Raw genomic sequence first — 288358 nt, 5'->3', positions numbered from 1 at the left:
TTTCAATCCCGAACGAACTAGAAGTCGTGGTACAGCCATGGATACAGCACAAGCGAATAGTGATGGATATGTCGATAATGAACACTATATCTCCTTTCTACAGTGGAATGAATGTACAATGGCTAGCCAATAAATTAAACGATACAGATTTTTTACAATTCGTTTCAAATTGTGACATTTTAATATTTACAGAAAGCTGGCACTCGAAGACCTAAAATGAATAAAAAGGCCAAAAGATCAAGCGGGGGAACTATCATATATTAAAAGGAATCACTTAAACGGTAAAATTTAGCTTGTCAAAATAAACGAAAACAGTATAGTTTGGTTTAAGTTGAAGTGTTCTCAGTCCAATGTTGAAAAAATATTTTCTTTTGTGTGTGCTACATTCTGTATATAAGAATTTACAGTCTTCTCTGTTTGAATATGACTTTTTTGACAAGCTAAGGGCTATATTCATATGAAATACTCCAACACCACTCATTGAGTACACTCAAATAAATTGCCTATCGGTCACGACTTTACTCGGGAAAGATTCGATTTGCATTCATAAAGGTGAGTGAGAGTCGAGTCAACTCCCAAGAGTGAGTGAATGTTGAGGGAGGTCCTGGGGACACTTGAGTGTTTCTCAGGGTCTCATAATGTAAGTTAAGATGATAAATTTACAATATTTAATTAATTAGAAGGTAAGATAACAGTGTCATGTATGTATTTAAACAGAAAGTTCATATTTGTGCAAGGTATTTTGGAAAAGTATATTATGTTCTTTTTTTAATACATGTTGCTGAGGGCGACAAAAACGCAAAAAGACACAACAAATTAAAGAGAGTAAATTGATGCAAACGGTTAAAATAGATATAGAAAATCAAATAAACATTTACGGAACCTAATCTAACGGGGCTCATCAGTCACTCCCAGAAAAACACATCGTAATAACAAATATTTAACGTATTGTAAAACAAATAGACGGGCAGACGGAAAAACATACAGACTAGCAATAAGATGACAACTTCCAATTACAAAAATGATGACCAGCACTTTTGCATACCTTAGATGCTATTGTCATATAAACCGTTATAATCCGCTAAATCCATTGTGTACAATGAAGCCATTACTCGAGCTGTCCTTCCGAAAGTTAAGATTGAGTGGGATTTATGAATATGACTATCGAACTCCACTCACTCTCCCGCAAGGTCTACTCCAGGTTCACTTGAGTGATACTTACCCAAGTTTGAGTCAAGTGTGAGTTTGAGTGACGACTATGAATATGGCCCATAGTCAGTTATTAACTGTTGGGAGTATCATGTAGGTCATGCAGTAGGTGTACATTCTCGCAATGTCACGTGATCATATATATTAATGGCCGATGCGCTAATAAGGTATAATGATGCATGGTATATGGAAGGCCGATGCGCCATGGTAATTGCCAAATGCTAAATGATAACTATTTAATACCTTATGCCAATTGCCTTGTACAGTTTTTAATTAGATCTATTTGGAAACTTTCATGTTTTACCAGTCTGATTGTTCTACCGGTCATGGGAACATAACGGAAGTGTTTACTCTAAAAAACTTTAAGAAAAAAAATAATAGCAGGGACATATAGATATAAGGCTGGACATATAGCCGCCGCCGTGATTTGACGTTATTTCCTATTTGAAATTCTTTACATATTATAGTCACCAAATAACCGACAACTTTCTTTAAAATATATCCAGAATTTGCCGATGATATTTTTAAAAAATGACAAGAGAGTTCTCACGCCATTTTTTTTCAATCAAAGGAAGCGGACTGAATCCGGCTTGGCAATGGGAACGACAAAATCCGCGAGGATAGGTAAAAAGAGCGAGCTTCCCAGCAAACACGTCCAAAGAAGCTTTTCACACAAGGCAGTCACTCGGGGTGAAAAATTAATCCTCTACCAGGCACAGACACAGAGCGATCTGACCAGAGGGATAGAATGAGAGAAAGCCCACGGAACACACATAATACAGGCATGCCGGGCTAACTTATTCAATCAAATAAACTTTCCTTACTATTCGGAAATATTTCATACATTTTTGCAGTTTTCCGACGGAACAGCAGCCGGGATCAAAATCATTAAAAAAAATTCAACTGCATTTCAATGGAAGACCTAGTTTCTTCTTCATCACCATCATCGTCATCTTTAGTAATTGCCTCCCTCCGTGTGGGGTATATTCGCAATTCATGTATCAATTGTTGCTGGCACTTTATGTACTTACATGCGGTTACTGCAAAAAAAAATAATATTGCTGAACGAAAGCTGGTGTATTGTTTTATTTGTTTTTGTTGTTTGTTTTTCAATAGATATATCTTAGGGCAAAATTTGCGTCAGGTCCAATGATGGCTCCGAAGTTTGAAACTGGACGTTCATTCGGGTCGTCTTAGTTTCAGCTAGACAACGTACAAACTTGCCAAACACACACCACGTCTACGAACAGACCTCTTGCATTAAGAGACCACTTTTTCAGTTCCTTTTTGTGTTATGAAAGAATCAAGACAGCATCTGTGTTAATGAAATACAATGTATCTTACGTAATAGTTTGACAGTCGATGCTGGCATTTGAAAAGGAACCTATCGGCGATGTGAGCTGGCGAAGGGCGTACGTCTGCCGAAGTATAGTTACGTATGTTTTGAAGTCGCGGTTTTGTTGCATAAAATCAAGCTATAAATCTACATACTGAAACCATGTTTCTGGAATTTCAAGCAACTTGAGCTTCTATGTTCCGGTTTGAATTAATGCGCAGATTTTAACCCGTATCTCTTCAAGTTAATTTGATGTATATGTTCTTAAAACAAAGAGCTATAGAAAACATTAAATTTTATTAGTGCTTTTGCTTTTTTAAAATGTACTGTTTTATTCAATACTGATTTCAGCCTCTCTGGAACCAATTCAATACTCGGAATCTGCAGAGCAATAAAACACAACTGGATATGCCTGGATAAAGAAATGACAAGTGTCATAGTGGTACCTGCTAAGTTCGGAGCTTGGTTAGGCCTGAAAGACATTCAGTCAAATATATAGCGGATCTGATATATTTCTTTCAGTGCACAAAAACGTACTAAGGTGGCTGATTTCTGCCATTTCGTTCCAGCTTGTTTTATACCTTAATTGTCGTATCGATGAACTTATTTGTCGTTGTGGTGTGTTGTCGGTGTGTTGCCAGCTGACACGCCACATTCACAGTTCTCATTTTGGCGCCCGCATATCTGCGCGCTAATTTATCGGTCTGGCGTGTTGACGCTTCCGAAGGGCACCACCATGCCAGAACGACGAATAAGCACGATAAAATTTGGATAAATAAGGTAACGCAACAACACATTAAAACGAAATGGCAGAAATCCTATATATTGTATGAAAGTAGGTTGTGGCAGAGAATTAACAAATCAGTTTTAAAGATCTTCTTGTTATTTTCAAACACTTAAAGAGTACATAGTGTCCTGTACGAAATTTTACAGCTGTAAAAGATATGTATTTTTGTTCAAAATAACAGTCATGCTTATTCCAAATTTACACCTGTAGATTTTATATAACAACGTTGATTTTACAGCTGTAGATTTCAATTTACAGCTGTCAAACGACTGTAAAACAGTTCGAAATATGCAAATGAGCTACACCTGTAAAACAAGTTACAGCTGTAAAATTGAAAAATGTTACAGCTGTAAAATTGCCCAAAATTTACAGCTGTAGAGATATTATAGGTGTTGAAAAAGAGGGCATTATTTTAAGGGACGAAAGTAGAGGTGCAAAAAGTTTTAGGATGAATTGCAATTCTCTAGATAAGGTAGCAATTACTATGAAAATGGCAAAATAAATGATCTAGTACGTAAAGTATATGTGGTATGATTACAGTATAGCAACTTGTAATTATTTCTTTTAAACTTATCGGCTTCCAGTATATAGTAAATAGTAAATGTATGTACTTATACATGTCCTTTTACAACTATAATAGACAGTTAAACATCTGTACTTACTCTATACCGCTTTAAATTCCAAAATTTTACAAAATATGATGTCTGTGTGAATTTCAGTTATATCCCGCCAAAATGCATTAAAGATGGCTGACAAAACTCATGTTTCCCTCCAAAAATGTTACAGCTGTAATTTTGAGACATGACCATTTTACAGCTGTAACTTTCAACAGTAAATTTTGTACAGCTGTAAATTGAGACCATCATATTTTACGCCTGAAAATTTTAACTGTATTTCTGATCAGTTTTCCACTTATAGGTCTTTTACAGTTGTAATTTCAAAATACAGGTCTTTTACAGACGTTTTACAGCTGTAAAACAGGTCCCTTTTTCGTACAGGGTTTTATTCATTATGTATTATCAGAAACTACGAGGTGGTTCTGGATTGGAGCGGTTCCATTGTAATTGATGTGTTACGCGGTACTTTAATGATTGAACCAATTAACAAAACACTCCTCATGAAAATTCCAACACCGCAACTGTTTTAAATCTGTTACTTAATTTTGTACTGTCAATGAGGACCAATCAAAAACAGATTTCAGGAAACCTACTTAGGGCAAAGTTTAACTTAGGAGTAAGGTGTTTTATGAACATAATTTAAACTATCCGGCTGTTCTTAGAATATAGCTCACACAACAATCAAATAGATTTGTGCTTAAATTGAATTAAGGACATATTTTTTTTAAAAAGATAAAAGTTTGAAATTTGTGCGTTTTTATAACATCTAAGGGGGAGCAACACCTACAATTTAAATATATGGAATCACATGGAATTACCTCCCCAGAATTTCAGGTTTTGCTGGAACAAGCTATTTGATAGATGATTATGACCTTCGCCTGCCTACCTTGTAATTTTCTAACTGAACAAGTTAAAGACTGAGAACGAGTCAATTGCTTGTATCAAAAAATTCAATTATATGCATTGTACGTTGTATGTTTGTATGAAGTGTACATTGAGTGTGGTTCATATACTCGTATATACCGCATACTACCCATGCATGTGATTTTGTAAGGTTCTTCGTTGATGACAGAGAAAATAGATGAGGTTATCAAATTACTGGGGTCTGGAAATTAAATAGCATTTAATATGGCATTGTATCCATTTTCCAAAGACCTTGCTGTTGATATTAGGAATAATGTATATCTATTTATGTCCCTGTGTTGAGCTTTTCTCAGGTGAGATTAATATTTCTGGAACAGCCTGCAAGTGAAGCAACTGTTATTGGTTCTTGTCATGATGGTGTCCCGGAGATGTCTCTGCTCCAGAAAATACCACAATATGCAGACGATAAATTTTAAATGGAATGCAATGTTAACAAATGATAACCTACCGGTACCCGACTGAGAAATGCAGTAGACAACACACACTGAACACAGGTTGGTTGGGCTAACCTCTAAAATGTAGCGGACATCGAACAAAAAATCTAGTAATCCCGCAATCTTTCGTGCTTTATGATATTGCCATACCTTGTTTGTAGAGCTGAAACAAAAATGACAGCTGGTTCTGCAAAAAATGATCACGTAGGCGTCTGCGAATGTCTGTATAAACTTGTGGCCTATTTGACCCTTTTGCTTTTGATAGCAACTTTATCAATGCACGTGTTCATCGGTTTATACATTTAGGTATTATGCAGAATTACTGTCTTATTTCTGAAGCAATAATATGTAATTAAATTGTATATGAAAATGAAACTGACTAAATGGTGGCGTGCTGCACATTTCATTATCTTTCACGAACAGACCGCCAAACTGACTTTGTTCACATTTTGCTTGGTTGCATTCAATGTTGCTCAAAAAATGGAAAAAAAAACAACAACTTCTTATAGACGGATTACACAAAGGATATATCGGAACTCCATTTGACAAGTTGAACACTTTCATAATTATTTTTTACTTTAAGGTAATGAACCCATATTGGCAATAGAAATATCCATTTATTAATAATTTTTAGTATCTGATTCTCGCTTGCCCGATGGCCGAAAAATACCTAAAAGTAGAATATGGCGATTACGGATCCCAGGCTTTTAACCCTTATCATGCTGGACATGATTAATTTTTATTTGCAACCAGTGTAGATCATGATCAGCCTGCATATACGTGCAGTCTTATCATGAACTGCACTGTTCGCCATTCAGTCAGTATCTTTTTGGAATGCACGCCTTTTTATTGTAATGGTATTGTCCAAATTGGAAGATGGACAAGTTCAGTACAGAAATTTAGCAGGGTAAGGGTAAGAACACAATACCAATAGTTCACATTAATTTTGTTCTCATGTCCTTCTGACGAAATGGAAGTGGTATCATTTTACATTAAGAAAACAAGAATATGTCCATGTTGTATGACACATGCCTCCTAAAACGCTTGACAGAGCAAGAGCTGTTTGTTAAACCATAGCCTGTCCATCTTAAGCCCCGATGTCATCATGGCCTTGTCCTTTAACATGTTGGCTCCCATACAAACAGAGGTAATTTACTGACCATAGGCAATCATAACAAGTTTAAAAGTAGCAAGCTCAATAGTTCTAAAGGTAACTGGACAGAAATCATCTCTCAGCCTCACTGTGACTTTGATCTTTGACATACCGACCCAGCAAAGCAGTATGATTCATCTACTGACCGCAGGCATTTCTCCTATGATATCAAAAAATTGAAAGCTGTAGGCCTAAGCATTCTTTACTTACTCAGCAGAAACCACTTTAGTGTCACCACAGTCGAGATCAATGTGACCTTGACCTTTGACCTACAAAACCCTGATCCAGTGGAGTAAATCTAATGACCACAGGCAATCAACAATTCTTGACCAAAGGGTTCTTTAATTATACAACTGAAACCATTTGGAGTCTTAACTTACTGTGACCTTGATCTTGACAAACGTACCCCTAAACTAGTTGGGTCACCTACTGACTACCATTCTTTAAAATTTGACCACTGCATGCATTCTTAGTTATTGAGCAGTAACCACTTTGAATCACAAGATCTTTGAAATATTGACCTCAGAAGCAATGAGTTATGTATTGACTACTGACAAACATCTAATGAAGTTTTACCATTGTGAGACAAAGCAATCTCTAGCTCTTGACCCGAAACCAAAAAGAGACCAAGTCCCTGACAGACAGTTGTCGAGTAAAAACAATACAAGTACATCCTTTCTTCTTTGAAGAGAACGTAAAAATAAATAAAGTCCACAGCAAAGTCTGAATTCCAGAAAAATAATTTGGCATTAAAGACCCAACAACATGCCTATCAGTAATTCTCTGCTCTGTGATTATCTTGTAAACCACTTCCATTTAACAGGATGGAAACTGCATTAGGAGTTGAGGACACAATATTCTGATGTAGTTGTAATATTTTGAAGTCAAGAAAAAGGGACCCAACTCTAAAACACAAGCATGAAAGTCTTAATAATATGTACATGTCCACTTCATGCTGACAATGTATACAAAATGGCCAGACAGTCCCAACACTATAATTATGTCTCATCAGTCTTTGACTCAGAGCACATACAAATGTTATTTTGATATCTGTAACAGTTAAATTAATGTATATCAAACATGCTATAGATTTCAACTGCAACAGCTTAACAAATGATCGCAAGTCTGGTCAGGATCCATGCTGTTTGCTTTCAAAGTCTATTGCAGTTACAGGAACTGTCCCCGCAGTCTGGTCAGGATCCATGCTGGTCGCAAAGCCACTATGTTAGTTTTCTTATGGCGCGGCTAATATATATTTGTGGAAAAAAGATAAAAGTCAATTGATGGAAAGCAAATTAAAACAATTTAATAATAGTACATACACAACTGACATAAACATAAACTTAACAGTTTATTTAAACATTACAACATGATGTGAAGGAAACAAGCTAAACATAGATACCAAAATACCCCCGAAGATCTATTGCAAATATGGGTTTGTTTTGATAGAAACCCAATGGATACTAATATTTTTTTGTCAATTTCATCCCCTTGACATAGACAGATGGTATGTCAAACCACTAAAGACGAGAAGAAAAAGAGAATATATAATGATATAAATACAGGTAAGCTCACCGCAAGCGGGCTCGACAAAAATGGCCCATAATTCTGAATAAATGTATATCAAAGTTATGGTTCTTGACCTTCATATTAACCTAATGATGATAAACAAGTTTGCAAAGTTTCAAAGCTATTGCTCCTAGAGTACTACTGGTAAGGTAAAGTGGACATAAAAATCTAATTATAAAAAGGATTATAATTCTGATAAAATGCAAGTGAAAGTTATGGTTCTTGACAAAGATACTCAACTTATGATTATAAAAAAGTTTGCAAAGTTTCAAAGCTATCTCCTCTTACAGTTTTTGAGAAGTGGAACCTAGCAAAATGTTGATGAATTCATATTATCTAAGTACAAATAGCTGTATCGATATGTTATAAAGGAAACAAATTAACTATTTTTCTAAGATTTAGGTCTGGACCACAGGCACGGGTCCAGTGTTTATTTTTTTGTTTAATATAAAAAAATCCCTTTTTTCACACAATTAACCTTTTATATGTTAGTCAAATGAAAAAAAAAATGATCGAAAGACGATTGTTTCAAAAATCCTTGAAATTCTCGAGGGTGACTTTTTTTATTCACAAAAACATGTTCTTTGATCCCGTTTCATTTCTTCATATCAGCCCAAAGCTGAGGTCCAAAATTAGGTGGGACAGACAATAATAACATTTACATTCACCATATTCTTTTCATTTGAAAATCTTGAAGTCCTTTTTATTATGAACAGCAAAAAGAAAGGCGCCAAAGTTACGACAACGTTACCTAGTGATAATGGGCCGCTGTTTTGACGACGTCCGCGTATTGTCAGGGAGAACGTTCCTCAGATGACGTCGCAGTTGTTCCATCTAGTGAAAAGAATGGCCAGGGAGCTAATTTTAATGTTAAATGCAAAAAAATGTGTGCAATTTATTATAATTCATAATTTTTTTTACAAATAGGAAATATAATGTAAATAGATGATTTTTTATCCGAGTTCAAGCGAAATGAATGACAGAATTTAACATGAATTGCTAGCGCGATTTATGGATTTGCCGATCCTACTCTGTCGTTCACTAACGTGTTTATAATTAACTGCTCAAATGACATTTTATCCTATCAAATTAATAGTTTCAGCTTTCAAGGGTTTTTTTTTTGGTTACGCTTAAACCTCATTCGATCTGATACCGTTCCTATTCATAAAATACCTATATCAATATATCCCAAATAAAGCACACATCAGACTTTTGAAAACTTCCTGGTATTAATCCGTGTCTATCGATGCATTGTAAAAAAACACAAAGCCACACGGGTAGCCAAGACGTAGTAGAATTACCAAAATATCATTACAATGGTTGTTTTTATTATCTTTATTATTCTCTTTAGTTATGGGGGCTGATGTCTGCCATTTCGTTATCTTGTTCTCTCGAAGCGACACAACGACATCCGAGTGCATGACAGCTTACTTTGATCGCGCGGCATCTTATCTCGCGCAAACGTCATTAACGCCGTTATGTGTTTTTGAACGTCATCCCGCCAAAAGGCGTTATGTCGCCCCTCCAAATGTTGCCCATCTGAACGTCGCCCTACCGAATGTCACCCCGCCAAACGTCGTCACGTCAAATATCTCCTCTCCAAACGTTGCCCCGCCGGACATCGCTTCGCCTAATGTCGCTCTGCAATACGTCGCCCCTACCGAATTTAAGGCCATGGGACGGACACATACACGCACTCATGCACGCACACATACTGCCTTCTATCTAATTATATTTCCTGAAAATGTTCTTGAAAAAATTATACCATAACTTAAATACTTACTGCCTTTTATCTTCAATATAATTACTATAATACTATTTTCATAATACACATGTTTCAATACTATAATTCATTTTATTTCATAACTGACAGACTTCAATAGCCAAAGTTATTGAAACATAATGGAACTGCACATAAAATGAAATTTCGTTCAATGCTAACAAATACTATTTAAAGATAACTCGTCTCACAAGACGAATACAGTTTCATCCAAACAATACAAATGTATAATTACTGATATAATATGAAATAAGGCACTGCCTCAATCGGGAATCGATCCAACTTCAACTTGAAAAGAACTGTCTAATGACAAATCAGAAGCAAAAGGGTTGGGCCACAAGTTTTCCCAACATTAGCAACGGCCCTTCCCCAAGGGTAGATCAAGGTAACAGATGGATCTAGAATTTAGTATAAACATATATTGTTATACAGAGAATGATTATACAAAAAGTACAAAACATAAAAGTCTAGTTCAATAAAGAAAGACAAAAAGCTGAAGAAAGAAAGAAAAAAAAAAGACTTATGAAGATTTTGAAATTTGAGCACCCTCGATTTGCGTGCCTCGATTGCCCTCGGAGTTTACAGTTACGATAGTATATATTTCATTCGGTTTATCGCTTGTTACCGTAGAGGGATCGATTCCCGTATAAGTAAAACATATTTGATTCTAAGAATTCACCTTTTCCTACTGGAACTGCTTTATAACGACAGGCTATGCTACCCAACTATACGTTAAACATCAACAGTGTATACATTCATCGATTCAAATGTATGTTTTCATTTTACCTAACAAATAACATATAATAGATCTATAGTTATTATCACTTGCTCATGGTTTATTTGGTTAAATATTTGTTTAATACTTCGTACGTTGACGAAATTTCATACTATGGAAGACCTAGAGGGTCTTTTAACATCAGCACGTCTGACTTCTAACTTCCTTACTCCTAACTTTATGACTTCCAACTTCTTTACTTCTAACTTCTTACTGAAAACTTCAAGATTTCTAACTTTTATGGTCCAGCTTCGTTACTACTTACATCCCACGTAGTTACTTCTAACAGCAACTTTATTACTTCTAATGAGTAAGTTAGTGGGAAAAAATAAGGTTGGAAGTAGCAAGCAAGGAAGTTGGGAGATAGAAGTCATAAAGTAAGAAGTTTTAAAGTAAAAAATAATGAAGTTAGAATTAAGAAGAATTTGAAGTTAGAAGTCCCTGCAGAGCGTCCATAATATTCATGCACATTTACTCAAGTTTATAACATAAAAGAAAGATCAAACAAAGATTTGGCAACTTTGCGGTATTATGTACGTATTTTCAGAAGGAAGACTTTACATGTTCACATGACTTTGAAGCGGATGACGTTAATATTTGTCTGAACATTGTCAAGATTATTTAAATATGGATGTTATCACGCGAACAATAAACCTGTGTTTATTGACAACATCATCAATATTGTCGGGTAAGTAACATTTCAAACTTTTAAAGGTGACCGAAATTCTTTAGATTTATTGATATAGTATGTAATGAAAATGTATGTATCTAGATGTTAATTGATTGATACAGCGAATATTGTGAACTGAAGTAATATTTTAAAATCAATCCATACATTGCATTAACTACGGAAGAGCATTAGTGCCTGGTACGTTTTATTTATTAACTCAAAATTTTGAGATACTAACTCGAAATTTTGAGATACTAACACGAAATTTCGACTGAGTATCTTGCCCTTTTATCTATAAAATTTGAACGTTTGTTCGTCTGTCAAAGGCCAAAAATGTAATGGACGACTTTTGACTCTTCGAAGTGGAATCATCTATCTACATATCCATATATTGTACCCAACATGTAGCGACTTTGGATTCAGTTAAAACGGGCTGAGATAACTTATGTTGTCCTTTGTTTAGGAGTCGCTGTAGTTACAACCGGATATCCGCAAGGTCAGCCTGGATACGGACAACCAATGTACGGGCAACCATCGTACGGGCAACAGCAGTATGGAGTTCAGCAACCACCCATGTATGGACAACCATCGAACGGACAACAGCAACCACCAAGCGGTGATAAAGTGGGAACCAGTGATCCAGCATACCCACCTCCTCCATCTAATTATTAATATCAAAAACTTAGAATGTGCATGCGGTGATACTTTTTAAACAGTGTTTAAATGTGATGTTTATATAAGTAAAATTAATAGTATAGTGATTTACACTGATTTATTCTGGATATATTGTTAAAGAAGCTGTGGAAATGTGATGTTGAGTCAGTCTGTTCATGTGACACATGTACATTTTATTCCTTGGAGCGGATAGCGATTTTAATACAGTTTAAACAAAATAAAGTTACCTGAACACCTATGATTCTTAAATGTTTCAAATATTGTCTCGGTTTTATCTAACCACAAGTTTTCATAGTATATATGAACATACTATTAAGCATTTTTCCTGTTTAGCTAATTGATCGAACTTGCTTTATTTTCGAAACGGATAGATCGAAAAAGCTATGGCCTTTTCTTATCTATCAGTGGACCGTATACAATAATGTATGACAGCAGCCATAAGCAAGACTCAAAATCATTGCCAGTATTGAGAGAAAACGATAGTTTTAGTTAATAATGACTAATTATATCATCTATGTGTTGGTATAAGAGTAAGCGTCTGACCTAGTACCCAACACAACTATTTGTCAGTATAAATGAAAACTAAAACACAATTCAGAGGGAACAGACCGCCACTTTATTTCAAAATTTCTCGTGGCAATTGGCAATGCGAGATAATTTTTAAATTGCATACATTATATATGCAACTAAACATTTATATTGAAAATTGCCTAATTCAATTTGCCCCAGCGAAAACTGCCAAGGTACAAATGAAATAAGTTTAAAGTTAAAGTAAATAAAATTTGTATCCAGTGAAAGAAAGATTATCATCAGCGGCCGCCAACGAATCACATTATTACACAACCGATTAAAATTGAAAGCTTCATTCATTAATGCCATAACTGAAATGCACTTACGTGTCTTTAAGGGCCACTTTTATCTTATATAAATAACATAGGTTATGAATAATTGAAACTGTTTTAATAAAATACTAGTAATAACTGCCCCAAAATTGAAAGCCAACTTTGTTTTTATTATTATATTGAAGTAGAAATGTATTTTTGAATGTTACTGATACAATATTCTAATTCAACGTGTTGAATAAATGTAAACGTCTACTATAAAGTGACACGCCTCAAGATTTTATTAATTTTTTTTCTCATTTTTATAACGTGTAGACTGTGTCATTTGTTAGTAAATGTAAAATGAGAGTAAAATTAAACGGGTTCAAACGTTCCTTTGTTTAGCCTGTAAAGCATACAAACCCACACAAAAGTTAATCGTACAGGTGAAATATGATGTAAAACAGGAGGAACTGAAATTGTATTCTTATACATACTCTTACTATTTCCAACTAATTATTAAATCAAGGTTTATGATTTTTACATAAATGTAAAATGCATTTTTGAATATAATTTAAAAATCAAAACTTTTAATATCCACATCCTTAAGAAAAGTTCAAAATTGTAGGTAAATCAAAAAATGTTCAACAGTATTTCAGTTATGTAACGGCGGGCAGTTAACCGGATTCTGTACCATAACAAACCTGTTCTCCACAAGTAACTACCAACTTCCCTTATATGAATCAGTGGGGAGGAACGAATGATTTCAGACACAATGTCTTTTATCAAATCGTCACGGAAAACATGTGCCTCGCCTGGGGATCGAACACACGACCCCGCAATCCGTAGATCTGCGTTCTTCCTATTGAGATAAGCGGGCGGGCTTTACAAGGTCCAGAGATGAGACAACACCTAGAGTTGTGATCATCAGATGACTGTGTAGCTGTTGCTACTCTTTTGAAATGCCAACATCACAGACAAACAAAAACATGTTAGGCTAGCAGCTACAATATGGCTGCCAGACATATGTATCATGGATGTGAAATACCCTTTACAAACCCATACCAGGAAGATTTCAGAAACAAACAATTAAATATATGTATTTTAGACATCCGTTAATAAGAACGTAAGAAAACACATATGTTCAAATCAGCGTGAATGCTGTATAAGACTCATAAATAACCTTACCGGGACCTTTACTTATCTTCATATTTGATCTGTTAAAGCTTAACGCCATTGGGTTTATGAAATATTTCCGTTATTTAGAAAAGCCTTTAGAAATTGCAATAAAAATAAAATACATTTTTGAAATTATTCCGTACATTCTTTTTAAGTTCAATAACACCTGATAAGCCAATAAATGTAGAGAACTCAAACGTTAGTCATGCTGCTTAAATTAGGAATTTAGCTGAACTTTAAATCATTTTATCAGTACTTGTTTATCAATTTGAATGTCTTTTAACAATAGCTGTTTCCTTTGCAAGTTTAACTTTTTTCCGAAATTAAGCCGGGCAAAACTCGACAGCAGGAATGAGAACTGTCACAACCAAATGTTTAGATTCCGTATTTCTCTACTTTTATTAATAAACAAAATTAATTTGATGATAATTCTTTGATGTGGACAATCCTAAACGCAGACATGCACTGACCAAGCAGACGGATACCCTTCAAGAGGGTCTACAACAGAATAGCAAAGACAAAAAATTTTCCAAGTACATTTTTGTACATATACCGGCATATATACATAACCATCGTAAAATATACCTATCACATATACATGTACACACAGGTACGTAAAGCAACACTCGTCAATATGGGGCGGCCGATAAGAAGCACATACATCCTGTATAAGTATATAAGAGCTGGTCTGCCAAGGGACAGACGACCACTCAGCAAGGGAATTACATTTGCTTACACCCCCTTAAACCAATATAGAATATGTACTAGTGCCCCCACAACAAACGTGCATGGCTGTAAAGATTATGAAGACGTGACAGCAGGCAACTTTCTGCCAAAAATACGCTTATAATCAGCTTACATATTTACCATTACTGACAACTAGACGGCAGTATTAATTTTTCAGATACATATGGACACATATTTCCTAAACCAAGCATGTGGACTTTTCAGTCATTACATCAAAAGGTACAATAGACCAATGCTTTAGCCCAACGCGCCATGGTGGAACTTTAAAAGAACGAGACAACGCCCAGATCGAGAGAACGAAAATGCAGCCTATTATACAGGCTCACTTTCATTCTACGTAAAGTTACAATGGAACCGAAAGCGTCAATTTTTATAGGTTATTAGATTTGTATCGAGAAATATGCACGAGTTCTACAGCGGAAATATTGCGCGACTTTAGGAGCGCAATATCATTCCGCGAAAGAACGAGTGTATATTTCTCGATGCAAATCTAATACACTTTTTTATGACATACACATATAAATAACATATAAACGATATACATTTGTTCTTAAGCCTGAGTGAAATTAAAAATATCGTCGTGAAAGAACTTTAAAACGCGACGACATGTATGAAACTGACGTCACAAATGACGTCACGCACCCGATATGAAATTTGAACGTAAATATGGAAAACTATTGATGCTACAGGTTCCACTGCAACTCAACGGAGTTTATAAATGAGTATGTAATATGTGTCCATATTGCCGTATGAATTTCATATCGGGTGCGTGAAGCCATTTTAATTTTTTTTATTCACGTCAATTTTGTCATTTTTTTTGAAGGCTATTGAACAAACTGATAATTAAATAAAACTGATATGTGTGGATACGTATGTAATAAAGGGATTATCATCTTTGCCTTGATTAATGTGTCCCCGTTCTCTAGCGTAGTAATATTGCGTTAGAAAAATCGCGCTATAGATCCACTGCAGAATTTGACCCATATTTTTTCGATATGCCCTAGTACTTTTGTCTTTTTTGTGTGTCAGGAAATGCTCAAACGACTGGTCCTGTTGTAATTCACAACGGCCAGGAGGACTTGAGGATGCATTCGACGACGTCGATTGCTGGTATTATTATTATAATATGGTCTGCTTGAATTAGTTACCTGTTTTTGCTTATTTATAAATGTAATTTCAGTCATAATTCATTTATTCTAATTACGTTACTAAAGGAGGGAAATTCATTTGTGCTTTCGCGCTTTGTAGTGACTGAATGACTTGGGTTGTTCTTAATATTAAAATATCCGTGGACCTGGTTTTTCTTGATTTCATAAATGAAACAGATATACATTAAATAACGTAACATGAACTTGCTGTCATAGTCTAAAATAAGACTGTGTTTGGTTGTACAATGTGTACGAGGGCCATTTTAAATGTAATGTCAATCGGTCCACGTACAAATTTAAATTAACATGTTTACCTCTTCAAGGTATTCGCACTTGACATCGATGCACTTCCGTTGTCGAGAAATCCAAGATGAGGTGAATGTTGCAGAGTAGTCTCCCCTTGGTATAGACTTAAGTAACTGAAAAACACCACTCCCGAGTGCTTTATTCGATAAATATTTGTGCCCAGCCAGCATCGTTGTTAAAAGGAAAAGGTCACAAAGTCTTAGATCTGGCAAATAAGCAGAATGACTTATTTGTAACACTTTTTCATCTATCAAGCACTTTAGAACGATGGCTTTTTTGTAAGCCGCATCGTTGACATGGATCAATTGGAGACCGTAAAGACCAGTCCTTTGTCGCATTATTTGTATTTTCGTTTAACAGCTTTCAGCGCTTTTTCTCAATAAAAATTTCCAGTCACTAACTTTCCTGACGGTGTAGGAATTTGTACATCTTGAGTTAAAGACGATGAAATATAAAACTTTTTTGACACTTTTAGTTCTTTTTGCAAGAACTGGTCTACAGTCAACTTTTTCCAGTCTCTGTTAGCAACGCGACGCTGAGGCTCATAAAAGTATATCCAGGTCTTATCTCCTGTTAGGAGCTGTGATCTACATTTGAGAACTTTTTCAGCGTTTCTTTAGCACATTGACCCTATTTGCCGTTTGTTCCTCGGTTAACGTGTGAGATACCCATCGGTCACAAACCTTTCCTAAACCTATGTGCTTGGTGAGAATCTCAGGAATTCTCCCCGTTGACATGACAAAAAAGAATCTCAGACACAATGTACCTGGCGTGTTCACCAATCAGACGTCTTACAGCAGCAATGTTGTTTGACGTCACTACTGTTTAAGCCCAGTCTTAAACGACTGCATGGCCATTTTTAAATTTACGTACCCACATATGTTAACAGTGTTTTCGGATACTGCAGATTTCCTATATGAAGTATGCAGTTCACTGGGTATCTGCCGTAATGTCTTTCTAAAGACAAATTACTGTACGCTCTTATTTCAGTATTTTGCTCGCTTTTCTTAGTTACATGTATTTTGCTTAGTGTATATATATGACTACACCTGATACAAAACTGAATATCTCCGAAATGGTTTGATACTTTTCAATAAAACTATGCAGAATTTTAAAGGAGTCATTCATGTATCATCCATGTAAAGCACGGGTTTCTTTCATGTCAAACTGCTATTGGAGTGCACGGTTGTCATTTCTTTTAGAATGGCACTCGCATGGTTTTCAGTTTTCTTTTATAATTCCAAACCATATTTAAGTCTTAATCCACTCCGCTTTCCACTTATTTAGCTTGTCAACTAAAATAGGTATTAAAAGAGCCGCCAGTATATTTGTTTATGATGAAAAGTTGTTTACAGTTTTGCATTTGAGTTGGGATGGGACGGGGGTACTTCAGTGATATTTATTTTACTAAGGAAAATTGGTAATGCAGAAGATTGCATTTAACTTATATTTTTTGCACGTGTTCAGTGATGTTATATCTTCAGGTCCTTTATTAAGGGGTACATTCAATATTTGTATAAGACGGGTGCTGACGGACGTTAGGGTTGTTATACTTTTCTATATTTCTAGACCGAGACTGCTATTAAACTGCTTGGTTGCATTCTATGCTTCCAAAGGATCTCCGTATAGATTTATTTTTAACTTAAATCCCAAAAAGGAGTGTTTTAGTGTTGTGATGCGGCCGTAAATATCTCCCCGTACTTGGAATCAGCGGTGCTACATTTTTGTGGTCTCCGTATAGACTCGGTTTTAACTTATAGCCCAATAAGAGTGTTTTAGTGTCGTGGTGCGGCCATAAATATCTCCCCGTACTTGGATTCAGTGTTGCTACATTTTTAGGTCCTTTTGGATCAAGTGGTCTATTCAGTATTTGTGTAAAGCCGGTGCTAGGGGTCACAAGGGGTATTATACTTTTTATTACGGTAACCTCACATGAACAGATTCTTTTAAACTTAATCTGCTATTATTTTGTTTAGCTGCATTCTATGATACTTATAGATGGTATTAGTGGTTTGTTTCCATGTTATTGTTTTCTTTGTTCATTTTTTATGTCTGTGTTGCTTTGATTTGTTATACATCTTTTTCACTTCATAAAGATGTAGTAGTATTTATATAATGTCAGGTGATGTCTGAATTATATTATAAAATTATATGACGAAAGCGTTTAGATAAGGCAAGGTGAAAATTATTAATTACATGTTTGGAACGTCATATTTTCAGACTGTTTTGCTTAGATTTCTACCTTTTATTTTGAACATGCATGTGTAAAATATGTATCATTTATTTCACTGCATACTAAATATATTTGCACTTGATTTGATTTCTCATAGAACTTATGTTTAAGATACGGTTGTATATCTTAAGGTTTCATCAATGCAGAAATGAATTTTCAATTATTGTTACTTTTCTTGAGTTAATTACTTTTGACTGTTTAACATTGTTGCAGCTGATTGATAAAGACACAATGTGACTTTAACCTAGTTAATCTTATTTTGAGATTGATTATATAGTGGTAGTGATCCCTCAAATAACAAGAGCTGTCACAGGAGACAGCGTGCTCGACTATTTCGATGTTGGATAGTGAAACTGGGCACATCTGAGGAAACTAGAGCTGTCACTGGAGTGTTTAATGACTCCAATTGCGGATGAAGATATTGCACAATAGCCTGAGTCTATGTCAAAAATATCAACTTAAAGTAATAAGAGAGGTAAAGATAAAATGTATCAAAACACTATATAAGTATATCCTAAGCAAAAAGGGGCATAATTCATTAAATATTGGTGCCAGAGTTATGCAGCTTGTGTCATATAGCGTGGGTGATGATGTTGAACAACTATTTTAAATTTGAATCAAATCCATTCAGTAATAACAGAGACAGAGTGAAAGTGCATCAAAACTTTAACCAAAAATTCTAAGTAAAAAGGGGAAATAATTCATGAAAAATTGGTCCCAGAGTTATGCACCTTGTGTCATATGATAAGGGTAATGATGTTGAACAATTGTTTAAGTTTGAATCAGATCCATTCAGTAATAACAGAGATAGAGTGAAAGTGCATAAAACTTTAACCTGAAATCTAAGTAAAAAGGGGAATAATTCATGAAAAATTGTTCCAGAGTTATGCATCTTGTGTCATATGATGTAGGTGATGATGCTGAACAACTATTTTAAGTTTGAATCAAATCCATTCAGTAATAACAGAGGTAGAGTGAAAGTGCACCAAAACTTTAACCTGAAATTCCAAGTGAAAAGGGGGAATAATTCATTAAAAAATGGTGCCAGAGTTATGCACCTTGTGTCATATGATATGGGTGATGATGTTGAACAATTATTTTAAGTTTGAATCAAATCCATTTAGTAATAACAGAGATAGAGTGAAAGTGCATCAAAACTTTAACCTGAAAATCTAAGTGAAAAGGGGGGATAATTCATGAAATATTGGTGCCAGAGTTATGGCCCTTATGTCAGATGATGTGGATGATGATGAGGAATAAGTATATCAAGTTTGAATCAAATCCATCAAGTAATTACAGAGATAAGTTGAAAAAAGAGAAAGTGCACCAAAACTTTAACCAAGGTGGGGACGCAGAAAGACGCCAACGCCGACGCCGACGCCGGGGCGAGTAGGATAGCTCTCCTTATACTTCGTATAGTCGAGCTAAAAATGTTTGTAACATGAATTGTGCTTTGTTTTGATTTTGGTAGGTATATAGTCACACCGACATAATTTGGGCGAATTTACCGACTTCCCATAAGCCTTCTATGCCCCAAGTGAAGTTTCGAACGTTTAGCGATGAGAGGCAAATGATTCGAAGTCGGAAGCCTTGGCCTCCAGGTTGTACTGATAAAGGGACTTGACATCAAATTTCGGCTAACACGGTCTTTCTTTTAAGTTTTGAAATTTAAGTTTGGTCTTATTAGTTTTGTTTTTGTTTGGTTTAACGTCGAACCGACACAATTGCAGGCCCAATGGCGACTTTCCAGCTTTGGTGGTGGAAGAAGTCCCCATGTGACCTTCCGTGCATTATTTCATCATGGGCGGGTACCTGGGTAGAACCACCGACCTTCCGTATATGAACATTAGAACACGAGTGTTTGTTTCTTAACTGTTTTAAAGATTCTAAACCAAGAAAAGAATGTCTCAGTCGGGAGTCGAGCCCGGGTTGTCTCGGCAATAAAAAACGTTCCTACTATATTGAACAGTACACCAGGGAGGAATCTTACTTAACAACTGTTTATATAAATATTTATGATAAAGACAGTTAACCTTCGGTACCTAGTAACAAACGCTTTACAATTTTGAATGTAAAAATAAATAAAAAAAAAACTAATTCTAATCTGTTTCCATCACATATAGTATGTTAACAACTAAGTTTCAAAGCATTTTTAAAAAATATAACCACAACTTCCCAATATCATCAAATTTTCTTTCTTTCCTTTTTTTTTGGATGTCGTACGATCTTGAGATCAGTCCATTTAAGTGTCAATTGGACTCACGTCTATTTCATAAACATTTGATGACCAACTATGTTATATGCAAATATATTTTTGCTTGAAAGATTTGAAATGTACATGCAATATTTTATGACCCAGACCTGAAAACGGCTGTTAATTGTTTATACAATGCCTGTTCAGGAATATTGAACAGTTTTCGTCTTTATTCCACAATCTTAAACCTGATACCTAATATGTAACATCTTTCACGGTCGGAATTTTATTAAATGATTTGTCCGATTTTTATGGTCAGATTTTCATTAAACGATTTTCACGTTTAACATGTATTAAAAAACTTCGGTTCATATAGCAACTGAATCTGTAAGAAACTTCTAACACAATTAAGAGATATAAAAGCGGTGCCGGTATGTTTCAGTATGTTCATGAGAGATATTGAAATGTAGGACACTACTCACGTCCACTAACACTAGCTAAGCAGATTTCGGCTACAAATTGACATTGAGTGGATCCTATGATCCAAAGGGACCAGAATATTTGTACAAATTTGAAAGTCTTTTGTTTTCAGTCAACTGTGAAAAGTTAGTCAGATAAACCATCGAAAAGTTTTATTTAAAAATGTCCTAAACCTTTCTTCATCTGTAGATTTGGTAAAATTGGCGTCGATTATAACACATCAATATATTCATCAACATTCTTGTTCGCGTTATTAAGGAAGTTGAATTATGGTTTTGAATAGTGTACATTTGATTGACGCAGAAATATTAATTCATATCTTGCTGACAGTCCCGTTGATGCTGTTAATGACATAGTCTTCACCAGTCCGGTGGAGCTTGCAAGTATGCTGTGCTTTAAATATATTATTAGGTAGGCCTACTGTTTATGACGTAAATGACACCTTGTAAAATGTACCTATTTCAGAGGCATGCCTTATGTTATATATATGACACTTGCATATACACTCAATGTAATTTTATATAAATTTCAATAATCTCCTGAATTTCAAATAATTTCTATGAAAACTTACTGTTTAAAAGAATAAAACTATTATCTCATTGTATCTATTTCAATTGAAAACCAAACCTTGCATGTACTTTGACAGAGCTTTGAATTACATACTAAAACATAAAATAATAACATAAAGATATAGAGTAGAAAACTAAAAGATACATTTTACGTCCAAACTTTATATGATTTGTTACTTAATTATTTTACGAGGGAACCAGAGTTCATAGCAAGAATATGGTAAATATACTGAATTCGTACTGTATCCTTTATTTAATGACAGAAATATATGACACTATTCTCACTGATATGTCTGGTTTATACAGTTGGAACTGCATGCAAATCTATGGATAAAAACTGTTTCATGAACTCGTACGTAACAAAGGAAGGGGTGTCCGTAACCATGTCAGTATAAGAAAGTGAACATGTATTATGCATGTAACTTTATCTCCTTTCCATCTTCAGATCAATTTATTTGATGCAGCCATTTGCATAAGAAATTTCCTGGAATATTGGATCTGATTGTCATACATTTATATATTGTATTATATTTATAATATAATTATTAACAAACTGTCTTTCTTGGCAAAAATTTTCACAGTTTTAGAAAGAAATCTTTCAAATTAAAATGTTTCGGGAAGTGATTAAGCTAATGCAATTTTGGGATCTTGAGATCAGTCCATTTAAGCGTAAATTGGACTCACGTCTATTTCAGAAATATCTGATGACCAGCTATGTTTTATGCAAATATATTATTGCTTGAATAATTTGCAATGTATATGCGATATTTAATGACTTAGATCTGAAAAGGAATGTTAATTGTTTAAAGCATGCTTGTTCAGGAATATGGAACAGTTTTTTTTCTTTATTCCACAATTTTAAGCCTGACACCTAATATGTAACATTTTTCACAGTCGGAATTTTATTGAATGATTTGTCAGATTTTAATATTCAGATTTTTATTAAAAGATTTTTACGTTTCACATGTTTTACAAAACTTCGGTTCATAAAGCAATTGAATCTGTAAGAAACTTCGAACACAACTAAGAGATATAAAGGCATTACCGGTATGTTTCAGTATGTTCATGAGAGATATTGAAATGTAGGACACAACTCACGTCCACTAACACTAGTTTAAGCAGAATTCGGCTACAAATTGGCACTGAGTGGATCCTATGATCCAAAGGGACCAGAACATTTTTACAAATATGAAAGTCTTTTGTTTTCAGTCAACTGTGAAAAGTTATCCAGATAAACCATCGAACAGTTTTATTTATAGCGTCGATCATAACATAGCAATCTATTCATCAACATTCTTGTTCGCGTTGTTAAAGAAGTTAAATTATGGTTTTGAGTATCGTACATTTAATTGACGCTTTACAATCATTTCTGTGTATGCTTTAAAGTAATATTAATCCATATCTTGCTGAGAGTCCCGTTGATTCTGCTAATGACATAGTCTTCACCAGTCCGGTGTTGCTCGCAAGTATGCTGTGTTTGAAATATATTATTAGGTAGGTCTACTGTTTGTGACGTATATTACACCTTGTGAAATGTACCTATTTCAGAGGCACGCCCTTATGTCATAAATTTGAAACTTGCCTATACACTCAATGTAATTGTATACAAATTTCAATAATCTCCTGAATTTCGAATAATTTCTTCAAAAACTTACTGTTTAAAAGAATAAAACTATTATCTAAATCAATTTCTAACGTGGCTCGATTTGATTTCCAGTTAAACAAAGAAGAAAATCAAGCTCTGTATATTCTGCGATAAACAACGGTTGACGCGGGAGAGCATTATGACGTCAATTATGGCGTCAAATTGCCGCATGACGTCCGGTACATTACTCCTCGCGTAAATGAAGCCCATCATAATATTTATTAAAATATATCAATGAGCATGTCAGAATGAAAACAATCAAGGTCTTCTTGTGATTTATCGTCTAATTTACCACGGTTCATCGTTCAGATGCTTCAGTATTTAACCACTCGGGCTTACGCCCTCGTGGTTCAATTCCTACGCATCTGAACTCTGAACCGTGGTAAATCAGACGATAAACCACTCGAAGGCCTTGATTATTTGTTAATTAATCAGTTGAAAGCCAAAACTAGCATGTACTTTGACTGAGCTTTGACTAACATACTATTAAAGAATATATTATAGAAAACTAAAAGATACATTTTTTGTTTCGAAACTTTATATAATTTGTTTAATTGTAATTATATTTATAGTAATGGTAAATTTATGGACTGTATAAAAGCATGAAACTTTTCGTTGGTATATCAACGATGATTTAGATTCGATGATATATGTATACGTAATAAGTAACGTGTAATAACATTGATAACATAAGAGCTGGTCTGCTTTCTTGCATATCCTTAAAGATTGTTGCTATTACCTCTCTTGTAACAAATTTGTAATATGACATGATAAAATAAGAGTTAAAGTGTTTAAATTGTCAATTTGTATGTTTTAGTGAACGATTTGTTACTTATTTTGCCAGTAAGCATATATCCGGGTAACAGAGTTCATAGCAAAAATATGCTAAATGTACTGAATTCGCAATGTATCCTTTATTTAATGACAGAAATATATATTACTATTCTCACAGATACGATTGGATTACTCAGTTGGAAATGCATGCAAGTCTTTGGAAAGAAACTGTTTCATGAACTCATATGTAACAAAGGAAGAGGTATCCGTAACCATGTCAGTATAAGAAAGTGAACATGCGGTTTGAATGTAACCTTACCTCATATCTATCTTCAGATCAATTTATTTGTTGCACCCATTTGCAAAAGAAATTTCCTGGAATTTTGGTTTGGATCTGATTGTCACATATTTCAATATATTGTATTATATTTATAATATAATTATAAACAAAATGTTTTTCTTTGCAATATTTTCCACAGTTTAAGAAAGAAATCTTTTAAATTGTAATGTTTCGGGAAGTGATTAAGCTACTGCAATTTTGGTGCGGTAAAGACCGTTGTTGAAATGTTGGACAAACAAGTGTTCGTAAGGAATAAATCTCCAGCGGCAGCAGAAATGTACTTGTAAACTAGTTTGTTTCCATGTATAAAAGTTCGATATTTGATGTGTATAGATGTAATGGAAGGTTATTATTATTTTAATACAAGAATTGAATAAATCAAATAATCTCCAAAACATTATCAAATTGTTAATCATTGCAAACAAATACTAAATGTTTACGTACCTTGCGTTTCAAAATCTTGAATTGCCTGGGTTCAGATTCTGTAAACTATGTGAATTGTCTGAACTTCCTTTGTTGTTCGCCTCCAGGTATAATGAGTAGGTCTGCTTGAAGTATTTGACTGTCTTTGCTTATATATGTAATTTCAATCATTGTTCGTGTATTCTAATTACGAACTGTTACTAAACGTGAGAAAATCGTGGCGTACGCGCTTTGTAGTGCCAGAATTACCTGTTTGGCACTTCAAAGATATGTTGTTCTTGATATTAAAACATTTATTTGCCTTTTAGAAAAAAAATGGGTGTGGAAACTATTTGAATATTTATAAGCATATTCATTTTAAATTCATATTCACCATCACAAAATTTGGGAATATCACTAAATATCTAGAACTAAATCATAGCAACTATTTTGACATTGACTTATTTTACCTATGAATCAGTATGATCATTCTGTTTTGATAGTCAGGCTTTTTGTTTACTGATATGTCTCATGTAATTATGATTCTACATATGACGGTTATGGGATTGTTTGTTCAATAACTTGATATCTTTCTGTTTTATCAATAAACTGAGTTATACTTAACCTGCACGTGAAACTTTATTTCATTAAACGTTTCTGAATATCTCTCTCTTTAGTTTGTTGGTGAACTCAGTCCTTTGACACTGTTAATCCTGGCTTGATAACAACTCTGTATGGGATGGTTATATGCCAAACATGGTAGACATTCACTTGGCAGATACATGTGTAGAAATTTTAGTTATACCGTTGTAAAAAGAGATGTTGTCCTTTATTCAAACGTTTGCAGCAGTTTGGGTGCTGTACTTTTCATTTCCTGCCATTAACAGTTTCAATTAAACCGAATCTTCATTTATTTTTTCTTAGTTGCATTCTATGATTTTTATAGATATTAATAAGTAATGTGTGTCTCTTGAATTGTTTTCTTTTTTTCATTTATTATGGCAGTTATTATTGCTTTTATTTGTTTTACTGCCTTTCAACTTTCGATATATATTTATCACTGTCAGTGAATTGTTCTATAAATTATATAATGTAAGCGTAAATACAATGGCCATAGCTTTATCAGATCAAGTGGTTCAAACGTTGTTTGAGCGGTGAAGTTTACGCAGAACAGATGGAGAAATATGGCCGATTGTATAAATTTCCGGTCTTGTAAGTATGATTTAAAGGAATTTCTACCTGTTATATAACGAACTGAATGAAAACGATGGGTGCACCTGGAGTGCAAATGTCTCCGTTTCTTAGCACATATATCCATTTAGCTGAAATTTGTGCCGTTTATTCAAACACTTCTGTACAGTCCGGCGGGGGAAGGAAATTTTCGTCAGTTTTTGACAATATCGCATCATATATATATGGAAGGGGGTCGCCGCCAAAATTATTGATCAACATTAATGTTGCTCGTGTTGAATTTTCATCCCAAATGTTCGACAGTGCATACTATAAAAATGAATACAAACAAACTTTACAAATGTCTGTCTGTTAAAATCCTAAATTGAATTCTATAATGCTTTAAAATGCTTAGTGCTTCAATGCGTATTGTATACAAATGTAAATGTCACAGACGTCTCCTGTATAATAGTTTTGAAATTAAATACTTCGAAAGACCTATGTTCATTATTGACTTTAATATAAAAGTAGGCCTCTTAATATACAAAGTTTTAAATCAGGATAAAAGTTGTATAACTCAAAATGTTAAAATCCTGATTGATAACATGTTACAATGGTGAAAATTCCAAACTGAAAGTGTTGCTTATGCTAAAATGGAAAGTGGAGCAATGCTCTAGCTAGACTCTAGACAGATCTCTAGATTTAGCAGTCTCCATTTGAACGATTAAATAATAGTTTTTAGACTTGATGCAAAGCTCAACATAAGATCTTTCCGCTCATTCATTGTTAGTTTTACAAACTGACATGTTAACATGTTGCGAGTGTACATTTTACAAGTTGTCATTTCACAATTCAATATTACTAAAAACAAGCTGGCGAACATTAAGCTAGCGAACGTTGATTACTTCCCTTGATTACTGCCAGACAGTATTTAGCTAACCAATGCGGCCAAGGGGGCTCGTGCCCCCCACCCGGCTGATAAGTGACCTATACTCATCAAAGACGCACCCTACTATATTGGCAAAGGAATGATATTTTCTCAATATTTAGACCCAGAAACGCACCAGAGACAACCATTTCATACCTGTATTTCAAAATTTTCTAGAGGGACGCCCCCGCTGACCCTCTCCCCATTAAGAGGAGAGTAGCCCCTCAATAACCTCAAAATTTAGACCTAAAAATGCACCAGAGGCCACCATTTCATGCCTGTATTTCAAAAATTTCCAGGGCAGAGGCCCCTGAACCCCCTAAAATGAGGGGAGTACCCCCACCAGTAAATGCACCAGAGGCAACATTTTCATACCTGTATTTAAAAAATTTGTAGGAGGGAGACCCCCTGACCCTCCTAACTTGGTCTACTATATTTAGGAGACTTCATTGCAATTCATAAGACTGTATGAATTATTGTTTAACCAATGGATTCCGTTTCTGTTTTACGTCACGCCGGCCTAATTATTGTGTATCAAACTCTTCATACTTCAAATAAAACTTCGAAAGTAAAGAGAAATTATTCACTGCTTTCACGAGTTGTAGAACTACGAGTGAAATTGTAAGATCTGATTTCCATGAGAGAAAGATTCCTTGTTCTTACATGTCTACATCTACATTGTATGAAACACTGTCATCCGTTTGGTCATGACGTTTCGGCTAGTGGCAAGAAATAGCACATAGTATATAAGATAAGTGTATGGGTAATAGGATAGTAAGAGACAGTATAAGTTCAAAGTAAGAGGCATAACAGGTATAGGTCCAAGTCTGCGTCGGTCCCTTAGCGTCAGACCTACCCGGCAAGCGTGGCGCCTTATGGGAATTCACCCAACCGATACAGCTCTGACCATCATCGGTTCGCAAAACTGTCTTGGAATAATGGCTGCATTAGAACGTGATCTTGGCAAGCTCCTGTTTGAAGTATACCAAATCAGGGCCTCGGCTGCTGGTGCCGGTAGCAAGTTCCAGGTGCGAACTGTACGAGGGAAGAAGCTGTACCTGCGAAAGTCTGTCATGGTTGGGATTTGCTGGAGTTTAGATGAGTGTTATCACCTTGTACGTGAAGACGCAGGTTCTACCTAGGTAGTCGGTGGCTGATGTCTACTAGGTCATTCAGTATTCGGTACATCATAGTGAATTTGCTGCGTCTGGACTCTAGTGTCGCCCAGTGGAGGTCATCGAGCATGTCTGTCACACAGCTTGTATTTCTGTAGCGGTTGCAGGTATAGCGGGCAGCTCTTCGTTGCACCATTTCCATTTTAGAAACGCGCTGTTATGTCAAGGGCTTCCACACCAAAGCGCAGTATTCCAGATTAGATCGAACAATCGCGAAGTAGGCTTGTGACTTAGTATCCTTACTTCGTACGCGAAGGTTCCGCTGCTGGAATCCTGGCATGCTGTTGCCCTTCTCCGCAATACGGTCTATGTTTTTGTTCCACGATAGATTGGAACTGATGTCTACCCCCACCCCCCCCACCCCCGCCTCCAAGGTATTTAGCAGATGGAGTATCTTGTAGTAGTGTTCCTTTAAGTTTATAGGAATGCATTGATTTCTTCCTTGACAATGTGACCCGTAGGATATTACATTTGTTTGGATGGAAATCCATGCCCCACTTCTGTTCTAGGCAGCCAAGTTGTCGAGGTCATCTTGGAGTAGTTGGCAATCCTGAAGGGTCTTGATGGGCCTGTAGACAATACAGTCATCGGCGAATATCCGGCACTTGGATGTGATGCATAGTGGTAGGTCGTATATAAATATGAGGAGAAGGTCCCAGGACAGTTCCTTGGGGCACGCAGCTAACGACTCGGGCATCATCTGATACAGCACCATCAACTGCGACTCGCTGGCTCCTCTCCTTCTGATACCATAGTGGCAGAGCTTGGCAAGGAGTCGCTGGTGGGGTATGCGGTCAAATGCCATGGAAAAATTCAGCATATCAAGGTCCATGGCAACATTCTTGTCGAGGGACACAGTGAGCTCGTCTATCAGGGTCAGGAGTTGGGTCTCACAACTGCGTCTGGCACGGAAGCCATGCTGGCAGCCCGTCAAGATCTGATGTACATCAAGTTGGTTCATGAAGTTACTTGTCAGTATATGTTCTTGCAGCTTGCAGCAGATGCTAGTAAGGGACACTGGGCGGTAGTTGGTCGCCTTGAAACAGTCACCCCTCTTGAAGTTAGCCTTCTTGCCGTCTTTAAGAACTTTACCACAGTCCAGGCTAAGTCTGAAGATAGTTGAGAGCAGTGGAACTACCTTAGTGGACAGGTCATGTAATAATCTGGAGGTGATCATGTCTGTCAGGCCAACATGCTTTCTTCTGGTTAAGCTCCTGGAGGAGTTTTAATAACCCAGCTTCAGAAACCTCGATGTCTGGCATGGATGGGTATGCGTTGTTCTGGGGTTGGTACCTCTGTGACATCCTCACGCGTGAAGACCGACTCGTATTGTCTGTTGAGGATATTGGCCTTGTCTAGAAGGTCTTCGTGCATCTTGCACTTTCCTTTGAGTGGTGCTACCCCGTTATTGTTCATCTTCAGGGAGTTGATATAGGACCAGAATCTCTTCTGTTTACCGGCCTTGTTGTTGTCACCATGTTCGTCATATTCAATGATGTTCTCAATGTAGGACCAGTAGGCTGAACGCTCTGCTTTCTGTGCTTGTGATCTGTTTTTTTTTTGTACTTGGCGATGTCGTGTGGTTTCTTTGTGGTCTTCATTCTGGTGAATAATTTGTTTCTTCTACGTATCAATGATTTAACTGTTCTGGTGACCCATGGCTTGGGTTTACGCTCAGTTTGACGGTCTTCTGTGGAATATACTTGTTAGTCAGTTTGAAGATAGACCAAGCATTTTCAGTGTCGATGGTGCTGAACTGGTGTAGCAAATCTTGCTGCATGTCCGTAAGTTCCTTCTTCAGGGTATCATAATCTGCTTGACTGTAAATGTAAACGTTCCTCTTGGCCGATGGTTTGACGAGAGGTCGTAGACTCGATTCTATGAAAACTGCCTCATGGTCAGATATTCCTGGTATGGGTCTGGTTCACTAGAGTTGAATTGTTAGTAAAAACAGGTCAAGCAATGAGGATGATGTTTCAATAATACGGGTTGGCTCTGGGACCATTTGCTTCAAAAAGTAATCTTTGGCCAAGCCTATGAGTTGGTTGCACTGTGCCACCTGAGTAGAAAAGGGTCGAACATTTTCATGCTACCAATCTATATCTGCCTGGTTAAAACCCTCTCCGAGCCAGAGATGAGCACCTTTTGGTATACGGGATACATATCTTTGCAGATTGTCAAGTTCCTCTTGATCGTCTTTGCGTGGAGGTTTGTAGTAGGAACCTATGTATAGGTCTTTTGCACCCTTCACCTTGACCCCGGTCCACACCAGACAATGGCAAAAAAAATCTTTTTTAGTCTGTTTGTGGTTTTAAATCTTTCATCTTGTCACTGTAGAAAAGGATAACATATTTCACTGTAATATCTCCATAATTAATAAAAATATAGAAAATAAGACTCACCATCTTGCTTTTGTAAGGTCGGTGTATCTTATTCGCCAATACGTATGCTGAAAATTTGATCACGCATTCCTTTGTTAACATTAAAGTGATCTTATCTCAGTGGTTAGCTATAATACTAGTAAATAAAAACTTAGATAAGATCAAACTTTACAAAAATCTTTTAAAATCAACCTTAGATGTAAGCAAACCTTACGCTCCAATAGTCCGTGCCTTGTCTTTGACGAGATTCTGTGACGTTTGCCAAATTTTTGGCTTTCTTTGTCTTACTGTTTTATATCTTATGGAATGAAATATACGGTATGTCTATTTTTTATTTGTTTTGCATTTTCCAATTACAAACTGTTGATAAAAAGAGTTGATATCATTAATGTTTCATCTGTTCTTTTAGTGATTAAATGGCTTGCTTTGCACTGAAGTATCTGTTGAACTTTTATAAAAACGTTCACATTGACCCCATTTTTCTTGAGTATATATATATATATATATATATATATATATATATATAGAGAGAGAGAGAGAGAGAGAGAGAGAGAGAGAGAATATGAGAAAAAATATATGTTCAAACAGTGTCAAAAGTTTAATTATCTCACTTATATATATATATACACACAATTATGAATATTATAAAAACTACTTTGAACTTGTTGTCATGGTCGAATTTGACGTACCTGTAAAATGATGCAACACAATGAACGCATATAATATTGAAAGATTTGGAGCAGCACATAACGTTAGCAAAGACCGCCATCACAGAGTACTGATAATATTATTATACCTGAACACTGTTTACTTGAAACACTGTCTCTGCTTAAGTAATGCATACATCTTATGTATTAATGTTACATAACAATGATTTATGTATGAGAAAGCTGTTTCACAGAACATACTTCTGATTATGCTTGGCACATTCATTGAAAGGTGCTGCACATAATTATCATTGTTAAAAGGATATAGTGCCAAATGACATTACACATTTATTCACATTTACGTTTTAAAATTGATATTTAAAGTAGGTTAATCCGACATATACATTGGTGTTTCTACCTATAATTTCGTTCTTAATAAATAAATTTATGAACGACAGTAGTATAAGAATTACAGGAATTAGCGCAGCTTGACCTTATTTAACCTATAGTCCTTGGTCAGGAATGACCAATGCCGGACAATTCAAAAACCACAGGTTTTAAACTCAGTAAAAAGTTTTAAACACATAATATAATGAGTTTACATAATAAAATATATTGTTTGAAAGAAAGAAGATTTACTGATAATATAAACCCTCATTATGCTACAGCAAAAAACGGGAGAAAAATGATAATGGCTACCTGTTCATCTTGTGGAAAAATGAAATCAAAGTTTGTTAAAAGTACTATCACAGCAGGTAATTTAGATATTCATAAAGCAATGTTACCTTTATTACCTAAGAAAGGTTTAACACTCCCAGGATATAACTATTGTGGGCCAGGAAATCCTTTAGATAACGGACCCCCTGTTAACGAACTAGACGCAGTATGTATGGACCATGACTTTTGCTACGATAACGGTGTAAAAAAAAGTACATGTGACAAACAAATGCTTTCCAACTTAAATAACACTAAATCAAAAACATTTGGAGAAAAGATTGCAAAACATTTAGTTGTAAAGCCAGCAATTAAAACGAAATACAAACTTGGTCTTGGGCAAAAACGAAAGTCATAAAACGGGAAAAGTGGGTAGAGTATATGATATTGATGAAACTTGGTCTGCTGATTTAGTTGATATGCAAGCCTTTTCAAAATATAATAAAGGAGTAAAGTACTTGTTAACCGTTATTGATATATTCAGTAAATATGCTTGGGTTATTCCATTAAAGAATAAAACTGGAGAATATGTTACTGAAGCATTTGAAAAAATAATTTTAAAAGCTAGAACACCAAGAAATTTATGGGTAGATGAAGGAAAAGAATTTTATAATAAAAAGTTAGAATCATTTTTGAATAAAAATAAGATTAATATGTATCATACATTTAATGAAGGAAAAGCTGTAGTTATTGAAAGATTTAATAGAAGTTTAAAAAGAATAATGTGGAAATATTTTACAGCAAGTAATACTTATACTTATTTAGATAATTTACAGGAAATAATTGATAAATATAACAAAACATAACATTCTAGTAATTTTTAAAAATGACACCAACCAAAGCCAGTAAAAACTTAAATAAAGGTACTGTTTACTTTAACTTATGTGGTAATTTAAAGATACCAAAGAGTAAACCAAAGTTTAAAATTGGTGGTCGGGTTCGCTTAAGCAAACTGAAAAGACATTTTGAAAAAGGATATACACCAAACTGGACAGAGGAGATATTTATAATTTATGGAATTAATAATACAAATCGAAGAACATACACTATAAAAGATTTAAATGATGAAATAATTCAGGGTTCATTTTACGAACAAGAACTTTTACCTACTACACAAGAAGTTTTTAGAATAGAAAAAGTTATTAGACGAGACTATAAGAAAAAACAAGCTTTAGTAAAATGGAAAGGTTACAATGAAAAATGTAATAGTTGGGTTCCGTTAAGTGAATGTGAAGAAATTTAAATTGAAAATATATAAATGAGTAATAAAAATCTAATTTCTAATAATGGAATAGAAACAATAGATCAATTAATTATTCACTTAACCAAACTAGCTGCTGCTTACAGAAAAAGTTATAAGTTTTGTGGAGGAGTAAATACAGGATTACAGATTACAGCAGGTATTTTTTGTTGCTCGGCTGCATTAGCACTTGTTCCAGCTATTCCTATATTTGTAGCAGTTGCTGGCGCTGTTCCATCAATAATTACTATATTTATTAATAGACTAAAAGTTGAAAACAAAAAAGCTATTTTAAAATTGCACCACCACAAAATAAAACAACTAATAACAAAAGCACGGATCGGAAAAATAAGCAAAGAAGATCCAAATAAAGTTATTCAGGATATTTTTACAATACTATTAGAAATGCAGGAAGAAACAAAACTATTCAATGCCTCTTGAAATGCACATGAAGGAATTTAAACTTAACGGATATAAAAGTAAAAAAGACGAAGAGCTGTATTAAATTTTACGTGCGTTTTTAGAGATTTTTTTTCTATAAGTATATTATATATAGATGGTTAAAAGAAAAGTAGATAGAATGATTATGCCAAAATTATCTAGAATTTTAGGAGAAATAATGAATCCAGACAATAATTCATATAAAAAAGTACTCAAAAGAAGAAACGTTATTAAATCAAAACTTGATCAAATAGTTAGCGATGAGTATAAAAATCATGTCATTGATAAATTACAAAATGTTATAGATCTTTATCTATTTGAAAGGAATTTATTTAAGTGGGACTGTGGTTGTCTATTAACTGAAGAAGAAAATGCCGAAAGGTTATGTGATTGTCCCAGACCAAATAATATTCGAAACAATCCTAAAAAAGTTATTGCAACCGATTGTGATATTAATGAAGAAAAAAACATATAAAAGCACTTATGCAGCATCCAAAGACCTCGATATTAATTCTGGGTTAATAACAATGTGCTGCAAAGGAAAAAACCAAGTTAAAAGTGGAATATCAAAAACCAGCGGAAAAAGATATAAATTTAAATATTTTATTTCTTTTTAAACTTTATTTATTTTATTATTTTTTTAAATCCTTTTTTCCTTAGTGATTTTTTTTTTCTAAATATAATATATAGATGGAAATTGAGAGATCTACAAAGCAATATTATAAGAAATTTGAAATTAAAATTACATATAGACAAGATCCGAAAAATCAATTATATTTAACTATAAACGACTCATTTGATATACTTAAATCTGAACTTAAAGCTTTAAAAGGTATAAAAATAAACGTTGTTTTAAAAATAAATTTTGTAAAAATGGATGAAACTGATAAATAATATCCTTTGGCTCCTGATAACAAATAGAATTGGTAATTGGATTTCAGAAGGAAGTGGTTGGAGAATAGAGTCAGTTGACGCTCATTATATAAATAGATATAAATATACACCACTGACTGCTTCAAGTTATTTAGAGTTACCAAAACCGTTACAACATCCAATGAAAGGATTAATAAATAAGAATGATGATAATGAATGTTTTAGATGGTGTCATTTAGCCTACAAATTTCCTACATTTTTCCTACAACAAAAGATCCCCAAAGAGTTTCAAAATATAAAATACATATAGAAAAACTTAATTATAAAGGAATAAAGTTTCCTGTTACATTAAATCAAATACCTTAAATAGAAGTTTTAAATGATATTTCATTTAATATATTCGGTTATGAAGAACCTACGGGCGTTTATCCATTGTACATATCAAAATATCAATACGAAGAACACTGTGACATGTTGCTAATTAATAATAACGAAATAACACAGCGACAACATTATGTTTGGATAAAAGACTTTAATAGATTAATGTGTAACGTAACCAAAGATCGGCATAAAAAACATTTTTGTAAATGCTGCCTGCAACATTTTTCTCAAGAAAGAATATTAAATGAACACATACCAAAGTGTTTAGCTATTAATGGTGTTTAAGCTGTAAAAATGCCAAAAGAGGGAAGTAAAGTACAATTTAAAAATTATCATAAAGGTTTAGCAGTACCTTTTGTAATTTATGCTGATTTTGAATCAATAACTAAGGAAGTTTTAACTGCTATACCATCACCTGAATCTTCATTTACTGAACCATATCAAAATCATATAGATTGTGGTTACGGCTATAAAGTTGTTTGTTGTTATGACGATAAATATACTAAACCAACACAAGTTTACAGAGGTGGGTCTACGACCCCCGGAGGCAAAGCCTCTGGTCCTAATGCAGTTTATAAATATATTGAAAAAATGCTTGAGGAAGAGGAATATTGTAAAGAAATATTTAAAGAGCACTTTAACAAAGAATTAAGAATGTCTAAAAAAGACGAAATTGAATTTAAAAAACAAAAGTTTTGTCATATCTGTGAAAAAGAATATATAGAAGATTCGACCAAAGTACGTGACCACTGCCATATAACAGGAAAATTCAGAGGAAGTGCTCACTCAGAATGTAATATTAATTTTAGACTAACACAAAAATTCCTGTTATTTTTCATAATTTAAGAGGTTATGACGGCCATTTTATTATGCAACAAATAGGGAAATTCAAAAAAGAAATTAATGTTATTCCTAACAATATGGCAAGATATATGGCATTTATGATAAGTGATTTTTTTTTTACTGATCCATTCCAATTTATGTCTCAATCATTGGATAACTTAGTAAAAAGTATTCCAGAATTTAAATATTTATCTCAAGAATTTGACAAAAGTAAACTTGCGAAGCTGGAACCTTCGGTTGCACTTAATTTATTAAAAACAAAAGGTATTTATCCATATGATTACATGGATTCATTTAAAAAATTCAAAGAAACAGAATTACCTCCTAAAGAAGAGTTTTATTCAATTTTAAATGAAACACACATATCTAATGAAGAATATGAACATGCTAAAATGTTTGGAATAAATTTAAAATTAAAACAATGGGAGAATATCATGATCTATATTTAATAACTGACGTATTACTTTTAACTGATGTATTTGAAAAGTTTAGAAAACTATGTTTAGAATACTACAAATCAGATCCTTGCCATTATTTTAGTAGTCCTGGTTTAGCTTGGGATGCAATGTTAAAAATGACTGGAATTCAGTTAGATTTAATAACTGATATTGATATGTATCTTTTTATTGAAAAGGGACTGAGAGGAGGAATAAGCTATATTTCAAACAGATACAGTAAAGCAAACAATAAATATATGAAAGATTATGATCCTAAATTAGAATCTAAATACATTATGTACCTCGACGCCAATAATCTTTATGGTTGGGCCATGTGTCGACCTTTGCCCTCTGGAAACTTCAAATTTATATAAGAAAAACAATTCAAGAAATTAATTGCAAAAGGTAAAACTAACTTTATAGTTGAATGTGATCTTGAATATCCAAAGGAATTACATACTGTACATAATGATTATCCTTTGGCTCCTGAAAAAATCAAAATACCAGACGAATGGCTTTCAAATTATAGTAAAAATATTAAAAAAGAATTTGAAATAGGAAAAAGTAATGTAAAAATATTAGTCCCAACTTTAATGAAAAAACGAAATTATGTTGTTCATTATAAAAATCTTGAACTATATACACAATTAGGGTTAAAAGTAACAAAAATACATAGAATATTAACTTTTGACGAAAGTCCTTGGTTAAAAATGTATATTGATTTTAATACTCAAAAAAGATCTAAAGCAAAAAATTCATTTGAAAAGGACTTTTTTTAAGTTAATGAACAAATCTGTATTCGGTAAGACGATGGAGAATTTACGCAAGAGGGTTAATATTGAATTAACTCATGATGGAAACCTTTTATTAAAATATATTGCCAAACCTTCATTTGTTAGTTCAACGATGTTTAACAAGAATTTGTTTGGTATTCATAGAATAAAAGAAAACTTGTTATTAAACAGACCTTGTTATGTTGAAATGTGCATTCTAGATTTATCAAAATATTTACATGTAATGTATGATTTTCATTATAATTACATTAAGGAAAAGTATAAAGGTAATTGTAAATTACTATTCATTGACACTGATTCATTATGTTATGAAATAAAACCAAAGATGCACATGAGGATTTTCATAAGGACAAAGATTTATTAGATAATAGTGATTACGATAGTAATTCAAAATTTTATTTCGACAATAATAAACAAGTAATTGGAAAATTCAAAGATGAAGCTGCTGGCATTCCCATTGTTGAATTTGTTGGATTAAGAAGTAAAATGTATTCATATTTATTAGAAAACGAAAATAATATTAAAAAATGTAAAGGAATTAAAAAACATGTTGTTAAGAAAACAATAGTTCATAAAAATTACAAAGATACTTTGTTTAATTCAACCAAAATTAACCATACATTTAAAGTTATTCGTTCTGATAAAAACAATCTTTCCAGTTATGTTATAAATAAAATATCTTTATCATGTTATGACGATAAAAGATATATTCTTGATAATGGTATTGATACATTAGCTTATTCTTAAATTATAGAACCATAAATTGTTATTCTTAACGTTTAAAGAATTAATATAAATTAATCATTTGTTTGAAATTGATTAGCATAATTAATAGAAATAGATTCATTTTTTCTGTTAGTTTTGGCATTGTAACTTTGAAGAATTACATTTTCTTTGTTTTTTAATTCCAATTTAACTTCTCCTTTACCTAATTTAATTGCATCAACAAGAATAATTAAAATGCAATTAAAATTAATTGTTACATTATTATCATTTTGAACCAAGCCAGGACTAGCATTTACAACTTTCCATTGAAATAATCCACTATCGGTATCTTGGGTATAACATGTTAAAAACAATGGAGGTTTTCTTATTATTTGTTTTTCTATTTTATTTACTTTTTCATTTATATTATTGAATATTCCCATTATATAAAAAACAATGAAATAAATGGAAATTAATCAATTTAATAAATTGAATATAACAAAACTTCCTGGTTCTATAGTAAACCTAGCACCTTGTGTAAATTTTGGATAAATTTTTAATGCTGTCCCTTTGGGAAAAGAACTCATAACTCTTTCTTTAAAACCATTTTTGTATTTTTAACCTCAGGTGATATAAACTGGCTCCCGCTTATGTGAGCTTTCCGTGAATCAAGATAAAAATTAACTGGTTCTCAAGAGTATTCAATGATAATATTTATTTCAATTATATACTCCCCATCTTGTTGTATATCATATTCATATCCGTCTATTTTAATAAAACTTTTATAATCTGTAATCTTATTAATTCTTAATTCAAACATAGCAAAAAAGTTTGAGGTACGTAATTCCTTTTGTTGTAAATGTTTATCTTCAATATCATATACTCCTGGAGCAAGAACCGTTACATGTAGTTGCCTGCTATTATAATGTTCAAAAAGAAACACTTCATATTTTAAAAATTTTAGTTCTTTTTTTATTGCTTTATATTCATTTTCATGTTCAAGAATTAATTTAGCTAAATCATCAAGTCGTTTTGTTGTAGCTACATCAAAAGCAGACAAATTGTCAACAACACCCTTTGTTCTAGCTAATTGTGTTTCTTGTTTTAAAAAAAATCATTAAATATATTGTCTATTCTTTTTTCAAAAACAACGTCTTGTTTATCAGAGTCCAGATCATTTATTATCTTATTAATTTTATCATTAGATTCGTTGATATCTTTTTGTAATATTTCTGTAAGTGTACTTAATTCCGCGTACTTTAAATTGTGACGTGTGTCAACAGTACTAAGATCCGAAGTTGCTTCTTAAAATTTTCTAGCTGATCATTCATTATATTAATTGCTTTAACATTAGCAGTAATTGATTCTCCTTGTTTAACTGATTTTTCAACTACAAAGTCCATTTCGTTTTTATTTTTTCAACTTTAGCATTAAGCTGCTTCATATCTTTTTGTAATAAACCTGTAAGTGTATTTAAGTCTGCATACTTTAAATTGTGACGTGTGTCGACATTACTAATCAAAATTCGAAGTTGTTTCTTAAAGTTTTCTATTTTAGAATTGAGCTCTTTTTTAAGGTTATCTAATGCTGTGTCATGGTCATCACCTCTTTGTGAAGCTGCCTTTTCCAGTTCAGATTTATATTCTGCAAGTTTATTTGAAAATGTATCGAGTAAATCTTAATTCCCTTTTACCATTTCAGTATTTAGTTGATTTACTTCTGTTTTGATTTCTAACTGATACATGTTTTATATCTTTTTCTCAGCTTCATTAATCTTGTCTTTTAGTTCTTCATGTTTTATCATACTATCTTTTAATTCTTGAACTTGATTGTATAACTTTTCAAAATTGGTTCTAAATACTTCTTTTATGTTGTCATCTGTCAAATCAGATTTCTCTTCAAGTTCTTTAATAGAATCAACAATAGCTTTCATTTCTTCTTCGAGTTTACCTTGTAATTGAACTATTAATAATGAATTATTTTTAAAATCTTTTTTAATTCTTCAATATTCTTTACTTGTTCTTCTAGTGTTTGTTTTATACTTTTAATATCTTCAAGATTATAGTCATCTATTACACTTTGAAATTTTTAAACACAAATCGTCTTGAAACTGCATCGTTGGGTTTATCTGGATCTCCTAGGTTTATAAGGTTATTACCTCCCGTATCTAATGCTCTATTCATTGTGTTATCAAGTTCCTTATGTTTATGAAGATACGATTCCATGTCTTTTTTAAGCTTTTTGTATTGTTTTCTAGTAGCAGAATCACTTAAATCAATATCAAATTTAACTTTACTTATACTGTCAGGTTCACTTATTTGTTTAACATCATTAAAATCTCCCATCTATATAATTCCTGTAAAGTTTTTTCTTAAAAACTTCCTTGGTTTGTCAATATATAAGAAATCATATTTTTGTTTTGTTGCATTAGCAAAAGAGTTAGGGTTAATATTTTGTTCATTACAAATCGTATCATTTTCCCGTTTACTTGGACTTTCAAATAAAATATAATGTGAACAATTAATCCGAAATTCTTTTGGTGCTTTATAGTAAGACTGACTTACATACATACACAACAGTTTTTGTGACGCCCTTGAATAAAGTACTTTGTTATTTCATTTTGAACCTTTTTGTCTTCACATACAAAATCATCAAATATTACTACTTTTTGTTTTTCTGATTCAAGATTCTCACAAGGTTCAATTTGGCCGGGATCAGCTGAATATTCAAGTATTTCATTTGGATCTACTTTAATTTTCCTTTTTGCAATTTGACTTAAGTATTAAATCCTGATATTTAGATTGTTCTAGGTTTTTAGCATATAAGTATAATTTATCATAATATATAAGAGGTTTTCGTATCATATGCATTAATGTATTTGTTTTTCTAGATCCAGAAGATCCACATATTAACATTCTAAAACATGAATCTGGCATAAAAGGATAATGATGTTTAAAGTTATTGTGCTTGGCATTACTTTTTGTATCATAATTTGGAATTTCCATTTTATAATAATATTACATTATCTTACATTATCTTACATTATTATATAAATGCAATCAAAACTTAATGAAATGAGAATAAGAAAAAACTTAGTCGGGCAAAAGATGAGAACTCTTAGAGAAGAAATAATGAGAGAAAAAATTAAAAAAGCTACAAATCGGGATATGTATAATGAAATTTATAAACCAATTACTGAAGGAATAGAAAGTCAAAAAGAAAAATTATCAAGTCAGTTAAAAGCATTACCTGGAATTAAGGAGCAATTAGCGTTACTTCCAAAAAGTATATCAGAAGATCTGACACATGGTATATCTGAATTAACTAAAGGAATGCAAGAAGAATCTAGAAAACAACAAGCTTTAAAATCGACTCCTTATTTTCATTCGGTAGATCGGAAAGAACAAGACTATACATCAATAGATTATGAAAATCTAGACTATACATCGGTAGATTGGGGAGATGAACCTGTTAAACCGATACCTGGAAATAAATTTGAGAAATTAGAAGATTATGGAAGAGAAAAGATGGAAATAGCTGCAAAACCGTTACCGCCAGAGATTATAATGGCAAAAGAAGAGCTAAGAAAACTATCAAAAGGAGAGATTGAGGAATTAAAAAAAAATTTATATTCTAGCGGAAAAATGGAAGATGGATCTGCCCAATTCTTTTCTAAAGAATCTATGTCGAATATGTTAGATCCATATGATGATGATGAAATTGAAAAATATATTGAAGAATTGGGTGTAAAACAAAAGAATTTGATCCGGAGGTATCAAATAAAGAAATTGATTTAGGTGTTTTGGAAGCAAAACAATATTGGGCGCCGCAAGAAGTGTTTGAATTTTTTCACAGTGGAAATCTCGATTTAAAGCAAAAGTAAGCAATTATAGCTGAGTCAAATAATTTTAAAAAATACAGAGAAGTAATCAGTGATATTCTTAATCAAGGAAAGTATATGGGAAAAGGAATAAGATATCATAATCAAAAACAAAGTTTTCTTAAAGAACCAAAGGTTCTGAATCCGTATAAAGTTTCACCAAATGGACATTATGGTATTTTAATTATTAACTTAAATAAACTTTATGGTCAAAACAAATTAATTGCTAAGGATAGAATAACTGGAAAAGAAGTTATTAACGCTAAGTAGATAATGATTTAATTGCTTTGATTAATAAAAGATATAACAATAATAAAAAACATTCAATCCATTCTAGAAAAATATTTAAAGAATTAACAGAAAAGTCAGGATTACCTATCAATAAAAGATCTATGAAATTTAAAAAAGTAATTAGGGGACAGGGTTATGACGTTTGTCCATGTAATCCAGACGAACTGATTAGTAACTTGGAGTTAATTTGTGGTTCAATTGATGCCGGAAATAATAATGAAGAACTAAAAAATGAAGGTATTAGGGTAGTAGACCAATTATTAAAAATGAATGAATTGTTACCAGAACAACACGAACTTTTATATAAAAAATATTTTTCCTGAATTTAAATTTTAGTTATATATAAAATGGAACAAAAAATAGTCTTAAGTTCTGAAACAGTTAAAGATGATAATAAAAATACTCCAAGTGATTTTACAATCAGATTTAGTCGTCCTTTAATTTTAGATCAAAATAAAACTTATGTTGTTGGTTTAAATAGTATTAACACTATGACTTACTCTTGGCATAATATTAGTGACGAATATGATAATACAAGAATTCGTTATAATAATGGTAAAGAATGGAAAGAAATTGAATTTACAAGTGGTTCTTATAGTTACACAGATATTAATGTTTATATAAGGGAAACATTAATAACCAAAGGTGATTTTGAATTTGATAAATCAGACATTGCTCCAATAAGTTTGGAATTTGATTTAAGTAGTTTTGAAATATTAATTTCAATTAAAGATAAATTTTTGTTGGATTTAAGAATGTCAAATTTTCATACATTGCTTGGATTTGAGAAAAAAAGCTTTGAGAAATACTGAATGGGGAACTACAACACCAAATATAACTAACTCTGTGGATATAATTTATATTCATTGTGATCTTATTGATAATTCACTTGTTGATGGTAATTTTAGTGATATTATCTATGCTTTAAGTACTGCAGATTTAACAAGAGCTTATCCATTTACAAAAGAACCACAAAGAGTTGGATATTCTGAAATTAAAAAATATATTATAAATTCAATAAGAATATATATTACAGACATATTTGGTAGAATAATTAATTTTAATGGGGTTGAAACAAGTTTTACACTAATTTTAAAAGAAATATAAAATTACAAATTTTAGTTTTATATAATGTACAAAAAAGTTTATGACAAAAATAATTTTATTTTGATGCTCACACAGGAGAAGAAAATATACAAGGCTCAGGTATCTTTGACACTTTAACAAAATTGTTTTCAAGTGGAGTTGCATCTTCAATTAGCACAGCTGGAAAAAAGGCTCTTGAAACAGCAGGAAAAGCAGCACTTGAAAGTGGAACAAAAACAATTGGAATGGAAGTTGGAAATTTAGCTGCTAATAAAATTGTTGAAAAATTTAAAAAGAAACCTGCTCCGGCAGTTGGTAATTTAATTGCTAAGGAATTACAAAAAACAAATTCAAATAATGAGGAGGAGGATATTAATACAAGAATAAATAAAATATTGTCAGGATCGGGAGCGAACTTTGGTTCCCTGTCGCCTGCGGCAGCTTCAGCTCGGTGTAAACGTATTAACAGATTAATTTATAAAAATTAAAATAATATATAATATATACATGTTTAGAACAAAACAATATTGTGAAAGGTACGAACTAACTCCTATTCAATTAGATACAGCCTTAATGTTAAATAATGTTAAACAACAAAAAAACGGATATCACTTTACAATCAATGATAGAAGCTCATATTTTGATTGGTTTAATGGTTATTTTGAAGTAAGTTTTATAGTTAATAAACTTGCTAATGGTAATAATTATGCTGACGGAGATCAAATTGCTTTAATTAATAATGCAGCTTCATTAATTGATCAATTAGTGGTTAAACAAAATGGAAAAATTGTTTATGATTGTAATAATTTATACAAAGTAATAAATGTAAAAAATTTAGTTGAACTATCTAAGGATTATGCAGAAACAACTGGAACAAATGAATTTATTTATTTAGATAAAACCGCTACTGCTGCTACTGATGATAATAAAGGCTTTGCTGCTAGGAAGTTATCAATCCAGGGTGGTAATGAGGTAAATGCTAAAATTCCATTAAATAATTATTCACTTTTTCAGGGTTTAGAAACTAATATTATACCTCCAAGTCAAATTCAAGTAACACTGCAGCTGACGGATGATGATGAATTAATTTTTAGAGCTAATGCTGCTGATGCTGGTAGAGTAATTGTAACAAAATTAATTCTATGGGTTCCGCGTTTAATTTTCAATGAATTTGGACTTAATCTAATTGCTGAAAGATTTACAAAAGCAAGATGGTCATACCTTCGGGAAATGGTGACACAATCAACTGATACACAACAAAATAATATAGCCTTTAGAATAACAGCTGGTATAACAAAACCACAACATGTATTTGTTTATTTACAACGGCCTGATAAAAGTAATTCACAAGAACATAATCCACGTTTATAAGATACATTTAAAATTAATGCAGCAAATGATAATTGCACTTTGAGCTCCTGTCGTCTTGAAGTTGGTAATGGTGTTTTTTATCCAGAAACAGAATACACAAGTATATCAAGAATATATGACGATGTAATTAATTATTATTATAAACAAAACAATAAGACTACTGGAAGTCTGCTAAATAGATTAAACTTTTATAGTTTATTTGGATTTGTTCATTTTAACTTAGAATATAAAAAGGAAGTAATAACAGAAGATCCTAAGCATATTACATTAACAGCTAAGTTAAATATTGCACCAGCAGCTAATATTCGTGTTTACGCAATTGTATTGTATGAAGAAACAGTTGAAATAAATACTATTGGAAATGAACTTGTCATTGTTTAAAATAAAATTAAATTAGAATAAAGTAAAAATTAAAATAAATATAAAGTATATAATGACATCAAATTATATTGAATATAAAGTTAACCTTACAGATGGACAGAAATTTTTTTTAGCAAAAGCTTATAATAATAAAATTCCACATACTTTTAGATTAAAATATGAACAATTACGTGGAAACTTCCCTTTACTTTTAACAAAAACACAAATTAATCAAATTGAAAAGTCTATTAGAAATAATAACGGATTAGAAATTACAATTTCGAAAAAACATATGTCCAGTCAAGGTCAAAATGGTGGATTTTAGGAGCTGTAGCTGGTTTGTTAGGAAAAACAATTCTTCCAATGGCAGCAAAAATAGTTCCAAAAATATTAGCTCCTCTAGGCATCGGAGCCCTTTCTGGTCTTGCCAGTACCGGTGTAAGTAAAATACTTGGAAATTATATGATTTCAGTAGCTAGTAATAAGAGAAATATTATATCGCCATATCTTACGCCTAATCAAAGAAAACAACTAGTGGGATCTGGAGTGATTAAATTAACACAAAAACAAAAACAAGACAGTGGGTTTTTAGGCATGTTGGCTGCTAGTCTTGGAATACCTTTGATTACATCTTTGTTAAGTGGTAAGGGACATGGTCAGGGTATACAGATTGATTCTCAACGGAAGCCTTACAGACGAATTCCTATAGTGAAAAAAAAATAAATAAAATTTATAAACAAACCTATTTCTAACTTTGATATTGAACAATGGGTTAAATAATTGAAAATAAAAAACTTTAGGGGTGTATTCAGGAGAAATAATTTACCAGGTTTACCAAAAACAAAAGCAAAGGACGAGTGCGGAATTATAAATTTGGACGACTGTGTTGGACCTGGAACACATTGGGTTTGTTATGTAAATAACATGTACTTTGACCAAACCGGAGGTTTTCGGAAAAGTACTTTGTACTTTGATCCATCTGGACTTCCTCCAACGAAAGTAGTAATTAATTATATACCTGGAGTTAAGTATAACAACATACAATTTCAAGACAAAACAAGTACACTCTGTGGTTACTATTGTTTATTTTTCATAAAAATGTTACAACATGGTATAAACATTTATGATTTATTGTATAAAATGTTAAAAGTTAACAATCAAAGAGCAAATGAACACACAATTATAAATTATTTTAATAAAAAAAGTTAAAATGTATCAAGAACATAATATTCTTTACTACTAACAAAAATGTACCATAAACGTTATATTCCATACTACTCCCAAAAGCGTATATTCAATCATGCGTATGATTATGGCAAAGGTATACAGTTGAGTGATTCTCACAACGTGAAAGTATTATAATGTTCAATCATGCGTGTGATTATGGTATAAGTATACAGTTGAGTGATTCTTACAACGTGAAAGTATTATAATGTTCATTCATGCGTAGGATTATGGCATAAGTATACGGTTGAGTGATTCTCACAAGATGGAAGTATTATGATGTTCAGTCATACGTGTGATTGTTCTACCATCCTACGGTTGAATAACTATTGTAAAATAAAGTTTCATTCCTTCAATTCTACCGTTGTATGGTTTTTATACTAGCAAAGAAAGTCCTAGTGTGTCGTCTGATACAATATGGCAAAATGGTCTGGGTGTGTATGGTACTAAATCCTTTCTTTTCATTTTCAATAATATTTTCATATATCCTTTGTTATTAGAGTCTAAAATCATATCCTTTTAATTCGATTTTATTAATTGATCGACTGTTTTTCAAGTTTGGCATATTTGTAGACAGTTAGCAGTTCGCTGGGTGTAATTTATTCGAATTCCAGACATGTTGTTTAGTAAGTTCGTAATATTTCTCACAGTATAACGAATTCAATTCTTGTATCATACAGTTGTATTCGCCCCCTTTCAAATAAGCAGTTAAAACTAAAGGTGTCTTTGTAGAAATCTCGAATAATCATATCTTTGTAGTATTCTTATAAGTCCTTTCTTTAATTATTTAACTTTATAAGACATATCCTTTGTTATAACTGTTTAAAATAGCATTCCTAAGTTGATAAATATTCGATGTATAATACAACGCCATATTGCAAAAAAATAATCTAGTAATGCGGAAGTTCTCTCGATTGGATAAATTTGTATGGGGATTTAGAAACTGTCTTATTTACTACCTGATTAAGCGTGGTAGTCTACCTGCGTTAACCTGCTGTGGGTTATAAAATAGGCTGATTGTTTTTTCAGTATGGGTTTTAAAGTTTCTTATGGCTTTTTAATGAAATATATTTTATATAAAATATATGTTTTTTTTTTTTGGTTTGTGAATACCTGTGGAAGTTAAAGCAGAGATTTTTACAAAGTTTAGTAAAAACATGTGGGTTTTGAATTGTCCGGCATTGGTCAGTCCTGACCAAGGGCTATAGGTTAAATAAGTTCAAGCTGCGCTAATTCCTGTAATTCTTATACTACTAACGACATATGATAAAATAATATACATGTCGACCCTCCAAAAGTCAACAAGAATCTAGAAGGAAAAAAGCAGAGTTTGCCATTTTGTATAAGCAATGTGACTCGTGACATTTTGCCGTTCAAGAACAACGGAAGTCACGCTTACTGAATATATCGGAAAAAAACATTTTATGCGAAAAGAATAATGGAATGGCCCTTTCCAAAGTAAACAAGTAAAGTAATAATTTCCACGGATTAAAGGATTAAAATTCGCCCAACAAGTTCAGATTTTCCTGTCGAGTAGGCACCTCTTGTTATTGTGCGTTTTATTCGACCTGGCGGGGCGGAGTTAATCTCTGACTTATGCAAATAATGGTAATCTAAAAAACGAGCAAAATAGGTAGAACAATATAATTGTTTAATTCCGTAATCTTTCGGTATCCAACGACTAAAATTCAACGCTACACTGGTTACAATGTAACGTAGATGGTCACTGAATAAGAAATCAGTTTGCCGAATATACTACATATCCTGCACAATAATGCAGTGGACCGTCGCGAAACCCCGCCCCGCCAGTTCGATTAAAACGCACAGTATATATATATATTAAGTTACATATGTTAAATAAACGTGTTCCTTTTATCTTTACATGAAGACGCGTTTCTTGCCATGGATTACTATGGAGATGGTTTCCTTGACAAGGGTTATAATGGGCACTGTTTTCTTGGGATGCATTTTTGTAAAGTAATGTTGACAGAACATACATGAACTCAAACAACATACATTCTATACATGTATCCAAATACAATAAAGTCCAATGAACATATTTTTTCTTCTATTTTGGTATAATTTAGTTCAGGAAACGAAAACGAGTCGAATGTGTGGAGTGTTTCTTACAAGAAATTTGTTTATGCATTATGTGACAAACGCAGAAAACGACATATATCGCTACAAGTAAACAACAAATTCATAAAAATTACTTAGTAATAGAAATTAAATATAATGTGCATCTACAAATCGTAAGTAGTATATTGTGCAACCATTACTTGTATTACTAAAACTAAGCTGAATCTGATCATCATTACATAACTAGTGAATACACTTGTATATTGAAATTTTGCTATTTTATGACTCCGACGAATGTGTTAAAGATAAAACGAAATAAAGGTCATGGTTGTCGTTTCAATTTTATTGCATATGTTACAGAGTGAGAAAAATGTGCAGTCAGTCCGGGGCTCAACCAGGGACCCCTCGCTTTCAGGGTTAGTCCTCTACCGACTGATCTAACAGGCTGCCTGACACACTCTCTCCCCTAACGTGACCAAGTCCGCACCGTTACATACACCAACAGAAATTTGAAATTGGTCCTCAAATCCGGAGGTACATAATATTGCAAGCGTCGTAACACTGACCAAGCAAGCATGCCACAGTCCCACGTTGGACGCCAAAAGTCACAGAGTGGGAAAAATTTGCAGTCAATCCGGGGCTTGAACCAGGGACCCTTCGCTTTCAGGGCGAGTGCTTTACCGACTGAGCTAACCGGCTGCCTGACACATTCTGTCCCCTAACTTGACCAAATCCGTACCGTGACACATGCTCTTTTACTATCACACAACTGCGAAAATATGCAAAACTATCCTATTTTGTAATCGCAATTAAACATTTTAGTATGAACTTCCTATAGATTGCATACAAAACTTATTTCCATAATCAAGCCGATTTTATAAGAATTAGAATCATTAGGTGGTCAAAACAAAAAGTTGAGGATGATTTAATTGCATTTTTAACTAAAATGCCGAGTTTTAAAAATTATTATTCACATATTTTTCAAAATAAATTCACGGTACGAGAAATATTTTCAATCATTTAAATTGTATAAGAGTAATGATAGGTCACGGTTAGAAGTTAAGCTGAAATTGCCAAAACACGAAAAATATGGGGTTTTCGACCTTTAAGTTTTGAAAAATACTATTTTTACAATGCCTTCTTGATATATATCTTAAGGTTTGATCTATTATTAAGCATTCCATCCGGAAAAAAAGCCGAATGTTTCTGCCATATGTGCAATTAAATTTGAGCATGATGCCAATAACGAGCAGTGCAAAACATATTTACATACAAACGTGTGACTGAAAACGTCTTCTGTTTCCGTCAAACTTGCATGGGTGTATTTTCTGACAAAATGTTCCAAATAATTGAGATCTATAATAAGACAATTGCAGCTCAGCAAGGGTCCAAAATAATAACAGACTTAGTTTGTTCGAGTCTGCTCAAAAGAGGTAACAGAATCAATAAAAAATCAACTGAACACGTATGTAGCTTATTTTTAAATAACATATTTATTGTATAATGAATGTTCGGACGAAAATATCTATAATGCGAAAGACACGTTGGTTCAGTTTTCTGACTGTGTATATACGTCATTCATTACACTAAGTACTAATCATATTATAATACATACGTATTACATACATATCAACAATTTAAGCTCTTCTGCACGGAGTGCTAGATGTGACATAATTAATCACTTATTAATCTAAGTTATTCGAATTATTAAAGTTATAATCTTACAGTATTTTTTTCATTCTGTGCCAGAAAATAGTGACAATAACATTTAATATAAAAAGTGTTAATTTTACATTCTGCTGTTGGTGATGTACGCTTCAAAGCTGACAGTATCATTAGATAATTAGCGGGAGGACAGTATTAGATACATAAAATGCTCTAATTCCATACGCTTCAACTGTTCTTTAGCACTACAGGTGTAAAGCACTCTTATACAAAATGTTAGTAAGGTACAGTTAGAGGAGTGAGGGCTCGTACTCACGAATCCTAGTTTTGTAGTTAGACGGTGTTACCACTGGACCACCGCGTCCGCTAATGATTTTCCTGGAAAGTGCCCTATGAAGCACTTACATATTTAAAGTTAACGTTTTTGGGATTGATTTAAAGAATATACCAGTCATACCAGTATAAATAACAACTGTCTACTTAAAATAACCTTTAAGTTTCATCGAGAAAACATTCAACATAGTCTTTTAGATGTTTCTGCAATATTGAAGAACCTTCAAGTATTAAAATACCTGTCGAAAGTAGTTAATGACTGAACACAGAATTCAACAAAACATGTACATGTATAGCTAATGAGGCCTAAGGATTACATTGTTACAAGTGATTGCCTTTAGTCCTAGATAGGACATAAGATGTATTACAAATAGCATTAGGTTGTCCTTTAGAGGTGTGAACAAACATTAACAAGAAATATCTTTAAAAATGATGGTCGTCGAATTGTAATAAGGAAAGAAGTTTATGAATTTTTCATCTAACATTCATCTTTCATCTAACATTTTTCAAATTGCAAAACTAAACACCGCACTTTAACAATTTAAATGGTTCTCTTTTAATTTTTCGCAAAGGTGTCGTAGGGTTGCGATTTTGTTTCGTTTATCCTTAGACGAATAATTACAGCAGTAGTTTGATGAAGATTCATGAAGCGTTTCATGAGAAGAGGTCATTAAACGTGTTTATATTTTTAGCTAAATTGGTCCCTATCCCCATTTGTAACAAAAAAGCAGGAGACCTTACGATATTGTTACACATCGAGTTTGATAAAAATCCATTACATTTTAGTGGTTAGTGCGAAGAAAGGCATATCTACTTTTAGCTATAGTGGTCCCTAATAAGGCCCAAGTTCCTATATAACTAAATTTGGAAGAGGACCTTATAATGATGCTCCAGACCAAGTATGACAAAGATCCACCAAGCTGTTCATGAGACGCTGTATAAAAGGCATTTCTAGTTTTAGCTCTGGCAGCCCCTAAAAGGGGTTAAATGTCCCAGCTCATCAAGTTTGATTAGAATACATGAGAAAAAATTAAAGGATTTTTTTATTTATTATTTTTATTCATTTCTAAAATAGGCCAACTGATCCCGCTTTAAAAAATGCATATCCGCTATTCATGAATCTTTGGACAATGACGTCACATCTATAAAAAAGTGAAGGTCAAGCAAAACATACAATTGTAATTATTTTAAATTTCCGTTTCATAAGCAAAGTTTGACCGTAGTCATATCACATAGATAAACTGTATGCAGCGTACCTTCATTTCAGCGTAATGAGATTCAGTCATTATATAGCATATATATAATAAAACAGATTTCAACTGAGTTCAATATTTGCATACCATACTAAAGAAAAATATTCATATATAATAAATCAGTTAAATAATTTATAACAAATATATCAAAGCAAACAAGTACTCATTTTAATATGCAATCTGAATAAGTCACAAAAGCAAGAAAAGAAACCTTTTCATATACAGACGACAATTGTAACAAATCTTTTAAAAAGCACTTCTCTACATAAAAGACTCTTATTACACCCTTATTCATGTGATACGCAGACCGTATTCAGCTCTTTCTTTAATTTGATATATGTTGGTATTTGAACAGGTTTATATCATATTTATTAAACGTACTTATCATTTTGAGATATATCAATATTCTTGCTAAATATACTGAGCCAAAGTTTGCTTTAAAACTGTGAACAGCGTCGTTTAGGATAAACGCTTTTTCTACATTTCACTCAGCGTAGCACAATCAACAGAGTGAAAGAAATTGACTCTCTCGTCCAATCAGGCAGAGTGTTGCATAAATCTTCCATTTTGATAAATTAGCTATAATGCGTTATCAAGTAGTTTGATTTGCAAACTGAAGTCACGTGGCATAGGTAACGAAAACGAATTTAGACGGCGTCGCCGAAAAAACTTCAAATATGTATGATATACAGTTAAAGCAGCCTTAGCGGTCACCTGTTTTATCGGGTAATAGACGGACAACGTATGACTTTTACTTAAATTAGAGGATATTACACGAGTGTCTTTTCATACTGCGAGGCTCTGCCGAATGTCACAAATGTAATATTCTTTTTATCACATGTTAGCCTTTCCTGTCGAAACATCAAAAATTATACTTTCTTTAACTATATAAACAAGACTATTTGACCAACGTCTTCTATACTATAAACGACGTCGACGTCAAAGCTTTATTACACTAGTGTATTATCAATTTTATTTAATGGCTTTATTACACTCCCGCGACGTCAAACATGTGATAAATGACGTTAAACTCGATATTGTTACATCATTTAAGTATGGATATATATTTGTTAAAAAACAAACAAACTAGAATCTTACATAAAACGGCTGCCACAGCACGCATATTTCTCTTTACAGGATCTATTTATCGTATGTAATCAAGTTGGAATACCATCAGTCCAAAAATGTAGACTTTTTGAAAGATTTGTCAGATCTATCATGAACTACAGTTCGGAGGTTATGGATTATAACAAAGGCAGATATATTGAACTTATTCATACTCAATTCTGCCAACTAACCGGATTGTTTGTACGGGGAGCTTGGTAGATACCCAATGTATTTACAAAGACAAATGATAGTTATAAAACTGTAGCTTAATTTATTTTAATTTACGACTAAAATGTACAAGTTTTTATGTGTACAGCATATTAAGTTCGGATGCGGACAATGAGAATAATTATATTGGGTCAAATTGAGCATATTACATAAAACAATTGCTTTATGAAGTAGGAATGTCAAATGCATGGCTAAACCCAAATCACTTGAATGTCAGACTTCAAGTTAGCAATGCTGGTATACAAATATCAACAATTCTAGACGACTATCGTACGCGTGTATTTTGAGTTGATGAATAAATTGGTGGTAAAAAACTACAGTGGAAATCCTTTCTAGTGTAATCCGTGTTACTGATGGGTTATTACATCGATCAACAGGAACATAACCCGGAGCATCCTGCCATATCAAACCATTTTGATTTTGATTTTGACATACCTTCTCTTTCTCTTAAAGAATGAATATACATTGAATATATATATGCTGTCAAAAGACCTTGTAAGAAGACGAGCTGTAGCAGGCCTACTGTATGGGAGTTATTTAACACTGCGTAAAAAAGGCAGTTTCTCTGTAACCCAGAATTTAATGATAACTGCAATGGCCATTATTTTTTTAAATATGCTGAAGTTGGCGATAATCGATTATAGTTTTTGAATATTCGACTATCTCTCAAATTTCCACCTTTTCTGTGATCTTGTTTTTTGTTTCGTGTTGTTTCTCTGTATTCATGTTTTGGAGGTAGGTGGGAGTGAAGTAATTCTAGGTACACTGTAACAAGAAAACACCCGCGTTCGTCCATTCTGATTTATGCTAACAGAAAATTGATAAATTCCCTTGTGCTTCATCCACCGATTTTTTTATAGGACACAAATAGTCTATGTAACCTTTCGATAAAGTTTACTTGTAGCGACCTCTCTCCTAATGCAGCTTGTATGGGCTAATTAATATGATAATAAGATATAGAGACTTTTGTAATATATCTGTAATTAACCTAATTACATGTACCATACCGCCAAGGTGCACTACGTTTTTTGGTGAGTTGAATCCTCCCGAATGGAAATCAATATTACTGGCAACTGTATTTAAAGTGACGCAGAAAAAGACCTCAGAATATATGCAAATTTGATTCCATTGAGAAGACCAGGAATAAAGACAGCATATGCGACTTATATATGAACAGAACAGAACAGAAATTTTATTTGGCATTAAATAGCATATGCACATTTATAGCCAATACAAAAGTATACAAATACACAATGTATGTGAAAAAAGATGGACACGCTATAAAATATCACATTTACAACAAAAAATTTTTACTGAGAAAGTATCTATATGATCGAACCTCTTGTAATTAAAAACACTTGAAAATAAAGAATTAAGTTTCTTCTCTATGTTTAAATGCAAAATATAAATATTTAGAAAGATTTTTTAAGTCCTTTGAATTTTCGCTTGACATTAATGTTTCAAACTTTTTCATAGTCGGCCATCTACAGTAGTATGGTTTGAGATATTTTCGTCTTATGTTATAGTTCTTTGGGCAAATAAGTAAAAAGTGAAATTCATTTTCGATGACATTCATTGTACAGTTTTGACATATCCTTTCTTCCCTAGTTATTCCATGGTGTCTGCCTGTCTCGATTGCAAGGTTGTGGGAAGAGATTCTAAATTTAGTCAGTGATATTCGAAATTTGTTTTCATTTATGCAGTTCAGATATCGTTCTTGTTTAAATTCTTGTTTATATATGCTATATGAGGATAATCTGCTCGAGTTATTAATATTCGAGTACCAATGTTGTTTATAGATGTCTAATATTCTATTTTTTTTATAACAAAGAAATGATTTTTAAAATTTGCATTTTGGTCTAACCATATATTTGACATTCCTATTTCATTTAATATCAATTTGACATGAAATGCCCAATTCTTTCCTCTGTATGAATTGTCATTATTAGCATCGTCCTTAAGAATATTATACATTTTTTTGAGTAGACTATTTTCATTAATATTAATGACCTTGAGCCAGTATTTAATCAATATAATTTTCCGCTGTATTTTCATAGGGTGTCTGCCTAGTTTGCCGTATAAACCATCTAAATTTGTAGACTTTCTTACATCTAAAATTTTTCTCAGGAACTTACAATGTACAAGTTCAATATCTTTTGCTTCATCGTATCCAGATACCTCTGAACCGTAGCTTAAAATTGACCCAACCAGGCTATCGAATAATTTACATTTGTCTTCAGGTGTTAATTCTAACTGATTAAAGACAATAAAAAGGTTATGAAGTGCATGTCGTGAATGTTGTGCGATGTGTTTTTGTGTTCGATGCCAGTTTCCGTTTTTAAATAAAGTAATTCCCAAGTATTTAAATTGTGTAACTGTTTCTATTGTTTCATTGTTTAGTTTGAAATTAAAACTGGAATGTCTTCCTTGTTCAAATATCATTATTTTAGTCTTTTTGATATTAATGTTCATGCCCCATTCGGAACAGTATCGGAAAAGATCATCGAGAATTGATTGTAACGCTTCCGGTGAGTGTGCAAAGAATACGGCATCGTCCGCGAACAAAAGTACAAATAATTTTATTTCATCAATTGAAAACAAATTGTCAATATCACTATTAATATTGTTTACCAGATCATTCACAAAGTAGAGAAAAAGAAGGCTTGAACTTGGGTCTCCCTGTTTTGCGCCGATATTAGAATCGAAAAAGGCTGATGTCGATTTTCTATATTTAACTGCTGCACGGACAGAGCTATACATGCTTTGAATTGCTATAATGAACCTTGAACTTACGTTTTCTTGAAATAGCTTTACAAATATGTACGATCTATCCAGTTTGTCAAAGCATTTTTCAAAATCAACGAATGCTGAGTACAGTTTTATACCTTGTGAAAGTGTTTTAGCGATGACAGAATGCAGTAGAAATATACAATCAGCAGTTGACTTTCCCTTTTGAAAACCATATTGATTATCAATGATCTTATTATATTTCTTTGACCAATCAGTCAATCGATTTAATAGAATTTGGGAATATATTTTTGCAATAATATTAATCAATGTTATTCCTCTGTAATTTTTTGCTTCGTTTTTATTTCCACTTTTAAATATTGGTACTATTAAACCTTAGCCCCAAGATTTGGGATATTCGCCCGAGAAATATATTTTATTGAATATTAATTGAAGAATATGTGATATTTCATCAAATGCACATTTATACATTTCGGCCGTTATTGTGTCGATTCCGCTACTTTTATTATTATTTTGTGTAAATACTGCTCTTCTGATTTCATCAATCTGTATCTCTTTGTCTAGGTCTTCATCATGCATATCATAATTAATATTTATATCTTTGTTTGCAGTGTCAGTACTATATAAATTTTTAAAATGATCGAAAAGGTCATCTATTTTCAGATTTTCAGCTGGTGATTGATTTTTAGAATATTGTTTCTTTATTTTGTTCCAAAATGTTTTAGGTTGCGATTTACTTAACTTGTTTAAATCGTGTTTTTGTTGTGACAGGAATTTCCGCCTTTCACATCGCTTAATCTTCGTATAATTCGCTCTTTCTGATAAGTAGTCTCTTTTAAATTCTTCACTGTTTTTATTTTTTACAAATCTATTTCTTTTCTCTTTAAATTTTTTCTTGCATTATAGCAAGTATCATTAAACCATGGTTGTTTAATCTTATTGTTATTTTTACTGATATTATGTTTACGCGTATAGCTAAAGGCATTTGAGGCGCATTCATACATTGTATTTGAAAAAATTTCCGCAATCGTGTCAATGTTGCCATTATTATTTATTTGCTCAATTATGTTATTAAATTTGTTTTTCTTTGAGATCAAATGTTGCATAAAAATATCTTTTTTAGATGCATCCCATTTTATAACAGTTTCTTTATCTTGAGATTGACTAGAGTTCACAGTAAGCTTTAAAGTTGGCATTGTAAAACATAATCCGTTGTGATCGGAAAATTCGTTTGGATCTGTGATAACAAAATCAGATATCAAATCGTGGTCATTTATGTGTACAAGTAAATAATCTACGACACTTGAACCATTTAACGAATAATAGGTATAGTCGCCTATATTAGCGTCTCTATGGAATCGCCCATTATAGATTATATATGAAGTCGCATGACAGAATTCAATCAGTCGCCTACCTTGATTATCAAGTACTCTATCTTTAGACACACGTGGGGGGATATTAAGATTATTTAAAATATCATCGTTATTATCAATATAATCATCATGTGTTAAAAGTTCTGAAAAAGTTGAGGTTCGACTATTGAGGTCGCCAAACACAAAACATTTCCCTAACAATTTGTACTTTTCTAATCCATTTTCAATTTGTTCAAAGAAATCAAAATTATCAGTATCAATTACCGTGGAATTAATTGGTGGTATATATGTACAACATAGATATACTGTTTCATCAAAACTAAATAAGGTTTTGTCAATTTCAATCCAAATTATTCCATTTTGAATGGTTTCAACAATTTTTATATGCTTATCAAGAATGTCTTTATAATATAAACTTATTCCGCCGCTAAAACGGCCTTTTGTAGTGTTAAATGATTTGTTGCCATATAAATGAAAACTTTTATATCCATCAATTTCTAAATTCAATTGAGTTTTATCAGAAATCCATGTCTCTTGTAAAAATATTATGTCATAGTCACGAAGAACATTTATAAATTCAAGATCTGATAATTTACGGCTTAATCCATTTATATTCCACGATTATATTTTAATGTCATTCTCATGACCTCCTTAATGGTCGACTTCTCTGTGGTGCCAAGTTTGTACTTTCCCGTTCAAATATCTTTGATGCGGCTTATTATTTAACAACAGTTTATTTCCGACAACTTTCGTTTTATGTCCGTTTTTCTCTTCCTCCTCGGCGTTTTTCATAAGAATTTTGCGCGCATCCCTATACTGCTGCGGAAGCTGAACACCAACCCCTTGCTTAAGTTCTTTAAGCTTCTTTTTGATATTTTCGTCGTACGACTTCATACGAATTAGTTCCCTGTCCGTGTATTCGTGAAATTTAACGACTATGGGTCGTGGTTTGCTCGCTGCATTCCCTCCAAGTCTGTGAGCTCTGTCTATCTTTATTTCATCATGTATGCCAAGCGTGTCCTTGATAAATGTCTTTATGTTCTCCTCACATTTGTCAGGTTGAGCCGTTTCTCCTTGCTTGGGCTTAGGTGGTTCCGGTTGTCCGTAGAAAACCAAATTTTCACGCATTGACCGGAACTCGAGCTCTAACAATTTGTCTTGAAGGTCATCATTTCTTCTATGACTGTCCCTAAGAGCTCTCTCCGTAGATGCACACAGTCTCTCTCTCTCTCTCTCTCTCTCTCTCTCTCTCTCTCTCTCTATATATATATATATATATATACGGTATGTTGTATTTAAATGCTTCATAGGTACATGTTTAAGTTATGTTTAATTATGATATAACTTATAGAGAATGGTACAAAAACAACTTTCCGGATTAAATATGATTGTTATTACTAAGTGTACGTGAAGCCAATTATTGCATATTCGCTGTTTGTTTCCCTGAGATTATCATCTTCTCTTCTCTTTTAGTAGACAAAGATCGGGAATGCGATATTTTGTTATATGTATTTATTGAATTATTGAAATATAACTGTCAAATATATTTTAGTGAAAATATATTTTCACTGGTAGGTAAAATTTGTTTAAAACCATTGAAAAACAAGAAATATAAAAAAAGATATTTTGGTTGTTCATGCAAGATCAAACCATTTTTCTCTTTGGAACTGTTACACCAACCCGGCAAGGAAGCAAACGATTGTCCTCGTTCCTCTATATTAGATAGATTGCTGGATTTATATTAAGTTGCTTGTGAACAGTAAATAGCTCGTTATACCAAAGGTCGGACATGCAAAAGTCTGAAAAGAACCAAGTAAAAGACATATATAAATAGGGATAAATGAAAAAGCTTTAATACAATGAACTAAAAGAGAAAGATGAAACGGAAAGAGACACATAAAATGTCTTAAGATGAATATACATGGCGCTGGGTGACGTACCATATAAATCGCTTAAATTAAGATATAAGATTAAGTATTTTCTATCTTTTTCTCTTAATTTGCAGCTTTCCCCTATCATTGGGAATAAGGTCAGTAATGCGGTCGAAAATGTGCTTCCGTGGTGTATCGAAAGAAGTCCATAATAAATAGATCCTGATTTTCCCATTTTTTCGCGCAAATTCGTGTAGAATGAGTGCTTTAATCAGAGGCTAGAATACATTCTGCATGAAATGAGACAGTTTTCAGATGGCAAGTTTTGCAGATTGAAACCGGAAGTAAGTGTTTATTGTGCGGACAAGAGCAAATATGCGCCATTTCTTGGGTACAGACCACAACGGACTGGCATTTCACTAGGAACTACTCAACCCCCTATTTTCTTTTCATTTTTTCGTTAATTTATAATAGAACTTTCATGAAAAATAGGTGTAGGAAAAATTGATATTCTATAAAGATACGTAAAGACGACCTGAAGTTGTCGTTTTTTTATATGAAACAAAGAAGGATTTGAATTACTGACCTTCAATCTATGTAAATATTTTAACAGCTTGTTTAGTTTCGCGACCATATTGTATCTTTCCCTTTTTGGTTTATTGTTTTCTTTGTGACTTATTACTATTTCTGGACACAATTTAGGTCTCGCACAGAATTTTGGTTTGATTATTTTGAAGGCCATAATTCGCCCTTAAAAGGTATGGCTAAGTTAGATCATAAACAAAACCCAAAGTGCACAACTTCACATGCTGCGTAACAATCCCATGATTCTTAGTGATTCTATGTCAAATACTTTTTGAAACATGCACGATACAATGTGGGATGGACGGACGAAAGATGGGCATCCTGAGAACATACGGGCAAGGGTAGATAAAACTGTATCAGTATTTTTTTTGGGTGTAGGTACACTAAAAGCCAATTGTCACCTTTAATTTATGTCTTGAATGCTCTGTATATTCTTAATTCCAGTACATTTCAAAGTTTACGAAATGTACTCAGTCATTTTATCACGCGCAATGTTCAGATTTGATAGTCATAACGGGACGTTAAATTGAGGCTGGTTTATACAGTTTTTACTTCTGAACACCAGATGTTTGCGCTCTCTGGTCTGTAATCTACTGAAAACACACACTTTATTAATTCCGGTAACTAATTAGTCACCGTCTGAAGCTGTTTGGTAGCCATCCAGTCTCGCCGATAAATGCCAGTGTCACTGTGAATCCGTGCAAGAAATAACGCGTCATACGATTGTGGACGATGTCAGCTGACTGGTATCGCTTAAATCCCCAAATGTAAGCCCAATATCCTGAAATGAGACAAATTTCGGAAAAGTATTAAATCTACACTGCTTCAGGTTATGGATTTTGATATACAAAAAGGAGATTGACCAACACTCACAATTATATCTGAAATCTTGTTTTTCGCGCATTAGTACACCTACGTGTTTAATCCTTGTAGACTATTTTTAAAGTGTTATTTACAATAATAAGCCACACAAAGTCTTATTCTGATTTTGCACTGAAAATCATTTTCGTCTGCATACAAAAGCTTGAACACACACTACTAACATAAACCTCAAGGTCAAGGTCGTTTATTTAATAGATCATTTACGACGGTTTGAAATATTGTAGGAGACAAATGACAGATATTCATCAATTACAGCATCGTCTTTTCTTTCAAAGGCAGTCCGTTTTGAATCAGACCTTCGCCTGTACGGATGATACGCCAAATTGTCAGCCTTCAAAAAAAATATAACATTTTTTTTCTCAGATTGACAATATTCTATATTACCCTCGCTGTCTCTGTTATTTGTGCATTATCAATTCTCATTATTGTTTGAACGGATGTACTATATCATGAGAGCCGCCTCAATTTACATTTAGAAATTTTCCAGTCTCTCGTATGAACAGTGCATAAATGTGAGTTGGACTATACGTACTGTAAGAAGTTTAAAGATTCCTTTCTTTTGATAGCGGAGAACGTGATCCAGGCATCAAAGGCATTACATCACCATATGCGCGAAAACCACTGAAGCTCCTAGCTGTTCTTCCTTCAAAGTTTGTAAGTACATCTTCAGAATTTAAAAGGCACTCTGTCATTTGTTATTGTAGTAAATATTATAAACCATTATAGATAGTTATGTGAATTTAGGTATATAACTTGATCTGATGTATTATTAAGAACAAGTTCATAATAATACATCAGATGAAGTTATATACCTAAGATCACCAATGCTCAGTTCGTTTTAAAAAGCTTAAAGATATTTGCTAACAGTTTGCAGGGGCGGAGGAGGGGACAGGGTCCTGACCCCAAGTGTCTGTGGTTGAAGTCGGTGTCTGGTTATAATTCCTTGAGTCATAGAGTTGAGGGTGACACATCTGATGTTTGCACATTAACTCAAAACCTGTTATCCTCGCATAAAAAAATTATTTCATCTCATATTTTGCAGTGTGTGTGCCATTTAAACCCAATCTCACTTCTATGGTATAATTACATTCAAACATCGACTTTGTCCACAGTAGATCGGCATGGTTACATAATTTTCGTACTCTTGATTCAATTCCTTCCTTAAAAATATTTTACTACTAGATTGATTTGTCTATTTGCATGACCCATCGATGCAAAAACATTATCAATCAATTTTCCAGAATTTTCACTTCCGCTTGTTTCTATTTTAGCAAGAATTTTGATAGTAGGAGCCCACACAGTTATTGCTTTCACAAATGAGGTTTCCTATATATTTAATTTTTCTGTTGGCAGTTCGAATTAGTAAAGTCACAGCATCTCAATGTATCAAAATATTTTCAGTTTATAGTCTAAAAAAGGATTTTGATGGAGTATCTTTGTATTATAAATAACAGCCGTGTTTACGTAATAACATTTCAAAGCCTTACAAACTGGACTCCGCTTTCAAAAAAATATCTTAGCTACCATAAAATACACGTTAAAAACATTAATATTTGTTTAAAATGGCTATGGAATATTACATTACTATCACTCTACAAAAAAATCAGGAATGCCCATTAAATTAAAATGATTTGAGGAGTCTTCAAAATTCAAAACCCTCCTGCTACCACCCTGACGATAATAGAGTGATGTGTAATTTCTACCTAGATCTAGCAAAATAAACAAGACCTCCACGAAAAACTTAAGAACTTGCTGGTTCAGATTGTTAACCCATATGTTCGATATTTCAGCTGAGTAACAGACCTGGAACTACGTGGACTAAACATCACAATGAAAGCATTACGTTCCAGTGCATTTGACAAGACACCAACAGCTTCGATATAAACTCTATTCAGGCATTTACAAACATTTCTTTCGGTCTGGGAATACTATTGTTTCTTCTGTATCATGTTTGGTTGTTGTAAAAGTTAGTGTTGGTTTTCATCCTGAAGAATTTTGCGATAAGATTAAGATGAGTGTCTATAATGATTACAAGTCTACAATTATCACAGAGGATGCAATAGTAGTAGCTTCGTTTCTGCTATGCACAAATATCTCGACCGTTTTAAGTATTATTAAGTTAGCAAATTTAGATCGGGTGAGGCCGGAAGGGGGCTCCTTGACTATGCCCAACTCGGCTTTGAATTCACAAATAGCACGACGCCGACATGCAACGGTTACTTTCATTTTGATAGTACTCATGTTAAATCTAACAACTATTCCAACATTGCTCTTTCTTTTAGTGTCAGTAAATAGTGAAGTAAACATTTCAGATGAAATGATTGAAATTGGAAGAAGAATGATGACCTTGAACTCTTTGTTTAATCCATTTGTTTATTCTTTGCGTAATACCAGATTTCGTTATGCTGTATGGAATGATATCAAATCATTTTGGGCGCGTCTTAATTGTGTTCTGGCGGCACAGTGTGAATATCTTGTATACACTAATCGACTTACGTCCAGTTGAATCAGTCAGGACTGTACATTGTCACAAATATAGAGGCCACATACGTTGGATCACCTGGCAATGATATCGATCGATGGTCTTTGTTATTATTTGAAAGAAGAAAATACTTCTGAAGTACGTCGGAATCTAAATAACAAACACATAACATACAATACAGCAGACTAGAGATGTTGGCATCACACTTTTCTAAACCAGTAATTTTTATTTGGTCAAATCAAATTTCATGAATTTTTTCTCTGTATCACTTTTCTCTTTTTAATGAGTCTGAAGAAATTTATGAAAGTTTCACTAGGGACCAGCGAAGAGGAGCTTGAACATTATCGCAAGCAGTAGCCTACTTTAAACAGATTTTAACATTTCGACGGCAAATAATGCATTAATTGGTAAAACTGATTTTGTAATGTATCTTTTTAAACTTCCAACTACTGTTGTTACTGCAATAACTGCCAACATTAACAGCAGTAATACTGTTGTTGTTGCTATAACCTTACAACAGTAACAGCATTACTGCTTTAACTTCCAGCGGTAATAGCAATTTTACTGCTGTTACTGCTGTCATTGTTCTACTGATTACTTCACGCCGTTGTGTAACAGGCGGATATACAAACTACAACAACAACAATAACACTTTTTTAACACTCTACTATTTAATTTTCTAATTGATGAAGTTCTATAATAATAACCAATTCAAAAATATAATTTTGCAATTTCAAAGATGTTTGCGAGTACCGGGCATACATTATACTAACAACAAGAAAGAGCGCTCACAATTGAGAAAGTGATACTCATTACACATAGAAACTCCAGTATATACAGAATGACGAATTTATGATTGACATGCTGTTTATATGGGATAGTATCAAAATACTGGCTGTTTTACTCTCCTTTAGTCACACTAATTAGTAAGAAAGTCATGTGTGATTTGTTGGAAAACATATAGCTATAGAAAAGAATGTAACCTGTCATTTAAGACATGGCCTTCTTCTGACCGAGACACTAAATAGACGAGGAATGCAGAATATAGCTTCAATTCAAGCTGGAATGTATGAGTATAATAGGTCCTTTTTAGTATTACGCGATATCTTTAAATTTAGTATATAGAAACATGAATGTACATTTACTCGTAAGCAAAGGGGTCCGGCACAGGAGTGGATTGAGTTTAATGTTATTTTTGTGTCCTAGAGCCAAAATTATCAAATAAAACCTATACTAATATGACTACTCCCTAGACAAAGGGTTTTTACCCCTCATAGACTATGTTTACAACTACTTTCTTTATATGGCCAGGAAAAAATATAATCTGCTATTTTCCCATTCACATATTGCCGTCATTTATTCAAATCCATCAACTTTTATAATTGCCTCAACACATTTTCATATATTTATCTGTTTTCGACAATCCGACATCGTATCGAAGAGTACACAGTGCGAATCCTTACTCTGACAACGAATCAAGCTTTAAGCAGTCAGTAAAATCCATATTCTGGACCTTCCGCTGACGACGCAACCATTGCAATATGAACAAGGTCCCATGTAAATTTTGCAAAATTGAATACTGAGATAATATATGATGCCTTTATTTACATATTTACTGAAATTATTCGGTCTTAATTTTAGAAACGTCTTCTCATGAAGGAAGTGACGAATAAGGATTGCAACAACAGCATACAGCGATCTTTATAAACAAAGGCCCTTTTCTCTACAATTCCTAAGATCTATTGAATCTAGCCAGTTACGTCAAAATCAAGTAAGATATTGACAATTACTAGCATTAGTGTGATATCCAGACAATTTAGACATATAAAATGCGTTTAGCTAACGGGAAACTTATGAAAAGTATTCAAACAGTTGTAATTTTTATAAGTTTACATGAAATCTAATACAATTGGTGTAACCGCACTGTACAAACATGTATATTTTTATACAAAAATCTAACGAGTCTTGATAATGATCAAAAACTATTATTTAATTCGAAAACATTGTTTTGTTTGTTTGCAGGCAGATAAATTTATATACTCAACCGCTTTAAAAACGCCACACGTTGTTGCGTACTGCAATAACATTTTTAAAACATTAAATGCACTATTTTACATAACAAAATTAAAATCAACCTGTTACGTATAATTTCTGATATTCAGTTTTGGAATAATTAACGCATGAAAACGGAGTATATAATTTAGGGTTTATTTCACAATATTCGGTCTGCTACAAATTTGATGCAATATTTGAGGTAAATAGCGATCAAAATTCTTTTATATTGCATGTCGGCTCTATAAAGTTTCCTTTACATGAGTTATGTCTTCCATCTCATGTCACATGAGGGATAATTGTACGACACAAATAGAAATTTTGAGGTATACTTTTCTAAAGGGTTGATCTGAATACATCTTGTGAAGTTTAAAAAGAAACAAAATGTTATTTCGGTAAAATATGCAAAGTATTTGAAATTTAAGTCTCGTTTCCATTATTGATAAATAAATAGCGTTAAGGAAAATTCTTTGATGCACACCTGAAACTCACACATTGTTAATAAGCACGATTCTATCACCTTTGAATCTTAAACATTTTCATTAGACACAGAAGAATACAATAGAATTTATTTTGATGATAATTATTAGCTGATTTGATCAGCATTTTAGGCGGAAGTACTTATTTTTACGAGATTTTTTGTCATTTTGTGACTTTCAGCTTTGCAGTGTGTGTTATGCACACAGGTATAGGAAAAGGCATTCCCTCATAATGATTTTCTTGTCATGTCTGGCCTTCATATAATACAACGTTCTTAGAAAATTCAAGTAGGAGTTATTCAGACCTACATAATGCTGCGTTTTAAAGCGGTTCAGTGTATATGCGATAACGAGAGTGCAGGTTAATTATTAAAGGACACTATTACAACAGTAGAGCTATGAAATAAATACAGTTAGTGTACATGCATTATCATTTCAAAAATTTCACCTAAACATACAGCATTTAAATAGTGCAAAAGTGTAATGTGTTTAATATCTAGTTATTTTTAAATGTCGCGTTACTCTCATTTTAATTGATGCACTTTATATAAATTTTAGATACAAACTGAGGATATACTAAAATGGAACAAGGTGGATTAACATCAGTATCAGGAATGCCGGCAACAAACTCTAGTGTACTGAAAAACGAAAGTGAAATCTTAGAATTAAATCACAAGGAAGCATTCGGCAGAATATCGTTTGGTTTGGGTTGTGTTATCATCGCCATAAATATTTGTATCATTAGCATGCCTGATAAGACATAGAAGGCATGTCAGTGGAGCCGGGCTTTGGCAGCAACTTCTTTTCCTTTGACTTACCGACATCCTGACAGGCGTAGCTATTTCAGTTTTCACTTTAGGTTCATTCTTTTTATTTAAACATCCCTCTATACATGACTTTTTCTGTGTAACTGGTATTTTTCTTTTCCCATTGTCAATCACCTTGTCAGCTGGAAACTGTTGTATTATAAGCATACTGAGGTATATCTCTGTAAGGACATTGAATACGCAAGTTACCAAGTGGGATAAACGGACATCACTTTTTATGATTTCAAGCAACATTTTGATATGTCTTGTTACTGTCATAGGCTCTGTGGCCGTTGTAACCATTCGCTTTGGTTTTCATCCTAAGGAATTTTGCGATATGATTAATTCTAGTGGACAAAATGAGTACAAGGCAAGCTATATTATAGGGGGTGAAATATTATTAGTTTTGTTTTTGCTGTGCACGAATACGTTTACCTCCCTAAGTATCATAAAATTGACAAAACTAGGAAATGCCCAGTTGACCCGTAGAAGGGAAAACGTACCAAACTCAAATTTACAATCACCAACAGAAACGACATTGAATTCACTCATACAAAGAAACAGATATGCAATGAAAACTTTTTTTCTGATAGTTTTTGTGTTAAATCTCACTAATGTTCCAAGTTTACTATTTTTATTTGTTTCCATCTCCCACAACGTAACCGTATCTGCTGAAATAGTGGAACTTTTAAGTAGGATGTTGTGCTTGAACTCTTTGTTCAATCCATTTATTTATTCGTTACGGATGAGTAGTTTCCGTAAAGCTGGATGGAATGACATAAGAGCAGTATGTGCTCGTCTGAAATGCTCAGGTTGTGGGACGATCCGAGTGCATCCGAATACTTAAGGAATAAATTACGGTTCTGCAGTTGCCATCTTGAGAAAAACAATACATTACCATCTTGATAAAAATGCATTTAACGGTTAAAAGAATATGGAGGCAAAATCTATGTTCATACTTTGTACAACGTGGTATGTTTGTGCTACTATGACCGCACAATATAGCCTCTGAAACCATTCGTTTGTTCGATTTTAAAAATACTTTCAGAACTCTTTCCTGTGTAACCCTCTACCAAAACTTTTCAAATTATTTTGAAAACAATTGTCTCTTTTTCCTGTACAAGATATGTAAAAAATAATTAAGAACAATTGGGAAATATTATGCATTACCAAATTTTATGGAGAAATCATGTCATCATCAGGCGCATTATGTTAAGTTGAAAATTTCGTCTTTTTAAATATTCTTTTGTGTCGTAATTATTATTATTATTATTATAAACTTTCTTCTCCCTTAATTATATTGCTGTTAAAACGTAGCGATGTGGTCGTCGACAATATATTGTATACGTTGTTGTGCTCATACTGGTAGAAATAAACACATTTAAACAAATTACTGCGTCAATTTTCATTCTTCACTGCTTAATAGTACTTTAAGTTGGTCACAATTAATACACTGTGGAAAGATTAATGTTTTTTTAATTGTTTAGGAAAGAGGTTACATTATTAATTTGATTTGAAATTCAAGCATTAATCCTATGTGAACATCACATGTATCTAAAATATGAAACAAAGATGTAAGCGTGTAACTCGCGTTCTAATCTTGTAATGGCGGAGTGTAGCAAGGTTTTCTTCATGTAGGCTCGTGTTTTATATAGATTTCGTTTGTGTTAATGTGTGCACGTGATCAGCCCCTGTGTATACAGTTTCACATTATCCATATTTCAATGAGAATTAGTGTATGGTATGGGCGGCTGCGTTATTTGAATGACTGTTCCTGTAGGACTTTTGTCATTGTTCATTTGAGTTTTGTAAAAGTACAAACTTAATCATCTACAGCGCCGCTACCAAAATCAACTACAGACATGTCCGGTAAGATTTGTACTCTCTAAACTTTAGTGTGATATCCCTGCCGTACTATTTTTACAATCTTAATCATACCCGGAAATATCTCGTATACAATAAAATCTCACTAACAGTGACCACGTTTTGTAATCGTCGTCACTCTCTATCCTCTTGAACAGCTGATATGCAGTAAAATCAGTAATATTCTTGGCAGATTAATTCTCGTGGATGCATCAATCCGCAAAATTAAATCCCAAGCAATATGTGAAAATCCAAATTATTCTATCTTCAAAAATTGACATCCACGAATTCATATGCCCATGAGATAGATTTTCTTTGCCCAAACCACAAAATGCCACGCCCATGAAGTTAAATCGTTTTATAGTATACACGTTTTTCTAGTCACATCTATGTATGAGCTAATACTTAAACGGGAGTGTAAGAGACAATGACAATTAAGTTGTTTGATGGCAAAGATGCATTTTAGTGTTAACAAAAGCAGTGTTTGATCGTAAGCATTAACATTAAAAGTACAAAAAATCGCTTTTGGGTCCTTGGGTAAAAACACACACAGCATGGTACACAAAGTAAGAGCGGACGCAGTACTTCAGGGTGAACACTGTCTGACTACAAAACCAGGGGTTGTCAGTTCGAACCACCCGCTCTACCAATTTATATTTCTAACATTTGGTTACGAGTTCCGTTTATGGGTAAACTTACTAAAGTGGCACATTAAAGCATAACATTATTGATTCTTATTGAACAGTATATACCAAGCGTAGGGGTTCAAGTGATGAATGTATTGAATCTATCGATTGACTGAATGGACGGGGATCGAATGTATACCATAGGGCATTGTCTTTAAAACAATGCACAGAGTAATAAGTTAGCTCCATTAATTATTTTTTATTTTCTGATATTTTGATTTTTACACACCCAAACTGTCTGCAAAAACGTTCTTACGAACGTACACAATATACTTCTTAGTATTTTGGATCTATATCTTTTCCAGCCTAATGGGCCTCCGAGGCCGAGGGGTTAAGGTCGCTGACTTGGAATAACTTGTCCCTTTCCAATGTGGGTTCGAAAGAACACTTGGGGTGCAAAATTCTTCATATCATGAAGTATTCCAGCTGGCTTACGGAAGGTCGTTGGTTTTTATGACAGGTATTATCTATATTGCCGAAAACAACTCACAGATTAACATTCATAACAGAAAGTCAAGGGGAAATATGAAAATAATTAATATACCTTTTTGGAAAACTACTTTTCTTGTGTAAAGTAATTTAATTGTCGACAATATTGACACTGTCTTATAAAGAATAACACCGTGTAATATAAATTTTAACGCTCGTTACATCTATAATAGTATTCCTTTGCGCATTTCTCCATACTGAGCATGTACATGCTTGGAACAATAAAAAACTACCTCGTTCAGAGATATACGGTCTCTCACAATAAAACGTAAATATTTCCACTACCGAACAAATTTTAATTCCAAACGTATTGAATATCTAACAGAAATCTCACGCCTAAAATGCAAACTTGTGACAATGAGAAAGTGCTTTCATAATGGAATGGCTCAGTTAACTGCTAAATCAGCTCGCTGGTAAACAGCATAACGACTACAAATTAAAAGTAAATATACCAACTTTAAGTTATCTTTAAAGTTAAACCAAATCTACATCGACCACCATTCCCCGATTTTCGATATTTGGTAAAATAGAATCTACTTGCAAAAAGGGAAACACTGTAACGAAACACACCTTTGTCGCGACATATACTAGCTCAGAAGTTGCGACAGAGCGAAACACACCTTTGTCGCGACATATACTAGCTCAGAAGTTGCGACAGAGCGAAACACACCTTTGTCGCGACATATACTAGCTCAGAAGTTGCGACAGAGCGAAACACACCTTTGTCGCGACATATACTAGCTCAGAAGTTGCGACAGAGCGAAACACACCTTTGTCGCGACATAATACTAGCCAAGAAATTGCGACAGAACGAAACACACCTTTGTCGCGACATATACTAGCTCAGAAGTTGCGACAGCGCGATTTACCTCATACCTCTGTGAGGGTAGCTTTGTTCTTCCCAGGCGGGATGTATTTTGTAAACTACTGTACCAAAAAAATGGGTCGTTAAAATTCTACCTAATTATCGTTTCTTAAGTTATTATTTCCTAATTACAACAAATAACGTATGTCTCTTCATTTATTTATACACAAAACATTTATGTTATATGTTTGCCACATTTTACAAAACGTACCCAGCCCGTCTGTGCTAAACGTTTTCCTTAAAATGTGCGAAAGAAATAATGTTGCATCTAAGCAAACTAAGGGATACAGACGTCTGAAAACACATGCATTTTCTTTGCTGCGATATTCGTATACATAGAGAAATTTACACGCTTCTGCACAAGGGTCAAATAAAAAGGTCAGGTAAAGGCCACACTTCCGCAGCTTTCTTCCTAGTATATCCAGTACATATTTGCATATTAACTTACATTTCAAGCACAGTTTTAAACGTATTAGAAGTTTAAGACCGTATCACAGAACGCATAATGTAAGTTTGTAGCATTAATAAATAGCTGGAGGAGGAGGAGGAGGATATGCCGGATCAATGGTTCCCACTTTATCACCGCTTGGTGGCTGCTGGACATCATACTGCTGCTGCACGTCAGATGGATGTCCATACATAGGCTGTCCGAACACTTGTTGATTATAACCCATTTGACCTTGCGGATAATTGGTTTTGACGATAGCAATACCTGAATTAGGTACATTAAAAAAATTATATAAGCCGGTTGAAATTGCAAAAATACGTGAATAATATTGAAGAAATATACATGTCTTCCACACAGTTCAAATGTATTCTGTACAGGTCGAATGTGTTCTGTACAGGTCGAATGTCTTCCCATCTTGACAAAAAGTGGAGGAGGTGGGGTGTCAGAACAGCATACAGGTACTGTAAAACAGTCATAAAAGTAGAGGGAACACTATGCAAAGTTTTAACCATGTTTTATTTCCATCCATAATGTGTTGATATCTTACATAATTTGTACATCAGCTGCGCAGTCACAGATTGCATGCATCCCAAATAGAATATATCAATATTTTCTCGTGTGCAGTATATATTGTCTTAAGATTGGGAGATAATATTGCTTCATAGTGCCAAAATAGTTTTTATTAGTGTGTGAGAAGTATATCTTGTATAGTTTTATATCATGACAGCAACACAACTTGAGGCATTGGCATAGAAATCTAAAATGTATGAAAGTTGACTTTCAATTTTGGGGCATTAATTATTTTATTAATACAGTTTCAATTATTCATAACCTATATTATGTATATAAGATAAAAGTGGCCCTTAAAGACACGTAAGTGCATTTCAATTATGGCATTTGGCAGGGTGAATAATGAATGAAGATGAAAAATAATGCTTTCAATTTCAACCGGTTGTGTTATAATGTGGTTCGTTGGCAGCCGCTGAAGATCATCTTTCTTTCGCTGGATACTCAGTACAATTTTATTTACTTTAACTTTAAACTTATTTCATTTTAGCCTTAAGTTGGCAGTTTTCGCTGGGGCAAATGAAACTAGACAATTTTCAATATAAATGTTTAGTTGCATGTATAATGTATGCAATCTAAACATTATCTCACATTGCCAATTGCCACGAGAAACTTTGAAATAAAGTCGCGATCTGTTCCCTCTGAATTGTGTTTATGTTTTCATTTAGTCTGACAAATCAGTTGTGTTGGGTACTAGGTCAGATGCTTACCCTTGTGCCAACACAGAGATGATATAATCAGTCTTTATTAATTAAAACTGTCGTATTGTCTTCATACTAGTAATGATTTGCGTCATGCTTATGGTTGCTGCCATACCTTAAATGTATACGGTCCATTGATAGATAAGAAAGGCTGGGCGCCACAGCTTTTTCGATCTCTCAGTTTCGTAATTTTGGTTGTAATATATTACTTCATTACCTTAACACAGTGTTTCACTCTTGTGACAGGGCGAAAATTAAGTGTGTTAGATCATGTTAGCTAAAGGCACAGGACAAAATGCGTAATAATATGTTCATATATACTACGAAAACTTGTGGTTAGATAACACTAACAGTTTTTGAAACATTTAAGAATCATTGGTGTTCAGGTTACTTTATTTAGTTTAAACAGTACATTGAAATCGCTCTCTGCTACAAGGAATAACATGTTCATATGTCACATGAACAGATTAGCTAAACATCACATTTTTACAGAAGTTTTCACAAAATATTTAGAATAAATCAGTGTAAATCACTATTAATTTTACTTATATAAACATTACATTTAAACACTGTTTGAAAAGTATCACCGCATGCAATTCTAAGTTTTTGATATTAATAATTCGATGGAGGAGGTGGGTATGCTGGATCACTGGTTCCCGCTTTATCACCGCTTTGTGGTTGCTGGACTCCATGCTGCTGTTGCCCGTACGTTGGTTGTCCATACATGGGTGGTTGCTGAACTCCATACTGCTGTTGGCCGTACGATGGTTGTCCGTACATTGGTTGTCCGTATCCAGGCTGACCTTGCGGATGTACGGTTGTAATTACAGCGACACCTAAACAAAGAACAACATAAGTTATCTCAGCCCGTTTTAACTGGATTCATTAATAATAGTAACATGTGCAACAAGCCGGGTGTTTCTTTACAAGTCACTTTGCAATTGATATACATTACTAACTCAAAGATATGTGAATGTTAAATGGAACAGACATGTATTTTCTCGGTTTTTATAATAGTTTCCTCCCTGAGAAGGTAGGTTAGGGTTACAAACACCATACATGTCATATAACACAATTTGAAAAAAGTATGCAATATAATGAGCCAACTTTGTGAGTAAAGATTTCTAATTTAGTTGGTGTAACAACTGCACAAGCAAAGCTAGAGTGCCACACTGTTATGGGAAGTTCTCTTCTCGCCTGCAGAAAATATAAATTGACAGTATGTGAAAACAACGTAAAATGTATATAGTTAGATACACCGCCGCCACCATCTCTGCCAAAAACAAACAAGTATTATATCAGCCGTTGATCTTTGAAGCCTGAACGTGTGATATATACACAGGGCTGCTAAACACAAAATAGATATTGGAATCTATTGCTCTATAGGAGTTATAAGAGTAAAAAAATACTCAAATACCATGTTGTTGCACTGGCTGGACGATTCGACCAGGTCGGTGGCCTTGCTTTGTAACACAGCATATCACAGCAATGACACAACCGACGAAAACTATACACCCGATCACTATACCAATGATTGCACCAATTGTCAAAATTGTGTCGGAGCTGTAAACAAAACGAAAACAGATTAACGAAAATACTTCACGCGTTAAATATATTTCATATCTAATTCCAATATTATTCATAAGCATGGTAAATCATATTCCGTCCGGTCTGATATGGAAAGAAGCCTTGATGTCTCTTGTCAAAGACTCCCGACAGAATACAGTGACTTAGACATGTTGCTAAGATTGCAGTTTGAATGTTTTGTTTGAGTTGCGCCATTGCAGTATCAGTGGGGCAAAATGCTGTAAAACTCATCTAATTCATTTGACTAATAAAGAGCTATACATAGCATGAGGATAGCCGTAAAATTACTGACTGAAGGGTGATATTTTCTGTGTTCATGCCAAATAGTTTTAAAATTGAAAGTACTATACTTTTTAAGTTATCAATTGTCAGAAATAAAAGTGAAACATAGAGTTCCAAATTCCGTTGCTAGTAACTACATGGAACCGCTTGCTACTGAGCAGGCCAATAATAAAATGTAACATAAAAATAAAGAAAATAAAGCTGTATCAACTTATATCATACTGGTTAAAATTGTCGTTTTATTCACGTTGGACTATTCGAATGAAAACAATCCTTTGCTACCAAAGGAACATGTTATAGATTTTAGAACTGGAGGTAAGCACCTTCAAAACTATATTCGGCCAGATATACACTGTGTTGTAAGAAGTATGTACGCAAAGCATATTAATAAATAATAAAATGTTATACCCACTCTTGAAATAAAAATGATTAATGGTAAAAGTCGTGAGTTATGTTAAAGGTACTTTATGATTTAAAGCAAAACCTTTGTTTTTTATTGCGACAGTTTCTTTTCCACAAAAGCATAATTCACACGGGTGTGAAATTACGGTCGTAGTGGACGAACAAAGGAACTATTAAATGTACCGACTAACAGTGTGAATATCATAATGTCTCCCTTCAATGGTATTTCTAACTTGAAAACACTTGTAAATTTGACTACGATTATGGTATATTTTGTAATTACCATTCTCTTGATCTTGGCAGCGGTCAAAATATAACCGGTGCGCACAAATCAACAAAAATTCCAAAGTCTTGTATCCAATGTTGTTGAACGATCAATTAAATTTTCGTTATTGCAAACATTATATTTATCATACTTTTGTATATCACCTAAAAATCGGTAAACAGGGACACTATTTCAAGAAAAATAATTTTGAGTACAAACGTTTTGACCTGCATCAAAGAATACTAATTCTGAGAGAAATTAAACAAAATCACACTGATTGATACTTCTTAAAATCGTTGATCTAATTACTAGCAAAATTGCACAAGTCACATGCGAATCATAACATTCACAATTATCGACGAAATGAACCGTCTTCTTTTTCCTAACGTTGAATTCGAAAAAGCGTAAACTGGGGGAGTAATTGGGTTGGCAACTGTAACAGGTAACAGCAAAACATACTATATATGAACTGGACTGCATTTTTATGCAACGAGGAAAGAGTTGTTTATGCAGATACCATATGTCCATTGTGCAAAAATGAAATTTCGGAACTTAAACAACATTCGAAAAATAAAAATCGTATACTGATTGTACTTGAATTGCCTTGTTAATATATGACTTTTCTCCCGTTAATACATGCACAGATCCAGTGAAAAAAATAATGCAAGAAAACCTTTTTAGAACTTTCATCATATAGTAGACAACTTATGTTTATATAATGTAAAAGTTTTGAAATCATATGATTTAGATTTATTGAGATATATACATATATATGTATTATAAAATACGTATACTTTATATATGTTGACTTTTAATAACTCCAGTGTTAAACGTGTCTGCTTTGAGATTAAATAGCAGAGATATAATTAGGTGATCGATACTTGAATTGAAATTTAAATGTACGAATAAATTCAGGCAAAAACAAATGCACCAAGTTATTGCTCCATACATACAGAATTTCAAAACAGTCGAGGAATATTCTGACGAAACTAAACAGCCCAGCTTTACCCATACTTTAAGCGCGGGTAATCAATTTTTCATTTTGTAGTTTGCAATTTGAAATAGAATACAACGTATATTGATTTGTTTAAACAGAATGTCACTTTGACATCGATAGCAGTAAAATCGATTCAGATATTATCTGATTCTGTAAACAGCGTCCTGGAGTTAAGGTAGTTCTACACGTTCGGATCGAAACTTTTTCTACAATGTAGAATTTGATTAAACTCTGATTGTTTCAAAACTTCAGAATATACTTAAAAAATTCAGCAAATTAAACAGATAGCGTCGTATGCTTGATTTTTGGCTAGACTGATTTGAAAAATTTGGACCTCGCGCAATTTTTCATAATGGGAATCTATGGGAAAATCATAACTTTCATAACATTTTCGATAGTAGAAATTTTTCTACAAATTAAATGTAGATTTTCATGAAACTTCTCACAGTTGTAAACAAACATATGGCATGTAATGTGGTGAAATAAAATGCATAGGTCCGTGTGCTTAGTTTTTAGATATTTGACCATGATTAAAGTGACCCGCACATTTCACGCTAATTTTAAGACATTATTTTGAATCATTGAACGTGTTAGATGTTTAAATATCCTATTCTAACTTTAGAAATATAGTAACAGCGTTATTGTGATAAATTTACTCACAGGTTGCCATTAATTTATAATATGATTTTCATTTCCGTACGCCGAATCCAGGTTTTAGTCTACGTTTTCCTGATAAAAGACGTTACGTTATCACTTCTGGTTTATCAAACAAGCAGAACTACCTGAAAGCATAATGACGTTGGGTGATTTCTGCCATTTCGTTTTGGCGTGTTGGCGTGTTTGAAGATCGCCAACATGCCAACACTCCAGAACAATTAACTAGTGCGCCAATACATCGGCAAATACGTTATTTGTCGAATTGGCGCGCTAATTTGTTGTTCTGGAGTATTGGTACGTTTGAAGGGCAACAAAACGCCTAAACGTGAAAGACAAATAAGCCCGGCAGTACAACACATGTGTTAGTTGTCGTATCGGCGCAATTATTTATCATTCTGGTGTACTGGCGTGTTGGCGTCCTTCAGATTCAGACGTTAAGGACGGTTGGCCTTATATGTTACTGTCTTCACTAAATCGTCAAAGTAAACATACGAACCACCCTAGACTCAAACCAACGACTTACCAGTTGATCTATTGGTCATCAGGCGGTTGCGAAGAAGATATTGCACGTTTATGGAAAGAATAGCGTTTCATATATGACTATTAGTCAACGGTTTCTGACTTCGAATCATCTCGATTAAATGCTGGAAATTTCGCCATATGACCTGAATTGTATCGGTGTGACTTTAACCCGAGAAAAACAAGAGCTACACAAATGTATGAAGACCCTGTTACGCAAGGTAATGTGAAACACTAGAAACCTATAAACCATTTTAGTTTTTTAAAGGCAGTTAGAAGTAACTTTTGGTCCCTCATTGAGGAGGCTATTTACAGCTAAGTAACTATAATAAACAATAATCATGGTTGGTATGTATTGTATTTACCAGCAGTGGGTGTCGTCATTGCAACAGTAGTAGCCGTCATCACAGTATTTAAGGTCCGGCCAATAGGTGCACACTTCATAGGCATAAACACCTGCAATACATTCAAGATCAGTTATTAGATAAATGTATCAATAAAATCTATAAGAATATCATTTGAAAGCAAAGAACGTAACCAAGCAAAATAGAAATGAGACTCGTTTTATTGAGTCTGTTCATGAGAAGTAATGATAAGCATGACTATCAATATCGTAACAGTATCAGGTATATCATAGAAACCTTAAAACTGTCCAATATAAACAGTGTCAGGAGTTTTGGATAATGTTGATAAAAAAGATCTGCAATAATGCAGAGTAAAATATTCGTAATGCAATTGCTTCGGACTTCCGTAGCCAACTTAATCATTAACAGCCTCTGATTTTAATAGTGCTCTGAAGAATTTCGGGCTTATTCTTGTTGACTACGCATGCTTATATGAACCATGGCTTACACTTTTCGAATAATTTTCTCATTGCATTTATATATTCATCCAGTTGTTACATGTATACAAAACCAAAGAATCGAAAGAACTTGACTCATCTTGTAAAAAAGTAGAAATGTTACATACCCAACAACATTGGAGTTATCATTAGCAAATATAAATACACAGGTTGCCATTGAGCATGCATATTTAGATTATCCAGTCCAGTATGATAATCCAGATTGAATACAATGATCTATTTGCTTTAAAATATTAACAACTTGTAATCGTGGCGTACTGTAAAACGCCAATACTGTTCTACACTGAATAACATATTTGTATTCTTGAAAAAAAAAGCATTTCTGTCCTTGCATATATCGGGTAATTTAAACTTACAATCAACAGTTTGTTGTTGTGAAATTTGCAAACATGCTAAATTATTTACCAGTTTAAATGAAATGCAATGCTTTGCAATCAACAGAAGTATCTGGGATAATCAATATTTCACCTGTCATAGGTTTGACAATAGTTTGAAGTATAGGTTTGGTCAAATATATTGTTGTCGTTACCGTGTAGCTTCGAATCATGACTCTGGTCATAAATGTGTTATGCTGATATAGGTTCTCGTTCATAAATCTTGCTCTAGAATATAACATAAACATGTACTTTTGTATTCTAAATTACATCTTTTACATTTATTAATGTTTTGACAATACTTCTTCCTGGTAAAACTTATAAGTAAATTGCAATTATTTAAAGCATATCAAACTGAATAGAATAAGCTCATTATGAAAGTTATATGATGCCCATGTACAGATATGTGGGTTTACCAAAATCTAAACACAGTACATCTATGGTGTACTGTCCAACGATCAATTCTGATTCTGGCCGATATATATTACAAAACAATACAATGCAAAACAACACAACACAACAACACAACACAACACAACACAACACAACAACACAATACACAATACAATACAATACAAATACAATAATTTTTTTTTTGGTCAGGTTACATGTGCAACAGAAGACAAAAAATTCAATACAATACAATACAATACAATACAATACAATACAATACAATACTACAATACAATACAATACAATATTTCTTTATTGGGTCAGGTTACATGTGCAACAGCAGACAATATGATGATCAAAACAAAGAACATACATATGGGTAACTACAACAAAGTACATGGCAATTGTTTTTATAGTTTATTCTATAATAGGTAGTGGTCCCAGACAGTGATATTATTGAAATATTGGTTTTTGAAGAGAATTCAGTATAGCACTAAAGAAGACCAGCGCAGCTGCTCCAGGTGAGTAAATATGGAATGCCATTGAATAATGAATACTACTCTTGTCTGTAAATAGAAAAGGGTCACGAGGAAAGAGTTCAGTGTTAAGAGAATTGCATTTTGTCAATGAGAAGGTTTTTATAATAGTAAAAACAAGTAGAATAACAAGAGTAATTAACTAAATTGTGTTTAAACTATGACTTACCTGGAACCTGAAAACATATTTCTACCGCACGTGCCTCATCATATAGAATACTAATGTGCCAAGATTTGTAAGTATTATCGGATTCTTGCTGTTCATAAGTTGACTGTATGTAATAATTTAGATTTATGGAATACTGTGCTGGGATAAGCTGGATTCTCTGAAGCGGTTACAAACAAGAAAATAGCGAAATTCTTCAGTATGAGAAACTTTTCTTATCATTGTATGGAATATTTGACCAGCGGCCAGCCACAAATAGAAATGTATTGCTAGCAGAACGATACGTATAGAGTGGTAAGTACAAATGCTTAGGTAATAATGTTAGATAGTCCTAGCAAGCATGTTGATCTTTAAAAAGGTCTAAATGTTTTCCCTTATTAGATGTTTGCATTTACCACGCCATTCCGAAAGGAACTGGTCGATAAATGGTTATTTTACTACTAGCTGAATATTTTTGTAAGTTAGATTTACTTGGTTTTAAAAGACGCCATTATTCCAAGTTGTATCTAAAATATTTCTAACATAATTAAACTATATGACTATTTCACAAATATTGTAGGCAATTCATTAATGTTTATTGGAGTGCTTTCAAGTACAGTTAAACTTGTAATAAGAGGCCACTCAAGGGAAGGCTTTAAATTGGTCTCTTAATGAAATGGTCTCTTAACACAACATCTTTTGTTCTTTCATTGATAAAATGGGTTTTAAAATGGAGATCTCTTAACACAAATGGTATCTTAATACACGTGGTCTCTAGAGCAATATTAAAATATTCAATCGGTTATCTGCTCAACTCGCATGGTTGCTTTTGCGCGATTAAGTGAGAATTTTACGTAAAAATTCTAGGTGTACCTTTTCAATGTCACTTGAATTTTTTCTACACCCCATACTTCTCAGGTCAGGATTAGTACTACAGTGTTGTCAAATAATTTAATTGAAGGTCTATTGGTAAATTCTGGTTCTAAATACGTCTGTACAGAAGCTGCATTGCTTTTCTGGCTTGTATAAGTAGATTTTAGCTTTATCAGATTTACCTGTGATAGCCACGGTGAGCAGGAGATTCTTTCAAGCTAAAACTTTGTCTGCGTTTTCAATAGCTTCCAAATTCAGTCAAATGATAACTTTTCCCCATGAGCTGCGCATTGGAAATTTACTAATAAGTAATACTGTAGCACCATGATTTGTTACAATGTTAGATAGATTTTTAATTGGTACGGATTTCCTGAAACCTCCAACAAAGATTGTTTTCGTCGGTTACGTTGCGTGTCAGTCAAATTCTTCGTATTTACGCGTGTCTCTCTCCTCCCGCGTAGTTACCCGTTCTAGTATTTTTGCATAGTTGACTTGGATCGAGCAAATGTTCCGATTTCACGGCGAATTAAACAGTTTCTGATAGTAGGGTTTTTCTTCGTGCATTTCAATATTTGAGACACACATGTAGTCGCTTGTTCGCAACCGAAACTGTCTAAACAAGAAATTGTGTCTATCGGGTTTAATTTGGCGGATTTTGTTGACAAATCATCACCCTAGGGCGGATATTTTGCCAAGTAAGTAAGCTTTTCTTTTACTTTGGAAACATTGCATACGTGAATTCTGAGATCAAATTGTTTAAAAGTTCCTCGTAAGATACTGAAATCGGCTGAAACAAACATCGGCAATAAAAGGTTCTTGCAAAAGCCTTGGCTACCATAACTTTCGTCGTACTTGTACTGTTTTTACAAAAATCGTTGGAAAAGTGGACTTGAGCAGGACTTGAACTATTATCTCAATAACCTTTTTACGGCGCCTGGTACTGACTCATGGTAAATTGTCGGGAGGAGATAAATAGCGTTGTCACAGAATAGTCGCATGCGATGTTTCCAATTTAAAAGAAAAACTCACTTTCTTGGCAAAATATCCACCCTAGGGTGACGATTTGTCAACAAAGTCCACCATATTTACCCGATAGACACATTTTCCTCATTTTAACCACCGAAAGACACAATTTACGTCCTACCCCCATGAGCGCCTTGCCAGTAACGCTTACTTTCTCGGTTCTATAGAGAATGGTCATTGTCATGGTTTATGTGACAACATTATTGATTATGTGATGGACTTTTGTCAACATAATATATCAGTAAGACATTCTATATGGAATGTTGTCATATAGACCTACATTATTATACTAGATAGATAAATAAGACCAGAGACATTCAGATGGTTATGTTCTTGAACTTGCTATTCTAGCGTGATAGAAACTCACGTTTTATTTGCCTTTGCGTCTGATATATCAAATGTTCGTTCAACTAACTTATTAGTGACACTGATGCTGTTTGTCATTTTTATTGCGTTTTTATGTAGTGTTCTAACAGACATTTCAAAATGGCCATAAAGTTATCTTAAATTACTGCCACTCTGTGCTTAAACATGTAATTAACAAATATCAAATACCAAAAATAGCAAAACGCCTTTTTAAGACATGAAATTGTTTTCAGTGTTCATGAGAAATGACCGACAGAATTGGACTGCGATTCATTGATTTGCCGATCCTATTCTGTCGTTAATTTCGCATGAACGCCGAAAATAAAAGTATCATTTTTTATATTTGCATTATATTTCTTTTCCATTTGTAAACACGATTACATTATAAATTGTACACTTTTTGTTGCATTTAAATTAAAATTCCCGGCCATTCTGTTCACCAGACGGAACAACCGCAGTCCTAGCAAGCATGTTGATCTTTAAAAAGGTCTAAATGTTTTCCCTTATTAAATGTTTGCATTTACCACGCCATTCCGAAAGGAACTGGTCGATCAATGTTTGTTTTACTACTAGTTGAATATTTTTGTAAGTTAGGTTTACTTGGTTTAAAAAGATGCCATTATTCCAAGTTGTATCTAAAATATTTCTAACATAAACTATATGACAAATATTGTAGGCAATTCATTAATGTTTATTGGAGTGCTTTCAAGTATTTGTATTAAAATATTAATCGGTTATCTGCTCGACTCGCAGGGTTGCTTTTGCGCGATTAAGTGGGAATTTTACGTAAAAATTCTAGGTGTACCTTTTCAATGTCACTTGAATTTTTTCTACACCCCATACTTCGCAGGTCAGGATTAGTACTACAGTGTTGTCAAATAATTTAATTGAAGGTCTATTGGTAAATTCTGGTTCTAAATACGTCTGTATAGAAGCTGCATTGCTTTTCTGGCTTGTATAAGTAGATTTTAGCTTTATCAGATTTACCTGTCGGACTAAAAAAACAGATAGAATTACCGCGCGTGATAGCCACGGCGAGCAGGTGATTCTTTCAAGCTAAAACTTTGTCTGCGTTTTCATTAGCCTCCAAATTTAGTCAAATGATAACTTTTCCCCATGAGCTGCGCATTGGAAATTTACTAATAAGTAATACTGTAGCACCATGATTTGTTACAATGTTAGATAGATTTTTAATTGGTACGGATTTCCTGAAACCTCCAACAAAAATTGTTTTCGTCGGTTACGTTGCGTGTCAGTCAAATTCTTCGTATTTACGCGTGTCTCTCTCCTCCCGCGTAGTTACCCGTTCTAGTATTTTTGCATGTGGGGGAATGTTGACTTGGATCGAGCAAATGTTCCGATTTCACGGCGAATTAAACAGTTTCTGATAGTAGGGTTTTTCTTCGTGCATTTCAATATTTGAGACACACATGTAGTCGCTTGTTCGCAACCGAAACTGTCTACACAAGAAATTGTGTCTATCGGGTTTAATTTGGCGGATTTTGTTGACAAATCATCACCCTAGGGCGGATATTTTGCCAAGTAAGTAAGCTTTTCTTTTACTTTGGAAACATTGCATACGTGAATTCTGAGATCAAATTGTTTAAAAGTTCCTCGTAAGATACTGAAATCGGCTGAAACAAACATCGGCAATAAAAGGTTCTTAGATAAGATAAGATAAGATAAGATAAGATAAATTTTATTTTGAGTCGGCAAGACAAGTAACAATACAACATAAGCACTCTAGGTGCTTTTGAACCGACTATATGTTAACAAATTAATAAGGAACAAAAGTAAAACAAGCTGTAAAAGAAGGACATGGTTAAAAAGAAAACATATGAACATTTAAATAATTATTGTTGCAAATTAACCTTAAAATTACATCTAGCACCAAGACAGAACATTATAATAGCATTGCACAATCAAGGAGATCTGGTATATAAAACAAACCATACATATTAAATATGGAAAAAAAACATAAAAATGACATGGCAGCAGTTTGAATGTGATACCGATAGATTTTATATTTAACAGCCATGTAGAGCAGTACATTTAAGACCATGTAATTGAGTTAAAAAACCATGTAACAGCTGCTGTTCTAGGTCAGTGACCTAAAAACTGCCATAAGAGAATAAATGTAAAAAAGTGAAACCATCAAAACAAGCACAAAAAATGCATAATTTAAAAGAAAGCTAAAGGAAGTTATCATCTCAGGATCAGACATTAGGTGAACTGAACAGCAACTACTACATGATAGCAAGAAAATTAAAGAAAGCATAACTGCAGGAAAAACCAAGCAAATACAATTGCATGCAAGACATAACTGAAAGACAAGGCAAAATAAGAAAATAATACTACTGCATGATAGAAATCAAGAAAGCACAACTGCAGGAAAAAATAAATAATATACAACTATATGCAAGCAAAACCAAAAATACAGGGCAAAAATTAGATACATAATGTCACGCAGGAAAACATATACATCAATCAAGTATGCTGCTAACCTGTTCTATGGGTATATAAAAAAGATGCAACTATTCGAGAGATTCAAGTTTTACACAAAGAACATTTACAATCATTTCCACTCCAAAAAGAAATCTGATTTTTAAACTGACTGAAGTTTACAGCATTTCTGTAGCTTTCAGGAAGGGAATTCCACAGAACAGGTGCAGCATACCTGAAGGAGTTCTTACCAAAATTTGAAGTTCTGACTTGTGGTACCTGAAGAATATTTGAATACCTAAAGTTATAGTTAGAATCTTTTTTATTAACAAGGTTGGACAATACTGGAGGTGCCAAATTATTTAATATCTTATATGTTTCAACCGCCATTGTTCTTAAACGTCTTACATGTAATGATGGTAATTTGGCAAAGTTTAACAATTCATCATAGGAACTACTGTAGTCATTATAAACATATCTGAGAGCTCTTTCCTGGATCTTTTCTATTTTTCTGGTATTCTTTACAGAACAAAAATGCCAAGACAAAGGACAAAAATTAAAATTTGATAATATGAAAGTATGAAAAATTGTGAGTCTGTTTAATTTACCTAAGTTTTTTCCAATCCTTTTTAGTACATTAAGTTGTTTTGCTGCCTTAGCACAAGTATTTTTTATATGGTTATCAAACTTTAAATTAAAATCTATGTCAACTCCTAATAATTTTACCTCATCCTCACAGTTTATTACAGTACTACCTATGTTGAATTTTGGTGATTTATCTTTAGTTTTTTTGCCAACTGCTATTGCCTGAAATTTGTCTGGATTTGCCTGCATACAATTTATTCTAAACCAATGTATAAGTATTTCACTTTCTGATTGTAATGTTGTCATTAAGAGATCAAAATTTGGTGAACAGAAGGAGAGTGTATTATCGTCAGCATAGTTATAAAGGGTGCTTTTTTTGATAAAGTAGAAAATATCATTAATAAAAATGTTAAAGAGGAGAGGCCCTAATATGGAACCCTGGGGAACTCCTTTCTCTATATTTGCCCATGAGCTGACAATATCATTTATTTTAATTTGTTGTTTACGTGAGGACAGATAGCTTGACAAAAGTGTAACCGAATTTTCTGAAAGACCATAACTCTGAAGTTTTTCTAATAAAATTGGATGTGGTAAACAATCAAAGGCTTTACTCAGGTCCATTAAGATAGCTGCGACATAGTGATTTGAGTCCAGTGCACATTTCCAGTCCTCTAATAACCTTAATAAAGTTGTTTGGCAGCCATGACCCTTTCTAAACGCACATAAAAAATCATCAAAAATATTTTCAAAATAAGAGGTAAGTTGATCTGATAATACCTTTTCATAAATTTTAGAAGGGTTTGGCAGGATACTGACTGGCCTGTAGTTTGTTTTACTGAAAGGATCATTCTTTTTAAAAACTGGCGTTACCTGGGCCTCCTTTAACCTATCTGGAAAAACATTTGTAGAAATTGAAATATTTACCAAATCAGTATAAAAGGGTACCAGAGATTCTTTTCCTAGTTTCAAAATTTTAGCCGATATTTTATTAACACCTGTAGCCTTTTTTATATTAAATTTGTTTATAATTTTAGTAACTGTTTTATGATCTGTTGGTTGAAAAGAAAAACTGCCTGGATTAAAACCTTTTTCATTTATTTTATGTATACTTTCATGATCTTCAGAGTTAAAAATTTCATCATTGCCTATGTCTTTAGCCACATGAACAAAAAATTCATTAAATATTTCGGACACCTCCTTTTTATCAGATACTGTAATTCCATTTTCATTTAATGTAATTTTTGAATCATTTTTTCCTGACTTTTTGGATAGATAGGGTTTAATTGTTTGCCAAAAATCTGAGAATTTGCTACCGCCTACACATCTTTCTAAGAAATAATTTTTAATTGATTGCTTTTTAATCTTATTTACCATGTTTCTGTTCTGTCTGTATTTTTCCCAATTTTTTGAATTTTTATTTTTCAAATACTTGTGATATGCCATTTTCTTATGGTAAATTGCTTTCCTTAATGTTTTGTTCATATATGGCAATTGTTCTCTCTTCCTATATGACTGTTTAACAGGAACATGTTCATTTATGATTTTTGTTACATCTTCTTCAAATTTATTATATATATGATGCACATTTGATAATTCTTGAGGAGTATCTCCAGAAAGATTTATTTGTGAAAGATCATTTTGAAAAGTATCTATATTAAAGTTTTTAAAACTTCTATATGAAATTTTTTGTTTTTCAAAATTTGGAATTGTATTATTTATTACAGTGCTAATCATGTTGTGGCAATCACTGATTCCTGTTGCAAAGTTTAATGTTTTTATACATAAAGATTTAGAATTTGTTAAAAATACATCTAAAAGAGAAGGACTGAAATTTTTTGTGAAACAGGTAGCCTCCTTAATAATATTTTTAAGACAAAAAAGTTCACAGAAATCTGAGATATTTCTTCCTTTAGTTTCTGACAATAAGTCACAGTTTAAGTCACCCACTACTGCATAATGGTCATAAAAATTTATACATTTATCCAGTGTTTTAGTAAGATGATCAAAGAAAAATTCATCATTTTGATTTGGAGGTCTATGTACATTTAGAAAACACCATTTTGTTTTGTTCAAATTTACCTCTATAACAATATTTTCTAAGTGATCCGATTCTAAATCTTTTCTTCTCCTTGATGGAATGTCACTTCTGGTGTATGCCAATAAACCACCCCCGTTTATATTTCTATCGCGTCTCTCCAGTTTGTAGCCTGGCACACTTACAGTAGCATCTAAAAAGGTATTATCCAGTTTCGTCTCTGAAAGAAATAACAAGTCTACTATCATATCATTTAAGATTTCAGATATTTCTACAAATTTTGATTTTAAACTATTAATGTTCAAGTGTGCCAGAATAAATTTTTTAGGATGTTTAGTTCTCACTTCCCGCAGTTCTTGGAAAACTGATATTTGTGGATTTTCTCTTGAAGAAGATGAACACGAAAGATCAATATATGACGAATGTTCTGATTCCAGTGAGTTGTTAAAAAAGGAGTCTGAAAAATTAAAAAAATTGCATGCTGGACATAGCCATGGTTCATCTGAGTTGCTAAGAAAGTTATATTCTGATGAAGTGATTTTTGCACACTTTATATGCCACCATTTGTAGCAGGCTTCACAATACACTGCACGGTGTGTTTTTGCAACTGGTTTGCAACAATTTCCACAAGGATACTTTACTGGCCCTGGGTTTAGGGAGATGTCACCACTAATAAGAATCAGAATAAAAATTCGATGAATGTTTTGAGAACATCTAATCTCTGGTCTACTAGGCTTTCTTCTGTTGTGTTTTAAATGATAAAAAACAATCACAGCATTGTCAATATCCAAGTCTGACGAAAAAAGGAATGATATTTGGTTCTCATTTTTATACCTGGGCACAAAATTTTCAATGGTAGATCTACAAAATTGCCAGTTTAATTCAATCTGCCCGATCGGTATTGGTACCTGAGTAAGTATATATGTTTGTTGGGGCGATGTTTCAACTTCATTTACGTCTGTACATACTTGTATTAACAATAGAATAGCAGAAATCTTCAATATATTGGTGATAGCACCGATATTCAACATGCTTCCGGGTTTATGAATAAGTGTCAAGGTCAAATTTATCAATGGTACTTCTGACGCTTGTCGCTCTTTACGTTGATGAGCGTTTGGATCATTTAGTCCTCTAGACGCGCTTTCCAATCGCCCAGTGATCCAGAGTTTAGATTTATTTTTTGAGAATCCACTTTCAGCACTGAATTTGCTTTTCTGTTGAATGAAATGTCGTACTATTGGTTCCAATTTACCAGATTATTGCAGTAAAAACCTTCTGTCTTTGTTTAAAATGTTTAATTTCATAAAATTTATACTGAAAAATTTTTTGGCGCTGTTTACGCATGCGCACACCTTGAATCAATCTTGCAAAAGCCTTGGCTACCATAACTTTCGTCGTACTTGTACTGTTTTTACAAAAATCGTTGGAAAAGTGGACTTGAGCAGGACTTGAACTATTATCTCAATAACCTTTTTACGGCGCCTGGTACTGACTCATGGTAAATTGTCGGGAGGAGATAAATAGCGTTGTCACAGAATAGTCGTATGCGATGTTTCCAATTTAAAAGAAAAACTCACTTTCTTGGCAAAATATCCACCCTAGGGTGACGATTTGTCAACAAAGTCCACCATATTTACCCGATAGACACATTTTCCTCATTTTAACCACCGAAAGACACAATTTACGTCCTACCCCCATGTGCGCCTTGCCAGTAACGCTTACTTTCTCGGTTCTATAGAGAATGGTCATTGTCATGGTTTATGTGACAACATTATTGATTATGTGATGGACTTTTGTCAACATAATATATCAATAAGACATTCTATATGGAATGTTGTCATATAGACCTACATTATTATACTAGATAGATAAATAAGACCAGAGACATTCAGATGGTTATGTTCTTGAACTTGCTATTCTAGCGTGATAGAAACTCACGTTTTATTTGCCTTTGCGTCTGATATCTCAAATGTTCGTTCAACTAACTTATTAGTGACACTGATGCTGTTTGTCATTTTTATTGCGTTTTTTATGTAGTGTTCTAACAGACATTTCAAAATGGTCATAAAGTTATCTTAAATTACTGCCACTCTGTGCTTAAACATGTAATTAACAAATACCAAATACCAAAAATAGCAAAACGCCTTTTTAAGACATGAAATTGTTTTCAGTGTTCATGAGAAATGACCGACAGAATTGGACTGCGATTCATTGATTTGCCGATCCTATTCTGTCGTTAATTTCGCATGAACGCCAAAAATAAAAGTATCATTTTTTATGTTTGCATTATATTTCTTTTCCATTTGTAAACACGATTACATTATAAATTGTACACTTTTTGTTGCATTTAACATTAAAATGAGCTTCCCGGCCATTCTGTTCACCAGACGGAACAACCGCGACGTCATCTAGAAAACCAGCGGCCCGTTATCACTAAGCAGCGTTGACGTAACTCTCACGCGAAATGAACCTCATGATTTTCAAATCGAAAAGAATAGGGCGAATGTATACACGTATATTCCTTTTTTAAACTTTCACTGTCAAAATGTTTGCTTAACATGAATATTAGTGTGTTGTTACATTTTCTAGTTAATTGGTTGATTAATTTTCAATGTATTTCAGAAAGTTGATCTACGATCTACAACCCAGGTCACCCAAAATTTAATGTATTTCAGGCGGTTAATCTATGATCTACGACCCAGATGAACCAATATTCAATGTAATTTAGATGGATGATCGACAATCTACGACCCAGGTCAACCCATTGTGAACGTATTTCAGACAGTTGATCGACGATCTACGACCCAGGTCAACCAATTCTGAACGTATTCCAGATAGCTGATCGGCGATCTAAGATCTAGGTCAGCCCATTGTGAACGTTTTTCAGATAGTTGATCGACGATCTACGACCCAGGTCAACCAATTCTGAACGTATTTCAGACAGCTAATCGACGATCTAAGATCTAGGTCAACCCATTGTGAACGTAATTCAGATAGTTGATCGACGATCTACGACCCAGGTCAACCAGTTCTGAACGTTATCGACGATCTAAGATCTAGGCCAACCCATTGTGAACGTATTTCAATTATTGATCGACGATTTACGAACCCGGTCAACCACTTCTGAACACATTTCAGATTGTCACGTTTTTACGGCAAACATTTGCTCCGAGTTATTATTTTCTACAGGTTAAATAGATTATTTTGTGTATCTAATCGGTCATATATTATTGATACTTTTGGGTAACGGACCAGGGCCCTTTAAAGAGTGAGACTGAAAGGCACACTGTCAATCACTGAATATGGGATTTTTAATCAACAAGCATATGAAAATTAAGTTTACTTCAGATACATAGTAAGAACAAATCTTTATTGTGAATTGTGCTGTTCTATGTTTTCCTATTTATAGGTTCCTGAGAAAAAAAAACACCGATGGATTATCTTGGCATAACACTTCATTTATCAAAATCCCTTTACGCTATCGTTGAAAGTGGCGTCTAATAAATAAAACAGCATTCGGAATGACTGTTTTTCAGCTCGTCAATGCAGGTAGTTTTAAATATACTTTTCGGAATGTCACTTTGTTAGTGTGACTATTAGCCCCACTGTGCGATGCTGAGAGTTCTACTATCAGATGTAGTCTATTAAAATTTCACAGAGAATAACCGGTTGTCCAGATGATTGGAGAGACCTCTGAGGTGTTCCGGATACGACAGTGACTTATCTCCTGTTAGCTGGTCACGTGATGCCTCACTAAATGCAGCGGACGGCCTTCCAGCATCATGTATACTCATAGGCTTTGTCCGTTGTAACGAGTCTTGCCAAACGCCAAGGTGTGGATGTAAAGCCTAAAACAAAGCACATGAAAATTTATAGATATATCTTGGTCAACGATGGAAGGTGGAATTATGACATTACTGCAAAGTTTAATATCTATAGCCCCAATTTAGATCTACATCGTTTTGTTGCTAACTTTAGACAAAACTTTTCTTGCCTATTTTAAAATTGAAATTTCATGTTGTAGATCTATCACAAATATTTTATCAATAGAACTGTCTCGTTCTTTTCTACAGAAAGGCATTTCAGCACTTACAGTAATATTAATGACCGTTTTTCATACTGCTTCGTTTTGTTTGATGCCATGTAGACTTACATTGATCATATTATGAACAGAACATTAAACAAAATCCATAAGAAGGGCTTGGAGATCTTGGAAATATCAACGCATCACGTATAAATATGTTTTTTTCTATCTTTGATTCATTCCAAACAGTATCACGACAACGTAACACCTAATCCTACATTAAAACAGTACTGTATAAACTGCTTGATATTAGATCGAAACGTTTAAATGCTAAGTTACTTTAAATAAACAAATTACCTTCTGTCTCCAATCGGCACTTGTATCCTGTTCGTTACCACCACTGTCAAAGTACCATTGTCCTGTTCCTAAAAATTAAATGCGTTGCTATGTTTGTCAAGTTCTAAAAGTAGTACGGATAACTATATCACCTTTAGACATTTTAGCATGTTAACAGTTCCATAATGTAAAGAAAACTGGAAGTTAAAAATTAATATTCAACACGAAATTCATTCTCCAGATATACCTTTTGAGTCTTTAACACTTCTGTCTTCCTTCAGTAAACGTTTCTAAAAGCAAAAATATAAAATAATTCTATTATAGGTAATAAATTCCTGCTTACTATGGAAATCGATCAACACATGTATATTACTGTACTATTAAAACAAGTAAAAATTATAAATTAGTAAGTATACCATCAATCTTTATTGGAGTACGTAAAATAAGATTAAATTTAATTAATGTTGATGTTTAAAACTCAATCTTGTAATTTTGTCTTTTGTGTAAACTCATAATATTTTGCCATTTTCATTTGCATGTCCTTGTAATTATTTTCATGTACCGATAAGCTATATTGTATATGCTTAAGTCCAAAATCAATACTCTGTTCCGTTCTGTTCTGATAAATTAATGAAACGAATGTCAATCTAACTGTTGCCTTAAACTGGTGTACAGGTCTGTTTTGCTAATTATGGCGTTACAAGTAAAATACTCCATGCTTAACAACTTCCCATACAAAATGTAATTAAATGAAACAGTATTTCCTTAAACAAGAATATATGTACTTCTATTAGACTCTACTATAGCATTAGCCTTTTCTTCTCATGATTCGTGCGATTTCGGTAACAAGAACAGCGAGATGCTCTGGCTAGACTTTCTATTTCTTATCACATTTTACAGTCTATGTCTTTCTACCGAGGTCAGATGTCATTCAGCCAGACAGTACAGATGGATCAGATGTCACACATCTAGGTCATATATCATTCAGCTAGGTCAGATACCATTCATCTAGATCAGATACCGTTCAGCTAGGTCAGATACCATTCAGCTAGATCAGATATCATTTAGCTAGGTCAATTACCGCAACAAGGCTAGATATCCATTCAGCTAGATCAGATATCATTTAGCTAGGTCAGATACCATTCAGGTAGATCAGATATCATTTAGCTAGGTCAATTACCGCAGCAAGGCTAGATATCCATTCAGCTAGATCAGATATCATTTAGCTAGATCAATTACCGCAGCAAGGCTATATACCCATTCAGCTAGGTCAGATATCAGTCAGCTAGATCAGATACCATTCAGTTAGGTCAGATACCAGTCAGCTAGGTCAGACATCAGTCAGCTAGGTCAGATACATTCAGCTAGGTCAGATATCACACAGCTAGGTTAGATACCATACAGTTAGGTCAGATTCAGATAGGTCAGTTACCGCACAGCTATATCAAATACCATTTAGTTTGGACAGATACCATACATCTAGGTCAGATATCAGTCAGCTAGGTCAGATACCATTCAGCTAGGTCAGATATCAGTCAGCTAGGTCAGATATCATTCAACTAGGTCAGATATCAGTCAGCTAGGTCGGATATCATTCAGCTAGGTGGGATATCATTCAGCTAGGTCGGATATCAGTCAGCTAGGTCAGATATCATTCAGCTAGGTCGGATATCAGTCAGCTAGGTCATATACCATTCAGCTAGGTCAGATATCATTCAGCTAGGTCAGATATCAGTCAGCTAGATCAGATACCATTCAGCTAGGTCAGATACCAGTCAGCTAGGTCAGACATCAGTCAGCTAGGTCAGATATCAATCAGCTAGGTTAGATACCATACAGTTAGGTCAGATTCAGATAGGTCAGTTACCGCACAGCTATATCAAATACCATTTAGTTTGGACAGACACCATACATCTAGGTCAGATATCAGTCAGCTAGGTCAGATACCATTCATCTAGGTCAGATATCAGTCAGCTAGGTCAGATATCATTCAACTAGGTCAGATATCAGTCAGCTAGGTCGGATATCATTCAGCTAGGTAGGATATCATTCAGCTAGGTCGGATATCAGTCAGCTAGGTCAGATATCATTCAGCTAGGTCGGATATCAGTCAGCTAGGTCATATACCATTCAGCTAGGTCAGATATCATTCAGCTAGGTCAGATATCAGTCAGCTAGATCAGATACCATTCAGCTAGGTCAGATACCAGTCAGCTAGGTCAGACATCAGTCAGCTAGGTCAGATACCATTCAGCTAGGTCAGATATCAGTCAGCTAGGTCAGATATCAGTCAGCTAGATCAGATACCAGTCAGCTAGATCAGATATCAGTCAGCTAGGTCAGATACCATTCAGCTAGGTCAGATATCATTCAGCTAGGTCAGATATCAGTCAGCTAGGTCAGATACCATTCATCTAGGTCAGATATCATTCAGCTAGGTCAGATACCATTCAGCTAGGTCAGATATCAGTGAGCTAGGTCAGATATCAGTGAGCTAGGTCAGATACTAGTCAGCTAGGTCAGATACCATTCAGCTAGGTCAGATATCATTCAGCTAGGTCAGATACCATTCAGCTAGGTCAGATACCTTTCAGCTAGGTCAGATATTAGTCAGCTAGGTCAGGAGATGTTGTTTAAGGCTTCGCAAGATTTTTGATATAACTGAAATTCTCCCATCGTAGTTCGCAGAATTAAAATAAACGTTTTATAAAAAGAGTTGATGACCCGACTAGTTTTAGACACACAACGTGTTTGATAGTCAGTGTTTTTTTAGTGAAACGTTACACTTTGTTCATTGAACAGATGGAAGGCAGTTTTCAATGCTCACTGTGACTGATGTGCTTTGATACTGTTTCTGTAGAGCTACAAAAGTTTATCCTTTGTTGCACTGCCATCTGCAAAAGCATGGAATACATTCTTTCTTTACGTTTGTCATTTTATATTCTTACACAAACATTTTTACATTTTGTGAACATTAAAGAGTATATTAAGCATCCAGCTCGCGGGGATAACTTTTGTTTATTGTGGAGTATAGAGATTTCATGCGCTTTATAAACCAGGTTAAACACCAGTGATCCTTCCAAGGCGGTGCCCAGCAGTCTTGTTTTGTTACTTTGTTTTGTTACTTTGTTTTGTTCTTGTTTGTTTTCGAATTTGTGTGTATATCTCACTCAGTTATACGTCCATACATACTATGTACCTGTACATGTCTCTAACATGTCCTTCTGTATTGCATTATATTGTTATGGGCCGGTGGCCAGTATCAAATAAACATTTGATATTGTTAATGCTGTAGGATTTTGTTTCAAAAATGTTTTATCCATGAACATGTGGATGCCTGTTGGATCTTTGTCCATTTATCATTATTATCATTATTATTAACCTCTTGTACTTAAAGCACGTGAACTTAAACTTATGTGAACTGGAAACAAAAAATTACAACGTGAAAGCATTGAACATATTAACAGGGTCAGCATTTTAATAAAAAGGATTTTTGAAAAAATAATTTCACAACAACTTACAGATGTTGGTTTAAACGGTCTTCTTCTTCTTCTTAATTGTTTAACGGCTTTCTTTACCTGCAGTTAAAAGAAATTGTATCTATAAAATTATTAACTGATAGACACAGTGCAACCGAGCTTTTATTTTCTTATTTAACCCTTAGCATGCTGGCGGCAAGTGATTCTGCTTTTGCGACCAGTGCAGACCAAGATCAGCCTGCACATCCGTGAAGTCTGATTATGGTCTGCCCTGTTCGCCATTCAATCAGTATCTTTTTGGTAAGCACCCCTTTTAACAGTTAATGCTACTGTCCAAATTGAAAGATGAACAAGTTCATTATAGAAATTTAGCAGGGAAAGGGTTAAAGATAACTGCATTATAATATTTAAAAAAAAAGTTTATTCAAGAATAAAATATGAAAACAAGTACATTAAATCAGTAAAAGAATATTGCTATTTTTATGTATCAACAATACTAACGTACTGTTGTGCGGAGTAAAACACGTACAAAGACATGCACCTATCAAATTTAAAGAAATGTTTTGTAGATGTAAACAGATGGATGGATGACAAGCACCGTTATATAATACGTCAGTCTGACCACTTCGTATGACTATGGCCTTGACTAATTGAACGAGGACCATGAAGAAAGTTCCTACCTGAGCATTTAAGAAACAGTGAATCAAGAATATGAAAAATCCCTGAAAAGAAAAAAAAGAGAAATATATAAACTACTTGTAAGAATCAAATTCTTACAAATATAAATCAGCAAAACCTATGTCTTCCATATCTTGTAAAACATGTACTTCACATTATTGATTGATATGCTACCTACAGTGTCCAAGTACCTGCACCGTATCAACCTTTGTTACATTTTATATTTCCATTCGGTGTTTTAAAGATAAAGACAGTCATTGGGTGTATGTTGTCAACGCAGTCCCGTCATGGGTTCTTGAAATATTTCACTCATTATGCTTCTCGAAGGGGAAGCATATAGTCGCCGCTTCGTCGGTCCGTCCGTCCGTCCTGCAATTCTTGTCCTGAGAATTTCTCAGCAACCACGTGATGGAATTTAGCGAAACTCTCGTTTGGGGCAAACCCATTACTTTATCTGGGGACCAAACGCCGCACTTTATGGAATTACACGCCTCAACACGTGTATCATTGAAGGTTCCATGTTCACCGCCGTTTGAATACATCTGCGGATGTCTCTAAATTGCTTTTTGTACTTTTAGCATGTGTAAATGTTGAGTTCTGCTCAACCCGGGGCTAGAGGGCGTGGACGGTAGCATGCATTTCCACTACCGTCCATGAACAGGCTCAATCAAACCGAGCCTGCAACATTTTCGTTTTTGTTGTGCTGAGCGACCTGTGAAGTTTTATCTTTTCTCTATTTCATAAGAAGCTTCACTATTAAGAGGAGATGCGCGTATTGTCTTAGTGTTTCGGTCGGATAATTTTTCATTGAGTTTTGGTCCTTTGCTTTTTAACTTAGTACAATGTATACTAAAGTACCATTTCTTGTCCAGAGAATTTCTCAGCAACCATTGATTGGAATTTGATGAATCATTATAGGAATTTTTAATACAAGAGCTGTCACAGGAGACAGCGTGCTCGACTATTTCGATGCTGGATAGTGAAACTGGGCACATCTGAGGAAACTAGAGCTGTCACTGGAGTGTTTAATGACTCCAATTGTGGATGAAGATATTGCACAATAGCCTGAGTCTATGTCAAAAATATCAACTTAAAGTAATAAGAGAGGTAAAGATAAAATGTATCAAAACACTATATAAGTATATCCTAAGCAAAAGGGGCATAATTCATTAAATATTGGTGCCAGAGTTGTGCAGCTTGTGTCATATAGTGTGGGTGATGATGTTGAACAACTATTTTAAGTTTGAATCAAATCCATTCAGTAATAACAAAGACAGAGTGAAAGTGCATCAAAACTTTAACCTAAAATTCTAAGTAAAAAGGGGAAATAATTAATAAAAAATTGGTGCCAGAGTTATGCACCTTGCGTCATATGGTGTGGGTGATGATGTTGAACAACTATTTTAAGTCTGAATCAAATCCATTCAGTAATAACAGAGACAGAGTGAAAGTGCATCAAAACTTTAACCTAAAATTCTAAGTAAAAAGGGGAAATAATTCATGAAAAATTGGTCCCAGAGTTATGCACCTTGCATCATATGATAAGGGTAATGATGTTGAACAATTGTTTAAGTTTGAATCAGATCCATTCAGTAATAACAGAGATAGAGTGAAAGTGCATAAAACTTTAACCTGAAATTCTAAGTAAAAAGGGGAATAATTCATGAAAAAATGGTGCCAGAGTTATGCATCTTGTATCATATGATGTGGGTGATGATGCTGAACAACTATTTTAAGTTTGAATCAAATCCATTCAGTAATAACAGAGGTAGAGTGAAAGTTCACCAAAACTTTAACCTGAAATTCTAAGTAAAAAGGGGGAATAATTCATGAAAATATGGTGCCAGAGTTATGCATCTTGTGTCATATGATGTGGGTGATGATGCTGAACAACTATTTTAAGTTTGAATCAAATCCATTCAGTAATAACAGAGATAGAGTGAAAGTGCATCAAAACTTTAACCTGAAAATCTAAGTGAAAAGGGGGATAATTCATGAAATATTGTTGCCAGAGTTATGGCCCCTATGTCAGATGATGTGGATGATGATGAGAAATAAGTATTTCAAGTTTGAATCAAATCCATCAATTAATTACAGAGATATGTTGAAAAAAGAGAAAGTGCACCAAAACTTTAACCAAGGTGGGGACGCGGAAAGACGCCGACGCCGACGCCGGGGCGAGTAGGATAGCTCTCCTTATACTTCGTATAGTCGAGCTAATAAAGAGGAGATGCGCATATTATCTTCTTAATTAGGTTGGATGATTTTTCACCGAGTTATAACCCTTTGGTGATTTAACAAGTATACTATAGTACCATTTCTTGTTCAGAGTATTCTTCAGGAACCACTGGTTGGAATTAAAACTTCGTAGGATGCTTCACTTCCAAGAGGGGATACCAAACTCTGGGTCTCTGTCTCAGCTTTCCGGTGCTCAGCCTATATTTGCTATCGTCTATAACATTCAACTACCGTTAAGGTAAAACTCCTATGCGCTGGCCCTATAGCTGGAAACCTTGTTGAAATTCTGCAACTCTTCTTTAGTCTATGAACTTCAAACGTCTTCATTTTAATAATTTATCCGCCCTGACAGTGTAGTTGCAATAACTTTCTTATCAAGGTACTGGGATGAATTATTAGTTGAATCCTCAAATCAGCCACGAATGACCAAAATCCTATTATTAACAGCAATTCAACAATAACTATAGCAATGGTAGCATGAAAAGGGAGTCAAGCACTATCTGTGCTTTATGTGTTACGTTATCAATACATCAAATATACATATTATTCTGACACTAACAGCAACTCACTGAAACCTCATAGGAAGCTTCACTCCCAAAAGAAGATACGCATATTGTCTTTCTGTTCAAATCGGATACTTTTTCACTGAGTTATTGCCCTTTAATTATTCAACATTAGTAAACTATATGTGTCCAGGCAGTTAATTCCACTTTTGTGCTTTTAATATAGATACAATAAACATATTTCAGGGAGCATCCATCAGTTGTACCGATATTTTCTTAATGTCTGAGGTTAGGTCCCGTAGACTTGTTACGGTATGTGCCATACACGAACCCAGGCTTTACGAAACGCAAACCAGCTATTCTAACACGACCCGATTCATTTTCCTATATAAATAAGAAGGCCGAAAACTGTGGGTTACATTTTTCTGACGTCACAATTATTACGTCAGAGCGTTAAACGGCATAGCGACGCGCTGGAAAAGAAACCAACGGAAAACAGGCAAATACTTAATGAATGCCATCAAGGTCGACTTTAGAATCATTGGTAACGTGTTAGAATCGAAATAATATATTTCATTTAGTGATTTGCTCTTGAATAAAATCATTGTTTGTCGTTCAGATGCATATTATTATATCACTCGAGCTTCGCCCTCGTAATATAATTCCTTCACATCTGAACTCCAAACAGTGGTTTTATTCAGCAACAAATCACTAAATGAGATATATTATTTCTTAAATAATATATACTAGTATACCAGGAGTCCATATTTGTTAAAATAAAGAGATGATATGTAGATCTATACAAAAATGCATTTGTTCTTTAACACTCATCTTCATATCAGTATAAAAAAAGTTTAGCACTACTACGAAATAATTGGAATGTTGATAACTGATGTCCAGTGTTTCACCAACCACATCAAAGGGTCTTGTAGGCCCTTCAGAATTTTCATATTATCTTTGTAAATAAAACAATATGTCAAAGAATACTGTTCTCTTGTAGTTCTTAAGGATACGACTTGTACTGATCCTTATTTAAAGAGAAATCAAGAAAAGGCCTTGTTATGGAAAAAAAGATTAAACAGTAAAGTTTACAGAGTTTATTACATGTGTGTGTGTGCGTGCGTGTGTGTGTGTGTGTGTGTGTGTGTGGCTTATGCAGTGGACCACGGGTCCTTGAAGACACATGCAAATGTATATTACATAAGACCTGATAGAACAACATAACGTTTCAACAACGCTTTATTTATCAAATATTTTTAAAACTGTTTGCGTTTCAAAAAAAGCACAAAATTCTTTTACCTGAAGTCCATTTAATATGGCGAATATATACTGAACGAAATAGAAACTGTCATTGATATAGAATATTCCAAGAATCCAGGAAACACCTAGCACTGGAACCAGGACACACAGGGACCAGAGACCTGTTCTGAAATATAACATTAACTTTGATCAAGTATATTTTGGAGCATAAAGCAGTAAAACAATTACGAATGATCTGTAACAGGTGTATTGTGTAATAAATTTCAGTGACTTTACGCCTTAAAGAGAAAACAATATAACAATATATTTACTTTATCTTGTCAGGTGTTTTCTTTGTCTCCATAGCTTTTGTTTTGAACATGGCATGAAAAACTACAACCAGGCAGATGCAGTTTAACTGAAATGTAAAAAATGCACTGAATACACAACAATTACGTGTTGTCAGTATGACATTAATATCATGTATAAACTAGAGCTGCTTTTGAGAAAAGCGCATGTCTCCCACAACTGCCTAATCATCTGAATAGTAGTGTATGAGTCAGCCATGCACCAAGACCTCAACTGCCTTATCAGACTTTGAGTGCTTTGATTATCAAAAAACAAGTTTCAAGGGCCATAATTCCGAAGTGCCTGGGCCGATTTGGCTAGTTATCGAACCTGGCCGAGGACTTATTGACAAGATTTGTGACAGAAGACAGACACACACAGAGACAGATAGACACAGACAGGAGTAAATCAATATGTCTCCCACACCACTGTGTGGTGGGAGACATAAATATTTACTCGATTGGTTCTTTTAATGTTGACATTATTAAAAGAAAACATAGAAAGCTATAATTATATTCTTAGAAAAATAAACATCGAATGTGTGTCATGCGATTTTCATTATTTAATTAACACATACCAGGTTAAATGTAACATCAAAGGCAGAAAGTTAATCATTATATTTAAAATAAATGAGGAAAATGAATACTCACTGAGATAATTAGTAAAGCAGGTGCGACGAAAGCCCACACCAAACCATTGTCCACGGACAGCCAACAACTAAATGAATGAAATACATTTTAAAACAGCGTTTCAAGTTGATATAAACAAAGACATACTTAAGATTTCTTACTTAAATTTTATGTATAGATCTGGAAACAAAACATTAAAAAACACAAAACATTCGCATAAAAACTTTCCCTATTTTTCAAAATGGATAGCAAGAGTACATAAAATGGTCAATAGGCTGAATACTGCATTTGTTTTTATACAAAATATACCACTGTGTACAAGTTGGAAATTTATAGCATTTACCACTTTAATTATTCAGGTCTTGGCAGGGCTTAACATTCCAGTCGGCAGAAGCGGGGTTCAAAAGTATGCAAGGTATATTTTCGCTTTTTCTTAACAGATATATGTGGTGTTGTTCATATAAGTTACATAAGGGGAAGACAATGTTTTTATCACGACGAACAATTGCATTGAATGAACTCTTTGAATAACAAGTAAAAGAAAACAAATAAAAAAAGAGATAGTTAAAAACTTACAAATTCTGATTACCGTAGCCTTCAAGTTTTGATGCTCCGAGCAATATTCCCACAATAACGGCTGGCATCACTGAAAATTAAATCACAAATGATAAAAAGAGTGTCTAAAAGGCACATGTTTCTGGTCTCTTAGAATCATTGAATGCACTCAGATTTTCTATGACGTGCCGTTTTGGTCAAAAGTGTTAAATCGCTTTAGCGATACCATAATAAACGCTTAAAGCGGTGCTTGTGGGCACAAGAGGTGTCGCGCATTTCAATATCTCCCTTAAAGAGACTTAGTGAAACCGAGTCTGCTTTTAGTTTCCTTGGTTGTGTTCTATGCTCCCAAAGGATCTTCTTATTGGTTTTATTAATTATGACAAAAGCAATCAAATCTCAATAAAACTAAATAAAGGCGTTAAATTGACATTATCACAAATGTCTTTGCAACGAACAATAAAGCAGTAGCATCTGATTCGGAGCAAAAAAAAAAAGAAATATGTGAAAGAAATTATTTATACCATGAGAAAAGTAAATAAAATTTCACTTACGCCATGCGAAAAGTAAACAAAATGAAGCAGTTATTTACCAATGCGAAAAGTAAATAACGTGAAAGCAGTTATTTACCCCATGGGAAAAGTTAACAGAATGAAGCAATTATTTACGTCATGAGAAAAGAAATTAACTTGAAAGCATTTATTAACCGATGCAAAAATAAACAAAATAAACAAACACTTATTTACCCTTTGTGAAAAGTAAATAACATGAAAGCAGTTATTTACCCCATGCGAAAAGTAAACAAAATGAAAGAAGCTATTTCCCTGTGCAAAATGAAAGAAGTTAATTGTCCAACGCGAAAAGTATACAAAGTGAAAGCAAGTATTTATCCCATATAAAAAGTTAAAAAAAATGAAGGCAGTTATTTACTCCAGGCGAAATGTGAACAAAGCGGAGGCAGCTATCTACACAATGCAAAACGTGAACAAAGTGAAATCAGTTATTTGCCCCATGTGAAAAGTAAAAACGTGAAAGCAGTTATTTACCTCATCTGAATAGTAAACAATATGATAACAGTTTTTACCCCATGTAAAAACTAAACAAACAAAAGCAGGTATTTACCCCATGCAAATATTAAACAAACTGAAAGCAGGTATTTAACCCATGTAAAAGTAAACAAAACGAAAGCAATTATTTACCCCATGCAAAAAGTATACAAAGTGAAAACAATTATTTACCTCATGCAAGAAGTATCCAAAGTGTAAGCAGTTATTTACCCCGTGCGAAGAGTATACAAAGTGAAAGCAATTATTTACCCCATGCAAAAAGCATGCAAAATGTAAGCAGTTTTTTTACCCCATACGAAAAGTATACAAAGTGAAAGCAATTATTTACCCCATGCAAAAAGTACGCAAAATGAAAGCAGTTTTTTACCCCATACGAAAAGTATACAAAGTGAAAGCAATTTTTTACCCCATGCAAAAAGTATGCAAAATGAAAGCAGTTATTTAACACATACGAAAAGTATACAAAGTGAAAGCAGTTATTTACCCCATGCAAAAAGTACGCAAAATGAAAGCAGTTATTTACCCCGTGAGAAAATTATACAAAGTGAAAGCAATTATATACACCATACGAAAAGTATACAAAGTGAAAGCAGTTATTTACCCCATGCTAGAACAAGCATGCGCTTTACTCTCGACTTTGAATTAAACACATATTTCACTTTTATAGTAATATCAATGCCTTCAACCAGCATAACACAAAACACAACCAAGTAGATATACTGTAGAACGGCAGCAATTAGAGCACATGCAACCTGTAAAAGACACGATTTTACTTAATATACATGTATATTAAAATTGTTAAAAAGTCATTTTCAGCCAAATTATCAGACCCTTTGTATATACTGGATATACGCGTACGTTCTCTTAACAACAAAATATAAATACGATAGGCATCGCTAACCAAACTTTAGTCTAGTTTTAAAAGTTGCATTTTTTGTCACTTAGTATTTATGCATATTCATGATAATATATAATCTTAGACAATTATTCCTTGTAGCAGTTTAAAATCAGTTTAGATATTTCTCCCTGAAAAATAATGGGGCACCAATCACCATGTAAGCACAAAATGTTAAAGTCAGTTTATTGTAAATGTCGACCACTGAAAAATGAAAATATAACCTAAAGAAACAAAAGCCTTAAATAACTCACAGTACCAACTTTTCTATCTCCACACCTGATTTTGATAGCTTTGCATGAACACTTATAACAATGTTTAATGATTAGTTCAGTTAACTAAAACACATCAAAGATAACAATTGAACATAAATTCATGGAGCTGTGACAGTTGTTATAATAATATGATAAATAAAAGTAACATAATGTATGGAACGCCGCAGCTGTCTAATGTCGGGACATTTGATGTTATCATGTCATAGCGTGATGTTAACTTGTCAAAACAGTGTCTTATTATGTTTAAAAGCTATGTTATTATGTCAAGATGTGGTGTTATCTTGTCAAAACAGTGTCTTATTATGTTAAAACGCTATGTTATCTTGTTAAAGTGTCGTGTGATTTTGTCTACTGAGCTTGCTATTATGTTAAATTGCTATGTTATCTTGTCAAATTGTGGTGTTAACTTGTCTAAACAGTGTCTTATTATGTTAAAACGCTATGTTATCTTGTTATAGTGTCTACTGAGCGTGCTATTATGTTTAAAAGCTATGTTATTATGTCAAAGTGTGATGTTAACTTGTCAAAACAGTGTCTTATTATGTTAAATGCTATGTTATTATGTCAAAATACCATGTGATCTTGTCTAACCAGCGTGCTATTATGTTAAAAAGCTATGTTATCTTGCCAAAGTGTTGTGTTAACTTGGTGTCGTAAATGTGTCTATATGTTAATATCTATGTTATCATGTCGAAGAGTGATGTTAACTTGTCCAAATAGTATCTTATCATGTTAACTAGTCATGTTATCTTGTCAAAGTGTTGTGTTAACTTGTCAAAACTGTGTCTTATTATTTTAATATGCTATGTTATCATGTCAAAGAGTGATGTTAACTTGTCCAAACAGTATCGTATTATGTTATTAGTCATGTTATTATGTCAAAATGTGGTGTTAACTTGTCAAAACAGTGTCGTATTATGTCACACAGCTATGTTATCTTCTTAAAGTATCATTTAATCTTGTCTAGCTTTTTTAACACAATAATACGCTCTATAGACAAGATCGCACTGTACTTTGACATATTAACATAGCTGTTTGACATAATAAGACACTATTTGGACAAGTTAACACCACACTTTGACATAATAACATAGCTTTTTGACATAATAAGACACTGTTTTGACAAGTTAACACCATACTTTGACATATTAACATAGCTTTTTGACATAATAAGACACTGATTTGACAAGTTAACACAATACTTTGACATGATAACATAGTTTTGTAACATAATAAGACACTGTTTTGACAAGTTAAGACCACACTTTGACATGATAACATGAAATGTCCCGACATAAGACAGCTGCGGCGTTCCATAATAATGAGTCTAACTTTGCGCTGGTCGCTATGCAGCAAGTTGTACCATCTGCAGGACTAAAAACGTTTGTGGCCAACATTACACTATCCAAGGGATAGGATATGCTCTCATCCATATTTCTGCAGTCACTGTGGTGATTTTCTGAGACATTAGCGGCGCAATGTTAACTTGTGAAAAAAAAAACGAGCGCATGGAGCATCTACTTCTTGATGCAAAGGATATCATCACTTTGTTGGATCTTCATTCTTAGTTAAGAAATGATACACATTTTGCTCGTTTGACTGAGTATTTGAAAATCATTAACGTAAATGTACTTTCTGACGTCGCGTCATCCATTAATGTGATGCCATTAGTGACGTCAAAAACCTGATATATGAACTTTACCACATACACTTATTTATGATAGTCTCAGTTACTTCCCTTTGTTTCTAATACGCAATTTGCATGTCATTATAAACATCATAACCTTTACTATCCGACCAGGGATACCTGACAGTGACGTCATATTGTGTTTACTTTCCAATGTTTACCTTATATTGTACTTGATTATCATTATGTTTCTTTACCAATAACCTGTATGGATACGTAGCCCAGAGGATAACGGCGCTGTCGTAATAACCGAAAGGTACCGAGTTCGAATCCGGTCGGTGGATTTTTTTTCCCGCGTAGCATTTTCACATTCATTTATATTGTTATCTTGATTTTTTGTGTTTCACGAATTATGCATACAGAATAAATTGTGTAGAAAACGTTAGTCATTTCATTCCACATAAAATGTCTGAAATGTCTATGAACACTTTTTTAACTGTAACGAGCCTTGGAGAATAATGAGAAAGCAATATCAATTCTAAAACACAATGGACTGACTGGCATATGTAGCATTAATATTTGGTATACTTCATAATAAAATAAATGGTTGATAATTAAAAAGAACTAACACGAAAAACATATAAAAACAACATTTCAACAACAAATCAAGGAAAGCAAAATGTAACTGGTCTTTCAAACAAAATATTTTTTTGCTACAAAATAAATATAAAATATACCTCGCCTAACTGGTTTCGAACTTACATCTCCGGCATGACAAGTAGCCAACACATCCACTGGGCCATACCTTACTTATAGATTCTGATATGATAAGGGCATATTTTTATTTAATATAAGTATACATGCGTTCGGGGATATTCCATTGTTATTTATAGTTTGTTGACAAAATGACGTCACTGTCAAAAATTGTCGGTGGATTAGTACATATCTTTTAAACCCAAAGGTAAGTATACTTTTATGTCAAATCAATAAAAATAAGTTTACACAAATCCCTTAAAGGTATAATTTGAGTTCATACAGATTATTTGCCGATAGCATAGAAATAACTAAATTTAGTTTTTTACATGTAGTTACTAATGCTTTAATGGTATTTTTTGATATTCTTTCTTCAATATTGACCTACAGTTATTAAGATTTTGTAAGCTACATTTATTAAGATTTTGTAAGCTACGCCCCAGGAATACTTTTTTTTGTTTGAAAAAGATTTTGAGCAAGATGTTTTATAGGGTCCAGAGCCGCTGACCTGGCCTGCCCGAACCCAAAGCGTCTGTGAAATTTACACGTTGACATGATATTCCACTGCAACTAAACGGAGCTGAAAATTAGTATAATTTTATAATAATTTGAATTTCATCATGTACTGCTGTTATCTGGGATTGCTGATTATGTGATTTTGGATTTAATGGTTACCTTGTTTTAATCAAATTTTAACCGTTATGGCTAAATGAGTTTACTTCCGATTATTCCGATTATAAGCATTGTGTGCTATTATAGCAAAATAATCATCAAACAATTTGTCCAAATTTCATTCAAAACTCAAAGTTCGGCAAAAACCAGATATGGAGATAGAACAGTTGTTGAATACCTTTATTTAAAATACTCGTCGAAGGTGCAAATTTATGACTTTAAAAAACACTTACATTGCTTTCCGTGCTGTCAACTCCAGACAAAAAAGTGATATAGGCAATCATAAGCGCAGCACACAAATTCATCAGCACTGTCGTGCGGTCATTTCGCAAATACCTATCATAAGTAATAAAATATAAAGATATTTATCGTTACAATTTACACTTGACTAGATTAGAAATTAGTATAGTTTTTTGAGGATGGGGAATCACGTCGACACAGTTCAAGTTGTATGGCAGCTTTTCCAGCTTTGGAAGACAGAGTTCTACACCAATCAAGGTTTCGAACCCACATCACTGACGAGTGAGTGACTCGAAGCCAACAGCCTTTACCACTTGGTTCCGGAGGCCCTTCAGAAGAGCTGTAATTAAAGTTATGCATATGGGCACTGCTGTGTTGTCATTTCCTAAGTTCCTACTTTATATAAAATTATGGAAAAAGATCTTTAACATTTACGTTGTTGTCCAAACACTTTTTTTCTGATTTTGACATGATTAGTTTTTTTTTTGCTGCGTAAATAAGATTGTGGACTGTTATACATATTTGTATACTTACTTCCAAAGAATGAAATACACTCCAAACGTTACCGACAGAAATGCCATGGACACTCCGATACCAACAATGGAAATAATCCACAGAGCCTTTGAGGAAGCATCAGCCTGTGTTTAAAAGGTGAGTGCGTGAGGTGCAATTTACGGCGATTCGACACACAAAGATCATATGTTACCGACTGTTAAAAAAGAGTCAGATATAATAGAAAAAATGGAATCACAAATAAACAATGAACATTTTTTTTGACAACAGACCGAGCGACAGTATTTGTTACGAAGGAAGTCAAAATATATTTTATAAGGCGAGTTCCAAACGGTATATTAAAGCTGATAGCGCCGTCAAGACTGAAAATAGTGTAACGCGTGTAATTCACCAGAAGAAGTTCCTCCAGTTCTTTCTCAAAACACTAATACATACATGTACATTTGTGCATTTCAGAGCTGATGAATCCGTGTTTTTTACCCGAAATGTATGATCTTAACGTCTCGCGCGAACCCCCCCCCCCCCCCCCCCCCCCCCCAAAAAAAAAAACACGATGAAAGTGAAAGAAAATAATTCCTCGAAAACTAATAAACTATCATTGTTTTATAAAAAAAACGATGACTCGAAGTTTTAGGAGATGAATTTATAAAAGGAGTACACGATTAAAATTTTTCCGATTAATCAAAATTCATATTTATCCGCACTGAAGAACAGTTCCGTTTCAGTGAAATCATACAAATGATATTTATTTAGTTCATTGTAAGACTGAAATATCTTTCACGAGTGAACACCAGATGCAATAGTTTCACGAGTGGCATAGCCGAGAGTGAAACTGTAAAAAAATGTGAATATGAGTGAACGATATTTTAATCTTACTTGTAAAACAAATTTTCTTTTTATTTCATGATTTCATTTTTATTTTACTTAATTTACACATTTTATAGTTTCTTGCCAGTGAAAAGTATATTTGTTTTTTTTTTTTCACTGTGAAAATACCAGATATATTCACTCTAGTATTTCTATAATTCACCGAAAAACATGTAAACGATTGAATTATCCAGCTGTATAATAAATTGTTTAATTGCAATAAATCATGGAATACATAACCAATAACTCTTTAGTTGTTAAATCACTGTAGGAGCACACAAAAACGTTGAAAGTTGAGAAACAACGATCACACAAGTTTCAATACAAAATACAAAATTGTTTTACCTCTCTAAAAGGGCTCATCAGAACTGCAAAATTAGTAACATGGTCACACGTACAGACAGACACGTTGTCATTCGTGGATTCAAGCTTGCATCCCTCAGTAGACCAATACCCGCTTGTCTCGCTGGAAACCGTGTTAAAGATAAAGCGGAACTATTATGTATTTGTTCGAAATTACACAATATCAGAAATAAGAACCGTATAAGTAGTTACTAGTATAACATAAAGTAAGAAATATGAAATCTAAAAAGAACTACATATGTATTTGTGATTAAATACATATTATATCACGTAACGGAATGAAAAAAATTGTTCCAAATATTGGCACAGGTTTTATCTCTGCACAAATATCTAATTGTAAAGACAGGCACGCCATATATAGTCTGCAATGAGTTCATTGTAAATTATCTTACATAACATTACCCTGGAATTCCCAAAACACACATAATGGCGCAGTGAGATTTTTCTGTAAAGAAAAAATATGTTTTCATATAACACAAGTGATAATTTCAAACTACCACCGCTATATATCACAAACTATTCATCACTACAAATCACAACAAAAGATGCTGCAGACGACATGTAGCTTCTCTAATTAACACACCAACTGTTTGTAATTTTGTCATGTAGATCTAATTAAAGTATGATTTAAAAATATCAATTTGAGAAGAAAAACGTTAAACACATTAAAACGAACAAAAATGAATAAAGTGCGAAATATCAGTGCAAGTCTGGCAGACGCTTTGGCCTAAAATTATGACTGTAGATAAAACCTACATATATATGTGTTAAAGTGGTGTCAAGCGTTTTATGAAATTTACATCGCTTAAATTTTCAAACCTAAACACCTATTTGTTAAATTTTCTGCATTTTATACTCTAGTTCTTGCTTGCGGGAAGAGTGTTGCAGATCTTTGAAGAAAAAGATACGTTTCACTTGCATGACATTTTGTATGGATAAGGGAATATAATTTCCAGTTATTGTACCTACATGATACAGGCATAAAATCAATTTGCAGACAGATATCGAACTCTACAACGTGGTCCCCCTAACTTCTAATACACTATGAAGTGCAGTAGTATTTGAAATATATCATGTTGACGCACTTATATCAGTATGATTTTGAGACACTTACCCTTCTGTGTTCAAATGTGACCTTGAGAGGTGGATCGAGCTTCTTCCCGATGTTAGGAGATATTGTCAAGGAAATGACGGGAGCATTAATTTCATCTTTATCTTCTAGTCCAGCATTTGTAACCCTAAAACAATAGTACATTTGTTAGTCCACATGGCTCTAGTATACGTTTCTGGTTTAATTACATTCAGATTGGTCATGTTTCCTATGCAGACTAGTTACTGTGATAGTTTAGGGACATATAATACGAACATTTATTGTTCTACTACTTTGCAGAAATCATAAAAGTGTTCTTAAGTTTGTTACGTCTTAATATTGCCTTTTTCCCCATTCCCCCACCTCGCCCTATATCCCCCTGTCTATATTAACTAATGTAATCTTACTTTGAGTCGCCTTGTGTTGTTGGTGGCAGGATTTCAGACAAATCTCTGTACATGACGGCAGTTGTCACAAAAGAACTTGTGCTATCAGAAGCTATATGATTATAAGAGACAGAATACAAGCACACTGAAGTATACTAAGAAAAAAACGTTTATAAAGTGATGCTAGATGTTAAAACTACAGCCTTAGAAAGCTCAGAGCCAGAGCTGCATTTGGCAAAGCAAGTTGAAAAATAAAGTAGATGGAGTACTCCAAACAGCCATTTAAACACATGAACGACATACAAACAGCAGATGAGATAAGAATGGAGAAGGTGTTTAAAAAGTGAGGAAGTTGGGGTACACAGAGGAGGGAAGTAACACCGCCAACATACAAAACAACATAGAAAATAGATAAAACGAAAAGCCAGTGGAAAATAGGGGCACCGCCATCGAAGGGTCAAAAACCTATACAAGCGGAACTGGAATTTTTTTAACGCGTTTGAGACATGCCAGGATCATACTGACTCTATATTCAACTTCAGTGACGAGACTGTGTGAAAAAGCTTATTCGCAACTGAGGTAATCTCTCAAATAAATGACAAAATATATAAAAGTTAGGTTAGTCCTAGTCATACATATAGTGATATAGTCACGTATTCTATCCGTACACACACTGGTGCATTTGCACAATACTTTTACTAGCTGAATAAAGCCAATATTGTCATCAGTCTTTGAAGTTGTAATTTTTACTAATTCGTTAAGAATCTAAATATCATTTTCTTGTTAAACATACTATAATATTGTTGAACAATCTGTCATTCTTGCTCTTACATTTTAAGGTATTTGAATCCAGCAGGAGGCTCGTTTGTGTTTCCGTTATCCAGTTTATTTCCTGGCCGCCCGTCCCATTGATGATGGACTCAGGGTCAGGAAAGACAACATCAGCATTTGCAAACTTTTTCACTTCAAGAGCTGCAATTAAATGACTCGTTTATAATTATTTGTTCAGATTTTGTAGGTTTCCTTTAAGCAGAGCAATATATTATTGGGAAAAAAAAAACATATACGAGGAGTGTTCGAAAAGTATAATGTATTGTGGTGACACGCCATTTCCACGAGGAATTTCACGCCGATGTTTATACAGCTAATTATACACAATGGTATATACATGTATCCATTCAATAACCGTTTTACCGAGTTGTCGCTATTTAGATTTGGACAGAAGTTGACCACTCTAGCAAAAATGGTTGGAAAACGAATAACAAATACTGAAGAAATTCGGCCATATATAAAAGTTCGCATGAAACTCAGTTGTTCTTTAAAAGAGCTTTTTGCCGAAATAACCCGTGTTTATGGGTCTAGTAAGGTGTCTTATGAGACGGTTCGCATGTGGAAAAAGAAATTTGATTGTGGTGTAGAGTCTGTTGAAAATGCCCCAAAATCAGGTCGGCCAAAGACAGCAACGTGTGACCAAAATGTTTTGAAAATCACAGAAATTCTCCAAAATGATGCTCGATATACAGTACGCGATCTTGCACGCATTGTTGGCATTTCACTATCAGCATTTCACTTTATTTTAAAGAAAATCTTGAAAGTTAGAAAGATTTCTGCTAGGTGGGTACCCCATCTTTTGACTGACGGCCAAAAAAGGCTACGTGTTTAAATTGCCAAAAGATTGCTAAAATGTTCCCAAAATACGACAAAAAGGTTTTTGCAAATGTTGTTACAGGTGATGAAACCTGGGTGCATTATTTTTAATCTGTCAGAAAGGCTGGGAACGAAATATAGGCCACCAAACATGGCCAAAGGCCAATAATTGCAAGGTTTGTATACATATTCTTCTCCAGCGAAGGTATAGCAGTACAGATTCCAATAAAAAAAGGGTAGAAGTGTGACTGGTAGGTACTACCGTGACGTTGTCTTAAAAAAATTAAAGAAGTACTACAAGAATCGTTGCCCAGTCACAGGTTCCAAACATGTTCAACTGTTGCATGACAATGCTCCAGTGCACACCTCTAGTACAGCAACACAGTTTTTGAAGTCGGAGAGAGTTACTGTGCTACCACATCCACCTTCTTCCCAAGATCTGGCGCCATGCGACTTCCTTCTGTTTCTAAAACTGAAGAACTTCCTTTCTGGTCGTAGATATCGATCGTGCCCAGCTGCCCTCAGTTCTGCTGTCCATTAGTACCTCTGTAGTATACCAAAATCAGCCTACCGTGACGCATTCCAGAAATGGATTCATATACTAAAATTATGCATTTCTCACCAAGGGGGAATATTGAGGGTATGAAATGACAACATGCGCGTTTCCATCGTTTTCAAGGTTTTAGACCACAATACACAATACTTTTCGAACACTCTTCGTACATATTCTATATATGTACAACACGTATTGCAGTGTATTAAACAATGTCTTTTGCATGTATTGACACAATACGAAACAAGAGTTTAGTCTTTAACAAAGATACATGGTTTTATGTGCTCTGCCTTACCAATGTTCTGCTTAACAACGACTTTTGTCGACTCTTCTGATGAGTTAATGGTTTTACTGAGGGCTTCACCAAGAAAATCAACGGCTTTCAACATTTGCTCCCCAGCAACACTCCCCTAGAATTATTCACATTAAAGTATGTTAATAGCAGGCATATTCAAAAGTCTTTTATAATATTATGTATTTGGATCTTCACTTCTAATTCGCATACCTCTGTCCAAAACGTTAACGTTCTAGGTGGTGTGTATGATTTAGGGTGTGAGCTCATTTGTTTTTGCAACTATTCTAAAAGAGATCTAAACTCATATGTGAAAATGTCATTTATTTTTCTAAATGACGGATAACTAAAAAAGGACAATTATAATCCTACAAAATTGACTAGATTAGCAGTTACAGCAAAATTATTTACCATTCAAACTTGATTATCAATTGCTAAAAACATAGGGCGGCTACATAATCAATCACAAACAATATTATTGCGTATTTAAACATTACATTTCTTTACTATTTTCTATGAAGTAATAAAAGCATTGACAAAACTTGTAAGTTCAACTACTCAGTAGTATTTAATCATAGTACATTTAAAGAAACCCAGTTAATATGTTGATATTTTAATTGTTTCAACAGCGTCTTAGTACGAAAGGCACTAGTATAATCAGCGTATGCATGGATTAGGATGCACACATCAATGTATGTATCGATAAATGCATACATCAGTGAATGGATGGATGTGAATGCATACATTAGTGTGTGTATGAATGTAAACGCATGCTTCAGTGTATGTATGGATGTGAACGCCAACATTAGTGTGTGTATGGATGTTAACTAATACAGCAGTGAATGTATGGGTGTGAACGCATACTTCAGTGTATGTATGGATTTGAACGCATACATCAGTGTAAGTATGGATGTGAACGCATACATCAGCGTAGGTATAGATGTGAACGCATACATCAGTATATGTATTGATGATGACGCGTACATCGGTATGTGCATGGATAATAATGCAAACAGCAGTGCATGTATGAATGTGGACGCATACAGCAGTGTATGTACAGATGTGAACGCATACAGCAGTGTATGTATGGATGTGAACGCATACAGCAGTGTATGTATGGATGTGAACGCATACAGCAGTGTATGTATGGATGTGAACGCATACATCAGTGTATGTACAGATGTGAACTGGTACAGCAGTGTATGTATGAATGTGAACGCATACAGCAGTGTATGTATGGATGTGAACGCATATAGCAGTGTATGTATGGATTTGAACGCCTACATCAGTGTATGTATGGCACAGCAGTGTATATATGGATGTGAACGCATACATCTGTGTATGTATGGATGGGAGCGCATACAGCTATGTATGTATGGCTTTGAAACGCATAAAGCAGTGTATGTATGGTACAGCAGTGTATGTATGGCTGTGAACGCACACATCAGTGTATGCATAGATTTGAACGCATAAGCAATGTATGTATGGATTTGAACGCCTACAGCAGTGTATGTATGGATTTGAAACGCTAAAGCAGTGTATGTATGGTACAGCAGTGTATGTACGGATTTAAACGCATACATCAGTGTAGCATAGATGTGAACACATACAGCAGTATATGTACGGATTTGAACGCATACAGCAGTGTATGAATAAATGTGAACGCATACAGCAGTGTATGAATAATGTGAACGCATACAGCAGTGTATGTATGAATGTGAACGCAGTGTATGTATGAATGAACGCATACATCAGTTTATGTATGAATGTGAACATATACAACAGTGTATGTACGGATTTGAATACATACAGCATTGTATAATGTGAACGCATACATTAGTGTATCTACGGATTTGAACGCATACAGCAGTGTATGTATGGATGTGAACGCATACAGCAGTGTATGTATGGATGTGAACGCATACAGCAGTGTATGTATCGATGTGGATGCATGCGTCAGTGTATGTATGAATGTGAACGAATACGGCAGTGTATGTATGAATATGAACGCATACATCAGTGTATGTATGAATGTGAACGCATACGTCAGTGTATCTATGGATGTGGACGCATACATCAGTGTATGTATGATTGTGGATGCATACATCAGTGCATGTATGAATGTGAACGCATACATCAGTGTATGTATGGATGTGTACGCATACAGCAGTGTACTAATGGATGTGGACGCATACAACAGAATAAGGATTATAATACATCTATGTAAGAATTAACACACATCACATTATGTATGGATGCCATACATTGACAAAGTAAAACAAAATAAGCAGTAAGAACACTTACTGACAAATATTTCCAGCTTTCCTGGTTTGATCTGTCAATTAGATTACTTGCAGATTGGATGAAATCCTACGATTTAAAAATATTTAGCATTAATATGATTTACAAAATGTCATCGTTATAATTCTCTCTGAAATAAAATCATTGGCATTGGAAATTACATGTCATGATTATCAGGCGCTTCAAATCTCTATTAAACTATTAGTTTAGTTGATTTCTCATCAACTAATCAACATCATTATAAATTCAGTAAGAAACCACAGAAATAAATTCAACTTCAGCTATCATAAAATGAATATCGAAAATATTTATTATTCATTTAAAAATCATTCTCCATTGTCATTTTAAATAAGAACAATTCTCAAGAATATTTAGTCGTTCTCATCAAATTACTATTATAATTAATTAAATAAGTAAGTTAACGTTCGTACAAATTGTTAATTAACTTACGTTAGTTATGTTATCATTTAATATGTTTACTGATGATGATAAGGTTTCGGCTACTTTCTGAAGGGACGATGACAATACACGAAGTTCACCATCGGTCAGTTTCTCTTGACCTCCTGTATCATCACTAGGTGTTGTTACAACATTAATATCTGCCAGGATATCACTCACAATCTCTTCAGTTACAGTGTTGTCCAAATAAGCAATCTGCACAGAGATAGGAATTCATTTACACAACAGTTTTCATTTAACCGTTGTATTTTAGAAAAACCTTAAATGCTATTTTTTGTACAATTTATTCCACGACATGTTTTCTTTTGCATGATAGGTTTATTATTTTACAGCATGTAGCTATAACCTTTGGCTTTATCAACATGTATAATTAGGAAATTTTCGGGAAAATGTCACCACAACCACAAACCCAAATCAGGACTTCTGCACTATCAGTACTCACTTTACTGTTAACATTTTGTACGCTTTCCCGTATACAGTTGTACTGGGGGAATGTCCATTTTCCTTCAGTCAGGCAGGTTCTTGTTACATTTCCTGTAAAAAAACAACAAATTTTGCTGGATTGAACCTTAAATCTAAGATCCACTTTTAGAGGAATTCCAGTTTGAACAATACCTTTTACTTTATTTATATAAAAGTGAAAATATTTTGCACTTAACGAAAGTACTAGGACAATATATGATTGTAAAACCGAAACAGAATGCTTACTAACTGTACGTTAAAAAAAATGTTATACGATAATGTTCCATACATTAATTTATTACCCGTAAAGCCTTCTGCGCATTCTTCAACTCTTGTATTATCGGCTACCACCTCAGTCCAAACAGTGCCCTGGCTATCCGTGTCTGTTTCGCATTTTAGTATGTTAACGGCTGTGAGAGACAAAAACCTTTGATCGATAACGAAAGCTAAACATTTTTGAGCAGGGCAATCAGTAGAAATCAACCATTTTGTTTGTATACCCGACAATAGACCTTTTCAATACGATATATCTTTTGATTTGTTTACCAAAGTTAAGATATAAAAGAATGACCGATAAACAACACTTTCATACAGCTTATCTTATAGTAACAGAAACAGTGGAACAAAAAAAGGAGTTATACTTCCCATTTAGCCTTCCTGCTCAACTGTTTAACAGCTTTCTTTTAAAGTTTCAGGTCTTAAACTGTTATTTAAAAAGCATATAAGTGTTACAATTATGAACTAAGGAAGTACCATTTCTGATGCAAGACGGTTCAAGTCCACTCCATTTTCCTGTGTTTAAGCATTGACGAGTTTTGTCACCAACCAGTTGAAATCCCTCATCACAACTATATGTAGCGGTGCCATTGTATTCCGTTCCGTCTGTTATATTTACACGTCCATTATGTTGGCCAGGTAAAACACCACAGTCTTGCACAAAGAAATAATGTATTTATTATAGAAAACATTTTCTAAAGTTAATACGTTACACACAAAATAAACAAACCAGCTCATATTTACGAAACATTTATTTATTCTAGATAAATAGTCAGTTTAGAAAGTACCAAAACTATGACAAATACAATAGCAATCTCTTCGAATGAATCTAAACAAATATGTGTTTCATTGTTCCTAGCATTAGAATTTCATTTGTTATTTTGAATAAATAGAAAGAAAACGGATTCCAAGGAAACGATACAAACATTAAATTCGAATTTTATTTTTAATAAGGTAGTTCACTTTAAATTGCCATAAAAATGATGGAATGCAATAGTCAGTTCCTGGTTCAAAGCCTTCTATACATTCACATATACCATCACAAACAGCATTTTCAAGATTATCACAAACGTCAGGTTTCGATGTACAATCGTCACCAAGGTTACCTGTAAAAACCAAATTTTATGATCTAAAATTAATTCTCAAGTATTTATGTAATACCACTTGAATTCATCAATACAAATAAAAGAACATTTTCTATTTGGGTTAGGTCTACCATCGTCCTGTGGACACATACATTTATCGAACTGAATCTTTGATGTTTTTATGCGAATGATATCAGTTAGTTAATCAATTTGAGCCCATGTAAGAGTTGCTAAAACTACTCTTGCAATTATCCCACGAGGGTGAGGCTTGACAGGATGCTGGTGCACGTTTATTTTTAAACAAAATTAGCAATATTACCCAGTAAGTGAGGTTTTATGTCCTTGTATGTGTGTGGTGTGCGTGTGCGCGTTTTGGGAGGCTGCGTTTTTAGAACGTGGCTTTCCCTGTTGGATATTCTTCCTTGTTTTTATTCATACAACTTATTCAGTGTCCCAGTCCACCTAGATGCCAAGCTTGTATGTGACAACATTCCTTTTATTGCCAGATAAAAAGTATATATTCCTTCGTTGTTTTGGAACACGTTATGATCATTTTCGTTCTTGTTAATTAAGCCTTTTTAGATTGAATGATAACTTTTTAGTACCATCTGTTTCATGCAGTATTATGACTAATGGTTCATCACACTTTAACGTGCATTTCAGATTAATAAGCTCTTAAAACACAAACCACATTGTATTTGATAAACTTGAAATCAAAATTTATAAAAGAACTCTAAATTATGACGAACAGTTACGAAACAATTAATTTGAATTATTTTGCATCTTTGGATGCTCACGAGTCGTTCTGTATGCTATTCGACATAGCATTACACGTGTACATGTAAAGTATATCAATGGTATCCGACGATGTTAAAGTTTCGAATTATTCATTTTAAATAATCATGTTTGCTTGTATTTGCAGAACTTTTATGCTTCTGTTTCTAGACGTTGGCCTTCGTTTTGCCTTCTTGTACAATTAAAGACAAAAGAACCTTAATAAATGTTCTAAATTACATCTTCGGTTCTCTTTGAACACACGCCAAAGATATTGCTGTTTTCAGCTTCATTATGTTAAAATAAAACTAGTCATAACAGTTATAACGGGCTTGCAATCTTTAATCTTAATTTTGCTAAATGAGGGATTTTACGATGACGGTTTGGTTTTGGTCAATTTCAGAATCAAGTTTTATTTAGAGTTATCATTATTTCCCGTACATCCTTTATAAAATGCGGACCAATTGCAATCCGTGTTTGGAGCCTGTTAAGTCAACGCAATAATACTCTCCGCAAACAAAATGTTCAACACATGATATGATTAAATAAAATTAGAATAATTGTTTTTGTTACGGCGCCTACGCCCCCCCCCCCCCCCCCCCGCCCGAGGACAGTTGACCCATCTTGGCATCTGCTGTCAATAGTTTACATTAATCGACGCTCACTTATAATTATTCATAAGTTTGTTGTTAGAAAAATAAATGTCCATCAATTTTCAAGTCATAATCACGCAAAGCACTGCATGATCGTTTCAAAGTCCGAACCCCTAAAATTATAGTACAGGTAAATTTTCCTGACTCAGGATACGTACGCTTGGTATGCTCCGCCAAATGCACATTTTAATTTTAATTGTCCTCAAAACACAAAGAGTAAAAAAAATCCAATTGGCAAAACCTCGGTCTACGTTGCCCCTTGAAAACTAAACAAAAAGACAGTATACATGTGAATGTGTAGACAGCGGTATATTGCAACAAAAAGTGAACAAAGGACTCCCTGTATTTGGTGTTGATCCATTGTAGCTTGATGTTTACCGGTTGGATCCTGGAACATCAGATCTTGTATATTGTTACACTGTGTAGTATGATCTGTAGAGGTTGGAATTTGGCTTGTTAGATGTAGTGTATGTTGATTCTGGGTCTTTGGATATGTAGTTGTTGCCCTCTTTCTCGTTTAACTGGTGTACTTTGATCCTGTGTCGTTGGTTAAGTAGCCGTTACTACCCGGGTATTTTATGCTTTTATCCTATTTTGTTTTGTGTACGGTAACGATCAGGATTTCTTGTATTTTGATACTGTGTTCATGGACACAGCGAGGCTCGTTGAATCCGTAGTGGATGGACACTTGTCGAATCTTGTTTACTTTGTTTCGTTGGATTCGTAGCGGTTGAACATTGGGTCTTTGAATCTTGGTGGCAATGACCTGTAGCAGCCTATCCTGTGTCGTTGAACCTTATTAACTTTTTACCTGTTTCGTTGGATCTGTAGACATTAAACCCCGATTCGTCTTTTGAACTTATTTATCTTGACCATTGGTTACGTCGTTCGTGTGCCATCGGAGCTGTGGCGGTTTCAACCCTGGTCGTTGAATCTTGTTTACACATTGATCCCATGTCGTTTTAACTGTAGCGGTTAGTTTGCTCCTGAGACGTCGGATCTTGTTTTCTTTGATCATGAGTTTTTGGAATTTGTTTATCTTGATCCTTGGTTTTAGATCTTCTTTACTTTTATCACCTGAGTCGTTGGATCTGTAGCTGTATGGTTGTGATTCTTGCTACATCATATCTCGACTTGATTTATTGTAAGTTGCTTAAGATTTTATTATAAAATGGGCTTAACTAAAAGAAATAATCTCTCTCTCTCTCTCTCTCTCTCTCTCTCTCTGAGCATAATTGTTCTTACATGAATTGTGCCGACAAAGTATTTTGCAAAATATACCAGCAATACGGTTCAAAAAAGTATGTAAATAGTTAAATTAATATTTCATAACCTACGTTTAACTTATATTATTGTATTATGTATAAGCAATAAATGCCACTACCTGAAACAGGAATGTTAGTAGTTACAAACTGTGTCGTTGGATCTTGAGTAGACAGATCATGTGTTAGGGTCGATGAATCCTGAGTGGTGCTATCCTGAGTCGTTGGATCGTGTGTGGTTAGATTCTGGATCATGAGATCTTGTGTTGATGAATATTCAGATGTAGGATCTTGGGTCGTTAGATCGTCAGCGATTGCAGTGATGGTCGTTGGATCTGGAGTCGTTGTCGTTGGATCCTCAGTTGTGCTAACAGATACTGCTTCATCAGTAGTAGATGTTATTGGTGTTGAGAAACATGCCACGCTATTTACTGTTATAAATCCGATAAATAGAGTTTCCAATATCAATGCCAGAAATCCCATTTTCGCATTAAAATAATTTTAAACAGTGAAAAAACAATAGCAAAATGTCACAATATCTGTTTTATTAGACGCTAATCTGAATTATACATGGTTGTAGGTTAAGTTTTATTTGCTTTTAAGCCTTTTTTTATTTAACCAATGATTCATGCGAACAATGTTATCAAGCTAGTTTTTAAAAGTCCTATAATATTTGCACGTTATGGTAATGCTAATAAAAGAACGTGCTCGTTGTACTTTAAATATGCAATTAACAGATACCAATACAGTCTTCAAGGCGATGGCGTAACTATAAGCATTATAAGATTGTCGTCTATAGCATATACAAATGTAAATATAGCAAAAATGATTTTGTGATAAGCGCTGCACATGTAGTTCTTTCTATGACAGGTTCTGTCATTTCTTAAAGAAAAGAGATGATTTCTATCTCTTTTTTTGGGTAATCCTTTGTGTTATAATGTATATGACATGGCTTTATTTAACATTAATACTTGTTCATTGTTACCTGTATATATATATTGCCATGAATATGATCATTGTACACAGAAATCCGACCGACCTGCCTATTAAAAAACAAAACGCGATAACTGCGGCCTTTATTTACCAATACCGGATCAACCCATAACAATGAAATAGGGAATTATGGAATAACGCATCATATTTAGAGTTAAGAATACTATAATAATACAAATTAACACTATTTATCGGATTATACACCTGCTTTACTTGTTTTTGGATTTTACCAAGTACCGTTAAAATAAAATTATCGCGATCCATTAATACCTATCTATCTAATTTTATAACTGAATTAATATTAAGAACCATTTACCAATGATGAGTGTGGGTAAAGCGGCTATAAATCCTTGGAATATGATTATATTATGTAGGCTGATTAATTGATCCATTCATTCTTTTCGTAATACATGTTATGTCTGCACTCTTTTTCGGCGTTAGCTGAATAACATGGACTTTGACCTAGAGTCTGTAGTAATCGGGACACGGTGCGCGCTGAGAAGATAAACCATTATTAAGTCTTAAATGACATTGATTATCAGAAGGCACATATTAAATGGAACATATTTAGTAGTTTTGTTACCCTAAACTAAAATGATATATTCTAATTTAAAGTTTTTAGTAATTTATCACCGCTAGAGAAATCGAAAGTAAACTTCTTTCCCCGTTGCGTACCTCGCTTATGGATGAATGAGTGGTGGCTGGTTGTAACTGTAGAGTCAGTGTACCCGGTGTCGGACTGTACGCGGTTTCGCACACACGGCAAATTCATGCTCTTCGTGAAAATAAAGCAGAAAATTTAACAATTCTTTGTTATTATTTCACGAAACTGAGTTATTCCCTACATAATTTGACACCAGGGGTCTTTCCCCACTGGAGCCTCACTCTGGAAAGTGCATACAAAAACAATAACAAACACCAATGGAGGCCAGTAGTCAGCTGAAAAGTTTTAAATTTCATGAAGATAATGACTATGCAAACAACAACAATGTGCAAATTAAATTCAAAAATCACTATTCCATCATATATTATGTATGTATTTACCTAATAGTATTAATTTACCCAAATAAGAAAGATTTCAACATTTATTGAAGGTATCCCAATCTGCAAATGTTTAATTTTTTGCTTTAAGTTTTGTTTTTTAAACTGAGAACTTAATCAAGTAATTAGAGTTGTGGGGGTCACTAGTGATTTAAAAGCTAGGGTTTTATTCTCACATGTCAACTGCTTTAGCCTTTTCCAGTCCAACTAATAGTACGCTGGTCGACATATTGTGCTAGTGGGTTAATTATGGGGGATTCTGACCCAACACGAAATTATTTCAGAATCAGCCCAGGACGTCAAATCATTCTGACCTTCTATCACTGAAAGGATACCTCTTGATCATTTAAATTTGCTGCTTAGTTGGAATATTTGCAAATGAATAATGTGTTCGTATATATGCATAACCAAATATTTTCTGTCTGTACATTCTGTTTAATTCTGAATTTTTCATGCACCAAACATTATTACCTCTACGCCGTTTGCCTTTTTTAAGACATTTCTAGTTTCGATTTATTTCTTTTTACTTTTAGATCTGTGGAATACTTGAAAAAGTTCAAAATTATGTAAGAAATTAGTGTACCTATTATGATTATTTTAGTTACTTGCCTTCCTACTGTGATTAGACACATTTTGAATAGGTTAATAACAAGCACTTATTGTCGTATTATTTTATCTCTTAACCTCGACCATGATAACACGATGCTATTCGACGATATTTATGTCGTAATATCTATCTGCTACAGCATCACAAGACGATGCGACAGCAAGACATGACGATGCAATAGCACGACAAGACGATGAGACATGACGGCAACGCATTATTAATGGCATATAGTTGCGTCGTGTTGTCGTGCTATCGCATTCTGTTATCTTTCTGTCACGGAGTGTTGTCGTGCTGTTGCATCGTAGTATCGCTTTTACCTAGACACAACTACAATGCGATTAACCTATGGAAGTAACGTATTCGAGTGCAAATCGTGCGCATCAGGAACGGAATACATCAGCCCGTTGTTATCTGAATGCTCTTATTTTCTATCTAACTTGTTCTAAAAAATCAGTCTTTACATATTCATCCTTACAGACAGAATAGTTCTAGATAATTAAACACAGTTTAGAAATGCTAAGAAGTAAAAACAATAAAAAACAATTTTGTTTCATTTTGTGAGCGGAAAGTCCAATTTCATACATAAAATGTACTTTTTGAAGAATACTTTCCCTATATCAAGTACACTCTTTTCTTCTAAAACGAAAAAAGACAGGTCGAAAGGATAATTTTTAAGAAAAATGACTTTGAATGAATTTAGCGTATTCACGTAAGAATCATTTAAACTTGGGGTTTTCGACCTATAAATTCTAATAAACTTCTTTTTACAGTACTACCTTGGCATTAATTTCCTGGTTTCTCGATCTAAAAACAAAGAATGTTTTCAGAACAATATGTATATCATATGCAACGCTCCCTCTATATTTGGCATACACATGCTTATTGAAAAATGAAGTTAGGTAACTATTAAGTTTAGATACTAAGTAAAAACTGTAACTGTTGATTATCGAGATATGAGCCGCGCCATGGGAAAACCAACATAGTGGGTTTGCGACCAGCATGGATCCAGACCAGCCTGCGCATCCGCTTTCAAAGCCTATTGCAGTTAGAGAAACCGTTGGCGAACAGCATGGATCCTGACCAGACTGCGCGGATGCGCAGGCTGGTCTGGATCTATGCTGGTCGCAAACTCACTATGTTGGTTTTCTCATGACACGGCTCATATCCTTTCGACTACCGCTATCGTACACCGACGCACTACCTGAGACGCCAAATGCAGACTATCTTTTTGGGGTTCTCCATTACCCCTACTGTTTTGCAGGCGGGCTACCGCAGACGACTAATACGTACCAGAAAAATGGGGGTGCTCATTTCCATAGCGCATAATGCAGTATTTGGGCAAAAATTGTATTTTTTCGCAATTGAAAATAGAAGGAATTACCAAAAATATACTACATTTTTATGCTGCGGTAATTTTTAGGTAAAACGTTGCTACACTATGGTAGTTATGTCCATTGTGGGGTTTTTTGTTAAACTACACTGTGGCACAACTTATAGCTTCTTGTTTCCTGCAATAGTCTACTATGGTATTTATATGCAGATGAAACATACAGTTAATGTTATTTATTAAAAGTCACATATTTAAACGGCCACTGCATCACTGTGGCAGTACATGCTATTATGTGTGAATATGTATTAATACGCTGCTGCACTCTCTTTGGTTTCGCATGCCCTGCATTAAACTACTGTGGTAATCGGGGGAATAAATAATGCCTACAGGATAAGTTTTGATTACTAGTATAATCCTTTTGCAGGGTAACTTTCTCAGCACTGTGGAAGTGCACTTAATTTCATTTAATATGTATAACTACACTATGGCACTGCCTTAAAATTCAAGTTTCTCACAAAAGTCTACTATAATTCTTAGTAACAGGACGAGTAAAACTACACTGCGGTACTACATTGAAATTCGTTCTTCCTGCAAACGTCTACTGTGGTAATTATTTGCAGAGTGGTTTGGTTGCTGTACCACTTCCTCCCTATGTCAGCCCCTCCCCTCCCCAATCCCGTCTAACAAGACATATGCATCCCCACCCCTATACCTAGATCCTCACTCCCTGTAATTACTATAAGTACTTTTTTTCCAGGCACCATAGTGCTTTGGAATTCCCTTCCAGTACAACTTGTGCAAGCCCCAACCATAAACCAGTTTTAAGCAGGATGTAACCAAACTTGCACACAATGCTTAACTTTGATAGACCTGTTTCTTTAAACTGCTTTTTTTCTGTAAATCCTTCTTGTTTTTAACACCATCAAATGTATTCATGCTTGCAATACACCTCGTGTATTACTTTTATTCTCCTGTCCATTCTACTTTTTAAATCTTGTCAGGCGCGCAGCTGCACGTAATACTCGTAAAGAGGAGTGATGATAAAAAGATAGATAGATAAACATTTAGTTAATAGTATGTATTAAAGAGAGGCTTCAAAATTCGTTTTAGCAGATGCAGTTTTCTGCATATCTTTGGAAGTTTAAAGTTTATATTAGAGGGGGAAAAAAAGAAGTAGAACTAACGAGGAAGGTTGTTGAACATCTGGTTGAACCGTATAGTGCTTCTAGACACATCCCTTTGGCACAGGCGTTCCTTGCCAGCTCAACCCATCTTTGTGGGTCTTTTAATAAGGGCGAAAATTCTTGCCATATGATTTGAAACCACAGAAATTAGTCCGACAGAAGGATGTTTCGGCAGGAATAATGTAATATATTATTCCTGGATTCGGTTAGTAAAATTTGAACAAAGGACAGCATATGACACGTCAAATCAAAATGGAAACATGGTAGCTACAGTATGGAAGGTTACCGTTCAGGAATTAGGAAACCCAAACAAACGCAGGTAGTTGATACCATTGACGAGAGTTTGCAGACTTACATGAAATTATCTCAATGTCAGGGCGAACAAATGCTTGTCAGTTTTGCAGTATGAAGAAACTGAGACCGCCGGTGGTCTCCCGAACACCAACGTCATAATTTGGTTGTAAGCAGTGCAAAGACAATTTACACAGTATAACAATACTCTTCTTATTAAAAAGTTATATTGATCTAATGAGTAGTTTTAAAGATTTCATGGTATTATTGAGTCATTGCTATGTTACGTGAACGTACTTTCTTTTACTCCATGTATATTAAATTGGGTCTGAGTCAACAAGTCGCTCAAATCCAAAAATGTACTCAAATTATCCCTCTGGGTCAATTTCTCAAAATATTTAACCATGTCAGAAGAGGAAAAGTCTGTTATTGCATTATATATTCGACTGCTCTTAACAGGTTAATCTTCTTAGTACAGGATAAAAATGTTTCGAGAAAATCCAACCCTTAAATACAAAAGCCAGTTCCAGAGTTGTGCAATAATTGTAGTTGTAATCAAAATGTCTTGCTTACATAAAAATACTTGTCATCTATTTTCAGGGTTAATCCCGTGATCTTTTAAATAATACTTTCAGGAATGCTTTCTTTCGTATCATGCGTCCAGAACTTGGATTGGCTAACTAAAGGACAAGTCCATACAGACCTCTAATCCGAAAAAGCCCGTAAAACTTATGGCAACGAGAGCAAATTGGAAACTCCAGAAAATCGATTATTTTAGTATATATTTAACAATTGCAAATCACGAAATGTTATAATTTATTACGTTTTATTTTTGCTCATTTTTACTACATTTTAATGAGAAATCCTTCCTTCAATTTGGCTACATAACGGTTGCAAAAATTCACCCAGGAAGGTACATATTAAAAAAGAAACACCCCGTAAAATGCCAACAAAAGTATCTTGGAAATCGACGAAGAAGAAATGACTGTCTGACTAGCGGACACTAAGCACAAACTGGAGAAAGAAACATCACATGGTGTACACATTTTTTCTATATGTCGTGTGTATATGTACGTTATGTTTTAGTACGAATGAGAAAGTTTGATTGATTCATCTTTTGATGATTAATTTTTACATGCAATATACTTTTCTAATATGACCTGTCTCAAGCGAAAAGGTGTTTAGAGTTAAAGTTTTGAAATTCAAGAAAAAATGTTTCATAAAGTTTGGCTTTTTGTGAATTTTGATACATTGTAATAAGGTATAGAAATAATAATCATACAACCGGCATATTAAATATATAGACACATTACTAACTTATTAAACAGTTCTACCGATGACATGTTTATCAGAGTGAATTTTGGACATTTTATCTTTCTATGCGTCATTAACAATGCTAATTACCCTACCCCCCCCCCCCTCCCACCCTTGCCTTTAGACAACTATTCAAAAATACATGTATACTGATATAGATTAACGGTTATTGTCGTAAGTTGTTGACAAAATTGTTTCATTCTTACTCAGTTTTTTAAAAGGACTACAGTACAAATTCAACAAAAAACAGGAATTATTTCATGACTTTTAGTGCACTTTTTGTGTAACATTACATATGCTCTATGTTACCTTTCGCGATGATTTGTAAGTAATGAATAATCCTCAGCTTTACAACTTGCTTTCGTTTAAATATAATTTTTTTAAATTTTCTGTCAAATGTTTTTGTTTGCTTTTAATGTTTTACTTTTAGTCTCCTACCCGTTTCTCCGGATCGGACTATAGGTAGACTGTCTATCATGAAATTTAGTCCATAATACGTTGTTCAGGTTGCGTAGCATTTGATATATGATTCTTCTTACTCCCTACAGTTCATAGGATATTGCCTGTACTGTAGTGTTTTCATTCAGTTGTTAATTTTATTATTTTATCTTATTATTTGCTGTTATAAAAATGTTTTTGTTGCATTTTACTTTTAGTCACCTACCAGTTATGTCAGCAGATCGGACCATGTAAACGCGTTAACTATACGTTATTAAGGTTCTTTTAAATTTATACATATTCATAATCTGCTTTTATGGTGTATATGATGCAAGTGCCAAAACAAAACTCAAAAATGTCGAATGACACTTCGAGGTAAAGCTTATAATAGTAGCTAAAAGTGTCTTTTTCTTAGTTTGTTATGCCTTATTGACTTTCAAACAGATTTTAAAATAACTGAATTTATTAATAGCATTATATCTAAATTAGAGCGTATCCCCAAATTGCGAGCTGTATTCCGTTGATACTTTTCTTTAAAGTCACAATTAAGATATCAATTGTTTAATCATATAATGAAGAATTGTAAGATCTCAGTTCACCGAAAGCACATTTATGTACGGTTTTGGAAAACAGATCATTTTAGAGTCCGTTTTTGTTTGAATTTACGGCCATTTTCAAAAATTATTCCAGTTATATCAGGCAGCGAGTTCAACTGACCATTGTTTCTGGGAAAGACCAGTACTAGACGCCAAAGTCCGTAAGCAATTGCCTACTTTCTCACATAACAAACCCTAGTCGGTAGCACAGCTCGAACCTGCGACCCTCCGTCAGTGAGAGGATTCAGAGATTACAAGTGCACGAATGTATCTCCTATATTACGGACCCGGACTATAAATTAATATAATGAGTATAAAAGGCACATGTGAAATACTGAATACTGTACCATTTATAAAGCATTCGAGAGTATCCATGCATTATAATGCATAATGCATGGAGCTCAAAGTCAAAATTACCATTGTGTACTTTGGATGATTTAAATGCATTCTTACCTAAAGTTTGAGTTTTAAATTTGAAAAGTCAATACTTCCCTAGTGGATAAATTTACACAGTCTAGTATGCAATTGGAAGAAGCGATGTGTGTATATATATTACCGTTGCGGCGTAAAAACGATGAAGCGTTCTGTAGAGAATTACCACAGTGTATATATGTATGTTCCATGTGCAATAACAATTGAAAATATTACTGCCGTAGTGTATAAAAGTACAATATTTCTGATTACCACAGTGAAATTTTGTATTTCATGGAAAAAAAGTTCAGAATTGCCGTAGTGCCACAGTGAAAGTAACTGGTGAAATGTCTACAAAACGCATCAGTGGCAGTCCCGTGGTTTTCAGACTCCTAGAATGCCGGAGCCGCATAATGCAGACGTAGTAAAATAGCTTTAAATACCGTAGCGTAGAAATGAGTAATTAATTAAGTTTTAAAACCTGAGTTCGGTAATTACCGCGACGAGCAACCATCAAAACTAATGGGTATTTTTGGAGAGTAATGATCCCTTAATTGTCTGAAAAGGATTTTCTTATCAACAGATTGCGATAACAATGATTTTAGAACATTATTGCGCACGAGACGTTTGGTTTTGTTTTTAAATTTTATGGAGACCTGTAATTTGTTGCGTAATATTATTTAGTATGTCATATGAATGATTTAACTTATTAGTTTAACTGATTTTATACCGTTTTGTTAATAACATAAATGAAAGTTAACACTTCAGATGAAATTCTGCAATACATAAAAAGCAATCAAATTCCCCCCTAGATACAAAGAAAAATTAAAAAATTCCGGTAGTCCTACGCTGTACGGTGTCGGTAATGTGGACCCTCGTTTTGATGGTACGTTTTAGGCGTCTGCGGTAGTCAGTCGGTGTATGATAGCGGTAATAGCGACCCCCGTTTTTATGGTACGTATTAGTCTGCTATGGTAGCCGAAAGGATATATTGTTAAGTGTTGAGATTACATTTTATCAGAACTCAGCAAAGATATCCGGTTCTGCAAACTTTCATCACACATGTGTACGCTGAGGAAACATTTATCTTACCGTTTTCGCAAGTTGGAGGGAATGTGTCCCAGCCTCCTCTAGCGCAAATGGTTTCTTCGTTACCCACAAGCCGGTATCCGGCATCACATTCATATATTGCTATATCCCCTTGCAGTGTTCTAGCTAACAAGGACACGTTACCGTTAACTGGAATTTGAGGGGTACCGCAGTCTGAAACGAGTAGGCTTCGACATATACATGTTAAAATACTTTAATCCATCTTTCTGTTCCTAGCATGTAGGTTTTATTTCATTTAGTATTAAACGAAATTAAGTTGAATTTGGTTCATTTATAAATTGTAACTAAATACATGTATGTTTAAGGATTTAAACTATGTTTGCTCTAATCTTATTCAAGATCAGACTTCTTCGCTTTGAAAAACAAGGGAGTATAGCATACTCAATATTCTTTATAATTGCAGTTATGTTTACTTTTGTGCTGTTTCAATATGATCAAACTGCTGTTCAAATTCTCACGTTAAGTTTAAATGTCAATTCAACATATCATACGAACGTCCTATAATATAAAAGTATACTTTATTGTCCCAACACGAAACAATACATGCATATGTATGCTGATTAATTAACTCTTAATCGGGTAATAAACATAATGATTTAAATTTATAACAACTTTGACTTGATAAAATGCACATAATAACTGTAAGGAATATACATTACCGTCGTGTGACAGCACGATGACTCTAACGAGAACCGTTTATTTCCCTTGTACTTTTATATGAGATAAAACCTTTGGAGTTTTCAATGGAGTATTGATTGACTACTACCAAATATAATACAGTGATGCATAAAATACACATTTAACTCACAGTACTAATTGGTGCTAATTTTAAATAAAATGTTTGCTACGCACATGTTTTTATTGTTATCACTGCCATTTAATTACAAACCAAATATACCGACCGGAAATTTGACAAGGGTGACGCTTACATGACCGTGACCTCTTCATGAGAGGAAGTTGATTAACAGTTGTATTTGAAACATCCACGGTCTCTTAATGCAGTCAAGCAGAATCACCTGAGAAAAATGAGAAATGCTCCCTACCAACTTTGCTTGAGATCAAGCGATAGTTTCAATATTTTCAAGTCTTATCTCTAGCGGCCCCGAAAATGGTCAAATAAACTTGAAAAAGGTCTATGCAAGCATTCTACAGACCAAGTTTGGTGAAGGTCCACGAACGGAATAGTTCGTGAGAAGTCATTTAAAGTTGTTTCCTATTTTAGCACTTTTGGTCCCTTAAAGGGGTCAAGCGGAACCATTTGTACAAACTTAAGGGAGGTCTATGAAAGACTATGTTTGGAGAAGTTCCATCAAGCTGTTTATGAAAAGAAGCTGTTTAAAGGATTCCATTTCTAGTTTTAGTTCTAGCCCCATCCATATATGGATATTCTAGACCAAGGTACGTGATGATCCTTTAAGGAGTGCATTAGATTACAAGAAAAATGATTTTAATAAATAGAACAGAACAGAACAAAACATAATTCTATTGAGACTTGTATAAACACCAACATTTACAATATACATATTCACGTTCAGGCAACACCAAATTAATTTCTTGGTCATTGGATTTTTTTCCAAAAATATTTAGGAGCGGGCGAGCGAAATAAAAATATTTTTCTTTGGATTTCACATTTTTTGGAGCGGGTGAGGAGCGATTTGAAGAAAAAAATAAAAAACCTTGTCACAAGAATCAACAACCACTGCCAAACATGTCAAAAAGGCTTGAAAATACATAAAAGAACAAAAGATCCTTAATGACAAACTGTCCCAAAAATACATGGCAGCGGTGTGTAAAACATACTTGTCATCTTAGCTAAAGTCCTGTTTGATCAAACAATGCATTATTGTCAATTAATAATTATACATAATTTAAAACACGTGTTTACAAATCGTCGGCAAATGTTAGAGAGTGCGAAAGTGATAATTAGTACAAGTGCATATATGCTCTTTTATTGACACCGGCTGCAAAAAACATTTGTTGATAAATATCGGCACTGCACTTTTAATCATACATGTTTGAATTTCACGCTTTATGAAATAGATTAACAACTAGAAACAGACAGACAGACAGATTTCTTTATTACTACCCAAGTATACATTTACATATACAATATGGGGAAACATGTTTTGCTGTATATTACTGGTCAATAGAAGGTTACGCCCTTCTACATTTTCAAATTTACTCATAATTTACTCAAATTGTATCGAATTAATTTATGGATATTGTTGAAAATAAAAGCTTGAAAAAACTTTTTTTTCTTATAATTAGGCGTAAGGCAGTAACCATAGATAGATAGATAGATTATATACAATTTGTCAACAATATGCCTCCGACTACTTCCGACGTTTGGAAGTACTTTACACGTTCGAATGATCGGAAATCGGCTAAGTGCAACCTGTGTAAGACTACCCTCGCTTATTCTGGAGGAACTTCTAAAAATATTCTGGATCCGGACTTAAATAAATAATTACATATAAGGGATTCGAATATGTCCAATTTGCATAATAAAACTAAATCGAAACCGAAAGTAGAAAAATCTTGTCAGAGTTACCTTTCTTCCATTTCAAAATGGCGACCGCTAATTAATTGCAAGTACGGGTCCTGGTAAAACATCATAAGCCCTTATATAAATACGTTTTGGTCATTAGAAAACGTGTGCGGGAACGAATATCCGGATATTCGTTCGGATGGTTGACCGAATATTCGGATACCAGTTTTGGTATTCGTTGACATCCCTAATTAACAGAAATCATTAAGGGGACCAAAGAAGTATAAAATACACAGAATGGCAACTGGCTGTATTCTCGCGTGAGCTCGTGTCAGAGCGTGATTCGGCGTTATCTTACTAAAAACAAACATCGGCGAGCATGGAGTTACAATTTGTACCTTTAAAACTACATTTAAAATACATGTTAGCTTCTAAAACAAAATTAGTTTAATTTGAAATGGTCTTAAGACACGAAGTACACGGGGTTTTTTTTGCCATCGAAAGAAGCGTGGTCATACGGTGATAATTATTTTACCGATGAATAATTGCTTTCGCATACAAAATGGCGCGTGGAGAAAGCGCCACTTCCGGTAAACGAGATCTCGTTTTTTTTGTCACGGGAGGTTGGCGAGATTTGCTCTATATGCCTTTCAAGTTGCCAATCTATTTATTTTTATAGCTCTTTGAGGGGACGCATACTTTGAAATTAGAAAAAAGTGGGTGGGGTATGATAAAATTTACCTGCAAAAAAGTACAAGGTTTTGGTACATGAAATGGATACTGTTTCAACTGTTATAAGTACACAAAGGATTGCTCACTAAAATAAAAATGAGAGAAACTGAAACAAGAAAGTTATTGTTGAATTACATAAGACTTGTTGTGTACATTCAAAGTTAACAATTAATACTATTTTATGCGAAAATAATAGTGCTTCACCTTGTCCAAACATTTATCAATCTCCTACAGATTCTAATTTAAAGAAAAAAAGTGAAATAAGTTCACTGTCTTGCTTTTCATTTTGCATATGTAAACTAAAACACATTATTTAGTTTGTTTACAAAGTAGTGCATAAGAAAAGATACGGTGGTCAAGGAATGCCACATTCCAAAACTAAAAGAGTATATTCCCCTTATTACATTAAACATTTATCGTTACAGAAGTCGAGCGGCTTACAATAAGGGCCTAGAAATGTTGCCATTATTAATTTTCAACGATGATATTCATGAACTACAATGCACTTAAATATCAAAATACATTCAACAAACTCTGAATATGTATTGTCTTAAAAATCCCTAAAATATGGTATGAAATTTGGTTGAGAGGTCCAATCAATGTGTATATGTGCAAAAGTAACATTCTAATCTTGTTCACAAAACTTACTAGTACACAGCAGGAATGTCAATGATCAAAACTGGAGGAATATACAGTTATCCTCACTTTAATGTCATTTATAATTTGTCCTTGAATTCTCCACCATACTTTTCATAACTCTGTTTGCACGAGTTGCACGAGAATGCTGTCATTCACGCAAAAACGGTTGTAAATGCAATATTATCTAAACGTAATTAATGGATTATGCAGTTCAAGATAAATTTTATCTCATAACGTAATGAACAAGTATAATGTTACAAGAACAACTATACTTACACTGATGTAAGTAGTAGTCGGTTTATAAGTGACTTTATTGATTAATTTTGTGTTTTGTTATTGTTGTCAAAAAGTATAACGGAAGTGCCTCACAACTGAAGCGGAAACCAATTTGATGCGCAAAGTAGTCCACTGTAAGTAATATTTTTTGATAAATGTCCACAGAAATTAATAATTTTCTAATATTAAAGACAAATATCTGTATAGGATTCATTATTTGATAAGAAATTGTAATCATCGACATGGGTTTTTTTTTTTAAAATCATACACGTGCTGACACCTAAGTTGTCTCCCGTTGTTTATTAGAGTTACCTTTCGTCCGGCGCAGTAATACATTTCGCAGTGAATCGCCGAGAAGTCGTGGGAAAATTAAAAACCATGTAAATAAACTAAAATTAACCACATTTTCAAGATGAATTTCAAGTGATCGACATTATGCATTTAACCCGCCTGACCTGTGTAGCATCTTAGATATCTGTTCTAAGGTATTCATTGTGTAGAATGTCATGTTATGCCCTTGCAATGCTAATCCCACTGTGATTTTATTGTTTACATTTTGAGAAATATGGTGTCCATCCCGAGCTGAAATGACGTGGCGTAAATTTTTACATGTTTAAGCAAACCTGGTGTGTTAGAAAGAAAATTTCATCCCTTCAACATTATTTGTAACACTGTTATTGTAAAAAACATGTTTTTTCCTTATTCAAAAGCTTAATATTTTGTGTTGAATGTACTTTCACAAAGACCTCTGTTTTCCTATTACATTCATAGTACCACATCCTTATCCACAAAGTACTGAATATTACAGGTGTCCATCAGTATTATATCAGTTTAGGAATATGTTTTTTATCATTCCACCATCGATTTCTTGAATATGCACCCCTTCCTCATTTCTGTATGAACTGTGAATGTAGCAATATGCGTCCCCTTAATATACATATATGGAAAACACTGTAATCACCATACCCGTACATTAGGTACCCATGGTATATATATTATAGTGTCTGTCAACTTTCAATGCAATTTTGCCAGATGCCAGGAAATCCATCATCCACTGATGGCCCAATTCACTTGTAAATCCAATGATTAATTTTGCAGTTTCTGTTTTTCTTTGTTTTAACATTTAACTTTGGTAGATAAGGAAAGACATAATTTTGATGCTGCAAGTCTTAACAATAAATGCATTATCATCTTCAGTTTCTTTTTGATAAATAGATCTGATGATACCCATTAAATTAATCAGAAAAAAAAGATCTTTAAACAGTAACATAATATTCTTGTATTTCAACTCTACTTGAAAAATAAACAAGAGGGCCAAGATGGCCCTAGGTCGCTCACCTAAACATACCATAACAGTGTTAACATGTTTGACATAGTGATTTCATGGAAACAAATATTCTGACCAATTTTCATTAAGATTGGACTAAAAATGTAGTCTCTTGAAGTGTTAACAAGTATTTTCTTCAATTTAACATAATGACCTAGTTTTTAAGCCAAGGTAACCTACATTCAAACTTGGCCTAGATTTGATCAAGGCAATCATTCTGACTAAATTTCATGAACCTCAATTAAAAAATACAGCCTCTATCGCATACAAAACCTTTTTCTTTGATTTGTCCTAGCGACCTAGTTTTTGATCCCAGATGATCCGTATTCAAAATTGACATTAATTCCATCAAGGCTATCATTCTGACCAAATTTCATGAAGATCAATTGAAAAATACAGTCTCTATCGCATACACAAGGGTTTTTTTTATTTGACCTAGTGACCTAGTTTTAAACTACAGATGACCCATATTCTAACTTGACCTAGATTTCATTAAGGCAATCATTCTGACTAAATTGTATGTATATCCAGTGTAAAATGCAGCCCCTATTGCGTACACAAGGTTATTCTTTAATTTGACCGGGTGACCTAGTTTTTGACCCTAGATGACCCATATTCAAATTCAACCTAGATTTCATCCAGACAAACATTCTGATCAAATTTCATGAAGATCCGGTGTAAAATGCAGCCCCTATTGCATACACAAGGTTTTTCTTTGATTTGACCTTGTGTCCTAGTTTTATGACCTAGATGACCCATATTCGTAATGGCCTAGATTTCATCAAGGCAATCATTCTGACCAAATTTCATGAAGATCAATTGAAAAATACAGCATCTATTGCATACACAAGGTTTTTCTTTGATTTGACCTAGTGACCTAGTTTTTGACCCCAGATATCCATTTTCGAACTCGGCCTAGATTTCATCAAGGTAATCATTCTGACAAAATTCATGAAGTCAATTGAAAAATACAGCTCTATCGCATACACAAGGTTTTTCTTTGATTTGACCTAGTGACCTAGTTTTTGATCCCAGGTGACCCATTTTCGAACTTGCCTAGATTTCATCAAGTAATCATTCTGATCAAAATTTCATGAACTCAATTGAAAAATACAGCTTCTATCGCATCACAAGGTTTTTCCTTGATTTGACCTAGTGACCTGTTTTTGATCCCCAGATGACCCATTTTTAAACTCGGCCTAGATTTTATCAAGGTAATCATTCTGACAAAATTCAGAATCAATGAAAAATACAGCCTCTATCGCATACACAAGGTTTTTTCTTTGATTTGACCTAGTGACCTAGTTTTTGACCCAAATGACCCATTTTTGAACTTGGCCTAGATTTTATCAAGGTAATTATTCAGATCAAAATTCATGAATCTCATTTGAAAAATACAGCTTCTATCACATACACAAGGTTTTTCTTTGATTTAACCTAGTGACCTAGTTTTTGACCTCAGATGACCCATTTTCGAACTTGGCCTAGATTTTATCAAGGTAATCATTCTGACCAAATTTCATGAAGATCAGTTGAAAAATACAGCCTCTATCGCATACACAAGGTTTTTCTTCGATTTGACCTAGTGACCTAGTTTTTGACCCTAGATTACCCATTTTCGAACTCGGCCTAGATTTCATCAAGGTAATCATTCTGACCAAAAATACAGCCTCTATCGCATACACAAGCTAAATGTTGACGGACGACAGACGACAGACGACAGACAGACGACGGACGCCGGGCATCGAGCGATCAGAAAAAACTCACCTGAGCATTGCTCAGGTGAGCTAAAAATAAGCCTTTATTGCATGTTTCTCGGATTGAGAGTTTGTAAACTCTTTAGGATTACATTGCCCTAACTAAGTTCCATTTGCGTACCCATTCTCCGCCGGAAAATTGTGTTCATTTTACATTGCTGATAGAAGCAATATACCAATTCTTTAAAATCAAAGTTATGTCAACAATACTTTATTTCTTACAAGTTATGAGGGTAAACAGCAGGACCATCATAAAATATTTTATGCGTCTTGCTCTACATAGCATATGCAATAGGTGAATGTTCGGATGTCAAAGGCTTGAACCCTAAATAAACTTTACAACTGTCAGATTGTATTACACAAACTCATGTATGTAGTTCTATTGCCCTTATTGTATTTTGGTCTCAAGGTAAAGTATGCACATCATGAATTTATGGACTGGGTATAGTAAGAGAACTTAATTCTTCCCATATGTACAAAAAGTATTAAAATTGCCGAAATTGGAATTCACTCGAAACCAATACATGTATAAGTTTGATAGGCATTTTAGAATGGACAATGATGTAACACAGGATGTGTAGTCCAAATTGAATTATACCACCTGTTCATCATTTAACTGCTACCCAGTTATTGCTGATATATGTGTAATTTTAAAGATCGCAGCAAAACTTTTGTTCTTATCACCAATGATTATTAGAAGACACTGTTTTAAATATGACCTTTCCAAGATTTATTTACACAATCAAACTGTCATATCGGCTGTTTATTTTGCAAACTGGCGCAATACAGAGCCTCAAACATGTTCTCGCGGTGTTTTAATGGACAATTATGATTAAAAGTATTAAATGCTATGAATTCATGTCGCTTCACAGTCAAAAAAGGGCACCTAAACAGTGAATAAGGGCCCGCTCTGAAATTTTGAAGTCAGTCTGCAAAAACTGAAGCGAGCGGAAGCTGATTTTCAAAAAAAGAATTCTTTTATTCTGGGAAAAAATGGAGCGGGAAATCCGTTGACCAAGTAATCAATTTGGTGTGGCCTCATACAATTTTTAAGAAAGTAACAAACATGTTATGAACAACAGAGAAAAAAAGAAACATTACTTCGTCATTGTAATCAAATATAATGTAATTAACAAAGGAAGTGAGAATAGTATGACATGTTTATTTTGTGATGTATTATTGATAACCGATTTTTTAAATTGCCTCTTTGATATATTTACACATATTAATAAGCTCATCTTTGGTGGTCGAATTTAGTAATGTATGAAACTTAAAAACTGATATATAGTCTGAAATGGGTCTATCTGTTGTCCGTTTTATACAGACTATATTGGGACAATATTTAGGTACGATGGATCTGTAACACAGTCTGACCAGCATACTTGAGTGACTTCTCCGTACTGATTTAACTGGATGGTGATTTTGTTGGTGGCGTTAAAATGGATTACCAAACGATTCTTGAAATACGCCTGTTTTTCGCCGAAAGTAACTACGCCGGAATTCGCCCCGGAAAAACGTCGTCTTGCTGAATGTCGCCTTTCTCAATAGCAACGTGTTTTCTTTTACTCTACCGCGTTTCAGTATGTATCACTTAGCATTCTGTCGAAATCGGCATGTTCCTATCACATGTTAGGTACAAATGGCGGTGTAAGAATTTAATGTTTTGAAAAGTGAAATTGCAAAAAGCGAAAAGGAGTAAATTCAGCGGGTTGTATTTAACGAACTGTGATTTTCTTATATAAAAGTTAACACCCCCTTTTCCTTTTGTTTTTCTAAAGAAGAAATACAGTGCTTTATTGGAATATAAGTCTCTGAAAATCTGATACACTAGAAAATGTCGAAGAACCGTTATAAAGTAAGTAGAACAGCCGTATTTAGTGGTGTTCAGCCTATAAACAACGTTTACGACAAAGTAAATGTATATATATTCTTCTGAAAAAAATCATTAACCTGTCTCTGATCTGATGCTTAATGGTTTAACAATGCTGAAATAATGAATAAATTACCGCAGACACGCTACAAATCATTGCTGCCTTATAATGACGTCCTCGATTAACGCATTTGTATTTACCCTGATAACAAGGTATACTACCTCCTTAATGCAGTTCACCTTCAAGCACTATTCGATGTAAATTTCCGATTTTTAGTTAGACTTCCTTCTATCTGATATGGCCTAAAAGCAACCCACTTACCGTTACTTTGTGTGCGAAACGTTGCGGGCTCGACAAGTTGCATAGATGCTTATTGAAACAACGAAAAAGCTTCTCCTTCCAAAAAATCCGAAGCTAAGCGCTTAGTGCACGTGCCGGTATGACACTTAAAAAAAAATATGGTATAATTTCATTTGATGTCTTGAATGTTACCGAAGAGGAATCTGTTTGATTTATTCCCTATGAATTCTAAGAGTTTTGTATATTTATCGGGTTTCCAACATATTTTAGGAGTCTACATATTGAATTCTTATATAATTAATATATCATAAGGATACTTACCATAGAGACAGGCACTTCCCACAAGCACATCACTATCAATACATGAACAGTTATTACTGATACACACTGACTCTGTTATTTTGACACAGGCATCGTCAGTTTCACATTCTGTCAACAGAGAAATATAACAATTATATTACATTTTATTATTTTTATTATACACCTACTAATCTTTTTTAAATACAGTTTGTATATCGCTAACAAATACAAAACCCTTAAATTGACTCCATAGGATATGGAAAAATATTTTTATTTTAATCGTGACATCAAACATGACATCAGAAACACCACAATTAAGGTGTCTCTACTTTCCATGCGTCAAAGGTTCAAAGTTTCGAACGGATTTTCAGTGTTATTCATCTAAAATTGTTACAATTTTGGCTGATTTAACTCTAGGTATAGGTATATTCTTACGACAACAGATATTAAAGGGGATATAGTTTCATGATGAAAAAGCCCATGTGCCTGTGGCGGGATTTGAACCCGGGTCGCACCGATGGAAGGCAATGCTCTAACCACTGAGCCACAGAGTCGACTCCCTGACGCAGTTGTCAGAGATTAGAACGAGTCATCATGTATTATTACGTGAATGCCATTTGGCATAAAAAGTGCAATTTTAGGCACTAGATAAAGTCCATTGCCCTTACCACTGAGCCAAAGCTTCGACTCCCTGGCGCAGTTGTCAGAGATTGGTTTTAAACGTACAAGCTATGCGTAAGCGACCGTAACAATATGTATAAAATGAAAGGGCCATTAATGCATTACTTTGATCTGTAATGGTGCATTCGGCTCGCAAGGAAGAGTACATTCGGCAGACCCAACCCTGGCAAAATCCATTCGACTTAAATATAGCATGAGCATTGCAGATCAAATTACTGTTTTGATATCACTATTACATTGCATTATACTTATTTTCTGCATTTACTGTAACGAGCTGTCTCGGTAAATGGACACTGTACAGGAATGCAGGCTTTATTACACAAACCCTAACAAACACAGATATGTTTTTTTTTATCTTTTGAAATGCTCAGAACGGTAAATACAGACAATAGCTAGTAATATAAAACTATACAGTGTTAGCAATATAAGACAGTTGTTTAAACTATAATAATAGACCTAGGCCTATATCTACGTCTGCCTTATTTTTTAAAATGATTAAAAGTAAAAAAAATATGTACTTACCTGAAAATTGAGCAGCTGTACTACAAAAATAGCAAGACAAGACTAGAATTAAAATAAAAAATCGTAATATTTTACAATCCATAAGTTTAAGTCATAAAAACATAAATACGATACTTTGAAATTGGCTTGTTCGATCTTAAATAGTGCGTTGTTAACATTGTAGACAATGGTTGTTATCAGAGTTCTTTTTGCCGATCAGATTTAATTACTGATGCATATGAATACTAAATTAAGATATCTGTGACCGCTGGTCGCATAATAACAAGTAAGATACATATTGCTATACCTGTCTGTTATTTTAAGCGCGGTTGTATTGTTTACCATACTGTAAATGGCCGTTAATGATAACAATCAATGTTGCTTGTATCAAAGCACATATGGTAGAAATTTTGTACAAATCAATTGTAAAACGAAAGAAATATTTATGAAAAACCGCAAAAAGTGGCCGATTTTACGACTCGAACCAGTACTTACGAATATATCACAGCAATACTTGTTACACTGTTTTAAATGACAAATTTGTATAAAGCCGGCAAAAAGTACTCCTATGATCCACCCTTCATGTGCTCATTATTGAACGTTTGGCATTGCAGATGGTTATGGTTGTATCGCGTGCGTAGCTCGGTCATATCTTCTTTGATGGTTATTAAATTGTTTTTGTTTGTTTTGGGTTTTTGTAACGGCGTGCAGTAAATCTAATCGGTGTTCCTGTACTCTATACATTTACTGACTTCGCAAGTAACTGCCAACTTCCCCACATGAATCAGAGGTGGAAGACGCATGATTTTAAACAATATGTTCTTTTTATGAAAAAGTCACGACCCCGCGATCTGCAGATCTGTATTCTACCTACTGAACTAATCGGGTGGGTACTGATTCCTGTTAGTTTATGTCAGCTTTGTTAAGTTGTCCTCAGAATATCAGGTCTTTCGAATTCAGACATAAAACACTATTTTCGGCAATCTATTGGCACGACTTTAGGTATTAGATTACTGTTTAAAAGTTTTGTTAGAGTTATTCTCGAAAGCATTCTTGAATATACTACCACTTTAGATTCCCTACAGTTTGTTAACTCAGCGACGGGTTATAGTGACGAGTACAGCCAGTCTATCTACCCCTCTGATCCGTGACATTCCGTGCAAAGCAGAGTTGTAAATACATGTACACTACTGACCAATGCATAAAACAAATTAAACCAACTAGAGCTAATGCGGCTTAATATATTATGTTACTATTAAGTTATTAGCATATATCTATTTAAGAATTTTACGAAAACATTTGATAATTTTAGGTTTTTATTTATTTATTAATAACTTTTTATTTGCACGACAGTAAGTTTTGGCATATTTCAATCGCACTGTCCGTCCGTCACACCGTAACTTTGTAAATTCTTGTCCGAACTGTAACTCTGCCATCCATGAAATAGCTTGGGATAAATATTTACCTTAATAAGACGACGTTTCATGCGTAATACCCAGACTCCTAGCTATAAGGTCAAGGTCACACTTAGAAGTCAAACGTTAATAGGGTCTGGTTCGAGTCCGGTTCGTAACTTTGTCATTCATCAAGAGATTTTAAAATTACTTAGCATAAATGTTTATCATAATGAGTCGTCGTGTCATGGGCAAGACCCAGACCCCTATCTCCAAGGTCAAGGTCACACACGGAGTTCAAATGTTAAAAGGGTCCTTTTTTTGTGTCCGGTCTATAACCCTGCCATCCATTTTTTGATAAATAGTAACCATAATCAGACAATGTGCCTCAAAACCCAGATCCCTAGCTCCAAGGTCAAGGTCATACTTAGAAGTCAAAGGTTAATAAGATCTTTTTCGTGTCCGGTATATAACTCTTTCGTCCATGAAAGGATTTTGAAACACCTGGCTCCAAGATCAAGTTCACAATTAGAAGTCAAGTCAAAGGTAAATAGGGTCTGTTTCATGTCCGGTTCGTAACTCTGCCATTCATTATGGGATTTCAAATTTACTTGGCATAAATATTCCCCATAACGAGAAAACGTGTCATGCATAATAACCAGACCCCTAGCTCTAAGGTCAAGGTCACATGTAGAGGTTAACGATTAACATGGTCTGTTTTTATCTGCTCCATAACTCTTCCATCGATGAAGAGATTTTTAAATTACTTGGCATAAATGTTCCCTATATTGAGATGACGTGTCAGACACAAAACCAAAACCCCTAGCTTCAAGGTCATGGTCACACTTAAAAGTCAAAGGTTAACATTGTATGTTTCTTGTCCGGTCAATTTATTTATTTATTTTGTTGGGTTTAACGTCGCACCGACACAATTATAGGTCATATGGCAACCTTCCAGCATCGATAGTGGAAGAAGACCTCAAGTGCTCCTCCGTGCATTATTTCATCACGATCGGGCACCTGAGTAGAACCACCGACCTACCGTAAGCCAGCTGGATGGCTTCCTCACATGGAGAATTCAACGCCCCGAGTGAGGCTCGAACCCACATCGATGAGGGCCAAGTGATTTGAAGTCAGCGACTTTAACCACTCGTTCACGGAGGCCCTTGTCCGGTCAATAACTCAATAACTGTCATTCATCAAAGTGTATGCGAATACGATAATGTTACACACCGATAGCCACACGACATGCAGATATAGACTTGCCATAGTTCGCTAATGCGGAAATATAAAGTGGTAGTATTGGACTGGGAATTCATGGCATAGCTTGTAAGCAGTTACCATAGACATGTAGTATTTATAAGGATATGAAAACAGACTATGAATGTACCACTAAAAACGCTCTTGCTGAAAAGTCGAGAAAGAAGCACGTGCATTTCAATTCCGGCATTGTGTGTAAAGTGCATGCGGTGTCTTTGCGGATCAAGTATACCAGGTCTTTGATATAATTTATCACGCACGTTTATCAGTAATATTCTTTTGATCGAATTAAATTAATTTCTTTATGTGTTTAAATAAGTTACATATTTCACTTTTCGGTCGTATCTTATGTTCACGAGCGTGAACTTAGGATAACGCCCGAAATCCATAGTTCAATCAAGAAACCTAGTTTATCGAACGTAAACCTGGGTTTACGAGCGTGAACATAAGATAACGACCGAAAATAATACTTTTGTTCGAGAAACCTAGTTTATCGAACGTAAACCTAGGTTCACGTTCGTAAACTATGGTTCACGCTCGTAAACCCAAGTTCACGGTCGTTAACATAGGTTCACGCTTGTAAACATAGGTTCATGTCCGAAAACTATGGTTCACGGCAATAAAGTGAACCAAGGTACACGGTCGAAAAACTAGGATTAACGATCGATAAACTAGGTTTTTCGAACGAAAAATCAGGTTTTTCGAATACTAACCTATATTTTTGAAAACGTAAGATAACGGGCGTAAACCATAGTTTACGCTCGTGAACCCAGGTTTCACGCTCGTAAACATAGGTTCACGGCCGTAAACCCATGTTCACGCCCGAAATTCATAGTTGATTTCATTTTCCTAATGTATCGACCGTAAACCATGGTTTACGTTTGATAAACTAGGTTTCTCGATTGAACTACGAATTTTGATCGTTATCCTACGTTTACGGTCGTTATCCTATGTTTACGCTCGTGAACCCCGGTTCATGGTCGTAAACCATAGTTAACGAACGTGAACCTATGCATTTGAAAGAATCCAAGAAAAGCAAATGTTATTTCGCCAGAAAAAGGAAAGGTGAAATTTTAAGCTTACAATTATAACTAGAAAAGCCCCTATTTACAATGTATATCTGGTTTCTGACTCATCAATACTTAATCATATCCTCTCTTTTAATCTTCCTTTTTTTTGCACATGTACGTCATTATGACAAAGTGAAATACTATTCGTGGCCTTACATCACGCAAATGGTTATTTTTGATCAAGGAAGTTTGAAAAAACAGTTGTCACTTTCTTTGAATACATGCTATATGACCGTATTTAACCAAATATATTCCCTTGCATTTAAGGCGATACGTAAAGACAAATTGGAGCACTAATTTGCAACTGACTTGTGTTTTTTCTGGTTCTAAGGTGTGTAAGTGTTGATACACATTTTTTACCTCTACATTACAGACTCCATTAAAACTTTGCTTGTATGCATCTAAGTAGTAATACATCATGACATTTGTTTTGCCAAGTTCAACAGAGAAAATAAAATGCCTGTTGACTTAATGGTTGTATGGAATTAAGGTCTTAATCATGTCAACACTGCATTCAGGCGTATTTGTATAGGATTGGAGCGAACCACTCAGTCAGGCTTGACTGACCGCCGCCATTTTGTAGTCTTTTTACAGTTTTCGGTCATATGTTAAGGACTGCACCCGGTGCTCAAACTCAGGTTACAGACAGTTGGATAAGAGTCATGAGTGCTTACATATGACAAAGTAAAGATACGGGTATTATTATAAGAACATATTTTTACGTTTGCTCCACTGTACATTCATTAGGTTCTGAATGGGTATCTGTCTTAACACTCAAAATTAATGGCATTAAATAATTTAAGCCACATAATTAATTAGATACATCACATAAAAGTTATATATTACAAATAAAAAACACTATTTTTGTTTAATATTTTCAATTTAGGTCTTATAGTTTCAGACAAGAAGATTTTAAAAGTTTTTCCTATTTATACAAGTCTATATAAACCATGTGACCGCGGGCTCGAGCGGTGCAATATTTGATCCTAGGGGTATAATTTGAACAAACTTGATAAAGGACCAATAGATGATGCTACATACCAAATATCAAAGCCAGAGAAGATTTGCAAAGTTTTTCCCTATATAAGTCTATATTAAACATGTGACCCTTCGGGCGGGCCATATTTGACTCTAGGGGAGATAATTTGAACAAACTTGGTAGAGGACTATTTGATGATGCTACGTACCAAATATCAAAGCCCTAGGCCCTGTGGTTTTGGACAAGAAGGTTTTCATTGTTTTTCCTATATAAATCTACGTAAACCATATGACCCCCAGGGCGGGGCCATATTTGACTCTAGGCGGATAATTTGAACTAACTTGGTAGATAAAAGCCCAAGCTACTGTGGTTTTGGACAAGAAGATTTTCAAAGTTTTTCCTTTCGGTTGCTATGGCAACCAGAGGTCTGCATGGATTTCAATTCTTTGGGCAATGTTAATAGGAGGGCATCCAAGTATCCTTTCTCTGAAATTTCGTGTAAATCTGCTTAATGGTTTTGAAGAAGAAGATTTTTGAAATTTACTATATAGCCATATAGGGAAAATAAACCCCGCCTCCTGGAGGCCATGTGTTTTACTGAAACAAAATGGCTTAGGAGATTTTGGTAGAGGATCACCTATAGATCATTTCTACAAAATATTTTTGAATTCCGGCTGACAGTTTCTGACAAGAAGAGTTTTAAACATTTTCCTTTTGGTTGCCATGGTTCTGCATTGATTTCAATCCTTTAGGCAATTCTGAAAGAGGAACACTCAAGGATCATTCCTATTAAAGTTGGTGTCAATCTGCCCAGTGGTTTTGAAAATTAAGATTATTTTAGAAATTGTTGACACACGCCGCAAGACAGACGACGGACATCGAGCGGTCACAAAAGCTCACCTTGAGCCTTCGGCTCAGGTGAGCTAAAAACCCAAGATGCACACCTTCACATGCTGAGTAATATTCCTATTATGTTTCATGACCTTAGATCAAATACGTTTTAATTTCGTGCGACACAAACTTTTATGCATTTTTTATGCATTTAAAAAAAATAAATCAATGGGTAATAACTCTGGTCTGGATAAAAGATATCTCAAATAAAATCCTGATCAAAACGCTAAGTGAACGAATTCACCTGCTGAATGACAATCCTGTGAGGTTTGATGACGACTCTTGATTCAGTACTTCTTTGAGATACGCACGACATATACTAGTATTCGCACGGACTGACGGTCGACGGGAAGGGTCAAATCTAAGTGCTCCCACTCCCACTCCCCGAAAGAAAAATGGCGGTACTGAAATAACCAGGTTAATATATCGCTAGACATGGATAGCATGCCCAACTACCTTTACATGTTGTTATATATTTGTATATAAAAGTGCTAACCATATTGATAAATAAATTTAATCTTTGAAATACAAGTACCTTGCGCAGATGCTATGGTTCTTATCTTTTTTTTTTAAAAAATAACCACCTGAAACCGAATTGTATGTGGCCCGATTATACACGTTTTTTTGTGTATTAAAGCCTGCAGAAGCACGTAGACTTAAAAAGTTGGTAAACACAATTCCAAAAACTTTTAACTTTACATTCAAGTTCTTTTAAGTACGAACGTATTGACAAGCTTTCAAGATTTACGTGAATTCGATTAGAAATTATATAAAATCATACCGAATGTAATTCCCAAAATCATTAATATGAATCATAAAAAACAAACTATCGCACAGGTTACACGCGTGATGGCAGTGCGTTTGTGGTAAGTAACTCATACAGCAAACATGCTATGTATTAGATTGCATCCTTTGCGTCGCGAGAACTTTAAATCCGTAATTAGGAAGTAAGTTATGGCGTTACAAAGACCTAAGCAAATTAATAGTTCCGCTTTGTTTATCATCGCCAGTGAAACGCTATTTTCCCACTAAAACTACGATTATTGAATCGAGAAATATGTTATAAGGGAAAATGAATAACTATTAAGGTATTTGAATTTTTTTATCAATGTCTCGGTACAATTTGAATTATATTAAATCAGAGAGAAAATGGTAGGCGGCCAGGGAACTCAGTCGAGAGAGCATTGCATTTGTAAATGTATATACTCCGAGATCATGTTCCCTGTCCAATCAGAAATTCGAGGACGTATTGCATATAGCAGGACAGTATGTCGCCTGGCTCCCCACCCATGTCTGAAACATTTCCTAAATGGTTACCTGGGGTCTTCTTTTACCTTCGTAAGCTTGAGTAGTCGCCAGAAGATCTAAGCAGTATGGCGTGATTCTAAACCCCACCACAACACGGTAAAATAGATTTACGCAAGGTCCGTTCGTAGTAAGGGAAGTAAAATTTCGCACATTCACCCTCAACATAGGGCAAACAAGCGCAGGATGTGAACTACGTTAAAATTATATCACATTTCAAGTCTATGTAATGAGTTACCAATGCAGGACAAAGAAAAATATATAGTCCTTTGCACATCTACAACTGCCTTGTTCAGAATGATATTGTTTTTGTCTTGCTGGGTTTAACAACGCACGATCACAATTACAGGTCATATTGCAATTTTTCAGCTTTGATGGTGGAGGAAGATCTCAGTGGCTCCTCCATGCATTATTTCATTAAGGGCGCGAACCTGTGTAGAGTCATCGAATTACGTAAGCCAGCTGGATGGCTTCCTTACATGAAATTTCAATACCCCCTTTGAGGCAAGAATCAAAACCCACATCGGTGAGGGGCAAGTAGTTTGAAGTCATCAGCCGTAACCAATGGGCCACGGATGTCCTTGCTCAGAATTAGAAACTTTCACTAATGCGCATTATAACTGGTGATAAGCGACTCATAATGAACAGACAAAAGTTATTCATAAGCCATATAGACTTTCATTTAAAAAAATAGGTTAAAGATCAGCTTATATTTTTATTACCATTTCATAACATGATCTGACAGAAATTACAACGCGTCGCAATTAGCTTACACGATAATGTAATTAACTGTCAAAATTAGAAATAAAAAGTTTAATTAGAAGTAGTAGAGGTAGATATTTAAAAATTCCATTTGGTGAACACTCAACATCCCCTGCCTCCCCGCCACCAAAACACACACATGTACAAAGCTCCCTTGCTAAACATGAGAAAGGTGGACATTATCCCTCTTTTGATTTTTTTCTTCAATTTTTCCAATTATTTCCAGGCTTCCAAATCAATTCATTCCGTATACAGATTATTATCATCCTAAAGCTGTTATTTTTTTCTGTTTTTTTCTCTCTCTTATTTTGATTTTAAAGTTTTTATTTAACAAAATCAGGAATTGTTATGACCCGGTCTCAATAGGTGACATATTCGAAATCAAAAACAAGTGTAATGTTATAGTCTTGGTCACCAAGGTAAACTTTGTCAGTTATTGAAGGATTTTTTTACCTTATCATACTGTACATGATTGATTCAGCCTTTGCGACCAGTGAAGATCATGTTCAGCCTGCACATGTGACATTTTTGGTAAGCACCCCTTTTAACAATTAAAAGTACTGTCTTTTTTGAAAGATAGACCAGTTCATTACAGAAATTTAGCAGGGTAAGGGTTGATGCTACAATATTTGCTATATTACACACAATACCCTAAATAATACTGATCTCGGATTTTTTTTTTTTACATTTTACAGTCGTCTGGTCTCATGATATGTTATTATGATATATATCTTAATGGAAAACATTTTGTTATATCATAACACCTTCTGTTATCACAATGTTACGTCAAAGAGTAAGAACTGCTTCTTACTGTAAGTAAAAGTAACAGAAAAACAAACCAGCAGCTGAACAATAACAAAATTTTATTTATAAAAGAAACAATTCAATACCTTAAAATGGCCGTATCATGATCCGACAGTAAGTAAAAGTAACAGAAAAACAAACCAGCAGCTGAACAATAACAAAATTTTATTTATAAAAGAAACAATTCAATACCTTAAAATGGCCGTATCATGATCCGACAAAAATTACAACGCGTCGCAGTTAACTTAAATGATAATATTATTAACTGTCAAAATGAAAATAAAAAGTTTAATTAGAAGGAGTAGAGGTAGATATCTAAAATATCCAACAGATTAATCCAATTTGGTGAACACTCAACATCCCCTGCCTCCCCGCCCCAGATACTCACATCTACACCAGACCAAACTCCATGCTAAACATGAGAAAGGTAGACATTATCCCCATTTTGATTGCTTTTTTCATTTTTTTTTCCAATCATTTCTAGGTTTCCAAATCAATTCATTCCGTATACAGATTATTATCATCCCAAAGTTGTTATTTTTTTCTGTTATTTTTTTCTCTTATTTTTATTTTAAAGTTTTTATTTAACAAAATCAGTAATTGTTATGACCCGGTCTAATTAGGTGACATATTCGACATCAAAAACAAGTGTACTGTTATGGTCTTGGTCACCAAGGTAAACTGTGTTTTGTCATGTCAGTTGCATAAGGATTACGTAATAAATTGCACCCGGCATACTAAAACAGAGTATTTGGAGACGAATATATTATACTGCTATTTGAAGGAAAATCTCCTTTGACATATAAAATGAAAGAAAATATAACCTTTTTCAAATAACAAGTTTTATGTCTGTTTTGAAAGTGGATCTAGTCTTGAAAATGATTGCGGAGGGTTAAAAGTAAGAATACAAGAGGTTTCTCGGGTAGATATAGTAAATAGCATGTCTATGTTGATCAAGACATTCAACGTAATAAATTTTGTTTTTTATTGTAAAAATGGAATTTGTAATATTACGATGATTAATGTATGTTTACTTAGTGTTGAGCGGCCTTTTTGTCACATGTAAAAATGCATGTACATTGAAATAAAAACGTTATATTAAACACTAAACACCAGGGCAACCAACTGCGTTGTAAACTCTTCTATACATTTTACATCAGAGACCGTATCCGTCAACATTTTAACAGCAAATATTCAGGTTACCATTACTTTTTATAGCATATTCATACTAATAAAGAATTTCTTTGTGCGTTAAAAAAGTGTTCGAACGTATTTACTTCCATACCTTAGTTAATTCAAAAAAATATATCGGAGAACTTATTATTGGGTTATTACCCCACACTTGTAGCGTGCAGTTATTGAGGGATTTTTTTTACTTACCTTATCATGCTGTACATGATTGATTCTATCTTTGCGACCAGTGAAGATCAAGATCAGCCTATACATTTGACATTTTGGTAAGCACCCCTTTTAACAATTAATAGTACTGTCTATTTTGAAAGGTGGGCAAGTTCATTACAGAAATTTAGCAGGGTAAGGGTTGACATTACAATATTTGCTACATTTGTTCAGTTGAAGTCTGCTACCACACATGAGAAACTTAGGGTTTGAAGAGTTTATTTTCCGTTTGCTTCTATTCATGTACTCATTGATTGTAACTGCGCATAGTTCGAGGTCTCCGACGACCTGTGTTTCTACGGAAGCAAATGTTGGACGAAATCAGCAACATATATGTTTCCCCTTCCGAGAAGCAATGGAATTATTGTCGACATATAACCAGCAATAATCTTTTTGGAAATATCCAAACTGTTGCATCTCTTATATTCATTCTAACACATATCCAGTAATTCGTATTTGCGTATGCGTTATAAAGAATTAACAAAAAACAACTTTTTTCAACTGAAAAAGGAAAGGTGAGAGTTTAAGGTTTCTGATACATCAATGATTTATGATTTATGTCTCTTTTCATTTTCCCTGTTTTTGAATATGCATGACATAATGTAAAAATGAAATAGTATTCGTGACCATTAATCACAAGAAAAGTAATTTTTGATCAAGGAAGTTTAAAAAATAAAAGTTGTATCACTTTGTATGAATATACGGTAGACGACCTTATTCAACCACATGTATGTTCTTCCGTTTAAGGCTATAAGTAAAGACAAAGTGGTGAATGAAAGCTGGCAACACTAATTTGCAACTCAGTGTTTAGAGTTTCTCACTTTATCTGGTTCTAGTGTGAGGGTTCCTTTGCTGAACAGACTCCATTAAAGTTTACTTTATTGCATTCCGTGCTTGCAAAGCGTCTTGTTACAGATATATTCTACAAATATTTAAATTGAGGTCATTAGTAGTACATAATATGAATCTTGTTTTGCCGTTTGTAATACTGCAATAACAGTTTTGTTTTGCCGTTTGTAATACTGCAATAACAGTTTTGTTTTGCCGTTTGTAATACTGCAATAACAGTTTTGTTTTGCCATGTCCGCGTATTCGCGTATAGAAATACAGTTCACAGCAGCGCTGGTTGTGCAACAGATCTATTGACATTTAACAGAGAAAATAAAATGCCTGTTGGTCCAAAAAGAGCCCACGAAAACACTGTCTGACTTTTGAAGCAGGGTTCGTAATCTTGTGCTTCCGCTTCTAGAGCTTCAACTCAGATAACTGACATTAGGATGAGAGTCCCGGGTGTTTATACATGAAAAACTAAAGATCCATGCATTATTGCAAGAACATGTATTTAAGTTTGCTCCACTGTACATACATTTGGTTCTGAACACGTATCTCTCTAAAACGAAAAAACTAATGAGAATAGATATTTTAAGCTAGCCTACATAATTAATTTTATTATATATCTACATAAATTCTATCAAAAAGGCTTGCAATTCACAGGTGAGTATGAAGAGGCAGAAAAAGTCGTATGGTACCTTTTGTATTGTATGTTGTCGGACTACTTACATTTAATATAAAAGCCCTGGTGCAGTTCTGTAAATAGCACACACAAAACTATAACATTGATAAATACTGAAGATTCGTTCAATTACAAAACAACATACAAAACTTTGATGGTTTAGAACAAAAGGGCCCTCATTTTTGTAGCTAGATATGGGATGTTGTATTTAGTTCTCGTGGATTTTGCCAGGTAGGATCCGTCTTTGCAGAATCAACTCGGGCCGAATACAGTATCCCAAATCAAACTACTATTATATTCTAACACGACCATCGAATAACCTACATACATGTCGAGAAAAATCTCGGGTTATTCTACAATAAACCACTCGCGTGCAATGACGTCATCCGATCCAGGTGCGTAGCTAGGTCGTAAAAAGTAGTTACCAACTTTTCTTACAATGTTGATACTAGTGTGTCGTGTTAGAATCGAAATAACAAGTTCCCAAGTGTGATTTATCGTAGAATAACCCTAGTATTTCGTTCTTATGCGAAACAATATATCACTCAGGCCTACGGCCTTCGTGATATATTCTTACGCATAAGAACTCAAAACAAGGGTTATTCTACGGTAAACCACACTTGGGAACTTATTATTTCTTAAATAATCCTATTATATACATGACTCAAATACAACATATTACAAAATTAGTTGGGTTTAGTATTTTATATTCAAGAAAGGTTAGCTCAGTATGTAGAATAAAAAAAACACTATGCATTGTAATGCCTCTCGAATTCAATATACATGTATAGTTGAAGCGATTGTTTCCATGACGCAAGACAGATGTTATTGCCCCTGAAATTATACGTTCATGTCAGAAAGTTCTCAAGTAATTGAGGAAAACAGACCATTGTTTCGTTTTATGAAATTAAGTGTTCCTGGAAGGGTGGCAGTTTGGGGGAGTTGGTTTTGGGCAACAAGAGTATGATTCTTAATGGAATGAATTTATGTACTGAAAACGTTCGGGAGGGATTTTCACCGGTCGTTTAATAAAAATATCGCTTAACAGAGGTGGTCGCAAGTACGATGTTGACTATATATACAAAGGTATTTACACTCGTTTATTGTTGTAACTTTCGTATTCGAGTGTTTTACTTGTAGTTTTCAATCCCTAGGTTAACATTTAATACTAATCAAAAGAGGATGTAATTAATAAACAAATAAAATGCATGCCACTTATGTAGTACTAAAACATCCTAGAAAAAGTTAATTCTACTGCTGGTTAATGCAAAGCTGCTGCACTACATATCAACCTAATATTTTGCAACAACAGTAATGGTACATTTACCTATATAACTTGTGTCAGAGTTTGCATTCTACAAGTCTACAATTTTTAAAACCTTTTTATATCTACCAATACCGATAATTTTACTTTAAACATAATTTCATTTTTAAATTATTTGGAAAACTGATATAAAAGCAGGTAATTTCATGAACAAAACAAAAAGAAAGTTAACGTGGTTGCCAGCGACCTTGACCTTTGCATGACAAAATGTCTTGTAATGGTGAATATTTATAACACGTTATTTGAATATACAACAATGCATAAAAATGTGATAGACTAGACAATAAATGTCAAAAGGTGACATTGACCTGAAAGCTAGGGGTGTGGCACTTGCACACGATAAATTACCTCATTATGTGGAACCTTGAAGCTAGGGGGCTAGGTCTTAAGATAGACACGATAGGGGTCTGGTTCTTGAGCATGACATGTCGTCTTATTACGGTGAACTTTTATGCCAAGTTATTTCAAAATCTCTTCATGGTTGGCAGAGTTATGAACCAGGCACGAAGTATGACGGGCAGAAGGACGCAGCCTATTGCTATGTCCCTCTATTTTCCTCGAAAAAGCTGGGGGATAAAAACACACATTCTAACATTATTTTCTTAATATGTAGCGTACGTAACTGTAAGTCCGTAATTAGGAAGTATGTTATGCCGTTACAAAGACCTGAGCAACTTAATAGTTCCGAATTGTGTATCATCTCAAGTGAAACGTTTTTTTCCGTAAAATTACGATCATCAGAATTGTATTTCAAATTGTGTATACTCCAAGATCATGTTCATCCTGTTCTCTGTTCAATGAGAAATTCGAAAACAAATTTCATAGAGCAGGACAGTATGTCGCCTGTGTCCCCATTCATGCCGGAAACATTCCCAAATGGTCTTTCTTTACCATCGAAAACTTGAGTAGTCGTCATAGGACCTAAATAGTATGTCATGACACCAAACCCAAACAAAACACGCTATAAATAGATTTACGCTAAGTCCGTTCCGTAGTAACGGAAGTAAAATGTCGCACATTCACACCCGACGTAGGTCTGAAAAGCATAACCGCAGAATGTGAAATACGTTAAAATTATATCACATTTCAAGTCTGTATAATGAATTACCAGTGCAGAACAGAGAAAAATATGTACTATTCCCTTGCACATCCACATCTGCATGGCTGAGAATGATTTTGTTTTTGTTTTGTTGGGTTTAACGTCGCACCAACACATTTATAGGTAATAATTGTAGCGACATTCAAGCTTTGAGGGTGGAGGAAAACGCCAGTGGCTCCTTCGTACATTATTTCATTACGGGTGCGAATCTTATTAGAGCCATCGACCCGAGCTTCCTCATATGAAAAATTCAACACCTTGAGTGAGACAAGAACTCACATCGGTGAGGGGCAATTGGTTCGAAGTCAGCAGCCATAACCATTAGGCTACGGATGCCCTTGCTCAGAATGAGAAACTACTTTGACTAATTTATTTATGATAAGCTATTCATAATGAACAGGCAAAAGTTATTCATCAGCCATATGGAGTTTCATTTAGAAAACAATATGTCAAAGGAAACTGGAAAAAAAAAATGAAATTATCCATCAGTTTTAAGCTAATGATTTTAATCTTATTTTATAACATGATCTGGCGATTAGCTAACATGATGATATCATTAACTGTCGAATTTAAAATAGAAGTAGTAGAAGTAGATATTGCCTATTTCCATTCATGGATTGACTAAAGATTTTCAACAGGGCTACAGATTCATCCAATCTGGCGAATTTATGATAAGCGATTCATAATGAACAGGCAAAAGTTATTCATCAGCCATATGGAGTTTCATTTGGAAAAAAATATGTCAAAGGAAACTGGATAAAAATGAAATTATCCATCAGTTTTAAGCTAATGATTTTAATTTCCATTTTAGAACATGATCTGGCGATTAGCTAACATTATGATATCATTAACTGTCGAATTTAAAATAGAAGTAGTAGAAGTAGATATTTCCTATTTCCATTCATGGATTGACTAAAGATTTTCAACGGGGCTACAGATTCATCCCATCTGGCGAACGGTCAACACCCCCTGCCTGCCCCTCCCAACACACACATACCTATAAAGCTCCCGTTGTAAATATGAGAAAGGCGGACATAATCCCCCTTTTGATTTTTTTTCAATTATTTCTAGGTTTCCAAATCAACTCATTACGTATACAAACAGATAATTATCATCTTAAAATTGTATTTTTCATTTTTGCATTTTTCTTAGTTTTAATTAAAGTTTTTATTAAACAAATTCAGTAACTTTTTTCTGATTAGGTGACATCCTCGAAATCAAACAAGTGTATTAGTATCGTCTTGATCACCAAGTTCAACCTATGTTTTATAATGTCAGTTGCACAATAACTACATAATAATTTGCACTCAGCTCACTAGAAACAGAAACTTCGGTAACAAGAAGCTACGTCTCTAATAAATTTATAATATTATAAATACCATTTAAGTATATATCTATTTAAAGAAAAACTCCTTTGAATATAGAATGAATGAAAAACACTATTTTCAAAAGTAAGAAACAAGTTTTACGCCTGTTTTGGGTGTAGATCTAGTCTTGAAAATGATAGCGGGCGGTTAAAAACCCATCACAACCTAGTGACCTAAATTTTTCTCTTCCAATCGTTCTGATAGTGATATTACAGGTATAATACAGCTATACTACAAGATGACAGGTGTACAGTTTAAGCTCTCCCTGAATTAATGTGTTTTCACAATTTCATCTGCAAGTTTATGTTTTCAATCGCTTTTCAGGATAGTTTTAGAAACATAAGTAAATAAATGTCTCATTGTGTTGAAACAAAATGTGGTGTAAACTCAACTTAGTACATCAAATACTGTGCGTATTGCTACTTTTATTCACAAAAATATGTTTAGACATTACAAGGAGACACGTTGTTTCGGCGTAATATATACCACTGTCAATTTCTTACTAGATACTTATTTTTCACAGACAGATTTTTCATGCAAATCATGTATAATCACCGTCATAGAAATACATAAGAATACATTGTGCGTCTTTAAAAGTAAGAATAAAGGAGGTTTCTTAGGAAGATATAGTAAATAACATATCTATTTTTACGTATGTTTCCTTATTGTTGAGAGGCCTTTTTGTCACACATAAAAAGCGTATGTGTATTGAAATCCAAACATTCGGTTAAACAACAGGGCAATCAGCGGCGTCTATACATTTGATATCAGAGACCGTATTTCACAAATACACGGCAAATAATTAGGTTACCTTTATTTTTTTCCGGCCACAGGCCGGTATTGATGTCATCTTTACTACCTGTTTATATGTGTGGTGAAGGTCATTCAACAACTGATTAAAACCGTAAATTTTGATTGGTGGGTTTCTACAGGTTTCCGAATAGAATAGATAATATTCTTGAGGGGTGTGTACGTGCCCTGAGCTGTATTGTTAGACAGTATAATCCGTTGCAATGGTCCCTAGGAAATAGCTTGTAAAACGTCATACACATAAATAGGGTAGTGAAACTGCAGCAGAGGTCGACTCCGACACACTGATACAGAGTGACCTCCCGTAAACGATTTACAGTAGTCAACTCGTCCCCATTTTGGTCATTTCGTATCCCCGCCCCCACTTTTCGGCCTCTCCATTTTAGTCTTATTTTTTTTTCAAAGTTTCATAGATTATGATTAATATAATTTTGATGTAAAATATGTGTTCTGTAAATATGTTCTACATAAAAAACTTAAAAAAAACACCATTTTGTTTTGCTTTAAAAATACAAGATCGTATGTAAAAGTTCAGAGTGCTTGCACGTTTCATAGTTTAAAGTTTGCATTGACTAATATTTCTAAAGATACTTCTTGTTTATAGCATATCCATACCAATAAAATTTTGCAAAGTTGTCTATGGCTGCAAAATAAAAATATTTATGTAAAGTTTCATTATTCTTCGTGCGCTTCTGAAAATGACGGAACAAAAATCATTTTATATTTAAAGCCTATTTTATGTTTAACTGTCAATGATTACGGACTCGGTGCAGTGTTTCACTAAATCTCCACATTTATATTCACAGTATCTGTATTTAACTTCCTTCTTTTCCATAACTCAAGTAAGATTGATTATTGGTTTACTGTTAACGTTTTCTGTTTTGTATTTCAGTGTTCTATTCATGAGCCATAAAGGAATTTTTCTACACTTTGTTTGACATACCATAACAACTTTGCAGTAACATACGATAATATTACTGTCCTTTCTTTGTAATACATAAAAAAATGAATAAGGAAAATTAAAACTATTATGCGTTGCTAATGAGGCTTCATTCTTTCGTTTCTTTTTTTTCTATTGAAAAATATTTGTATCATATAATATATTTAGGCGTTAATGTTAAACATTTCCTCTTCAATATCGAGTAAAATACGCTTTTATTATTTTATTTAATCATTAAGGAAAGCTTGAAATACTTTTGGATATAAGATGCTTCATAGTAAGATGCAAACCCGAAGCTCATTTCTATCGCTACTAAAAGATATATGCAATGCAAATTTAAATTTCTGACTTCTTTAATAATTACTGAATGGCAAATAAATCTGAGAGGTGACCAGTTTATATTTACAAACAAACGTATATGTTCAATGATGCCATTTGAACAAAGTAATCATACTGCAACGCACAGACGAAGACGAGAAAGTTGATAGGTTTTGTCAGCAAGTATTGATCTCGCACTCAAGAAATACAAAATATATATTTGTTAATTGACATTATGTCGCTGGACAGATAGCTATGAGGACAAAGCTTTCGGCTGCCAATTTCGGGGTTGTGATTCGCGTGCTATGTCAGAGCGTAGTGTATATATTTTTAAACGTTATCTGAAAAATTGCTACACATTGTGGCTTTTTATAGTTCGTTTACTGAGTGTAATACACTAACATTCAATATTCTTCTGTGCACATATCAGTGAAAAGTTGTACATAATGTCGACTTCTTTAAAACATCTTAGATCTAAAGCAAAATTACTTGCCACCAGCGTTTCAAAGTTTATTTGGGATAATCCTGAACCGACGAAAAATGACAAGAGAAAGTATGAAATAAATACAACAAAAGATGATAAGCTCTAAAAGTATAACAAACACTAAATTTGAAATCGCTAAATTACACTGAATTCAAAAAGATGGCCTAAAAAGAATTCGAACCCTTTGGTAACGTGCGTGGAAGTCAGAGAGCTTAAAATTGCAGCACCATGTCATTAGTAATTTACAGACAAATATTGCGTCTTGGTCCAGTTTCTTCAATTTGTCTTTAAGATTGATTATACATAATCGAGGATCTCAATAGTGCACTTCTTAAGCCTCACTTCAAGATTACCCATAATCTATGTCAATAGCGATGCGTACAGAAATTTTGGAATAAATTCCTCATTAGTTATGAATTCGATTTTTGTAGTTTTACGAGTTAGATGTATGGGCAGCTGTGGTATATTTACAGAACATTTAACTCTTCTGGAAAGAGAACAAGCACATTTTTGTGTACTAATTATCTTAAAAGGTTAAAATTGTAATAAAACAGTTTCTATATAGCACTCAGAGTTCAAGGTATTTCATTTAGTGAACATTAGAGTCTCATTACCCTGAAACGATTCTCCATCCTCAGCAATAGCTTCAGAAGTGGAGGATCTTCAAATGCTGATGATCATTGTTACCTTTTCTGACATAGCACAAAGCCTATTCATATATGTTCCATCTAGCAAGGACATAGCCTCATTGGACACAACAACTATTGCGTTTTTTATACTTAAAAAAAGAGGTTAAACGTTCCGTACGAAACTGCTTATTTGGCTGGCCGCTAAACTGACTTTTGACATAAGACGAACAATTAAGACGAGGTGTTCCCGTAGTAGATCGTTTTTATTTAGAAAAAATCCTGAAATCAACCAATACTATTTCTACTGTCCGTAACACAGTTTTATGACGAATGTACGGAAATCATCTAAAATAAATGATGTATCTAAGCCCATTCCCATTCATATCAATGGTTTGTCTTTAGAAGGCCTAGCACTATGCTCTTTAATTTGTAATCTATTTTCGCGGATACAGCTACGAAACTACATGTATCTAAAAGATATTGTAAGGCTACAAACAGTACAATGTAAAAATTTATATTAGACAGATAGATTTCAGTGTATTCAATTATAAGGTGAACACTTTTCATAATTTTGCTGCAGTTAGCTAAAATGAATAAAATATTAAGGGAACAAATATAAACATATTTTGCATCTGTGACATTTTCTTTCGTACGAACTAAAATATCAGTTTTCAGAGCCTTTAAAATCTTAGCTGGGGTATACATGCTTAAATGCTGTTTAGTACTTACACACTGGTATATAAAGTATTGTTGTACGTTTTTTCCCATTATAGATTGGTACCAACATAAATTGATCATTTGTGTTTCTGCTGACAACCTAGTTTGTTTTGTTATTAATTTTTAATTTTTAAGTATTTTGACGTAACAAACAAGGTGGTGGATTCAAGGTATATCTTGGTGTCCTCTATCTGGGATCAATCTTTATTTTGTATTGTTATTGTTCCTTCTCAAGAGAAGGAACACTTATGGTGAACATGTCACACTTGACTGAGCATGTAATGGATACAAGGGTATCGTCAAAGGAATCCGATTTCCCGTAGGGCGCCGCCATCTTGGACTCATGCATATTCATTACAGATAGCCTCTAGCCCAATATGTGTTTACGCATAATCAATCTTTATTACAGTCTTTAAAAAGTGCAATACAACTACGTCAAATAACAGAACAAGAAGACACAATAATTAAGTTTAAATCATGTAACTCTTCGATTAAATATATCATAGTAAAGAATCGAGATTAATGAAATGAATATGCATCATCTAAAAATAGACTCCCGCCAAAACAATTAAGTAATAAAATTTGTCCCTGGTCACGTGATTCATTTAGATTCTAACGTCATTTCTTTTGCGTACTTTTTTACTTCCTGATTTTTTTTCGAATCGTAAACGCAGGTATGAAATTTCTTTGTGTTAAGTGTGCGGGTACTCGCTGGTGTAGTCGCGTGATGAAAATATCCGGAAGTGAAATACAGACTGCAAGACAAATGCTTCCAATAGCATAATATGTACTGCACTTGCTTATATTAAAAAAAAACAGCTTTGGGTTATGATAAAACTGTTAATACTTAGATTAGTTCTTAAATAGATCTAATTAAGTTTGCACAAAAAATGACAAATCATATTTGTCTCATTGCATTATCAAACATTTGTAACATTATGCTAAAACAATATCCCTTAAAAAGAATATTGTATATGTGCTAGAAGGAACCTTTTGGTAAGCTAAATCTTGTTAATTTTTAATGTTCAAATATTTTGACGTAACAAACAAGGTGGTGGATTCAAAGTATATCTTGGTGTCCTCTTTCTGGGTTCAATCTTTGTTTTGTATTGTCATTAATTTTTAATGTTCAACTATTTTGACGTAACAAATAACGTGGTGGATTCAAGGTATATCTTGGTGTCCTCTTTCTGGAATCAATCTTTGTTTTGTATTGTCATTAATTTTTAATGTTCAAATATTTTGACGTAACAAACAATGTGGTGGATTCAAGGTATATCTTGGTGTCCTCTTTCTGGGATCAATCTTTATTTTGTATTGTTATTAATTTTTAATGTTCAAATATTTTGACGTAACAAACAAGGTGGTGGATTCAAAGTATATTTTGGTGTCCTCTTTCTGGGTTCAATCTTTGTTTTGTATTGTCATTAATTTTTAATGTTCAACTATTTTGACGTAACAAACAATGTGATGGATTCAAGGTATATCTTGGTGTCCTCTTTCTGGGTCCAATCTTCATTTTGTATTGTTATTAACTTATAACCTCTGTTCATTGAGCGATTCATATTCAGAATTTTGCATTTGTGACTCGTATTTAGCAGTTAGTATGGCACAACGGCCTTCCATATAATGCACTTGACTTTTTACATTGATCGTTATAGTTAGTACAATGAGGTAAATGTAATCGGACACTATTCATACTCGTACTGCGGTATTTTAAATTTGAAAAAGCTACAATGAGACTATATACTTCATGATTGATCAAGAAGCTCGGTATGGACTACAATTTTAAGAAAGCATGACGATTATGATTCATGGAGTTATATTATTTTTTTCTTTCTTTTTGTTTGGAATTAACGCACAAACAAGTAAGTTATATAATTTGTTAAGTTTTCAGTGCGGTAGGCCTTGGGATAAAGGGATATAGAAATTTCGTCAAATTAACATAATATTCACAATCTTCTAACATTCAAAAAGTCATGCTAATTATGAAATTTGTTTCAAGTCCATTCAAGTACAAGAATATTCAGAATTTGTGTCACTGAACATGTTATGAACACGTTATTACATTACATGATTATGTATAATTGGTTTTTGAAAAATAAATCATCATTATGCTAATGTATTGTTAAAGTAGATTTCACCATGTTATCGATTTTTCTCTATTTCATTTTTAAAGGGACAAGCCCATACATTTATGTGAAAACATAATTTCTCTACAAAATCCATAAAATGTGTGTGGTCTGAAAGTAATTATTGGTACAAACTTATTGACATACGAATTTTACGTATTTTGTTTTGGGTTCAACGCCGGTTTTCAAAGCAAACAACTAAACAAACAAACAAACAAACAAATGAACATGCTGAACAATTTCAACCAAACTGTGAGCGGGTAGCTTTAAGTAACTTGAGACATGTACAACAAAACATTTGGTTATTGAGAATAATTGCACTATATAATTGACGCCGCGTTCCCATGATAAAATTTACATTTGAAGTAATGAATAGAAGATTATATGGACCAATTTTATGGTCTATATACGTTTATATACTGATTGTTTGACTATGACTACAGTAGATAGGGTAAATGCAGTCGCATAAGGAATGTCTACCATTGTCATCTTTTCACATTTGCACTTATTGTTATTATTTATTATTTTACCAGATTTATTTCACAGTTATATGTACTTATGAGAGATCAAGTGAACTTCTCATGAGGGTAGATAGAAAATGCTAAGATTTATTCAAGAAGATAAAATCATGTCTAGCCAGTATTCTTTGACTGCCACTCTGAAAACATATGGTAGAATGATTCCTGGACTGTATTCAAGATTGCGGCAAAAATGGTGCCCATAGCAAAACTCCTATGCCTATATAGCAAACAGCGTGACGATGTAATCAGATAACAATTATTGTTTACGATATGAAATCATCCGTTGCAAAATAAATTGACAACCATTATAAAAAAATACCATTTTGTGTGTTATTAAGGATGTAGGATCGTTTAGATTTTATAGGTTTTTTTCTACACCCACTATTTAAGCATTTCTGAAATTTTGTAAACTCGAAAAAATGGCGGTATTTTATAAAACATGTAATATCCAACTTAATTCTATAGAGATTTAAGATCTCACAGGTTACAATAAAAACAATGTGATAACATTGTTATATAAGCATAAATGTCACTAACAAATCACTCTGACATAATTACACCATCCACTCACTTTATCTTCAATGGAAGAGAAAGCGGTTTTTAATCTTAAAAATTAATATGTCGTTAAAATTGAAAAAAGGAATATTTTGCAGCTTTATTTACATAAAAATGGAAAGGATGTTGGGATTATCATGCATCTAAGAGATTTATCAAAAAAATATATCAGAAACTTGATGAATGTCAATTAACACTAATTAGCTCAAATTAAGTGATATCTTTAATGAATAAATATTAGGTATGATTTCTTTTGACAAAGCACAAATATTATCAACGGCTTCCCAGGCTATCATTTACTCACAGGTTGCCATTTGTTCAAAATTTGATTTTCTTTTCCTCACGCCGAAGGCTTTACGTTTTCCGGTTAAACGACGTTACGCCATCAATTTTATTAAACGTGCAGACCTACCATAAAAGCATTTTAGGACAGATTTTACGTCATTGGAATGAAATAAAGCCATTACATAAATTTGATAATACACTTAGTCTAGTTTATCAAAACATTTTGGATGTGTCGTCGTTTAAGTAGTGGAGATGTTGGTCGCATTTACTAGGTTAAACGCGTAGAATTAAATTGTTAAAATGCCCGGCAGAGCCTCATACATTTTTAACTCGCTAAATAAATTCAGTATAAAAAGACACTCATGTAATATCATCTATGTAACTCTTGAAATAGTAATACTAACTGTCTCAAATTTTCAGACTTGAAAGATAAAAGAACGTCCTTCATTAATGATAATTTCGCTATCCATTATTTTTCCTCTATCTTTTTGGCCATAAAAGAGGTTTTCCTTAAAGGAACGGCCAAAGTTATAACGCAAAAATATACGTTCTGAAATACCTTGAAAGAACTAATAGAGTATGTCCATATTAATTCAATACAGCCTATTTCCACGGTGATACATCGTACAGCGGATATAGCTAGTTATTGAGCTGTAAATAATGGCGTGTTTTGAAAATCTGCATTACCACTGGTAAGATTTAACATTATTTCAACACCTTTAAGATAAAAATTATGGAAACGGCGAATTTTATCAAAAGTGGAATGATTCATAAGCCCGAAAATGCGTTCATATAGCTGGTAACGTACACAAGGGAGTTTATAAATAGGTTGATGTTCCGTTTGCTCACTGTCGAACCTTTATTTTTTTGCATATCTTAGTAAAGTAGATCGGTAATAGACGATTCATCGAAATTCTGAATCGGCAATTGTCTTTAATTTTCTGTTGAGTATTCATACGAAAAATCCTGGATAGCTGACTGTAACAGTTTCTTTGAATTACCCAAATGAATTTTGACACGAGTGTACGGGGTAAAGACATTTGCAGTACGGGGTATAGACCATTTTCAGAAATATCCTGTACGGTGTATAGACGAAGAAAATTGAGATGGACTGAAGGTTTCATTCAGTATGATTACTTAAAGTTAAAGCTGTTAATAGAACATTTAACCATACACTTTCTTGATATTTTTTGTCACACTTTTAGACCATTAATTGCACCTCATGTGGTTGGTTAAAGTAGGACAGGTGCTATGTTTCTGAAAAGTGTATGTCAGTTCAAAACAATATCTAAACCAAACTTGTTAAATGAATTAACAATGCTGAGAAATATAGAAATCATGTTGTTTGCCCAATCAATCTTAGAGTCTAAAATTTTGTAGGTGTTGCAACAGATCATTGCCAGTATATTTCCATGTTATCTTTAAATAATGTCAACAATGCTATACATATGTGGAGCCAAAACACGAAGCTTAAAAATATAATGGAACATTATTTTTTGAAGCCTCATTTCATTTCTTAAGTATTATTGATATGCTTTTCTTCTTTTTTTATTAATAGTCATGTATGTATCTCTGCATAAAATTGTGATACATTATTCAATGATTTGTCGAAAGATGCATGCATGCATTTAGGGGTCTTTCTAATAAAAGTACTTACATTTTTTTAGTATTTACATTCATATCTATTCTGCTGCATTCATTATGAAAAATAGATCATATGAAAATAAAAATGTTTTAAATATCCTGAGAAAAAAAAATCAAAAAAAAAAATCTCATTCATCTTTGACTTGTAAAATCCTTACCCGAGAGGATATCAATATATGAACGACCTCCATATTTTCTCAAGGCTACAAGGGGTATAAACAGTTAAGATATTATTAGTTATTATAATACTTATATATTTATGCTCTGGCTTTTTTAAGTTGACGTTCCGAGATTAAGTCGAACGACCTTTTTGCAAGGCCCATATGTTTATATATATGGTTAAATATACAGAAAAGTGTCTGTCAGTATCAGTTACATTCTATAGAAAATGTATTATAGATTTTGTCTTTAATATCACAGATTCAGAAAAAAAGCTTCCACAGGACTTAATGCATTCTGTATCATTTGTAATGAAAGCATATAGAAAATAAACATTTTAGTATGTTACGTTGGTAATCATGACGCTTTCAAAAATCAAACTACATATACATGGCTTTGCATTTCTGATAATTTGAATAATTTATGAAACAATTAAACAGTGGTAGACTAAATGAATGTTTACAAATAATTTATTACAGACTCAGAAAAGATAAGAAAACCCTTGTCACAGGACATAATTACGGTGGTATGTTTAGGACATATGTTATTTTTTTAGGATTAAATTATCTTGAGCGATCAACATCTTATCTCGTGCGCACGACATCTTATCTCGTGCGCACGACATCTTATCTTGAGCGATCAACATCTTATCTCGAGCGATCAACATATTATCTTGAGCGATCAACATCTTATTTCGAGCGATCAACATATTATCTTGAGCGATCAACATCTTATCTCGAGCGATCAACATATTATCTTGAGCGATCAACATCTTATCTTGTGCGATCAGCATCTTATCTCGAGCGCACGACATCTTATTTATATATATTAAGGCCCTTTGTGTGTGCATTTAGGTCATCAGTAAAACATACGGACAAGTTATTAATTAGGGTCCCGCCAATTCCGCTATTATTTAAACTTCCCACAAGTACATGTACAAGTTTATCACATCAATTGGGAAAGCAATGCATATAATTGGTCATCCTATCTTCAAAATCAAATGAACATAACCAATGATGCATACTGCATATTAGAACAGCAACAAATTTCAGTTCGACTGATAAATTCGCGCAGAAAAGTTGCATGTATGAATTAAGGGAAAACAAGGAAAATCGTTTAATATAAGAGCGAAGTATGGAAGCCCTGGAGGGACAATTGATTTCCGTACTTCCCACTTCTGACTTCTAACTTTTGCACTTCTCACTTCCAACTTCTTGACTTCCTACTTCCTACTTCTAACTTCCGCACTTCTGACTTCTAACTTCCTGACTTTCTACTTCCAACTTCCTGACTTTCGACTTCTGATTTCAAACTTCCACACTTCTTACTTCCGACTTCTTGACTTCTTACTTCCTTCTTCTGACTTCCGCACTTCTGACTTCTAACTTCCGCACTTCTAACCTCCAGACTTTCGACTTCTGATTTCCAACTTCCACACTTCCGACTTTTTGACTTCTTACTTCCCTCTTCTAACTTCCGCACTTCTGACTTCTAACTTCCGCACTTCAGACTTCTAACTTCCTGCCTTTCGACTTCTGATTTCCAACTTCCACACTTCTTACTTCCGACTTCTTGACTTCTTACTTCCCTCTTCTAACTATCGCACTTCTGACTTCTAACTTCTAACTTCCACACTTCTGACTTCTAACTTCCTGACTTCCGACTTCCAACTTCCGCAATTCTGACTGCCAACTTTCCTTTTTTGGAAGTCGGAAGTAAGAAGTGTGGAAGTTGGAAGTCGGAAGTATGAAGTCAGGAAGCTGGAAGTCAGAAGTGCGGAAGTTAGAAGTCAAAAGTGCGAAAGTTAGAAGAAGGAAGTAAGAAGTCAAAAGTCGGAAATGAGAAGTGTGGAATCTGGAAATCAGAAGTCGAAAGTCGGGAAGTTGGAAGTCAGAAGTGCGGAAGTTAGAAGTCAAAAGTGTGAAGTTAGAAGTAGGAAGTAGGAAGTCAAGAAGTTGGAAGTGAGAAGTGCAAAAGTTAGAAGTCAGAAGTGGGAAGTACGGAAATCAATTGTCCCTCCAGGGCTTCCATAGCGAAGCCTACATACTATTTTTTTTGTCAAGGACTTAAATTTATTTCTTTGCATCATCACTGATTTTTTGCTGCCTTTTTTTATCAGTTTCCGTATTTAAATGTCTAACCCTGCAAACATGTGAAACAGTTATAAGTATAATCTAAATAAAAACAAAAACGGTGGCAGCCGTTTCTTTTTACTAATGATCTTAATTCACACAAAAGTCCTTAATAGATATTGATAAGATGACCGAGAAAAGATGCTGATCGCTCGAGATAATATGTTGATCGCTCAAGATAATATGTTGATCGCTCGAAATAAGATGTTGATCGCTCAAGATAATATGTTGATCGCTCAAGATAAGATGTTGATCGCTCAAGATAAGATGTCGTGCGCACGAGATAAGATGTCGATCACTCAAGATAATATGTTGATCGCTCGAGATAAGATGTTAATCGCTCAAGATAATATGTTGATCGCTCAAGATAATATGTTGATCGCTCGAGATAAGATGTTGATCGCTCAAGATAAGATGTCGTGCGCACGAAATAAGATGTTGATCGCTCAAGATAATATGTTGATCGCCAGAGATAATATGTTGATCGCTCAAGATAATATGTTGATCGCTCAAGATAATATGTTGATCGCTCGAGATAAGATGTTGATCGCTCAAGATAAGATGTCGTGCGCACGAGATAAGATGTTGATCGCTCAAGATAAGATGTCGTGCGCACGAAATAAGATGTTGATCGCTCAAGATAATTTGTTGATCGCTTGAGATAAGACGTTGATCGCTCAAGATAAGATGTCGTGCGCACGAGATAAGATGTTGATCGCTCAAGATAATTTAATCCTAAAAAAATAATTGCATGTCCTAAACATACCACCGTACATAATGCATTCTTTAGCATTTTAATACTATTTATTGCATTGAAAGCATACAAAAATAACTATTTTGGTCTGTTACGTTTATAATCATGATTTGTTGTGATGCTCTGAAACTAAAGATTAGAATGAAAACTGCCTAGATAGGTTAGTTCAAGGTCAACTAATTTCAGTTAGCGACACAGTCCATTCATAGTCTGATCATAAACTTAAGAATTTGTGTAACAATTAAACAGTGGTAGACTAAATATGTTTACAAATTTCAAACATGTTTTAGATAAAGATCAATAAATTTTCGCATAAAAAGAACTATTTCTGCAATAGCAGTCTGCTCCGTGCACATGTTACCATGCTCCTCTTGTTTCAAGTAATCGACAGGGTAATATCTTATACAAACATTGTTAGAGAAACATTATCTTAATGCTGATGAAATATGTAAGACTAAGTGTAAGTAAACATTAATATGTGCCGTTCCATGAGAAAAGCTGAATTAGTGATATCGTCACGTCTCTTGCTACTTTCGATGATTAACTTAAAGTAGTTCTGCCCGTTTGGATCGATTTTTTCTAAAATGTTGAATTCAGTTAACCTCTGATTTTCAAAACTTCAGAATATACTTGGAAAATTAAGCATATAAAAAGGATATGGTCATGTGCTTGAGTATTTGCTAAACTGATTTGAAAATTTTGGACCTCACGCAAATTTTCATAATGGCAATCCAAGGAAAAATGATATCTTACATATCTTTTGCGAATAGAAATTTTACTTCAGTGTAGATGTTAATGAAACTTCTCACAGTTGCAAATAATCATATAGCCTACAATGTGATGGAAAAAATGTTTAGGTCCGTATGCTTATTTTGAGATATTTGACATTTCACTCTAATTTTAAGACATTATTTCCTAATTATTTTACGTCTCAGATGTTTTTATATCGGATAGTAACAGAATCACTGTGTTGCATTTACTCACAGGTTGCCATTTATTCAAAATTTGATTTTCTTTTCCTCACGCTTTACGTTTTCCGGTTAAACGACGTTACGCCATCATTTTTATTAAACGTGCAGACCTACCATAAAAGCATTTTAGAACAGATTTTACGTCATTGGAATGAAATAAAGTCATTACATAAATTTGATAATACACTTAGTCTAGTTTATCAAAACATTTTGGATGTGTCGTCGTTTAAGTAGTGGAGATGCTGGCCGCATTTTCTAGGTTAAGGTATTAGGACCGTAATAGGGTACCTCCTTTTTGAAGAGTATTCAATTCCTACAATAAACCTACTTTGACTGCAATTCTCAGGGGGGCGTAGGTTCAAGCCCCACTGGGACCAAAATAGTTTTTCTTTATTTTCCTTTTTTCTAGTAAGTTTTTACTTCTTTCAAGACTTGTTATTGATTTATTGTACAAAAGTGGAAAAAATCATTTGATAAGCGATTTCTTGCTGTTCAAAGTAAATTTACCTCTGTAACAGAAGGGGTAGAGTTAGACATCTTTAGAAATACAGAGTTACATGCGGTAAAAGTTCTCTATTTTGCCTTCATTCTTTAGATTACATATTGTGGAAGAAATATAGGTAGGTTTTACTTCTGCCCCAAAGTTATTTTTTAATGCAGTGAGCACAATTCAAAACAGACCCGCAGGATTCGACCTTATTTTTCAATGTTGGAGTTAGAATTCTGTCTCATTAAATCCGTTTACTTGAGGCACGCTAGAAAAAAATGACATTGGTAGTTTTATTTTAAGTTTTATAATTGTTTACAAAAAGTTTTATGTTTCTTTCATAAAATATAATGGTGTAATGAACTCTCTGCAAATGTTTTATAGGACAGACGTAAAACCTAACTAAATTTCTTCCACAATATACAATCTAAGAGTGAAAGCAAAACAGAGAACTTTCACCGTATGTAACTCAATATCTTTAAAGATGTGTAACTCTACCCTTTCTGTTTAAGAAGTAAATTCACTTTGAACACCAAGAAATCGCTTATCAAATTTATCTTTTTCTATTTTTGTACAAGAAATCAATAATAAGTATTGAAAGAAGTAAAAACATACTAGAAGAAAGGAAAATAAGAAAACGAAATGGCCCCAGTAGGGCTTGAACCTACCCCCCCCCCCCCCCCCACACTCTCCGCTCGCCCCCCACCCAAGAATTACAGTAAAAGTAAATTTATGGTAGGAATTAAATACTCTTCAAACAGGAGGTTCTTTATTAGTGATCTAATACCTTAAGGTAATATGCGCGACCTAACGATTTTCAACCGACTGCTATAAAATTTTGCCAAATTAAATGTGACGATATTTCCGATTGACTGGTATTTTCCAGTTTTCTGTTATTTTCCATTTTGCAGCTGACCACTAACGTCATGTTTGTTTTTTCAGCAGAGCACAAAATGACGTACTTTACAGTTTTTTAATAAGCGTTTATATATACAACAAAACTATTTTCACGTTTGTATTGAAATTATCTCTCCAGGGATATATAATTTGTCAAGTTTATTTTGACGTGACATCGGCGGCAAACGATACATGAGCAAAAGCACGTAAAACTAACGTCGAGCTTCACCCAAAACTTTGCGCAAAACGCTCAAATTAAAAAAAACCTGCCAGATAGTTTTTTTTAAAAAATTCAATTCCTATCGAATCCGTTAAAGATAAAGGCGGTGTGGGGTGTCACCGTTTTAGACTTCGCTGTTTACCGCGGCGTTTCTACTCTATAGTGAATCAGGATGAAGTTACCAATGAAAACTTAGTGTTCACAAGTTTAAAACCTTAAAAGAACAGTTTACTGGTCACTTTGACGTAAATGAGATCAATAATGTGATCTCTAACATGGATCATATTGTACACGATAAAAATTATAGTAATACTGTTATTAATAATTTAACAGAATCAGTTTCAAATATTATTGTTAATGCTGCAAAAAATGTAATTTTATTCAGCAAAAGAAGGTTTACCAGAAGAATAAGTCTTCGAATTCTCATAAACCATGGTTTGATAGTTGTTGTAAAAATATGAGACGTGATTATTATAATAGTAGAAATATTTATAGACGATCTAAATCAGATGTGAATAAGAATAATATGTTAGCAATGAGTAAGCAGTATAAAAAAGAAATCAACAAGAAATTTAAGTCGTTTAATGATCAAGTAGTTAAAAAACTCAGAAGTCTTAAGAATTCTGATCCTAAAAGTTATTGGAGTATGTTAAATAGATATTCGGGTGAGAAAAAATCTATCGTACACAAAATTTCTAGTGAAGTATTTTATGAAAATGTGGATTTGGATAATATACCTGAATATAATGAGATGCTTAACTCTCCTTTTTCTGAACCTGAAGTTGAAAAGGCAATCAAATCGCTAAAGAAAATAACAAGTCATCTTCTATTTTTGATAATATTTTGAATGAATACCTTAAAAATCTTCATCCACTCATGTTACCAGTGCTTTGTAAACTGTTCAATGTTATATTAGACTCTGGTATTTTTTCCAGATGTTTGGAGTAAGGGTATTATTTTACCGTTGTATAAAAACAAAGGCGATGTTAACGACCCAGATAATTATAGGGGAATTACAATACTAAGTTGCTTTGGTAAATTATTTACATCTCTATTGAACATTAGATTAAATTCTTTTCTAGAGACTAATAACTTATTATGTGAAGAACAGGCAGGTTTCAGAAAGCATTATAGTACTGTTGACCATATATTTTCTTTGAAATTTTTAATTGATATGTATCTTGCTAGTAATAAGAAACTGTTCTGTGCTTTTGTGGATTATCGTAAGGCGTTCGATTCAGTCAACCGCACTGCTTTATGGCGTAAGATTTTAAATCATAATGTTGATGGAAAATGTTTCAAAATTATTTTTAATATGTATGAAAAAGCTAAGTCATGTGTAAAGTCAAATTGTACTTTGTCTGATTTTTTTGCTAGTCAGACTGGTGTTAGACAAGGTGAAAATTTATCGCCTGTACTGTTTTCATTATTTTTAAATGATTTGAATGATTTTATGTCCAGTAAATACACAGGTTTGCAACTTTTGTCTGAAAATGTTAACCAGATGTTAAGTGATAATGATGTAGAGGTTTTTCTCAGACTATTTTTATTATTGTATGCTGATGATACAGTTATTCTAGCAGAAAGTGCTCTTGATCTCCAGACAGCTTTGAATGCTATGTCAGAATATTGTAATTTATGGGGCCTTAAAGTCAATGCTTCGAAAACTAAAGTAGTGATGTTTTGGAAAAATAAGAGGGGTATCCGTAACCTTCCTGTCTTTCGTTTTGAAGAAAACGTTTTAGATATTGTCGGCCATTTTTCTTATTTGGGTGTTATTTTTTTCTTTTAATGGGAAATCTAGTAAAACCAAAACCTATCTGACTGACCAAGCCCGCAAAGCCATGATGTGCACTTGGCACTTGCCTATTGATATGCAATTACAATTATTTGACACCATGGTCGCACCTATTCTTTTATATAGCTCGGAAGTATGGGGAATTGAAAACGTTGATATTATTGATAAATTTCAATTGAAATATCTTAAATATGTCTTGAATCTGAAGCAAAGCACACCTAACTGTATTTATATGGCGAATTTGGTATTACACCACTTTTTAATCGTATCAAAAGTAGAGTTTTAAATTATTTGTGTAAGCTTGTGAATCCCAAGGAAGATAAAATTTGCAATATCATATATAGAACATCACTTTTTTTGCATGAAAGATTAAATATTAAATTTAGTTGGATCTCCTTTGTCCGAGATAATTTGAATAATCTGGGTATGTCCAATTATTGGTTCGAACAAAAAAACTCCATTGTTTAACTCATTTAAAAGGATTGTTAACTCCAGGCTTAACGACCAATTTGTGCAAAACTGGAATAGTATTGTTAATAATTCAAGTAAATGTTTGAATTACAGAATGTATAAACAAGAATTTGTATTTGAAAAATATTTCAAACTTCTGCCAAATGATCTTGCTGTTACACTATGTAAATTTAGGTGCATGAATCATAGATTACCTATAGAAAAAGGAAGATTTTACAATATTGCTAGAGAACAAAGAATCTGTCAGTTATGTGATAATAACCTGTTAGGCGATGAATTTCATTATGATCTCTTAATTGTACATTCTTTAATAATGTTAGAAAAAATATATTGATGACTACTACTTTAAACGTCCTAATGCTTTTAAATTCTCCAAACTTATGAATTGCGAAGATAGAACGACTTAACTTAAATTGGCAGTGTTTTGTGAAAACATAATGTCTTGTTTTAAATAATTTGCTAGTTTTGAGGTGATGGGCCCGTAATTAAACTTGGTAATAACCGGGTGTTTGCTTGTTCTTCTTTGGGTGCAGAATATTTAGTGAGTTTATAGTTTGCCAATTGTGTTTCCGGGCATACTACCTTAACAACATTTCTCATCCTCAACTTTACTTAAATTGGCAGTTTTTTCCGTAAAATATGATGTCTAGTCTTAGATAATTTGCTAGTGTTGGGGTGATGGATCCGAAATCAAACTGGGTAACAACCGAGTGTTTGCTTATTTTTCTCGGGTTTGTAGATTATTTAGAGGGTTTATAGTTTACCAATTGTGATTCCGGGTCCAGTTCCTTAATAAAATATCTCATCCTCCTTGTACACAGTTCACAATAATTACATCTTGTTTCATATGCCATGCTGTATGTTACATTGTTTTTAATGTTTATGTCAGATGCCCATAAGGGCCTTGACTTTTGAATAAACTTGAAACTAAACTAAAGTTGAAACCTACCCCCCAGTTAAAATAACGACGTTATGCTTATTTCGTCAATTTCCATTAGTTTAAAATAAGTTTTTGTTTCTGTTGGTCGAGATAAATGAGATATATTTTATTTCATTTGATACAAGCTACGTGGCTATGTTAGTGATGCAGTATCCTGGCAGCAACAAATAAACGCCACATCTGAAGATCTCAAAAGGTTGAACCCTATCATGTTTTGCTTTTGCTAAACAAATGGCTGTTGAAATATAAAAAAATTGGCATCTCTCTCATCTACTTTTTTTCCTTTTATATTATGCATATATTTTACAGTAATTTTTTACATCATATCTATGATTCAAAACTCAGATATATGACTTAAAGCTAGGATAAAAGGAAGTAAGAAATATTTCAAAATCACTGGCGCCAGAACATAAAGAAAATGCCTCTGTACATTTATACCTTACCCCTAGGTATTCTATAAGAACCATGGTAATGAACGGGAAAATATACCTACCCGTTTCAATTGCGCATTTTTATACCTAAAACTCGCAGTTCGGTAAATGTGCACTATTGATATTGAATAAGAGATAATTTATCTTTAATTGTGCACCGGTCACATTTTTTCATTATTTCGTACTGAGGAAGAATAACAACGCGTAGGTTATACAGTTATTGTATAGTTTAACAACAAAAAAACTCGTTTAACTTCCCACTAATGAAGTTCCGTGCTTACTCAAAGACATTAAATTATGCAATATTGATGGGGACGGAGAGCGAAATGGGGACTGGGTGGGGAGGGGGGGGGGGGGGGGCGCGGAATCCGAAGGGGAAAGCCGAACAAGGACGAACATACAAGGGAGCGCCATGTACCCTAAAAACATTCGCACCACAACGTAAACCACAACACCACAGATTCTCATGTACCAAAGATAAACACACAACTACGATAAACTTTACAACCCCCCCAAAAAAAACATTCTGTTTGGCTGATGTAAAAATGTATGTCATCATCGTACGCTTATATGTATATATGCAGTATAAATGTGCAATATGAATTAAGTAAACAGTACAGATTTATACAAATGTATGACTTTAAATTCGAAATCATGTATAAGATGAATTCCATTCATCATTTCGAGTTTTATTGTAAAAATCTGAATATCTTGCATTCTGTTTTTGTTTGTTTACATTTCGCCTAACATGTGCACATGCACTGTTGTGACCTCTAGACCGGATGTTCATTACGGAAATTCACGCAAGTTTTTTCTGTAACGTGTACGAAAGCATTAAATGTGTGGAGTATCTCTGCAATATTAAATATTGAGACAAAGTCACTGGTACATGATGTAAGATAAATTACTTCTTGTTCAAAATGCTGGGTACCCATTCACCGAACTGCGCGTTTTAAGTGAGAAATGTACGATTGAAATGCGATTGAAATGGGTTAGTGCACTTTCCCGTTCATGACCATGGTTCTTATAGAATACCTTGGGGTAGGGTATAACATGTACAAGGACATTTTCTTTCTGTTCTGGTACCAGTGTTCAAACTATGCCATTAAGTACTTCACTATCAATAATGTAGTTATTTAGAAATATAACAAAGCAAAACTGATAGCCTTATACATTCAGTATCATTACAATGTCACGTTTCTGCTGCTATTTTATATCTTCCAAAATATCACATATGTTGTATACCTTTTAAATGGATAGGTCACCTTAAATGTTTCGAGCCGTAAGGATAAAGAAATGAACAATAGTGTGTTTTTCTATTCAAAGATATACCGTAGATAAAAGTCATATACAAGCATACTTCCTTATGACGACATGTCACTGCATATACTTAGCAAGATAGTGTTTCATTTATAATTGTCAAAATAGTTAGGAGGTATGATGCACGGAAAGTCAATATCCTGCATGTTCCTGCATAAAGATAACTAATTATTAACACAAAAACAAAACATTCTGTGATGAAATGCTCTTCGCATAAATAAAACGGTTTTAGGAAAAAGAAAAAAAAAATCATTATTTTTTTTTCTCGATAGCTTAATATATCCGAGAAGTTTTGCTTCCTATGGAACATCGGAGCTGCCACATGTTTGATGATATTTAATGCGTTGTCAATATAGCAGTTCATTAAATACAAGGAGTATTCAATAAATACGTAGCATAATCGTAACAGCTATGTGCAACTTTGTATAACTGGAACCATTAAACACAACATTATGTCCGCTATCAAATAGTATGAGTTACAAAGTACACAGTAATGGTCAAAATACCGCGCTCACTTCGACGTCTTCGATGTGAAATTATCAATAGCTGTTAACAAATTGGTATACATATCTGCGATAGGTAATACCTCCTTAACTCCGTGAATATATTGTATAATCCCCCTCCCCCCCCCAAACGTAATTATGACTGCAAAATTGGTATAATTAAAGCAGATAAAGTGTTTCAACATGATATTTGTTTAAAGTGTCATCAGTTATGGAATAAATATAAGTATTTTTCACGAACCTTGTAGCTATGCCATTTTGTCAAAATGTGATGGGAACTTGTTAAAATAGCGTCATATAATGTCAAACCTTTGCGCAATTAAGTAAAAATGTAATGTTGCTTTGGATAAATAGTGTCTTCACATGTTAACCTTTAGCCTGCTTGAGGGAAAAATGTAATTTAGCTTTTGAGACTAGTACAGTCCAAGATCTGCCACCTGCCTGCATGCCCTTGCAGGTTGACAATGGTCTGCATATTCGCTATTCAGTCAGTAAATTTAAAGTGTACGGATCTCTGAATAATACTAGGTACTGCACAAACTGAATGATGGACCAGTTCATTTTAGAAAATTAACAGGGTAAAGATGATATTGCTATGTTATTAGGTCAATATGACGTGTAAACTTATTGAAGTAGTGTGTGTGTGTTCGGGTTTAACGTCTTTTCAACAATTTTTCAGTCATATAAACGACGGTGTAGCAGTGAGCACAATGCCCAACTTCATTGTGCTGCCTCACTGGAATATCACGCCGTAGACACGTGGCATGATATCCCACCAAGTCACATTATACTGACACCGGGCTGACCAGTCCTTGCACTATCTTCCTAATGCTGAGCGCCAAGCGAGGAAGCTACTAGTACCATTTTTTACGTCTTTGGTATAACGCGGCCGGGGATCGAACCTACGATCTCCCGCGCTCGAAGCGGACGTTCTACCACTCGGCTACCGAGGCGGTTATTGAAGTAGTATCTTATCATGTCTAAAAGCTATGTTAATATGTTAGAGTGTGGTGGGACCACATTATTTTAAAGTGTGGTGTAACTTGTCCAAACAGTGTTTTATTCTGTAAACTAGCTATGTTATTACGCCAAAGCGTGATGTTAGCTCGTCAAATCAGTGTCTCTTTATGTTCAATTACTATGCTACTGTATCAAGTGTCAAGCTTATAAACATAATTAGACACTATTTGGGCAAGTCAAGACCTCTCTTCTCCTTGATAACACAGGTTTTCATCATAATAAGACATCTCTTAACAGGTTAACACCTCCTGTCAGTCATGATGATATAGCTAGCTGGCATAATAAGACTATCTGGACAAGGCATCACTACACTTTAATAAAACAACATACTAGCTGTTTGTCGTTAAAAGATACTGTTGTTACAAATTAAAACCAATTAGACTTGGTATGCCTTGTTAACATAGTGTTACAATCGCTGTCTTAGTTAACACCACTACTTTCACATAAAACAGTTTACAATAACGTTTAGAACAAATTAAGATACAACATGTAGGGTTAGCATAATAAGACATTAAATAGGCAAGTTCAAATAACATTCTGGCACATATTTAACCTATTTACATCAGATAACAGTATTTCATTAATTGAAAGACTTATTTTTCTGTAATTACATAGCGGGTTATCAACATAACACATTAAATTGACAGCACAATATGTTATGTACAACATAAGACAGTTGCGACGTTCCATATCCATATATGTTTCTCGCGTTTAGAAAGGGCAAGTAACTGAACAGAACCGATTTTGGCAATCTATTCGTAGTTACCCTTAGGACTAATGTAGCCTTGAAAACGCAGACTAATCACATTAATATTTCTTTTTAATGTGAAAACACTAATCTTGTTTCCTGTTTATTATTCTTTACTATAGCGGGCCTTTCAAATGCTTTACCTGTGATGAGGAGGTAATATCTGAAAAAACATTCAATTTATTCCATAATGATTAAGTTGCAATTTTACACTATATATTACCTAATTCCTAATATGACATGTTTTCCACGAAATTAGACAATAACAAGAACTGTTACTATATCCAGATTACGGGATCTTTAACCTGATGATGATCGTATGACACGGATCTAGATAATTTTAACCGTGTTTCCATCGTATTAATTGAAGGTTAGGCGGTAACATAAGACTAGATGTGAATAGGTGCAGTTGATGCGTAGCTGTAACAATAATAATTTAATCTATATTAGATTCAGACATTCCCGGCTTTGTTGTTAAATGAAAATATATGTCAAGTGTGTAACGGTTAACATCCAATTTATTTCTTCGTTAGAAAGAGAAATAAGATACATTTCTGTTTTATATAGATAATTTTTTTGCAGCCAGTTATTACCTGATGGTGGTAAGTAATTCTGCCTTTGTGGTTTATGCAGACTAAGATCAGACTGATCTGCAATGTTTGCTATCCATTCAGGAAGTTGTCAGAGATCACCTTTTCGTATAATATGTATTGTTCAAATTGAATGATAGACGATATGGTAAATATTGAATGTATTGCCGCAATTTGGTATGCATAGATTTTTTATACAATGTTACGATCGAATAGATTTAAACAATTATGTAAGTCTGTGATTTCTTTAAAAGCGAATTCGTGTATAAAACATTAGCATTCTTATCATTTGTAATGTATTGAATTCTAATAAAAGAATATAAAGATCAACAATTTTCCCCACAAAAAGCATGATATAATATTTTGTAATCTGTGATCCGTTGCACGAACTTTTGGGCCCGTTTCACAAAAAATTAAATTAATTCTCTCCTAAGTATATACTTTTAAAACATACTTATTTCATAGGATATAACTTGTACCCGTTTACGCATGAAAATCGAATTTTTCGTGAAACGACTATGTTATGAATCAACCGATACCGAACGGAGAAACGTAAAATAAAAAAGTAATGTTGTTATTAAAAATCAAAAATATCATATTATCATCATTATATACTTGAAATTCAGCGTCCATACTATAGCCGTCACTGTTAATGTTGTGACCTATCATGTGTCGGTGCGACATTAACTCCAAAAAAGAAAAAAAGAGAAAAATGTTGTGTTTGTCCTTGTTATAGATCTGTGACATCCTATGTACATTTCTTTGTCTGCCTAACTATTGTAAGGTACCTAACTGTTGTTAGGTTGTCATTGGTTGAAAATGGCGAAGGAGGTATGGATGATAGATGTTGTGTGAGAGAGTTTTAACGTGACAGCTCCCACATAACCCACGGCCTTTACAGCAGATAACATAAGCTTTTTTTTTTTTACTTAAGCAGTCGTGAATATCGCTTGCTTCGGTAATAGTATTCCTCGTAAAAGTCTTTTTGTTGAAAGTTGTATTGTTAAAAACAACGAATACTAGGTCAAACGATTGTCAGTGTCTCGCTTGGCGATATTAAATATTTTCTTGTTTTTATTTCTATATATTCCCTTGGTAATAATCTGAGATGTTTCTTGGCCAAAATACTTTTTCTAACTGAGATGAACACAAATTCAGAAATACTTAAACTTCAATGCTTCTTTATACAGGAAATATTAACAAGGTGCTAACCGCTGTCTGTAAACTGAATTAAAGATTAAAGGAATCAGTTACATGACAAATCTTTTAAGCCTGAATATTACTCAACAATTATATAAACAGAAATATAAACAGCAAATAGTAAAGAAAACATGTATATGACATATGTACAACACGATATCAGGACATAAACCGTTAAAGTTAAAAAAAAAGCTTCATTATACTAGGGGCCATCTCCACGTTATGAAAAATGTACATGGAAGCTACACTAGCTTTATAAATCTAACAAGAAATATCTTTAAAAAAGATGGTCGGCGTGATGTAACTGAAGCACAAGTTATATATGCGCAGAAACCTGTATTTTAAATTTTTTTGGCAACGTTGAAAGGGGCCTCTGTGAAGTTTTGTATAAATGAGGACAGTAGTTCTGAAGAAGACTATGTTTAGAAATTGTGGAGGGACACACGACGGACGCCAAACAATTACAAGAGCTCACTTTGGGCCTTTGATGCTTAAAAGATGGTAACAGTATTATATATATAAGTCAGTAAGCTAACAATATTGAAATACGTTCTATACTTTATTTCTGGAATTGTTGGAAGCAACATGAACCCTTACCCTACTTCAGTTTATTATCAAATTTGTCTATCATTCAGAATATGTACAGTACTGTTTTCACCGGAAAGATTTATTTAAAATTTAGAGTCTAAAATTTAACAGTATCGGACATGTTGTTGCAGGTTAGTAATGATTTGCACTGGTTAGAAATTGTTGCTGTAATACAGGGTAAGAGTTAATGACTGTATAAAACAAATAACCTTTTTGTAAAAACAAAACTTAAGGAAAGGAAAGTTAACAAAACAGAAATAACTTAACAAGAAAAATTAACAAAACAGAAATAAGTCCGGATGAGCAGATGAATATTTAGTTATGCACACCTGTTCAAGTGGTACGCATACAACCCGATCGTGCTGTACTTACAGAGGTTATAGATGACGAACGCGTTGTCATTTCACACAGTGTCACACATGACCGAGAGTGAAGCATTTTCAGCCTTTCCTCCAATCAGCGCCACTCTTACTAAATCTCTCATTATGGCTGAAAATACCGAGAATACCTTACCAAGCAATCCGATTGGTACATTATTCAGGCGGCATAAGGTCATACGAGGTCACAAAACCGTGCTTAATACGGCACGCCGAAATATAAAACCTAAATTCTTAAAAGTTTGTACCAAGAATTAATAAAACTTATAAAATAAAAGAATTGGGTGATGTGATTGTGATATAATGTATTGAAGGCATAATTGTAATGCCACAATAACTTAAGAAACAAGAGTTATTTTCCTATGACAGAATGGTCCATAATTCATTGTTACACATACTTCAGTATTGTTCTGACCTGCATAACCGAAGAAAAAACGTTATTCAGAGCATGTTATTGTTTGATAATAAATGTTATTGACAGTTATATCAGCTGTAATAAACTGCCTACACGGTGTTGAAAATATCTAAATTGTATAAAAATATTTAAGTATATATATTTGATATACAGATTTTTTTGTACGTATTGATTATGCCTTTACAGTGCATTGCGAGGCACCCATTTTGTATATTCTTAACAATTATATCCAGACTGACCTATGTATGTGTATTGCCTTTGTGTTTTAGGCTGTTCAGTTGATGCTGACTGTCCAGTTAACGCAACATGTAACGCAACTGTAGCGGAATGTGTCTGTCCTACAGACTATGTTCTGTATATCAACACGTGTTTATACGGTATGTAACGATAATTGATTGACAAATGATATAAACTGCTGTAATTATGTGCATTAAATCTAATTGCTAACGGAAACAACTTAAGCCTACAGACAGGTGTTTGGAACCGATGAATCTCTAAATTCAGTCAATCATAAAAGTAAGTTGTTTTGATATAACAGTACAAGTAAGTTATAACATCACTGAAAATAATTCTTATTCTGACAAAGTGACTTGATATTTACATAATGCATGCATTGAAAAAAAAAAGAATTTGAAATCAAGGTCTGGCACATTTTTATCTGAGTTGTAAATTGTCACGTATTTGGTCCTAACCGAGACTGTGGAAATATTTTTATTCTCATATGTGTACATAACAGTGTCTTTGAAGTTAAATGCAAATGATACTGCTGATCTGAAATGAACAATAAAATATATAGGATATATTCAAACTAAGAATGCACAACTCACTTGATATTCAGTTTCTCGGAGTCATCTCCGATTGTCTGTGATACATATATATATATCAGATAGTGTAGTACCAAATGGTTTTCTTAATATGAAAGAAACAAATGATGTGCCAGTGTTTCCCTTGTATCTCAGATTGTGGAAACCCACCCGACTTCTACGTGGATGGCATAGCATTATCATTCTTTCTGCTACATTATATCTACCTTGAAGGAGATTTTGTATATTATGAATGTCCGTCATCAAATTACTCACTGTACGGAAATGACAGTGGGGTGTGCGAGGTCGGCGGATGGACAGGGATGAATCCTGTATGCCTCCTAGGTAATATTTTGTGTATTTTTATGATGAAATGAAAACCTAGAAAACATGTGACTGTGACTCAGTCGTAGGAATTATTTAGGGTTTACTATGTAATAATGTCATTACTTCTGTGTAACAATTTTCAGTGTATTTTCTGTGTTAACAGATGCAAACTTGCATTTTATATAATCCTTTGTAAATGAAAAAAAAGCCAGTTTTCATTCAGTCTGTTTGTAGTACCTATTCGAACGAATACAGGACAGGAATTATATTTAAAGTTCCTAGTGTAGTAGAGTTTTCCACAAAATTTAATTTTTACTTTTTCTACCACAAAGAAAATCCAACACACCTTTGAATTTACACACCTTTAATTTTCACTTTTTGTTTAATCCAAAATCTGAGAACCAACTCTTTTCAATTACAGAATTCTATATTTATAGTATAATATTTTACCGCCAAAAATTGTATCAAAAGCATGAGAAATAAATGAAAAACGTGATTCATTACAATAAGGAGCAAAAATATAAAACAATCTATGTTCGCGCCAAGAGAAAAGAGCACGAAGATTTTACAGAAGGAGCAAAAGTATGAAAAGTTTTCCCGCCAACGTGGAAGGAGTAAACATTGTATAATCTTATATCAGGAGCATGTTTACATTTATACAAGACAAAATTAATTACAACAATAACATTGAGCCTTATTCGTGAGATTCACGACATTCCCGCCAAACCATAGTAGGTTGAAAATTTACAGATTCACAGTTCTACAATACGTTTTTTTTTTTTGACAGAATATACTGTGTTGTATAGAGTGTTTTGTTTTAGAATTATGTATACAAAGCAACCTCAATATATTCTACAACAAACATATCGACCTTTTATAAAAAACAAGTGATATATTTATACAGTTCATCAACTTCCTGTTGAAACATGGAAACAATTAACTTATACAGTTTTTTTTTTCTTTTTCAAATTTTTGATTTCAAGCAGTTTTGTAAAACATCTTTGTTTATACATCCATTCTATTTCTTCAATTCAAAATAGTCTTGTTCAATAGTAGCCCAAGTATCAACTAATTCACCATCTAGATACAATAGTTTTTTGGTATATGTGCAAGTATGTATCTGATACACAGTTTTCAGTCTTGAGTGTTCCATGTCCATGGTTGGGTGGTCAACACTATCCTTATCATCAGTGTCAGAAATAACAACAATGTCTCTTTGATGATTATTTAGGTCATTTCTTACAGCATCATCATCTTCTCCAGCATCCGAAACATCACTGTTGTTATAGAAATGATTATATAAGTCATCTTGGTTACCATCTTCATTCTCAACAACGACATTGTTGTCTGACATATCATTGTAAGCATAAAATTGATCATAGAAATGGTCACTCAAAGTTTCATTTACGTCTTCTGTGTCAGCTAAGACCATAGATCCAACGTCAGAATTTTCAAAGTCGCAAGAAGTCTCCATGATATCGCTTTCAGCATCGAAATTTTCATTATCAGTAACATCAAAAGAATTTTCTGCAACTTCGCCATCAGCATGATCAACAATAGAAACACTGTCAGAAATAAATTTATCAGCTTCTCCATCAATGTTTTCAGCATCTGTATCACAATCAGAAGAAATGTTTTCAGTTCTGCTATGAATATTATCTGCATCAGTTTTACTATCAAAAAAACATTCCACCGCTTCCCTCACAACAATACCTGCACACGTATCACCATCGGACGGAATTTCACCGGCTCCACTAACAACTTTGTCAGCACTATCAGATGGAATTTCACCAGCTTCACTAATAACTTTACCAACATCATAATCACTGACAACATCAGACGACATTTTAACAGTTTCGCAATCGACAATATTAACACCACTTTCATTTTCAACATCCGACTGCATTTTCATAGTTTCATTTTTAGACATTTCACTCTCCTCATAATTTTCATCATTAGCATGGTTTATAACATCCTGAAGATTTGTATCAAATCCTAAAGCTAAATCTTCTTTCACGTGCTTTGAAGCGTTCCCTTCAGGTTTTATGTCCAATTCTGAAGAACTGATGTCCTCTAATGCATCAAGTCTATCCAAACAATCCTCATCACTGCTGATATTTTCATAAGGGCATGTATTCATTGTTGAAGAAGAAGGTTTAACCTTATTCTTACTGGAATTTTGGACTGAAGTAACTTTCGAACGCGAAGCTGAATTAGAAACACTGTATGATATCTCACGTGCTTCAAATTTCCCAATGTCATGATATTGCATCAAATGGGCACGTAAATATTCTCTTCTTATCAGTTTTGCTGTGCATTCAGCCATTGGGCACAAAAAAGAGCTCCATTCTTCATGCTTTTCTCGAATATGTCGCACTAAATTTCTTTTAAATTTGTAAGTCCTCTGACATGTATCACACTGAAACATTTTGATTTTTCATATAAAAATGAAACTTCCAGCGATTTGTTCTCAATGAAATCTACACGGGTAATGACAATCCAAGCTTTGTGTCTAACTCATGATTTGCACGTGAAGTTCGTGAGAATATTGCTTCTTAATTGTATTGCTCCGGTAGATAAATTTAGTCACGTGGTTTACTGAACTGTTTGCTCCGGTACACTCAGTATATTCACGCCTGAAAAAATCACGTGATATACAAACTTTACTTGACCATTAAATTTCAAATCCCTTCATATTTTGAAATATATTTATCATTCAAATTAATAGAAAAACTTCTTATTATTATTTAAAAAAAAAACTTGTATTTCACATTATGTGACACTCCCTTCGACAAAATAAATCTGTTTTAAACACTTAACATCTATGTCCACATTATATTTTATATACAAATTACTTTACTTGCATACTGTTCACGACTACGCAAACTCTTCCGATTCATTCAGATACATTTTGATTTTTTGCTTTGCTCGCATTGCAGCAGATCTTGAAGTGGACCTTTTTTGACTTTCAAATTGCTGCTTTTTTCTGCAAACTGATTTTTTCTCAGAAGAAGACTCTTTCGATAAAACTTCATCAGATGTTTCTATAGGATACAGTAGGCACAAAGGACGTCTGAGTATACGTCCAGATGACAACTGTATTTTCGCTGAACGAATATAACCATCAGCACTGTGTACTACCTCGATTATTTTCCCTAGCTTCCAGCTACCCCTTGGTACATTATCCTTGATTTGTACTACATCACCAACGTGAACATTAAATTTTGATTGGTGTTTTCCGTGTTTTAACATAGACTGTGTCCTTTCACGTAGACTAAGTAAATAGTCATCGCGCCAAATTTTCCAGAAATTGTCTAACAGTTTTTGTCCTTTCTTCCAAATTTGTAGTAATCTTTCTGCTGAACTGTCCGTTATTTTAAAGTTAGAGTCATTTTCAGATAACTCACATTCCGGAATTCCTGTTTTTGGATTTAGGCAAGTAAAATGAGCTGGGGTGAGAGCCAAATTTGAATTTATATCGTCTCCGACATACACTAAAGGACGACAATTCACGACGGCTTCAGCTTCTTTAAGTACCGTATGAAATTGGTCACTGCTCAGCAATCTTTTACCAATTGATTTTCTTAGAGATCTCTTAATAAGGCCAACTAAGCGTTCATAAAAGCCGCCCATCCATGGAGCAACTTCCACTATGAAATGCCACTTTATTCCTTCATTTGAACAGTAGTTCTGAATATCATCACTTCTCAAAACTTTGTTCCACACTAATTCAGTTGTTTGACTTGTTACTTTGAAATGTAGTGCATTATCGCAAACAATTTCAGTTGGTTTCCCTCTGCAAGCAATAAACCGTCGCAAACAGTTCACGAAGGCAACTGCTGACATATCCGAAACCATTTCTAAATGGACTGCACGAGTTACCATGCAGGTGAATAAGCACACCCAAACCTTTTCTGTTTTCTGTTCTCGTTTGATGAAGAATGGACCCAAGTAATCAAGACCAACATGTGTAAAAGGAGAAGATAAGGAAACACGTGAACGTGGCAATGGAGCCATTGGAGGCATTTTGTATGGTCCTCCTTCTGTTCGTCGACAAACTAAACACATATTAAGAACTCTTTTTACTGTTGCTCTACCATGTGGTATCCAGTAACTGTTCCTTATCCTACTTAATGTCTGAGACACACCACTGTGCATCATTTGTTTATGCTCCCGTTCAATTACCAAATTGGTGAACCTATCATTTCGTGGTAGGAGTAATGGAGACCGTGCAGATTCAGTTAATTCAGCGTTTTCAAGACGACCTTTGCATCGTAGTAGACCGTTGCTATCAATGTAGATACCAAGCTGAAACTGTAAATTGTTCTTCTTCTTTTCGGCAATTGACTCAAATACGTCACTAAATTTGTTTCTTTGAACATGCGAAATCCACATTTTTTCAGAATCTTCGAGTTCTTGTGGTGTCAAAACATTTGAAGACATTGTTTCACATTTGAGTTTCCTGACAAATCGTATGACAAGTGCTGTAACTCTTATGAGCTTTCTTAATGAAGAGAATTTATCACAATCAATTTCAAATGGAGCCGTCACATGAACATTCTCAGACTCTGTTGACAAACTTACATTTTCTTGGAGCTTGTCACATCTTACTTCAGCGTTGAATTTATTCTCAGAATCATCATCTTCTGACAAGGTTGTCTCATTTATTGGCCACTCACAAAAGTCTTTTAGTAACCAAGTAGGACCGTGCCACCATAACTGTGAGTTAACTATTGTTTCCACTGAGCATCCACGACTACCTAGATCAGCTGGGTTGTTCTTTGATTTAACATAATGGAATTCAATATCTTGATGGCTTTTAATTTCAAGTACTCTGTTGCTAACAAATACGGAAAGCCTTTTCGTTGATTGTATCCATTTCAGTGTACATTGTGAGTCCGTGAACAAATAAAGTGCATCAATTGGTGTTGAAATTTGATTTTTCACAAAGTTGACACATCTGACCCCTATGAGAACCGCAAGTAATTCTAGACGCGGAATGCTGATGCTTGTAGTTGGCGCTAAACGAGTTTTTGCAAAGAGCAATTCCACTTTCCTTTCAACTTCTCCTATCTGTAATAAATATACTGTCGTAGCGTAGGCTTTACATGAAGCATCACAAAAACACACAAGCACACTTTTTATTCTTCTTGTTGCATCCACTGTGATACATCTGGGTATCTGATATTTGGAATTGTAGCAAGATCTTCTTGAATGACTAACCAAGTTTTCATATCATCAGCACTAAGCGTTTCATCCCAGTCAATATGTTTAAGCCAAAGGTTTTGAAGAAGAAGCTTCCCGCGCAATGTGATAGGCGAATATAGTCCCAATGGGTCAAAAAGGGATGAAATCTGCTTAAGCACGAAACGTTTGGTCAGGCAGTCTGATTCTAACAATTTAAGTTGCTTAATTCCAATTGTATCTGATATCCTGTTCCATATCAGTCCTAAAACTTTGATAATATCACTTTGTGTTCTGTCTACATCTGGAATATTTTTGTATACTGTGTCATCATTTGATGTCCACTCACGTAGGTTCATGCTTGCTTCAGAAAACATTTGTTTCGAAGATACATATAGAGCCTTTGCCTCACTTACAGTGTTTGTTCCGGTAATAACATTGTCCATGTAAATATCTCTTTTGAGCTTTTCAGCAATGTTTGTGTCATAGGAATCTAGATGATAGTTTATTGTTGCTCCTAATAAGAAAGGACTGGAAATCACCCCGAAGGGTACCCTGCAGAACCGGTACTCTTGAATATTGTTTTGCTCCACCGAGGGGTTCTTGCAGTCTTTTAACCAAACAAAACGGGTGACATCTCTTTGATTCTCTTGCAAGCCTATCTGAAGGAACGCCTTCTCTATATCTGATACAATACCTATTTTGTTCATTCTGAATCTAATAAGAGTTCCACAAAGATCGTTGAGGAGAACGGGTCCACGGTACAAGCATTCATTTAAACTGCTTATATCATACTTTGTCTTGGCAGAGGCATCGTAAACTATTCGCAGTTTTGTAGTCGTATGATCCGTTTTCATTACTGCATGATGAGGTAGGTAGTGTAACATGCCATCATTCTGATATCTTTCCGCTGGTTCTACTATTCCTTTCTCAATTTGATCTTTGATAACTGCATCATACTTCTGCATCAGTTCTGGTTTATCTTTCAGCCTAGAGATCAAAGATTTCAGTCGACCGACGGCAAGTGGCCGATTTTCCGGAACTTTTAGATCTACATTTTTCCAGGGCCAGGTCACAAAGTATCTTTCATCTTTGAATATCAGAGTGTCTTTGAAATTCTGCATCGCTTGTTCATCATCTGTGGTTTGAACACATTCTTTGATACCTATCGACTCGATATTCCAAAAGTCTTGAAGATCTGGTTTTCTTGGAATTGATTCATCTATGCTGGTAAACACTTTATGTCAGTATATGCATATTCACATCATTCACATTCTCATCGACTTCACTTGATCTTCCTGTTAGAATCCAACCTAGTTTTGAAGAAAGAAGATATAGTCCTTTTTGAACTTCAATCTTATGGCCTAAAACTATATCCAGATAGTAATCATTTCCTATCAAGAGTTCAACTGAGCCATTCTTTGTTTCTGTTGGCAATGTATCAGCGAGAGTAAGATTTTTCACGAGATCTTTGAAACTATTCTTGTCAGAAATGTTGACTGGTTTTCTCTGTATGCTTCCAGTGATGGTTGGAACAATATTTGCTGTGATTATCAAGTCATTTCCATCTTTGAGTTTTATCTTCAACTTTGTTGATACAGTTTTAATTAATTGGGACTTTTCACTGCCAAATGTGACTAGTCTTATTTCTTGTTCTCCTTCTGTTTTGAGATTAAGCGAATTTGCTAAACGTTCAGTAATGTAAGTCCTCTGAGACCCAGAGTCTAGAAGAGCACGTACTTGTTGCTCACTTTGACCCGTAGGATTCTGTACATATGTATTTGCCGTTTGCATCAACACAATCTCGCTGGATGAGAGAAGGGCGTTTTCGTCCGTTGAGGTATTTCTTGAAGAGTTGTCTTCAATTTCGTCTGATATATGCACACTTTCCCGAATTGTTGTTTTTTGAAACTTCTCTGGGCATAAACTTCTGTGATGTACGTTGGCTTTACTGCAATAAACACAAGTCTTTTTGCTTTTACAGTCACTTGATAAATGTCCTTCTTTCAAACACTTGTAGCAGCTGCCTTTAAGATATTCTTTTCTTTCATCTATGGTCTTATATTTTGGGCATTCGTCACTCCAGTGGCTCTTCGAACAGTATCTGCATATTCGTTTGCTCCTTTTATTCATTTGCTCCAAACTAGCTCTGTCGTTCACTGCAAGAGCTTCTGCCGAATTCTTATAACGATCCATACTATAAGACCTGTAACTATTATTCGCATCTGCTCTTTTCACTCTGTTAAAAACTGGCTTAACAATATCCTTTTTGGATTTTTCTGCCTTTTCACACGCTTCAACATATTCCTGAAGCAACTCACAAAGTTTATGGACAGTCCATTTTTTCTCTTTTCCCTTCTGAATTTCGAGATGACGTATCACATTGCTTGGAAGCTTTGATTTTATTACAGAAACAAACACATCTTGATTAGTGTTCTGATCAAGAACTTCTAAACTCCGTAGATGTTTGTATACACAATCCATCAATGATCTCAAGCTCTCAACATTTTCTGTTGCTGGTTTCAAGTTTATCATCTTATTATAGTGAAGATCTATTGTATCCTGAATGTTTCCAAATCTAGTTTTCAAAATGTTGATAGCTACTTCGTAGTTTTCATTCGAAAGAGCAAGTCCAGTGATGGCACCTCTAGCTTCTCCTAATAATTTGCTTCGAAGATAATTGAATTTCTCTATGTTGTTAAGACCAACATTGTTGTGAACTGAACTCTCAAATGACTGCCAGAACTCAACCCACTTTAGCTTGTCTCCACTGAACTGACTTATTTCTAATTTAGGGAGTTTCACTGATGATTTGCTCCGTAACTGCTTTTCCCTTTGACTTTCTAGTAAGTCACGTTGCATACTCAAATGCGTATCCAACACTTTTTGAATTTCCGTTGGCATATGTGTTTTGCTTTCGTCAAAGCCACTTATGTTTAACTGAGATGTATCCTGCCTCTTGACTTCTGTTAACTGAAATTCAATACTCTTCAGCTGAGAACAGACAGACGATACATAATCACATAATTTTGTATCTTCAGCTAACATTTGATTAAAAAATTCCTCATCAGTTTCCCCTATGTCCGCAGCAACTTTTTCGGACTGATCTTCAAGTTTAGTTACATATTTGTTGATTTTTTCTAGATGATCTTGAATTGTGCGTATGGTCTGATCAAGGTCTTCAGGTGGCAGAGTATTGACGTCAGTATGAGTAAGAACTGAAGCATTTCTTACCTCTGTTTGTAGAGTGTTCAGGTATCGTGTTCTAACTCCTTTCAAAAATTTAGACATCTCGACTGTCGTCCGAAAACTTTCTTCAATGGAATTTCAAATACTTCAAAAAATCCGATAATGACATAACACTTTCTTTCAAGCTCCTTATTTTCTTTTAGAATCACACAATCACTATTTTATACGAGAAAAAAAATATTTTTTTTTTTTTTACTATAATCCAATTTTTATAACACAATTTTCCACATTCACTCTCCCGGGTTCCGGCGCCAAATTCAATGTAGTAGAGTTTTCCACAAAATTTAATTTTTACTTTTTCTACCACAAAGAAAATCCAACACACCTTTGAATTTACACACCTTTAATTTTCACTTTTTGTTTAATCCAAAATCTGAGAACCAACTCTTTTCAATTACAGAATTCTATATTTATAGTATAATATTTTACCGCCAAAAATTGTATCAAAAGCATGAGAAATAAATGAAAAACGTGATTCATTACAATAAGGAGCAAAAATATAAAACAATCTATGTTCGCGCCAAGAGAAAAGAGCACGAAGATTTTACAGAAGGAGCAAAAGTATGAAAAGTTTTCCCGCCAACGTGGAAGGAGTAAACATTGTATAATCTTATATCAGGAGCATGTTTACATTTATACAAGACAAAATTAATTACAACAATAACATTGAGCCTTATTCGTGAGATTCACGACACCTAGTATTTTACATTTCAGTTAATTTTGGATATGTGTCTTGGAAACATAATTTACTAGAGACAATAATAAAGTTTTTCCCTTTCTCGGGTTTTTAAATAAACACTCAACAAATCTTCGGGGCATCCACGGCCGAGTGGTTATGGTCGTGGACGTCGTATCACTTGCCCTTCGAGCTTCACTGGACACATTGAACTGAAGGTCGGTCGAATGCTCTACCAAGGTGCCCGCTCGTGATGAAATAATGCACGGACGGTCTTCCATCACCACGAAAGCTTGGAAGTCGCATTACGATTTGTAATTGTGGGTGCGACGTTAAACTCTACAAAAACAAAACACGTCTTTGTTTTCCCCATATAACTGCCTTAGTTTCTCGTAGATAGCACCATAATGTTTGACATCACCATTTTGCAAAAATATAGTCACTCCCTACATTATAAAGTAGAATACGTTTGTACATGTATTAGATGTGTGAAAAGATGTGTAGACTTTTATATAAAAACGTGTATGTGGAAAAATGTCAGATTTCACGGCTGTCTGAAAAACGATTTGTGTGACTGTCTTATGATTTGTATAACGTATTTTAGATTGCGGGACGTTACCTGCAATAACTAATGGTAACATAACCCTAGATGATTCTACAAACACGACGGTTGGTGCCACGGCAACAGTTGACTGTGACGTTGGATACAACCCAACTACAACCATAATGACATGCTTAGATACAGGACAATGGGAATCTGCTGACTGTATTTCCGGTAGGAAAATATAGATATGTTATCAAAAGAGCTGATACTATTTGTACGATTACGGTGGCGGACAAGAAGATTTTTTATCTTACATTAGTTTTGTCTAATACGACTAACATGTGTTTAAATAAACTGCATCCGGCCCAGTCACCTACAGGAAATGTGTAGATTATAATACCGCCAATATGTGATAATAAATAATAAACTTGAGTAATGTAATGAAAATGAACAGGTGGAAATATCTATATGAAATGATTATATAAAATGAAAATACAGACTTTCAAACAATACAAATTTTAATGAATAAATTTTGAGTATTCATTCATAGAGAACCATAGGCAGCGATTCGTCTGCATAGGTAAGCTCTTGACAAGTACTTAGCGTATTTTCCGGGGTACGAATTTAACAAATTTCTCAGTTGTCCATTAACATCCAGATCATTGAAGAAATTACTCGAGACAATACTATCTAGTATATCGAGTCTTTATGTCAGTATAATGTTCGTAGTGTTACAGGAAATGAAGTTCATCTTCAACTAGAACAAAATATACAAAGTCGCTCACCTGGGGATTCACCAGTATACCTCCCAGTCTCTAGTCTAAGTGGTAAAATACCACACCGAAATTGACTGTTTGGATATAATGTGAGCATTTATCTGCATAGTAATCCCTGATTAAGTCCTAGGCATGTATAAGGTTAATCGCTGATTGTGTATAAAAATATTTGTTAATTCAAGGTTATCGATTATTTACTTAATGTCACAACACCAGTTGTCCCTGTTAACATTTTAACTGTGGTTGAATACACGTTTAGTTAGTAATAGTAATAGTTAGTTTGTAATTGCTGACCAAGCGATTACAATAACGTAGTGTGTTGTCCCATCTTCTATAAATGCTTCGTAAACAACCCGAGTCTCCTTAAAGCACAAGTATGGATGTGAACCAGTGAACCCCAAGGAAGTATGGTTATGGGATGTCTCATATTCATATTGAAATCAGTTATTTTTATGTGGAAAAAAGCTGAGCAGATGAAAATGATTAACGACCAAAACATTACTAGCTAAATATGCGTAAATTCATATGGTGACAAATAATATAATATTGGACCCAGTGCAATGTTTTACTTGAAAAAATCTAATAATGTATTGCCGACCATTCTACTTAAAGGTTTCTGTCAGTTAAGGTAAAAGTGGACTTCCAAGAATTCACTTGATAATACACCTATGGATGTTAGTTATTTATGAACCTAAAAGTTTAAATTATGAAAAGCAATTAAAAAAATAACTTTGGTTGTTTAAATGTAACATTTAAGACGGACAAGAGCTCGTTGAACACAAAATGCCCCCCTTGATGCATTCAGTAATTCCACAAGGAACAGAAATTATATGCTCACTGTAAACAAAAGTTCTACCATTCTGGTTTAATCTGACCTTGACCTTTAACCTATTAACCTAACAAGAGATTACAGAGTGATCTTGGCGCCATCCACTGAGCCATATTTGAATGTTCCAAATTTCAAGACTAGCTCAAGGTCAAAATCAAGGTCAAATTTCATTTCGGTACAAAACAATGTGTATGTGGTCCAAATTTGAAAGCTGTGGCTTGAGAAATGTGAAAGTAGGTCACCAGATCAATTTCAAGGTCAAAATTCATTTCGGTAGACAGACCTATGCATGTGCTTCAAATTTGGAGGCTGTAGCTTGAGAAATGTGAAAGTAGGTAATAGGTAAAAATCAATGTCAAATTTCAATTCAGAACACAAAAATATGCATGTGGTTCAAATTTGAAGTCTGTAGCTTCAGAAATGTGAAAGTAGGTCACTAGGTCAATCTCAAGAACAAAGTTCATTTCGGTACAAAAAACTATGCATGTGGTTCAAATTTGAAGGCTGTAGCTTGAGAAATGTGAAAGTAGGTCACTAGGTCAAAATCAAGGTCAAATTTTATTTCGGAACACAAAACTATGCAAGAGGTCAAAATTTGAAGACTGCACCTTCAGAAATGTGAAAGTAGGTCACTAGGTCAATCTCAAGATCAAAGTTCATTTCAGTACACAAAACTATGCTTGTGGTTCAAATTTGAAGGCGTAGCTTGAGAAATGTGAAAGTAGGTCACTAGGTCAAAATCAAGGTCAAATTTTATTTCGGAACAAAAAACTATGCATGTGGTCCAAATATGAAGCCTGTACCTTCAAAAATATGAAAGTATGTCACTAGGTCAATAACAAGGTCAAAGTTTTTTCAGTACACAAACCTATGCATGTGGTCCAAATTTGAAGGCTGTAGCTACAGAAATGTGAAAGTAGGTCACTAGGTCAAGATCAAGGTCAACTCATGTCAAGGTTCATCTTGCCACTCAAAACTATACACATGGTCCAAATTTGAATGATGTAAGTTATGGACATGAAGATTCTAAGTTTTTTTCCTATATAAGTCTATATGACCATGTGACCCCTGGGGCGGGGCCATATTTGACCCTAGAGGGATAATTTGAACAAACTTGGTAGAGAACCACTAGATGATGCTACATTACAAAATAGCAACGCCATAGTCTTTGTGGTTTGGACAAGAAGATTTTCAAAGTTTTTCCCTAAGTCTATGTAAACCATGTGACCCCCAGGGTGGATCCATATTTGACCCTAGGGGAATAATTTGAACAATCTTAGTACAGGACCACTAGATGATGTCATATACAAAATATCAAAGCCCTAGGCCCTGTGGTTTTGGACAAGAGGTTTTTCAAAGTTTTTTCCTATGTAAGTCTATATAAACCATGTGACCCCCGGGGTGGGGCCATATTTGACCCCAGGGAAATAATCTGAACAATCTTGGTAGAGGACCACTAGAGTTTGCTACGTACCAAATATCAGAGCCCTAGGCCCTATGGTTTTGGACAAGAAGATCAGAAACCGTTTAACTGTTCCTGGCCAATGTGACCTTGACCTTTGACCTAATAACCTCAAAATCAATAAGGGTCATCTGCTGGTCATGGCCAACCTAACTATCAATTTTCCTGATATTAGGCCAAAGTATTCTTGTGTTATTGCCCGGAAACCATTTTACTGTTCCTGGTCACTGTGACCTTGACCTGTGACATACTGACCTCAAAATTAAAAAGAATCATCTGCTGGTCATGACCAACGTTCCTATCAACTTTCGTGACCATAGGCCTAAGCGTTCTTGAGTTATCATCCGGAAACCGTTAAACTGTTCAGGGTCACAGTGACCTTGACCTTTAACATACTGACCTCAAAATCAATAGGGGTCATCTGCTGGTCATGACCAACCTCTCCATCAATTTTCATGATCCTAGGCCCAAGTGTTCTTGTGTTATCATCTGGAAACCGTTTTACTATTCAGGGTCACTGTGACCTTGACCTTTGACATGCAGACCTCAAAATCAATAGGGGTCATCTGCTGGTGATGACCAACCTCCCTATCAACTTTCATGATCCTAGACCCAAGCGTTCTTGAGTTATCATACGGAAACGGATTGGTCTACATTCCGACCGACCGACCGATATAATACGTAAGTCTTGATTTGATCATTTTGAAGCATGTTGTTCAAGATTTTCTTAAACTTTTTATTTAATTTCCATGTATTCCCTCTTACAGATAATCCTAGGCATCAAGTCATTGATCACTATTTAATCCCCAGTTATACTTGCAGGAAGAACTTGATTCCATGCAATAAAATATCAAATACATGATTATTGTATGACCTCGGAAAATGTTTTAAGTCTAATAAAATAAATTCATATCCACTATTTATGTGTTATTTCTACCATATCACACATCATATATATAATGCGAGAAATTACCATGATAATTGAAATTACAATGAAATGAAATCACGAAGTGTTTAACCATAGAGTTACTTCATTCTTCCTATTAACTGGTGTCATACAGGTGTACAGGTTAATGCAGAGATTATTATTTGTGTCATTGATTGATCTCTAGTGCTATGTCTATACCTGGTATGATTTAATACAGAAAAAGATATGCATTGATCAACAAAATATATCTACTTATTATATTCACAACAAACTAGTTTACAGCAGTAGTCTTTTTATGCGGGTGCATGTTCACTTGGATTGCCACATTTTTTAAATTATTGTAATATAATACGTACCTTATGAAGTTATAAGTAAATCATAAAGCAAGGAGTACAATTGATACCAGTAGAGCGTTTCTCTACCAGGTCATTTTGATTATTCATAAAATTTTGTATTTACATATTTGTGTTTAACTTCCTTCTTTTCCATATAAAGCTAACAATGGTGAATTCATGATTTATTGTTAATTTTTTTTTGTAATTCAATACAAATATTTTACGGATCAAAAGGGATTTTCACACAATTTGTTGCATTCCCCATTGTTAGCTACTTTCGAAGTTAGATTGCATTACACTTCTAGCTTTGTGAGGGACAATGGAAATTCAAACATTCATATATCACCATTTCAGTTTTGCGGTTTTATTTTTGCTTTAAACGTACTGTAAGCTGATTATATACCTTTTCAGTTTTTCCGTTTTATTTTTGCTTTTAACGTACTGTAAGCAGCTTTTATTTTTATATTTGTTACTTTTAATGTCGAGTAGAAATTCGCTTTTACATAAAAGTAAGTTTTCCAGCTTTATTGCAAGCACAGGAGCGATAACTTTCTTGAAGCGATATTACTTGAAGTAACAATATATGAACATATGAACATTTGAAATATGAACATCTGAAACATATGTGTTCGGGAACTTGGATACCACAGTAAAAAACGAGTATGCGCTGATTCACTTTACAATTTTATTCTCTAGCGTAGCGTAGCGATTCTCTGAAATTACAAACAATTATACATATAATAAAAAGTATATTTAAATCACAGGTAAAAACATATATTCAACAATATATTCAAAACGACAGTTACATTTCTTACGCAAATATCTCTAATTAAATTTCTTAAATACGCTAAATAGTATTCAAGTGCAAATATTTAATAAGCAACCTTTTAAAACAAAACACTCAATTTCAATTCGATAAATCTTACCGATTTATGATCTTTACCAAGTTTTACATCAAGTTCCTGAATTGAAATATATGTTTGCGCTAACGGAAGCGACGTTCAAAACAATAACAACAGAAAATGATGACGTCGACGTTAATGTTTGGACGTCGCGTAAAAGCACGTTAGAAAAGGCGGTAAAGACGTAAATTCAAATTAGAAATGTAATACGTTTCTAACAGTCCTCGCCATGAAATTTCCAGATTTCATAACAGAATTCAAATTTATCATAAACATGTATGTTACAAATTAATGTAGTATCATTAACAGTCTTGATAATAATGCTTTTCGAATAAATACCCTAGCACAGTCCTTTGACTTGAAAGCGCACTACTTTCATTTTAAATGCTGTAATTTATCCTCTTTGGAATATTTACAAGTATATTTCTTTCATGATATCAGCGTCACTTCTGAGAAAGTGTCTGTGTAACTTCATGTAAAAACGGCAGCTGATTAACTTCGAGTTACAAATTGCCCGGACTGTTCGTACACAGATCATTCGTACTCTTAAGCTTAAGCTGAACTTTCAAGTAGGCACAACTTCGTAATTGGTTTCACTGTTTGTGTATTTTTATACTTTACAATATAGCTTCGTACATGTCCATCACGGCTTTTGTTTGTTTTTACAATTCTTCCCAATGGCCATTTTCCTCTTGGGGTACTTTCGTCAAACACTAGCACAATATCACCTACACGTAAATCAGTGGTCTTACTTTGCCATTTTTGTCTCTGTTGTATAGCTGGTAAGTATTCTCGTATCCATCTTCTCCAGAAAACGTTTGAGAGATATTGCACCTGTTTCCACCGTCGTTTTACATATGTGTCATTCTTATTATATATTCCCCTTGGAATACTACTGTTAGACTTCATTAGTAGTAGCACATTTGGTGTAAAGGCAGACATGTCTTCAGGATCATCGCTAACCTTGGTTATTGGTCTATCGTTCAGGATTCTTTCAGTTTCTGTCATCAGCGTAACTAGTTGTTCATCTGTGAGCAATTGTTGCCTGACCAATGCTTTTAAAATTGTTCGTGTGGAACGAATAATCCTTTCCCAGGCTCCTTCTCTATGACTCGCTTGAGGCGGGTTAAAGTGCCATTCTATTTCCTTTTCTGTCATATATTTCCCTATTACTGAAGAGTTCCATTCTTGTATCGACTGCCGCAGCTGACGATCGCCACCTACAAGATTTGTGCCATTGTCACTATACACCTTCTTTGGATATCCTCAGCGACAGGTAAAGCGTTGAAATGCTGCGACGAAGGAGTTAGTTGTCAAACTATGACAGACCTCCAGGTGTACCGCTCTAGTTGAAAGACAGGTGAAAAGGCAGCCATATCTTTTCACACGTGTGAGACCTTCTTTTACAATAAGTGCACCAAAGTAATCTATTCCAACGTAAGAGAAAGGGGGTTCATCTGGTGTCGTCTGCTCTTCGAGAAGAGGCGCCATCTGTTGTTGTAGCAGGGGGGAGTGTTGTCGTCTGCACACTATGCAACTTTTCACTACACCTTTTACAGCACTCAGTCCTCGAACTATCCAGTACTTCTCACGCGAGATTGCAAGTACCTGTTGTTTTCCGGCATGACTGTTATTCTCATGAATATGTCGAATTATTAATTTTGTTATAGTGTGCTTGCTTGGTAGTATAATGGGACATTTACTCGGGTTTCGAGATTGTATACGTCCTTGTACTCAGATTAGTTTGTCACATATTTTGAGGTTTAGAGATGCAATGCTGCTATCAGTTCTGACTGGCTTGAATTGTTACAAGTTGTTCATCTCATTTGCGAATGTTTCCTGTTGTACATGTATCAATAATTCATGTTCTGCTTTCTGGATTTCCGCTAATGTTAAGTTTCCTTCTTCCATGTCAAGTTCGTGATTTAAGTCTTTCTGTCTGCAAAATACCTTGTATCTAAGTAACCACGCGACTGCTCTTCTAAGTTTAGTCCAACTTGAGTAGCGATCAATGATATCATCTAGACTTCTATTAGTCATTGTGATGTTTATCTTGACTTCTCTCTTCACTTCTGTATCATCGTCGGTTACTTCCGGTGCAAGCTGATTCTGTGGCCACTGAGTATGATCTTTTCTTAGAAAATCTGGTCCATTTAGCCAAATATGTAGATTCTTAGTGTCATTCGTATGTATGCCTCTTGAAGCTATATCTGCGGGATTCGACTTTGTGTCAATATGGCGCCACAGGTCTGGTGAGGTAGTATTATGTATAATGCTGAGTCTATTGCCAACGAATGTCTTGAACCGTTTTGATACGTTCTTTATGTATCCTAATACAATCATGGAATCAGTCCAGAAGGTAACTTGATCAATCTTTATATCTAGTTCATCAGACAACATCGCATAAATACGGCAAGCGACAACAGCTCCGGATAACTCAAGACGTGGTATAGACATCTGTTTGATCGGGGCTAAACGAGATTTTCCTATGACTAGAGAACATGTTACATTATCATAGGTATCAACAAATCGAAGGTAAGCACAGGCTCCACAGGCGGTTTCGGATCCATCACTAAATATATGCAGTTCCGTAGATTTAACACAGTCACTTGGTCGGAAACAGCGGTTTACAGACACATTCTCCAGACAAGGTAAGGTTGATAACCAGGTATGCCATTCATTGTTGATGCTCTGTGGTATCTGGTCATCCCAGCCGATCTTCAGTCTGCACAGGCTCTGTATTATTGCTTCAGCTTGAAGTGTTACGGGCGAGACGAGTCCCAGTCGGTCGTATATTGAACTTACAACTGATAGAATGCCGCGTCTCGTGAGTGGCTTATCGGACAGCTTGACTTTAATCTGGATTCTGTCGTCGTTAACATTCCATTGCACACCAAGTGCTCGATTACATGGTAAAGTTTCGTCTAGACTCAGATTGACGACAGATGGTGCGAGTTCAGATTCTGGAATAGCGTTCAGTATAGCCCTACTATTACTTAACCACTTCGTAAGTCGGAATCCGCCTAACTTCATTAGTGTTTGCAGATCTGTAGCCAGCTTGATAGATTTATCATCCGTTTCTACAGACTTCAGACAATCATCGACATAGAAATCTCGTTGTACTGTAGAAACCACTTCCTTTTCAAATAAACGTGCATTGTCAGTTGCAGTACGCTTTAAGGCATATGCTGCACAACTGGGTGATGATGTAGCTCCAAACAAATGTACCTTCATACGATAGCACTTTGGCTGCTGTTTGATGTCACCACCAGGCCACCATAGAAATCTTAAAGCATCACAGCCTTCTTCCGTAACACGCACCTGGTGAAACATTGCTTCGATATCTGCGGCTAGAGCTACCTTCTCTTTCCTAAATCGTATGAGAACTCCTACTAGACTGTTCATTAAGTCCGGTCCTTGCAGTAATTGGCTGTTCAGTGAAATGCCATGGTACTTAGCAGCACAATCGAAAACTACACGTACTTTGCCTGGCTTGTTCACATTTGTTACTGGGTTGTGTGGTAAGTACCATGTACGTCTAGAAATATTTCCAAGGCCATCTTTCACCTCTTCTGCGTATCCTTTCTCAATATAATCATTCAGGGATGTTGTATACATTTTATGTAATTCCGGGCCACGTGACAGTTTACGTTTCAGTTGTTGTAGGCGTACTTGGGCAAGAGCTATGTTGTCCGGCAAGGATGCATTCTCCTTCCTCCATGGTAATCCAATTTTGTAGTGACCATCTTCATGGGTAAGAGATGATTCCATAATCTGCAGAGCATGTTTGTCTTCAGCAGACATAGAGTCCTTTTCATTCAATGATCTATCATTAAATTCTGTATTCCACATTCTTTCCAGTTGCTGTTGCAGTAACACGTCTCTGGATTGTTCAAAGTGGACATTAACGATATTAGGTGCACAAGTGTCTTGAACTGGACCATGTACTGCCCATCCTAACCGTGATCGCACGGCGTACGGTTGATCAATGTTTCCTGAACGCACTTCGAGTGGAATATGTGCAGCTGGAGAATCTGTACCGATCAGTAGCATAACATTGTTTGTGTCAATTTGGGGTATGTCTATCTCTGATAAGTAGGGTAATTTCTTTAAGTCAACATTTACTGCTGCGGATCTTGTTGAGATTGGAAGCTCCTTCACTGACCACACCTTGGAAAGTGTCACTTCTTCATTTCTGTTTTCGTCCACCGCCATTACAGTAAGATCTATTTCCTGTCCGTGAATGGTACTACTTGTTGAGTTTACCGTTGAAATATTGAATGTAACAGGTTTACTTGTGACGTTCAAAGACTGTAACAACCTCTCATCACATAAGGTTTTATCTGCACCGTCATCTAACAGAGCGTATATTTGTCAGGAATTTCCATTTTCAGCATTCGCAATAACTGGTATAATTCCTAAACAGTTCTTCACATTTGAGTTCTTCACAGATGCACAAGTCACAGCTTGTGTCGCCGAAGATTCAGGATTGGGTCTGCTCCAACTATGTAACAACATGTTATGTTTCACTTCGCAACCGGGTTCCGTACATGACTTTGGTTTTCTGCAGTTGCTAGATGAATGGTTGCTTTTCAAACAGTTGTAACACAACTTGAATTTTCGCACCAGTTCTTTTCTCTCATTTAGACTCATCGATTTAAATTTGCTACATACAGATACATCCAGGCAGTTACCATGGCAACAACGGCACTTTCTTTCATTTCTTCTCTGATCAGAATTACTGTGTGGTCAATGTAGTTACATCTTTTACAGGCTTTGTACCGTGCGGTTTACCGGAAGTTGACTTCGCTGTTCGATTTTCTTTAATGAGATCGATTCCATACATTGAACTGGCAACACGTGATTTCTCATCAACAAATTTCACTAAGTCGGTAAAATGTACTTCTCTTCCCGACTCGTTAATTACGTGTGCTATATCAACCCATTTCACTCTCAGATGCATAGGCAAGCGTTTCACAATTCGCCTCAAGTTTTCAGAATTATCTACATCCGAATTATATCCTAGTTGCGATAAAGTTATTTCACACCTTTGCATTTCTAATGCCAGTTTTGATAGTTCGTCTGTATCAGATGCTGCTATCTGTGGACCGTATACCAACTTTTCAATATATGTTCTAGCGATCACGTGCGGCCTTCCATAACGTGACAACAAGATGTCACGTGCGCGCCTGTATCCTTCACTGGGTTCCAACAAAACACAATCTTCAATACAACACTTTGCTTCACCGTAACAGTACTGTATTAAATAGCTCAACCTAAGTCTATCATCGGTAATTTTACTTTCGATATTAGTTTCGAAGTTTTAGAATATTCAGTTGGCTTGCCGCTAAATGTCAGTGATTCCGGTTTCGGAAGAGTGAACCCTTCCTGAAGTGTAGATGCAAGTTTCTGGAACGCTATGTCTATTGTAGAAACCTAACCTCGGAGTTCATATTGTTTATAGAATGCGCACTCTTATCCTCATCTTGATTATGCCCGTGATCACGTGCACTGCTACACATATCATTATAATTTATATTCCTTCCGGTAGAAGACGTACTTGCTGTCGTATGGGTTTTAGGCAGAAGAATACAATCACTGTCAGTACCTGTCACATTTCCAGTAACGGAAGTTGTTTCACCGGAAGTAGAATGTTGTACTGTTGTCTGAGACTGGACTTCTAAGTTCACTCCATTCTCTTCCTGTACAGCTTGTTGCCATACTGATTCTTCTAATTGCGCTTCTTCAAGTTCAGACTCTTGATCTAGTAATTGTTGTTTCATTTGTAGTTCTACGCGTGCGCGCTCTAATTCTTGCTTTTTAGTTAACATTTTGATTTTATGTTCCGCAACTAAACGTTTAGCTTTCGCGTGAGGACACTGTTGACGACGAACTAACATGGCTGACTGAATAACAGGCGTCATTATTATCATCAGGCGTTTTCTCAGAAGAAATCCACTGTGAAAATCTTTCCCGGAATTCAACAAAGTTCTTATAACAGCTTTCATAGTTCATTTCTAATTTAGATACAACTTCAGACTCTGAGCACACATCCAAACACCGTAAATGAGCAGTTTTAAATTGTTCAAACCGCTCACATATTTTACTGTATAAAGTTTCGACAGTTTCTTCATTGTCGTGCGAGATCATGTGTCGTTCTATTTCATTGTATAATTTCGTTATCTGTGACAACTGGGCTGTGCGCGCACGTTTTGCGCTGTCAAATCCCTCGTGCGTCGGAATGAATTCATTTCCGGTAGCCATCTTCTTCGTTTACACAACATACACCGTAAATCGAGAATTGTTCGGGAACTTAGATACCACAGTAAAAAACGAGTATGCGCTGATTCACTTTACAATTTTATTCTCTAGCGTAGCGTAGCGATTCTCTGAAATTACAAACAATTATACATGTAATAAAAAGTATATTTAAATCACAGGTAAAAATATATATTCAACAATATATTCAAAGCGACAGTTACATTTCTTACGCAAATATCTCTAATTAAATTTCTTAAATACGCTAAATAGTATTTAAGTGCAAATATTTAATAAGCAACCTTTTAAAACAAAACACTCAATTTCAATTCGATAAATCTTACCGATTTTTGATCTTTACCAAGTTTTACATCAAGTTCCTGAATTGAAATATATGTTTGCGCTAACGGAAGCGACGTTCAAAACAATAACAACAGAAAATGATGACGTCGACGTTAATGTTTGGACGTCGCGTAAAAGCACGTTAGAAAAGGCGGTAAAGACGTAAATTCAAATTAGAAATGTAATACGTTTCTAACAATATGAGTATGAACATTTCATCCCTGAAATATATTTTGAAAATTCTCATTATTCGTTGCTTTTCTCACGTGAAGATATAAAGTTTGACCAATTATTTGCACGTTTTATGAACTAAATTAATGTAACTGATCTTTTGTCTAAAAAACGAAATAAAAACGTCTTAAAAGAGAAACAAGTCACACTTTCATAAGTATCTTTTTTTCCAATTTTTCATCCAAAGATAAATTGAGCTCATTGTTTTATCAAGTTGCACTTAAGAAGAATCTTTATGTTTTGTGCAATGAAAATACCCGAGTTTAGTGAAAAAGCAATACAAACTCTTCGGACAAACATGCATATAACCTTTAAAGACCCATCTCCACCTAGTTACGTCATAAATGAAGAAAAGGAAATCTGTTTTCCTGAATGAACGTGATGTATAACCGTTCTTGTAGCAAGTTCGCTGCCTCTTAGAAACTAGGCAGGGCGAATTATTATGTGTCCCACATGTAGTTGGGGGAGACATATTCGGTGCTATCCGTCCCTCTTTCTGTAAGTCTGTCTATCTGTCTGTCTTTCTGTCACAAAGTTTGTCCACGCAAGTCCTTCAACACCACTGGGTGGATTTACACAAAACTTCACAGAAGTGATCATTGCCGAGCCTATTTGTGCATATCGTCGGCACTTTCTTTTTCAATTATCCTCAGCGGAGTTACGGCCTTTGAGTCATCAGAGTTTATGATTATTTAGCTACTTCTCTTATATTATTATTATTATCTACCAAACCTCACAGGAGTGATCTATGCAAAGCACTGGCGGCAATTTCTGGTTCGATGATTTTCAGAGGAGTTATTTCCCTTGATTCAGCAAGATTTATGATGTTTCGACCGCGTCTCTTTTATTATTGGGCGGAATGTAAACAAAATGCATCACGGTTGTTGAAATAATCCAGTCTAAATTGCATTTTGGGTCACTTTGAGCATCCCTTCATACATTCTTAAAGCCACGTTTTTAAAAGTTCAATCACTGGAGAACTGTACGTACAGATATGTCAAGGCCTTCTATTTCAGGTCATTTCTAGTAACAGTTCATGCCGCACTTACATGTCGTATACATATTTCTGAAGTTGCAGCATCATTTGCAGTAATCGCGGATGGGCTGCTAAGTGATGTTTATAAACTAATAGTCTACTTTAACCGGCCTCCCGTAAACATATTGATAAAATTTGTTACAAGCGAATTGGATTACCAAAATTCCCGCAGCCTTCCTGAGTAAATGTTAAAGTTTTAGATGCACTGGTTATATGTCTCCTATTCTGCATGATGCATGACCCCGTCCCTTGTTTGCTACAATCACATTTAGAACTAAGAACTGGCCTGCTTTTGTTAGACAAAATACGTTAGCACTGAGCGACATGTTAGAGTGATTTTCGACATTCAAAATGATAAAGACTAGAAAATAAATGCTCACGTATTCCTACATTACTGTGACAATGTCTGAACTAAATTTTAAGTCTGATATTTTGCTCGTCAACTGTATTTGTGCAACGTCAAAGGAGGTCTGTGAGCTGAGAACTGGTGCAGCGATTTTACCCAGAAGCTCAGGCTTTTGAATGATCCCTTGCAAAAATTAAGGGCTAATTGTAAGGCTGAAATCGACAAAATGTAGGGTTTTAGAGACGATTTTTGATTTAAAAAAGGGGGACTTAATTGACATAAGTGTTACCTGGAGAGGGGTAGAAAAGATTTAACTTATTATACTATTGAAACCACTCGAATATTTTTGCAAATTTCGTTTGTAACTTTAGGCCCCTGTGAAGTCTAAAAACCTGATTGGAGTGACCTGGCATGACATACTTTGCAGGCAGTACTTGTAAAGTATTTTAGTTGCATTTATTTTCTCAGGGGATACGACATAAGCCTTTCTGAATTGAAAAATAAAAACAATATCATTTTTTTCCCACAAATATTTAGTACATGGAAATTACACAATGGATTTAATATCGGTCATCAGAAAAAAACCGTTCAATCACTTGACGTCAGAATTTTGCAGTGGGCCGCTAGCTAGCTTGGAACGATAAAAAAGAGGTACATTTTTATTATATGCAACCAAAAAAGGTGTATGTTTTTTAATATGGATGTACATCACCCACGTTATTAAATCATTTAATATCAGTTTCTCTTGGCGCTCAGCATTAAGAGGATAGTGCTAGGACTGGTCAGCCCGGTGTCAGTATAATGTGAATGGGTGGGGTATCATGCCACGTGTCTATGGCGTGATATTCCAGTGAGGCAGCACTTAAAGTTGGGCATTGTGCTCACTGCTACAAGTAGACACCATCGTTTATATGACTGAAAAATTGTTGAAAAAGACGTTAAACGAACACACACTCTCTTTGCTAAAAGCAAAGTTAGTTTTCCGTTCAACACGACCATAATTTGCCATTGGTCCATTAAAGACGTCAGTGGACATTATATAAATTAAAATCATTCACAATCTCACAAAGTTGACATATTTTATGTAAATTTATCTCCAAACAAATTAAATGAAAGAACTGTTTCTGTCAAATGAACAGTCTTAAAAAACAAAGGATCACTTCTCAATATGTCAGCTTGCATTTGCGGTATCTAACAAATTCTTACATAAACACTGCTTCTATAGACCGTTTTCCTGACGTGAAATGGAATTACTTGACTGTTGTCAGTTATACTAGAATGCGTCTGCAATGGGACGCTTTTATTCTATGTGTGTTGTTATATAATATGTGTAAATCCTTTTAGTAGTATTCTAAAATAAGGATCACAATCACGGTCAGTATATACTTAACGGCATGAGAACACTTTTTAAAGCAAGATGAAACACAATTTGAAATTTCTATATATATATATATATATATATATATATATATATATATATATATATATATATATATATATATATATATATCGATATTTGGTAAAATTGTATCGTTGGAGGTCCATTTGTCGTCGCTGCCCTTGCATTCGTCACCATTTTGTTTTAACTCCCGTCTCGCGAGATTTTGATGATGCACACGTCATATTTCTGTTGGTATTTCTGAATGGGCTTTGGAGAGAGGTACTGTTCCTTTTATTCTGCCAGCCCATACAAGTCATATATTCTCCATCCAGTGGATGTTTCTTGTTATAGGCCATTCGAACGAATATACAATGCTGAATGCCACAAGCTTATGTGGCAGACCCAAGCGACAATCACCCGTTTAAATATTTGTGAACTGGCTTGTCGTGTCTATGCCAAAGCTTTATCTGTCGAAAACATGCAGTCAGCTTTTTAACGTACAGGTATTTTTTTCCGTTCAATCCTACTACAGTACTAAAGGAGTATTTACTGCCTGCTGAGGTGTACCATGAGGATAACTCAGTTCTGAGCCAGGATAGTCAGTCAACAGTTGAAGTTGGCATGTTCATTAATGCTGAAGAAAGTGTCCTTGAAATACTTGTATCTAGGGAAAAGCAACTGAAAGTCATTAAAACTGAAAGTACCAAGGAAAATTCTGAGTAAGATTGTGGCAGGTAAAGAAATAAACAAAGAGGTCATTGAACAAATTAAACAACATGAAGGGACAATCAAGCAGAAAAAGTCTTCATGTACACGTAAAGTACCAGTAAAAAAAGCCAAAAGAATAAGGTCACCAAGGAAAAGGTTAACTCTAGCCTGTCCTATTCAAAAACTGTAAATGTTGAACTTGATCAACAACATGGGCCATTCCACTTCAACTTTGTCTCTGGGAGTGAGACATATGAAAGTGACATTGATAATGATGATGATGACGTGTGTTGTGTTTGCAACCTTTTCACACCAGCTGCCATTTCTAAAAGTGATACAGTGTTGTTAACTAAATGAGATCAGTGTGATTGCACCAGAAATAAAATGCCTGCAATTGCTGGGTACATCTCATTTACTGTTCACAAGACAGAGTTATCAGGCTAGGTGACAAGCTTTTCTGTCCCCACTGTAAGTCTGGGGAGTACAAATGTTTAAAGTGAAAGAAATACAGTTCAACTGTTCTAGTTTTAACAAAGTTGCATTTTTCAAGGTTCTTGTTAATTTTTATTCTATGACGTTAAACCTAATATGAATAGTTTGGCCTGATTTTTGTGGCACGCGCCTAGTGACGTAATATGGACCATAAAAAATGGCAGATGTTAACTGTCTGTGACATAACAATTTTTCATTTTTTTGTGATTTGTGATTCATGTGTTCAGGAGAAAATTCGTTGTGGATAAAGGGAAAAGGATTTATTGATCAAGAAAGTGGTTTACTTTTATCATCCACTTTCCCTTGTAATAAACGCTTAGGGGGACAAAAATATTCTCTCGAGGACATATATCATATCATGGTATTAAAATTGTCCGCAGTTTTCTATATCCAAAGCATTATCAGACTGATCCGGATTCCAGGTAGAGAACCCAAGGACATTCCAACTGGTAATCAGTTTTCAGGTATATTTAATCTCTTTGTCCGAAAGTCAAATGTAATAATGTTCCGTGTAAAAATGTAAGAAATGATTGCATTATATTGTGTTGATAGGAATTAGAATACATAATATTAGCTATGATGTGCTTTGTAAACGTTTTATAACAACACTTGTATAAAACAACGATTGTAAAATAGAAGCACAAAAAGATATATACATCTGGAAATTATTGCAAGAACAAGAGGGCCACTATGGCCTTAGATCTCTCACCAGAGTTTCCAAGCTCAATTAGGCAATACATAGCGCAGAGAACATTCCAACGCAATTTGCACCAAATTACTTTGAAAACTAGCCTGCTGATTCTGAGAAGAAATGTTTCAAAGTTTTCTATCAAGTCATATAGGAACAATAAGCCCCTACTCAAGCAGCAATGTTTATAGATAATAAATAAAAGATGGATTTGCAAATCTAGTAGACGTTTTCCAAGGAACATATCTATAATGAAAGTATTTGAAATTCTACCAGTGGTTTATGAGAAGGTGTCTTTTGAAGAATTTTCTCTTAACTTAACTCAGGAGGCCATGTTTTTGCCAAATGAAAAAATATGTTCTGATAATTATTTATTTAGGAATGGTGATCAAATCCTCAGGATGACATAATGTTTAGGAGTTAGATTTATAAGAACAGTCTTAGTGGAAGATCGCCCAATGAATACTTGTGTGAAATAACTTTACAAATGGACAGACATTTTCTGACCAGGATATACTTCAAACTCAGCCCGCCCGCTTAGCTCAATAGGGAGAGCGTAGACGGATCACGGGGTCGTGAGTTCGATCCTTGGGCGGGGCGTATGTTCTCCGTGACGATTTGATTGAAGACATTGTGTCTGAGATTATTCTTCCTCCACCTCTGATCCATGCGGGGAAGTTGGCATTTGCTTGCGGAGAACAGGTTTGTAGTGGTACAGAATCCAGGAACACTAGTTAGGTTAACTGCCCGCAGTTATATAACAGAAATACTGTGGAAAAACGGCGTTAAACCCTAAACAGACTTACAAAAAACTTAACACCCCGCAATTTATACATATTGGTGACCCATACCCTCTAGTAGCCATGTTAGAGGGACTCTGCGAATGCCAAACAGTTTTTTAAAAACATGTTCTTGTTATAGTGACGCTTGGATACATAAAAATTTGCCTTTTTATAATTTTGAATGGATTCACACTCCGTGTACATGATAAGATAACTGCAGTAGTGATAGAAGGTAACTTAAAAGCGAAAATAGCAGTTTCTAACATGAAGTTTTTTATAGTCCTAGGGAAAAGTAATCGCTCTCCATAGCGTCCATGATACGTGATAATTTGAAGATTGGTGATAACGGGTCATCCTATGAACATTTATAAAGCATTTAATTGATGCGTTACGGCAATATGACATTTAAAGAATGAATCGTTTAGTTGGTATCAAAATCTCGCACTCATGTTATCTTGCCTTTTCAGTACTCTCGTCTTCTCACATTCATTTCTGTTTCCCTGTTGATACACTAAGATCTTATTAGATTTCAAAGTATTACTTAATATGAATCTTGGAACTATGTAATTCTTTAGCTATTCCAGAACATTGATTGACGTTTTCAAAGTGGTCGTTTAATGCAGCCGTAAAAAGGATAAAATAGAAGTGTTCTGCTCTGGTTAGCAATCAAATTGTGGCCTTTCAAACTGTGATATAATTTTCTATTGAAGTCATTATATATCACTTTTCTTTGTGAATGCAATAATGCAATAAGATTATCACGTTTCTTTTGTGAATGTAATAATTCAATAAGATTTACAGCTTGCACAGTTGCAAACATTTCAGGTCACTTTAACATTTCATCAATGATTAGAATTGTAGACTGCTTCTGTTTCTGAAACAACTGAACTAAGGAAATCATTCTCCTCTGAATCCTCAAGTTATATCAACTTAGTTTTGCAGTGCTATGCATTGTTCTTAAAATAAAAAAGTAGAAAACCAAAGATCGCCTAACACGACATAAACGAAAATGTTGCAGGCTCTGTTTGGTTGAGCCTGTTCATGGACGGTTGTGGAAATGCAAGCTACCGTAAACACACAGATGGATTGAAAAGCATGGCAATCACATGTGTAGAGGCAAGAACATGACCAGTAAAAATATATTTGTCAGTATTTTAATTAGTAATAGTCTTTCGGGTGTGACTTTTGATGTAATAACCACACATTTTGACTTCCATCTTTGCATATATATAATATTTGTGCCTTTTACATATTCAAGAAAATAACGGCATTAGTAGAAAAGTGTTTCGTCTGCAACCTTAAAGCTTTTTATTCTAATTAAAACGGTTTTATTTTATAAATATAGGACTACATTTTCCAAATCTATAAAATTTTAAGTGCGGATGTGTAATCATACATATAAAAGCCTGGTCGCAGTTAAGACTGTCAGTGCTGATATAATAAACATAAGGGCCCATCTCAGGACAATCACGTCCTAAAATAAATTATCAGTAATCAACATGTGAATCTTATGCAACGTACTCTAGGTTTTGTGGGGGGGGGGGGGGGGGGGGGGGGGGGGGGGGGGGGGGGGGCGATTTTGGTAAAACAAACGAAATCTAGTTAAAATGTTTACAGTAAGATTGAATTAATCTTTTCGCCAAAAGTATTTATGAATACATGGTACCGTAATGCATCATATTTGCTAAGATTAGAATAATGATTAAAAGTACAATGCTTATTTATCATGCTTGAAAGTTACCTATTTAAGTCTACTACATGGAAATATAACTACTTAAGCAGCTGTACATTCATAGCAGCGGGCCATGACGACGTATCTCATAAAGATATATATTATTTGCTTTTCGTCTTATTGTAAACTTATTAATAACGTTTATAGTAAACGGAGCTTAATGCAAAACAATTCGTCTTGATATTAATTGTCAAGATATTATATCGTTCATACTGAATATCGCTATAGTAATTATATTATCGTAAAACATAATATATTACGCAGTATGTTATATTATGTAGTATAATTGAGCCGCACCATGGAAAAACCAACATAGTGCATTTGCGACCAGCATGGATCCAGACCATACTACGCATCCACGCAGTCTCGTCAGGATCCATGCTGTCCGCTTTCAAAGCATATTGCAATTAGAGAAACCATTAACGTACAGTATAATTCTTACCATACTGCGCGGATGCGCAGGCTGGTATGCACCAATGCTGGTCGTAAACGCACTATGTTAGTAATCTGACTAAAGTACTTGATCTTCTTAACGAAGATCTGAGAATGACCCATTTACATTCGTCTTTTGTATTTATTTCCAATATTGCTATTTTATTTTCGCAAATTTATTTTATTTGAACCAATCAGACGACTTGTTTCAACAAACATTTTGGCTGAACCATCAAAATCTCGTCGAACTTCAAATAGTAAGAAAAATGTGAAGTCAGTCCGGGGCACGAAACCGGGACCCCTCTCTTAAAGGGCAAGTGCCCTACCGAATGAGCTTACCGGCTATTTGATACTTTACGTGACCAAGTCAGTACCCTGACATATGATTCCTCTCAAAACACGAGTGTGTAGTCGCGATGGGGCCGTCATAAGAATTGTAAATATGTAAAACCCAGGCTAAATATAGATTTGTTTGAACTTGCAAAATGTTGTTAGTAAGCCTTCTGGCTTGCTAGTGGAAGGGTCGTCAGAACGAGGCTATCAATGGCACGTCTTCAGATCCCAAGCGTAGCAAAATAGGAGATGTACTATAGTCAGATTGACTATGTTGGTTTTCTCATAGTGCTTCTAACATGCTAAACGCATTTAAAGGTACTATGCTAGCACTTAGAGTTTTTAAGGTATATCAATTAAAGGCAAGCCGTATTGTTTTAACTCTTATTCATTTTGTCACACGAATGCTTGCCATTGTAGTTAGCAATATGTAAAAAAATCAAAACGGAAGCACAAAATAATGTGACAAATTGTCAAAAATGACACACAGGCACTCACGTTACTTTGCCTGTTTTACCATTAGTGTGGCAGCAGACTTGTTAAGTGCCGAATGAGAAATATGAAGATCAATTACAAAAGTTACTTCTGAATGTTAATGCGTTCGTATATTTCGACATAGTGACTTACATATTTGCCATGATGTCAAAGTTTCGCAATTGCCATGAAGAGAAACATGATTAGATTTCTTTAGAGCAGGTGGAGATTATAGCCTCTATTGTGAAGTATTTGCTATGATTTACACGTGTGACCTGTAAGGACACGCCTATTGACCAAGTGACACCCAGATGACGACAAATTGCTGTCGATAATATAGTAATTATCTTTGTTTTAATATAGTTACGTAGCTGTCTTTATGTCAGATGAGCGGTTTTCAATATTGATTTAGATAACACAAATTTCTGACAAAGTTTCTAGAAAGTCGAGTAAAATATGGTCTTTGGAGTGCTTTAATAATTTTATATGGGTCAACTTGGTAAACTAATTTTGGACAAAGGACGAAGTTTTCTAAGTTGACCTAAACGTTATAAAATAAACGAGTAACTTTGAGGATTGAAGGTGTCAGCTTTCTTCGCTATTAAAATAACACTTCCTCTTCAATTCATTAAGAAAATGATTTTGTTGACACAATTAATGTGTTTTGAAATGATACAGAAACTTGCGAGTAACAGCGTGAATAATATTTCGTGTGTTATATGGACGGTGACAAATGATACAAAAGTGGTTTGTTCAACATTAGGTAAAAGTTATCATGAATATTTGAAAGAAGTCACCAACACGATTTTATCCACATTCCTTTCCTTTAACCCACTCACGATCTTTGATATATGTTAATACTGGATCTTTTCACACTATAATGTATATTTATGAGTGGCCTGCTATGTGGACCTGGCTTTGCTCATTGCTTCCAGTAGGTCTGCTCCTATTGTTTATTTGAATAGAGATGTTTCTATTTGTTTATAGTCTAACATTTTTACGGTACTACTGTTACATGTTTTAATTGATCTTATTACCAGATACCTTTCTCTTAAGGCCTATTGCCAATATGGAGTTTGATGAGCGCTATTACACCAAAACGTCAGGACAACAAATAAGTGATTCGATACCACACATAAGGTATCTGTGTATTTGCGCTCTTATTTGTCGTAACAGCGTACTTATTTGCCGTTCTGACTTGCCAACGTGTTGGCGCTATTGAAACAGACTAAAACGCAAGAACGAAATGGCAGTAATTAGCAATTCTATTTTGGGTATATTTCATATTCATTGATGTCTTTCTTGTATTTCAACTGACGTATTACGTAACCAGACACTATTTATACTGTAGTGTATACACGTTTTTGAGAGCTATCATGCACATCTTTGATTGACGATAGAAAACGCTCTGTAGCGATATGAAATTTTAGAGAAAATGATGTTTAAAATTGTTGATTTTAATTTATATTTGTATTTCTATCTATTTGGATTAAACGCAGCAGGTAAGAAATATACATATATTAGCAAAATGTTAACCTTTTTTGTATTTTTTCTGCAGTAGTCTTAGGAAAAAAACGAATAAAGAAATAACACCAATTTGAAAGATGTAGCAATGATTTTACTGTATAATACAAAAATGGTAATTCCCATTACAAATGTCTCGTTACTGTTTCTCCTGCTAACCCCTTTCCACTATATAAGGAATTTAGTTTTCTTTATTATAGTTTATATATACTTAGTTTTATCAACTATTAGAAACATCAATTCAGCGGTTACAGAAGACTCCCTGGAAGCAAAAGAGAGTTTGAGATTTCAACCTTCGCCTTCCCCTTCAACGTCTGTCATATATTTTTGGGGTAAAACGTCACGGATATGCGTGTATTTTATTTTTATCAGACGTTGCTACTAATAGTTAGAGTGCTTAGAGCTCAAAATTGGCCGAATCGTTCAGATAATTCTACAAGCAAACCGCTTTGTATGATTATAGTTTGACATATTGCCTTTAATATTTGATCGAGACCCCAACCTCAAAATCAATATGGCGGACAAAATTCAAGATGGCCGCCGCATGGCTACCAAGCTTTATGACAATTGCATAAATTTTGTTAAAAGTGTGTTAAAATATGGTAAGTAAGGTTATTTCTTATTTCTTTATTGATTTGTATTGCAGACATGTTCGACTATTTACCCAAATAAGGTTTTTGCGGGAAATATCAATTTTTGCTTAAAAAATATGCGCATTTATAATTGTAAAATGGGCGGAAAATTGTCTTTGTTTTTTTATCAACACATTGAATCTATTTTTTCCAGAAGATTAAGCACCCAAGTATTACCAAAAATTTTTTATAGTCTAATTTAATTATGTTTTAATGGTTTTACCTTAAATACAAACTTTTTTGGCATTATTATTGAATAAAGGCCAGGCTAGGCGGGTGGGGTAAATTGACCCTCTGTAAATTCATTCAACATGTACATTACTTGTATATCATTTTAAACATAATACGAATGAATTTGTGATTATGTGAACTGCATTATATGACAGTATTTCTTAAACACATTATTTAAGAAAAAATCAATATGTAGCATACTTTACTCAAGTTACGTTACCTTTTCATTAAACTTGTTTTATTATTTCAAATTATTTGAAAGATTTTAAATTTAGGCAGATTTTAAATATAAATCACTATGAATTTTGCTGCAAAACATGAAAAAGAAACTTTTTTATAGCATAATCATATTTCTTTTTTATTCGTTTAGTTTGAGGAAAGACTATATGCAACTTATTTTACATATTTTACGTTACCATTTCACTACACTTATTCTACTGTATCATTATATTTATAAGATATTTCAAAAATAAGTTACTGTGCATTTAGTTAAAATTAATGCTGTAGGTATGAAATATACAAACGTACTTGTCAAGTATTGCTGTTTTTCTTATCTAACAACACTTTTAAATACGTTACCTTTATATCTGGTTTTATTTTGAAAACATATTTGGGAAAAATACTGATTTACTGATATCAATATACTGAGGAATGACAAATAGTGAGACGACATTTATAATTCGCCAGCCTGAATGCAAACGTTTCTAATAATCATATAATTATGTACAAAGGGTGATCCAAAATTGCATGGCCTTTTTTCATAAAATTTTATTTAGAAATATACCATACTGAAAATTGTTAAATATATACTTTTACTTTTTATCTATTGTCTGCATGAGAATAGAATTTAAAAGTTCCGTCAAATTAAATTTTCTTGCAAGAGTAACAAGTAAAATATTAGGTGGGGCAACCATAAACGGTGTAGTTCCAATGGAATTCAAACACACAAATATATTAAGTATCTGCTGGGGCACATTTGTGTAAGTAAGTCCACTGACTGGTTATGTTATACATACAGAATTTCTACATTATATCGTTGTCTTCACAGAAATTGTATAACGATACATACTTTTGTACAAAACCTTTCAAAACTTTAAAAAATAAGATGTCAAAAACACATAACATGGCAGAAATTAAAATGGCACTAAGACACTTTTTCCTGTGTTTCCAAGCGTTACCTATTTCTGATGTAAATATTAGGTACACACGCTTTAAATTTTGTAAATAAATGAAATAAATTTTAAAAGAGAGATTTTCGTATATTTTTTCGTTTTGGAGTTATGACGAATGTCAACATAATTCTTTGTCAAAATATATGTCAAGCACACATCACTATCATTAATCATGTCATGATATCAGAAATTATATAGTCATTCATGCATTAAATTTTAATAAAACATATTATGTAAAGAATCATATAATTATGTCATGGTCCAAATTGGAAGAGCAGAAATATCTGTATGTCAATTATTTATTCTAATCGTCCAGAACACAAAGACTATTGACAATTTCAAAGAAATCTTACCAAAACCTTAAGCATAATGATACGTACTGTGCTTCAATATCAATGCCATAGGTGAGAACACTATACCTTAATAACCCTAATACATTGGCAAAAGTACTTTTCAAAACTTACTACTGAATATCTTTTTGGTTTAAACTGTCATCAAATTCCATTAATCTTTCAAGAAGTAAAAGAAATCATGGTGCCAGAAATATATATTTGCTTGATAAAATAAAATACCGAAGATAAATGCATTATTTTGAAACATCTAATAAAGTCTATAAGAGTAACCGAGGCCCGGATACAGGGCCAGACCGAGGGGGCCCGTGCCGCACGCTACCCCCAGGTTTCTAACAAGTTACCTATAATACACATCAAAGTTGCACCTGACTGTTTTGGCAAAGAAATAATATTTCTCACAATTAAGACCCAATTTAGACCCAAAATATGATTCAGAGGCCATCATTTAATACCAATATTTCAACATTTTCCAGGGGAAGAGCCTCTTTACTCCCTTAAAGTGATGGAACACCCCCAACAGTACCGCAAAATTTAGACAAAAAATGCACCAGAGGCTGTCATTTCATACCTGTATTTCAAATATTTCCATGGGGAGCCCCCTGAACCGGCTAAAATGAGGAGGCTACTCTATCCTAGGAGAGATCCCTCTGACCCCACTCTCTCTACAAGGGATGTGGGTCTAAATCCCACGCCTAAACCATCTCGGCGCTAAGCATATCGCCGATGACGACTTTATACTTAACTGGCCCCCCCCCCCCACCCCTCACCCCCTGCACGCACACACCGCATACTGTATACCGCAATATTTTTGCATCCGTGACACGGCACTGTTGTTTTGATAGTTGATAAAACCTAGCTAAAAGAGGAAGCGTAGATCAAAGGACCAGAAAAACAACGCTGCATGAGAATGCATTCAAAACTGACACAACATGATAATGGTTTAAGAAATTTGGTCCACATATCAACATGCCTTTTCTCTGTAAACCAGCTTTGATATTCAGTCTTAGTGAATATTATGTTTACATTGTGTTTAATATTGTCATTATATAAAGAAATGGAAAACAGTGGAACAATATTATATTTACATGTAAAATTGGGAGAATATATAAATGATCATTTTCAATGCATTTCTTGAACTTAAAGGGCTATTGCCAATATCTTGTTGATTTGCATTGTGATACACATTTCGTAATGTAGGAGTTCATAATATGTCACATTAACTAAAAAGCCAAAATGCAACCAGCTTGGTTCTTTGTGTGAACGGGAAATTTTCTTTCCGTCTCTTTTTCTTCATTTGAGGACTTGTTTCACTTTTGACGACAGTGGATTATGAAAATATACCAATTGAATAACCAGTTCTTATTGGTCACTTTTCAATAAGCTAATTTCCTATTAATTATGTGTTTCGTTGCCAGCTGCAAATTTGTAGTTAAAGGAGAAGCTGGAAGTCAATCACTTTGAATTGTTTAGAGTTGGAGATAGTTTTAACTGTAAAATTTAATAATTATACCATCTCACCAATTCAAACTGGCATAAAATATCAACGAAATCAATGGATGTTCAGTTAGTAAAACATCTGACGGAGAATCTTGGCAGCCATTTTGAATTTGGAAAACTGTCAGTCAAGCTATATCTAGTGTTCAAGTGAAATAAGGGCTCTATATCTCATGTTTATGAACTTTATTCAATAAGATTTTCAATGAAATATGAAATGTGGGCAAAATATTTTAGATATTTTGAAAATCTAAATTTTTGGCCAAATTATGTCGGCCATCTTGAATTGTATCGGCCATTTTTAATATAGGCTTTCAAAATCTTAAATTTTCAAAATGTAGATATAAATATTTCATTATCAAAACCCATTCTGCTTACTGCCAACATAAAATATTACTTAATAATCATTTTAATGAAGTCTAAGAAAATTGGCGGCCATCTTGGCGGCCATTTTGAATTTCAGACGCCATGTTGATTTTGACGCTGGGGTCTCGATCAATAATTTAGCGTATGGTTTCAAACAATCAACATGCAAAGTGATTTGCTTGTAGAATAATCTGAACGATTTTTTGTATTATCACTCTAACTATAAAGTTTTACTTGTAATATCAAATAAGCTTAAGACTTCTCTTTATTACTATGTGAAATAAAAAGCTTAGTTTCAGGATTTCTGCTCATTAAGTTATTCGATTATCCATATGTATAATTAGACTAAATTTGATGCGAAACACTATCGATAAGTATAAGAATAATGAAGTTTTGTATGGCTAATGATTTTAACTGAATACATTGAATTGAACCTGGAAGTATGAAGTTATCAACTGATTTTGAGGAACTTTGAGATTTTGTTCAAACTTTAACCTACGGCATTTTTGTGTCCCCAGGCGGTATCGATTATACAAGGTGGGCCTTTTTGTCGTATGAAGTGAAGTTTTGAACGTCCGAAGATGTGATATCACGAAAGTCAAAACTTCAGTCTTTTTACATCTACCCTGTCTACATACTCGGCGTCAAAGACTGAAATCTGGATGGAGGCACATGGCATGACAGTCATTTTACTTGGAAAACGATTAATAACGCGCGACTATCATTTGGTGGAACATTTTGTTTTCACTTCCAAATAAAATTAATCCGTTTCTGTTGGACACTTCCTGGATCTGCACATGCTTTACTTATGAAATAGTATACTCAAACAATTACGTGTATATGCCCACATGTTATTTTGTGCGACAATTTTCGTCTCCACCTAACATTTCTTGACTGTTTCGCTAAACAATTGGTGACTTGGCACCATCATATTGTGCTGTCTGAGAGTTTGGCATCATACAGAGTCATACAGATGCCAAAACGTATGATATCACGAGAGTATCTTACATTTGTTTCAAGTCGCTTGTTAAATGTTTTCATAAATTGTGTATATGTTATCAACATACTCTCTTATAAGGTTAGATTTTCATCAGGTACATTGTTTATGAGAGTCTACAAGTAAAACGCGTCTTTTAAGGAATTCGATATACAAAGTAGCAATTCAAAGTGAAAAAAACCTTTAAGAAAAACTATGAAATACTAGTCAACAGCATGACGGATGAATCTGTCCTTTATATTTTATGGTCATGCCTTTTGTGTTTGCTTTATCGCATATATTTAACTTAACTTCAAAGTATATCGAGAAATGCATTTGTAATAGTTGGTGTCCCATGTTTTTGTTTTAAAAAATACTAACTGTTTTATCTTTCAAGAACACCATCAACAATAGAATACGTTGATATGATTATTAGCTCGACTTTTCGAAGAAAAAGTAGAGCTATTGCACTCGCCCCGGTGTTGGCGTCGGCGTCGGCGTCGGCGTTGGTTTAAGTTTTTGATAAAGTCAAATATCTCTGTTACTATCAAAGCTACTGACTTGAAACTTAAAATGGTTATTTACTATCAAAGTCTACACCGGGAGAAACAATTCCCATAACTCTGATTTGAATTTCGACAGAATTATGTTCCTTTTTAACTTAGAATATTTTGTTATTTTTTTTGATAAAGTCAGATATCTCTGACTTGAAACTCAAAATGGTTATTTACTATCAAAATTTACACCAGGAGATACAATTCCCATAACTCTGATTTGAATTTTACAGAGGTATGTCCCTTTCTAACTTGGAATGTTTTTAATGGCAAAGCTCTAATTCAGTCAAGCACTGAAAAAAAACGAGCGAGTTGTCTTACGGACAGCTCTTGCCATTTTTATTTCCTCTCATGTATGATTTACAATTGCATTGAATACTGACATCATATTACATAAAACCTAAATGTTCGGAGCAACACCAACGAGTTTTTACATTGTTCACATTGTTTCGTTTTTTATTTATTTTTTGTTGTTGTTGTTTTTTATCGTAATCGCACTAATATCCATGCGATGATGATATTAATTGAAATGTTTTTATTAAATTTTCTTTTTTAAAACCTTTTATAAAAGTCCTGCCATATCAAAATGCACGAAAAAAAAACGATCATAATTACGGATAAATTGAATGGGCGGATTAAAAGAAGTAAGGTTCATTCTATATTTTGAAATCTCAAGGAATTTTAATCAAACTTCAACTTCATACGTTAACTTCGCAAGAGACGTTGCAGGGGAAGGCGAAGGTTGAAATCTCAAACTCTCTACTGACACAGCCAGAGCCACATATCGCAATGCAGGACAGCAAATGTAGAATTTGAAGATTTAGTACTTACTTGAATTTATATCAAACTTCAGGAGAGGCTTAAAGCAAAGGGAATGTGGCTAAAGCGTGTGGGGGCTTAGGCGGGTGAGGGAAATCAACACGCCCAACATAACAAAATCAAAGGCCTGAAGGGCATGAGAGTCGGCTAATGATTGATGTATTGGTAGTATAGTCTACCAGATTCAGTTTATTTTTACTTTTTTCCCAACAGAACAGTAATTTTGTTACAATAGATGAAATGGACATTCAATCGATGCCTAGTAAAACTCTGATTGACATTATACAAGTATTTAAACCAAATATATTTCTCTAAAATTGAAGAGTGGTTCGCAAAAATAAAAATGTTGAATGTACAAACTACAATTTGACAGCTGACACTAAGATACTGCCCATGACTATATATATTTTTCCAGTAAACATTTGCCTCCGGCATTACCAAAACAGGCAATTATCGGCTGGTATATATTCGCACATGATAAAATTTGAATATGACAATTTATATATTGAAATTTTATAGCGCGGATTGCCACATACAATTTGTAACGGATGAACGAAAGAACTCTTCAGATATTTTACAGATAACGGGCCTGGCGATAACCGTGTCATACATTAGGTATTGTTCAATCATATCATAAGTGATGTGAATTTAAAGTTTACTTACTTTTGCGTTTAAAGATATGTAAATGTTGCTGAGTGTCAATATATAGTGTCATGAATGTTTACACTGACAGGAAAATTGCGCATTTGAAACTAAGGGAAGTTACTCGGACTAGCTACCAATTTCGGAAAAGAAAACCGATATTAATAAATGCAGTTCTTGTTTTAGTTAAAACCATCATTTATTCTATTTCAGACCTGTTAACCCCTTCAAAACCATGTCAGTAGTCCCCAAGTCCATGCATTTTCAATTATCCATTTTGATGCATGTAGACAGACAGACCTAGACTGGGCTGAAAAATATTTGAGCCGTTTTTACGTAGTCGGTAGCAGGGTGGGTGTAGGGAGGGGTGTTCCCTTGAATTGCAGTCGGATTTTGAAATGGGCATTGTGGCAGGTGGTAAAAGGGCTAATGTATCAAACTGTAACGTGGCAATATGGGGAGGGGGTGGTGGTGGTGGTGGGGGGAGAGGGGGGGGGGAAGAATACCCCCTCCTGCAAGTAGGGTTTGGGGTATCACTACAAGAAAATGTTGAAAATGTACACCCTTGATATAGCCTTTGGTGCGATTTCTAACTGACAATTTTATGTTTCAGTTTCTAAATATAACCTAGATTCTTTTTAGTATTACAATATCAAAAGTATGAATGACTGTCACTTCATATTTTTACTTTCAAGTCATGCCTCAGGACTAGAATATAAGTCTGATATAGATACTATGTATGTGCTATAAAAATAAATTCTAGAATCATTTCTGTTACAATAATATCTATCATGTCTGTTACTTGAATGTTAAAATTTCATAATACAGCTCGAAAAGTAAGAAATTAAATCATTTTTAAAATCAGTAGTAATTAAACAAACCAGTAAGAGCTTCTTCTCCCGATAATTTATCCGCTTACTGACTGCAAAATTCAACCCATGTGTCATTATGAATGGGTGACGGTTTATTTATTTTGCGACCTGAATCGTAAGCAAATTATCCGAACCAGTCAAAATTCTAGAAAGGTTTCGATTTAGAACGAAGTTATAGACGTTTGCATTTTCGCCAATCGCGATTTTGCATCATTTTTATCTGGCCGATCTTCGTAGTGCTTTTTTTTTTTGGTAAACCGATGTCCGTATTTTCAAACGCAAAGTCGTAGAAGCGTTGTTATAAACAGGTCACGTGTGTTCGCCGACAATGTAGTTCATTAGGATTCATCCGCGAAGTCTCGCGAAAGAATTAACGTACTGCAAATATCTTATTCGGGTTATTTAAAATGAAGCTGTCATAATTTAATTTCATCGATGTGGTAAACTCTTTGATAAGAGACATTCCAATGCTTTCAGAGGTACCCGACTCAATAAAATACTAGCAGTATGTTCTGGAACTATATTTTGTCTTTCGCTGGATGTTACACAAGCTTGGTAAGCCTGCGCAATTCATCAAATGCACAGCGCAATAAATTTGTTATTTGCGCAATGATTTTAAAGATTATTTTCTGAAACGGACAGGGTAACAAATGGATAATTTGGCTAATAAGTAAATATGCAGTTTTCATTTGAATTTGTAAACATCATATTTGCTATTTTGTGACAAAAGGGCATAAAATTAGTCACCATAATCATATGCGCAAATGTATTACCAAATCCCGCAGAATCGTTCTGCGAGTTTATGCTTATTGAGTTACCGCGGAAGAAAATAAGTGGCTTAATTCGAGTATTGCACAATTACACTTCATAAATTTGAAAGATTATATCGTATATTGGTCATAGCAAATGTGATTGACATAACTGAACTTAATCCGATCAATGAACTCTTTGAAATTAAAGACAATCTAATGGAACTACATCAATTCGCTCTGTTGTGAGGCCATTTAATGTGATTGAGAAATCGGGTGATAGCAAGGACTCGTCAAACGCTTTCAGCGTTTAGCCGAATCAAAAAAAATAATAAAGGAGAAAGTCATTGTTTCTGGTCTATCTAGCATTATGCTTTCTGCGACGTCATTCTTTTGTCCCGAGACATCCCACCATCAAGTCAAAACGACAATATCGTAACTTGTACATGATGTAACCGTGATTTTACGTGATGGCCCACCAGCAGGAAGGCCTGCCACATCTGGGCGACAACACGACAGATAAAAATGTCAAGACGACAGCCGACTCTGTCGTACCCACGTGCTGCAGTGTCACCGCGAGGGCCAGAAACTATTATATAATCCACTAGATTTTAGAAGCAGACATTTGCACGATTTCTTTTCGAGCTTCATCACGCCTGGTAAAAACAGAGCTACCCCTTGCTACCTCTTTCAGATATATATGGTAAATCGCTCTGTGAAAGTTTCATCACCTACCATTCCTCGAATTTTGATTTTCGATACAATGCTTGTAAAATACAAAAAATAATATGACACTCACTTTTGTTGACGTTCTTTTACCGCGACATGTACTACCTTGGAATTTGCGACAGAGCGATTTACTATATACCTCTGAAAGTGTTAGCTCTGTCAATCTACCAGTCTCTACGTTTTGTCAGCCAATAACTTCTTTATGTAAATAACGTCGAAGTAATTACCAACACTGCAGTCAAATATGTCTTTATAAAACTATGTTTGCCTGGATTTATCGATAGACCTGTTTAAATTCTATGTATAAATATCATTTAGACGTCGTATTAAACAATATATCATACAACCTGTTCAGGAAAAGCTTTTCCGAGAAAGACCGTAATTACTCAGTCATATGAGATCCCTTGGTTCAACCGCAATATCCGATAACTAATACGAGAGCGGACCAGACTTCACACAGAGACAGAGTTATGTTCATTTTATTTTCGAAATTTCAAAACCAAACTAATCAAAACGACAAAATAAATATTGTAGGCAGAATTGTAAGGTGAGAAAATTTTTTGCAACAAAACAGTTAAATAACATCACCAAAAGTATAGCTATATAACAGCATCATACAGTCTCTGCTACATGGAAGCCTATGTGGCCGAATGGTTAAGGTATCGTACATTGAATCGCTTACCCCTCAGCTATGTTGGTTCGAATCTCGCTCGGGACATTGAATTCTTCATGAGAGGAAGCATTTCAGCTGGCATACGGAATGTTGTTGGTTCTACCCAGGTGCCCGACTATGATGAAATGATCCACGTAGAAGCATATGAGTCTTCCTCCACCGTCAAAAGCTTGAAAGTCACCATATGACCTTTAACGGTGTTGGTGTAACGTTAAACTCAACAAAACATATTTATAGATGGCATTAAGATTTATTTAAATCTTGAAAATGCAACGTTTCAGATGAATAATTCTGTAGCCAATCAAATGTTGACAACAATAATAAAAACAAACTCTTACTTAATATTGAATAAACCTGTAATGTATCTTTTTCACCGTCCACATACCAAGGCAAGATATATTGAAAGGTCTCCGGTCCGGACTTAGATAAAAAAAAAAACTTCTTATAGAAGCAACCGCACAAATTTTTGCACCCTTTCAAAACACGCTATCGAAAAAGAATTGAAAAGAGCAAATATTACTCCAATAGCGAAGATTTACAAAATACAGGTCAAGTTCGAATCCGGATCCTACCTGGTCCAAAATCAGTTTGCCAAGTCAAATGATAGAAAAACCGCAATAAACACTCCAGAGGCCATGTTTTATTCGTTGTTCTGGATTCCGTCAGAATATTTGTGTAATCCAAGTCATATTTGAGACTTGCTCATCCGACATTAAAAACTAGGTTACTAGGTCAAATCTTAGTAAAGATAAGTTGATACATCATTGGCGGATTTACAATGTCTGGGTCAAGTATGAAACTTTTTAAATGTTTTCATAAATAAGGTCACATGGGTAGATCTTTGAAAGAAAAAAGCCCAATTAATTACACTAAAAGCTATATTTTCTACCTCCTTTAAATGTAATTTGACCAGAATGTTAGTTTAAAGGACATTCTTGGCAGTTGCGAAACTGAGTCACCTTTGCATAATTGTAGGCCACTATGTCAAATAAAACAAACACATTAACATCAGAAGTCATTTTTTTTAAATAGATCTTCACACGTCTAGACTAATCACTAAACACAACTGCTGCCTTCCATGATACAGAGTTTCATATTCATGAATGTCAAACTGTCAAGGTCAATGAGCCACTCAGTATCGTCTTTCACAATTTGTCACATTATTGTCATATTATTTTGTGCTTTCGCTTTGTGTTTTCACATACTGTCATATCTAAAGACAAGTATTTGTGAGGCAAAATGAAAAGGAATAAAACTAGTACGGTTTGCGACGATTCCATCTACCTTGAAGGACGTTTGTATGCATGATATCTTAAAATGTATGATAAAATGGTTGCAATATCAAGAAGCATTGTTTCGAATTAAGCTCAGTTTACTATAGACGTTATCAATTACAGATCAACTGGTCTGAAATAAGACAAAAATAAAGAAATAAATATATGATTTTTTTTTTGGATTTAACGTCGCACCGACACATGGTAGGTCATATGACGACTTCCCAGCTTTAATGGTGGAGGAAGACCCCAGGTGTCCTCACATGAAGAATTCAACGCCCCGAGTGAGGCTCGAACCCATATCGATGAGTGGCAAGTGATTAAATATATGAAATACATCATGACTCGTTTCATTAAAAATGTATGGTTACTTTATTAGTAATTTTCCAGATGTCACCATAAACTGAAATATGACAGAAATAATTTGTACTTAAATTTATTATTTGAATTTTTTACATGTTCCGAAAAGATCATCTCGATGTGATTTGAAACATTTTAATTTGCTTTCGTTTGCTTTACAGAAATAAAATCCAAAGATAAATGGTACACGATTTGCGTGTTAATTACTATCTATTTTGTTTTAGGTCCAGTTTGCCCTGACGGATGGTTAAGTAACAAAACCTCGTGTTATTTTTTCAGCACTAACGAGCTTAACTGGGACCAGGCTTTCGTAAGTCTACAATATATACGTACAATTCAATCTTTTTTTCTAAATTAAGAATAAAAGATTTCATTTTGCAAAAGAAACACTTATCTTCCGATGTTGTCATTTTTGCGTAGGTAAATAGAGCAGAAAGATTATTCATAATCAACGAATCATATGGGAAAATTAGACCCATCGATTTTTCGCACGAGTGAAAATATTTTTTATAGCGCAAAGAAGGAGCCCTTTACTTTATTTTAATTTATGGAAAAAGTATTATAGACATTTTAGCTTTGCAAACGTGATAATGTATTATAAATATTTTAGCTTTGCAAATGTGATAATATTCAATGCATTGTCTTTCAGATGAATATTTTATTTTCAAAATGAATTTAAAAGAAAATGGTCATTTTTGCGTACACTTTATATCTGTCTATCTACAGTTAGATACATAGTAAAATATGGATAATTTGCTGAAATTTCTTCTGTTTAACAAGGAATAAACAGAGTCTAATTTGTGCTTGAAGACCATTGCAAACGACTAAGTAATCTATATTCATTTATTTAGCTACTGTTTCATATTAACTTCAGTTTTCTAGGTGAAGAAGAAAATGGTCTTTTTTTAAGCATTTTGAAGATGAGTATAGGTTTTTTATTCGTTATCGAAAAGACTCGAACATTCTCGTATATGTCCGGCAATTGTTGCGGAATTCAATCTCCTTAACGGTAAAGACTGATTTCTTCTCACCCGCTAAACTGCACACATGTACGGATTTATAAAGTACGGGACGCTCCATAATACGATTTTGTTTACAGCTAATAGTCAATTTTAAATAGCTTTAGGATCAAAATTCAAAATTTCAAAAAGAAGAATTTCGAGTTTGCATCGAATTTGGATCTTGCTCAGAGCTCGAAACTGAAATGTTCGGTGTTTTATTCGGAGAAGCATCGAGCATCGAGTCTGTCGAAAATGGAAATTTTAAGGAACTGATTTCTCGCTTGAATTAAATTTCGAGCGTGTAAGAAGAAAAAAGACTTACAGTTTCAAAACGTTATAAATTGAGGTGGCATATTTTGGGCAAGTTAGAAGCAGAAGATTAAAATTCAAATTTTCGAAAGGATGACGTTGAATTTCGTTTACATTGAATTGGCACACACTTGAAAATCGAAATTAAAATCAAAAGAAATCATCGAATTTCGAGACAGAATCGAAATTAGAGCCAGCAAGAAGATCGTAATTCAAATATTTTGAGCTAACATGAACTTCTAGTCAATCGGCATTTCAAAAAAAAAAAAAAAAAAAAAAAAAAAAAAAAATTAAATTGTGATCTTTAAACTGGCTCTTAATCTAATACTTGCTCGATATTCAGATTGAAATTTGACTTTGATTTTCGAACTTGTTTGACATGCAGCGCTAGATTTTCGAAACGTCGAGCTCGCTCGCCAATAAAATTAATGCAAGTACGAAATTCAGCTGTATCAAAAGTTAGTTTCACATTCAATCCGAGTTTTAAATTCGATTGCTTTGAAATTTCGAGCAGGCTTGAAATATAATACCGGGACTAATCCATTTAGATTTTTAAAAACTTGAATTTCGATATATCTGATCTTGCACGATTTTTAATCTTTGAAATATGATCTCGAGTTGATCACAGTTTCAGTTTTATATTGAAATTCAGTTTTTCAAGATTTGAAGTACGACTTTTGAGCTTGTTGGAGACTAATTGCTTGCTCGATATTTGACTTTAAAAATCCAATATCAATCTTTGAACAGGCTGTTTATTCAATACAAGATCGAAATTTGGCTTTTGGAATACTATAAATATTGATCATTGAGCTGGTCCCAAACTAAAGCTATTTTGAAATTTGATTATTTTCGACCTTCAGGGGTAGTTTAGGACAAAAGTTCGACAAATTATGAAGTTCAATTTCGATCTTCGAGCTGGCATAAGATTTTAAGCTAATTGGACACCGCTCACGACATAATAATAATTGTGCAGTTATTTGATTACACAAAAAAACTATTTAACACCTTTATTTCATAATCATTATCATCAAACAAAGTATTATAAAAGCGAGCTTCCATCTGATAGTCAAATAGTGGAAATTATTTTTGCAAAGTGATTGTTAAAACTACCGCTATAAAGGTATTCTGATTAATCCGCTATATACCATTTAGGTTCCGATTAGTTTCAATTTATTTCCTAATATATCTATAATCTTTGCAATCACTGTAAATTAGACTTGACAATTTTTCTTAAATTCATATGATCAAAAGTATTAATTTAGCGGTACATTGGCGAAGAAGGGATTACTTCATAGACATCGGCCTAAATACGGAGTAGACCGAAAACTAGCGAACAGTCTCGACAGCAGTTTTACCTGGCCAAATTTATTATCGGCTTTTGTGGTGATTTTCACGATGGGTCTAATTTCCCCATATGTTTGCCAAATTGACGATTATTCAAGGAGCTGGCTAATCGTTTTACGTTTTGAAGAATATTGCAAATCGCAAAAGATGCTTAAATCCCTGGTGAAAACCCCTGGTACTTTAATCCGCAGTATGTAAAACACTTCACCTGTGACTTCGATTTAAAGTCATTTAAAGTCATACCCAAAATAACTATTAGTATAGGGATTTGAACCGACGACCTTGGTTAACTACAATGCTGTTTGGCAAGATATGTGAACTACATATTTTGAAATACTAACAAATATATATTAATATTCATTGGGCAAGTGTGTTTAGCGCGTCTACACATGTGATTACTATGTTTTTAGGAACAATGCATAGCACTTCAAAGTTATTTGGTAGAAATAGAGAACTCTGATGAAGACGATTTCCTTACTTCGGTTGTTTTAGGAACATCTTACGGTAAGCGAAGTAGTCTACAATTCTAAGTCATAAATAAAATGTTGAAATGATCCGAAATGTTTGCAATTTGTGCAAGTTCTTTTATATTCACAACAGTTACGTGGTATATTGAGACTTTATTTGATCGTCATAGGTCCAAGTAACAAGATGTAGTTTGGATGCCAACAATTGGTAAACAGTGTATAACCCTCCTGCTTTAATCTATTAACAAAAAAGATAAACGACTACATTGAAGATGTCAACCAATTTTCCATGATAGCAAAATAATAAAAAAAAAAACAAAAAAAAAAAAAAAAAACAAAACAACAAGCAAACTAAGTCTCAGAGCTCCCTAGTTATCTTTTGAAAGAGTCCGAATTAATAAGACCTACAAAAGCTTCTACTGGGAAACGATCGCAAACATGAAAACATGCAAGCATGATTGTGATTTGATACGTTATGTCATATTGTCTTGTCAGAAAACATATTAAAACATTTCGTCAAAACGTTAACACTGTAGCTAATTTCGAAGTACTTTCACATAAATTAGGCCACCTTCTTATAAGATTTTACTTATTTTATCATCTAAGTAAGAAATCAAAACAAATACATTTCCCTTTGGCTACTGTCTACAGAAACATTTTTAATGTTTCTTATTACAGTAAGCACAAACATGGTATCCAGTGTTAAAACTTGAATACAATCTCCAAACACCCTCTTATCAACTACTGGTCGGTTTTTAGATAATTTCACAGAAATGTTCCCTAGAAAATGTCTACTAAATTGGTTAATCCATCATGATTTGTTAATAAACATGGCTGCTTAGGGCGGGATAGTTTACCCGACATGGCTTGTTTGAAAACTTTGAAACAGTTCCCCACTGAATCTACAGGTAAGTCTTCAAAATGATTTGTCAATGCTGTTAGCTCTCTAACAAATATATTTCATATCTTTTCAATGCTTCCATTTTAAATCTCTGATGAAAAACGCTTACAGAATACATAACTTAAATTATTTCTTTTAAATCCTATCTACACAGATAATTCAATCATATCTTTACACACAGAATATTACATTGGTCTCAGAGAGATTGAAGGCTCCTGGAAATGGATGACCAGTGGGAACTTCTATACTCAAGCGGATACTGATGTCGCTTCGTTTTGTGCAATGATTTATACCGACAACTGGCTTGCTGTTAACTGTTCTACATTATATCGATATATATGTGAAAAGAGATGCAAGTTCAAACTTCAAATTGTGCTCTAGCATATAAGCAAGTGAAGTGGTTTAAGGTATGTAGAAACCCATTTAAAAGCATAACATTGTTTTGAGAAAACGTAGTTATAAATAAAACAATAAATAAAATTCACTCGCATTCATTGAATCTATTTAACACTGATTTAAAGATAATTTATTCAAAACTGCGATTTTATCGTTACCGATGTGGGGAGTTCAGATGCGAAGGTTTTATGTAAAAACAAATCTAATGACAATGGTTTTATTCAATAAAAATCACTGTTAAGGTGTATTATTAAACCCCATCAAAACTGTTTTGGGTTTTGGGCTATTCGCTAGGGATCGAGGGCTATCGTATGTAGTCATAACGTAACTTTAAAAGTTAAAAAGGGGTATTGTCAAAAAACTCACACGACATTAGCCATTGAAAAATGAAAAATGTGCAGTTGTCACAGTTATAACAAATTAGTAGTCTCGGCTTAGGCTTTTTTCTAATTCTTTACTTTCCGTTCTTATAAAAAGCCTAAGACAGAATTACTGTGAAATTAGCAATCATAATAAGATAAAGATAGAATAATACAAAAAGCACAAATAATAATTAACGTGTTGTTTAAAGAAATACAAAAAAACCCACAAAAAAACAGCATTAACGATTTTTCAAATATTCCTTACCACAGCGTCTGGTGAATTAATTCAAGAAAATAAATAATTGAAAATGATTTGAAAAAAGTTTTTCTCTACATTCTTTACATTTTCTGTCTTACTGGTAAGAGTACAAAGAACATTCTGAGGGCCGAAGGAATTTGATGGTTAGAATTGCAAAGCGATTAAAAAGAACAGACGAATGTATTTCTTTCTTTCATTCTATCTCTCAATCATACACGTAAGACAAACAAGACGATTGGGCATACATGATAAGTGTTCATAAAGACTGCATGGACATACACACGGATGAATTACCGCTGGAACCTCCGTTGATATCTGTGATATAACAAACATTGCCGAGGATCCCCGATTCTATAAAACAGCAGACGATGCAAACTTAATAAAACCTAACGCTATCGGAAATATGGCGCTTGCGCGAGGGTTGAGTAATGCACGGCACACGTTACTATTAAGTATACAACAGTCTATAAAAGTATTACGCGTGACATTCTATCCTGCGAGGAGAGAATGTTTCATTACACTACAATTATATGATATTTACAATAAACTACATTACTACAATACCCAGTATGAACATATATGCTTTAATTCTCGACATTCAGCTTTGTGTAAAGAATATATCTCAAACATTTACCTGGAAGCAATGCACATGTCAAACTGTTCTTACTTACCTTTCTCATGGCTCATTGTCACAGGTGCAATTTTTCTTTTCAAAATGGCTTTTTGTAATTTTTTTCTCATAAAACATTTTAATTGTAATAAATTTAAGTGCATATGGCTCATGGACCTATTACTGTAACCTAGGTACGTTACTGCCACCTGTGATTAAAGGTAGATGCCCACAATATGGATAACTTAAATAAATTTTGCATTAATGTACATGCAACAGATATTTAAAGTATATGACCAGGTTTAGCTTATTAAAGGTGGATACTCATTTTTTTCTGAAATTAAAGTTACTGGTTTCATACAAAATATTTTTTGAACAGGGGTAATGGACAAATACATGCTATTGACTGTAAAGGAAGGTTAAAACAAGATGGAAAAAGCTATATAAATTGAGTTATGAGCAATCATATAAACAAATAGCAATGTATAATTTGGTAACACACTGCTTTTGTGATACATGTACACATTCATCTTAAATGCCTGAAAGTGAATAATCAAAGAAATGCAAATTCCACTGAAACAAAACTTAGTTAATCTGAAGCTCATGATCGAAAGATCAATTCTACAATATATGACATCTGAAAAATAAATTTTCAGTTTTTACAGTTTGAATTCGTAACATTCTCCCCGTTACACAAAATATATTTCACCCTATTGTGGGAGAGTATCAATACATGTATTTGCGCGTATGGGAAAACATTGCCATTTCCTTTGTATCTGTGGTCGCTGACGTAAGAGAGACTTTGGTACTAAAAATGTATGGGATTTATTCGGATAGAGAAAACACTACCGTTTCGTACGCCGTTGCTCGCTTGTAATGCGTAAACGGTTTGGAACTGGGCTTTGAAGTAAGGTTTTTCTGACAGATTATTCTTTTGCCCAAAAGACGGCCAATCATCGATAAGGAAAATTTGTTTTGAAAAAAAAATACGGACCTGGAAGCAAAGCACATGTCACGTCACGAGGTCGCTGAGGTAAGAGAGACTCTGTGCATGCCGGCTGGCGTCTGTAACAAGAGTATCGGAACCATATCCTTAAGATGAAAAAAAAAAACAACAAAAAACAAAAAAACATTGTGGTTCTGATTGTATAAATCTGAAATGTGAAATCCAGTATTATCATAAGACATAGACCTAGAAAAACTTGAGTTATTAAAACTAGGTGTATCCCGCTGAAAATCAGAAACCAGGCTGGACCTACCAGTAGGGTTATTACTGAATTCACAAGTAACATGTGTGATGTTAGATGGTCTTGGTGGGTATATTGATACAGGGATGTGGTTGCGGTCTCTGCCTTGGTGGTATAATGTACCTCGTTTCTGTTTATACCCGCACCATGTTTGGGTGGGTTATATAGGAGTCAGTTTTGTCGCGTCACGTCACGTCCCGTCCCGTCCCGTCGCGTCGCGAAATCTATTATCCCAGTTGTTACTAAATCGATTTAATTCAGACTTTAAATAGATATTCCAGCTTATCACCCGCATCATCTGACACAAGGTGTAAAACTCTGACACTAATGTTTCATGAATTATGCCCCCTTTTAGTTAGAATCTAAGGTTAATTTTGATGCATTTTCACTATATCTCAGTTATTACTAAATGGATCTGATTCAAACTTATAAATAGATGTTCCACCTTATCACCCACATCATGTGACACAAGGTGCATAACTTTGACACTAGTTTTTCATGAATTATGCCCCCTTTTACTTAGAATTCAAGGTTAATTTTGATGCATTTTCACTATATATCATTCTGATTGGCTTAGAGCCAAGGTACAGTAACCTTTTTTAAACTTTTGTACTGAGCTACTTCCCCTTAAATTCCAAGAATTAGTCTATTTATAGAAATTCTATTTTTAGATTTTCAATATTTTAGGTATTTTGTAACTTTTTTATTATTAGCCCTATGTAAAAAATAAATACATTTTTTCTGTAGTAACATGTGTAGGTAAGACACTTTTTTGTATTCATTATTAGTGTATCTCTATTACTAGAGATTTTTTTATTTACCTCATCCCTCATCTTCGGCACATATTCTAGTATTACTTAATGTGCAGCGGAAGCATAGGATGAAGTACTCAAAAGATGAGTAAAAAAATCAAGTTTTTATTACATTTTATATTATTCTAAGTATTTTTAAAATTTCTTATGGTTGTCATTCTTCTGTGACAAGACCGTATTGTGGGGGTATAAGTCACTCCTGTGACAGTTCTAATTCAGTCTGATTCTGTTTCAGATTTGTAATTGACCTCTTGGGTCTTCTCTGCTTCGGGTGTTGTAGGTATTTGTCCATGTTTGGGTTTCTGTGTGTCCGGAATATTATCTTCAGATGGATTGGAGTTTAGGGGTAGGAGAAGATTCCTGTGTAGGGTCTTTACTGATCCCTTGCCATGTTTCTTCTTCACCCTTTAAAGTAGTAGATTCTGATCCGATATGTCTATAACAAGGTACAGTTCCAGTTGCCACTTGTAAACCCAGTTTTCCTTTTGTCGTCACTTTCTTAACAATCTGTCACCAACTTGTAAAGCAAATGGTCGGACCTTGCTGTCATAATGATTCTTTTGGCGACCAGACTACCTGTCCGAATTCCGTCTAGCTACTTGGTAAGCAAAATCCAGGCGCTTCCTCAACATGGCGGTATAGTTGTCTTTGCTGCTGGCTTGTGTGGTTGCATCTTTCATGGGTGACATCCAATGAGAATGTAGTGTGGAGAGAAGCCAGTGGACTCATATCGAGTGGAGTTGTGACATAAACTAGCGGTTCTCACAGTCCTTGTCCTTCCACTTAGACTTCTCGGCTTGACCCAAAGTACCTAGCATTCCAAAAAAAAATGTTGCATTGAAGCGTTCATTGCTGCATTTCCCATCGAGCATAGTCCTGGTCTACTCCATCCCTAAAATGTTACACAGTTTGCGGATGACTTCTCTTTCGAAGTTTCTACCTTGGTCACTATGAAGCCTTGCCGGAAAGGAGTAGCATGAGAAAAAAGTTCAGCAGTCGTCTATTCCTTTTGGTTGCGAATTGAAACGACTTGGGCGTAGCGTGCGACGTGGTGTGGTCTATGCTACTAGTATGCTCTCGTAACCATCTTAGACCTCTCAAGTGAGAAGTAGTCAATTTATACCAACTCCATTGGCTGTGTACTTTAAAATGGAACCAGATGTGCTTGGGCTTTGGTTGGAGACTTTCTTCTGAGGCAATTCGGGCAGGTTTGAACCTTCCTTTTCAGATCATTTTTATGTACCGAAAAAGTGCTAAAAGGTTTGGCAAGAATAAATCAGGTCAAAGTTTACCAAAGATCGGTGTGATTTAATATACCAATATTATATAATGATTCCATTAAGTACCTAGTAATTCACACAAAATACTTAAATGATATCAAGTATATTCGCTTAGCAAAAAGGAACAATAACCATTCGCGAAAATGTGTGAGACGTAAAGAAATTTACGTCTAATTACACATAATTTATTACTAAGCACAATCACAGAACATATAACACAATATAAATTACTCCTTCCGCATTCCAATGGCGGTGAGTCACTCTGATCCTCCTTATAGCGGAGGCTATAAGACTGATAATAGGCTCAAATTATGCACTTTTTAGAAGAGTTTGGATCGTTATCGGATATCCCCACAACGTTTGCATCGGTGTCGGTGTTTCCGGTTAATTTCCATATCCCGCGCATGTCAAGTGGAGATTACGTGGTATTTTGGTAGAATAGACAAAGTTCTACACGTGTCCACATTTCATGACTTAATCAAATAAAAATAGAAAGTAAAATGATCAATTAATATCAACATACCAATTTATTCATCTTTTATTTGATCCAGAAACTGATACTTCAGTGACACTCTCATTTAATCACTTAAAAGCATGGAAATAGTTTCAAGATGTTCATCTGCAGACACGACCATCTTTGTTGTTTTTGGTCGTGTCACGCTTTTTATAAACCTATACCATACAGTAAAAGTATCACGATCTGATTAAGATGACTCCCTTGCAGAATAAATTATGAACGTTAACTCCATTCGTTAATATGTACTTAAATTGCACATGCTAATTATTAAGAATTTAGACAGAAATTGATAAAAAATCCCATCTACATTGTTAAATGTGTGTTGCTTATAAATGTTATGGTTGGGTGCAAAGATCTACACGGGTAACACTGAGCAGAGCCGATTTATGTAAGGTGCCCAAAGTTCAACAATCAGTAATATTAAATAAATTCAAATTTGAATAGGATTTACCAATAACTCACTGAAAATACAATTAATACTATTGAATACGGTTAAAACGTTTAAAAAATGCAAAAAAATAACTGCTTCTCGTGATAGGTGATGCTTTTTACTAAATTCAGTGTACGGTATAGATTTTAGCATGGTTGGCGGATACTGTCGAATACGTAAGTCGTAAAGTGCGCGCAGGGTGCTTTCAACTAATTTCCGTTTAACTCCAAACTGAACTTGCAAAAATCGGATTTTCGGATAAAAACCACACACATAGTGAAGGCCTAGAGTTGTTTTGTCGCTTGACAGGTAGGCAATTTAATCATTCTCCTTTCCTATTTTTGGCAATCATATGATTCCTTGCGTCGTCGAAAACCGATGTCACGGGGATACATTACTGTTTTCTATAACGAAACATTGTAGGTGTAGAATCCACCTTTACCAACCCTTTTATGGTAAATTATATGGGTTAGAGTTATGTCCATTGAAATCATTGACCAAGAGCACGCTCTTGTTTAATATTCAATGTCCTAACACATCACATTCTTGCCATCCGCACCGTTATTTTAGATTTTTTTTTAATTTGCGTAAGTGTTATTTCATTTGTCAGAACAGCAATATCCAACAGTTTTTCTTCGGAGCCAAGAACAAGTTTAAACTTTCAGATCAAAGTCAGATGTGAAAAAAGGCCAATAAATTATACAAACATAATTATTAGCCATAAGCTTTTCATCATTACAAAAGCTTTAAGATGCTCCCTTAATGTAAGCTTCTCGTTTTGCAGGACAAGGTTTTAATAAGATTTAACAATTAAATAAAACAATGTTATACACGTGACGTTTCAAATTCAAATTAGGGAGTCAGTGGAGCAGTGGTTAGTTGGTTGGACTACAATGCCAGCGGTCCGGGTTCGCTTCCCGGTGGAGGCTTATTTCCCGAATAGTGATCAGTGTATAGTAATTTACCTAAACGTTTACTGTTTCCAGCAGTATCGGCCTAGACTGAATGCTGGGGAGGTAGATATGACACCTGCCGTTGTTTCGGTTGGAAATAACTTGTTCCATATATTCCAGATGGGGACTTTCGTCGACTACCCACGTCAAACAAGAAACTTTTCTTTACCTTTAAGTTACTCGGGAGTCAAAGGCAAAAATAACCTTGTAGTATCCACAAACGCAAAGTCTGAAATGTCTTGTATGTAAAAACCTTTCTCTATCGATCCACATGCGTACAATGTAATAGAGTTGATACATTTGAAGTGTGATTCGCCGTAAAACCCAACTCACTCACTCATAATTGTACGGTTGCTTAAAGCCGTCGTAATCAAATTTTGTTGTTTCCACGTCAAAGTTCACGTCACCAATTTTGTAAAAAAAATGATACATTAAGATACTTTTATACAAGATTATCTACTTTATGCTAACTATTGAAATACTGTATTCTATCAGTTAAATATTTTTATATCTCACCACTCACACTGTGAAATTATGAAATCTTTATTTTTACACTGTGAGAGATATAGCTCCGCCCCCTCATACATTGTGTATGAATTTAAAATTATTTGCTCAAAACAGGATGAAAATTGTAGTTTTTTATAGTATATTTCTCGATTCAAATTATTTTACTTAATGAGAATTTCATAACGTTATGCAGCAAAACTAAAATAAAATGGAACTTTATGTTGTGTGCGTCTTTCTAACGTCACAACACGTCTGACGTCATGTCTGTTTACGCGCGTCTGTTTCCCGCGCTAAGACTAAACACTGTTGCAAAATGCACATCTCAACGTAATTGAGCATAAAATTAAAGGAAAATTTGTTTGTTTTTCATGAATATTGAATATATCTCACCTCGAAGTGAGAAAATGTTCACATTTTCACTCGCGCTATTTGAAATTCTCCCTTATCGGTGAGATGTATTCCATATTCACTCAAAACAAACAAATATCCTCTATTTTTATCATATATATATTTCAATATTCTATAAACTTTGAAGAGTGTTTCTTTTTGTCAACAAAACAAAGGTCAGTGTAGTCTGAGAAGAATTGCCTTTTGACATTCAAATTTCTTTCCACAAGTATTTAACAAATTATTATTTAAGAAATAATATATGTCATCCAGTGATTTGTCGTTGAATAAATCATTGTTTGGAGTTCAGATGCGAAGGAATTATATCATGAGGGCGCAGCCCGAGTGATATAATAATACGCATCTGAATTACAAAGTTAACAATGATTTATTCAAGAGCAAATCTCTAAATGAGATATATTATTTCGATTCTAACACGTTACCAAGGATTTTTAAGTACATCATTGACGACATTCATTAAATATTTGCCCGTTTTCAATCGGTTTCTTTTCCAGCGCGCCGCTATGCCGTTTGACGCCATGACGTAATAATTGTGATGTCAGAACAGTGATTTGTTGTATAATAATTCACTGTTTTCTGCCTTCTTTGTTTAATAGGAAAGTGAATCGGATCGTGTTAGAATTTTATATAAAGAATGTGGTATCCTTTGTTCAGTTCTCATGGTATTACTTTACTTTATTTCATATTGTTTTATCCCAATTATATATACCTCATTTTAAAATGAGAATATTTTGTACGTCCGCCTCCAGGCATGACTCCTGCATAGACTAAGGTAAATTTAAAAAATAAAACGAGTTGTCAGGTGATTAGAGGGGCGTAATGGCCCTTGCATTTATTCACAGTTCTTCACATTTTACCGTTACTCAAAAAAAGCATGATTAACACATGCGAGAAACATTGCCGCAAAAATGGCCACTGATGTATACATTTTTAACACCTTGTCTTTTTGTATTCAGTCCGTTTAAACAAATATCATTTCGTCGATGATAACATCTGAAACTCGTCTTTATTTATTGTTAAAACTGTCCGCATTACATGTCTTTTTGTTGACAAATATTTATATGTATACATGTATCACAAAAAACTGTATAGTTTACGTGAATAAAATTATCTGTCTGTCTGTCTTTAAATATTTTGAGTGATGTTTTAATTCTTATACACATGATAATTTAATTCATCTATGGTGGCTTATTTAGGATGTTTCGTGATTTTACGTTAGCTCGCACGCGGTTTATGCAACACGTTTCTTTGTGTCGTCCTGGAACACACGCCAACACACCATAACAAAATTTTGAAAGTTGTGTGTGCTGTTTTTGGTATGCGAACGAAACTGATTAAGATACTTAGAACACAACAGAAGGATACATTTAATTTCGTATTTAACAGAGAGGAGCTGGAGTTACGGACAAACATAAATAAATTTGATTGATTCTAAAACTTTCACTGGAAGATAATAAGGCGCAGTGATTTCATTGCAGAAAGGAGAGGACGTCATCCAGTTGCTCAAAGTTATTTATCAGTTTCAAGTCCCTAAAGAGAGGAAACATTTTGACATTTGTAAAGAAAAAATACCAGAAAGTAATTGGAAAGGCATGCCAGTAATATTCTTAAGCAAACGCAACGATTGGCAAATAACGTCATGGCGCAGTCGACTCTCCAAAGACATATCTAGCGAATTCCTACCTTTGTACCTGTAAGAAATGTCAAAGGTTTAAAAATCATTATGATTTTGGTTACAATAAGTCGGTTGTCAGCAGTTTTGCAAAAGTTTGATAGAACGGTTATTATCTTACTTTTCTTATTTCTGTTACTTTTCAAGGGACAGCTGTAAGTACTCGAAAATCCGTCAGTTTTTGTAATAATGTCCATGATGCGAAACCAAGGTGCGGGGAACACTTTAAAATCTGGACTAAGCCTAATTTTTGGAAAAAAATGTATCAATTTTGCACTAAATGTGAAAATGACATTCCTTGGTTTTTCTTAAAATGGTGTTCGTTATGAAATTCTGATAAGAAAATACCAGTTTTACCTGGGTTAGGCAATTTTCACGAAATGAGAGTTTTTCTTTTTTGGTTAGAATGTACTGAATGTCTCCGCTACTATTTTCAATGTAAATGACAATGCATAGCATCTTAGTGTCAGCATTCCTAGCCTTTCACTTCTTGTGAGAAAGTCCTTGACTTGAAGTTTGTCTATAGACAATCAATAAATAACAAAAAATATTGGGGTTTTCATAATGCAGTGAAACATGGTCATGTGTCTGAGATACATGAAAAGAACGATAATATTGAGTAGGAAGACATCAGCAGGTACCTACATTCACTTTTCTTCAACCCAGCAAGTTCTGCACAAACTTGTAACAATGCAACATTACATAGATTTAAATCACCCACAGACATTCTTATCAATACAGCTTATAAATGGCATGTAAATGACCTTTACTAGGCCGGTACACAGTTTATTGTTCACTCTTCACAAAATACATGTGATTAGAGGTACATATAATAATCAAGTATGTATAATACACATACAAAATTGTTAACCAGGCTGTAAGGTCAATATCTACATTTTGTATAAGAACAACGCTAAACTATATTGCAGTATAAGGGAACATTTGTGATACAAAAATCTTAAGTAGTGGTACTAAACAAATACAGTTTATCAGTAAACTACAAGTAGCATTTATTTTCAATATGAATATACATATGTATCTTTAAAATTTTAAGGGTTATAAGTTGCCAGGTGGATTTTTAACGGTTTTCAAAACAGTTAATATGAATCGACTCAAATTGGTCAGTTTTTTAACATCATTCTCAGTCATGATATTCTTTAATGAGATAACATTAACAGGTACTCTTCTTATAAAAGGTAAGAAACGTGTTCTATTATCACGAAAATAGGTACATTTAAATATGTAGTGGAATTCATCTCCAATATCGTTCATGTTACATAGGTTACATTTCCTGTTTTGTCTTTCTATACCGAGCCATCTGCCTTTGTCTACAGGCATATGGCTATTACATAATCTAAAGTTTATAAGTGCTGGGACATACACATTTGGTAAGGAACAATAAAAGTTTTCAAACTTATGTTCACTTTTGTAAATTCTATAGTTATAACATTTTGCAGATTCGTTCACATTACTAGCCCAGACTTGTTGATATTTTTCCTTAAGGGAATTTTCAACTAAATTAACTAACATATTTTTGAACCCTGCAAAACTTTGATTATGCCATATATAGCTTAAACCACACTCGTTCAAAATAGTCTTGACATTTTCAAGCCAGCCATATACATGAGTAATATTTGTTACAGAATTATTTAAAAACACTTTATACATAACAGATGACAAATTGGTTCCATTTTCAATCAATTTAAACCAAAAAGAAATAATTCTTTTCTTAATCAAAATACTAAGAGGGAATCGACCAAGCTCCCCATATAACATAATGTGAGGAGTACTTTTCTTTACATTCAAAATGTGCTTCATAAAATCAGTATGAATTTTTTCCATCATGCTTAAGTCCTCATAGCCCCACACTTCACTTGCATATAATAATATAGGTACTACCGTGTTATCAAATAGTTTCGATTGACAATCTAATTGTAAACATAGATTTCTAATCTTAAAATATAAACTAAACAGTGCTTTTCTAGCTTGCTCAACTATATGTTTTTTTTTTCGCTTGTACAAATTGTCTGTTTTTTGAGAATAGGACACCAAGATATTTAAAAGTATCAACAACTTTAAAATGGTGGTTTTGAACATTAATATTTCTTAAACGTCTTGTTCTGTCACCGAAAACTAAAATCTCAGTTTTATTTACATTTATGTCAAGTTTCCATGTATTACAGTAGTTAACAAATGTATCCATTAATGAAATTAGCTTTTGCTCAGTTTTAGCAAATAGAACTGTATCATCTGCTTAAAGCAATACAACAAGTTTTAGATATATATCCATGTCAGGTTCACTTATATCAACACTACTACTATTATGATTAAGCATAAAATGTTCTAAATCGTTAAGAAACAAAGCAAATAAAACAGGCGAGAGGTTTTCCCTTTGCCTTACCCCTTGGCTACACTGCAAATAATCAGTTGTATTATTATTTATCAGTAGGCAAGACTTAATGCCATTGTACATATTCTGGATAACATTGAATAGTTTACCATTTCCGTTGTATTTTACAAGTTTTGACCATAGGCCTGCCCTCCATACAGAGTCAAAGGCCTTTCTAAAATCAATAAATGTACAGAAAAGCTTAGCATTTTTATGTTTATAGTACTCTGACAACATATGTAAAACGAAAGTATTATCAACTGTGCTATGTTGTTTTCTAAAACCAGCTTGATTTTTTAAAAATAGTTCATTTTCTTCTAGGTACATGGTTAATCGTTCATTAACAATTGCAGTAAACAATTTCCCTAGGCAACTCAACCGTGTTATAGGTCTATAGTTTCTGGCCGTGAACTATCACCTTTATTTTTGTAAATCAGTATAATAACACCAATGAGCCAAGCCTCTGGTATAATACCAGTATGTAAAATTCTATTAAAAAGTTTAACATGTAATGGTGTTAGTTCAGCACTTGAGTGTTTAATAAACTCATTTGTAATATTATCTAATCCACTAGCCTTACCATTTTTTTAGTTTTGATATGGGTTTGTTAACTTCTAAAATCGTGATATATTTATCTAAATTATGAACAATTTCAATATTTGGGAACTCAACATCGGGCGCAGCCTCGTCGTCATGTATGTTAGAGTTCAAATCTTTAAAAAAGTCATAAAATAAGGTTTCATCCAATTTTTGCTGTTGTGACTTACTATGTAAACTATTGACATATTTCCAGTACTCTTTTGGAGACTTTTGGCGCATATTTCTAATTTCTTTTTTAAGGTTACGTTTGTGTTTAACCACAGCCGTTCGTATGGCCTTCTTATATTGCTTAGTAGCATTTAACATGTTCAGTTTATTTTCTTCTGTTTTTGACGAAACATATCTTGTTTTAGGCTATGAAAATTATGTCGTTTAATTTTGCAATCTTGGTCAAACCATTTTTTCTTTGGGTAATTTTACTAGTGTTTATATTCGATTTAACATATGTTCCAAAGGTGAGTTTTGCAGAATCGCGAAGTATATTGCCGATTTCTGTAACTATTTCATTTACATTGTTACTTTTATACACTAAATCATTATTATCTAACAAACTATGTACATGGGCAAGTTTAACCCTATCTAAGTTAGTGACAAATTCATTTATCTTATTGTCTTGCCATGGTTTAATTTTTTCCTTCTGTTGATCGCTTATTATAGTTTCTTCTACAGATGATTTAAGATTGAATAATAATGGACAATGGACATCAGAAAAAAGTGGACAAAATTCATCAGCATCGCAATGGCAAAAAAGTGAAATTGCATTTATGGAAGATATAACATAATCAACAACTGATGCATTCTTACAAGTACACTTTCAAACGTATTTGTCATTAAATGATCTACCGTTTAAAATAGCCATTTCATTATTTTTACAAAATTCGATACTATTTCTACCAAATCTATTTACAGAAGTATCCTGGGTAGTCCGCTTTACTTCTAGATCATGAGACATGAGGATATCATTCATATCATTTTCAAAAACATCACATGTATTTATATCAACATTATCATATATGAATTCATCGATATCAGTAATATCATACATTTCTCCTATTCTTGCATTAAAATCGCCAGTTAATATGACATACTTACTATTTGAAGAAAACCGATCTAATACTTCATAGAATAGCTCGTAAGTTTCTCTTGAATAGTATTTAGTGTTAGCTGGCGGAATATAGACAGCCCGAAAAACGACATCTTCGTCAGTATTTAACATGCGATGAGATATTTTAAACCATTGTACATATTCGCATTCTGTATCAATATATTCAAAACTTGAAAAAAATACTGTTTCTTAAAAATACTGCAATTCCACTGGACCTTTTAAATGTTTTCTGTTTCCTATGTTTTGAAATGAAAGAATAATTATCTAACTCTATGTGATCTAGATCATCAAGTTTCGTCTCGTTGACGACAAAAACATCAAATTTGTTAATATAATCACAAAATTCAGGTATATCCAATTTAGATTTTAACCCACAAACATTAAGGCAAGAACATAATAAGTGTCTTTGGTTTAAATGGTCATCACCATGGCTGTCCTATAACCGTGTGCTTGCTGTATCATGGCGAAAGGGGCGGCGACGCGGGGCCTGTACATCCTCGGGTCGGGTGGGGATTCCGTCGACGAAGAGCTTATCTCTAACCAAGACCGCCCTTCTGTTGTCCGTTCTTAGCTGTCGCAAAACGGGGTAGATCTCGCGGCGCCGTTCTTCCACTTCCTCAGGAAACTGTTCGTGTATGGTATATTTCGTACCCTTAAGCTTGTATCCGTTCCAGTGGACAAGTTCCCGCTCCTTGAAGAAGGTGAACTTTGCAACAATTGGGCGTGGCCCATCTGTACGCTATCCATGTCGGGGGTTTCCTAAGCGATTAACACGTTCAAACTTGACGTCACGCACTTGAAGTTTATCATTTAAGAATTTGCAAAGTTTGGCCTCAGTGTCTACAAAGGAGCGGCCATCTTTGAATTGAGTAACTTCGAATTCAGGAATGTTATTGAAGACGAGGTTGTCTCGCATACTGCGACACTTCATATCAATGAGTTCGTCCTTCAGGGATTTGTTCAAAGTAATACGTTGTTGAACGGAATTGCGGAGTTCATCATTAGTTTGATTCACTTGTTTTATTTCGCGTTCACAGTATGTGATTTTATTTGATTCAGTTTGACACTTCTCTATGACGTCATCATATTTGTTGCTCATAAAAGCTACATAGTCATTTAATTCATCTATACATTTTTCATTGGCCTTAAGCCTGTTGTCAAATTCTAACACTTTATTGTTCAATGTGTTAACCGTACTTTCAGTACTATCTAATTTGTCCAGCTTATCTAGCCTGCTAAGACCACGCTCTAGAACAATCAGCTTCGACATCATTGAGTCAAAAGCAGTGTGTGTAATGTTAATACTGCCGGGCGTCTTGTTAGCAGACATGGCCCTGCCGGTGTTTAGGTCGAGGTAAGAGTGTTCTCCGTTGACGGAGGAGTCCGACCCGATGACCGCACGAGGGCGCTTGCTCGCTCTAGTAGTCCCAAGAGGGGTCGAAGTTTCTGCTGCAGCTGGCGAAGCCATTCTGAAATATAGCTTTTAAAACCACAAACAACTGCCAATATCACAAAATTTAATAAACAACAGTGACTTTTAAATGGTGTTAGAATAATGAAAACTATCTTAAGCAAGCTACTACCATTCTAACTAGAAGTTAAATTGTGTGATTTCTGGGCTCTTTTAATCACTGCATAAACAACTTAAAAAAACCTGAAAGCTGCGCTTAAGCCTTTGAATTCATATTCAATATTCAATTAACATAGAAAGGGGAAAAAGCGGGACGATCTGAATTCAATAGGCCTTTACGAGTTGTCTTTCTTTCAGGCCAAAAACTGAGGAAATTAACTTTTGTCAAATAGAACAATTCGACAATAAGCAAGATAAAAGAACAGTTGCTCGTGCGCGGCTTCGAGTGCGTAACGGTTCTTATAGTTTACTAATATGAACCGTCTACACTTTATAGTATGTATATAACGATAGGTAAAAATCAACCTAGCGTGAAACGGGTATGAATAATGGAGACATAAATAAATGTATATGGTCAGAATTGGACATACAAGATATGAGTGGTTTATAAACTGTATTTCTATTTTCTCAAACAATGTTTACACTGATGACTTGTGTTACTTGTTACAATTTTGAAACAAAAATTTACTGCCAAAATGCTGAATTCAAAGAGAAAAAGAGAAAAACTTACAGAGCCAAAAAAACACGACTGACCTACAGCCTGGTTCCCCGCTTATTTATTTACTGATATGGACTACTTTTGGTGTGACCGCAGAGGCATAATCGGCGAATTTCGTTCCTTCTTTGAATACTTTCGCAAGAATCTCCACTTCCCTTTGAGTAGTGAGTATTTTCGTTGTAACAAAATCGTCAAGCTGTTTTTGACGCTTTGCCTTACTTCATATGAACGTCTTACTGCCTATCATCTGCATGTTGTCAAGAAGTATTTTTCAATATTTTCAAACGAATACGTGCATATTGTTGTCCGTAAGTATTGACCTGACTCCCATTAATCTTCGCCTGTGTTTTCGGGCGTTTTTGTGTCCTAAAAATATCTAGATTTATCAAAATAACCAAATTAGATAACCAATGGCACCGTGGTGTAATGGTAAGCTCTCTGACTTGAAACATGTTACCATGGGTTCGAATTTGTACTAATCTTTTTTGATATAATTCCATGTGTTTGTATTTGTATCTTTATTACATTATTTTATGAAAAAATTACATTTTGTCGCGTTAACAACAGTTTTTTATTTTAATTATCCATTGAATGTATGAACACCTGAAGATTTTAGACGACATTTTGTAGAACGGTTTACTGACATGTACGTAGAGGAATAATAACGGATTTAGATTACATGTATTTCGTTGATAAACCATGGTGAGTGTGACAATTTTATGCTTTGTAAAGACAAAATTTACAAACAAATTGTCAGACGGAAGACTCGATCACATAACCCCGAGATTAGTAGAAGAACGCTTTGTCCGCACACCTATATCTGCACATGATACATTGTAGTATGTAATGTATGGATAACGCATGTTTTTTCGTGTTTTAACAGCTGTAGAATCCCAAGGGATTGGTTGGTACCCGAGCCCGATAGATTCCCGAGGGATCCTAAAGCTGTTGTTACACGAAAATAAAAATGCGCTAACGCTATTCTAACATAAAACGCGTAAAAACAAGTAAATTAATATATTGTCCCTTAATTAATGTCATTAAATTTCTATGAAATGCGCGGTAAGATCTACGTTTTTTCACGTTGACGTCATTTTCTTTTGAATTAATCGATATGGGGTCGTAATACGTTTACACTTTGCCACGGAACACGCATATACAAAAAGGTGCTATAACAGCACGTGAGCGCGAGAATCTCTCTGTTAACACAGGTTTTCTCTCCTGTTAAAACACCCCTAAAAGTGACAATAACAGCAGTTTTATGCTAGAAGTGGTTTTTCAAAATATATATCGTTCATCGAAAACTAATTTACGGAAACATACGGAATATTCATGAGTACCAAGTTAATACTTACGGACAATAGCACGGAATACAATTTGTCACGGTCCAGTGGTTTTTGCCATAAGCTTCAGAACATTGTGTTAGAAAATTGCAATGAAATTGTCAACTAAATAAGTTTCAGAAAAGTCTACTTATGTCTACACTGCGTTTTAAGCACTTTTTTTTATCAATTCTAGTTGACTCGGCTTCAACCTTGTTCTTTACATGCAGTTTTATAAAATAGGTCAGTTTGTACATTTTGTTTTACATGGAGAATTGCTTAAAGCACTAAAGTTCGACAAGTTCAAGTAATTTTTCAAAAAGAAAGCATGTATCGCATCGGCATTTAAAAAACAAATATATGTACAAAACTGTTTAAGAATTAAACAAAAAATAAAAATGTTATAACAGGTAAAATCAAAATCTTGACTGGTAAAGCTTCATAAAATTCGGCCTATATTTTATTAAATACTTCATGCAGTGACGGGTTCCACATGAGAATTGTTATATTACGATATAAAACGCAACAATCATACAAAACAAAATATCTTCTACAAAGTGCACAATCTCTCGGCTTATTACCTACACGTAATAATTTCACGTCGTAAAAACCACAGTGGAATTTCGAAGTAATTTCAAAATTTGTGTGCACACTTTCAAAAAGAGTGAAAAGTTGCGCTAGCTGGCAATTTCAATTAAACTGATGCATCAGATATGACAATACCTTCAGATATATGAATCCTATGTAGATAGATGCTATCCGCAATAAATTCACCGATCCTGATTTTCTGTTACCTCTTCAATTTAAATCCTGTAAAAAGTCGTAAGATATACATCATTTTTCTCCTCACAGATCACAAACTCTCCTTAAAACTATAGTCCTTATCCTTTATTCATTTTGTCGGATCAACGTCTTGCCGTTTTCAGATCCTCGACGATCTCCTGCCGTCCAAACACTGTGACCGACGCAAGGCACACTAGCTACCAGTGTTAGAAATCCCGGCGTAGGTTCTTTCTACTTATTCATTTTCCGTACTAGTAAAAAATCTAAAACATAATAAAAATGCAATTAGCAATCATGATAAAAGAATATATAATAATACAAAAAATGCACACATAATAATTCAAGCGTTGTGTGAAGAAATACAAAATGTAATAGAAACGATATTTCAAAATTTTCTTACCACAGCGTTTGGTAAATTAATTAAAGTAAATAGATAATTCAAAATGATTTGAATTAAGGTTTTCTCTACATTCTCTCTCTTAATCATAAGAGTACAAACACCATTCTGAAAGCCGAAAGAAGTGCAAAGAGATTAAAGAAATACAGACGAATGTATTTCTTTCTCTTATTCTATCTCTCATTCATACACGTAAGACAAACGAGATGATTGGACATACATGGTAAGTGTTCACAAAAACTGCACGGACAAACACACGGAAGAAATACCACGGGAACCTCCGTTAAATTACGTGATAATTACGAACATTACCGAGGGTCCCCGATTCAATAAAACATTAGACGATACAAACATAATAACACGTGACGGACGCTATCGGAAATTTGGCGTATGCGCGACGGTTTAGTATTAGTTTCCCGCTCTGGAAAAGACTTAAGGAAGTAGATTATCTTAATATTTGAATGTGCGCATGTCCATCCGGAAGCTTACGTGTCGATTTACGACGACGTTTACGACAAACTAAATGTGTTTGTAAATCCATCCTTCTGATAACAAATCACGAACCTGTCTCCGATCTGATGCTTAATGGTAACTAAATCACATTTTGATTACACTCTGTGTTTAGTTACTCATAACCCTTTAGGCATAACTACAAACACATTGTAGGGATATACTTTACTCACTGACTGAGACCATTGAGTATAGTGTAATGTACAAAAGACATAACTGTACCCCATGTATTTTTGAAAATATAACCTTTTCTATAGGTTATCATTAATCATAACTTTGTGGGATATAGTTAAAAGTTCTTGCAGTGGCAGAATTGTTATGGGAAAAAGTACGGCGTATATGAATTAAAACTCTTTCTTGCTTACTTTTTAAGTCATTTTATATATATTTAATGATGTATCTTAAAGTTCGTAAAAAGGTTATAAAGACCTACCCTATGCCTCTCTTTACACAAGGGAAACAATCTGTTTATAGACTGAACTTGTTGAGCGAACACCGTTTGACAATAATAATCCTGATAATAATATTATACCAGTGCAACAGAAATGTAAGCTATGTTACCTGCTATACATGATAACACAGCCACGCATATAACAGACTTGAACTTGTTTTCTTCGATTTTCTCATATTTCTAAATATTTTTTCCCGTATTTTGACGCATGCTTTACGGGTATCAGAGATCATTCTCTTTTCAGCAATAGCTTTCTCAACAAATTTTACCTTTTGAAATTCTGTGGGTTTCAACAGTTAAAAAACTCATCTATTTGTTGACAAATTTCACCACAAAAAAATGTCACACCTTTCCCCAGGGCAGAAAATGATTTGATCTTTACATATTTTTCTTTTCAAAGTGCCGATTCTTACTAGAGGTAATAAGTGCATGCTTTGCATTAGATACTAAGTACACTGCCACTTATAAGCCTACAATAAAGTTTTCGTTGTCATTTTTTCCAGATATTTTACCCAGGATCATTTCTTTCAGCTCAAATAACTCTTTTTTCAGAAAATGATATCTAAAGTATTTTTAGACGCAGTTAGCTACATATATTTTACCTAAAATAGATAGTGCCTTCTTGAAGTATGTATTCTTAGTTAGAATGCTTACATTTTAAAGTAAACAGTTTCTGTTCCGTGTTTGCATTTAGGCCGTTTCATGTGTACACCTAGACTGGCATCAGTCGTTAGAGTCATAAAATGTAAAGCACTGGCCATAAAATCAATCCTCTCTGATACCACTATCTGAAAATTTTTTACAATATCTCTTGCCTCTGTCTCTAACGTTGAGATGAGCCTAGAGAGAAAATGTTTTTTTTCTGAGAAAATATCAGTGTCAGTATGAAGAAATTAATATTATTACAGATTATTTGATCTCAACAGACTTCGTAAGTCTAGTGTACACCGAACAGGAACTGTTTTTTTGTCGTTTCGAATTCGGATATGACTTTTAAATTAATTAAATGATACTCCAACTATTGATCCGATCTAAGTCTTCCGGATTAATTGTATAGAAGCATGCCATGATAAGCTGAAAAAACATGTAAAATGACCATTTAGTATATAATATTGTGCAAAAGTATATCATTTATTTCTTTGATTCTTTGACGTTTCTAAATTGGCTATGACTTTTACATACACACGAATTATTGATCCTTATTTTCGAGTAAAAGATTAAGAGGGACATGATAAATAGAAAAACATGTAAAGCTTGATTAAATAAATTATCTAATTTTGAGAGAATGTGTTAGGTTGGATACCACTGAAACAGACTCCTTATTCCATATACAACGAACTTACAAGTATTTGATAAGAAGATAAGATCACATTATATTTGGTCTACTTATTATAGACCAGCCTAGCCTTAATATTTAAATTTTAGTAGTAACAAGTCTTCTTATTTGTTTGCGCATCCAGATTTGGATCATTATTGTCAGGATACCTGTTATATGACCCAGGAAAGTGCCTACATCTTTAATATCTTGAACAATGAATTGGGTCCATTTACTAAGCTGACTATGTCTTAGACTAGCTGACAAACGATGTAGAATGTCTTTTGTCAAAAAGCTGGTGATACCAACTATCTCGAATATAAATGTTTCCTCTGGCTACCTTGCCTAAGTGATTCGTGTACCAATGATTCGTAATAATTTCAATTAAGAGCTAGTTGATTTCAGGTATCAGGCAATAATCACTCAATGTTTCAACTACCAACCTTCAACTTATAAATTCAGCTCAAACTCCTAAAGACTGGAGATAATATACTTGACTGGTCTTTTTGTCGAAGTTCCCGTCAAACAATGTCTTTGAATCCATATAGATACTTAGCCTATGTCCTCTTAATTAAAGCTGCAACTCTATATGTTTGCCTTGACTTCCGGATGCTCAGCGTTTATATGCTATCACACGTAGCATTTAACTATCATATTGATATAACCTCGATGCATTGAAAGTACTTCACCAACAACACTGAACATCGTCTATAAACTGGACCTCCAGCTATCTAAGTAGATTAACAAACTCTGGGTCTCTGTCCCAGTTTTCCGATGCTCAGCCTATATTTGCAACCGTCTATAGCATTCAACTAGCCTTAAGGTAAAACTCATATGCGCTGGCCCTATAGCTCAAAACCCTGTTGAAATTCTGCAACTCTTCTTTACTAAAAAAATGTTTAAAACATCCTAAAGTGAAAAGAAGATTCAACAGTATCATACTGGAATTTGTACCTACTTATATCTTTACTTTATACATATTGATATCTTTGGGCGTTCATGATGCATGGTTTATTCAGTCTGTTGGAGATGAGAAAATGTTTTTGAATTTAATAAAATAGAAAATTACCGATTAATTCATTCTACATTGACAAACTCGTTTAAATGAATGTTCGAGAGCTCTGTATTAGAGAAATATTGCTGTGTATGAATAGCAACCTTGATATCTTAAATGTATCAAAATATCGTATAAATTGTTCACGTCTACGATTATCTTCGCATAGACTTTGCATTGAAACTGGTAGGTGTTATGTCATTTACTTGTCAGGATAAACCACGTTAGGGTTCGAGACCCAATACGAATAACACTCTTAAAGGTTATTACATTTTAATCTACATGATACAAGTGCAACTGAATACTTGACACTGAAACATGCCTATTATATAACACAGTAACAATAACTCAGTGTCCTAATATTGTTGCTGATACAACGTTGTTGTGTCCCTTAGTATGTATATAATTCAGTTACACAACACCCCTTTTCCAAAGTCTGAAAGTTACTGTTTATCTTTAACTCGAGGTTTGTCTGTAACATCATGATGGTGTTATGCACTTAAATATAATTGAAATGTCACATCGTACATTCCACTGTTATTGCTAACCTAAGCTAAATTAAATCAATAATTGTAAAACTGCCTAAAAGAATTATAAGTTTAAACGATCTGGCGGTTTGGAATTTCTCCCAGACCTTGTAACAACACTGTTTGAACTTTCAGCATGATGTCTTTTGATTAGGAGACAGTTGCGAGTCTGATTGTTCGTTAGACACTGGTGACTGGAATGGGATATCAATTTCTTTATCAAAGCTTACTGTTTTGTTCAGTTTAACTAAATGTCTACGATTTCTTGAAATAGTACTTCTAGGAGTTTCTACAATAAATGATCTCGGTCGTGAATCTTCTTTTATTATTTTACCCTCAACATTCATGTCTTTCACAAATACCCCATCCCCTTGCTTCAGTGGAGGAAGGTACTGAGCGCGTCTAGACCTGTCGTAATTTTCTTTTGAGTAACTACGGTAATTATTTTCTTTCTGCTGTATCTCTCTAGAATTTACCGGTTTCGGATCAAGCTTTTGTGGCGCTTGAGGGAGTGTAGTTTTAATCTAACGCCCGAATAACAATTGACATGGCGAAAGCCCATTTTGCAACGGAGTAGCCCGATATGTCAACAAAGCGAGATACGGATCATCACACGCGTTCAGCAGACGTTTGACAGTCTGTACGGCACGTTCAGCTTCTGAATTACCCATAGGGTACCTTGGACTTGAAGTTATGTGCTGGATACCGTAATCAGCACAAAACTTGTTGAAAGTATCCAAAACATATTGCGGACCTCCGTCCGTGACTATAGTGTCGCATAGTCCATGACGTGACAAGATTGATTTAAGATGCGCAACAACAGTCGCAGACGACAGTGAACTGAGATTAGCTATTTCAGTGTAGCGAGAATAATAATCTATCACCAGCAAATATGTGCAACCGCGCCAGTGAAACAAATCTGAACCTAACTTAGACCAACACCTGTCCGGAAATGGTGTAGCAATCAATGGCTCTCTTTTTTCGTTTTGCATTTTAGCGCAAGTATCACACCCTTTAACAATATTTTCAATGTCTTTGCTTATTCCTAGCCACCAAACAGATTCTTTTGCTCTTGATCTACATTTATTGATCCCTTGGTGGGCTCCATGTAACCTAGCCAAAATATCTGTTTTCAGTTCAGATGGAATAATAAGCCTGTCATTTCTCATCAACAACCCATTGTTTACAGTAATTTCACCTTGAAATTGCCAATTTAATTTTGAAATTTCACATGACTCTGATTCAGGCCACCCATTTTGAGTAAATTCAATTAATTTTTGACAGACATAGCCTGACATTTGCTTTAACCTTATTTCCTGCAGTCTTTTTTCTGTGGCTGGCAAACATTTAAGTGCTAAATCAACATACATTTCAGTTTCAGTGCAGTTTTGCCTATCTTTAAATGTCAAACTGTCACACGTTGGATGTCTACTAAGTAGGTCAGGTATGATTAACTCTTTACCAGGCATATGTGAAATTGTGTACGAAAATTGCATGAGTATCAGTCTGAAACGCTGTATTCGTACTGGTAATTCACTCAAGTCCTTTTTTCCCAAAAGTGGTACTAATGGTTTGTGGTCAGTAACTATAGTGAAGGATTTCCCTATTAAGAAGTCCTTATGCTTTTCACATCCATATGTGACCCCTAGAGCTTCTTTCTCTATGGTTGAATACCTTTGTTCTGTTGGAGTTAAAGCCCTTGAAGCATATGAAACTGGCTTGAATTCCCCATTGTCTTGTTTCTGGAGCACTACACAACCAATTGCGTAATTGGAGCTGTCCGTCATAAGAGTAGTCTCTCTGTTTGGGTCATACAGTGCAAGAACAGGAGTTTCTGTCAAAATACACTTGATCTTGTCAAATGCTTCCTGTTGGTCTCTACCCCAGTAAAATTGATTTTTACTATTCAGCAAATCTCTAATTGGCTTTGAATACTCAGCTAGAAGTGGGGAAAACTTTCCTAGCTGTGTGACCATGCCCATGAAACTTCGAACACTGTGCACATCCTTAGGAGGTGCCAAGTCCCTAATAGCCTTGACTTTGTCAGGGTCTACAACTATGCCATCTTGGCCAACCATATGTCCAACAAACTTTACCTGAGTTTTCTTGAATACACATTTGTCTTGGTTAAGAGTTAAGTTTGCTTGTTCTAGCCTAGTTAAGACAGTCTCTAGTCTTGAGTCGTGCTCTTCACTTGTCCGTCCATAAACTAGAACATCGTCAGTCTGGCATAAAACACCGTCTATGCCTTCAAAGATTTGCAACATTCGCTTCTGAAAATATTCAGAACTGCTGCTAAGCCCCATAGGCAGTCGTTTAAATGCAAACCTACCAAACGGCGTTATGAATGTTGTGAGTAACTGACTCTCTGGTGCAAGATTTATTTGCCAAAACCCGCTATTGGCGTCTAGCTTGCTGAAATACTTCGCACCCGTCATCCGCCCCAAACTTTGATCTATAATGGGTAAGGGGTAATTTTCACGGCGTACATTTTTATTCAACTGGGTAAGATCAATGCATATTCCAACGTTAGAATCGCTTTTTGGTACACAGACTATGCCTGCACACCAGTCAGTGCTTTGATCGACCTTGAAAATGACACCCGACTTTTCCATTCTTTCAAGTTCAGCTTTTACTTTTGGAAGCAATGGAATAGGTACGCGCCGCGGTACCGCTAGAGCAAACGGTTTCGCTCCTTCATTTAGGGAAATACTGTATTCTCCATCTAACTGTCCTAGCTCCCTAAACAATCTAGGATGGGTGCGCTTAACAGAATCTACCGAAGTAACTTCGTCAATGTTAAGCTTGACCAAATTCAAACCGATAATTGCAGGTCTACCCAACAGACTACGATCAATGCCACGCACGACATATATTTCTTCTACTGAGTACTTGTTTTGGCTTGATAACGTTTCGGTAAAAGAACATAAGACATTTAACTTCTTATTTCCCGGGCCAAAAAGGTTTTTGTTTGTTTTCTTTAATTTTGGACTACCTGGAGACAAGTATACAGTTTCAGGTATCACCGTAACATCAGCCCCAGTGTCTATCTTAAAACAAACTAACAAATGTCTCACCTTTAGTTTGGCTCTCCATTGACCATCTCCTGTTTCTATTGTTCCCAGATAATCACTTTCTTCTGCGAGTTCATTTAGTGTTTTAGTTCTGCAGCACACAGAAAAATGATCCATCTTTCCACATTTGATACAGTTTTTCCCTTTTGCGGGGCATTTTCCCTGAATATGAGTCCGATTACACCTAGTACATTGTTTTTGTCCTTTAGGCATTGGTGTCCTATGTTGTTTCTTTTTTGTTGGATTTTGCTTTGGCGCCCGATATTCTCCCAAAGGCTGTTTTGGTCTGGCTCCGCGGCTGACCTCGTCCGCTGACCCTCGCTTTTTATCGTGCTGAGCTTTGACCTGTCCTTTTACGATTTCACTTTGTCTAGCCATTTGAACTGCCTTTTCAAGTGTGAGTTCTGATTCTAATTGCATTTTCTCAGATAAATTTGTATCTAATATTCCAATCACAATTTTATCCCTTATTTGCTCATTTTTGGTGTCTCCTGGAAATGCACAATCTTCTGACAATTCGTAAAGTGATCGTATGAATGACTCAGCGGTCTCTCCTTGATTTTGTCGTCTTGAATGAAATTTCGCACGTTCATGTATAACATTTTTCTTTGGATTGAAATGTTTATCAAATTCGTCCAAGACTTTTTCAAATTTCTTGCTATCATCAGCTGATAGATTGAAGGATTTCAACAAATTGTCTGCATTTTGACCTATTGTATAAACTAATGTAGCCACCTGGATCTCTCCATCATCCTTATGCAGTTTTGATGCAGTTCGATAGAATGAAAATGTTTGTTTCCACTCATTCCATTTGCTCGGGTTCGTAAAATCGAAATTTTCTGGAGGTGATAATTTCGCCATTATTCCAACAATTTAATGTAACGTTGCACTCTGTTATAAACAATTTAATGTTAATCCATATTAATTTACAATTTAATGTAAGTCCACTTTGCGTCAGCTTTTAACTTCTGACACCATGTTTTGTCATTTACTTGTCAGGATAAACCACGTTAGGGTTCGAGACCCAATACGAATAACACTCTTAAAGGTTATTACATTTAAATCTACATGATACAAGTGCAACTACAATACTGAATACTTGACAATGAAACATGCCTATTATATAACACAATAACAATAACTCAGTGTCCTAATAGTGTTGCTGATACAACGTTGTTGTGTCCCTTAGTATGTATATAATTCAGTTACACAACAGTAGGTGGAACCAACCAAATAGTACTCCGGTAAATGAACGAAAATGTATAATCTGTAACTGTTTGGAAGATGAATATCACTTCGTTATTGAATGTGTTTCATATCATGATCTAAGAAAAAAGTTTGTCCCAGGTGTATTTTGGAAAAGACCTAGTGTGTATAAATTTGTATAACTCATAAACTCGAAGATGCCAAACGCGTAAAAAATCTCTCATGTTACACCGAAAAAGCTTTTCGAAATGAGGTAGCTTACTGTATTTACCATAGTGAATACATGTAGATAATATTTTTAATATATAATTATTTCAAAATAATAAATCCTATCTTTGTTTTGTTGGGAATTTGTTTATAGGATTGAGTATCTAGGCCATATTAGAATGTAATGTCACAACATCCAGACGGATTTGCCATCTGTCAACCTTGTCATTTCGTTTTTCTGACAAGATGGGCGAAACGATGGTGCAGATCTTATTTGAATTTATTCATGTTTGAAATTACGTTAAAGTTCGATTCTTCTTACATCTGTCTTCCACTGTCAATTTTTAGCTTGACTTATTGCGTTCAATATGTAAGAAACGTGTCTGTTTGTGTTAAAGATTTGACAAATTTCATTTGAGATATATAATAGATCTTTCAATATTATTCTGAGTGGAAAATCATTAAATGAAATATTTTATGATAGAAATATTTTTGTCTGAAAATGTATTTTTGGTTATATATTGATGGCGATTTTGAATCATATATCTTATTGTCAAATGTGTGGGCATGGCTGTTGCATGATGAAATACAGTTTAGTGTTATTAAAGATAAGAATAACTGATTTAATCACATCAAGATGATATTTTGTACAACTTGATGGCCATCTTAACAGGCATATTGAATTCTTGGTACAACGTTGCTTATTACTTTTGTTTCTAGTTCTTAAAATATGCTTAAAACGCATTAGCTTGTAGCCGTAACACGTGTTTATCCTAACTACATGTATACATCTACCCACATTATTTAAGATGTTACGTTATATTGCTGCAAAGTATCAATATATTAAGCGACAGATATGTTAGTTTTTGTAGGTATCATTGCGTATCTTATTTCAAACTCATAACCAATTGTATGACGTTGCTAATCTGTGCCACGTTGGTCTAATGACATTCTGGATTTAATAAATAAACTTTGAAACGTTATATCCATGATATTTAATTGAAAAGAAATTATGACGTTTATAACAATCTTAATTCTAGGACTTTTATATTGACTGGATGTGTACGCCCTACTAAACTTAACTAAAACAACTACAAGGTTTTATCGCGATAACAGTAAACGACGCATTTGCATTATGACATTTTCAATTTCAGACCATTTTATTCTTTTTATCTAGACTGCGGTGTGTTGTCCATCACAAATGCAAATTTGAATGACAGTACAACATCCTATGGAACATTGATAGAAATTACTTGCTTGGAAGGTTATACAATCAATGGAAATACGATAGTAGAGTGCCTAGCTGATGGTTCTTGGAGTGATTCTCCTTCATGCGACCCAGTCGGTGAGGTTTAAGACATGTAGCTTTTGTATGAAAAAAGAGATGAAATCAAATCAAATTTTAATTTGATAATTAAAAGCGTTCAGTAAAAACAGTATCACTGTATCAAACATGTGTATATTTTGATAGGCTCAAAAAGTTATGAAGTTGAAATTATTAGTAATTGTTTTAATGCAACAAAAGTTTATATTCTTCATTCCGAAATTATGATAAATATAAACAAGTTAACTTTTATTTACACGTGATAATAACGCATAGCACAAATAAATCTTATATCGATATTCGTTTTAACATCCATACTACTTTTGCATACATCAAAGTCACTAAGTCAAAGGCCAAGGTCAAAATGACTACTAATTAAGAAAAACAATTCCGCCAAGTATCTAAAGAATCCATTTGTATTGGCAGTCTCGATGGATTTTAAGTTGATCTGGTGTCAAAGAATAAGGTCAATACGCGCGCCATAACCAATGTCATTTTCTACCGGCAACTTCCAGAAAATTGCACGCATTTTATAATTTATGACCGAGTGACGTATGAAAACAAAATAAGGCAACTGAGCATTGTGATCTCTGGAATGAGTTTCCGGAACCAGAATGCAATAGTTTGATATAGTTTCATTAAGGTGATTTCTCATTTTTAATTTCAGATTAACACAAAATATCCAGTTATTTCCAAAAATAATAACCTTACAACTTCACCTTATGTTTTTCTTTAACCGTCAGAAGAAATAATTCTTATGTGTTAAAGACACTGGCTTCCAGATATGGCTAAAATAATATTTCAAAATATTTTCCAATTGAAGTTTAGTTATATTATGAACATTAGAATATGAATATTTGTTCCTTAAATATTCTAAAAATTTCAAATTAAGAAAAAAAATGACGTGTCGGGAATCGAACCCCGGACCCCCGCCGTAACCAATAGCGCTATAGCGGAATTAGTAACTTCTCACTTCAAAATATAGATATTTATAATCGAGACCGTTTGCCTAGAGTAAAGCGTTTCCATCGAAAAAAGTAGTAAAAACAGCAAATGTTCATGTGTTTCCGAAACATATTGTTTGTCAGTAATAAAGCTTTAAAGCTTCCTTAAGAAACAACAAATGAATTTCACGCTGGCTGCTCAATGCATGTGAAGAAAGGAGAGTTAGAAATGATTTTAATAGCAACCTTATGGCAAAACTAATGACGCATAACCTAATTAAAAGTTTCCTGTTGATTTTAAATGCCAGTTCAATTTTATTTACAATGCTCTTCTATATTTTGGCTTTCGGCTTGTGAATAAAACAATTAAAGAAAAAAAAATATTTATTTACTGACGTTTCTGTTGTTTCAATCACCATGCACTAATTAGGGACTATATCTCTTTTAAGTATAGTTTTGTAAATATAAATATATAACTGTCACTAGAAACAAAATGTGGTCTAAACACAACTTGATAAATCAAATACTGTGTAGACTGCTTCATCCATTCAATAATATGTTTACACATTTTCTTGACCTAATGTATGTCACTGCTAATTTGTAACTAGATACTTGTATACTCTTTTTTTATGCAAATCGTGTATAATTACCGTAATGGAAATACAAAAAAATAAAGTTATTCTGTGGTGCGAATTAATATGTGTCCCACGTGTAGTAGGGGATACATATTTATTGCTGTCCGTCCCTGTTACTGTAAGTCTGTCTGTCTGTCTGTCTATCACAAAGTGTGTCTACGCAAGTCATTCAACACCACCAAATGGACTTACACAAAGCTTCACAGAAGTGATTATTGCCGAGCCTATTTGTGCATATCGTCGGCACTTTCTTTTTCAATTATCCTCAGCGGAGGTATGGCCCTTGAGTCATCAAAGTTTACGATTATTTAGCTACTAATATTATATCTTTAGGCGGAATTCTACCAAACCTTACAGGAGTGATCAATGCAAAGCCTCACTGTGCATATTGGTGGCAATTTCTTGTTCGACGATTTACAGAGGAGTTAATTCCCTTGATTCAGCAAATCTTATGATTTTTCGACCGCGTCTCTTTAATTATTGGGCGGAATTCAAACAAAATGCATCCCGGTTGTTGAAATAATCCAGTCTAAATTGCATTTTGGGTCACTTTGAGCAGCCCTTCATACATTCTTTAATCTAGGTTTTTAAAAGTTCAATCACTGGAGAACTGTACGTACAGATAAGTCAATGCCTTCTATTTCTGTCATTTCTAGTAACGGAGGGGCTACTAAGTGATATTTATAAACTAATAGTCTTAGAGTACTTTAACCGCCCTCCCGTAAACATATTGATAAAATCTGTTACAGACGAATTGGATTACCTGCATTCACGCGCTATGTTAACATAACCCTCCTGATTAAATGTTAAAGTTTTAGATGCATCGGCTATGTTTCTTCTATTAGGCATGATGCATGATGCTTGACCCGTCCCTTGTTTGCTACAATCACATTTAAAGACGCGCCATAAACTGTATTTTTGTATTTATATGATGATAATTTGCATGAAACAATGAGAAGTGCAAGTATCTAATAACAAATTCGCTGGCTGTCACATATATAAGGCAAAAACAAACTGTTTTATGTCTAAAAGTTGTATTGGATGAACGTAGCTTTAAGAAAAGTATTTGATATATTGAGCTGAGTTTAGATCAAACTTTGTTTCTACAGGGTATGATAATTATTTACCTATTTTTTAATCCTATACAGAAAAGCGATTGACTGAATAAGTTTGTTGATGAAGTTATGAAAACATTTTAATTCAGGGAGGGCCTAAATTGTTCACCTGTCATCATGTAATATAGCTGTATTATACCAGTGTTATGAGAATGATTTTCTTATAGGAGACAACCTGCTTTTGTTAGACATAATACGTTAGACTAGGCGACATGTTAGAGTAATTGTTGACATCTACAATGATTCTGAATGGGATATATCCCAAGAAAATTAACCGACTTTGTTCGAATAAGCATACATGCCGTCAAGAAAACTGAACTATTGTTAGTCATTCAGCTGTGCTGTAATTTGATCAAGGGTAGGCACAGGGAAGTGCGACCTACGAATAAAATCTGTTAAGGTTTTTAGATCTATGGATATACGTAATTTACATGCCTTAGTGTTTTCCACAACAATAGTGCTGTCTCAATCAGTAGTTTCAATGACCTTTGATAGTACAGCATTTTGTTACATTCTTTGTAGTTTGTCATATAGTCTAGCTTTAAATGCATCGTTATACGTAACATCACATTTTCCTTTTTGTACAGTTTATAAGTTTCAAAGAGGACCCCGATTTATTAAAAATGCTCACCGTATTCCTACATTACTGTGATAATGTTTAAACTAATGCTTGCCAACTGTATTTGTGCAAGGTCAAAGGAGGTCTGTAACTTGAAAAGTGATGCAGTGATTTTACCCAAAATCTCAGGCTTTTTGAATGATCCCTTGCAAAATTAAGGGCTAACTGTAAGGTCGAAATGGACAAAAAATAGGGTAATTTATGATTTAAAAAGGGGGGACTTAATTGACCTAGGTGTTTTCTCGAGGGGGGTCGAAAAGTCTATTATACTGTTAAAACCATTAAAGATCTCAGTGGACATTAAATAAATTAAAGTCTTTCATAATTCAACAAAGTTGACATATATTTTACGTAAATTATATCCAAACAAATTAAATGAAAGAAAGGTTTATGTCGGATTAACAGTCTAAAAGAAAACAAAGGATTACTCTCAATGTGCCAGTTTGCATTTGTGGTATCTAACAAATTTTTACATAAACACTGCTCTTATAGACCGTTTTCCTGACGTGAAATGGAATGACTTGGCTGCTTTTAGTTATATACTAGAAATAGTCTGCAATGAGAAGCTTTTATTATATGTGTGTTCTTATAAGAGCAAGAGCTACATAATATGTGTTCATCATTTTAACAGTATTCTAAAATCAGGATCACAATAACGGTCAATGTATACTGATCAGCGTGAAAACACTTTTAAAGCAAGTTGAAACACAATCTTCGGAGGTCTATAATCGTCCCTGCCCTTGCTTTCGTTACCATTTTGTTTTCACTCACGTCTCGCGAAATTTTGATGATGCGCGCGCATACCGTGGAAACAAATTTTACAATCACGTAGCTTTTATGCTCGATAATTTTCAAGGCAATATGGGTTTAAACAGGTAATTATCGATTAGTTGTTGATTACATTGAAAAATAAACATTCTACTAATTCCAAATAGTATGTTGCAAAAATTTCCTTTGAAACAAAGAAATGATTTTCTAAATGCATTTTTTCTGTACGTCTGCTTTGTTTTCATGTTATAAGTAAAAGTAATGTGATAAAGTAGAAGGCAAAACCAAAAAATAATGAGTAAAGTCCTTTGAGTCCTAAGCATAAAAATCAGAAACTTTTGTTTTTTGTAGGCTATACCTCAACAAGTAAGGCCGAACTACAGGCAGTATTCTTTAACTGCCTTGACTGCTGCATACCAATAATGTGTTGAAAATAAATGCCAGTGAAATGGCAGCGTGGAACATACAATGTGCCAGTCTCAACACTCAGAGATAGAGTTCTGAGAAATGTTGAACCAGTCACTGTTGCCCGTGGTAAAACATCACCATTAATCATGTTTGAGGAGGCAAAGATTGCAAAACACTTCAAGACTATGGCAAGTTATGGCTATGGTTATACACGCCATGAATCTGTTGATCTAGCTTCAGACATTGCTTTTCAACTGGGCAAGAGGGCCAAAAATCAACCCTTTACACTGAAATTGATGAGAGGCTTTTTGAAACATTGGCCTGAACATGGAGAATTTATTTTTGAGTCTTGAATTACATGGGCTCACTGACAGACAACATCTTATCTTCAATCTTGACGAGAATGGTGTTACAATTAATCATACACCACCATATGTTGTTGGAAGTTCCACTTATTGTCCACAAGCTGTAGGGGTAAGACAGTAACCATTCTAGGCTGTGGTAGTGCTAGTGGGGTTTCATTGCTTCCTTTCTTTGTCTTTTTTTTTTCTGGCAAGCGGATAAATCCTGACCTACTACAGGGAAAATCAGCTAGTGTTCCTGGTGCTGTAAGTGCGACAGGCTGGTCTTACCAAGCAGTTTGCAGAGAATACCTGTCATCTCAATTTTTGAAATATATACCTGGACGACACGGTCAGAAAGTTCTTCTAATTGTTGATGGACACAAGTCTGATATTAATGATGGTATTTCTGAATTGGCTTTGAACAGGGGTATTGTTCCTTTTATTATGCTAGCCCATACAAGTCATATTCTCCAGCCAGTGGATGTTTCTTGTTACAGGCCATTCAAACGAATGTAAAATGCTGAGTGCCACAAGCTTATGCGGTAGACCCAAGCGACAATCACCCGTTACAACTGGCTTGTCGTGTTTGATCCAAAGCTTTATCTGTTGAAAACATGCAGTCAGCTTTTAAACATACATTTAATTTCCGTTCAATCCTACTACAGTACCAAAGGAGTATTTACTGCCTGCTGAGGTGTACCATGGAGATAACTCAGTTCTGAGTCAGGACAGGCAGTCAACAGTTGAAGTTGGCATGTCCATTAATGCTGAAGATTATGCCCTTGACAAATACTTGTATCTATGGAAAAGCAACTGAAAGTCATTAAAACTGAAAGTACAGAGAAACCAAGGAAGTTCTGAGTAAGATCGTGGCAGATAAAAAAATAAACAAAGAGGTCATTGAACAAATTAAAGAACATGAGGAGACAATCAGGCAGAAAAAGTGTCAGTAAAAAAACAACAAAAAAAAACAAAAGAGTAAGTTTACCGAGAAAAAGGTTAACTCTAGCATGTCCTGTTCAAAAACTGTAAATGTTGAAGTTGATCAACAACCTGGGCCATCCCACATCAACCTTATCACGCGCCTATTGACGTAAGCATTTGTGATTTGTGGCTCATGTGTTCAGAAGAAAATTTGTTGTGGATAAAGGGAAAATTATTTATTCATCAAGAAAGTAAATTACATTTATCATCCTGCCCTTTTATATATCTTTCTTTTGTAATAAACGTTTAGGGTCTCTCGGAGATATATATCATTCCAAGCTTTGTCTTAAAATTGTCCGCAGTTTTCTATATCCCAAGCGTTATCAGGCTGATCCGGAGTCCAGGTAGAGAACACTGTTCATCAATTTTCAGGTTTATTTAATCTCTTTGTTCGAAAGTCAAATGTAATAATGTTCTGTGTAAAGACATAAAAAATGATTGCATTATCTTGTCTTGATAGGAATTAGAATACATAATATTAGATATGATGTGCTTTGTAAACGTTTTATAATAACACTTGTATATAACAACGATTGTAAAATAGAAGCACAAAAAGATATATACATCTGGAAATTATTGGGAGACAAGAGGGCCACTATGGCTCAAATACGTAAAAGATTCCGCAGAGAACATTCCAAGTTGAACGCATTTTGCAGCAAATTACTTTGAAAAGTAGCCTGCTGATTCAGAGAAGAAATTTTTCAACCTTTCCTATATAAGTTATATAGGAACAATAAGCCCCACCTCAAGTAGCGATGTTTATAGATAATACAAGATGGATTTGCGATCTGGTAGACGTATCTGTGATGAAAGTATTTAAAATTCTACCAGTGGTTTATGAGAATGTGTCTTTTGAAGAGTTTTCTTTAAACTTAACTAAGGAGGTCATGTTTTTTCCAAATGAAAAATATCTTCTGGTAATTATCTATTTAGGAATGGTGTCCAGATCCTCTGGATGACATGTTTAGGAGTGGGATTTATGAGAACAGTCTTAGTGGAAGATTGCCCAATGATCACTTGTGTGAAATAACAATACAAATGGACAAACATTTTCTGCCCAGGATATACTTCGAACTCAGCCCGCCCGCTTATCGGATCACTGTGGGGGGGGGGGGGGGGGGGGGGGGGGGGGGGGTCGCGAGTTCGATTCTACGACGAAGCGTATGTTCTCCGTGACGATGTGATTGAAGACATTGTTTCTGAGGTCATTTGTCTGCCACCTCTGATTCATGCGGGGAAGTTGGCATTTGCTTTCGGAGAAAACGTTTGTAGTGGTACAGAAACTTGGAACACTGGTTGGGTTAACTGCCCGCCGTTGCATAATAGAAGTATTGTTGAAAAACGGCGTTTAACCAAAAACAGATAAACAAATAACTTCAAAACCCGCAATTTATACATACCCATACCCTCAAGTTGTCATGTAAGAAAGACTCTGTGAATGCCAAACAGTTTTTTAAAACCATGTTCTTGTTACTGTGATGTTTGGATACATATAAATTTGCCTATTTATAATTTAGAATGAATTCACACTCCGTGTTTTAAATCACGTTACATGAGAAGATAACTGCTGTAGTGGTAGAAGGTAACTTAAAAGCAAAAATAGCAGTTTTTTACATGAAGTTTTTTTTATAGTCCTAGGGAAAGTAATCGCACACCTTAGCGTCCATGTGTTTGACGATACGTGATAATTTGAAGATTGGTGATAACAGGTCATCCTTTGCACATTTGTGAAGCATCTAACTGATGCTTTATGGCATTATGGTATTCAAAGAATGAATCGTATAGTTGATCTCAAAATCTCGCTCTCATCACTCATGTTATCTTGCCTTTTCAGTACTCTCTTCTTCTCATTTTCATTTCTGTTTTCTGTCGATACACTAAGTTCTTTAGACTTCAAAGTACTACGTATTATGAATATTAGAACTGTGTAATTCTTTAGCTATTCCAGAACATTGATTGAAGTTTTCAAAGTGTTCGTTTAATGTAGATGTAAAAAGATAACAAAGGAGTGTTCTACTCTGGTTTGCAATCAAATTGTGGGCTTTCAAACTTCGTGCTATACTTTATTGTTTTATTTTCAGCGTAGTCTTAAAAGAATTTATGAAAATCATAGGTGGCAGATTATAAATGTCTATGAGTGCAATGACGTTCATAGTTGCAAAGTTGTCCAAGTTTCGCAGTTATCATGAAGAGAAACATTCTGACCAGATTTCAGGTTGAGAATATAGCCTCTATTGTGAAGTGTTTGGTATGATTTACACGTGTGACCTGTAAAGACACGCCTATTTACCAAGAGCAGAAGAAGGCAAACTGCGGGGAAGTTGGCATTTGCTTTCGGAGAAAACGTTTGTAGTGGTACAGAAACTTGGAACACTGGTTGGGTTAACTGCCCGCCGTTGCATAATAGAAGTATTGTTGAAAAACGGCGTTTAACCAAAAACAGATAAACAAATAACTTCAAAACCCGCAATTTATACATACCCATACCCTCAAGTTGTCATGTAAGAAAGACTCTGTGAATGCCAAACAGTTTTTTAAAACCATGTTCTTGTTACTGTGATGTTTGGATACATATAAATTTGCCTATTTATAATTTAGAATGAATTCACACTCCGTGTTTTAAATCACGTTACATGAGAAGATAACTGCTGTAGTGGTAGAAGGTAACTTAAAAGCAAAAATAGCAGTTTTTTACATGAAGTTTTTTTTATAGTCCTAGGGAAAGTAATCGCACACCTTAGCGTCCATGTGTTTGACGATACGTGATAATTTGAAGATTGGTGATAACAGGTCATCCTTTGCACATTTGTGAAGCATCTAACTGATGCTTTATGGCATTATGGTATTCAAAGAATGAATCGTATAGTTGATCTCAAAATCTCGCTCTCATCACTCATGTTATCTTGCCTTTTCTGTACTATCTTCTTCTCATTTTCATTTCTGTTTTCTGTTGATACACTAAGTTCTTTAGATTTCAAAGTACTACTTATTATGAATATTAGAACTGTGTAATTCTTTAGCTATTCCAGAACATTGATTGAAGTTTTCAAAGTGTTCGTTTAATGTAGATGTAAAAAGATAACAAAGGAGTGTTCTACTCTGGTTTGCAATCAAATTGTGGGCTTTCAAACTTCATGCTATAATTTCTATTGAAGTCGTCATCATATATCACGTTTTTTCTTTAATGCAATAATGCAGTAAGATGTTTCTTTTTTGAATGCAATAAGATTTGCTAAACAGCTTGCACAGATGCAAACATTTCAGGTCACTTTAACATTTCATAAATGATTAAAATTGTAACCTGCTTCGCTTACCGTTTCTGAAACAACTGAAACAAGGAGATCATTCTCCTCTGACTCCTTCAGTTAGTTTCACAGTGCTATTCATTGTTTCCTAAATAAAAAGAAGTGGAAAACCACAGGTCGCCTTACACGACATAAATAAAAATGTTGCAGACTCGGTTTGATTGAGCCTGTTCGTGAACGGTTGGAAATGCAAGCTACCACAAACACACGGATGGATTGAAAACCATGGCAGTCACATGTGTAGACGCAAGAACATACATGACCATGAAAATATATTTGTCAGGTTTTAATTAGTAATAGTCTTTCGGATGTGACTTTTACTCTAATAACCGTGCATTTGGGTTTCCATCCTTGGATATAAATAATATTTGTGCTTTTTACATATTTAAAAATAATAACAACATTAGTAGAAAAGTGTTTCGTCTGCAACCTTAAAGCTTTTATTCTAATTAAAGCGGTTGAATTTTATAAATATAGGACTACAATTTCCAAAGCTTTGAAATTGTAAGTGCGGATGTATAAAAGCCTGGTCTCAGTTAAGATCATCAGTGCTGATATAACAACATAAGGACCCATTTCAGGACAATCAGGTACCACAATAAATATCTTATTTTAAAGTTACTTATTTAAGTCTTCATTTATGTATTTTATGGTGACACTTGGAAATATAACTATTAAAATAGCAATATAAGTACATTTTTAGCAACGAGCAATGTTGTATTTATCCCTATTTAATAACGTCTATAGTAAACGGAGCTTAATGCAAAACAATGCTCTTGATATTAACTTTTCATATTTTATCGTTTAGCAAGACAATGTTTGTATTTATACCTATTTAATATACTCTTAGTAATCGAGCTTTAATGCAATAACAAATGCGTTCTTGATATTAACTTTTCATAAATTTTCATCGTTAATACTGAAAATTACTTCAGTAATTAGAGTATTGTAATACGTACTATATTATGTAGTATCTTATATAATATATACTAAACTCATTTTAAGGTATTATGCTTACGCGTTTTATGAGATAGATCGGTTAGAGGCAAGCCGTATTCGTTTTATTCCTATTCATTTTGTCAAACAAATACTTGCCATTGTAGTTGGCAATAATGAAAACTCAAAATGAAAACCAAAACTAATGCGACAAATTGTCAAAGATGACAAACAGGCACGCATGTGACCATGCCTGTTTGACCACGAGTGTGGCAGCAGTCTTGTTAAGTGCCGAACTAGAAATGTGAAGATCAAATGTGACTTTTGAATGTGACTTTTGAATGTTAATGTGTTCCTATTTTTCGACATACACTCATAGACTTTTATAATCGGTCACTGGTGTAATTGCGATATCTTGGATAATATTTAAAGTACAAGACCGAAATTTTCCCGATCACATTTGTTCCCATATGCTATTTATTTGCGAGGGTAATTTTACACTAAAATGGTTTCAATCACCTATGCGTGGTATACTTTATTGTTTTATTTTCAGCGTAGTCTTAAAAGAATTTATGAAAATCATAGGTGGCAGATTATAAATGTCTATGAGTGCAATGACGTTCATAGTTGCAAAGTTGTCCAAGTTTCGCAGTTATCATGAAGAGAAACATTCTGACCAGATTTCAGGTTGAGAATATAGCCTCTATTGTGAAGTGTTTGGTATGATTTACACGTGTGACCTGTAAAGACACGCCTATTTACCAAGAGCAGAAGAAGGCAAACTGCTGCGCTGAAATATTAACTTATATTTAACAAGTTTCGATCTAGTTACGTAGCATTTTTATGCCAGATAAGCGGTTTTCAAAATTGACCTAAATTACACAAATGTTTTGACAAAGTTTCTAGAAAGACGAGTAAAAGTATTGTTTTTAGAGTGCTTTAACGGTATGATTTTACTTGGTAGTGCTTTAATGGTATGATTTTACTTGGTAAACTAATTTTGGTCAAAGATGAAGTTTTCTAAGTTGACCAATGCATTTTAAAATAAACCAGTAATTTTGAGGATTGAAGGTATTAGCTTTCTTCGCTATTGAGATAACGTTTCCTCTTCAATTTATTAGGAAAACGATTTTGCAAAGAGATAATTATTTGTTTTGAAATGGTTTAGAAACGTTCGAGTAACAGTGTAAATAAGATCTTGCCTTGTTATATGGACGGTGAAAAGGGTACAAAATTGGTTTGTTCAACATTAGGTAAAAGTTATCATAAATATTTGAAAGAAGTCGCCAACTCAATTTTATCCAAATCCCTTTCCTTTAACCCAACCCCGAATTTTAATAAATGCTAACACTGGATCTTTTCGCTATAATAGTATATATTCATGAGTTGCCTGCTTTGTGGTCCTGGCTATGCTCATTGCTTTCAGGAAGTCTGCTCCTATTGTTTATTTTAATAGAGATGTTTCTATTTGTTTATAATCTAACTGTGAAATTAGAAATACATTCTTTAAATAATGGAAAGTGATGAAAAGTAAAGATTACTTTATAGAATATACAGGAATTATCAGTTTTATCAGTTTACGTCTATTACGGAACTACCTTTTATGTTTAAAATTAATCTTATTTTCAGAAACCTTTCTCCTAGGCCTACTGCAAATGTGAAAATACTATTTCTTCAGTACATTAGCACGACAAATAAAATATTTGTGCATTTGCGCGCTTATCTGTCGTAACGGTGCGCTAACTTGTCGTTTTGACGTGCCGTTATGTTGGCGCTATTTAAACACACAAACACGCCAGAACGAAATGGCAAAAATCAGCTACCATATTTTGGGGCTATTTTATATTCATTGTAGTAGTTCTTGTATTTCAATTGACGTATTACGTTACCAGGCACTATTTATACTGCAGTGTATCACATTTGGAAAAGCTATCATGCGTATCTGTAATGGACGACAGAAAACGCTCTGTTTAGAGAAAATGATGTTTAAAAGTGTTGATTTTGTTATATATTTGTCTTTCTATCTATTTGGAATAAAAGCAGCAGGTAATAAATATACATATATTGTAAATGTTAGCGATTTTATCTGTATTTTTTTCTGCACTAGGCCTTAGGAAAAGCAAATAATGAAATAAGAATTTAAAACATGTAGCAATAATTTTACTGTATAATACATAAAATGGTATTTCCAAGTACAAATGCGTCTTTACTGTTTCTCCTGCTAATCCCTTTCTCTTATATAAGGAATTCAGTTTTTTGTATTCATACTTAGTTTTATCAACTAATAGAAACATTAATTAAACGGTAAGAGTTGACTCCCTTGAAGCAATGATACAGCCAGAGCCATATATCGCAATGCAGGACAGCCATTTATAGAAATTGTAATGAAGATAAAGTATGAACATGTATTAAACTTCGGGAGTGGGTTAAAGGAATGTGGCTTAATTGTGTGTGGGCAGAGCCGGATGTAAGAAATTAACAAGTCCAACATAACAGAATAAAATAATATAGGAGATAAAAAGTCATGTACAGCATAACAGAAAAATATATAGGAGATAAAATGTCATTGTGTCTGGTCTATCTAGTATTACGGAATGCTTTCTGCGATGTAATCGTATTGTTCCGCGACACCTCACAATCAAGTCAACACGACAACATTTTAATTTATTCTGTCACCGTGACTTTACGCGATGGCCCGTGAGCAGGAGATAGAATTGTCAAGTCGGCACCCGACTTTGCCGTGCCCCTGTGTTACCATGAGGGAGACAGCTTGACATAGCAAAAACGAGAAACTGAAATCCACTAGATTTTTTAAGCAGACAGTTGCACGATTTCTTTTCGAGGTTCAATCAGTTTTACTACAACAAAAATTTAGGTGGCATCTTAATAATCTTAATTACAAATATATTTTTATAGTGTCAAAAACTTATTATGCATGAAAAATTTATGCTACATCGTGTATATAAAGAACATTTTCGGAATGTTGTAGAAAAAACTGTTTCTCACCCTTTCATATTAGGTAGATAACGTACGTGTGTCAATCACACCTCGCGCTAGGGTGATACCTGATACCTGTAAAATCCACAGCGTAGAATGAAATGTTTACAAGATGACTAAAAAGTCGCATATTTCTTTTCAATGCAGTACCGCTTAATAATTTCATTGCGTACAACATCTTAAAAGTGAAAAAGTTAAAGATAACTTTTATTTACCGTCGCTTTGTGAAACAATTAACGTAAGCTCTATAGAGCTTTTTGAGCGACCCTAGTTTAACAACAGTCAAAACTAATTATACCTTAACCCGAGTAATTTGCTTGTACCCATTCACAGCTGGGTCGACTGAGGCAATCGTGATAAAGTGTCTTGCCCAAGGACACACCGAAATTGAAGTAGCCACGATTCGAACAAGGGGCCTTCACCTCCGTATGAAAGCGTCTTGGACCCCTCGACCAATGCGTCCACTCAAAAAGCATACATAAGTATAATAAAGATACAATAAATATTTTAAACAGATTGTGCATATTATTATAAATAAGGTCTCATTTTCAGTGTGGCGTTTTGATAAAAAAATCAAACTACAATTTATCGAACAAATTATATTAATGGTAACATATACTATAAGATGATACTTGACACACAATATGTGACAAATATGACATTTTTTGGTTTTATTATAGAATGTTATTTGGACAAGTCATACGGTTTATCAGCCAATAACTTTAATCCTGATAATACGATTAGAAACTTCTTTATGTATATGTATAACTTTGAAGTATTTACCGACTACAGTTAAATACGTCCTTATATAACTATGTTTGCATGGATTTATTGATAGACCTTTTCACATTTGATGTGTAAATATCGTTTAGACGCTGAAATATAATAATAAAAAAGCAATAATATCTCATACACCTTGATCAGTCAAAGCAATTTCGAGAGAGACCGTAATCATTCAGTCTAATGGCACTCCTTGTTTTAACCGCAATATCCGAAAACTAAATGAAACTAATCCAAAAGACAAATGAATATTGTAGGCAGAAATGTAAGGTAAAAAAACTATTTTACAACAAAACAATTGAATAAGACCACCAAAATAGAGCTATATGACAACATCATACAATATCTGCTACAGTCATAATAATATATGGTCGCCTGCGTGGCCTAATGGTTAAGGCAGCGTAACTTGAATCGCTTGCCCCTCGGCGATGTTAGTTTGAATCTCGCTTGGGACATTGAACTTTTCATGTACATAAGCCTTTTAGCTGGCTAACAAAAGGTTGTTGGTTCTACCTATGTGCCTGCCTGTGATAAAATAATGCACGTAGAGGCATATGGGGTCTTCCTTCACAGACAAAATCTGGAAAGGCACCATATGACCTATAACTGTGTTTGTGTAGCGGTAATCTCAACGAAACATATGACATTAGTATTTCTTTAAATCTTGAAAACGCAACGTAATTCTGTAGCGAAGTTGACAACAATGATAAAACAAACTCTTACTTAATATTGAAAAAAAACCCAGTAATGTTCATTTTTCACCGTCCTTATATCAAGGCAAAATATTACTGATGCTATTATCCAGACCATTAAAATGCCTCCGGTTCGAATGACTTAAAAAAGCAACCGCACAAATTTCTGCACTTTTTCAAAACCGTTATCTAAAGAATTGAAAAGAGCAAATGTTACCCCTATAGCGAGGAAGATGACACTTCCATTCTTCAAAATTTCTGGTTTATTTTACAAAATACAAGTAAAGATCAAATCCGGATCCTCATTGGTCCAAAATTAGTTTGCCAAGTAAAATTATAGAAAAACCGTAATGAACACACCAGAGGCCATATTTCACTCGAAGTTCTAGACACCGTCAATATATCTGTGTAATCTAAGTCTTATAAGAGACTTGCTCATCTGACATTAAAAACTAAGTAACTAGGTCAAAGCTTACAAAAGATAAGTTGATACACCATTGGCGGATTTATAATATCTGGATCAAGTATGGCACTTTTGTATGGTTTCATAAATTAGATCACACGTGTAAATCTTTAGAAAAGTTACTTACACTAAAAGTTATATTTTCTACCTCCTTTAAATGTAATTTGACCTGAATATTAGTCTAGAGGACACTCTTGGCAGTTGTAAACTTGGTTACCTTAAATAAATGTAGGTGACAATGTCAAATGATAGAAACACATTAACATTCAGAAGTCATTTCAGTGAATCTTCACATTTCTAGACCAAACACTAAACACATCTGCTACCTTCTATGATACAAATTTTCATATTCAATGTCAAACTGTGAAGGTCAAGGAAGTCACTCAGTGTCATATTTTACAATTCGTCACATTATTATCACATTATTTCGTGCTTTCGTTTTGTGCTTTTACCATAAAGTCAAATATAAAGGCAAGTACTTTTGAGACAAAATGAAAAGGAATAAAACCAGTACGGTTTGCAGCGATTCTATCTGCTTCGAAAAACGTTTGTTTACATGATATCTTGAATGTATGATAAAATGACTGCAGTATCAAGAAGCATTCGTTTTGTATTAAGTTCAGTTTACTATAGACGTTATCAATATCATATCAACTAGTGTGAAATAAGACAAAAATAAATAAATAAATAAAAGTGTGAAATACATGATGGCTCCTTTCCATAAAAATTATCTTTATTGTTACTTTATTAGTATTTTCCAGATGTCACCATAAAATAAAATATGACAAAAACATTGGATTGAAAGTTATTATTTGATTTTTTTCCAAAAATGTGATGCTATTATAACATGTACATGTACCTATAAAATCCCATTGATATATGGTACAGAATTCACGTCTTAATTAATATTTGTTTTTAGTTCCTTTTTGCCCTGACGGATGGATAAGCAACCAAACCTCGTGTTATTTTTTCAGCACTGACACTCTTAACTGGGACGAGGCTTTCGTAAGCATGATTTACATCTTCACTTACAACTCAACGTTTTTTAATGTAGTCATTTCTAATTAAAAATAAATGCTTCCAATTTGCAAAAGAAACACTTATCTTCCGATGTTGTCATTTTTGCATAGGTAAATAGATCAGAAAGATTACCAAAAGACGACTAAATTCCTAAATAAAACCCTTGGTACTTTAATGTGCAGTTCTCCACCTATGACCTAAAGTGACATCCGAAAACCTATTAGTATAGGGGTTTGAACCTATGGCCTTTCTCTTGTTATCATATGGGTTACTTACGATGCTATAAATACATGATCAGAGCACTAAATTTGTGAATGAGTGTTTCATTATTTTGCACTGAGCAGCAACACGTTTGTAAAAATATGTGCATACATTTTGAAATACTAACAAATATATATGTTCATTGGTCAAGTGTGTTTAGTGCGTCTTCACATGTGATTCAATGTTTTTTTTTATTCTCTCTGTGTGTTTTAGGAACAATGCATAGCACTGCAAAGTTATTTGGTAGAAATAGACGACTCTGATGAAAACGATTTCCTTGTTTCAGTCATTTTAGGAACCTCTGACGGTAAGCGAAACGGTCTACAATTCTACGTCATAAATAAAATGTTGAAAAGGCCCGAAATGTTTCAAATTTGTGCAAGTTGTTTTGATAAACCATAGCATAGTCACAACAGTCACGTGGTATATAAAGACATTATTTAAACGTCATAGGTCCAGGTAACAATATATATTTTGGATGCCAACAATTGGTAAACGGTGAAGAATCCTTCTGATTAATCTTTTGAAAAACAGAAAAATAAACGACTACATTGAATATGTCAGTCAGTTTTCTATGACAGCCAAAGAATTACAAAAAGCTAAGACTCAGACTTGTCAGAAAGCATCATCCATCTCCATCACAAATCTTACCACGACTTCTCATATAAAATCATATTGTAAGATAATTAGAACTCTCTTATCAGCTTAAAAGCTTTCACACAAATTACGTCAACATCTTACAAGATTGCAGTTATTTTGTCAGGTAAAGTGTTTTACAGTGTCATACAGAGGAACTGGTCAACATTCCTGAAGAAATCATATCAAGTAAATTTCTCTTAGGCTACTGTCTACCGAAACATATTGAGATGTTTCTGATTAAGAACAAAACATGGTAGTTCCCAGTGTTAAAACTAGAAAATAACCTTCCAACCACCATCTTCTCATCAACCGTTGATCGGTATTTAAATAATTTCACACAAATATTCCATAGGAAATGTCTTCTAAATTTGTTAATCCATATTGAATTTTGATGAATATGGCTTGTTTGAAAACTTTGAAACATTTCTCCACTGAATGTGCAGGCTAGTTTTCAAAGTAATTTGTCAATGTTGTTTTGGTAGCTGTCTATCAAGTATATGTTATATCTTATGATGTATATGACTTTTTTATGCTTCCATTTTAAATTACATTTACTCTGAAAAATGTTTACAGAATACATTATAACTTATATTATTTATTTTAAATCCTATCTACACAGATAATTCATTCATGTCTTTATACACAGACAAATATTACATTGGTCTTTCGGACAGAGAGATTGAAGGCATCTGGAAATGGATGACCAGTGGGAACGTCCTTGGGTTTTCTTCTTGGATTTCAGGACAACCTGATAACTCGGGTGGTAATGAAAACTGCGCATTATTTTCTAACTCCCTTTGGAATGATGCATCCTGTACTTCATTATTACGTCGATATATATGTGAAAAGAGATGTGAGTATCAACTTCAAATTGTACTTTATTAGCATGTGAAATGATTTACTGCGTATAGTGTGAACCCGTTTAAAAACATGACAAGGAACGCAAATCATTATGTAGCTCCAGGAAAATGTAGCCATAAATACTACTTATTGATATTCATTGAATCTCTTCAACACTGATTATATAATTATATATTCAAAACAGTGACTTTTCACCGTTGTTTGGAGTTCGGAGTCGAATGTTTTATATTAAATGGTGTTATTCCATCAAACTCACTGTTAAGGTATATCATTAAACCCCATCAAAACATTTTCCGATTTGGATTATTTGCTGTGGACTGAGGGCTATCGTATACGAATCACTTTTTCCCGCCCATCCCTGTTATGTTCCTTCCTATTTTTTGAACCCACGCATGTTGAAACTTGATATGACTTGTATTATAATTATAAGACAAGTTTACACCCTTCCTATTGGTTACTTATAACCCTTTGGGTATAACAACAAAACCATTAAAGGAATGCTGTGAACACTTCACACAAAGACTGAAACTATTGAGTAAAGTTTAATGTACAAAAAATAAGTTTCTTGTATATTTTCTGAATTATCACCCTTTTTATAAGTTATAAAACCCTTTTGTCCAGAGCATAATCCCAAACCTATTAATGGGATATAGTCAAAACGTCTTGCAGTGACAGAGGTTATTTAGAGAAAATACGGCGTACATGAACAAAACCTTTTTCTCGCTTCTTTTTGATTTATCTTATCTACTTTTTATGATGTCTCTTTTTAAACAGTTTGTGTTCCGTGTTTACATATAGGCCGTTTCATATGTACATCGATCAGGAACTGTTTCTTTGCTGTTTCAAAATCTGATATGACTTTTACATATACTCCAACTATGAAAAGGTTGTGTAGAAGCATGCTATGATACATAGAGAAAAAATACGTAAAATGAAAATTTAATACACAATATTATGCGATAATATATCATTGTTTCTTTGACGTTTCGAAATTTACTATGACTTTTACATACACACGAATTATTGATCCGTGATAAATAGAAAAACATAAAGTTTGATAAAACGAATGATCTGATTACATGTTCGAGATAAAGTAAATTGTGTCTGGGTCTCCGGGTGAAAAAAAAACTTTTTTTTTGATAAAAAAGTAAACAAAATTGACGCATTACTGCGATGCAGGAAACATATAAAAGTTAACTGGTAAATAGAAATTTAGTTTGATCATAAGCTGTCCATTCAAGCATAGTATACATAACAAATCATCCTTGTGCAAGCCTATTGTCAGAAATGGCTATCAATTATATTTGTTGTATTTCTTTTGTTAAAGCAGATGTCGATTAGTTTCAGAAATATGTTTGCCCCATTTGACTTTTTTTGTCGAAGTCATGTAGCAGAAATTCTTGATATTTTCTCTTATGGATATATTCTGTTTTTATCATATTCTATTTGGCTGCTCTGCTGTCAGATGATACAGTTAATTTATGTTATAAATCATATTACTACGTTAAGCCCCGTCTACATACTACAAGAAAATATTGTGGGGCCCATAAATCAATAAATGATTTATCTCTTGTACAAGCAATTAGTGCTCTGCAATATTTCTGGAAGTTGGAAGACACATTAATTTTAAATGGAGGGAAATCATGATAGGTGAATAAAAATGATGGCCGAAATGATACAAAGTGTTTATAAAGATCAAATATTTGGACATTTAAAAACTGAATCATTAGTGAAAACATTGATTGAGAAAAACTCTAGTTGAAGTGATACATATCCAGTTTAAGAACAAAACTACCTTTAAAAGATATTATATCAGGAAATATGATAAAAAAATATTTTGTTAATATGTGACCTTGATAATGTGAAACTACTTTTTGAGAACACCGAACTTGCAGATGTTTCTCGTCCACTGGAGCACTAGATATAATTTTATAATTGAATTATATAACCTTGGCTTTTGAGTATGTCATTCAATTAAAACATCATTTTTTCTGTTTCTGCTGTCCGCACAGCCATGTTTATTTCTTAAATTATCAAAGCCCAGCATACAATAATGGTTTTATTAGATCTCAATACACATTTAATGGAAAAATGTAAACAAAATACTAAACCGGACAGGTGCTCCTCATCAAAAACCCTTAATCAGGGCATTTGACAGCACAATCATCCAAGAAATAAAAGATGAATTCTAAACGCTACAGGATCTTGTAGCCGAAAATTATCTGGAAGCCGCCACTCAAAAAAGACACTAATGGGGGACACAATGTACTGTCTGCACTATACAAGTTGCTGTATTTTATGTCTTGTACAAGTTTTATTGAATAATGTAGACGAGCCCTTAGAGGAATATAGTTACTTTTTTATAAGTCTCTTTGATGAAATGGGATGTAATTTGTAAATTATGTTTCATAGTTTATTGGAGAGAGGGAGATGTCATCAAATCAGTTGCCGCACAATTTGAGAGAATTTGTTAATAGACTGTTCTTTATTCCATATAGAACGAACTTACAAGTATCTGATATCATTCCCCATGTAGAACTATATCTCTACCACAGATTGTTAGCTTTTATATGAAAAAATACACTTCATTTACTACAACCTTCCGTCTTTTTTTCTGAGAGTTTCTTTTCGAGACTAACAATTTTTACGCCGCCAATTAAAAAAACAACAACATATTTCGACAGGGTACTGTCTATACTATAATAGAACGCAGAAGAGTAAAAGATGATGCCTTTGATAAGAGGCAGGAAGAAACGAAAAAGACAAAACCCTACTTATTATAGACCAGCGAGGTCCTAAATTGATATTTTGGTAGTAACCAGCCTTCTTATTTGTTTGCGCATCCATGATTTTGATCATCATATCATTATTTCTTTATTTTTTAAGACAGAGTGTCTTATACATTTAATGAATTACATTAATCTAGCTTTTATTCAATTATACGAATAAAAACTGTCAAAAGAAACTCATGTTAATTTTAAAGAAATTTTTTAATTTTTTAGATGGCACAAACATACTGGTTACTAAAAATCTGTTTAAAAACATCCTAAAGTGGAAATAAAATTCAACATTATCATATTGGAATTTGTACTTACTTATATCCATGATATTTAATTAAAAAGAAATTATGATTTATTTTTCTAACAATCTTTATTCTAGGACATTTATATTGACTGGATGTGTACGTCCTACTAAACTTAACTAAAACAACTACATGGTTTTATCGCGATTGTGTTTTCTGTAAACAATCAACGATGCATTTGCATTATGACATTTTAAATTTCAGAATATTTTATTCTTTTAATCTAGACTGCAATGCGTTGTCCGTCACAAATGCAAACTTGAATGATAGTACAACATCATACGGAACAGTGGTAGAAATTACTTGCTTAGAAGGTTATACAATCAACGGAAGTACGACAGTAGAGTGCCTAGCTGATGGTGTTTGGAGTGATTCTCCTACATGACCAAGGTGAGGTTTAAGACATGTAGCTTTTGTATGAAAAAGAGACGAAATCAAATCTAACATAATTAAGTTTCATAATTAAAGGCACTCAATGCAAACTGTATCGCTGTATCGAACATTTGTATGTTTCGATAGGCTAAAAATGTTGAGAAGAGAAAGTGTTAGTACTTTTTCAAAACCATTAAAGTTATATTCTTCATTTCGATATCAGAATTCATATGAAGAGAAAGCTAAACTATTATATACGCATGATATTGACGTACAACAAAACTAAGTCCAAGAATGATTCATTCAACATCGATACTATTTTGGTCTAATTCAAGGATAAAGTAAAGAAAACCATTCCAACCAAGTATCTAGAGAATCCCTTCTCATTGGCAGTCTCTCATTGCTCAATGGCAGAAAATAATCTGTATTGAATTTAAGTTAATTTAGCCTCAAAGGATAAGGTCATTACGCATGCCACAACTTACATCGTTTTCTAACGGCAACGTCCGAAATTTCACACATTTCATGGTTTATGAAGGAGTAAGGTATAAAAACAAAAGTCAAATTAGAGCTTTTATTTTATGGGAAAAGGAATGCAATTACTATACATTTTGCGTTTCAGAAAAAAAGAAATAAAAGTAAAAAAAAACTATCCAATTCCTTCAAAACTTATAACTTAACCTAATGTTTTTCGTAACCCGTCAGAAAGGAACCATTCTTATATCTTAAGAACGAGTATTGGTACCCCTATTGCCGTCTATGATCTAAATCTGTTATGTGAATAAAGAATTTTAAGCTTCATTATTGATATGGACTTTATAGTTCAGTTACACGCTACCATTTCCTACTAAGATACTTACATAAACAATGCATATGAAGAAAGGAGAGATACAAAATTATTTTCACAGAACACTTAAGACTAAATTTAGTGGTTTGAAGATGACGCATGACTTAATTAAAGGTTTGCTGTTACTCTTACCTTCGATGACCTTAAATCTGCTCTTCTATTTTTAGCGTTCAGCTCATAAAGTAAACAATAAAAGAACTAATTGATAATTTACTGTGTTTTTCCCTACCCAAGTTAAGTACGAATTCCTATTGTTTCAATCACCCGGCACTAATTACAGCAATAACAGCGTTTCAGTTAGATAAAACAGGTCCCTTAATTTCAATTTAATATTGAGAAATGTTCAAATGAACACGTGCCACACCTCAAACTATTACCAGTACAACAAATCGAGGGCTCAACGCGAAACTAGTCTATGTGTATATAGAAATAGAAGCAGATAGACTAGTTTCGCGTTGAGGCCTCGAAATACAATTTCTGCACGTGTCACACCTTAAATCACCAACGGCACAATGAATACAAGAATTACTCCACGTACCACGCCTCATATTATGACCGATACAACGAATATAATTTTTCCGTTTGCCACATCTCAGACTACCACCAGTACAGCGGATATTACTTCTCAATTTCTCACATCTCAGCTTACGACTAGAACAACATATACATCTTCTCTTCTTGCAACTTTACAACTCAATTATCCACAAGTACAACAAATACAAATTTCTCTTTATGCCACAGCTCAGATTACCACAAGTACAATGAACACAACTTCTCTACATACCACACCTCAGATAAGAACTACAATTACTCCATATACCACACCTCAGGTTACCTCAAGTACAACGAACACAATTTCTCTTTACTTTAAGCCACACCAATTTAACACACATACAGCGAATACAGCTTCTCCACATTCTACACCTCAGATTTCAGCGAATACAACCTTTCCAATGATCATGCCTAAGATTACCACCAGCACATCTAATATACTGTCTCCATATGCTACACGTCAAATTACAAAAAGCACAGCGAATAAACACCTTCTCCATATGTCATCCCCCGAAGAACTAACAGTACGACACACTAACTTCTCCGCATACCCTTAACAGATTACCACCAGCGTACAAGAGATAACCTTTTCACATACAACTTCCCAGATTACCACCAGAACAGCGAACTCAACCTCTATACATGGAATACCTCAGATTACAACAAGTATAACGAATACAACCACTCCATATAATACATCTCAGATTATCGCGTGTGCACCGAATACATCTTCTCACACCACACCTCAAATTACTACAAGTACAGCGAATACAACTTTTCCACATTCTACACATCAAATTACTACCAAAACAACGGATACAACTCCTCCACATGCCACACCTCAGATTACCACTGGTACAACAAATGCAACTGAATCGTTTAATACAACTGAGAATCCCGCAAAGCAAACACGTATATTTAAGTTGACTTTGATGGCTCAGAATTTCTCTGTCTGGCTAAACAACTGAACTCTCAGTTTCTACTGAGGGCTTAAGTAAAGAGCATTATTAACATTGAAACGCATATAGAAATTCTCAACAAAATTAACTACGACCTACGACTAAAAAACAACAAAACAAATGAGACAAGTGCTCGGTATTAATTAAATAATTATTTGCATCTACTTATATTATCATATGATTTTAATCGCATGTACATATAACAAATTATGTTGATTCAAGTAAACAATATTCTTTTCTTCTGAAAGAAACTTGGCTTTTCTTGGGAAGAATACTTTACTGTATAAGATCGCTATTGGTCGTGTCATTGTTTTGTTATTTTTTGATAAATCTCCATCTTTAGTTTCTATAAACAATTTTGAGAAAAAAAAATGGTATTACATGCACTATGACAAATACCCAACCATCTATACAAGTACCCGTGTATCCAGTTTACAGATAAAAAAATAAAGTAATTATCTGTTTAAATTCGGCACAGTATACAATTTCAAACTTTACACAAAACGATTTATAACTGAATGAAGTTTCACTGTAGATTTGTAAAAGGCACTGTAGTTTGATAGTACTGTTTTTGCGTATACAAAACAAATTATATTGTATTGTGAATACGGAGAGGATAATTATTATAAGACATAACTACTAACCCCTAAACGAAACCCTCAGCACGCAGATGTGCACACTTCTAACACACACACACTCACATACAAATCAAACACACGAGGACAAAACAAACTAATGAAGTAACTCAGTGGGTGCCGCCTTTGAACGGCCAGTGTCAAAAAAAAAATTTAGGGAAATGCATGTTTTGCTCAAACGTCTATTATTTCCTGTTTGAATGATTTCAGCGTAGTCACGCAACACTTGATAATTATTCGCATTTTCGCTCAGGAATAACTTCTCCTTTCATCAACTTTTGTACAGTTTCTAAGTGGTCTTTATTTCATAGGCATATTTGATAGTCTTCGTAAATCAATTTATTATATTACCTTCGGATACTTTTTAAAACAGGGCGTATTTTCATTCCTTACGGGAGGGCAGAGAACCACGGTTAGCCCCCACCGACGTGGGTTCATGTGAGGAAGCAATCCTGCTAACTTACGGAATTACGGTGTTTCTACCCAGATGCCCGCTCGTGATGAAATAAACCACGGAGGGGCACCTGGAGTATTTCTCAACCACCAAAAGCTGGAAAGTCGCCATATAACCAGTACTTGTTTCAATGTGACGTTAAAACTAACAAAAAACAAAACAAAGTTTCCATTCTATGTTTTTCAAGACATTTCCACTAGTTTCTACTGCGCATCTTCCTGCATGTACTTTATTTGCCTTAGTGTATATAATAATTTTATCTGATATGTAAACTGGTTATTCGCTGAAATTTATTTCGTCTGATGAGAAAAGATAAATATATCGTGATATAGTTTAACAAAATACTTATGAGGCATAAACTCTACTGTATGATCAACATTTTTTGTAATCAGGTTTCTCTTTGATTGTTCTGCATAAATACCATTGTGATTATAACTGATTCTAAAGAACTCCAAGGCTTACAGTAGGAGTTAAAACAAATATTACCACTTAACAATTCTGGTGTCTGAATTTTGTTTTATCTGTTGTTATAAAACTTTCAAGATATTTTAGTTAGCGTAAGAACAACATTTTCTTGCAAATATTCTGTACCATTTCTAAAAACAAATATCGAAATTGTGATTTCGCACGTTTTAACAGCTTTTGCTTTTATGTTTAAAACGGTTTAAATCGATGTAAACGTGATTGGTGCAGCAAGTGCGCTCGGTGTACGTACCTACCTTTGATTTTCTGCATTGGTTGGTAATTTTGTTATTGGTTATATTTCGCCATTAGCGGATTAAAGTATCGGGTTTAGTATCGTGTCGTCGCGTTGTCAGCCTATACATTTTATACTAAAATCACATTTTGTATGGAGCGCTTTACGTGGCATATCTACGGTGCCCCTAAAGTGACATGTTACACACATTTTTTCCAATTAGGTAATGTGAGACTTTTTTTTATTTCGTTTAAACGAAATCATTTCGTTTAAACGAAATCATTTCGTTTAAACGAAATAATCATTTCGTTTAAACGAAATAACTTATCATTTCGTTTAAACGAAATAACTTATTTCGTTTAAACGAAATCATTTCGTTTAAACGAAATAAAAAAAGTCTCACATTACCTAATTGGAAAAAAAGTGTGTAACATGTCACTTTAGGGGCACCGTACTTATCAGATACTTTTCTGTTACTTTTGTTTCAAGTGCCGCAATTTTATTTCAAAAAGTTCTACTACACATATCCATTTACCTTTGTGACAGTTTCCATAGTACTCCATGAGAGAACCTTCAATGCGAGACAATTAAATGGATATGTGTAATAGAACTCTTTGAAATAAGAGTTATTCTATCCTGATGAACTTCTTTCGCAATTTTATTTGCAGATAACAAAATTATTTTATTTCAATTCAGAAATATTTACTTGTTAAAACGAAACCTTAATTTGTCAAATACAAAAAAAAATATATGTTTTTGTATGTTTCCAATTGCATTACTAGATCCATCGTGTGATGTGGGAGAGTACTACAATTCCACGCAGCAAACATGCGTTTTGTGCCCAGCTGGATATTACTGTCCGTACAATACATCAGTGTACGAATATTATTCGTGCCCCGCAGGTCATTATTGTGAAGATGGCACAGAGATTCCAATGCCATGTCCATCAGGGACGTACAGAGCAGACCTGCGTGGAACTACAAATTTAGACTGCCTTCTATGCCCGTGTGGAATGTACTGCGAGAGTTCTCGACTCGCTTCTCCGACAGGCAACTGTAGTGCAGGTAATTATAACATGACAACATACTGCATGTTAGATCTTACACATACACTCAAGGATTTTTAAAACGCCTCATCTATAAATGACAATTGAGCCGTGCCATGGGAAAACCAACATAGTGGCTTTGCGACCAGCATGGATCCAGACCAGCCTGCGCATCCGCGCAGTCTGGTCAGGCTCCATGCTGTTCGCTTTTAAAGCCTATTGGAATTGGAGAAACTGTTAGCGAACAGCATGGATCCTGACCAGACTGCGCGGATGCGCAGGCTGGTCTGGATCCATGCTGGTCGCAAACCCACTATGTTGGTTTTGTCATGGCACGGCTCAATTATTTTATTCTTGCAACTTGTATTCAGATATTTTAATGTCCACTTATTATAATTTATTAAATCTGATCAAATATGGTTGTCTCTTTTGCGATACTTGAAGCATGACTGTTGTTATATGAGCACGTGTAGCGTGTGCTGTTACACGTCATACAAAAAATGTACAGCATTTGAAGCGTAGAGTTGCACGATTAAATGTTATGACATGTTGAAGTCGACGGAAAACTCATTAACAGGCATAGTTTTTTTTTAAAATGCCGACTTTTATTAAAGTAAATATCGACATTTATTAAATCAAAGGTCTATTCTCAGACAATCAACTAATGGGTGAAAGGGGATTCCTGTTCATCTGACAGTATCTGTCCTGCATACGTAGTGCATAGAGGGGGACACTATCAAATATATATTAATTAAAAACTTTGTTTAGTTTCAATGGAACCTGAATCTTCAATATTTTCCCATATTGACATTCAAATATGATATCAGATGTCGTTTGTGACGTCAGTTTCATGTATTCCGTCGCATGTAAAAGTTCTCTAACGACGATATTTTCAATTTTACGTGCAGGTTTAATATGAAATTAGATGCTACCTAAAAGTCCCTTGAAAAATCACCAGTGCCCTATAAAAATAATGAAGTGGTGTTATTGCAATGGCTGCAAATAGCTGGAATTACGGATCCGTTTTAGGAAGTTAATGTTCTATCATTACAAATATTGTTACTTGTATTAATGATTATTCATAATTTTTGAATGCAACACATGAATTATATGCTTGTTTTGTCTCAGACTGTATTAAAATTATATCTCGATATGTGAAAACCTCACAAAAGATGGACAATATAACAACAGAAGTAAAATAAAGATAATACATCTGTACCAACATTAAGAGAAAAACGTATTTAATTAATTGCTGGTTTTCATATTGAAACGTACTGCATTAACAATATACATGAATTATTATCATAAAAACAAATAACTAATAATAAATGCTTAACTTAAAAAGCTAGGCCTGTGAAATTTTTAAACCTATCAGAATCTCATTAGGCCTATAGCATAGTTAAAGAAATTGTTGTTTCTCTTTCGGTGAATGTTTGGGAATGACGACTTTATGTAAACATTTTATGTTATTACGGAAGCACTGAGGGGACATCGGATTTTAAAATTTTATTTTATCACGTGACCACGAGTTATAACTAAGAAATAAACGAAAAGCAAAAAATGTTATCTCGTGGCCACGAGATATAACTAAGAAGAAGAAAAAGAAAAAAAAAAAAAACAAAAAAAAAACAATGCCTTTGCCACGAAATATAAGTAAAAAACCACGTGGATGATTTTTATTTACAATATTTGCAAAATACGTGATAAATACAAAAGAAAAACTAATGAAGACAAGAAAAGAAACTACCAGGTCCGGTTCTGATGGGGCTCGAACTCCCGGCCGCTTGAACGTGAAACATACGTCGTAACCACTATACCACAGTGAAACTTTGACGTCAGACTTTACAAACATGTGTGTATATATATTCAGTAATGACAGCGTGACGAAAATCTTTTACATTGAAATTTATGTATTACAGATTTTTCTCTATGTGGAAAATTTATTGGGCGCTAATTTCTTATTATCAAACACTCATTTACATTGTTATTCAATGTTCAAAGCAGTGTAAAATTTGCATTTAGGAAACATACATGGAGAAATATTCACCCGTTCTTTCGCGGAATAATACTGCGCTCCTAAAATCCTGGATTATTTTGCTGCAGAACTGATGTATATTTCTCGATACAAATGTAATAACCATTATTTACTCAGATGTTTTACTGATGACGGTAGAACCTATTGCAAAGAGCAGAAAGACAAGTTATGCTATTAGTAAATAATAGAGAAGTAAAGACGTCATGCACACATGCACGCAAACAAGTAGTACTCCTAATAAAATAAACAAACGTGTTTGTTAACATGGACGGTTCCAAACTGAAGGGGATTATGCTAAAAAATAATGACAAAATACAGTACATATCATTAGTCCTCCACCTCTGATTCATGTGGGGAAGTTGGCAGTTACTTGCGGAGAACAGGTTTGTACTGGTACAGAATCCAGGAGCACTGGTTATGTTAACTGACCGCCGTTACATGACTGAAATACTGTTGAAAACGGCGTTAAAACCCAAAACAAACAAACAAACAGTACATATCGCATATCCGTAAACCTGACCAACCTTTAAACCGGGCCAGTCTATAAGTACAACACCATTGTTGACCCATTTAAACGAGAAGTAGATCTAAATATCTATTTGTAATACATAATAATCAGCGACCGATAATCTTTTATGTTAACACATAGCTTTTATTTCATAAGTAAGAATAACTTTTAATGCTCTGAATTTTGTCACGCAAAACGCTTATATAATAAAGAATGAAAATATATACGTATTCTTACTTGGATATAAAGCACAAAATCGCAACTTCTCCAGTTACAAGAAGTATACAACCAAATACTGAAAATTGGAAACAAAGGACTTGAGATGTTAAAGAAATAACATCTATAACTTTAGACACCTTATAGATTAATCTACTATTAGATGAAATATAACAGAAAACGCATGATTTTTACGAAAACATTTAATGACCATGTAAGAATGAAAACAATCAAGACCTTCTTGTGGTTTCTCGTCTAATTTACCATCGTTCAGATGCTTAGATATTTAACCACTCGGGCAAACACCCTCATGGTTTAATTTCCACGCAACAGAACTCTGAGCCGTGATAAATAAGACGACAAATCAGTCGAAAACATTGACTGTTTGATAGTCGTAACTATATACCTTTCATGCATATGTACCACTAGTTTATATTTTCTCGTCTTAGCAACTTTTCTCTCTTCGCAATAAAGGAACCGTAGTTTTCTTTTGGTCCATTGCTATCGATGTTGTTCGGATGGTTTTATTTGGCAAACTGGTTCAAGGGAGTGGTTAATATATTGACGGACAGCTTGTGCATTTTACCGCCAAGTATGTAGATTTATGAAAACAGAAAGCGGCTGTAATTGCTTATCAGGAGACATGTCATAAATGCAGAATTGATAACAAATTGGTGAACTATTGAAAAAAGATAACTTAATTTATTTCTACTTGAGAACTTAAATGCATTTATCTTTTATACGCGAGATTCATCGAAATTACAGTGCACAAATGCGGCTATAGGGTTCCACGTTTGAATAAACTGCGTGAACGTTTTCAATTACATTCATGTCACCTTCGTTGGCGTTTTGAAACGTAACTATCACTTTATGTTTGTTAAAATAAGTCAGTTTATTTAGCTTTTAACGGTGTAACTACTCATATGGATCTTTTACTGGAGGACGACAAACAAATTTCGATATATCCGAATAAAACTATTCCGAAAATGAGCTTTATGAGCGATAGTCAGACAAGCACAGGTACATTCCAGTCTTAAGGTAATTCTGCACGATTGATAAACCGGAAGTGATGGCGTAACATCATTTGTCCGGAAAGCGTAGAATAAAGCCTGGATTCGGCGTACGGAAATGAAAATCATTTCATGAATTAATGGACTATATCTATATTTCTACAGTCAAAATATGATATTAAAACATATGACATGTTAAATAATTCAAAATTATGTCTAAAAATTAGAGTGAAATGTCCAAGTCTTTTTAATCATGGTCAAATATCTCAAAAATAATCACACGGACCTATAAATTTTATTTCATCATATTATATGCCATGTGTTTATTTACAACTGAGAGAAGTTTCATCAAAACTCTACATTGTAGAAAATTTTCTATTCACAGAAATGTTATGAAAGTTATAATTTTCCTATAAACTCCCATTATGATAAATTGTGTGAGATCCACATTTTTCAGATCAGTCTAGCAGAAACTGAAGCACACTACCCTATCTTTTTATTTGCTGACTTTTCTATGTAAACTCTGAAATTTTAAACAAATTAGGGTTTAATCAAATTCTGCACTGTAGAAAAAATTTGATCCAACGTGCAGAAATACCTTAATTCCCTTATTTCTTATGGAGTATCTAATAAATAGATGACTTTCAAAAACAAGAAAACTCAACAGCTCGACAAAATTTCACTACAGAATAGACAAAGGGACTTGCACGCCTGATTTTTTTGTCAAACTGTCGTGATGGCGGGTAAAATATTTCGTTTTCGTGCGCTTTTTGTCCTGTTGTCGTGTCATAATCCCGTCGAAACATAAACTCGTCACATGATTTACCTATCGAACATTTGAGCTGACAATCTGCCAATACAAAATGCTTGACAACCTGACAAATTCCATTAAAACAACTCGACATTCAGGTTGCGCCAGCATAACAGAGGATATGGCGGGTATGAAAATGTCGTGTTTCGCACATCGTAAAGTAGATTCTTATTTTTCAGGTTATTTTTGTATTGAGCGTGCGGCGAGTTCTACGCCGTCTGATGGGGTGACTGGGGATATGTGTTCACCTGGAAGTATCTGTCCCGCAGGTTCCTGTAACGAAACATTTGCAGGTAAATGATACTTCAAAAGAAAGATTCCATGTACAATATTTTAGTATCTTACTGATTGAACTGTATTTCGGTTTTTGCTCATTGGTCAATCGATATCTAAAGAAGTCATCTTGAAACTTAAAACAAATATTGTCACAAAATTTTAGTTATTTCTAAAAAGAAAGAAAGCTTTAGTAACTTTAGAGTTATGGATTTTGAATAAGTCAAGATACTTGTACTTCACATTGTTGGCACTTAGTAGGTCACGTGTAGTCTCGGACCAGTTACTTTTGCTACAGCAGGTTTAAATTCTTAAATCTGTCAAAATTCACGATGATACATCGTACAGCGTCTATAACTAGTTATTGAGCTGTAAATAATGGCGTGTTTTGAAAATCTGCAGTACCACTGGTAAAATGTAGCATTATTTTAACACATTTTAAGATAAAAAATTATGTACACGACACATTTTATCAAAGTGTAGTGAATTCTATGCCCGAAAATATATCAATATGGCTTGAAAATTTAACAAAGGAGTTTATAAATGGACCGATGTTCCTTTTGCTCACTGTCGAACCTTTATTTTTACGCATATTTAGCAAAACTGATACATCAAAATTCTTAATCGGCCATAATGTCTTATTTTCTATTAAATAAAAGTCTGAACAATCCTGGCTATTATCGTCATTTTAGACCGTTCATTGTGGTCGGTTAAAGTAAGACGGGCGCTATGTTTCTGATAAGTGTAAATCAAAACAATATCTAAACCAAACTTGCTAAATGAGTAAGCAATGCTGATAAATGGAGAAGTCATGTTATTAGCCTAATCAACCTTAGAATCAGGATACGTTTCTTGAAATTATCAAACATCTAATTTTAACAGGATTTCATCCTAAAAATAAGATAAAATTTAAAAAGTTTGACAGTCCAAGCAATATAAAAAATATTGAATTGTAAAATAATTACAGAACTTTGCAGAGAACAAAGACGAACAGTTACTAGTGATGATGTCAATCAAATTGCATGTTTCTAAACAAAAAAAAAAAAAAAAGAAACAGAAAAAGAAAAAAAAAAAACACAGTTCCAAAAGAAAAATCCTTTTCAAAAATGGTCAAAATTGACATTATTCAAAATAAAGGGGACATGCCGGGTCAGGGATTTATAGACGAGGAGAGAGCGGAGCTTAGTTTGAGTTCTGAAAACAAAGTTTTTAAACATCTCGCATTTATGTTACCTGATGCTATTAAATGTTTATTAAACAAACTCGTAATTGAAGGTAAGTTTCCACTTGACAATATAGCATTGCGGCTATTTTTTGTATGTAGTAATATGGTTTGCTTTGGAAAAATCATAGAAGTCTAACATTGTCTCAAACAAAATGATGTATAGATTCATTTAATTATTTCTAACAACTCATACTCTTCAAAAGAACAGTATGATATCCATGCTTTTAGCCAAAATGTATGGTATCAGTATTTCTAATACCAATTCAGACTATAAACAATATTTAACTGCTAAAATACAACTAGGAAATGTAAAGAAGTTGATCTTATGTTTATTTTGTGTGAAAACAGTTTGCATCATGTTTAACATTTAAGTTATGAAAAGAATGCCCATGTTTCAAATTTGTAAGAACTACAAGGTATCGGAAAGTTCGATAATGGAAAGTCAAGACTGTTGCAGAAACACAAGATTTTGGCCCTTGAATCAGTCTGAATAATCTTGTAAACTATTCTTAGCACAGAATGATCACCATTTCTCTGTTCGTTGACCGTCATTGATTTTACTGTAAACACTTTGGAAAACTTATCATTGTACTGTGCAATGTAAGTGAAACTTGGCTACAAATGTATAATGTATATGGCAGGTAAATATCAGTCAATTTAGATTGGCAAGAATGTTGAAGTTGTTGAACTCGTTTTACATTGATGAAATAAAAAAAAAAACACATGTCTTAAGTAGTTGTCTAGAAACGTTCACTTATTGTTAAG

General features: G+C 34.2%; 5 protein-coding genes and 2 long non-coding RNA genes across 10 annotated transcripts; 3 read left to right on the top strand and 4 right to left on the bottom strand.

Moving 5' to 3' along the window:
* Positions 1-62639: 62639 nt before the first annotated feature.
* Positions 62640-66142, top strand: LOC128556464 (uncharacterized). Its single transcript, XR_008370692.1, has 3 exons — positions 62640-62721; positions 63956-64085; positions 65404-66142. It is a non-coding gene; the product is annotated as an uncharacterized LOC128556464 (long non-coding RNA).
* Positions 66143-71882: 5740 nt separating this feature from the next.
* LOC123553499 (uncharacterized) lies at positions 71883-77692 on the bottom strand. The gene is made up of 4 exons (XM_045343198.2): positions 76949-77692; positions 76345-76435; positions 72688-72833; positions 71883-72106 (listed from the first exon to the last, which is right to left on the bottom strand). Exons 1-4 carry the CDS (start codon positions 77007-77009, stop codon positions 71883-71885), a joined length of 522 nt encoding a protein of 173 aa, XP_045199133.2. The 5' UTR covers positions 77010-77692.
* Positions 77693-82598: 4906 nt separating this feature from the next.
* LOC128556463 (uncharacterized) lies at positions 82599-86724 on the bottom strand. The gene is made up of 3 exons (XR_008370691.1): positions 86522-86724; positions 85658-85833; positions 82599-83272 (listed from the first exon to the last, which is right to left on the bottom strand). It is a non-coding gene; the product is annotated as an uncharacterized LOC128556463 (long non-coding RNA).
* A 2216-nt stretch (positions 86725-88940) lies between these two features.
* Positions 88941-138599, bottom strand: LOC123552149 (adhesion G protein-coupled receptor L4-like). 4 transcript variants are annotated; one of them, XM_053541695.1, is made up of 27 exons: positions 138363-138584; positions 137181-137288; positions 127452-127622; positions 115418-115486; positions 114858-115034; positions 114407-114514; positions 114085-114176; positions 113634-113837; positions 113187-113252; positions 110886-111000; positions 109222-109362; positions 108412-108502; positions 108029-108152; positions 107307-107359; positions 106897-107017; positions 105706-105809; positions 105165-105267; positions 101311-101461; positions 99664-99733; positions 99109-99175; positions 98443-98528; positions 98171-98297; positions 94133-94174; positions 93495-93551; positions 90221-90263; positions 89995-90056; positions 88941-89461 (listed from the first exon to the last, which is right to left on the bottom strand). In XM_053541695.1, exons 1-27 carry the CDS (start codon positions 138442-138444, stop codon positions 89258-89260), a joined length of 2838 nt encoding a protein of 945 aa, XP_053397670.1. In that variant the 5' UTR covers positions 138445-138584; the 3' UTR covers positions 88941-89257. The 4 variants fall into 4 exon arrangements, 3 of the variants coding, with proteins under 3 accessions (XP_053397670.1, XP_053397669.1, XP_053397671.1); XM_053541694.1 differs by having other exon boundaries at positions 89995-90062; positions 138363-138581; XR_008370690.1 differs by having other exon boundaries at positions 89380-89461; positions 89995-90097; positions 138363-138599.
* Positions 138600-159081: 20482 nt separating this feature from the next.
* LOC123552147 (natural killer cells antigen CD94-like) lies at positions 159082-230863 on the top strand. The gene is made up of 7 exons (XM_053541692.1): positions 159082-159273; positions 178833-178940; positions 179523-179711; positions 189407-189577; positions 223458-223543; positions 226298-226391; positions 227437-230863. Exons 1-7 carry the CDS (start codon positions 159204-159206, stop codon positions 227634-227636), a joined length of 918 nt encoding a protein of 305 aa, XP_053397667.1. The 5' UTR covers positions 159082-159203; the 3' UTR covers positions 227637-230863.
* An 18558-nt stretch (positions 230864-249421) lies between these two features.
* LOC128556668 (uncharacterized protein K02A2.6-like) lies at positions 249422-252784 on the bottom strand. The gene is made up of 2 exons (XM_053542278.1): positions 249894-252784; positions 249422-249722 (listed from the first exon to the last, which is right to left on the bottom strand). Exons 1-2 carry the CDS (start codon positions 252782-252784, stop codon positions 249422-249424), a joined length of 3192 nt encoding a protein of 1063 aa, XP_053398253.1.
* Positions 252785-266650: 13866 nt separating this feature from the next.
* On the top strand, positions 266651-280670 carry LOC128556462 (perlucin-like protein). Its single transcript, XM_053541693.1, has 5 exons — positions 266651-267205; positions 271011-271096; positions 271586-271679; positions 272658-272864; positions 276182-280670. Exons 1-5 carry the CDS (start codon positions 266965-266967, stop codon positions 276337-276339), a joined length of 786 nt encoding a protein of 261 aa, XP_053397668.1. The 5' UTR covers positions 266651-266964; the 3' UTR covers positions 276340-280670.
* Positions 280671-288358: the final 7688 nt, after the last annotated feature.

Source organism: Mercenaria mercenaria, chromosome 4 (assembly GCF_021730395.1).
Source record: "Mercenaria mercenaria strain notata chromosome 4, MADL_Memer_1, whole genome shotgun sequence".
Classification (NCBI taxonomy): domain Eukaryota; kingdom Metazoa; phylum Mollusca; class Bivalvia; order Venerida; family Veneridae; genus Mercenaria; species Mercenaria mercenaria.
This window is presented reverse-complemented; position numbering and strand designations above follow the sequence as displayed.

What these genes read in the sequence shown, in the direction of transcription:
- LOC123553499 (XM_045343198.2), bottom strand. Translation starts at nt 77,009, where the DNA reads ATGCATGCTCAATGGCAACCTGTGTATTTATATTTGCTAATGATAACT. An exon ending in GATAACTCCAATGTTGTTGG is followed by an intron (nt 76,436 to 76,948) that starts GTATGTAACATT and finishes AATGTATTGCAG; the next exon opens with GTGTTTATGCCTATGAAGTG. An exon ending in AATGACGACACCCACTGCTG is followed by an intron (nt 72,834 to 76,344) that starts GTAAATACAATA and finishes TTTTGTTTACAG; the next exon opens with CTCCGACACAATTTTGACAA.
- LOC123552149 (XM_053541694.1), bottom strand. Translation starts at nt 138,444, where the DNA reads ATGGATTGTAAAATATTACGATTTTTTATTTTAATTCTAGTCTTGTCT. An exon ending in CGTTGTTAAGCAGAACATTG is followed by an intron (nt 109,363 to 110,885) that starts GTAAGGCAGAGC and finishes ATTTAATTGCAG; the next exon opens with CTCTTGAAGTGAAAAAGTTT. An exon ending in GGATTCAAATACCTTAAAAT is followed by an intron (nt 108,503 to 109,221) that starts GTAAGAGCAAGA and finishes ATAATCATATAG; the next exon opens with CTTCTGATAGCACAAGTTCT.
- LOC123552147 (XM_053541692.1), top strand. Translation starts at nt 159,204, where the DNA reads ATGACGATTATGATTCATGGAGTTATATTATTTTTTTCTTTCTTTTTG. An exon ending in TATCAACACGTGTTTATACG is followed by an intron (nt 178,941 to 179,522) that starts GTATGTAACGAT and finishes CTTGTATCTCAG; the next exon opens with ATTGTGGAAACCCACCCGAC. An exon ending in ATCTGCTGACTGTATTTCCG is followed by an intron (nt 189,578 to 223,457) that starts GTAGGAAAATAT and finishes ATTTTGTTTTAG; the next exon opens with GTCCAGTTTGCCCTGACGGA.
- LOC128556668 (XM_053542278.1), bottom strand. Translation starts at nt 252,784, where the DNA reads ATGCAATTAGAATCAGAACTCACACTTGAAAAGGCAGTTCAAATGGCT. An exon ending in CTGAACGCGTGTGATGATCC is followed by an intron (nt 249,723 to 249,893) that starts GTATCTCGCTTT and finishes TAATTACCGTAG; the next exon opens with TTACTCAAAAGAAAATTACG.
- LOC128556462 (XM_053541693.1), top strand. Translation starts at nt 266,965, where the DNA reads ATGGCAAAAATCAGCTACCATATTTTGGGGCTATTTTATATTCATTGT. An exon ending in ATTTGGAATAAAAGCAGCAG is followed by an intron (nt 267,206 to 271,010) that starts GTAATAAATATA and finishes ATTTGTTTTTAG; the next exon opens with TTCCTTTTTGCCCTGACGGA. An exon ending in CATTTTAGGAACCTCTGACG is followed by an intron (nt 271,680 to 272,657) that starts GTAAGCGAAACG and finishes CTTTATACACAG; the next exon opens with ACAAATATTACATTGGTCTT.